At 35.4% G+C, this 288,358-nt stretch overlaps 1 long non-coding RNA gene and 2 pseudogenes across 1 annotated transcript; all 3 read left to right on the top strand.

The window, feature by feature from the left end:
- Positions 1-149,326: 149,326 nt before the first annotated feature.
- LOC122483940 lies at positions 149,327-270,493 on the top strand. Its single transcript, XR_006297505.1, has 2 exons — positions 149,327-149,407; positions 270,328-270,493. It is a non-coding gene; the product is annotated as an uncharacterized LOC122483940 (long non-coding RNA).
- Positions 262,707-263,073, top strand: LOC122483934 (annotated as a pseudogene).
- Positions 270,494-286,739: 16,246 nt separating the features above from the next.
- Positions 286,740-288,115, top strand: LOC122478784 (annotated as a pseudogene).
- Positions 288,116-288,358: the final 243 nt, after the last annotated feature.

Here is a 288,358-nt window from a genome sequence, read left to right as displayed (position 1 = left end):
ACCGATTCAATTTCTTCGCTGGTTATGGGTCTGTTCAAGCTTTCTATTTCCTCCTGATTGAGTTTTGGAAGAGTGTGGGTGTTCAGGAATTTGTCCATTTCTTCCAGGTTGTCCAATTTGTTGGAATATAAGTTTTCATAGTATTCCCTGATAATTGTTTGTATCTCTGAGGGATTGGTTGTAATAATTCCATTTTCATTCATGATTTTATCTATTTGGGTCATCTCCCTTTTCTCTTTGAGAAGCCTGGCTAGAGGTTTGTCAATTTTGTTTATTTTTTCAAAAAACCAACTCTTGGTTTCGTTGATCTGCTCTACAGTTTTTTTAGTTTCTATATTGTTTATTTCTGTTCTGATCTTTATTATTTCTCTTCTTCTGCTGGGATTAGGCTGCCTTTGCTGTTCTGCTTCTAGTTCCTTTAGGTGTGCTGTTAGATTTTGTATTTGGGATTTTTCTTGTTTCTTGAGATAGGCCTGGATTGCAATGTATTTTCCTCTCAGGACTGCCTTTGCTGCGTCCCAAAGCGTTTGGATTGTTGTATTTTCATTTTCATTTGTTTCCATATATTTTTTAATTTCTTCTGTAATTGTCTGGTTGACCCACTCATTCGTTAGTAGGGTGTTCTTTAACCTCCATGCTTTTGGAGGTTTTCCAGACTTTTTTCTGTGGTTGATTTCAAGCTTCATAGCATTGTGGTCTGAAAGTAAGCATGGTATAATTTCAATTCTTGTATACTTATGAAGGGCTGTTTTGTGACCCAGTATATGATCTATCTTGGAGAATGTTCCATGTGCACTCGAGAAGAAAGTATATTCTGTTGCTTTGGGATGCAGAGTTCTAAATATATCTGTCAAGTCCATCTGATCCAATGTCTCATTCAGGGCCCTTGTTTCTTTATTGACCGTGTGTCTAGATGATCTATCCATTTCTGTAAGTGGTGTATTAAAGTCCCCTGCAATTACCACATTCTTATCAATAAGGTTGCTTATGTTTGTGAGTAATTGTTTTATATATTTGGGGGCTCCGGTATTCGGTGCATAGACATTTATAATTGTTAGCTCTTCCTGATGGATAGACCCTGTAACTATTATATAATGTCCTTCTTCATCTCTTGTTACAGCCTTTAATTTAAAGTCTAGTTTGTCTGATATAAGTATGGCAACTCCAGCTTTCTTTTGGCTTCCAGTCGCATGATAAATAGTTCTCCATCCCCTCACTCTCAATCTAAAGGTGTCCTCAGGTCTAAAATGAGTCTCTTGTAGACAGCAAATAGATGGGTCTTGTTTTTTTATCCATTCTGATACCCTATGTCTTTTGGTTGGCGCATTTAATCCATTTACATTCAGTGTTATTATAGAAAGATACGGGTTTAGAGTCATTGTGATGTCTGTATGTTTTATGCTTGTAGTGATGTCTCTGGGACTTTGTCTCACAGGGTCCCCCTTAGGATCTCTTGTAGGGCTGGTTTAGTGGTGACAAATTCCTTCAGTTTTTGTTTGTTTGGGAAGACCTTTATCTCTCCTTCTATTCTAAATGACAGACATGCTGGATAGAGGATTCTTGGCTGCATATTTTTTCTGTCTAGCACCCTGAAAATCTCGTGCCAATTCTTTCTGGCCTGCCAAGTTTCAAAAGAGAGATCAGTCACGAGTCTTATAGGTCTCCCTTTATATGTGAGGGCACGTTTACCCCTTGCTGCTTTCAGAATTTTCTCTTTATCCTTGTATTTTGCCAGTTTCACTATGATATGTCGTGCAGAAGATCGATTCAAGTTACGTCTGAAGGGAGTTCTCTGTGCCTCTTGGATTTCAATGCCTTTTTCCTTCCCCAGTTCAGGGAAGTTCTCAGCTATTATTTCTTCAAGTACCCCTTCAGCCCCTTTCCCTCTCTCTTCCTCCTCTGGGATACCAATTATGCGTATATTATTTCTTTTTAGTGTATCACTTAGTTCTCTAATTTTCCCCTCATACTCCTGGATTTTTTTATCTCTCTTTTTCTCAGCTTCCTCTTTTTCCATAACTTTATCTTCTAGTTCACCTATTCTTTCCTCTGCCTCTTCAAGCCGAGCTGTGGTGGTTTCCATTTTATTATGCATTTCGTTTAAAGCGTTTTTCAGCTCCTCGTGACTGTTCCTTAGTCCCTTGATCTCTGTAGCAAGAGATTCTCTGCTGTCCTGTATACTGTTTTCAAGCCCAGCGATTAATTTTATGACTATTATTCTAAATTCACTTTCTGTTATATTATTTAAATCCTTTTTGATCAGCTCATTAGCTGTTGTTATTTCCTGGAGATTCTTCTGAGGGGAATGCTTCCGCTTGGTCATTTTGGATAGTCCCTGGCGTGGTGAGGACCTGCAGGGCACTTCCCCTGTGCTGTGGTGTATAACTGGAGTTGGTGGGCGGGGCCGCAGTCCGACCTGATGTCTGCCCCCAGCCCACCGCTGGGACCACAGTCAGACTGGTGTGTGCCTTCTCTTCCCCTCTCCTAGGGGTGGGATTCACTGTGGGGTGGTGTGTCTCGTCTGGGCTACTTGCACCCTGCCAGGCTTGTGATGCTGGGGATCTGGCATATTAGCTGGGGTGGGTAGGCAAGGTGCTCGGGGGCAGGAGGGGCAGGCTTAGATCGCTTCTCCTTAGGTGATCCACTTCAGGAGGGGCCCTGTGGCAGCGGGAGGGAGTCAGATCCGCTGCCGGAGGTTTGGCTCCGCAGAAGCGCAGAGTTGGGTGTTTGCGCGGAGCGAGCAAGTTCCCTGGCAGGAACCGGTTCCCTTTGGGATTTCGGCTGGGGGATGGGCGGGGGAGATGGCGCTGGCAAGCGCCTTTGTTCCCCACCAAACTGAGCTCTGCTGTCCGGGGGCTCAGCAGCTCTCCCTCCCTTTGTCCTCCAGCCTTCCCGCTTTCCGAGCAGAGCTGTTAACTTATGACCTCCCAGACGCTAAGTCGCGCTTGTTGTGGGAACACAGTCCGTCAGGCCCCTCCGCTTTTGCAAGCCAGATTCGGGGGCTCTGCTTGGCCGGCGAGCCGCCCCTCTGCCCCGGCTCCCTCCCGCCAGTCCGTGGAGCGCGCACCGCCTCGCCGCCCTTCCTACCCTCTTCCGTGGGCCTCTCGTCTGCGTTTGGCTCCGGCGACTCCGTTCTGCTAATCCTCTGGCGGTTTTCTGGGTTATTTAGGCAGGTGTAGATGGAATCTAAGTGATCAGCAGGACGTGCGGTGAGCCCAGCGTCCTCCTAAGCCGCCATCTTGCCGCAACTCCTCTCCCAAGTTTTGTCTCAGACGCGGGTGTTTCCCCCGGCCCCTTACTTCTGAGGGACTGCGGTTTTGACCTGTTCAGCCCCTCTGCTGGAGGGTCTCATCGAGCAATGGCCGAATGAGCAATAGCCAAATATCAGCTGCACCCAGGAACGCCTACTGGACTCTGTTGTTGCTGGTGCCCCGAGACTGTGGCCAGGTGCCAGCCCACCCCAGAAAAAGTCCATGAGATAGTGTAGCAACAGCATTTCAGGGATTATGGAAAATCACAACACACATCTGGAACCAAAGAGACTTCACCCTTAATGACCTTGCCCCAGCAGCAGGAAATGTGGCCGTTCTCTGGGGTCTGCTGGGACCAGGTGGCTTCAACAGTCTCTACCAAATGTCCTTCTAGCAGTGGAACCGCTTTTCCCCGTGTGGCCCGAGAACCTCCCGGACTCCACTCTGCTCCTGGGGATTTGCCCTTCCCACCAGAGCACTGCCAGGTATCGAGCTGCGGAGTTGCAGAGTTTGCGCTCCCCTTGTTTACAGTCTTAATGGAATTTAAACCCTCTCCTTTCTCCCTTCTCCCTTTTTAGTAGTCCCTGTGGCTGTTTCCAATTTTCCACTTTCTCTCCAGCTGCTTTTACGGAGGGGTACTTTTCCCGTATTCTCCCCATCTCCCTAGTCGCCATCCTCCCTCCACCCTCAAAAGCAGTTCCCTCCCTTTTGTGGCTTCTTGCTCCCCAAGTTCAGCCCTCTGTGCCACATACCTGCTGAATTCTGTGTTTCAGGTTGTGCAGATTGTTGTGTTAATCCTCCAATCAGTTTTCTAGGTGTGTAGGATGGTTTAATGTTGGTCTGGCTGTATTTCATGGACACGAGACACACAAAAAGCTTCCATGCTGTTCTGCCATCTTGGCTACTCTAGGAAGTTATTTTAAATGAAGGACTAGCATATACTGCAAGGTACCTTTGAACTGCTTGAGGATTTAGCAACAGGTGTGCTTCAGTAATCACTCATTTTCTTCACTATGCTGATGTTTAGAAGCCCTCTCTATAAATGGTTTGAGTCTAAGTATTGAATTTTTAATCTCCTCGCAGCAGAGTAATGAGAAAACTTAAAAAGTTTCAGTGTATTTTGCACTAGAAAACTTTCAGAAAATATTCACATTTACCAGACTTAATTTTTAATTTTGTACTCTTGATTGTTGGATTTGGCTATAATAAAGTTACTAGATTTTTCAATGTTTTTAGCAAAAATTTTTTGTTCATATATATATAAAGGATATTGTTACTTTTTTGGTTAAAATTATCAAGCAATTAAACATGTTTGTGGTATGGAAATATTTTTCGTATATACAGACAAAACATTAAAAATATGAGTGTGCTATTTCCAATGGAAAAATCTATCATAGATTTTGCTAACATATGTCAGTAGAAAACATAAAACTTTCAGAATTTTATTCCTTCTTTGGGATGAGGCAAAGGCAGTCAATTCACTAATTTTTATTTTCTCTGTGTACGATCCGAAAACCAATAGATGAAAGATGTATGCGAGAATTAAGTATGTACTTAGAGCTAACATCAAATTGGCATTTTAGTAACTTGACTCTGTTGAAATTATAACTGGTTTAAATATTTACCCTTGGAGGTTTTGGGTGTGCTTTTTTGACTTTGTATTTTTTATAGGCTACACCACATGTAGAATTAAAATTAGCAGTATTTCATTTACCAAGTAGGCTAATCTATCTCCCAAGTCTTATTAACCAGAAATTCTCACCACTTACATCATGCCTTTTAGAGCTTTTCTCTTCTCCATTCTGAAGTGCTACAACAACATCTTGAAAAAGTTACATGACATGTTTCAGATCAACAGTGTTGCCAGAATCGGTAATGCAATCTGAAAAATCTAAATACCAGTAACTATCGTCTTGTTTTAAATTGAGTGCAGTACTTAGCAAACTTAACTCCTCACCTAAGCTTTCTTTCCCAGTGGTTGGCAGCACCATAAATTTAATTGCCAGTGTGAGATCAGGGCCTAGCCGTTCATATCTCTTTCATTATCAATCACTAAATCCTATTTACTCCATCTTTTATATTCTCAGCTTGTCTATTTCTTCCTACTGTCCTTGTTCTCACATATATAGTGCAACTTATAATTATTTGATTTATTCATTTTATACATTTATTTATTTTGAGAGAGCAAGTGAGAGAGAGCATGGAAGGGGCAGAGAGAAGGGAGAGACAGAATACAAGGCAGGCTCCACATTATCAGTGCAGAGCCCGACTCAGGGCTTGAACCCAGGAACTGAGAGATCATGACCTAAGATGAAATCAAGGGTTGGACACTTAACTGACTGAGCCACCCAGGTGCCCCAACTGCTGATAATTCTAACTTGGATAAGGGATAGTCTTCAATCATTTCCCTGAAAGTGACCCAGGTGAATTCTCCAAAATATAAATTGTCAGCCACCACCACCTGGATTCACACTAAATTTAAAATGAAGCCCAAATGCTTCAAGGAGGCCTGTCAATTCCTTATTATATAAATCTAGCCTAGCCAGACTTGCCATTTTTCTCACTGTTTTGGAATAAGCCATACACAATTGATCTGTGATTACTTGCTTCCCCCTCTTTTTTAGACTCTCAGTCATCTCTCTGGTTAAAATACTGGTCTCTTTCTTCTTGTTCCATATTGTCTGTCACCAAATCCTCATAATCTGTCTACGGCCATACCACCCTGAACGCGCCCGATCTCGTCTGATCTCGGAAGCTAAGCAGGGTCGGGCCTGGTTAGTACTTGGATGGGAGGAAAAATAAAAATTGTTTTAATGTAAAAAATAGAGCAAAACAGAGGGATGAGTCATAAAAGTAAGTAAAATGGTCAAACAAGGAAATACTTTTTATTTCCTTTTGCATTTTCGGAGGAAATTTTACCACTTGCACATAGAGATATATTCACTTTATTTTTTCCAGAACTGTCCCATTAATATTACTACTCAGTATTTTAACAGCATGTGAATTCATAAATTAAAATTAAGTTATTAAAAGCAAATTGTACATAAGTTTAAATTTTAAAAAAGATTTTTTTCTTTATCTACATGTTTGACATGCTTTTAAAATGTTCCCATTTCTACCTTCTTCCTACAAGCTCTTTCCCAGACTCCAACCCATTCACCTCATTAGGTTGACTTTCTTCCTCACAGTTAGAAGATGCTACAGCACTTCCGCTCTCTATTACTTCTTGTTTTGTTTTAGTTTCCTGGTTTTTTCTTATTTTTTCCCAGTTTTATTGAGACATAATTGACATACAACATGGTATAAGTTTAAGGTAGACAATGTATTCATTTGATTCACCTATGTATTATGAAATGATTTCCATTGTAGCATTAACAAATGCCTCCAACATATCACATAATTACCATTTCTGGTTTTTGTTTTTTGTTTTTGTTTTTTGCGGTGAGAACATTTAAGATTTACTCCCTTAGCATCTTCCATGTAGATAATGCAGTATTGTTAATTACAACCACCATGCTGTTCATTAGGTCCCCAGAACTTATTTATCTTACGACCTTACAACTTCACCAACATCTCCCTATTCCCCCTGTCCCTCCCCAGTCCCTGGTAACCACTGTTCTATAAATTTAAGTTCAGCTATTTTAGATTCCATGTATCAGTGATATGATACTGTATTTGTCTTTCCTTTTTGACATATCACTTAGCATAATGCCCATGTTATTGCAGATTGCAAGATTTCCTTCTTTCTCATCATCCTCACCCATTATTATATATCATATATATGTATTATTATATAACATTATATTATTATACACACACACACACACACACATACACGTACACAGACCACATGTTCTTATCCATTCATTCATACAATCCAGCAATTGCACCTCTGGTTATATATCCAAAGAAATCGGGACCTTGAAGAGATAGCTACACTCCTGTGTTTATTGCAGCTTTAGTCACAATAGCCAAAATATAAAAGCAGCCTAAGTGTCTCCATTGTGTTAACTGTAATGCTTCTCTGAAGCACTAGAACACAGAGCAGAACTAAGTGACATGGAAGAGTAGACAGTTTCCTATCATCTGTGTTTTAATCTCTCATTTGTTTCCTTTCTCTTTTACTTTATGTTGCTCTCATGTTTCCAGGACAACCCACTGAATCTCTAATGTCTTGTGAAGATCTGCTCAACATTAATTCTTATCTGCTTAGCATCCTTTAATCGGAGAACTGTGCTCTTTTCAATGTGACAAATAACTAATCTGAAAACCTAATTGCTAATTGTGTGTAAAAGAAGTATTCATTATTCATATGCTCATAAAAGGTTAGGGTTATGCTTTAACAAGTAACTTTTTGCATAAAAATATTAAATCAATAGTATAAAATAGAATAAAAGCTAAATTATCTTCATCCAAAAGGACTATTTTGAAACTATTTTTTATTTCCACTTTCTTTTCAATTGACCATATCGCCATACAAAATTTAATAATTGAAATACTATTGTGGAATGCAATCATGTGTTAATTCATCCAGTGAACATTTATTGAATATTTACATTGAGTTTGGAATTTTTTGACTGGTGTTTTGCTGAGGTAGCTTCAGACCAAAGAGCTTATTGTGTATTTGAAGATAAGACAAATAAGTAGAATAATGCCAAAGCGAGGGACAGCACTATTTTAAAGTCATGTATGGGTGCTGTGAAAAGACATTGGTGAGCAACTGATGAAATTCCTGAGAAGAATTTAAATCAGAAAAGAAATGAGACATTGAGAATGCAAGGATTTTTACTATTAAAAAATTAATATTAAAGATCCATAATTATGGATTATGCAATGAACAAAACCGTAGGCAAAAGAAGAGAACACTAGAAGAGGAGGAAGCATGATGTATAAAGGGAGCTGCAAGAACATGTGCAAAGTTCAAGTGTATATACTTGTACTTAAGTATATGGAGAAGGTATGGGGAATAGGAAGGGCAATTCTGGATGAAATCAATGACAGGTCACGAAGGACATTGCAGGCCGTGCTGAGAATTTTGCCCTTTATTCTCAGTGGTGTTTGATTTCTTGATGAATATTAAGAAAAAAGTCATGTGATTATTCATGGTAGGAAGATTATTTTCTTTTTAAAGAACAGAAACCAGACTCAGCAAACAAGACTGGAAGCATGGATGATGGTTATATAGTGACTGCACTAAATCAAGCTTGGAAACATGAGGGGCTGAACTAAAGTCATAAATAATTTTAAATTGCTAGAACTTGGATTTTTCAGGGGGAGATGTTGATGACTCTTGGTTTCTGAATTTTCCAACTGAAATATTTAAAACTGTGTTTGTGTCTCACTTGTAGCCTACGTCAGTCAGGAGTAGAAGTTGACAGTAGTACCAACGTGTCCCCCCTGGATAAAAAAAAATTGGTCACAATTGTTGGGGGTCCCCAAATAAGATGCATGTTGGCCAGGGGGTCACTGAGCTATAGAGAATGAATGAGAGTGGGGCAGACATATGCAGGTGTATACAGGTGTTTGTATGTTTGTTTGTTTTTCTGAAAGGTGCAGAAGCTGGGCACATTCTCAGCTTTTTCTGACAGAATTTTGATAATAAGAGAAATGGTGATTATTAAATCATGGTTGGAGCCACCTGGAGGAGAATGGCAACTCTGTGGGTGAGTTAAATTTAAAGGAACTTGCAACAGTTTGTGTGTGAGAGCCCCACCGCAGGAAGGTTTTCAGGGGAGACTTTGGAGACATATTGCAATAGAAAAAATATACTGTCTATACCTTTAGACATGTATATCTATATCTATATAGTTCCTTTCTCTCCCTCATACCCCCCATGGATTAGGGTTGTTCTCCCACGCAATACCACAAAATCAGTGTGCTCTATCCCAGTAGAATAACTTCACCCTGAGAGTGGGAGGGAAGTCTCATTTGCTTAATTTCTTTGCAGCAGTCTCGGGCAATTGCCTCACAGGATTGTGCCCCTCTCACTGCCTACAAATGGGTCAACTTCTGATAACAGCCATAAATTCAGTATGGAGCTGTATACTCCACATAAAAACAATAGAGTCCTTTATTTGTGCCCAGTCTGTTAAAGTGAATGTTTCCATGTGTGATTTGATGATAGATCCAGCCAGCAACAGTGACAGTCTGTGAGATGCGGACTTGATCAGCAGCTCCATAGCAGTTGGTCACATCAGAGTTCAGGCCCTTAGCACGTACACTAGTCAATGTGTCATCTTTTATTTCCTTAGGAATTTGTCTTTCTCAGAAAACTCTCCCAAGTAGGGCCAAAAGCAGCCTTAGAACAGTCGGGACCCACCACTGCAAGAAACTCTGAAATATTACCTGTCTCCAAAAGGAATAAGGTTGGCTCAACATGCTACAGGAGAAGGTGGGCTGTAAAGTTGTTCAGGGAATACAATGGTCCCTTAATTAGCATTATGCACTCATCTCTTTCACAAGTGAACTATCCAAAGTTTCAGTGATTCACCTGGTTTTGCACATAGCAGTTGCAGATTTTACATTTTCATGCTTAGTATCAGCACATGTCTCTGTAACTTACCTGGAAGGGATCAGAAATTTCTTCCTACCCAGGAGGACCTAAGGCTGACTACAATAGCAATGAGAAAGTCTACTTGCCCAGAGGATGGTTAGCAGCCGCCTTTGAATCTGCTTCCCCATTCCATAAATTCTCTTCACTGGCCCACCAGGACTCATTCTTCCCTTCCAGGAAATCATGTCTTTGTCAGCATCCCATCTCCATTGCCAAAACCATCAAGAACTGTAAAGGGTGTTACCCCATATGCAAGTTTAAACATTAGCCTCTTACTATTTCATGCATGCTGTCTGAAGATATCACCCTTTTAGAACAAAGATGAAGGAATTAATCATTTCAATGGCTATAGTCAATGTATCAAGTTCTTATTGCACCTTCTCTGTAAACCTGTATTTCTAAAGAGTGATATAAGAAGAGGTGATTTTTGCACACACAGTGGAGTGAATTATAGGAGAGGAGCCTTTTTCTTAGGAACTCAAATCTTTTATAATTGACAGTAAACATACCTGTTATCTGCTCTGGAGGGAAATACTCTATCTTCCAAGGCTGTTTGCTATACACACATTCTTCAAAAGATACTTTAGAAATAAGGCATTCTGGCCTCTGCTCAACTCATGTGTGTACATGAAGAACACCCATGGAGAATTGTCTCTAAGTATGCAAAAGTGGGTAAAAGGGAACTAAAGGAACAAATAAAATAAATTTTTTTGCTGAAGAAAAAAATTGGGATCTTTATCTGGGACCTTGCCTCATGCATCGATGAAATTCTCAATACCCACGTTTACAAGATGCCTCCTTTTAAAAAAGGTCTGTAATAAAACTAGATTACAGCATAATCCAGTTAGAGAAGTGCAAAGCCTCCTTCTGGAGGGCACAGCCTATGTACTGAAAATGTTGGATTACTTTGCAAAGTTGTATTGGAGGAAATCTGCCATTAGATTTGATAGAGTAACTAAAACATGACTTACCCAACCATCACTTTTTGAACATTAGAACATGGGCAGGACCTCGAGGCCCTTCCCAAACTGCAATGTAGGAAAACAGATCCTGAACAGAGCACAGCCTCACTGATTTAAGGAGACAGAGATAAAAGTTCAAAGTTACAAGGTGCTTGTAACATAAACTTGTTTGCATCTTTACTGTTTCATTTCATTGCCACTTTTCCCATATTCCAGAGTTTCATTTAGTATACTATATATTATTTTTACATGTTCTCTAGTTCTCTTTCAAAACATGATAAAAAGAATACCATACAAAAGTTATGTATGGTATTTATGATTGCTGAAGTGTTGACTCTTGGGTGGGACCCAAGATATAGGGAGATTGTTTCAAATTAAAGCATTTGATATTATCCTGAGTATGTGTGTGTCTGTCTGTCTCTCTTTTCTTTTCCAATGTAATGAAGGTTTACTTTTTATATCATGGTGTTTCATGTCTGTCTTTTATGATTAGAAACCCATATATAGCTTAACTGTATTTCTACAAAATTTGTAATTTACTAGTTTTTTTTTCAAATTTTTTAGTAAAGGATCATGTCTACATAAGTCTATTCTTTGAAATCTTTGAGTAATTTATGTTTTTACAATAGTGGCTGGTCTTTTTAATAATTAGTCCTTTGGTATGATCACTAGTGGTAGTATTTAGACTCACTTCTAACCTTCTTATATTTGCTACATTTCTTCAGTACTTGAGGATATTTTTTTCTGACCATTTCACTGTTTGTACTTTTCTACTTTCAGAAGAAATGTATAATATATATGTACACATATATATGCATATGTATATATGTTCTATAATCAAGTTTAGGATAAAATATATAAAAATATATAAAAATATATAATATATAAATATATATATATATTATATATATAATATATAAAAAATATTATATATATAATATATAAAAATAATTTAAAATTATAACTATTCTATTCTGTCATCTTTTTAATCTTGTGTAACTATATACATTATTCTGTACCTCATATAATTTTCTCTTTGCACTCATAGAATTTTATAAATTCAAATGATCCAAAATACCATGATAACTTTTAATATCTAATTATCTAATTATTACACCTTGGCCAGTGAGAGACCCTTTAAGATGGTTTCAACACATCTTGAATGTACTTTAAATGTTAGTTAATGATGAGAGAGTTCACATCAGCCTATTTCTTTTTCCTACCCAAAGCCATGAAATCAGGGGTCCTCTAAGGATACCTAGTAATTTTTACAGAAATTAGTAACAGAAATGAAAATAACATCTGAATGATTTTGTAGGGGGTTCATGAAATTTTTTCATGGACTAATCTGTAGCTATTCTATTAAAATACTTTTAGAAATGATAGAGCTGGAAGATGTCTTTTTGTAATTGATTTCCAACTAATGTTTCCATTATAACATGTATCTTTCTTACAGTGTGAGGCTTCGTAGACACCAAAGATACTCTCATGCCTTGATGTATATCCTCTCTTCCTTTAAAACTTAAAGGATGTTATACTGTTGATGCCCTGAATTTCTATGTCAGTTAGAAATTTAGATTTATGTCAATTTAGAATTATAGATAAATGATACGATATTAATGAGGACTAGCAATGGTATAGCTTTTATAAGGACTGAGCAACATCTTATAAAGATATAGTTGTTTTCAAAGCTTTTGTTCTAACTGAAGTTTCAGTGTAGGGCAGCCAAGCCCAGTATATCACAGAATAAATCAGCCTTTCCAGACTTACTTACTACAATTCCTTGGGCATACATTTAAAGGAACGTGAGTTGACACTTTCATCTCCCAGCCTGAGCTTCCAAAGCTACAAGTCTTGAAATCATTCTTTCTCCCCCATTAACTTTATCCCGCATATCCAATTTATTGTCAAATTCTCTTACTTATATTTCCTGGATATTGTTAGACTCCATCCTCTCTTCAAGGTCATCACTGTCACTGCCTATGATAAAGCTGATGCCATTTCTCTTCCCATTTATTGAATTATCCTCCTAACTTTTCTCTGTTCCTCCAGTTTTGACCCTTTCCTGCAATTCCTTTTCAGGGTACTGTCAGTAACTTTTATAAAATGAGCATATGATACTACTTTTTTTCTTAAAGTGCTTCCATGGTTTTCTACTACATTTAGAATAAAACTCAAACACCGAGGCATGGCTTAGGAAACACTTCATTCTCCTGATAGTCCCTTCAGCCTTTCAAGACATCTAAACTTGCTAAACTGAGACATTTTTTCAAAACTGCCATTTCCTTTTTCTGACTCATAAACCTCTCTCTGAAATGTTCTTGCTAAACTATTTTTTCTTTCTCTGGGGAAATCTTACTTGTTCTTTAAAATTTGGTATATATATATATATATATATATATATATATATATAATTTTTTAATATATATATTTTTTATTTTATATATATATATATATATATATATATATATATATATATATGTTTTTGTTAAGGATCTTACCTACTGTTTCCCCGGTGGATGGAATAATGCTCCCTCACCCCTGAAGACATCCAAACCCCGATCTCCAGACATATGTTACTTAACATGGCAAAATGACTTACAGATGTGATTAAGGATAAGGATATCGAGGTAGGGAGACTTTCCTGCAGTGCCTGGGTGGACCCAATCTAATCATGATTCCCTAAAAGTGGAAGAGAAAGGCAGAAGAGTGATTTCAGAAAGATGCACTGTGAGGACTAGACCTGCTATTGCTAGGTTTGAGGGGAAAAGGAGAATAGGAGCCAAGAAATGTGGCAGCCTCTAGAAGCTGGGAATGTCCTTAGTTTACAGTCAGCGAGAAAATAGAAACCTTAGTCCAATAGTAGCAAGGAACTGAATTCTTACAATCATACAATTGAGCAAAGTGGTGGATTTTGTTCCGGGAGCCTCCAGAAAGCAACATATTCCTATGGACATTTTGATGACCCATATGGCACTTCTGACCTGCAGAACTAAAAGGATGTCCAGAACTATATGGATGTCCTTTGTATGTATGTATGTATGTATGTGTGTATGCAGCTGGGATTTTCTTTATTAAAACATTCATAACACAGTACTATGATGTCCATTGACTTGTCAGTGTCCCCAGTAAACTGCAGCCTCCTAGTTGGCACTGTCTATATTCCTGACAACTTCAGAATTCCTGGGACATGGTAAATATTCAATAAATCATTGATGAGTTAATGTATAAATATAGCACTATTCATACATTTAATTTATCCTCTGTGCTTTCTTATAAATGAAAATATCCTTATATTTCCTATTTAATTTTTAAATTTAAGTGTCTCCTTCCCCTTTGTTTTTTTTTTTCTTTTATCTTCTTTTAATTCTCTCCATTATTTTACTCTTTTTTTCACCTTTTCTTTCTCTTATTACATCTGCCTGTTTCTATAAAAAATGTTTCAATATTTATCTTCCAAGTATCAATAGATTTTGCATTGAATAAAATTTTTCTTCACAAGTCCAAAAAACCCCAACAGAACTTAACGCAGGTATATTAAATTTGACAATTTAGTACAGCTTACTGACAACCAAGTTATAGCTTATTTATTATAAGCTATGATAGATTATTTGGGGATTAATGGGCTAAGCAAGGTGCTATCATATTTCCATTTTAAATTAGATAATGGTAAATGGGAGAAGTTTCAATAGATTATATGTAAAGTGACAACTCCACACTGTATTTCATTGTAACTACTTATAAAACTTTTTAAATTTCTTAAGAACTGAAAGAATTTTCAAGTAAACCCTGTGAGCATTGGTTAATAACTTAGCATCATTATACTGATTATAGTTTTTCATGTATGAATATTATATTGCTTATTTTTAGTATACATAGGGTTTCATTGCATATTCAGTTAATATTAGTTTAATTGATTAATAAATTTAACAGCCTTAGAAATTAGTATGACTTTGATCTTTACTCATAACATGAATACTTTTAAGTGCAAATAGATCTAGGAAAAGAGAGAGAGAGAGAAAGTCATGGTATAGTAAGTAAAATTTGTCTCTAGACATCATGGAGAAGTATTATTACAATTATTGCAGTGTGTCCTTTCCAAATTGTACATTTGTCCTCTGATTTCCCCTTTCTCAGAATCCTATAAAATCAGAGTGGAAAAGAGATTTTTTTTTTTTACATCTCACAAAACGGTGTACACTTTGAGTCTTCTAACAAAATGGATTATAATATTTATTTTTATTTTCCCTTTGAGTAATACATTGCTGTTTCCTTCCAAATAGTTACACAGTGGTGGAACATCTGATAAGCTGGTGTTTAGGGGGGTAAATTTTAGTTTCAAGTAGGCCACAACTAACTGTAGAAGAGGATGGAAATAAATTCTCTCGAGTATATTCCCTGCTAAATGAAGATGGACTAGGTGAGGAATTTTTCAACTCTGCTCCTTAGGTTTCCAGTGGGTTTTTTAGAAGGTGTCTCATGAGCCAACTCAGGATAACCAAAATAAGGGTCTAGCATTCAAGGGATTGGACCCTCTCTCTCTTCACTTCAGACAGAGTAACTTCACCTATTTTTGTTTTCATATCAAGTACTAAGATTCTGTGCAATATGTACAGGAAACTTTTATAACACTTCTTTGTTTAAAGTGCTGAATTTTGGTACATCAGATACTTAGTCTAAATCTAAAACTCTACACTTCTAAGTAATTTGTGAAAGGTTTCAGGGTTTGTGAATGGTAGAATCTGAATCCAATTTGAGTCAGGGTAGTTTCACTATTCATGTTCATACTCCAACAACATGAGTTGGCTTATTATTTATTTCAGCCAGGAATCTTTCATTTTTCTCTTGGAATTCCTTAAGACATTGCAATGTATTCTCCAGAATTAGAATTTTTTTTTTTTTTTTTTTTTTTTTGTGCACTACATCTTAATTACTGTTCTAAACTGCTATTGCTTGAGTCCAGCAGAGCAGCGTGATTTGTCAGGGCTACCATATTTTTTTTCAAAAAATTGGTAAAAACAATCACTTTAGATATTAGCTCTTTGAGAGTAGAGGCACTGCCTTTCACGTTGACTGATTTATTCTTAGAGATGAGTGCAGTGACTGGGCATAGCAGATCCTCCATACGTGTGTATTTAGTAAGTGAATCTGCTTCTGTTAGATTGGTTTCTTTATTGCATATGTTCAGTATACCACTTAACAGATTTTTAATTGATAACAGTTAACTATAATCCAGTAAAAATATGTAGGTACAATAGATAACAATAATCTAGTTCACTACACAGTGAACACTTTGACAGTGTAAGTTGTACCTTTGTCAACAGAACATGTTGGCTTCTTTCCTGTGGTTTTGATCACACCATCCAACTACCAAAATTGAGTCCCTGCTATACTTCTTTAGGCCTGTTTATTTATTTATTTTTAATATATATATTTTTTTAATTTTTGAGACAGAGACAGCATGAACGAGGGAGGGTCTGAGGGAGGGTCGGAGAGAGAGGGAGACACAGAATCTGAAACAGGCTCCAGGCTCTGATTTGTCAGCACAGAGCCCAACGCGGGGCTCAAACTCACGGAGCGCGAGACCATAACCTGAGCTGAAGTCGGAGGCTTAAGTGACTGAGCCACCCAAGCGCCCCAATCTTTAGGCCTGTTTAACTCATACTTCCTTGTCATGGAGCAGGTTTACATCCTATGCAAACAATTTCCAAATTATTGTTTATCCTACAGTCTGATGGATTTTTTCCTTTCTGTCCTCCCACTATTCATTTTTTTTACTATTGCATTTTGTATCACTTCCATTTTCCAATGTGATTAGAGTATTTTTGGCAGATAAATAAATTCTTATTAAACTAATATTTAATCAAATACTATGATCTCTGTAAATAACATACACTTGAAAGGTTCTTTCCTTTTTTTTTTTCCTAAAACAAATCTTATTTTAAGCTGTCCCAATAACGTATTTCCTGTTTAAAGACTCAGTAATAAGAAGTGTTTACAGTTTTCTGATGATTCACAATTGAAGTCCTATGTATATAATTTACTTAAATACCATGATCTCTATAAATTACTTATGTTTGAAAGGTTCTTTTCTTTTTTTTCCCCTAAAACAAATCTTACTTTAAGCTGGCCCAGTAAGACATTTCCTATTTAAGGACTCACTAACAAAAAGTGTTTATAGTTTTCCAGTGATTCATACTTGCAGTCCTATGTATATATTAAGGAGATATTTTTATTTTAGCCAAAAAAGATGACGTTGTTTTGAATTTATCTTATAAACAGTAATTCTTTGGGTTAATAATTTGTCTTTATGTATAAATAGAAATAGTCAATTACTATTAATTTTTTTAAATAGGGGCACCTGGCTGGCTCAGTTGGTAGAGCATACAACTCTTGATTTCAGAATCATGAGTTCAAGCCCATGTTGAGCATAAAGCTTACTTTAAAAAAATAATAATATTTTTAAGAGGAGTCTTTTATCTAAATTTTTTTTTTAACGTTTATTTATTTTTGGGACAGAGAGAGACAGAGCATGAATGGGGGAGGGGCAGAGAGAGAGGGAGACACAGAATTGGAAACAGGCTCCAGGCTCTGAGCCATCAGCCCAGAGCCTGACGTGGGGCTCAAACTCACGGACCGTAAGATCGTGACCTGGCTGAAGCCGGACGCTTAACCGACTGCACCACCCAGGCGCCCCGAGGAGTCTTTTATCTAAACAAACATGTAACAAAATATCATATGTTAATTGTAAAATAAATGTTCATGCAAATGTACATGTTATAAGCTACTTTTATATTAACTTTCTCACCATTATAAAATTAGTTTCCTATCGATTTTTCCAAGCTTGTATTTTTCAGATATATTTTGAATCATTTGGTATACAATTAGAAAAAAAACAATTTGATAAAATTAAAGAAAATTTACCCTCAATTTACATTATGTATTTCTAATTTCCAAGTCATCAGCATTGTACAAAACTGGTAATTTTTTTACAATTGCGTTACAAGGAAAATTCAACTTATGGCAGATCATACTCTTTTCAGCAAGCCAGTTTCTAAGATAGCAAAATATTTTCACATTTGGACATGATAAAGTTTTGATGATAACTTTCTAGCTCTATGTTAAAATATATTTAATGATAATGCAGTTTTTCAAATGTTTATTTTCAATAAAAAATATGGAAGTAGCAGAAGAAGGTAGTAGGCTATTTTGTGACAACTGTTGTTTATACCTAATCAAATATGTATTAAAGGGTTAAAAAATAGTACTTTGTCAAAAGATTGCATTATTCATAAGTCAAAGTGAAAATAATGTTAAATGAAGTATAGCTTTTATTATTTTTGGATGTGATATTTGAAGAAATTCTAGATAAATTAAGAAGATAAAGTATATATTCTTTGAGACTTAAAACTGGCTTCCGACATTTTCAAAGGTTTAGGCTAATAATACTGGCTCTTTTTAAAGCCTAACTTCAGGTTGCATGGGCATTCCATTTCAATCACTGAAATGAGGGAAACGGTGACTGACAATAATGATTAAAGTTGTTTTCTGATATACAATATAGTGAAAATATTTTTTTCTTAACATCTGAGACAATTTTTCTGAAAGCAACTTTATTTTACCTGGCATATTGCCATTACCATAGATAGCTTCATGAAGCTCTTAGCTTTCTAATTTATTTATTTATTTATTTATTTATTTATTTATTTATTTAAACACATAACATGAGATCTACTCTCAACAATTTTTTAAATGTGCAATACATTATTGTTAGCTACAGGCACTATATTGTACAACTATAATTGATTCATTTTTCATAAACCTTATACCCATTGAACAACTCCCCAGTTTCCTCTCCCTTGTTTTATTTGGGTTCTACATTAGTAAGTGGATTTTAAGCCATCAATATTATTCTAATCCTTGGTTTCATGAACCAGTCTTTTCATATATTACTGAGAACTGAAATTATTGAAATTCCTGTTCATACTGTTGTTGCTAAATTAACAATTAAATTCCAGGCTGATTATTGAGTATTTCCTTCATGTTAATGGGTTTGGGCTCAACCACTGACTTACTGAGTTTTTATAGGAATTGAAAGGCTTTATCATTGTTTAATTACCCCAGCAATTTTCATATATTTCCTGGATCCTACAACAAGGCAATCAAGAATAGAATATTAGCAGACACTGATTTCACAGACCATGTGACTTACACAAAGATGTGTAAAGTTTCAGCTCCTTCTCTATAGCACTGAAGTGAAGTGTAATTTTGTTCTCTTAATGCCAATAACCAACCAGAGTACAGTACTGCAGATTAACTGAGGAAATAGTTCTAAATTAAGTCAAAGAGGAAAATAAAATAATATTCTTAAGGTGATGTGTTAACCAACAACAAGAGAATTATATTCTCAGCTGGGTGAATGTTGCTGATATTTATAAATGATCAATTGTATGTCTGTATATCTATTAAACCATTTTATTAGTACTAGCCATAACTTCTGGTACCAGAAGACAAAATTACCTAAGTATATGGTTTTTTTCCTCCTTCCTTATCCAGCAGCTGAAAAATTATATTTGTGCATGTTGAGCATAAGTAGCCTACACTTGATACATTTGATGTATGTGTAACTTTTGGTTACTAAAAAAATACGGGATGGAGAACTCTTTCTACAAATCTGCAGTAATAATGAATTATTCATTCTTGAATGTATTTAGTAAAGATACCACAAAAAGAGAAATTTATTAAAATATAAAAATGAATTTTATCTGGGAGCAATGTTAATTGTTCATAAGAAATCAGGTTTAAATATTTACTCCACAAGGTTTGATCACCAATTTAGTAATACCATCTATTACATATAATTCTGTCTTCTATATTATACATCTCATTCAATATACAGACACTAAAGTAGAAATTTATACAGTTAAAAGAAAACTAATTTAATGACATAAAACTGGTCAGAATTACTCAAGGGTATGTATATGTATACCACAGAGAACAAGATAAGATTTAGATTCCTTAGAAGCAGATTTTTTAAAAGGGTAAATTTAATACCAAAATACAAAGTAAATCAAAGAGCCTAGAAAATACCCAAGTGTTTTTCATACTACTTACTGTTTCTAAGAGTTGACAAAATAGACAATAGTGATGCAGATGACATGATATGACAAGCAAAGAAAGGAGTTAAAGATGGAGAAGACAATTAAGTGGTTGTCAAATTAGGAGATGAGGTAGTCATGGGAGAGTACAAATGGGGAGAGATATGAGAGGAACAAAGGATGTGAAAAGCAACTGGTGAAAACATAAGGAACAATATTTAAACTCTAAAATAAATAATGGAACTTTCATTCATGACATTTCATTGTTCTCAGATTTAAGATCTAAAATACTTAATATGACCCCAAATTCCCTACATAGTCTGGGTCTTTTATCCCTTTTTAAGTTACATGCTCAGCACTCACCTTCAAATTCTCCATCCTCCTCTCCCTTCCCCATGACTCCCAACTCCTATTCTATACACACACCATAATGTCTATTCTTCATATATACTCATAGTTAATGTCTCAAGGATCCCAGTCATTCATTCACAAGGATCTAGACCTTGAGATATACTGGTGTTTCATCAGTTCCCAGTCAACCACATTAAAGTTCTTCACATAAAAAAAACACAGGACTTTGGCAAGATGGCTGCGTAGGAGGACGCTGGGCTCACCGTGCGTCCTGCTGATCACTTAGATTCCACCTACACCTGCCTAAATAACCCAGAAAAACGCCAGAGGATTAGCAGAACGGAGTCGCCGGAGCCAAGCGCAGACGAGAGGCCCACGGAAGAGGGTAGGAAGAGCGGCGAGGCGGTGCGCACTCCACGGACTGGCGGGAGGGAGCCAGGGCGGAGGGGTGGCTCACCGGCCAAGCAGAGCCCCCGAATCTGGCTTGCAAAAGCGGAGGGGCCGGGCGGACTGTGTTCCGACAGCAAGCGCGACTTAGCGTCTGGGAAGACATAAGTTAGCAGCTCTGCTCGGAAAGCGGGAAGGCTGGAGGACAAAGGGAGGGAGAGCTGCTGAGCCCCGGGACGACAGAGCTCAATTTGGCGGTGAACAAAGGCGCTCGCCACCGCATTCTCCCCCGCCCATCCCCCAGCCAAAATCCGAAAGGGAACCAGTTCCTGCCAGGGAACTTGCTCGTGCGCAAACACCCAACTCTGTGCTTCTGCAGAGCCAAACTTCCCTCAGCAGATCTGACTCCCTCCCGCTGCCACAGGGCCCCTCCTGAAGTGGATCGCCTAAGGAGAAGCGAGCTAAGCCTGCCCCTCCTGCCCCGGTGCACCTTGCCTACCCACCCCAGCTAATACGCCAGATCCCCAGCATCACAAGCCTGGCAGGGTGCAAGTAGCCCAGACGGGCCACGCCACCCCACAGTGAATCCTGCCCCTAGGAGAGGGGAAGAGAAGGCACACACCAGTCTGACTGTGGCCCCAGCGGTGGGTTGGGGGCAGACATCAGGTCGGACTGCGGCCCCGCCCACCAACTCCAGTTATACACCACAGCACAGGGGAAGTGCCCTGCAGGTCCTCACCACGCCAGGGACTATCCAAAATGACCAAGCGGAAGAATTCCCCTCAGAAGAATCTCCAGGAAATAACAACAGCTAATGAGCTGATCAAAAAGGATTTAAATAATATAACAGAAAGTGAATTTAGAATAATAGTCATAAAATTAATCGCTGGGCTTGAAAACAGTATACAGGACAGCAGAGAATCTCTTGCTACAGAGATCAAGGGACTAAGGAACAGTCACGAGGAGCTGAAAAACGCTTTAAATGAAATGCAAAACAAAATGGAAACCACCACGGCTCGGATTGAAGAGGCAGAGGAGAGAATAGGTGAACTAGAAGATAAAGTTATGGAAAAAGAGGAAGCTGAGAAAAAGAGAGATAAAAAAATCCAGGAGTATGAGGGGAAAATTAGAGAACTAAGTGATACACTAAAAAGAAATAATATACACATAATTGGTATCCCAGAGGAGGAAGAGAGAGGGAAAGGTGCTGAAGGGGTACTTGAAGAAATAATAGCTGAGAACTTCCCTGAACTGGGGAAGGAAAAAGGCATTGAAATCCAAGAGGCACAGAGAACTCCCTTCAGACGTAACTTGAATCGATCTTCTGCACGACATATCATAGTGAAACTGGCAAAATACAAGGATAAAGAGAAAATTCTGAAAGCAGCAAGGGGTAAACGTGCCCTCACATATAAAGGGAGACCTATAAGACTCGTGACTGATCTCTCTTTTGAAACTTGGCAGGCCAGAAAGAATTGGCACGAGATTTTCAGGGTGCTAGACAGAAAAAATATGCAGCCGAGAATCCTTTATCCAGCAAGTCTGTCATTTAGAATAGAAGGAGAGATAAAGGTCTTCCCAAACAAAAACTGAAGGAATTTGTCACCACTAAACCAGCCCTACAAGAGATCCTAAGGGGGACCCTGTGAGACAAAGTCCCAGAGACATCACTACAAGCATAAAACATACAGACATCACAATGACTCTAAACCCGTATCTTTCTATAATAACACTGAATGTAAATGGATTAAATGCGCCAACCAAAAGACATAGGGTATCAGAATGGATAAAAAAACAAGACCCATCTATTTGCTGTCTACAAGAGACTCATTTTAGACCTGAGGACACCTTTAGATTGAGAGTGAGGGGATGGAGAACTATTTATCATGCGACTGGAAGCCAAAAGAAAGCTGGAGTAGCCATACTTATATCAGACAAACTAGACTTTAAATTAAAGGCTGTAACAAGAGATGAAGAAGGACATTATATAATAATCACAGGGTCTATCCATCAGGAAGAGCTAACAATTATAAATGTCTATGCGCCGAATACCGGAGCCCCCAAATATATAAAACAATTACTCATAAACATAAGCAACCTTATCGATAAGAATGTGGTAATTGCAGGGGACTTTAACACCCCATACAGAAATGGATAGATCATCTAGACACACGGTCAATAAAGAAACAAGGGCCCTGAATGAGACATTGGATCAGATGGACTTGACAGATATATTTAGAACTCTGCATCCCAAAGCAACAGAATATACTTTCTTCTCGAGTGCACATGGAACATTCTCCAAGATAGATCATATACTGGGTCACAAAACAGCCCTTCATAAGTTTACAAGAATTGAAATTATACCATGCATACTTTCAGACCACAATGCTATGAAGCTTGAAATCAACCACAGAAAAAAGTCTGGAAAACCTCCAAAAGCATGGAGGTTAAAGAACACCCTACTAACGAATGAGTGGGTCAACCAGGCAATTAGAGAAGAAATTAAAAATATATGGAAACAAATGAAAATGAAAATACAACAATCCAAACGCTTTGGGACGCAGCGAAGGCAGTCCTGAGAGGAAAATACATTGCAATCCAGGCCTATCTCAAGAAACAAGAAAAATCCCAAATACAAAATCTAACAGCACACCTAAAGGAACTAGAAGCAGAACAGCAAAGGCAGCCTAAACCCAGCAGAAGAAGAGAAATAATAAAGATCAGAGCAGAAATAAACAATATAGAATCTAAAAAAACTGTAGAGCAGATCAACGAAACCAAGAGTTGGTTTTTTGAAAAAATAAACAAAATTGACAAACCTCTAGCCAGGCTTCTCAAAAAGAAAAGGGAGATGACCCAAATAGATAAAATCATGAATGAAAATGGAATTATTACAACCAATCCCTCAGAGATACAAACAATTATCAGGGAATACTATGAAAAATTATATGCCAACAAATTGGACAACCTGGAAGAAATGGACAAATTCCTGAACACCCACACACTTCCAAAACTCAATCAGGAGGAAATAGAAAGCTTGAACAGACCCATAACCAGCGAAGAAATTGAATTGGTTATCAAAAATCTCCCAACAAATAAGAGTCCAGGACCAGATGGCTTCCCAGGGGAGTTCTACCAGACGTTTAAAGCAGAGATAATACCTATCCTTCTCAAGCTATTCCAAGAAATAGAAAGGGAAGGAAAACTTCCAGACTCATTCTATGAAGCCAGTATTACTTTGATTCCTAAACCAGACAGAGACCCAGTAAAAAAAGAGAACTACAGGCCAATATCCCTGATGAATATGGATGCAAAAATTCTCAATAAGATACTAGCAAATCGAATTCAACGGCATATAAAAAGAATTATTCACCATGATCAAGTGGGATTCATTCCTGGGCTGCAGGGCTGGTTCAACATTCGCAAATCAATCAACGTGATACATCACATTAACAAAAAAAAAGAGAAGAACCATATGATCCTGTCAATCGATGCAGAAAAGGCCTTCGACAAAATCCAGCACCCTTTCTTAATAAAAACCCTTGAGAAAGTCGGGATAGAAGGAACATACTTAAAGATCATAAAAGCCATTTATGAAAAGCCCACAGCTAACATCATCCTCAACGGGGAAAAACTGAGAGCTTTTTCCCTGAGATCAGGAACACGACAGGGATGCCCACTCTCACCGCTGTTGTTTAACATAGTGCTGGAAGTTCTAGCATCAGCAATCAGACAACAAAAGGAAATCAAAGGCATCAAAATTGGCAAAGATGAAGTCAAGCTTTCGCTTTTTGCAGATGACATGATATTATACATGGAAAATCCGATAGACTCCACCAAAAGTCTGCTAGAACTGATACAGGAATTCAGCAAAGTTGCAGGATACAAAATCAATGTACAGAAATCAGTTGCATTCTTATACACTAACAATGAAGCAACAGAAAGACAAATAAAGAAACTGATCCCATTCACAATTGCACCAAGAAGCATAAAATACCTAGGAATAAATCTAACCAAAGATGTAAAGGATCTGTATGCTGAAAACTATAGAAAGCTTCTGAAGGAAATTGAAGAAGATTTAAAGAAATGGAAAGACATTCCCTGCTCATGGATTGGAAAAATAAATATTGTCAAAATGTCAATACTACCCAAAGCTATCTACACATTCAATGCAATCCCAATCAAAATTGCACCAGCATTCTTCTCGAAACTAGAACAAGCAATCCTAAAATTCATATGGAACCACAAAAGGCCCCGAATAGCCAAAGGAATTTTGAAGAAGAAGACCAAAGCAGGAGGCATCACAATCCCAGACTTTAGCCTCTACTACAAAGCTGTCATCATCAAGACAGCATGGTATTGGCACAAAAACAGACACATAGACCAATGGAATAGAATAGAAACCCCAGAACTAGACCCACAAACGTATGGCCAACTCATCTTTGACAAAGCAGGAAAGAACATCCAATGGAAAAAAGACAGTCTCTTTAACAAATGGTGCTGGGAGAACTGGACAGCAACATGCAGAAGGTTGAAACTAGACCACTTTCTCACACCATTCACAAAAATAAACTCAAAATGGATAAAGGACCTAAATGTGAGACAGGAAACCATCAAAACCTTAGAGGAGAAAGCAGGAAAAGACCTCTCAGACCTCAGCCGTAGCAATCTCTTACTCGACACATCCCCAAAGGCAAGGGAATTAAAAGCAAAAGTGAATTACTGGGACCTCATGAAGATAAAAAGCTTCTGCACAGCAAAGGAAACAACCAACAAAACTAAAAGGCAACCAACGGAATGGGAAAAGATATTTGCAAATGATATATAGGACAAAGGGCTAGTATCCAAAATCTATAAAGAGCTCACCAAACTCCACACCCGAAAAACAAATAACCCAGTGAAGAAATGGGCAGAAAACATGAATAGACACTTCTCTAAAGAAGACATCCGGATGGCCAACAGGCACATGAAAAGATGTTCAGCGTCGCTCCTTATCAGGGAAATACAAATCAAAACCACACTCAGGTATCACCTCACGCCAGTCAGAGTGGCCAAAATGAACAAATCAGGAGGCTATAGATGCTGGAGAGGATGTGGAGAAACGGGAACCCTCTTGCACTGTTGGTGGGAATGCAAATTGGTGCAGCCGCTCTGGAAAGCAGTGTGGAGGTTCCTCAGAAAATTAAAAATAGACCTACCCTATGACCCAGCAATAGCACTGCTAGGAATTTATCCAAGGGATACAGGAGTTCTGATGCATAGGGCCACTTGTACCCCAATGTTCATAGCAGCACTCTCAACAATAGCCAAATTATGGAAAGAGCCTAAATGTCCATCAACTGATGAATGGATAAAGAAATTGTGGTTTATATACACAATGGAGTACTACGTGGCAATGAGAAAAAATGAAATATGGCCTTTTGTAGCAACGTGGATGGAACTGGAGAGTGTGATGCTAAGTGAAATAAGCCATACAGAGAAAGACAGATACCATATGGTTTCACTCTTATGTGGATCCTGAGAAACTCAACAGAAACCCATGGAGGAGGGGAAGGAAAAAAAAAAGAGGTTAGAGTGGGAGAAAGCCAAAGCATAAGAGACTGTTAAAAACTGAGAACTGAGGGTTGATGGGGGGTGGGAGGGAGGAGAGGGTGGGTGATGGGTATTGAGGAGGGCACCTTTTGGGATGAGCACTGGGTGTTGTATGGAAACCAATTTGTCAATAAATTTCATAAAATAAATAAATAAATAAATAAAAACACAGGACATTTCAACAGTGTTAAGAATGCTCTGGTCTCTCCATGATGACCAACTAAAAACATCGTTTTCAGGTATCAATATTCCACCCAATAGAATAGCTCATTGAACACTAGCCTTTATTAAATGAAGCCTAAATAGATAATGAGGCTGCTCACCACACTTAGGCTGGCCAAATTGAATGCATGGTAATACAGTGTGGTCATTTATAATATTTAAAGGTCAGTACCATATCTGATATTGTTAGAAGCCTTTTGGCCTTCATAGGTGAAATCTTATATCCCACAATATTCCACTGTCTTGACTATGTTTGAATCTCTGTTTGCACAATCAGCCTTCCTACAAAGTCATCCTCCCCCAAATTGTTTCATTGCATCCCAGGTGTTCACATGTGGCCATATATGGTGCTCCTTAATTAAATACCCAGAGATTTTTGTAAATCTCTAAATGTTGTAAATCACTAAATGTTTCATTCACCATGATTCATGTGATATATTTTCACCATAATTGCTTCATTAACCAAGTTTCTACAATTGTGTTTTTTTTTCTCATTTCCTAGATGTATTTCCTGACTCATTGGAAACTAATTTGTGTGAAAATGATTCATCAAATGCTGAACTGAAAACACTCTTTCCTGCTTGTTTCTAGATATTTGAAAAAGGTATTATCTTCAGATTATCTATCTAGCTATCTATCTCTCCTTACATCCCCATAGACCTGCACTATTATATACTAATGATTAATTAAGAGTATAAAACCCTAGTATACCTGAGCTCAATACTGGCTGTGTTATATATTGTTTTTATGACATTTGGATTATTGTATACAACTTTTTCAGACCTCAGTTCTCTTTATAAGAAGAACATTAATGTAAGTAATGCTCATACTTATAGAAATATGAAATATTATAATGCATTTATAGAAATTAAACCATTCTTGTCACATATATGTTCTATAAATAAGCTATTACTTTTGTTATTTTTACTACTGCTGCTCGTGCTTTTGCTTCTACTTTTATTACTCTACTGCTAATACATTACTAAAGTATGCTCTTGACTAAATTTTTGCTGCTAAGTTATGTGTTTTAGGTCAGTCATAAAACTGTTTGTTGACATTGTGTCACACTAATGTACTTAAAGGTAATAGAAATATGAAGCAAGAAATGATCAACACAAATGGTCTTGCAGGAGTAAATTTAGCTCAAGAATTATTTGTTCATTTTGGCATCATTCATTCATTCATTTAAGTGAGAGATATTATGTGAGACTAAGGATACAAAAATTAATAAGGACTGATTGCTAACTTAAGAAACATATGTCAAATTTCTTTGATTCACTAATTATTATTGAAGCTTTTGGAATATAAATAAGTCATATTTTGAAATTATTGGTGGGAAAGTTTGATTCTTATTGGGTCCTTATATTTTTCTAATGATAAGGTTGCACAATTTGAGCTATAAAATGAAACTTACATTTTGTTTATTTCTGTAATAATATTAAGCATTCAATCTATTTTCAAGTGTTGAAGTGATAATATGCTCAGATCTATAGAAATGTGGTTTATTCTCCCTTTAAAATTCTGAAATGTCTTTTACAGAAATGTTACACTATATTCTTTTCTTCCTGTATCCCTTGCACAATATAAATAATGCATGATGACACATAGTTCCTTTAGAATAAAATAGAAAAAGAGGAGAATCATAGAAATTCTCCAGTTAGGGAACAGTTTTCCAGTGCTCATGACAAAGGTAGTGCTAAGATTATTGTTCTTGGTTACAATGATTTCTTTTCAAATAATGGCCCCTGGCAATATTATTTTTTGTTACAGTTATTGCTGATTGAATGAAAACTATTGTTTATTGAATGAAAACTCACATGACATCAGTCCCATGTATTTATAAAAAAGGAAATGTTTTCTTGAACATGTTTGAAATGTTTAATCATTTATCACACAGGCAAGATATATGTGCAGATGTGTTTGTGTGTCTACATGTAAATAGAAAACTTGGAATTTTATATATATATATTTTTTCATGAATATAATTTTTCTTTACATAAGCATAGTAATTTTAAAAAATGAATCAAGCCTATGATAAATATTATAATTTCACCGTGTTTTTATGAAACATTCTTTAAATTTAATTTAATTATTATCAATAAAACAGTATTGCTCAGTTGAAGCATAATTTACAAGTGTACATTTTATCCCTCCAAATTATTCAAGCATTCAAAGGTTGAATATGACATTGATATTGACCATTTGTTTAGATTATAACCAGCACTGATCCTCAACATCAAGAAGGAAGTAAAAAAAATATATATATATATTTATATATATATATTTATATATATTTATATATATAAATGTTTTATTTATATTATTTATATTTAATAAATTATTAATTTTTAATTTTTAATAAAATTATTAATATTTATATTATTATATATTATATATATATAAATGTTTTATTTATCAGGGTTATGAAACTTATTGAATGGAGGATACGAAAGTCCTTTATGTATAATGTAAAATCTAAATATATAATTTTCACCAAGATGACTACTCCTATAAACTGAAATGTCAGATATTGCACTTCATGGACTCATATTGGTAAATCATCAAGAGGAAGAAAAGATGGTTTTGTATAACGAAATATTATAACTTCCTACATTCTGAAAATTGACAGAGATAAAATATAAAGATGACAAAATAGTGTATTTTGGAAAAGTAAAAGAGAACATAACATAGCTGCCATGTTTTATATTAGCAATAGTGGTGGAGATGTGGCAGTAGAAGACATAAGTACTTACAATGAGAAAAACAGAAATTAGGAAGCCCAGATGCCTAGTGAGACCAACAATCTTTGAAACTTCAAGGACATTAATAACCTTGTGAGCCCTAAGACTCTTTGAAATCTCAAGAATGGGAATCACTATGCAACGCCTAAAACATGTATCTACAAAAGGGAGACAAGACAAAAGACTACACGTACTTAAACATTCATCGAATGAAGCTTTGGAAGTTGAAGTTTATCATTTAAAAATCATAATAATATGGAATGATTTATTTCACATATAATATAGCATTGTTATATTACTAAAATATAATAAAACTATGTATTCAAGAAGACATCTTCATATAAAAATCTCAACCAACTCTAGAAAAAAATACTCAAAGCATGGCTATGGCTAATATAGTAATTACTATACTAATGTATTTATAAAACTAGACTTATTTTCCTACATCTAAAATTTTGGTGATACTTTTATTTTTCATTTTAAGTCTTGCTTCATTAGGTAATTAGACATTGCAAAATTTTAAATAATAGATAAAATGCCTTAGATGAATTTGAGTATAAAGTTTGAAGGCCTCTGAATATGACCATGATGGAGAATTAGGTATCAGATTTGCTCTTCCTCCAATTAAATACCTATACAATAGTTATAAAATAATTGTACCAGACAATCAACCGGAGTGAATCACCTTGAGATAAGGAAAGATCATAAATTGCAACCCACATGCCTGTAGCTGTTTCTTTTAGGGCAGCTTCCAAACTGGAGCAGAGTAAAATAGAACTGTTTGAGTCTATAATCAGTGAAAATACCTTTAAAAATGTAAGTGAAATAAAGATGTTTCTAATGTCTCCCCACAAAAAAATTTTGAGACTTCAAAGCTATAGACCTTTCCTATGAGAAAACTAATCTCCAGATGAAATCAAGCAACTTCAAAAAATAAGTAAAAGTACAACAAGCAATAAATATATGGGTAAGTAGAAATCAGTGTTACATTAATATTAAATATTGTGGGATTTATAACATGTGAGATAAAATATTCTATATCTTAAAAGCAAAAATAGAATAAGGGGAATAAATAATGTTAAACTACTGGAAGTTTCTTGCCTTTAGGGGAAGTGACAAGTACTAATTTAAAGTAGACTGCAATATGTCATTGATGCATATTGAAATTGGTAGTGTAACTGCTAAAAGAATAATAAAAGAACAGAGCATCTAAAAATCTAATAAGGAAGAAATAACATAAGGTACAACTAAATAATGATATATAATACAAGGAAAAATAAAAACCTATTACAGGAGAAAAACTGAATTTTCCAAGAGAACCAAAGGGGTAAAATATAAATACAAAAGCAGATAAAAATCTTAGAAAACAAATTATAAGATGATAGACTAAAGCCTATTATGTTATTTTTTTTACTAAATAGAAGTATTCTGTCAAGTGAAACACAAAGCCAGTGTTCTCTTTAGGATTTTTATGGTTTCAGGTGTCACATTTAGGTCTTTAATCCATTTTGAGTTTATTTTTGTGTATGGTGTTAGAAAGTGGTCCAGTTTTCCCAGAACTATGTATTGAAGAGATTCTTTTTCTTATTTTTGCCTCCTGTGTCATAGATTAATTGGCTATATAAACATGGGTTTATTTCTGAGCTCTATAGTCTCTTCTATTCTAAGTTTCTGTGGGTTTGTTGTTGTTGTTGTTGCTGTTGTTTTGCCAGTATCATACTGTTTTGATTACTACAGCTTTGTAGTATGTCTTGGAATCTGACCTTGTTTGTTTTGGTTTTTTTCTCAATATTAGTTTGTTTTTCTTTCTCAATATCACTTTGGTTATTCATGGTATTTTGTGATTCTGTAAAAATTTTGGTAATATTGTTCTAGTTTTGAGAAAAATACTGATGGTATTTTGAAAGGCATTTCTTTGAAATTGTAGACTGATAGTTAAAATGGACATTTTAACAACATTATTTCTTCCAATCCATGAACATGGAATATCTTTCCATTTGCTTGTGTCCTCTTCAGTTTCTTTCATCAGTGTTATAGTTTTCAGAGTACAGATTTCTTCACTTCCTTGCTCAAGTTTATTCTTATGTATTTTTTTTTTTGGTGTGATAGCAAATGGGATTGTTCTCTGAATGTATTTTTCTGCTATTTATTATTAGTGTATAGAAATGCTACTGATTTCTGGATACTAATTTTGTAATCTGCAACTTTACTGAATTCAGTTATCAGTTTCAGTACTTTTTTGGTGTTGTATTTGGTAGAATTTCTATGTATAGTATCATGTCATCTACAAAGAGTGACAGTTTAACTTCTTCACCAACATGAATGTCTATTTCCTTTGTTCTTTTTCTTGTCTGATTGCTGTGGCTAGAACCTCTAGTACTATGTTGAATAAAAGTGGCTAGAGTGGAAATGCTTGTCATGTTCTACATGTTAGAGGAAAAGCTCTCAGTTTTTCACCATTGAGTATCATGTTAGCTGTGGGTTTGTACACCTGAAACTAATGTAACATTGTGCATTGACTACACTCAAATAAAAAAAATAAAAATAGCTAGGTCATTACTTTCACTATGGTCTCAAAGAAAAAAAAGCTAATAAAACTATTTACCTCTTAAAAATAATTGTATACAAGGAGAGACTTCACTGGAAAAGATGATTACAATAGAGAGAGGGGAACAATTGACAATAAGGAAATACTGAAAGACTAACTCAGAAGTCTGAGGAAAAGGATGGGTGAACAAAGCTTTTACATATAGATACTTTGGGAAGGTGATTTGTGAAAACAGGAGGGGGCACACTAAAAAGTGCTAGAGGAACCTTGAAACAGCAAACTTTGTCAAATGTTTCTGTAACAGGAAAGTTGAGGCAGCTTTTTGTTTAAGCAGAAAGGGTGGAGGCAGGAAGCTCTAGGCAAAGTTATAATCTAGAGAGTTCATATAAAGTCTAAGACCTAGGTATCCTAGTCACATCAGCCAACAGATATGTCAAAAACAAAATTTTATATGCCATGTCATCTCTAACCAATATAATTAAAGGACAATATATGCAATCTTTTTTTAAATAAAAATGCCAACTATATTCTATTAAAAGAAAAAAGCCACATAAAAGGAAATAGAAACTTCGTATGTAAAAGAATGCTTGAACCCACAACTATATGGTCCATTAATCTTGAACAAAGCAGGAAAGAATATCCAGATGGAAAAAATTTCTTCAACAAATGTTGTTGGGAAAACTGAACAGTAACATGCAAAAGAATGAAACTAGACCACTTTCTTACACAATGCACAAAAATAATTTCAAAATGGATTAGAGACCTAAATGTAAAACATGAAACCATAAACATCCTAAAGGAGAACAGAGGCAGTAACTTCTTTGACATCGGCCGTAGCAACTTCTTTCTAGATATGTCTCCTAAGACAAGGGAAACAAAAACAAAAATAAACTATTGGGACTATGTCAAAATAAAAAGCTTCTACACAGTGAAGGACACAATCAACAAAATTAAAAGGCAACCTGCAGAATGGGAGAAGATATTTGCAAATGACATATCTGATAAAGAATTAGTGTCCAAAATATATGAAGAACTTATAAAACTCAACATCGAAAAAACAAATAATCCAATTAAAAATGGGCAGAAGACATGAACAGACATTTTTCCAAAGAAGACATATAGATGGCCAACAGATACATGAGAAGATGCTCAACATCACACACCATCAGGGAAATACAAGTCAAAACTACAATTAGATATCACCTCACACCTGTCAGATGTCTAAAATCAACAACACAAGAAACAACACATGTTGGTGAGGATGCAGACAAAGGGGAACACTCTTGTACTTGTGGTGAGAATGCAAAGTGCTGTAGCCACTCTGGGAAACAATATGGAGGTTCCTAAAAAAGTTAAAAATAGAGCTACCCGAGGATCCAAAAATTGCAGTACTAAGTATTTACCCAAAGAATACAAAAATACTAATGTAAATGGATACATACACCTTGAGGTTCATAGAACAAATAGCCTACAAATATTTATCTACAAATAGCCAAAATATGGAAAAAGCCTAAGTGTCCTTCCATTAATGAATGGATAAAGGTGTCAGACACCCACCCCCCCCCCCCACACACACATACACCAGAATATTAGTCATAAAAAATAATGAAATCTTGCATTTTTAATGACATGGGTGGAGCTAGAGAGTATTATGCTTAGCAAAGTGAGTCCTTTGAAGAAGGACAAATACCGTGTGATTTCACTCATATGTGGAATTTAAGAAACAAAACAAATAAGCATAGGGAGAAGAAAATAGAGGCAAACTGAAAAACAGATCAACTATACAGAATAAACTGAGGGCTACCAGAGGGGGAGGTGGGTGGGGATAGGGATTAAGGAGTGCATTTGTTGTATCATAGTGATGAATCAGTATATTGTACACCTGAAACTAATATTATACTGTATGTTAAATAACTGGAATTTAAATACAAACTTAAAAAAATCCAAAATTAAATACTATGCACACACTGAAAATCAAAATTATGTGGTTATATTAATATAAAAGAATTACACTTGAAGGCAAGAAGTGTCACAGGAGATAAAGAGAGATAATTTGCATTGATAAAGGAAATTATAATATTGAAGGTGTATGCATGTACACCTATAGATTTTTGCGTATCTATAGTGAAGCTTGTAAAAATAAGAAAAAAGAAGTCCAAAATGTTATTCAGAGATATTAGCATATTTTCTCAATAAGCAATAGATCTGTTACTGAAAATGTATCAGCAATGATAGAAGATTTGGACAACAAAAACTTAAATCACTTGAAATATTTGGCATACCCAACAGCTGCATTGATTCATACTTTTAAAGTGCACATAGCACAATGATGAAAATAGATGACATTGTGATCCATAAACATTCAATAAAGATCAAAGGCTTGAAGTAAATAGAGATTATTCTCTCAAATCATCAAGATTCAATAATTTTTAACGTATTAGAAAATGGTTATAAATTTAATGGTATATCACTTAAATATTCCATGCATTACAACATAGTAGTTACAATAGATTTTTTTTAAACTCTTGATTTGAATGATAATGAAAATACAATATTTCAAAACTTCAGAAAAGTTTAAAGTTATGTTAAGAGGTAAATGTATAGCTCTAAATGCATTTATAGGAAGGGAACAAACAATGTGAATCAATGATCTACACTTGAGATTTCAGCTCTGATATTTAAAGAGATATGAAGTAATCACTCTTACCAGAAAAAAATGAGCACACTGAAAATCAGTAGCTTATCTTGGACAAATCAGAGAATTGAGATTGTACAGCAAACCATCAACTTGAAAATTGAGAGACAAGTAAATTCAGAGTCAGTGATAGCCAAGATTGACTTATCTCAATTAGAAAACCCTAAAACTGTAAACAAATAGGAAAACTTGAATGGTAGGTTTGATAATTCGCTGGAGTCTGACTACTGGATGATCTTAAGAGTGAGAAACATCTGTTGGCCACAGCTGAGAGCATTCTTCAAAACGAGGACCTACTTTCCAATGCTTAAGAGCCTCATCCCATCTGGTGGAATAACATCATTTGAAAATCAATCCAAGTATGTCACCATAATAACAGGCTAAAGAAGAAAAAATTATTTAATCACATTAATTGATGAAGAGAAATCACTTGACAAAATTCAACACCCATTAATGATAGGATCTCTCAAGAAAAGTGAATACAGGGGGATCTTCCACAAATTGATGAAAACACCTTAAAATAACAACAGTAGCTAACACTGGACACTTTCCTCTTAAGGAACAAGGAAGGCATCATTCTCATCATTCCTATTCAAGATTCTACTGGAACTACTACATATTGCAACAAGACAAGAAAAGAAAAGACAGTGTATATATAATGGAAAGATGGAAAATTGCCTTTGTTCACAAATGACGTAATTGTTCATGTAGAATGTCCTAAAGAGTTATTTTTTTTAATTTTTAAAAAAATTTTTTTAATGTTTATTTATTTTTGAGACAGAGAGAGACAGAGCATGAACGGGGGAGGGTCAGAGAGAGAGGGAGACACAGAATCTGAAACAGGCTCCAGGCTCTGAGCTGTCAGCACAGAGCCCGACGTGGGGCTCGAACTCATGGACCGTGAGATCATGACCTGAGCCAAAGTCGGACGCTTAACCAACTGAGCCACCCAGGCACCCCTCTAAAGAATTATTTTTTTAAAAAACCTTAGATTGGGGCACCTGGGTGGCTTAGTCAGTTAAGCGTAGAGCCTCCTTGGGATTCCCTCTCTCTCTCACCTTCTGCCCTTCCCCCATGCTTGCTTGCTCTCTCTCTTGCGCTCTCTCCCTCTCTCTCAAAATAAATAAAGTAGAACTCTAAAAACACCTTAGCTTGTAACAAATCAAAGTGTTGTATGTCAAGATTGCATGATATAAAATCAATATATAGAATCAATTGTTTTTCTATATAACAGCAATGAATAGCAAGGATTATAAAAGTTAAAAATAAATACATTTACAATAACACCAAATAGAGGCATTATTAGATAAAATATAACAAATTATGTAGATAATGTATATGTAAAACGTTAGAAAATTCTGATGAAATAAATCAAAGAATGTCTAAATAAATGAAAAGATACTCCATATTTACGTAATGGAAAACTCAATGTTGTTAATATGTCAATTCTTCCCAACTTAATCTATAGATTTAATGTAATCTCAATCATAATCCTAGCAGGATATTTTGGACATAGTACAAAGTATTTCTGTAATATTTATGGAGAAGCAAAAATCTACAATAACCAACACAATATTGAAAAATAGCAAAGTTGGAGGACTTATGATCTGATATTAAGACTTTACATAGAGACCAATGACAATGTGGTTTTGGTGAAAGAATAGACACTAAAATCAGTGAAACAGAAAACAAAGCTCAAAACCTACATGTGTATCATCAACAAAGATTTGGCAAAAGACCCAAGGCAATTCAAACAGAAAAAACAGTCTTTTCAGCAGGTGGTGATGGAGCAATTTAATATTCATATTAAAAACATGAACCTAGATACAAGTTTTATATTTTTTCACAAAACTTAATTCAAAATGAGTAATAGTCTTCCCAATATAATATTTAAAACTGTTAAACTTCTAGAAGAAATCATAGAGGGAAATATTTATGACCTTGGGTTTGGTGATGATTTTCTATATACAACATCAAAGAAAGAATTCACAGATTGGATTTTATTAAAATTATAAATTTTTGATGAGTGAAAGCCATTGTTATGAGAATAAAAAGACAAGCCATAGACTGGGAGAATATATTTTCAAAACATTTATTTGATAAAGGATTTATATTTAAAATAAAAAGAACCCTCAAAACTCAACAGTAAGGAAATAACTCAATTTAAAATGAAAAAAAGACTTAAAAAGACACTTAGTCAAAAAAGATATACTGATAGAAAATAAGCATGTGAATACCAGTTCAACATGTTTTATCTTTAGAGAATTGCAATTAAAGACAATGATTTATCCTAAAAAACCTATCATACTGGCCAAAATCCAAAATTTGATATTAGCAATTGCTAGCAAAGACGTGGAAAACAATAATAGTCATTTATTTCTGAAATGAATGCAAAAAGTACTGCCACTTTACAAAAGAATTTGCAAGTCATGAAACGGTAACACATACATAGTCTTACCATGTTATTGAGAAATCTTTCCTCTAGGTTTTTTCCCAACTGACTTAAAAATATGTGTGTACAAAAATCTGCACACAAATGTTTATAGCAGCTTTATTTATCACCAGAAACTAACAGGAAACAACAACATGTCATTCTGAGGTTGAGTTTATAAACTGTGATGAACTTAGTGTATTATTCAGTGATAAAAATACATTCATTATCAAGCTATACAAATACATACATGAATCTAACATAAATGCTTATTGCTAAATGAAAGAAAGCAGTCTTAAAAGACTGCATTTTGTGCAATTCCAATTATGTGACATTCTGGAAAAGGCAAAACTTAGCGACAGTAAAATTATTTTTACTCTCTGATTGCCGAATGTTTAGGGGGATTAAAGAAAGGATGAACAGGTGAATCACAGGGGATGTTATAAGATGACAAAACTATTAGGAAGATACCATAGTGATGAATACATGATAAACACTTATAAAACTCTATATAACTTTACAGAACAAAGAACTAAACTTAACAGATGCTAAAGGAGATATGAATGATGCATTAATATTATATCATTAATTGTTACAAATGTACCACACTACACTATATAAAATAAGGTAAAACTGGATCCAGTTTACCTTACTTGGAACTCTCTGGGAACTCTTTGTGCTATTTTCATTATTTTTCTGTAAACCTAAAACTTTCGAATAAATAAATTAATTCTAATAAAAAAGAATTAATAATATAAATCTCCAGTGTGTAATAATATATAATAAATGTGAAAACAAACATATAAACAATAAAGCAAAAATAATGAATGAAAATAATAAAAATCAAAGTAAAAACCAGTAATATAGCAATCACACATGTAATAGAGATACTCAAAAGATGATTTTTGGAAAAGGCAAATAAACTAGAAAGAAAATCCTAGCAAGACTGATAAAGTAGTAGAGAAATCTAAGATTACCAATATTATGAATAGAAACAGAAACACTACTTCAGATTCTATAGAAATATAGGGAATAATTAAAGCATTTACAATAATTTACACAATTAAATTTTTTAATGTATTCCAAATAGACGAATTCCTACAGAAAACACATTGTAATAAATGCTACTCAAGAAATAAAGATAAATTTTTCCACAAAGATTACTTCAGTCCAGATGGCTTCACTAATAGTTTTTTTCCAAATATTTAAGGAAGAAATATTAGCAATCTTTTGCAAACTCTTTGTGTATAGAATAAAAGTTGCATCCCAGTTTTTCTATAAAATATGGTTGCAAATTCTAAACACTAGCAGAATAGTCAATAAATATTTAAAAAGATTATTATATTGTTAAAAATAAGATTTATTCTGAGAATAGAAAGTTTTTTTAACACTTGAAGTTTAATCAATAGTTTCCAAATTAAAATATAAAATAAAATAAAATAATGTAATTAGATGAATAAATTCAAGACACACCTATCATTTTACCATATTCTTAATCTGTTATGATATACACGCAAAAATATATAAATGCCATTATTTAATATTTTGCCCCTGAGACTGAGAAAAATCATTGTCCATTATTGCCAGTTCTAGTCTGTACCTCACTATAGGTTGTACCCAATGTAATATGGCAAAATAGAGACATAATAGCTGTTAGAATTATGCAAAAGTTGATTTTTTATACATGTCATGATAATGTCATAGAAAATAATCTTCCCCCCAAAAAAGAATAAATTAAAATAGGAATTAATAACTGAATTTAGCTGGATGCAAGGTAAACATATTTGTCAATTACATTTCTTTATACTAACAATTAAAAATGAGAATGGAATTTAAATAGGGGCACCCGGGTGGCTCAGGTAGTTGAGCATCCTAACTCTTGATTTCAGCTCGGGTTGTGATCCCAGAATTGTGAGATTGAGTCCTATATCATGGGACTGAACCATGCATTGGGCTCTGTGCTGAGTGTGGAGCATGCTTGGGATTCTCTCTCTCTCTCCATCTGCCCCTCTCCCCTGCTCATGCTCTCTCTTTCCATCTCTAAAATAAAAAATAATTGAAAAAAAATGGAATTTAAATATATAGCTCTATTGTTATCAAACCAAACTTCAAATGCCTAGGAATATCTAACTAAATGTACAATTATTACAAGTTTACAGATTGCTAGACTGGTATTAGTAAAATGTCAGTTGTCCTCAAATTTCACTGAAGATTCTGTGCCATCCCAAATCCCAGCAGGATTTATTTTTTATTTTTTGGAAATTGAAAGTATGATTCTAACAGGTAGACAGATGTGCAAATGATCTAGAGTAGCCAAGGGAATTTTGAAGCAGAATAAAGCCAGAGGACATATATTACTACTTACCAAGACTTACTATAAATATACAGTCATTCCAACAACGTGATATTGACTGAAGGATGGACAAATGGCCCAACAAGACAGAATACAGAGTCCAATTAGAAACACGCATATTAATTTTAACTGATTTTTGACAAAGTCTCCACTGCAAATTTACTAGAGAAGGAATGGTCTTTTCAATCATTTGGATATCAATGAGGGAAAAAATAATCTTAACATATTTTTCCTTCTAAACAAGTCAAATTAATTTTAGATGATGCATAGACTTAAATCTAAAGTGATCTAACTTCTAAAAGAAAACACAAGAATGTCTTCATTAACTTGGTCTGTGCACACAGATTTCTGAGATAGCACATAGAAACGATAACTCTAACAAAATGTCAAAAAATTGTACAATTAACTTTATTAAAATTAAACACATCTGATTTTCAAAAGACCTGATCATTAGTGGGAAAGATAAGGAAAAATAATACCCACACACAGAGATATTCTTGTAATTTCATAAGAAAAAGGCTAAAAAAAGAACTGCACATGTGCTTCACAAGAGATATACGATTGTTTTTAAAAACTTATGGAAATGTTCCAAAATCATTATTCATTATAGAAATGCAAATTAATGTCGAAAGGAACAATCACTACATATCCATCAGAATGTCTAATAAAACTAAAAATGCCAAGAGTTGTCAATATAGAGTAACAGAGAGGACACTATATTGCTGGTGAGAATCAAAATTTGTAAAACCATTATGAAGAAAATATTTTGCTAGTATCTGTTTGAAATAAAAATTTGCAGTCCACATTTATACACTTGGAATCAGTAATTCTGTTTCTTAGTATATGTCCAATAGAAACACACCAAAACAGATGGATAGAAGTTTTACTCATAATTCCCAACTAGGAATAACTCAAATTTCCAGTAACAGTAGAATGGGAAATTCATCATATCTTTCTATCTTGGAATTCTATACAGAAATGAAAAAGATCATATTACTGGTATGTATATTGTGTGTGAATCTCACAGATATAATATTGGTGAATGAAGGGAGATAAAAAGGATTTCATGTTGTATGATTCCACTTGTTTTAAGTCACAAATAGGCAAAACGAATCTGTGATTTTAAGTCAGACTAACATTTACAACTGGGTATGAACCTGTTTAGGACATGGATTTAAGGAGGCTTTTTGGGTAGTAGTTCACACAGTCTTGATCTGGCTGTGGTTACAGGAAGTGCACGTTTAAGATATGTAGACTTTATGTGTGTGATAATTCCAAAAAAGGAAAATAAGTATATTTGCCTACACTACTTCTAAAATGTATATTATAGAATAATGCTTTGGTGGTTGGAATAATGCTTTTGGTGGTTCCAGTTCTTCTGGAACTCACAAAGTAAAATATGTGAAACTGTATTTGATAAAACAAGGGTTAATACACCACTGTGAATTACATTATTCTTGGTTAGTTTGCTTGTTCCAATAATGCAATATGATATTAAAACCATAAAATATTTTAGGCAAGCATACAACTTACTTAAAAAAGGAAATTAACATCATCTTCCATTGTCATCCTATCCATTAGTGTCTTACTTAGAGTAGGGTATTATTAAAAAGACTAATAAAGTATAAAATTTTAGGTTTATAAGAAATCTAACATGTATGCAATAGTATTTGCATCAAATCAATGAATAGTACCTCCATCATACCTGAATACCTTGAATAATAAAAATTCAATTATCTTCCATAGCATTACACTGCAATTTTTTTAATATATGGAAATTATAACATATGAAACCAAAATTCACCAACATATAATAGTGGAAGGAATTTGATTGTAGTTTTTGGAGATCGTTGAAAAATGAAAACAGTGCCAGTTGTGTGTCAGGCACTTTCTTGGTACTAGAAAGGTGCTGTATCACTTAATCTAACAATAATTACAGCATGTATCATTTTCCTTTTTATTGATGGGTAAACTAAATTCAGAAAAAATAATGCCCACATTCAAGATAAATATTTACACTTTCTATGTGTAATGAGACATGGAAAGAGTTAATCTTTCCTGGAACCATTATACACAAATTCCAAACCTGTTACAACATGAGCAGTGTGATTATTAATATTGCTTCTACCAGGAATTCCTCCAAAAATGGCATGTTTGGGAGAAATTAGATATAATAATTCTTGGCTCATTTTATTAGAAGTGATATTTTCTTCTTCTGGTAAGTCTGTAGAGCCACAATGTCCTTGGATAAGTCTTAATTTAAATCCTTTCTAATTATACCTCATCAGAAAAATTGTTAATTTAAATTGGAATATAGATTAAATTTTTGCTCACTTGCGGTCAAGACTGAAGAACATTCTTAGATACTCTAATGCTTGATAGAATATAGCAAACACTACTTTACATATGGGTTTCCAATTAAGGGGCAAAGAACTCAAGGGAAAACAGCCAGAGTTATCTGTTTTTATCAGTCTTCCCTGTTTATGTCCCTATAGTAATCTCTGAGACATCTTCTATGCTATTAGAACTCCAAAATTCTTCACAAGCCTTCAATCTGCTATGTTTTTTCAAGGGCCTCTGCCTCTTTTAAGAAACAATTTTTGCCAAAAATAGCGATCTTATTTCTCTCAGTCAATGATTGTTTTAGGCAAGGGCAACCGACAAAATTGTGGCAATTCAGAAGTACAAAAAAGTTCCCAAAAAGTAATCTATGAAGGATTTTCCTACTCCTGAGATAAAATATAGGAATATTCTTTTGTCTGCTTCTTGATCCTGTCTTCTGCATGTGACAACTTGAAATGAGGCCACCATCTTGGAACTATTTGTACAGAATCAACATGCTGAGGAGAGAAGGACTGAAGGCTCCATTCTTAATTTTTTTTTAATCTTTATTTTTGAGAGAGAGACAGAGTGTGAGCAGGGGGGAGCAGAGAGAGAGGGAGACACAGAATCCCGGGCAGGCTCCAGGCTCTGAGCTGTCAGCACAGAGCCCAACGCAGGGCTTGAACTCATGAACCGCGAGATCATGACCTGAACCAGTCGGATGCTCAACTGACTGAGCCACCCAGCCGCCCCTGAAGGCTCCATTCTTACTTAGATGTGGAGTTAACCTTACCTGGAGTTGCCATACTGCCATACCTGTTTTCAGATTTTTTTGATACTTAACAGCTACAAGCATAATAATTTTTATTTTTTATATTGTAAAGTTCTATAAAACTAATCCTGTGTCAATTATAGAGTAGATTCTATTTAAGTACAACTGAAATGCTGTTTAGATTTTGTTTGACATGAAGAAGAGCTAAAAGAGATCAGTTCAGAAAACAATTCTGGGTGGATTCTCTGCAAGGAATGAGAGTGGGATCCATGTCCTTAACAAGATTCAAGTCGAATAATCTCAAAACAACTTTGGGAGTATCAAGATCAAGGTATAAGCATCCAGTATTTTGTGAGCATAGAGAAATATTCTTACACTCCCAAATGTTAAAAGAATTGAGTAAACTTAACTTAGTATTAACAGATATGAAAAGGTGAAATTTTAACGTTTACTTTTTATAAAAGTATAATTGAGGATGCAACCTAAGAATGCTAAAGAAAATGAACTACTTCATCTGAACAGGACTCTTTGACTAAAGAAAGCTAAATTGACAATAAGCTACTCTCTTGTTAAGTCATTTTGAAGGTAGTATGAAGGCTCATGGCACAGAAGGAGAAAATTGCAACAGAAGCCAAGTGGCATTGGCAGAAGTTTCGCAGAGTATCTGAAAGGGACATCTACCCTTTATGATACCATACTGCATGTAAATGAGCAGAAGAATATTTTTACCAGATCTAGCTGGGGGGTACAGAAATATACACATACATATATATGGATATGTACTTATTCTGTGAAACCTGTATCTATAAATTTCATAAAAAAGTAATACTTTTCAGTTTCTTTTGAGAAACCTGGAAATGTGTCTGCACTAAATTTGGATTGCCACATGGCAGCATTCAGCTGTGACTGCTTAAACTCTGTCTCCTTTGGTTGGGATTTGTACTTTCTGTCCGGTTGGACACAGTCTTCACTACTTTTGACTGCTTCTCAGAACCTTAAAATCAGTGACCAGCTGCTATTTACTTTACCCCAGCCAGCTTTTTCAATGAGGTTGCCACCTTGTAACATAAATGTATTTGTGCTTGCAAGCTTCACCATGGTTTCTTCAGACTGACATCTTCAGTGAACTCACCACAGTTTTGTTTTGTTTTATTTTATTTTATTTTATTTTATTTTATTTTATTTTATTTTATTATTTTATTTTATTTTATTTTATTATTTTATTTTATTTTATTTTATTTTATTTTACTGTCTTTATTTTTCACCACAGTTTTAACTTTGTTTTTTCTTCTTGACACATTTTTGAATTTTTAATTTGGAGTCTTACCTCACCCTGGTTCTGCTTAGGAATAGAATGTTATGTTTTGGTTTGTTTTGTTTTTTCAGTTTTCACCTCCTTTCTACATTTTATACAGTATGCAGGGCAGGAATTTGAATTTAAATTTTTTTAACATTTATTTATTATTGAAAGACAGAGCATGAGCATAGGAGGGACAGAGAGAGGGGGAGACACAGAATCTGAAGCAGGCTCCAGGCTCCGAGCTGTCAGCACAGAGCCTAACTCAGGGCTCAAACTCACAAACCGTGAGATCATGACGTGAGCCTAAGTCAGATGCTTAACCGCCTGAGCCACCCAGGCGCCCCTGCAGGGCAGGAATTTGTACCACATTGACTTAATAGGGTTTTTAAAGCTTTTTTTGAGCACTATTTGCAATATAGACTAAACACTGTGGGGATATACATGTTTGGAATAGGATATTTTTGGAATAGGATAAATCTTTTTAAGGGTTGAAAGTGAAAAAGAGAGTCAAAGGGAATCATTTGTGAATGGGAATATTAGCTTCTAATACCTAATTGTGTAGCTTTCCCCAACATCCCCATCATCATTTCTTTTCCTTTTTACTGCAATTTTTTTTAATTTATGATTTTCATTCGAGATTGCACACACTTGGGTTCCTTTAGAATTTATTTAATTGACAAGAAACTTTGTAAAGATCTGCTACACATCTTTTATCAGTGAAAATATTTTAAAATATTTTTATCAATAGTTCACATATATCTCCAATGATGTTTTATTTTTTTGCTACAAGTCAGAAGTGTGAAGACATTTTATAACTATACTACTCATATTGTTGTATATATATTTTTTCTTTTTGTTGTTGATGGGCATCATTTGGATTCTTTATAGTTGAGGCAAGTATAAATAAAACTGTAAACTTTTTTGTACAAATGTTTTGTGAATATATGAATTACATTTCTTTTGGTTAAACATGTATAATTATAATTGCTTAGTCATAGGTATGATTATGTTTAATTTTCTAAGAAACTGCCAGACCTTTCTTCAAAGTGGTTGTGCCATTTTTTTCAGCAGCAATGTATGAAAATTCCAGTTGTTCCACATACTCATCAATATTTGGTGTTGTCAGTCTGTTTTTAGCTTTTGTCATGCAAATATTTGTGTAATGGTATCTCTGTGATTTTTTCTGAATGGTAAGAATATATTTGTTTTGTAAAAAAGCATCAAACTTTCTTTGAAAGTGAATGTACCATTTTGTGTTCCCAACAGCAATGGATGGGATTTCTTTTTAAGTTTCTATTTAAATTCCAGTTAGTACACTGTAACATTAGTTTCAGATGTGCAATATACTCGCTCAACACTTCCATACAGTACCCAATATTCATCAAAAGTGTACTCTTTAATCCTCATCACCTATTCTACCCATCACCCCTCCCAACTCCCCTCTGGTAACCATCAGTTTTTCTCTACAGTTGAGTCAGTTTCTTGGTTTGTCTGTCTCTGGTTTTTTCTCATTACTCATTTGGGGTTTTTTTCTTAAATTACACATATAAGTGAAATCATGTGGTATTTGTCTTTCTCTGAATTTGTCTTTCTCTGAATACTTATTGATTCAGTTATTTATCTAACATACATTTATTGACCTGCTTCTTTGTGAATTGCTCAAGTTATTGAAAAGAAATTGAATGGAACAACAATAATAATATAATTAATATAATATAATACAATATAATATAAATAATATAATATAATTTAATATAAACAATATAATATAATGTAATATAAATAATATCATATCATATCATATCCTATGGTGTGGAGTATTTTACACAGTCTGTAAATGTTAAATAATTTTGCATGAAATTTTTCATTATTATTAATGACTAAAGTAACTGCAAAATTATATTCAAGTTTATGGTATTTATTTATAATGAAAATGGAACTAAACAAACTAAATTATAGGATAACCTCAAGCAAAAAACATGCATAGATAAGTAATAGGACCAACTTCCTAGCTAGAATAGTAATACTGATAGTCTCCATTCTGAGGGGAAAAAAAGAGAGAACAGTACATCCCAGGTGTAATTTCCTAGGATTATTCTTTTATATTTCCCTTCCTAAACTTTCTCACTTGTTGTATTTTTTTTTAATTTTATTTAAACCCAAGTTAATTAACATATAGTGTAACAATGGTTTCAAGAGTAGATTTTAGTGATTCATCGCTAACATATAACACCCAGTACTCATCCCAACAAGTGCCCTCCTTAATGCCCATCACCCATTCAGCCCATTTCCCCACCCAACACCCCTCCAGCAACCCTCATTTTGTTCTCTGTATTTAAGAGTCTCTTATGGTTTGCCTCTCTCTCTATCTTATTTTTCCTTCCCTTCCCCTATGTTCATCTTTTGTGTTTCTCAAATTGCACATATGAGTGAAATCATATATTTGTCTTTCTGTGACAGACTTATTCCCCTTACCATAATACAGTATAGTTCCATCTACATTGTTGCAAATGGCAAGATTTCATTCTTTTTGATCACTGAGTAATATCTACTGTATATATATTCCACATATCTTTATCTATTCATCAGTCAATGGACATTTGGTCTCTTTCCATAATTTGGCTATTGTAGATAGGGCTGCAATGAACATTGGGGTGCATGTGCTCCTTGAATCAACATTTGTGTATCCTTTGAATAAATGCCTAGTAGGGCAATTTGTGGGTCGTAGGGTGGTCCTATATTTAATTTTTTGACAAACTTCCATACTGTTTTCCAGAGTGGCAGCACCAGTTTGCATTCCCACCAACAGCACAAGAGGTTTCCCCTTTCTCCGTGTCCATGCTAATATCCGTTATTTCCTGAGTTGTTAATGTTAGCCATTCTGACAGGTGTGAAGTGATATCTCATTGTGGTTTTGATTTGTATTTCCCTGATGATGAGTGATGTTGAGCATCTTTTCATGTGTCTGTTAGCTACCTGTATGTCTTCTTTGGAGAAATGTCTGTTCATGTCTTTTGCCCATTTCTTCACTGGATTATTTGTTTTGGGGGGTGTTGAATTTAATAAGTTCTTTATAGATTTTGGATACTAACCCTTTATCTGATATATAATTTGCATATATCATCTCTCATTCCATTGGTTTCCTTTTAGTTTTGTTGATTTTTTCCTTCACTGTACAGAAGCTTTTTATCTTGATGAGGTCCCAATAGTACATTTTTGCTTTTGCTTCCTCCCTGATGAACATGAATGTAAAAACTTTCAACAAGTTACTAGCAAATAGAATCCAACAATGCATTAAAAGAACTGTTCACCATGATCAAGTGGGATTCAATATCTGCAAATCAATCAATGTGATACATCATGTTAATAAAGGAAAGGATTAGAATCACATGATACTCTCAATAGATGCAGAAAAAACATTTGACAAATACAGCATATTTTCTTGATAAAAATCCTCAAGAAAGTAGAGATGGAAGGAACATACCTCAACATCATAAAAGCCACATGCAAAAGACCCACAGCTAATATCATTCTTAATTGGGAAAAACTGAGAGCTTTCCCCCTACGGTTAGGAACATGATAGGGATGTCCACTCTCACCACTGTTGTTCAACATAGCACTGGAAGTCCTAGACTCAGCAATAAGACAACAAAAAGGAGTAAAAGGCATACAAAGCAGCAAGGAAGCTGTCAAACATTCACTCTTTGCAGATGACATGATACTCAATGTGGAAAACCTGAAAGACTTCACCCAAAAATTGTTAGAAGTGATATGTGAATTGAGAATTTATTCAGGATATAAAATCAGTGTACAAAATTGGTTGCATTTCTATTCACCAATAATGAAGCAGCAGAAAGAGAAATCAAGGAATCGAACCCATTTACAATTGCACCCAAAACCATAAAATGCCTAGGAATAAACCTAACTAAAGATGTAAAAGATCTGTACACTGAAGATTATAGAAAGCTTATGAAAGGAACTGAAGAAGACACAAAGAAATGGAAAAACATTTCATGCTCATGGGTTAGAAGAACAAATATTGTTAAAATATCTACACAACACGTTCAATACAATCCCTATCAAAATAACCCCAGCATTCTTCTCAGAGCTACAACAAACAATTCTAAAATTTGTATGGATCCAGGAAAGATCCAAATAGCTAAAGTAATGTTGAAAAAGAAAACCAAAACTGGACGCTTCACAATTCCAGACTTCGAGCTGTATTACAAAGTTGTTATCATCAAGACAGTATGACACTGGCACAAAAACAGGCACATAGATCAATGGAACAGAACAGAGAACCCAGAAATGAACCCACAAATGTATAGCCAACTAATCTTCGACAGAGCAGGAAAGAATATCCAGTGGAAAAAAGACAGTCTCTTCAGCATAATGGTGTTGGGAAAACTAGACAGCGACATGCAGAAGAATGAATCTGAATCATTTTCTTACACCATACATAAACATAAACTCAAAATGGATGAAAGACCTAAATGTAAAACAGGAAACCATCATAGTCCTAGAGGAGAACAAGAGCAACAACCTCTTTGACTTCGCAACAACTTCTTACTAGACACGTCTCATTTCTTTTATTCATTATCTCCTAAATTTAAATGGACACATTTAATTTCTTTCTCCTTGCCTGTCTCCTTCCTCACTCCTCCTTCCCCTCTTAGTTGTCTTCCTCCCCCTTATCCTCCCCACTTCCTTCTTCTCCTCAGCCCTTCCTCATCTTTCTTCTGTTTCTTCCCTTACTCCTCCTCCTCCATCCCCTTTTTCTCCTTCCCCTTCTCCCTGTCTCTCATTCTCTTCTTTATCACATTCCTTATCCTCCTTTCTTCTTCCTCCTCAATCACCATACATTTAGGTAAATACCACAAATATTTGTATGGTGTTCAGTGGCCTAATGCTTACAAAAAATGTAGCCCTTAAAGAAGGTTTAGCTGAATATCAAGTGAGAAACAATAAATTAACCATACAGAGCAAATAAATGGTTACTGACTATTCGAGGAGATGGTAAGAAAGAATGATACATTATTTGGACTTAATTTAAAAGTATAATTACATAAAATTTCTATTAATCATAGATTATTACAATTTGATTTTAATTGGATCTGGCTTTTGGATTATAGAAAATAATTATTACATCATTATTTCCAAAATTATTCCATTTTATAATAATTTCAACTTCACAACACATTCTCATTATTATTTTATATTGACCATTTAAAAAGGCATACCTGTATTATAGAAAAATTTTCATAGTTGTCCTTCTGCATTTAATGTTAACTGGTTTCCAATTTAGGGAGATAAAATTGTGAGAAAGGCAGAGAAATGTAAAGGTTATCCAAGAGAATATTTGCATGAACCTTAAGGAAATATTTAGTTATTCATGCAGAGGTGGTTTTAAGATATATAATTCTGAAACAGCATTCATATCATAGTACCGTCTAAAAAGGAACATAGTTTGAAAGGGAGACCACAGAAAAGGAAGAGAGAACATGTATGATACCATTAACGTGCTGGATATGTGGCCTTCATAATCATAAACTTCTGAGTATTTAGGCTACTAAAGTTTGGGGTTTTGTTTGTTTGTTGTTTTAGGAAATACAGGCAGAAAGAAATGTGGTGTATTTATATTAGAAGCAATTTGTCTTTTATAAACAAAAGGTATGTTAGTGATGAGAACTAATGAGTAAAAGAGCAATATAACAAGGGGACGAAGATGACAGTAGAGGGCACCTGTACACCTCAGGGTACAAATAAGAGAAGGACAAATAGCAATGTAGTAGAAAAATTACATTTCAGTCATGGCAGTTTGTAGTTGACCTAATGACAAGGTCGAGTATTATGCACTGAGTGTAAAATTAATGTCAAGTTGAAATAGGCTTTTCATCTGGATGGCACTTGCTAATGCAAAGCATTTAAAAAGAAGCCATCAGCAACACTTGGGGAAAGATAATTCTGAAAGGAGAAGTAATTTATGTCATTTATTTTAAGAGGAAAAATAAACCCTTGAGAGCAAAGCTTTCATTTCCACGTTTAATTCTGAAGAAAAAAAGTCAGATGCAGACAAAAGTCAGATAGATATCAATAATTATTTCTGTCCACCTGGAACCAGGATAATAATTTAATTTGTATTAAGGCAAAATTGAACATTTTTCTTTTTGCTGATAAAAGACATTTGGTATAATGTCCAAACTTAACCAAAGTTGCATGTATTATTCTAAAAAGAAAATGGTAAACAATGAACTTAGACTAATAATACTTGATATGTCAAATGAGAAGCAGCTCTCCAACCAGCACTAGGCTTTTCCAGGCCCCTGGAGACTACGTGCCTGTGTCAAAGCACATAGGAAATAGGTCATACTTCTCAAACTTTTCTCTGCCAATATCGTATTGATTGCTAAGGATCCAGATGCACTCAGAAATGTAAAGAATTCTCGTCCCTACATCATCACATGGAAGTCTACTCATTGCCTTGAACCATCCTCATTCAGTGAGAATAAGAATAAACTCTATAGAGTTAAACCACTAAACTTTTGGAGTTTTATTTTTCATACCTAGTACAGCTGCAAACACAATACATATATTTTCCATGAAAAACTTAATCTTCAAACACTGTTAATGTTAAAAGGAAACTTTTAAAATCTGAAATATAATGTTCTGTACTGATTTGGTAAATTAATGTCCATCATCCGGAATCTTGTATGTAAGATTTTCCACATATGGGTATAATCAATCTACTGGAACATAGCCAACAGAAGAACAATTCCTTACAAAATCAGGCCAGGTTGTTTTTTTGTTGTTGTTGTTTTCTGATTTTCAATTTTATAAATGCATCTTTTCAATTTCCAATCAATATGTATTTAAATGTTCTGGGAAACACACTATATTCACTTTCTTTGGTGGAATTTGTTATATAAGATACATCAAATTTGGTACCTGGTCACTTTAAACCTTCAGATAAATTATGAGTCTCAAGAATGAACCCTCTCTTTTTTGATGATTGGATAATCAACACATATTTCAGTGTCAAGATTGTCAAACTCAAATACCAATTCAAAAAACCAATCTTGTCAAATTCCATATTAACAGGTTTTGCACCCAACACTGAGAACTGTATCATAAGGGTTGATCTATGCAAAACAAAACATCAATGCCAGGAACAGAGTTTGTTTTCTCCAGATCTTGAGCAAAGCAAAATGATAAAACCAAAAATCGGAAAATATCACACACATCAATGACAGTTTGTTTAACTGAGCCTCCAGCCACATTTCTTGTGTTTTCCCTTTTTATCCATCCTTGATTTGCTGGTTAACACACATTTTCTCTCTCTCTCTCTCTCTTTCTTTCTTTGTACTATCCTTCAAGAATGGGTTTATCATGAATGCCCCTCCCCCAAACCATTCACATTGTGCAATATATAGTGTATACAAAGACATTCAAGTATGAGATAAAAATAACTATTTTATAGATTTTATTGCTAAGCTATTATTGCCCAAAATGGACTAGCATATATTGAGATATATCATATGTTATGTTAGGAAACATCCATGCTTACGCTATTTAAAGTAATATTTTCTGGGAATAATGCTTTGAGTTTAAATAAATAACATATTGCCTGTATGATGTACAGAGGATATCACATTAAATTGCTAAATATTTTTACAGTATCAATGTTCTGTTACCAGCTCTTGTGAAGTAGGATAAAATTCATGTGCCAAAATATTTTTGAGAATATTTATCGAATGCTTACTGTCTGAACCAACATGACAAATTTTCAGTCTTTAAAGATCTGATCTTGTAGAAATAGAGTCAGGAGATTGATTGTTTTAATATAAGACTAATAAAATAATTTTTTTAAGTTGTCAAAGTCTCCAAAGGAGAGATACGGATTGAAGCTACAACTGTGTTATAAATGGGGACTAGGAGTGGGGTTGCTGTGTAGGGTACATGGGAAGAAGTTGGGGAATTTTTTTTCAAATTAACAGAACATATTGACATTCTGTTTTCCTCTGGGGATCCTTAATGAACTTTCCCAGGGAAAAGGAGACCTGTCTTTGACCTTGTAGGGAATTATAATTGCTATTATGTCTTTTTCAAGAGCATGATGTTTTTTAAGATATCCTGAAAGACTTTCCTTTACATGAATGAAGGACAAGAATGGTTCCACGTAGTCATGGGAGGATGTGCTATAGACTGGATGGACTAATGGGAGTATATGGGTAACACAGGGTCAGGTTAATGATTTTTTGCATGTTTGATGGTTCAGCCAAGAAAATGCATTTAAAAGGGTTTAAATGAATTGGCTCGTTTCTGTAATTGTAGATTTTAAATTTGTCATCTTTATAGCAATTTGCAGATGAAAAGATCTTTTAGGGGTGCCCTGGATGGCTCAGTTGGTTAAGCCTCCATATCTTGATTTCAGCTTAGGTCATGATTTCATTGTTTGTGAGTTTGAGCCCCTTGTTGGTCTCTGTGCTGACAGCATAGTACCAGCTTGGGATTCTGTCTCTCTCCCTCTCTCTGTCTGACTCTTTCAGGTTTGCATGTGCATGCACATGCTCTCTTTATCAAAATAAATAAATAAACATTAAAAGAAAGAAAAGATTTTGTAAGTAAATATCTCTAGCTTAACAAATGAGAAAGTGTTTTTCACGTTGTACGGGGTTTATGAAGCAATAAAATCTTAATTTTCTTCAGAAAGAAAAATGTGGCAGACTTTATATACTATACTATTTAGTTTTTACATAACTCTAAGTCACCTTTGAATACTTCGAGAAGGGCATAGGTGTGACAGACAATGTACATGCATGGAAAAGAAAAGATAACTGATAAATGAGGATCTGGACCAGGAAGAAGCAAACAGAATGTAAGACAGATGCAGAGGTAGCAGAAGGTGTAATGTATACAATGAAGAATCCACCTTTGATAAAGGCAATCGCACATGCTGTTTTGAATCAAGAAGTAGGCAAGAAGGAGGTCAATAAGGATGCAGGTAGATTTTAGGTTTGGTGTCTGGAAGTTGAGCAAGTTTCTTCCTAAGTATCTATTATCTTTATGATGCATGAGAAAGAGGGAAAAGGAGGGCTTAAAAATAGGATTTAAGAATGGAAAGGGTATATGCCTGAATTATTCTAGAAAGGTAGGAAAAGAATTGACCAAAGAAACGTTGCAAAATTTCTCTTAATTGTTGAGCACGCACATAGGGTTGCGGATTTGTATCTTGATTATTGTGCTGCTCACTTCATGGAAAACTCCCCAAGCCAGAGAAAGAGGATGACTGGAAATAACTAGGGCATGTTATGCGGATACATCAGAAAGAAAAGGCAGAAGGCAGAAGGCAGGTAGGGGTATTTGCAAAGCAGTGACTGTAATGATAGAACTTTTGACTTACGTGATTTTTTTTCAATAGATTGTAATAGTATACATAAGAGAATTATAGAAAAGCTAGTGGTGTTAGACTGTACTATGAATGAGATATGTGAAATGGAAAGATCAAATGTTTTTAATATGCTGCATTTATCACAAAAAGTCAGTAAACAATGTAATATAATTGTGTGGCATTTTGAAAGTTATATTAGGAGTCCCTTAATTACAGAATATATCTAAATACAGAAGTATAATGATTATGGACACATTACGTTAAAAAATACAATTTGGGGCATTTGGGTGGCTCAGTTTATTAAGCTTCTGACTTTGGCTCAGGTCATGATCTCACAATTCATGGGTTCAAGCCCTGCATCGGGCTCTGTGCTGACAGCTCAGAGCCTGGAACATGTTTCAGATTCTGTATCTCCCTCTCTCTGTCCCTCCCCCACTCATGTTCTGTCTCTCAAAAATAAATAAACGTTAAACTTTTTAAAATATAATTTAAACCCCAAGTTTTATTAAAATTATACCTGAAGGGCGCCTGGGTGACTTCAGCTCAGGTCATGATCTCACAGTCCATGAGTTTGAGTCCCGCATCAGGCTGTGCTCACAGCTCAGAGCCTGGAGCCTCTTTGCATTCTGTAAACCCTTCTCTCTCTGCCCTTCTGCCTCTCACACTCTGTCTCTCTCTCAAAAATAAACATTAAAAAACATTTTAAAAAATTATACTTGAAAGGTTTCTAAAATCCATTTTAATAATAAGTAGTAAGCAAATTTTATACTTTCTCTAAAATCACCTTATGGGATGGAAAACAGGTGGATGTTTTATGCAAGCATGTTTCTGGGGATTTTTCAGCAAAGTTTTATGTTTTCAGCCACATTTTGTCATAGTTTAACCAGTGTTGAAAGGAGTATGAATCAATCAGGCAAGATTAGGCTATGGTACAATAACAAAGAACCCCAAACACTAGTGATAAATTTGCAAAGGTTGCCCAATTATTTTTATTATTTTTTGTTTCTTAATTTCTCACCCAGGTCACATATTTTAAAGGGACATTTTGGGTCTCTCATCTGTGTCTGTCATCCTCACAAAAAAGCCACCCACTATTAGAAACATTGCCTGGGAGTACCTGGGTGGCTCAGTGTTTTATGCATCAGACTCTTGATCTAGGCTCAGGTCTTGATCCTAGGGTTGCGAGTTTAGGCCATGCATTGGGCTCTATGCTGGACGTGGAGCTTACTTTATTTTATTTTATTTTTTATGTGGAGGTTACTTTAAAAGAAAAAGGAACTATTGCCCCAAAAGGGGAAAGATGCCCCTGTGCATCCTCTATATTTATTAGTCTACCTGGAAATGAGACAAATCACTTCTGCCCACATATCACTGTAAATAACAAGAAAAAAAGTAATTTTAAGAGGAAGAGAAAGTTCAAGTATATAAAGTGACTGAAGAGAAAAAGAGCAAGTGTATTTGTGAAGACATATAATGTGTATTAGACTCCTTGTTAAATAAAAGACATTGAAACTTCTTGTGGTATAAATGTCAAAATTCTGATGTAAACATTAATTTTTCTGTGTGTCTTCCTGATTAGAAAAATTGATTTACTTTCTCGATTTCTCATGTCAACTAAACATCAAAGTTGAATTTGGAATTCAAAACAGCCACTTAGCAATTGGTTGAGAAAAAAAATATTTTTTCGTAGTTGAAAATGGAGGAAGATTCCTTGTTGAGTTAACTGAATGCAAATGGTAAAATAAATTTGATTCCAGCCCTATTGAAAATAAATTCCACATTTATGTGCTTCTGTAATTAGTTCCAATCAGCATGCTATAAATATGTAAAGGTTTTACCCATCTATCACTTGCATCTCCGGTTTAAAGCTCCTCAGTTGAAAAAACAAACACAAATTCTGAGCAGGCATTACTTTGGAGTGGATTTGACTGTGGCTGAAATAAAAGCTACGGACAACCCCTTTTATTTTCTTCAGTTTTAAAGTCTTATTTTTCCTTCTACTGAAGATAGTATTCATTGTTCTCTAAAATCATAGAAAACTGAAAGAAGTAGTGTTAAAATTGAAAAGAAATAAATTTCGGTTATCATGGAGGCTTAAGAGATGGGGATACAACTCCTATTAATCATCTAAAGGTTTAGACAATGGTAGCAATACCAGAATATGAAAAGAAAGGTTACTTACTAAATATTTAACTGAATGAGTGTTGGAATTTCCCATAATTCCTTCCCTTTCTCTTATAGTGTAGATCTTCTATTTAGGTCAATAGTTTTTAACATATTTGCAACCATGAAATATATAAGAAGTCTGACACACCTCCAACAGTAGCAGTGCTGCCTTTGGGCAATGATTCGTTTAAAGGTTTATAGGTGAGATGGAGCACATCACTTAAGGGATGCTTTGCAATTCAAAAATTTCCTGAGCAGAGCGATACATTAAAACATACAATTGTAAAATTCCCCCTGCAAGGAGATTTGACATAGCCAGCTTCAACTCAATGAGAGTAAATGAAAACTATCCCAACACTAACTTTCTGTACACGTAAAATAAATAATCAAGAATGGAAATTTCAGTGGGTTCATATTCCTAGAAGTTGTCAGAGTGTCATGTTAAAGAATGTATTGGTACATTTGAAATCTGTGTTATCAGAAGCATCTATATGAATGAAGAATAAAACAACTGGGAATGGAAAGTGATTCCAGTATGCTTGGGGTATATTACAGTATGCTTGGGCTAGATAAGTATAGGTATAATATAACAGATTTATGTGCCATTTGTGAATTTATCTTAGTTCAGCTGATGAGGATTTTGATCTTAAAACCAGCTTAAATTTAGTGAAATTTTGTTTGGGAGCACCTCATTTTTAAAGATACCACAGATATTCAAAGATATTGCATTATTAAGAATCATTCTTGGGGCGCCTGGGTGGCGCAGTCGGTTAAGCGTCCGACTTCAGCCGGGTCACGATCTCGCGGTCCGGGAGTTCGAGCCCCGCGTCAGGCTCTGGGCTGATGGCCCAGATCCTGGAGCCTGTTTCCGATTCTGTGTCTCCCTCTCTCTCTGCCCCTCCCCCGTTCATGCTCTGTCTCTCTCTGTCCCAAAAAAATAAATAAACGTTGAAAAAAAAAAAAGAATCATTCTTAATGTTTCAATATAAACTTAAATGTTTGTTAAGGGGTCCACCACCCATTAATTCATTTATTTACCATATATATAGAGAGCACCTCCTATGGCCAGACATTGGTAATATAGAGGTGGAAAAAAAAATGATACATTCTACCCTTTGGCAGTTTACAGCTTACCCTTATAGAATAGTGAAATTTTTTAGTAATCACTGAGGTTTTCCATCTGAATACGCATATGTACTTAATCTCTGAAAGAAAAGATTCATAAATTGTAATCATTGCTGTGTGATTTAAGATGAATAACCTAAAAGTGAAAATTAGCAAAAAAAATTGATACAATGCATTGCACAGGAAGAGGCAACTACTTTGTTTTTAAAATTTTTATTTTTTATTGGAAACAGTATTTTGGAGCATTTTTGTACTTAACTATGGTCCTAAAACTTTTGTAAAATTCATAAGATATGTTGTTGATAAACCCACTATTTTATATTATATCATATCATATCATAGCACCGTATTGCATCATATAATATAGTATGTTACCATAAACTTTTATTTATTATAAATAAATAAAATGCTTATTTATTTTATAGTATATTACCATAAACTTGAATTAAAGCAGTCAGATCCAATTGGTTAAATAATTACAAAATTCACCAAAGTGTACAACTCAGTAGAGACTATCTTATTACTGATTTATTGTTACTGTGGAGACAAAAATGCAAAAAAAACCCCTAATTCTTGTCTAGTTTGAAAATGGTCCTATTAATTCAACCAACATAACATGTCATTTTAAACTATTAAGTGGTAATAAAAGGTAACATGTGAAAATCATGTGCTGCTTTACTCTCATTTTAAGGAAAAGTGACTTATGATAAGTAAATTATGACATTCAAATGCCAAATTTTCACTCTTGACCACTACACAAAGAAATAATGCACACTCAGGGACCATCCTCAAAAACCTTGTTCACATATTCTGGAAGGCCAAGAATGACTTCCAGATGAGGGCATAATTGTCCATTTTATGATTTCTTATAAAATGAGCTTTCTTACACTTGGCAGTCTCCAGTAACACATTAAGTCATGACAGGTATTAATTAACGATGGGTGCCCTTCTCTTGACATCGTGAGTCTCAAAAATACATTATCTCTCACTAGATTAGAGACTGTAAGAAATGACTAAAACCAAGAATAGGAATTAATTAAAGATTTCATTAACCTCAAAGGTAATGTCTGATTTGTTTTCAAGCTGAATTTCACAACAGCCTTGTCAGAATCAAGCCCAAATCAGGTGTCTTAATGGAGTGTCTAGTGAATGAAGAATTAGCATTAACATCCTGAAAGAAAATAAGCACAAGTACAGAAACTGCTCCAGCACTTGAAGCCATATGACTATATAGAATAGGCGCTTAGAATTAAATATTAATAAATATGATTAGATATTCCTTGGATTATTTCTTTTTTTAAGTATATTTATTTTGAGAGAGAGTGCGCACACACCAGTCAGGGGTGGGGGGGGCGGGCAGAGGGGAAGGGTGAGCAAGAATCCCTTATGGGGCTTGAACCCATGAGCCATGAGATCATGACCTGAGCCAAAATTAAGAGTTAGATGTTTAACTGACTGAACCATCCACACTCCCATCTTTTTTATTATTTCTAGCACCAGCACATTGAGGCAGTCAAATAAGTATATATTGTGGGATTTTTTTTAATTTCTAAAACAACTTACACCCCTTTAAAATGAGCATCCATGTTCTTCTTCTGTTAAAATTGCACACATATTTAGTCTGTAAAATGTGGGGTAATAAAGTGGAGAGAGTAACCTGTAGTCCTGAGATGGTGATTAATATTTGTACTATAGCATTATAGTTTTCATCATCCATGTCATTATAATTGTAGAGATGGGGTTTTTTTTTAATATTTTTAAATGTTTATTTTGAGAGAGAGAGAGAGAGCATGTGAGTAGGGGAGAGGCCGAGAGAGAAAATTCTAAGCAGGCTCAATGCTGTCAGCACTGAGCACAATGCAGGGCTCAAAAATCACTAAACCTGGGATTATGACCTGAGCCGAAATCAAGAGTCGGATGCTAAACCAACTGAACCACCCAGACGCCGCTTGACTATCATCTTTCAAGTTCTCTGATTGGAGACTCAGTGAGTTAACCCCATCGTGGACTGTCCCTCTAGAAGCAGCAGCAAAGTTTCTTTGTATTTGTAAGAGCCCTTAATAAAACAATATGAAAATCATCACCCTAAGGCATGTATCTGTTTTAAGGAAGGATAAATCCTTACAACAATAAAAAGAAAAGAGGAAAGGGAAGGAAAGGAGGAAAGAAAGAAAGAAAGAAAGAAAGAAAGAAAGAAAGAAAGAAAAGAAAGGAAGAAAGAAAAGAAGAAAGAAAGAAAGTGTATCCATATTACATGCAGAGAAGTTAGGGCATATTTTACAAACCCATTTGAAATATTCCTGTATTCACATAAATACCAGAAAGTGCCAATGATCCTTGCACCTTGACTTTTGTCAAAAGGAACTCATCCTTCTTTTACAAGAATGAGTATATCTCTAATTATAACAAAGAAGATTTATAGCATTTATTTTAGTGGCAATTTTCATCTAAGTGAAAATGAGATAGTTTATATGTCTGTTAAATTTGTAGCTTATAAAACTGAAACAAAAATAAACTATTGGGACTACATCAAAATAAAAAGATTTTGCACAGCGAAAGAAACCATCAACAAAACAAAAAGACTACCTACCAATGAGAGAAAATATTTTCAAATGATGTATCTAATAAGGGGACAATATCCAAAATATATAAATAATTTATACAACTCAACACCCCCCCATAAAATCAATATGATTAAAGGGTCAGAGGACCTTAATACACAGGTTTCAAAAGAAGACATACTGATGGCCAACAGATACACGAAAAGAAGTTCAACATCAGTCATCATCAGAAAAATGCAAATCAAGCCACATGAGATAACACTACACACCTGTCAGAATGGCTAAAGTCAAAAAGACAAGAAATAGCGATGATGTGGAGGAAAACACATTTCTCATGTACTGTTGGTGGGACATAAATTGGTACAGCCACTGTGGAAAACAGTATGAAGTTTCCCCAAAACTTAAAAATAGAAATACCATATGATCCAACAATTTCACTACTGAGTATTTACACAAAGAAAACAAAACTCTAATTTGAAAAGATAGATGTACCACAATGTTTATTGGAGAATTATTTACAGTAGTCAAGACCTGGAAGCAACTTAAGTGTCCATAGACAAATGGATAAGTAGTATGTGGTACACACACACACACACACACACACACACACACACATACACACACACACTATAATATTACGCAGCCATAGAAGAGGATGAGACAATGCCATTTGTGGCAATATCAATGGACCTAGCAGGTATTGTGGTAAGTGAGATAAGTCAGACTGAGAAAGAAAAATGCCATATGATTTCACTGATATGTGGAATCTAAAAAACAAAACTAATGAACAAAACAAAAATCAGAATCAGACCTATAAATATGGATAAAAAACTGTTGGTTGCCAGAAGGAAAAGAGTAAAATGAGGAGGGACTTCAAGTTATGGAATAAATAAATCATGGGAACAAAAGTTACAGCATAGGGAATATAGTTAATGAAACTGTAATAGCACTGTATGGTGATAGAAGGTAGCCACACTTGGGGGGTGGGGGGGAGCGTAGTATAATGTACAGAGCTGTTAAATCACTGTTGTACACTAATGTAACATTATGTGTCAACTATACTCAAGTAATTTTTATAAAGTGAAACATGATATTTAAGCTAATTGCTTGAAAAGATCTATCATTTGGTAAATTCTAATAATAGGAAAATAATTCCAAGATCCTTGCTTGGAAACTTACATAGACTTAGCTCTGCATACTCTCTGTGAGTGACATAGGCTTTAGACACTTTTGATAATTAGGTAATATTTGTATAAATCCTTCATCATGTGGTGAAGTGAGAATTCCACTGGGAGTCAGGAGTTATGCATTCTTGTCTAATTTCTGCTTCATCTGAGTTAGACAAATCACTGAACTAGCCAAATCCTTAAGTTCCTCATATATAGCTGTACAATTCTTATTTAGACTGGAAGATTTCTAAGATTTTTCATAACCTAGTATTTTATTATTTTTACATTAACATTCCCAGAAACAGAAAAATTACATATCTTTTACTCACAGATATATAGATGTTGTGCATGGGTTTTCTTGAATGATAATTATATCCAGTGAACTATTTGGGGGTTTCCCTATGTAAGACCATGATTATATATGTCAAAGTAAATGACAGTTTTCAAAGCCTTTATAACTAACTTAAATGAACCTCAAAACTTAAATGAATCTCAAAATACCTTATGAGATGCATGTGTAGATCTTTTGCTCCAAACTTAATTGATTCCAGAATTCTCTCTTATTTGACTTGAATAAATTTGTAAGTATAAAAAGGTCATCACTAATGCTAAAAATGTAGCCCTCTAATTTATATATCAAAACATTAATCAGTATTGATATAGCACTTTACATTTTCAGTGTTTTGGTTTTTATACACACTATTTTCTTTATTATTTTCTTAGGCTTGACTGTGTAGAGGAGATTGAAACCATCTACTTGGGTACCAGTGGGAACCAGAGAAATCTAACATACAGATTGAGGAGTTAGGGAGGAAAGAAAAAGTAACATCTAAATAGGAAAAAAAAAAAGATGAAGGAGAAAGAGGGAGAGCAGGAGAGGGCAAGGGAGGAGGAAGAAGGAGAATAAGAAACGTGTAGGAAGTGATAGAATAACATTGGCCAATAATTCACAGCTTATTTTATGGCATCTGCTCCGCAGGGACTTTGAAGCAGGAAACCTCTCCTATTGAAGAATTCAGCATCAGTGACTATTGCAATATAGCATAAAATTTTATTATATCCCAACTTTAACTCAATTCCCAGATCATTACATAATATCTAATTTCACAAAGTGACACTTGAAAATAAACCCTAAACATGCACTCCTAACATTAATTCAGTAGTATTTTAAGTAACAGTTGTGTGCTAAGCTCTGTGCTAGGTGATTTAATACTGGGAACTTAAGTGCTGTCTTCAACTTAGTTCCTAAATTGTAATTTATATTAAGAATCACCAAGAATCGGGGCTCCTGGGTGGCTCTGTTGGTTAAGCATCCAAATTCAGCCCAGCTCATGATCTTACAGTTTGAGTTCTAGCCCCGCATTGGGCTCTGTGATGACAGCTCAGAGCCTGGAGCCTGCTTCGGATTCTGTGTCTTCCAGTCTCTCTGCCCCTCTCCTGCTCATGCTCAGTCTCTCTGTCTCTCAAAATTAAATAAACGTTAAAAACAATTTAAAAAAAAAAGAATCACCAAGAATCTTGTTAAATTGTCAATGCTTGAGCCATAGCAAAAATAATATGATAAATTAGCCATAGAGTGGACTCCAAGAATTGGGATTTTAATTATTTTTAAATTTTTTTTTAAATTTCTTAATTTTTTTTTTTGAGAGAGAGAGTGTGCACATGCGAGCAAGTGCGGGAGGGGCATAAAGAGAAGGAAACACAGGATCTGAAGCAGGCTCCAGTCTCTGAGCTGTTGGCACAGAGCCTGACTCAAGGCTCAAACTCACAGACTGTGAGATCATGTCCTGAACTGAAGTTGGATGCTTAACCAGCTGAGCCACCCAGGCATCCCACCAAGAACTGGCATTTAAAATTATGAATCCAGGTGGTTAGAGCACCACTGAAAAACAAAAACAAAAACAAAAACAAACAACAACACATCACTGCTTTAGAGTAAGAAAATGAGGATAAATAATTATTTAAATAATATGAAGTAACATCTTTCTTGTGTGCAAGCCAAGTACAGGATAGTATATGAGGAAAACAACTGGACAAAATTAATCCAGGCTGGTGAAGATCAAGTAACACTGAGTTTGACACTTGGAAGATGTGTAATACTTAGCCAGGTAAAAATGTTACAGGGTAGAACAGGTCTTCAGGAAGAGGAAACAATAGGTATGAAGATCCCAGTGATTGGAAGGAGTTTAATAAACCTGTATGTCAGAGGAAGTATTAGTGTAACTGGAACCCAGAAGGACTGCTAGTTTTATATATATGAGGAAAGACAAATAAATGTCTTTACCCTAAGCCCCTCATGTACTCCTAGTTCTACCTAGAAATCCCCAACCACCCAATATCCAAAAAACTTAAGAGAGGATGCCTAGCACAGAATGAGGTCATTGGTTGGAATCTCTTCTGGCAGTTCCATGGCTGTGATGTACCAGTGTTTAAACATTTTCAAGGCAATCACTATATATGGATAGAAGATAAATCTGGAAAGTTAATGGGGATCTGATGATGGAACACTTTGTGGATAATGTTAAGGATTCTAAACCGAATCCTGAAAATAATTAGAATCCACTGATAAAGCTTAAGCAAGTGAATTCCATGATTAGAAATATATCAGTATCAAAGCATCTGTGGGTAAGAATGTGAAAGAACAGAGGCAGAAATACCTTTCTTTCACAGGACAGGGGAAATGTATGAAGGTCTATTACACCATGAATGTTGAATATTAATTCTCAGGACATAAGAATCAAATTTAGAGTTCTCATCTGGTCACACAATATTGAAATAGTGTCTAGACTTGCTGATTGGCATCTGAGTGCCTGTTTCTCATTAAAGTGTAATACTCTAGCTAAACACGAGAGTAGTTGAGTCTTCAAATGAGATTTTCTATTCAGAGCCAGTATAATTTGGTTCTCCTCTCACTGAAGTCTATTATCACTTTGTCAAATTATACTACTGTATAACATAAAATCTAGTTATAGAGACTTGAAATCCAGATTTGGCAGCATTTAACACATTTTTATCTTGCTCCAAAAATCTCTTTTACCACTCTAAGCTCAAGCTTTTCACCCTATCACATCTAGGCAGGCAGTGGAATACACAATTACTTCATAGTTCAGGCCATAAACTTTGCACCATTATGCAATGAGGTAATATATATTATGATTTTTCTCTCCATTTTGTTTCTTCTAAAATGTTGTTCTCATTTCTGACTTTAATATTAAAATGTTTTCAGTCCTGCCATAAAAATGTGTAATGTGACTGTTTGTGTATATTCTCTGCCCAGTGAATAATAGAGTCTCCTAAATATTAAAATGTTCTCGTAATTAGTAGTGTCTGCTGTATCCATTTAATGTTGGGTGTGCTTCAATTCATTTAGAGGCTTCTGGTAATTTACTCAAGCAAACTGCATACAGTAAATGAAGTCCATCATTATATGTTGCACACTGTAAACTAATGAATATACATTTAAAAGTCTTCTATTTTATCTCCAGTGACTTATGTTATATTTTATTCATTGAAAATTAGAAGAGATGTTCAGATTACTGCTGAATTGATTAATTTAGTTTGATAGATAACACAGTTCATCAATGTGACTAAGCATTAAAGCAATTTCTTTCCTGTTTTGTCCTATCCTTTTTAAATGTCTTCATTGTTGACCCGGCTTTCAGAAAATTAATTCTTCACACATTTTATTTGTTCTATCAGCATAACAGAAACAAAAACTTCCAGCCATAAATTGTACTTGCAGTTAGAGCTCAATGATAAATAGGTTCTTGTTCTCTGGTACTTCCAGTGATGAAATGCTATTAGCACTGAACTCTTACTTTACTACTCTAGGCCCAATGAATAACATTAATTGTTTTATAACCCTACACCAACTCATTCTGCCTGATTCATAAAACAGTTATGCACCATTTAGAAGCATTTCTCAGTAGGCTTCATTTTCCCCTAAAACAAAGAGTTTGACTTCATTAATCTCCCTTTTCCCCTCAAAATGCAGCATGAACTTTGAATTATACACTACATTTTCACAATTCTCTTAGTCTCTGAATTAGCTGAGGAAGAGAAGATTTAAAGTACATTCATACGTAGATTTAGCACAAAAGAATTGTAAGGAAAAGATGTCAGTTATTTTTAACAAATACTTCCCTTACCTAAATTTCCATAAGTTAAAATACTTTAGCAAATATTAAGCAAAAATGATATTTGATGTCTTAAACTTCAAAGAACAAATGCACCACAAATGGATACTTAATAGCAAATGCTATTCAGCCTAGCATTCAGAAATATGAAGAAATCATGTAAATCCTGTATTTATGGTTCAATGAGAGGTCACAGGAAAGATTGGCTTTAATTCTTGGCAAAGGCTCTGAATATTTCAAATTATGTAACTCAGTAATCCAGAAAGGTGGAGAGAGCAGGAAGTGAAATTAAATTAATAATTAAAAACCGTTTAGAAATCTGTAAAATACTGGAAAGGGGATTTCATAAAGAATGCTGTTATCTCACTATGGAAATACAGAAAACCATGTTTTAATTTTGAATGAAATCTTGTTTTCTTTTTTAAGTCATATCAGAAATTTTTATTTTTTGTACCATTTTTTAAATTACTTCTAGTTAGTTAACATATAATGTAATATTGCCTCAGGAGTAGAAGTTAGTGACAGAATACAATCTTCTAAGTAAATGAATTAGGTATTAATTTGTATTAACCATTAAGACCAAGTAACAAAAAAAATTGTTTGATTCATCTTATCTTTATTTCCCTATGCAGGATAAAAAAAGATAATAATATTTACATCTCTGTTTTCAGCACATATTAACTGTTCAAAACTGATTGGAAAATAAGCCACTGGCAGAAGGGAATCTGTATGAAACAGTACAAGTTAAAAATGAATACGAGTGGGGCACCTGGGTGGCTCAGTCAGTTAAGTGTCTGACTTTAGCTAAGGTCATGATCTCACAGCCAGTGGGTTCGAGCCCCGCCCCCCCCCCCCCCAATTGGGCTCCGTTCTGACAGCTCAGAGCTTGAAACCTGCTTTGGATTCTGTGTCTCCCTCTGTTTCTGCCCCTCCCCCGTTCACGCTCTGTCTCTCTCTCTGTCTCTGTTTCTGTCTCTCTCGAAAATAAACATTTAAAAAGTTATTTTTTTTAAATGAACAAGAGTGGGACAAACTCTCAAAGAAGACCATGAATACAGGGCCAGACTGCGGAGGCAGGCGTCTTGTTCTCTTGTTTTACTGTGTAGATAGCACTATTAGAGGGGCACCTGAGTAGCTCAGTTGGTTAAAAGTCTGACTTAAGCCCAGGTCATCATCCAGTGGTTTGTGAGTTCAAGCCCCGTGGATGTCTCTGTACTGACAGCTCAGAGCCTGGAGCCTGCTTTGGATTCTGTGTCTCCCTCTGCCCCTCCCCCTCTCGTGTTCTGGCTCTCTTTCTGTCTCAAAAATAAATAAACATTAAACAAATTTTTTTTTAAAAAAAGATAGCACTATTAGAAAAAAAATATCAGCCTTTTTCTTGTTTCTGCATTTAAAAAACACCAAAATTGAGGCCAATTAAATAATAGTGATCCAAAATGAATCAATGCATAACAACCATCACCAAAAATATGCTAGAGAAATGCATGTGTGTCCATGGGGTATGTGCTGAGCAGGCGTGTGCCTGTGAGGCATGTGTCTGTGGGGCTGCAGCCTGGTCCTGGCAGTGTTAAAGGTGGAGTTGCCATTGAACACTTTGGACCTGAAACAGGTGTGATAGTGTGAAACACATGTGTACACTCACCCACACACAGACACTTGTTTTCCCATATTGTCTGTGCCTTTTCTATTTTTCTTCTTCTGATTTTAGTTAAAACTATGAGCCCACGATGGACGTGAGGCTCTTTTCAATCGCTCTTCAAATTGTCACTTTTTAAATCTTATTAAATGAAGTGCCAATTCCTGAAAAAAGACCTGCTAGATATTGGAGACACAAGTCTGTCCATGATCTCAATAAATGGAGCACGTTATTTTCTTTAGTTCTATTAAGAGTACTCAGAGCAGTTGATCACACTGGAGGACTGGAATAGGCAGTCTTTAATTATGGCTATACATTTAGCAGCCATAGGAAATCTAGGCACTTCTAGAGGTGTCCCATTTTGCTAAAAGTGAAGATATTTCTAGACATGTTTAAATTTTTTGTCCCTATAATCATTCAATAAGATATTTTTGTTTATTTATATGAGGCACTTAGAATGACATAAATGAATTGACTAAGATAGCGTCAGTTTCTATCTTCCATCAGGAATCTGTATAAAACTACTATAGTCAAGGACCTAAAAGGCAAATGTAGGATGTAAGATAAATAGCAGTGTTAATAAATAGTAATGAAGGCAAAGAAATATACTTTAATATTTGATTTTGTGAAATATATTGATAATCACATCTATTGATAACCATGGCTGGACACATAGATATAAAGATGACTGTTGCGGAGTGGCTCATCTCTTTATTCAATTGTAAGTGTGGTGGAAAACTCTATAATTATTTATTTTGATAAATATTAACATTAGTGAGAGGTACAAAGTTCTCTGAAAACACAGAAAAGAATGTCCATGAAATGTATACATGTTTTTACCTCATGGAGAAGGTTGGAGAAATGACAAACAGGGAATGAGCACTGTTATGGACTGAATGTTTGTGTCTCCCCAAAATTCATATGCTGAAGCTGTAACCCCCAAAGTGATGGTATTAGAAGCTGGGGGCTTTGGGAGATCATCAGGTTTAGAAGGGCTCATAAGGGTAAGTTCCTCAGAATGGAATTAGTGCCCTTGTCAGAAGAGACGAGAGAATTTTGTTCTCTTGCTCTCTCCCTCTCTCTTTCTCTCTCTCTCTCCATAAGGTGAGTATATAGCAAGAAGGTGGCTGTCTGCAAACCAGGAAGAGGGCTCTCACCAGATACCAAATTTGCTGGCACCTTGATCTTGGACCTTCCAGCCTCCAAAACTGAGAAACAAATGTCAGTTACACAAGCCACCGAGTTTATGGTATTTTGTTATAACACCTCAAACCAAATGAAACTAGAACAATTGCCAAGCATTCTAATAACTTCTATTCCATGTGTGTGTCTGTCTTTGTGTATGTGCGTGTCTAACAATTTCCATATTAGCGTGTGTAACAAATTCCATTTTAGTGTGTGTTTCTGGATCTGTGTGTTCTTCATGAACTTCATGAACTCTATATAAAGGTACTGTTTGATTAAGAAAAGGCTTTCCTAAAAAATTTTGTGGAGATGGCTTTGAAATTTGGATTGTATTTCTACATGAGAAGCAGTTAATTTCTATTCGATTAATTTTATAAACTAAATCCAAATTTTATTATATATATATATATAAATGGCTTACAATGTGTATAGTACAATAAATTAGAGCAATAAAAATCAAAAGAAATTAAGGATTTTAATAGTGAATGTCAAATATTTTATAATAGGCTGAAATCTTCTCTTAGAAGGCATTTTTTTTTACCTTTCCCTAAATACATGGGTATGAAATGCAATGCAGAATTCAACTCTTAAAAACTGACTTCTACATAATGTAACATTTTATACAACTATCAAGCTTACATTTGGATAATCCTATACTTTCCTTTCCTTTCTCTATGTTTAAAATATTTTTGAGTAACTGGAAAATGCAATGTATAACTAAATAAAAGTCTTAAGGATGGTTAGGGAAAGTATGTTTAAAATAATAATTTATATAGAGCATAAGTCATGGTTAATATCAAATATCGACTTTGCTGGGGTATGTTGTCTGGATGTTTGATTGAACACTAGTCTATTTATTGCTATGAAGGATTTTTGTAGAAATGCTAAAAAATCAGAGATGAAAAATCAGTTCATTTTAAGTAAATTACCCTGGAGGATGTAGGTGAGCCCCATTCAATGGGATGAAGACCTTAAGAGTACAATTGGAGGTTTCTCAGGAAGGAAGAAAATTTTCCTCAAGCCTTCAGCATAGAAATCTTCCTGAGTTTCCAGCTTGCCTGATGGATTTCATACTTGCCAGCCCCAGTAATTATGTGAACCAATTCCTCTATCTATAAACACACACAAATATACGTTAATAGTATCATATACATAATATATTAATATGTTAATGTGGATCAAGGTGAATATAGTGGCATTGAATGGGACATACTGAGAAACACTTAAGTGGCCACGTCTGTACCTATGTGCATATATACTGAAATTTGGGACAGGTTTTCATGAAGGTTAAAGGAAGAATTTGCAAGAAAAACCAATTTGGCTGGGTAGAATAATTTATTATTGCCATTAAACATACATATTTACTTTTTTAAATGTTTATTTATTTTGAAAGAAAGAGAGACAGACAGCAGGGGAGGGGCAGAGAGAGAGGGAGAGAGGATTCCACATAGGCTCTGCACTGTCAGCCCAGAGCCTAAGGCAGAGCTCAATTGAAAGAAACCAATCGTGAGATCATGACCTGAGCTGCAGTCCAGAGTCTGACACTCAACCGACTGTTGGTTGAGCCAGGTGCCCCTAAACTTGCACATTTTCATGTAAGTCCCATGAAAATCTAACAATTTGTGTTTATGACTTTTAAATATTAAGTGGAATTTGATTAAAAATTTTATATAATGAGATTTTGCCTCAGTTTATGTTAGAAAATGCAGTTTTATATTAAATTTATTTATCTTTCCTGCATTTTCCAAGGTCAGTGACTAAGCAATGACTTTTCCCAGTGATAACAAAAAATGCCTCTAACCTTTGTTATTTCTTGAAGTGCAGAAAAATGTCAAACCAAGAGATATAGCGCTTCACAATAGACTTTTCAAAATAAGGGTGCATATATCAAATCAAATTTTATCTTTAATGTTCTATATAATAGGCCATTTTAATCAAAATAAATGATTTGGGGGCGCCTGGGTGGCGCAGTCGGTTGAGCGTCCGACTTCAGCCAGGTCACGATCTCGCGGTCCGGGAGTTCGAGCCCGGCGTCGGGCTCTGGGCTGATGGCTCGGAGCCTGGAGCTTGTTTCGGATTCTGTGTCTCCCTCTCTCTCTGCCCCGCCCCCGTTCATGCTCTGTCTCTCTCTGTCCCAAAAATAAATAAACGTTGAAAAAAAAATTAAAAAACAAAATAAATGATTTGCTATATCATATTTTTCATAATATAGCTTTTCAAAACAAACCTTTCTTATTTAATTATTAAAGAGAATAATAATTTTGAAATAAAATGGATCTACATCATATTATGAATATAAGGAAACTGCGGGTTTCATCATTATGTGATTCTGTTTGCCTATTTACATCATTTCAAACCAATGTTAATGAGCATTATAATTTAGGCCTATACGTTTTGGGTAATTTTTGTTAAAAGTGTGTGTCATATGGGGCACCTGCGTGGCTCAGTCAGGTTAGCATCTGACTTTGGCTCAGGTCATGATTTCATGGTTTGTGGGTTCAGTCTCCGGGTTGGGCTCTGTGCTGACAGCTCAGAGCCTGGAGCATGCTTCTGATTCTGTGTCTCTCTCTGCCCTTCCCCTGCTTATGCTCTGTCTCTCTCTGTCTCTCAAAAATGAATAAATGTTAAAAAAACTGTAAATAAAAGTCAACTTGGGTAATATAACAAATATTAATTGTATAATAAAAGACATAGAATCAAATCTAATCATGTTTCCTTCTTTTGTCAACGTACTTATTACCCCAAGATGTTTGAGCAAGATTGGAAGAGACACTGAGATTCTGCGGCTACTAAAATTATTTTCCTAGCAAATAGACCACAGTACATTTTTGCTTGGGGTGCAATTAGAGAGAAAGAAAAAGAACAATAACAGAACAAATTTATAAGTGCAACAGTCATCTGTTCCAAGCCTACATGGACAGATAGACAGAAGTCCAATCAGTGGTGTTCCAAACACTCCCTCCTCTTCACACCTCTCCCTCAAAAAAATACCTAATAGGAACAGAGAATCAGGAGCGAGTAGCCAGACGCAGAATGGCTTCTAGACTAGTTTATCCAAATCTTTTTTCGTCAACCTACACAATCCAAAAATAATACATCAAAATTAGAAAAATACTGATTGTTTTTGTTATCATAAATGGACCTGGGATCAACTACCCACCCCACTGCAATCTTATCTTCCATTGCTTCCAAAGCAGGTTACAAAGTCTATATTCCCAAATTCCTGTTCATGTTCCCAGAGTATATGTTCTCAATGTCTAGGCATCCATTCTTGAGGATGGATATGGCTGCTGACAGATAAGATCTTGGTGAGCTATCCTGGTCCATGACAGGACTTCATTGCTCTTAGGTTTTCCCTAGGCTTATTCTAAGAAAATTAAAAGTGTCTGTTCAGGACCCAGAATATCAAGGAGACAGAGAGCTTGCCTTACTTCCCCAAGGCTCCCACTGTTAACAGAGATTCCTTGCTATTAATTTCTACCCACAAGAAATCTGTCTATTCCTGACTTGCCTTTGTTTTAAAAGACAATCACATTAGCAGTAGGTGCCAGATTGTTCTGATATTTAATTATTATTCAAAAATATCATATATAAAAAAGTCACTAGTGAAAAATATTTCTGATGTAGCAAATATTCCTAAGCAAAACATTCAAAATAAAACCCCAAATAATACAGCATCTTCTAGTCTGACAGTTTGACACTATTTATTTTCTTCCTTTTGCTTATATGAAATAATTACAAAAAGTTATAGGAATACATACAAATAAGTATTAATAAAGAGGTAAATAATTAGCTACTTCTTAATCATATACCACTACTCTTGGCTTCCACATTAACATGAGAAAGAGTAAAGATCATTTCAGGTTCTTGACAAGATGAAGTTCTCTCTCTCTCTCTCTCTCTCTCTCTCTCTCTCTCTCTCTCTCCATACCCAGGCTCGTAGCCTCACCTCAACAAAATGGCTGACATAATTTGCACTAAACCTGCCCAGATCTAAATCTTTGTCTTGTGTCATTCACCATAAGGTGTCCCAAACCCAAGTTTGTTACCCCCTTTCAGTCTCTAAATCCCATATTCCACCTCACAGTCCACTCATGAACTCCACAAAAACTTTCAGCCATAGTCTCTGGAATCACTCCATCTGCAGCACAATCTCTAGGCTTTGTTTCTCCTATTATTCTCACATCACCTTTTTGTACTAATTGACACAAAACTTTTTTTTTTCACAAAGATGTTGACCAGTGGCTCACTCTCTCTCTCTCTCTCTTTTTTTTTTAATGTTTATTTGTGTGCGAGACAGGCAGAGCATGAGTGGGGGAAAGGCAGAAAGAGAGGGAGACACAGAATCTGAAGCAGGCTCTAGGCTCTGAGCTGTCAGCACAGAGCCCAATGCGGGGCTCAAACTCACAAACTGCGAGATCATGACCTGAGCCAAAGTCAGTGGCACAACCAATTGAGACACCTAGGAGCCCCATACAATTGACTCATTCTAATATAACTCCCTAATTCATTGTAATTCCACTTTTCACATGGCTGAAAATTTCAGTACTTTGAGTTCTCCTAGCTTGGAAATTTCATGGTCTTAGAATTGAAATATAATTTTATTATAGTATAGTTATATAATGATACATATTGTTATTATCATATACCATTATAATAATATATATCATTATATAAGTGTATTGTAGTATAATTATATACTATGATTTTTTTTTAATTTTTTTTTCAACGTTTATTTATTTTTTGGGACAGAGAGACAGAGCATGAACGGGGGAGGGGCAGAGAGAGAGGGAGACACAGAATTGGAAACAGGCTCCAGGCTCCGAGCCATCAGCCCAGAGCCTGACGCAGGGCTCGAACTCACGGACCGCGAGATCGTGACCTGGCTGAAGTCGGACGCTTAACCGACTGCGCCACCCAGGCACCCCTATACTATGATTTTTATAATAATTCCTCTAATTATTTTGTTCTCCAGTCTGCCTCAGCCACATAGTTGCATGATCATACAATAGACCTTAGCTAGGATGGGTGCCATCCTCTCTTATCACCACCTCCTTTCTTTCCTAAACTTGTTCCATAACTTTGTATAGTAATCTGACTCCAGCTATTCTTCAACTATCCCAGTACCTAAAATCTATTGTTCCTACTTTGTTGAACTATCTCTCTCCCCTTTTCCCTACTTTCTTTCCCAGAGTGCATATTGCATTACTATTATGGCTTTCTTGTGCATTTCTTCAATTTCCTTGTCCTTACTCTCCCCCACCATACTTTCTAGAATCATCGCCAACTGGTTAAATCCAACTTACTCTTCATGCCATATGTGTGAGATAATACTCTCTCTTTCCCCCTACAGATTCATTATTCTCTTGTTTCTCCTTGATCTGTCACAGAAGATTAGCCTCTGTGGGCTGCTTCATCTGAGCTGCCTGCTTTCTGGTTTCCTATTGGGATCAACTCATGGAATGAAATAGGGGGAGATTGGAGTGGGGGGGAGACATACTTAAGGTACTTATTTTTCTGGCTTGATTCCTTTCAGGCCGTGGGTTTGAGGGGTTGCTCATTCTCTAGCTAAGCTTCAGTCCCTATTGTGTGTCTTTCACACCTTCAGCTTTAATCCTCTCCATGTTTTTAGTTTATCTCTGAACCATGATTCAGTTATTGGGCATCTGCTTTCTAGTTTTCCTTCTTTGGTGATCTTATCCATTTTCAAGACTTTTAATTTCAATTCTATCTATGATAATGAATGTCAACTTTTGATTTGCAGTACAGACTTGTCCCTTAAATTTCAGAACCCATGTATAATAACCTACTCACCTTTTGCACTGAGATGTCTGATAATTTTTCATTTCCTCTCACTGTTCCCCTCACTCATTATTTTTAGTCTCAATCTTCCTCTTTGTTCATTCCACCTCTTGCTGTCCCTAAGTATGTCAAACTTGTTTCTGCCACAGAGACTTTGAACTTGTCACACCATCTACCTGGATAACTATTTCCTGGATATATGCTTGCTCACATACTGTCTTCAAGTTCATTGCTTACAAATCACTTATTCAGGAGGCCTTCTTCACTACCATCTGGAAAGAAAAAACATCCCCTCACCCCAGCCTCTTCCTATGTCTCTGATTTTGTTCAAAAAATTTGTTCCATAATTCATATCACTACTTAACACACATATTTATTTGTGTTTGGTCTATTGCTTTCTCACTGTTGTATTTCCAGTGCCTAGAATAGAGTCTAGCGTATAATATGTGCTTAATAAATATTTGCTGAAAGAATTAATGAGCAATGATAAACACAATATAGCCATATATGTATATATATTCTACACTCTATATGTTCATAAAATAATTTTAAGGGTATACTCATGGTTTTTTTTAATATTATCACAAGGCATAGTACCTATAGTGTAAATGGTGTATTATTAATACTCATCAGATACCTTTCAGGACTGTGATGTTGAGGAATATGTCTTTCTTACAAATAGAAACAACTTGCTGTTCCAATAACCTTGTACTTTACATGAAATAGAAATTATTTCTTATGGGCACCAGGGTAGCTTATTTGGTTGAGCATCCAACTCCTGGTTTTGGGTCAGGTCATGATACCAGGGTCATGGGATCAAGCCCTGTGCCTGGCTCTGTGCTGAGTATGGAGCCTGCTAAGATTCTCTCTCTCTCTCTCTCTCTCTCTCTCTCTCTCTCTCTCTCTCTCTCTCCCTCCCTCTCCTTCTGCCCCTCTCCCCTGCTCACACTCATTCTCTTTCTCTCTCTAAATAAAAAAAGAAAGAAAGAAAGGAAAAAAAGGAATGATTTCTTCTCCACAATAAATCTCTTATGTCTTACCATGTATTTGAATAAACATAGCCCTTTTTATTGGAGACTAGAAAATTACATTCAATATAAATGGCTAAAATGCTGATTAAAAAAAGCCCACAATGATTGAAAATATATTAGACTCCAGTACACTTCTAGGCTGTTCTGAAATTTTTGCATCATTATTTTTACTTAAATATTTGTTTAATTTATCCTAATATGGCTCATAGATTTTATAAAGTATATAGATATTTGTTTAGATCATAATGCCTTCCTTCATAATATCAATAAATACACATATGAGAGAGGCATATCTTCATTATGGTGTTTCTAAAAGCCTATACAATTTAAGAGACAATAATACATCCTTAACACATTATAGCAGAAGCAAAATACCAGGCAATCTTCCTAGAATAAACCAGTGGTATGTTGTCAATGCCATTAATTTACTTACTAAAATTAGGCTTTTAATACACTATTTTGTGCAGAATGTATTTCACGATCCAAAATACTTTTCTGCAATTGCTTAAAAATGTGCGTAGGTTAATCAGTCAGTCCCAATTTTATGTCTGGACATATTTTTAATTTATAGGTCATTGTAAACAAAAGAGGCAAGAGTTGGAAAGTTATCTTATACATACTTTAAAGGATCAAAGAAGAATAGTCAAAAAAGCATTTTCCTTGATCAAACACATAAAAGTACTGTTAAATAATCAATATATCATGTAAAGCTATTACATAAAATTATTAGTAATTTTTAAAATCTAAGAGTCACATATTAGATATAAGACTAAATTTTCCTCAGGCAGCCAATCTTTTCTCCAGATGTGTGTTAGGCATTTGCTTCCTCTAGACAAAAACCAAAAATTATTTATCCCCCTCAGTCCCTGGTAAACAATGGGGCAACCATAGCATCTTCTATCAACCAAACCTCCTCCTTCTCTTACAAACATTCTGCTTTGCCCCTGAAATCAATATTCACAACATTTCAATGGTTTGAAATGAGCAGTGTTTGAATCAGACTGTGGTATATCCATAGAGTTGAATGGTACATTGTAATAAAAATGAAAGAAAATATATAAAAAAGAGCAGGTATTCTCACAGACCGTATATTCATAACTCCAGGACAGGCAATGTTAAGCTATGGTGGTAGAATTCAGAACAGTGGTTCTCTTGTGAGGTCAGAGAAGAGGATTGATTGGAAAGTGATTAAAAGGCTGTGTTCTGGTGAGCTCTTTATAGATTTTGGATACTAGCCCTTTGTCCAATATGTCATTTGCAAATATCTTTTCCCATTCCGTTGGTTGCCTTTTAGTTTGGTTGGTTGTTTCCTTTGCTGTGCAGAAGCTTTTTATCTTCATAAGGTCCCAGTAATTCACTTTTGCTTTTAATTCCCTAACTGATGAATGGATAAAGAAATTGTGGTTTATATACACAATGGAGTACTACGTGGCAATGAGAAAAAATGAAATATGGCCTTTTGTAGCAACGTGGATGGAACTGGAGAGTGTGATGCTAAGTGAAATAAGCCATACAGAGAAAGACAGATACCATATGGTTTCACTCTTATGTGGATCCTGAGAAACTGAACAGGAACCCATGGGGGAGGGGAAGGAAAAAAAAGAAAAAGAGGTTAGAGTGGGAGACAGCCAAAGCATAAGAGACTGTTAAAAACTGAGAACAAACTGAGGGTTGATGGGGGGTGGGAGGGAGGAGAGGGTGGGTGATGGGTATTGAGGAGGGCACCTTTTGGGATGAGCACTGGGTGTTGTATGGAAACCAATTTGACAATAAATTTCATATATTAAAAAAAAGGCTGTGTTCTGGGTGATCAGAATGTTCTATAACTTGATCAGGTTGGTGGTTGCTTAATGAGCTGTTTACTTACATTTGTTATAAGCAAATTACACCTCAATCAGACAAGAAAACAAGTGAGAAGTTTGCCTGCTTTACCCCCTGGTGATCTGAAGATTGGAGAGTTACTGTTCCTCTTTACCTTGTGTGAGATAAGCAGTGAAGGCTAGGAAGGCATCTAGTACTTACAGGCATCATTACAGGACATTAAACTATTTTATCATGATTTCTAGGGGATGAAATATTAAATTTGAACATTTTCAAATGCTTAACCCTCAAAATAGATTATCTATAAGAAAAGAAATGTTAAAAGACTGATCTCATGAGGACCTGAACTTACTTTACTATAACACAGTTTTATGAGATGTGTGTGAATGTTCTTCCTATGAAAGGTGAGCTATATTATTCTGACCATAAATGAATAAGATCACAGAGAAACTCAATCTAGTCAATTTTGTTTTTTAAAAAATTGTGTCTTATATTAAGTGTACATCAGAGTTTTGTTTTGTTTTCCTTTTTCGGGCAAAAGCAAGAAGAAATGAAGGCAAACTGTATCAGCATAGTGACTGGTCTGTTATTAAAAGAGTTTTGTTCAATATAGATCCACATAATCTCTGCAACCTAGACAATGAAATATATTATACTGTAACTAACTTACAAAAGTTAAAATAAGCACAGCTAATGGGGTGCCTGGGTGGCTCAGTTGGTTGAGTGTCCGACTTTGGCTTAGGTCATGATCTCGTGTTCTCGAGTTTGAGCCCCATGTCAGGCTCTGTGCTGACAGCTCAGAGCCTGGAGCCTGCTTCAGATTATGTGTCTCCCTCTCTCTCTCTACCCCTCCCCTGCTCGTGCTCTCTCTTACTTTCAAAAATAAATAATAAAACATTAAAAAAATAAACACAGCTAAGGATCAGTTGTATTGCATATTTCCCCCCATATACTTGGTTATTAATTAATGATGGCAAATCCCCTCTTACTATGGTTTTTCTTTTATGTCATGATGATGACACTAAACACAACCAGAACATTATGAGGTGCTTCAAAATGGATAGTATGCCAGGCTATAGGGTAATTTGAAGATTTACAACATCCCTTAGCAATACCGATCCATTAAGGTGAAGGAAAATATAGAACTATGGAGATTAAAGAGTATTTCACTTGTTAAATATATGGATTCCAAAATCAGGCCAGGACACTGTTTAAAGGTTTATTGGAAAAACATATATTTGCTTAAGTGTAAGGAACCTTGAGAGAGGTAGGTAATTAATTTGTACCAACTTTTTATTCAATTTAACTATACCCATTACATGACTAAAAATGTGGAAGAAAGGATTTCAGACTGTTTTGTTTATTGACAAAAAAATACAAATAAGGGATTTTTTATTTACTTGCTCATTAAATGTATGTTACTCTTTCATATTATATTGGTATTTAGAATATGACTGTACTAAAGTTTTTGTAACCTGTTCTTGGACTGCATGAATCTGTCTTATTACCAATATCCTTGGGTTTAGTCCAAAATAGCAAAGTCTTATAAAGAATGCATTTCAGTGAAGAATAACTATGGATATTATCCTTTAAAAGTTTCAAGTGTAAATGAAACAAATTTTTTTATCCCTATAGGTGACTTATAGTACTTACTGACATTTTAGCAATATCAGGGCTCATTTTGATTTTTTTTTATGTACAGGAAAATAATCTTATTCATTAGACTTTATAACATTCCAGAATACCAGAGGAACTTTGGTAACAGAATAGACTTCATTTTAACAGATTTTCTATTCATACTCAAATTAGGTTATACTTGTCTGTTTTGCTGCCACATTGGATAGAATCTGCCTCCACTAGCAAGCAACTGAATGGGTTTAATGTTTGATTTTTAAAGCATCACCAGCTAATTTTGAGAAATAATGCATTACATTTTTAAAGTATTTTTTCTCTGCATGCACTATTCCATTTCCCTTCTAAATCCTGTTATATTTTCCTTTCAGATAAAAAGATTTAGAGAAACTTAGAATTAGCTATAGTAGAGGAGTAGAGTTTTTTATATGATAACATTTAAAATACAAGAAATTTCTCTGATGACAGTACATCACTACTTTAGGGATTAAGCACAAAAAAAGAACTTATAAACAAATTAGTATATTTTTGCATACTTAGATCTTTCTCTGTGTTCACTGTATCTTACAAACACAAAAGTAGGAATTATTTCCTCAAGCTACAAAGCTGAAAGGAATTTTTAATATGAACCTTATAGTAAGAGAAATAATGGTGTTTTGTCAAGTATGCTTCTAGCCTCATACTTCATTCATTCCTTAAATTATTTTACATATGCATTCTCTTAAGAAATATGGGCAGTAAATATGATTCAATTTGATAGGTAAGGACTGTTTTTCACCGAGATGCAAGAAAATTGTCGTTGTTGACAGTAATTAGGTAAAGAGTTTTCCAAATTATATACCAACTAATGTATTTGAATGTTTAGAATAATGCTTGACACATAGCATTCATGGAGCACAGCTATTTTAAAGTATGACTTCAAGCTATAATCTATCAAGAGGTACCTTTAGTAATTGTTATTTTTTAAATTTCCTGTTTAAATGAACATCAAAAAATGTATTTGAATATAGCTTTTTTATTGGTCAATATATTGTAACTTTACATGTGACATAATTTGTAGGCTATCTACTCTTTAGAACCTGCCACTATCTCTCTGTGTTAGATATCATCTGGATAGCTTCTTAATACCTTTGAATTTTACATTTGACCCTGCCAACATAATTTAGGCTATGGTTAACTACCGTTGGCTCACAGGGTACATCTACCTTTGGAAGCGAAAGTCAGTTGGCATGAAAATGTAATACCAGAAAGAGTTAATTTGCCTTCCTGTGCCCAGTTACTTCTTACTGGGGACATTACTGGGGCTCTGCACTGGAAAACAGTACCAAATAAATACTAAATCAATCAATCTATTGATGAATCAAAACCAACAAGGAATGTTGGCTTCAATTTATCTTCTTGGAAATTGGATTAGAGAACCTATTTCAGAGCCAAAGCAGAGTATGTCAAAACAGCCTTAGCAACCAAAATTCTGAGAAAAGACTGTTACACTGACAAAGCGTAAATGCATTATCACCCTATCAGTGCAGGGAAGATCACATTATTAATTTTTCTAGTGCTACAAATACCTGGCATAGTAAAGTTAGCAAATGCTTTCAAGGTCAGACTAAAGACATTTGAGTGTCAGAGATTTAGTTTTCTACCCAATATTCTGCTTTCTGACAGCATATAATTTGTTTACAACTGTGAAATATATAAAAAGTTTATATTAGAGGTAAATAATACCAGAAGAGTTAAAGGGGTGTTACTTGTTTGATCGATGTTTCAGGTTACTAGCTCAATGTTGCATTTGTGGATCTCTGAAAGAACACCTATAAAGTTTGGCTCAAACAATACATACATTTTTAACCCATCACATTTTACCTACTTTTAACTGTGAGAGAGCTGATGTTTCCCTATAGAACTTGAATTCAGTTTCATCCAAAAGAAGAGAAAGCATCCTGGAAAATTCAATGTCATGCTAATTAACTAATGAACTAGATTCATTAATTTTTTTTCATCTTTGGAGAACATGAGGGATCCATTGATATAGTATATCACTTTAAACTTGCAGTAGCATAAAATATATTTTAAAAAGTAACTACCAAAGAGTAGAGCAATAGGGAATGCTAAAGAGACATTAAAGTAGTAATATCTTAATAGATCAAGTTCATGTGGAAACGATAATTTATATATACAATCAGGTCTATTTAAAGGAGGGGAAAAAAGTGGTGTGTGTATGTGTGTGTGTGTGTGTGTGTGTGTGTGTGTGTGCAGGAGTGTACATACAAACTAAGGGAAACAGGCACACATTTTTTTGCAGCTGTGTGACAAAATTATCCCCGGTGCACAGTGTCTAGCTCAAGCAGAGGGATATAAAGGCAACCCTAGAAAATGTTCTTTCTTGCACTGCGATCTACATATGTTTGCTACTTTGTCAGAATTCACTCTTCCCCTTTCTAGGACTAACACCTTTCCGCTTTTTCTTTTTCTTTTTTTTTTAATTTCCATCCCACAGTCTCCAAGTGTTTAATATGTTCATTGATGTATTGCCTGCATTTTCAAACCTCTTTTTTGAGTATTTCAGGTATTGGCAGGTAGGTTTTGAAATCTGGGGGTTTAAATGGAGCTAAGAATCACATGAATTCATTTTATGAGAAATAGCTCTAACCTAGAACTTAGATAAAATTTGTTTCTTTTCCATCATCTTTCAGTGAAGAGAATGAACAACTTGCTCTTTGTCCTTATCAAATACCAATATACTTCTCTGGGAGAGTAAGCTTAATGTTTGATCTTTGACTCTCTTAGATTGAGGAGTATAATGTGCTCAAGGTTAAGCTATGATCTGGACAGCTCTCCATTTATCACAGATACATCTGGATCATTTCTCCTTTGTTTTCCCAAATCATTTTCTTGCAAAGCATATTCATTTTTCTGATATGAGACATGGATGTATATTTCAGGTTTTAAAATATTTGAAAATAATTAGTTTACTAATATTATCTGACTTGCAGAATGTCTTTTATATTTTACTTCTATATATATCTAATGAGGAGTTTTACTTATTTAGCACATTCTTAGATCAGTGAAATAAATGAAATTCAGTTTTATCATAAACAGCTAACATATATTTATAAATGTAATTTTTAAGTCAATTTTTTTTCTAATACTCAGGCAAAATTGTAAACACATTGATGTTTTTAAAGATACATATCTAAAAATTATGATAAACCACAATGTACAAAATATGAAAATTATTTGACATAAATTATATACTGATAACAAGAGTCTGTGTATTTTCTTGCATTGTGTAATAATAAAATCAGTATTCATCAGGTTCAGCTATTCAGGATAGCAAAATCTATATTCATATTTAAATTAAAAATTCATGAGTTCAAAAAGCATTGTTATCTATTATAAAACAATGAATGAGAAAGCACACATGATAAATGAATACTTCTTAAATCCCTGATTTTATTGTGGGTACATTCAATAATGCCAAAGGAATACAAAAATAGTCAGAGATATTTGAGAGAGGATAAAAATCATAACAAATAAAGACATTCCAAAATTTTATACTTTCATCTCATAAAATAAAATCAAGAAAAAATAATATTTGAAACTCTCAGAAAATATATTAACCACATAAATATTAAACAATTGTTTGAAAATACTTAAATATTTAGGTGGAATAAATGTAGTACAAGGAAATATTCTTCAATCATTCCAGATAGAACAAATTAAATGATGATGTACATCAATAATATCTGATCAACACTTCAGTAATTGATACTGTGGCACTTCCAACACAATTATAATATAGATGAGCACTTCCTAAAAAATAGTTATGCTGCAACTAAGTCTTCTAATCAGAGTTGACAAGAAAAGCATTAATGTTCATCTTGCACAACAGTCATTTTGCTGATGAAAACACTAAGACTAAAACAGTTAAGTATGTTCCAAAAAATGTGATCAAGCAATTGAAGGAGAAAGTTTGCATTTAACCCTATGCCTTTTGATACCGAGATCAATGCACTGTCTAATTACTAATGCATAGAATGCATGCTTATTAAGCATCAGTTGAGTGTTGAACACTGTGGCAAGTTTAGGAGAACTAGTCGTGAAGTGGATATCCATGTTCTCCTACCTCATTATGCTTCCTCTAGTTTACCTCATCATGTAGGGAGGTAAGCAGGAACTCAAGATATGCTACAATAAGTTACATCTTAATTGGAGAAGAACAGCATGTTTTCATATCAACTAAGAGTAATATCCAGCCTGATATCAAAGAGAAATGTGGGGTGTTTTAGTGAAGATTGGTTGGACAAAGTGCTGTAAAGTGAATCCTGCAGTTTTGGCATTAGTCACAAAAGGCAAGCACAACCTATGTTCCTGGCCTGCATACCATCCTGGGTGTAAGAGATAACCCAAAGTTTGAAGAATTTAAGAGTTCAGTTTAATAGCTGTCCTTTGCCTCCTTCCCTTTTTCTTAGACAGCTTTTCTTAGACAGCTTCAATCCAAAATTGAGGTGAAATAGAGAGGAGAGAAGGGGGGGGATAAGAAGAAAGATAACTGACAGAAAGACCTTCACATGCAGAACTCCAGCACACTTGCCATGTTCCTGGTTGGCTGTTTGTAATTATTTTTCACAACTTGACTTATTCTGGATCTCCATTTTTTATCTGCCACTCTTTAGAATTTTTCAAAAGAGAGAGAGGTACTCAATTCTGAATCCACCAGGTTTAATAAGATATAGACAAAGTTTTCCAGAAGTTTCTCCAGAAGACCTTCCCACTTGGAGAAACTTGAGTGAGGACACTCTCTTGCCTACTGTCTATAGGAGGGAAAAATGAACCAGACAAGTTTTCACTACTGAATTCTCTGCCCAGCACAAGAGATTCTATTCATAAGCTCTTTTATATATTCAAACTGGATGATAAGAAATGGTTTTCTAAACTATTTCTTAGTAGTTTGACAGTTCCTCAGTATGTTAAACATGAAGTTATTATATAGCCCAGATATTCTATTCTAAGTTGTGTACCCAAAAGGTAGATGGCATATGCCCATCCATACAAAAACATATAAATGAATGTTCATAGAAAAATAATAGTCAAAAAGCAGAAACAATCTAAATGTCCATCAATGATGAATGGTTAAGCCAACTGCTGGTATATATGTAGAATGGGATATTATTTGGCAGTAAAATGAAATGGAGTAGTGGTACATGTCACAACATGAATGAACCTCAAAAACATTATGTTAAGTGAAAAAGCCAGACAAAAGTGCCACATATTGTATGCTTCTTGAATTTGTGTGAAATGTCAAGAGTAGGTAAATTTCTTAAAAAAAGAAAAAAGTGGAAGGACTGGAAGATGAAGACTGCCAATGGGTTTGGTGTTTCTGTTGGGGAAATGGTAATGTTCTAAAATTAGATTGTAGTGATGCTTGCACAACTCTGTAAATATCCTAACAGTCAACTAATTTTACACTTTATTGGCAAACTTGATGGCATGTGAATTATATTTTAATATATTTTTTAAAATTATTACGCACTCATTGTAAGTCCTTCATAAGTCATCTTGCACCTTGTTTGGGATTAGGGGTTACTTTATACCAATTGTTCTTAGGCTTGAGAACAATTCCCAAGGTAAAACATTTATTTTAACATATTTACAATTTTACTGTCTTCGGTCACAAGTAACTGAAGACGGTTTATAAGAATACACACAATACAAAGAGAACATACATGTTTGATGGAATCAGGGTCAAATATAAAATTAGAAAAGTAATAGGTCAGGAAAAAAAATAACGTTTAGGAATGCAAGCCATAGAGCTCTGTAAAATTTGTATAAAATTTCGAAACCCTAAATATATAAACATTAGTTATAAGGAGTTTACTAAGCATCTCCACCACCAAAACAAGTAGGAAATAGTTTAAAAAATTAAGTTTCTAAATATTAAAACAAATCTAATTTTCAAGAGATGCAGGACTTTTTTTCCAGTACAGACAACTGAAAAAATTTTCTCCCAAGTGGATTCTACAAGATGCAGACTAATGCAGTTTTAACTTCATTAAAACAATGAGGAAAACAAAAACAAACAAACAAAAAACCCAACTTCCTATTGTTCATTTTTTTTTTATAATAGCCCTTAATGTTAGGTAAAGGTATACCCTGGATTCCATTACCAAAAAAATGAGCCCAATAAAGAAACTAAAAGTATTCTGTTCTCTAATTTTCTGGCTCGGTCCATGGTTTCAAGTTTAAATTCAAGTTTAAAGTAGAAGCATTACATCCAAAGTGGCTAGAACATGTGCCATGTTATTTAAGTGGGTTTTTCATTGAACAGCAGAAAATTTCAAAATCATGTCCTCTGAAAAGAATATATTTTTTGTTGCCTTTCATGGAAGAGCCCTGTGGATTGCTAATTAATTAAAAAAAACAGTAGTATAAATGTAAGAAACCCTAAATACATCAACCAGGTTCCCAACAGAAGACCCATTTCACATTTATTTTGGGCAATTTTTAGAAACTTTAGTAAGGAACCATTCATAAAACCCTGGGGGTGTAGGAAAACCACAGTTTTGGAAAAGCAGAAGCAGTTCAGTATTCTGGGAGCTAGAAATTATAGGGTTCTTACCACCTCTAGTTCCTCAGGGGGCAAATACAGGAAGCAATTATCACAATCCAAACAGATCAAGGGATGGTGGGGGAGGGTGGTTTGAAGGGGCTGTGACCGCAGGTCAAGGGAAACTACCAGTTGAGACAATCCCACAATGAGAAAGTTAGGGGAATAAGAACTCAGGCATTATTCTTCTCCTGTGCATTGATTTCCTGCCCCACTGGTTATACCCAACCAGAAGCCAGAGCACAGGGAAGACCATTGATATTTTGGAACACCTATAGATCAACCTGCTGGGTACCAGTCAGGGTAGAAAATGATTAAAAATGGATTAAAACGTGTATCACTACCCAAAATACATATCTAAAAGACAGAGTACCTAACATACTAGGAAGGTCACCCCTGTTACCAAACTTAGCTTAAATTGTGGGCTCATTTTTATTTGCAGTCTCCATTGTATTTCCTTGAGAAATGTGTATGTTGTACCATCCAAAGACTGTCGAGTAATCAGTTTTACTACAGAAATTTTTAAAAGACTGAAAGAAACAATATTTAAGGTGACGGTCATCAACAATTGAGCAGCATTGTTGCCAGAAAACTGAGTTGGTAGGCTTTAGATGAGAAACTAATGGAATGAAATATTTAGTTTATAAATGGCAACAGGACGTTTAAAATCATTCCAGCATGAAACTACAAATGTTCTCTACCTACTCCCCTAATGTACTATTTTACCAAATTACTCTGATGGACATTTGGTGAGGTCAGAAGCAGATCAAGAAAGAGGAACTGGAAAGAGTATTATAGTTTGTTAATCACTGGTCTCTTGGAGAGAACACAGCATAGCCACTTGGCCACTCAAGGGAACCGCTTGGTTCCTCATGAGGCAGAGGGAGAAAGAATTCTGGTCAACAGCATTTATTGTGGTTTCCATGGGAAGGAATGTTTAGGATTAGCTAGTTACAATTTCTTGAGCCTATGGGCTGTCTCAGATTATCTAATATTTATACCCTTGGGCAGATTAGGAGTGATGTATGAGTGGAAGACCTGTGAAGAGAGTAATCAGGATGTGAACCTGGCCTCTAGCCAGGGTCTCAAAATTGGTCAAGATGAGATTTTTTTTTTCCAAGTTATATCTTCCTACTTCCTAAAACTAAAAGTAAGAGGAAGAAGGAGGGAGAGGAGAAAATTTACACATTCAATAGTAAGACCATCATATCACCTCATTTTCTCTATCAGATAAACCCATTATGAATTCTTTATTATAATGCTGTTTTATTTATTATTTTTATTATAATGTAATTTTTGATGTCACATAATGATATAAATTGATCACCAAAAATATGTCCCTTTTATTGATACATCAAAATTATCTCTCCCATATCTTATTCTAATACCTTGTTAGAGCCAGTGACTATAATAAGGTAGAAATAATATTCTTACTTCTAATTGTTGAATTGAAATGAATATTTTATCATCAGATATAAAAACAATGATAATAGTTGATTGATTATTGTAGCCCAGGCACTGAGCAGAGTGTTTTACTTATGTTTCTTATGAACTTGTAGGAACTATTTGAGGTGAAATCTGGGGCATAAAATAGTATATTACACAAAACCATTGAATTACAAATAACAGTGAGATTTGAAATAGACCTTCTGCCTTTAGTGCTCATGCACATAAGCCCTTATGTTAGCTTAAGGAATTATTTATGTTTATAAGCCCATTATAAATACTTTGAAATTCCAAAAGTATAGATATATTTTTCTGATTTTTCACTTACTATGAATATAAGAAACAGTAATGTAGTAATTATGACTAATAATGTGGGTATTTTATGGATATATTGAACCAAAGAAGCAATGGTTATTTCCCACAGAAAACGATCTGCTTCTCAGTTGGTTTACAAAGGCTTGGGCAGAGCAGAGACCACTGTGAGAAGCTTTTAAGCATTCTAATGTATTATTTAAATAATATTATGTCATTTGCATTGTTACATCTTCTGTGACTTTTAAGAAAATAATGGCAATCAAAATATCCAAAAGAAGAATATAGATGCATATATATGGTCTCTTCACTAAAATGATGACAATTTAATGAAATTAGAGAAATACACAAGCAAGGGTTTTGTATAAAAACAGGTGCTCTCCCCATTCCTCATTAATTATAGTTATTTCACGCAAATATTCTAATTCATTTTATAAATATTTTAGAATGGATAGGAATTTTTCAGAGCAGTTTATATTTGTATGTTGCTTGGAAAGATAAAAGTCATTATTTTGATTTTTTTTTTCATGATACAACACACTAAATCCTACCTGGTGGTGTGCAGATGTTTTTAAAAAGTATCTGTGGGTACTTAATCTACAACTAGGGGTATATTTAAATACTTCACAAGTATTGTGCTGTAAGTCTGGCACAGACTGGGCTTTGAAGTACAAGACTACACCTAGCAAATGATTCAGTATATGCCAAGATAATTTTGAGGAAGTAAATCATAACAAGTCATATACTTTCCTACCATCTCTTGTTTCTGTGGTGCCTTTATCTAATGTGATATAAAGATCCATCCCACTTCTGTTCTACTTCTAACTGTTCTCTCTTGTGATTAATGGCATACTTGGATAAAACTACTGACTTGGGAAGGTAGGAGGAAGTGCCACTCTGTATAAAGTATGCAGTCATTTTTGTACAAGTGAGAACATTTTACTCTCCTCACCATAGGCTTTAAAGCTATGAATACTGAAGGCATTTCTGTAATATATGTGCTTCTTAACAGCATCTCGCTTTAGCCATAGTGAACAATTTTCCTTCATCTAACTCAGGGAAATTAGTTTATGAAGGATGTGAATGACTTCTTACACACACCAAGAAGGACAGAGAGGGGGTAACTAGCAGTTAGTAACAGGAAATGATACAGTTAGGAGGAAAAAATGAGTGATGTATATGAGGATGACCACTTTCCTCATCCTTTGACAAATATTCAAAAGGCTTGCTGTGTTTTATATTAGTGTCTATGTAATGGGATTTAAAATACTTAATGATTCATAACTATTTTGCCTTACTTTGTAAAGCACCTCTGCATAAAGTATCACAAATAATCCTCACAATTATTCTAGGTACCCCTATATTTTATAAACAAAGATGTTTAAGTCATTAGGTAGATATCCATAAGTTATGTCCAATATTTCATATACTGGGTTGAGGGTTTCCTTCCCTGCCCTATTCTCATTTTAAAACACTCAATGGAATAAACTATAAGTGGATATGAATTACTTTACCAATCCCTGAATATCATAACCTTTCAAAAATATCTCTTCCATTTGAGAAATAATTAATCAGAATTAATGAGCATGAAAATAAAATCCCTGAGGCTGAAGTCTCATAGGAGGATAAGTGGACGTTCACTGCCTGATTTTGTAAAGATTCTCCCAATTCTTTGGTCCAACGCTAGCAGAGCCTTTCTTTAATAGGTCAGTAGCATTTGTGTATATGTGGAGGCAGTAGGTGAGGTCGCATATCACATACTCTATTTGTTCAAGAACTCAGGTAATCCTTGTTTCATTTGACATGGCATACTCTAGCACAGAGTAGCTCTTTCCAGAAGACATAGCTGCTGAAATACATTGTTGATGATAAATAATGTTTTCTTTGAGTGTATATACATGGGAGAATAAAAATAACTTTGGATTATTGGCCTTCTAAGATGTTCGTGAAACTGATTATTCTAGATTTCTAATTGTTGCCATTATTTGGAAATGTATCCAATTTTATTTGTATTTTATCATTGGTTTAATTATTTTGTAAGTAATTTTTAGTTTTTCTTTGGAAGTTCAGAAGAATTTTCTTTTTTTTTTTAATTTTTTTTTCAACGTTGGTTTTTTGTTTTGTTTTGTTTTGTTTTGTTTTTGGGACAGAGAGAGACAGAGCATGAACGGGGGAGGGGCAGAAAGAGAGGGAGACACAGAATCGGAAACAGGCTCCAGGCTCTGAGCCATCAGCCCAGAGCCCGACGCAGGGCTCGAACCCACGGACTGCGAGATCGTGACCTGGCTGAAGTCGGACGCTTAACCGACTGCGCCACCCAGGCGCCCCAGAAGAATTTTCTATATTTATGTTGTATTGCCTGAATATTTCTTCATCTGTAATTAAGTTAGGCAGGCCCGTTTCTTCATCTGTAATTTAGTTAAGCAGGCCATGTAGTTTGAAGCTCTATTTTCTGAAATGGGATGTATATTTACCTCTAGACTTCTTTCCAGTATATATAATTCCTTTGCCTGTCACCAAGGAATTGTGCCAATCTCTTGGTAGATACGACATCTTCACCTGAGCAAGTAATTACACACCTACATCCACACACATGCTCAGACACACAGAGACAGACTGATAGATAAATTGATCTAGACTTTTGAGATCACTATGTGATAAAATATATATTTTCCTTTATAGTAACGATTCTCTCATGATTGACTTTTTATTTTGTTTATTTGTTAGTGTGTGTGTGTGTGTATGTGTGTGTGTGTGTGTGTGTGTATATATATATATATATATATATGTTCATGGATGCAAAGTAATACATTTGTTTTGCTTTTACAAATACTGAAATTTTTACCTAAAGTAATGTCCAGTTTTGTTTATATCTTTTAGTCCAAAACCAGCAATATTTCTGAGTCAAGTGATTAAAAGTGTGATAAACTTGATTCATCAGTTTTCCAAAGCACATTGATATGTTTTCTGGCAAATATATCTAGATATATTCCTCTCCAGACACACTGCACATACTTGAACTTAACAACTCCTTAATAGCACTGAATAGCAACATCTTAATGTTTTCCCAAATTGATAATCAACAAATGTACTTAAATTTCTATTTTTATTTAATAATTTTCTGGTGAAGTTGAAAATTCATATATTTTGAAGTATCCATGCATTAAGTCCTACATAAAATAAAATGTTTATATGTATGCTATTTAACTCATATAATTTTAAAGATAGCTCATAAGTTCTATTATGCAAAGAGAAACATTCACTGAGATGAGTATTCACAATTCATATTTATTTCTGTGTTGTAAGAATCCTGTCAAACATAGAATATATTCCTTTAGCTCCCAACATTTTCTTACCATGTATGTAGAAGGTCAGGAAGAGAATAATTAAAATATGCAGCTACCTACCATCTTAAAATAATTTACAGGCCCTTCTAATACTTTTGGAATGGAAAGTATCAGAAGTAAAGGCTCTCAAATTATATGAACAGATAGTTTTTAAGTGAAAATGACCACCAGTAGTACATTTTTGTATCTTACATTTTATTAATATTTTCAGTACCAACATTTTCTCTCTCCTCTTCATTTTCTGAATGGTCACAGGTTTTAAAAACATTTCTAGACCCTTTTGTGATCCACTTGCTACGTGAATGGAAGCTTGAAAGAATTGCTGCTATGACCACCCAAGCTTCTTTCAAATTTCTGAGGACCAGCCTTCCTGTGTAATTCGGTGTTTGATATTCAGATTGTTCTATTCCTACAAGACAACACTTTGATCGCTTTCAGAAAAACTGGTAAGTATAACTGACAAAAAAAGTATGTATTGTCTTAATATTTATGTGTATGCTTAAAAATGTTTTTTCTGAAAATAAATGGTAACTCTCTAGCCCTTAATATTTATGCACTTTAAACATGGATTTTAAATTATTTCCTTATGTAACATCTTTATTTCAGATTTGAAAAGTTCTGGGAAGAAGAGAGGCAAAAATAACTAATAATCTTATTTTAGAAATTACAGTGGAATTTGATGGCATATCAGATTTAATCTTTTCTCTTTTTTTTGTTTCAAGTTTTTATTTAAATTCAGAATAGTTAACATATAGTGTAGTATTGGTTTCAGTGGTAGAATTTAGTGATTTATCACTTACATATAATACCCAGTGCTCATCACAGCAAGTGCCCTCCTTAATACCCATCACTCATTTAGCCCATCCTCAGATATAATCATATATTAGCCCCTCCATAAGAGATGTATTAAATACTGGCATATGACAATGACATTAATGGATATAATGTGAAATCCATTTTTTGTAGTATTTATTGTTCAGAGAATATCTATATCTATTATATTATGCTTTTTAAAGTACATTGTGAGCTTATGTTACACATCTGTACATTTTTAGAGACTTGTTTTTAGGGAAATTGGAACTCCCTCCAATCGCACAATGTGAGATCTCAGCTGCTTTTAAAGGCAATCAAGATGGGTGCCTGGGTGGCTTAGTTAGTTAAGCAACTGACCTCGGCTCAGGTCATGATCTCACAGTTCATGGGTCCAAGCCCCACATCAGGCTCTGTGCTGACAGCTTGGAGCCTGGAGCCTGCTTTGGATTCTGTGTCTCCCTCTCTCTGCCCCTCCCCAACATGTGCTCTCTCTCTCTCTCTCTCTCTCTCTCTCTCAAAAATAAATAAAATGTAAGAAAAAAATTTAAAAAAAATTAAAAAAATAAAGGCAATCAAGAAACTTATATGGTATCATGATGTTAATCAGTAATGAACTTTTGATGTAGAGCACTAATTTTTTGTCTTACAAAAGAAATTTATGGGAGCAAACACATCAATAATTTTGATAGTTAAAATAATAATTAGCTGTTATTACTCTTGCTGATTGGATGGTAATCACAATAAATGAGTCCTCAAATTTTGATTTTCCTAACAAAATAGAATCCATATAATTTTCTCTGTCATAGAAATGGATATATCAAATCTTGGATAAATAATGAGGTATCTCATTTACCAACTGCAACAGCCTCTGTTCGTAAAAGATCACAACAGTGTCTTTCTGTTCACATAGTCTTCTGAAATGTGAACTTGTCTCTCTCTCATCAAGAAGTGGAGTAGTGTGCATCACTCCCTGAATCTGACCAATAAGATAAGGCAGAAGTAATGATGTTGGACCAGTAGTGAGCTCAGTCTTTAAATGGCCTAGTAATTTGCATATTCTACAAACCCTATAGGAAGTGCAATTATCTTGAGACAGACATTCCATTAAGAAAAAAATAAAAAGTAAAAACAAAACAAAACAAACAAATAAAAGCCCAAATTTGGAAATGAGATGAAATACAAAGGAAGAGAACAAAAGTACTAAACGTGTAAGAAATGGATCCACCAGTTCCAGGCACTCCATTTTCTGCCATCTGGACAGGAATTACTAACTGGTCCTTCCACAAAATCATGAACAAATGATTTTTTTTTTAATTTTAAGCCACTAAAACGTGAGTAGTCAGTTATGAAGACACCTAAAACACCCATGCTCACTTGGAAGAAACACAAAACATAATGAAAATATAGGTGATTGAATTCTATAAACAATAGTAGATTACAAGTAAAATTAGACTGTGTAATGTACTTCCGTCAATTATTTAAAAAAATTAACTTATTTTTGAAAGAGAGAGAGAGAGAGAGTAGAGGAAGGGCAGAGAGAGGAGAGAGAGAATTCCAAGCAAGCTTGCTCTGTCAGCTCAGAGCCCAGTGCAAGGCTGGAATTCACAAAGGGCTCCAACTCACGAACCATGAAATCATGACATGAGTTGAAATCAAGAAGAGTCAGATGCTTAACTGACTGAGCCACCCAGGGGCCCCAGCTCAATTATTTATTAACTACTTATTATGGTTTTCTTTTCAAGAACCATCCTTTCCCAACTGAGGGTGTCAACTTTATCGCTGTCCTAAAGTCCTTTTCGTAGGTAAATGACACGGGATAGTCAATAATACAATCAATGCTACAGTGATTGTATTAAAGGTTATACAGAGCTAGATAATAAGAATCCTTTTTGTGAGATTTTCATTGATTCTAGGAATGAGGAAATTTATCTTTTTGAAATGGATATTACTGAGGACCAGGTGATCCTTGGGTTGCCAGTGGATATTAAGGCCAACATGTGGAAAAGGCCTGTCTAAGAATTAATTTTAAAAATATATAAATCAAAGTGAATCAAAGTGAACAGAAAAAGACAGACAACTGATGACATCTTTTGAACTCCAGGGCCCAGTCATGCCTTAAGCAAGAGCTTTCCCTTTCATTTCACAGATATGTTAGCAGCAAGATATGTTTTTTCCTTGAACTACTTAGATTTGGTTTTCTGTTACTGAAACTCCACATCCTGACTAACCAATATGGAATGTTGTGGGATCTTGGAGATGGAAAGGATTTATAACAGAGATCCTGCCTATCATGAATTTAGTATGAAGTTAATTTTGGATTGGAAATAGCCTCAATATTCACTTAAAAAGCAATTGTTGAGCATTTATTGTGTGCAAAATGTGTGTATTAGACATATAGTGGTACACATACATGTCCTTCTACCATATATGTTCTTAAGAAACTAACAATAAGTTGAGACATTTTATGTTTTTAGGTACTAAAAAATTTATGGCTTCCAATTTGAGATTTTGGGGATAAAACAGAGCCATTTACTACCAGGAGTTCCCATGGGAGCATATAGTTGTTAAACACTGGGAAATAAATTAGAAGAACCCTTTCCTCATCCTCTCCTTGTGTCTAGTCTATTTTTTTTCCCTTTTCTGAGATGACCTCATAGGGCACAAGTCTAAAGAGATTAATGTGTCCACACAACACTGGAGTTGTTCAAGAGCATACAGCAGTATTGTAAGAAAAAACATTCCCAAACTATTATTTTCAAATAGTTCCTTAGCTTGAGTTGGAGGACGCACATAGATGACATCCACATGAGGTGTTATTTCACATATGCCATCGCACCCAGCAGAAAGATGTTCTAGCACAGGACACCTCCATCCTGGAGTGAGCTGCATTATTTCTTCCACTGATTAGTTTTTTATGTACTTAGCAATACATAGTTTTCCCAGCTGAGTCAGTCCTCTCAATACCTTAGGCATTTTATTAATTTTCTCTTCATTTTGTTTTATTAATTTTCTCTTCTTGAAGAAATATCACTTTGAACTCTGAGCCTTTTGACTTGCTCCAATCTGGGACTAATGTCCCTTCTGGGCTCATTGCATATCTGGCATGTTAAGAATACCCTTAATAAAAACTGCAATAATAATAGCACATGCATCTAGTAATTGCTATTTCTAGGCATTTCACTAAATATTTTACCTTTGATAGTTCAATTATGTTTATTTTTAAAAGTTTTATACATGAGGGTTTGAGATAAATACAGAAAAACTGATTTGCCCAAGATCATACAGCTAACAAGTGACCAGGGCGGGATTGTAACAAAGTAATCTGTCTCTAGAGTCCTTGGGAGGTCTGAAAATGACTTTCTTTAAATGCTATTTATTTTTGAGAGAGAGAGACAGAGTGCAAGCAGGGGAGGGACAGAGAGAGAGAGGAAGACACAGGCTCCAGGCTCTGAGCTGTCAGCACAGATAGCGGGTTTCAAACTCATGAACCGCAAGATCATGACCTGAGCTGAAGTTGCCAACTGAGCCACCCAGGTGCCCCTAAAACCGATTTTTTAATGATAGTTTCAGAAGGTATAAAATTTTATTGAAAATTATTGCCTAATCATTTCTCTTCTCTCTAGCTCTTTGAGAAATCTGATAGACTTATCTGCAGCCTGTGTTGTGTGGGCAGCTGGGACTTCTTCCAGTCAACATAATCTCTGCTATAATCTGTGTCATTGACTAGTTGAACTCTCTAAATATATCTCTTCTTAAATACCTCCATCAGGTCAATTTCCTCACTCTCGTTGGGAATACAGTCCAGCGAATCTCTGGGTATCAGCTTGTGCGTCCAGTCCTGCTGTTTTACATAGGATTGATCGTTTTTCTCTGTCAGATGTACCTCTTTTACCATATAACAATATTTGACAGCCTTTGTCTGAGATTTCCTACTGTGTATGTTCCCCTCAGAATTCTTCAAATAATATTCATTACATTTCTGTCCATTTTTCAGCCCTTACTCATAAATACTGATTCAAAATTACAGATATCTAATAGCTTCTATCAGTGCATTTTGTTCTGATATTTCTCTATAACCAGACTGATGGCATATTCTCTTTCTCTTTGTACCTTTATATGTTTCTCCATCCATTCATGTATTCACTAAGATAACTTCTCTGTATCTTATTCTTAAATTTGAGTCCACGGTGACTTCTTATTTCTTGAGATTCAGATTCATATTCCCAAACTATATCCACATCAAGGAAGTAAACACATAATCAAGCACACAAACATACTCAAAAACAGCCTATCCTCATAATTCCTATCCTGAAGTACATTCTCTCTGTAGGTATTCAGGTATTCAGTATTGTTATTCTGGATTCAAACTCCAGAGTCATTGCTTCTCTTCCTTCTTATTTTTACTTATTTGATTAGTTACAAATTGTATTGATGCTATCTGAGCAAAGCCTTTCTGAATCCCTTTATTTCAATTGCAGTTAGCTCTTTTATTTCGTAACAGATTCTATCTCCCTCCTACCATATATATCCTTCCCCTAGACAGCATGCACATTATTCTGCAAAGGAGGATTTTGAACATTCTCAAAGATATTCTACTTCTTTTATTTTAGATAATAAATTGTCATTTTATTTAGAAAACTATGTAAATTATAGGCAAAACAAATATATTTTTAGAATTATATTTTACATACATAATTATATATTATATAATATTATATATATACTAAGATAAATAGTGTCATATAGAGAGTTTTAGACATGTCTTTCTTTTTTCCTCCAGTGAGCTCTTTTTTATAAATTTTTTAAATGAATTTAGATTCCTGGGAAAAGAGAGAATCCTAACTATTGTTAAATGAAACTTTAAGTACCTCATCAGTCAACTCTCAACATTAATTAGCAGTCATCAACAGGGAACTTCATCTTTTCTCTTCCTCAGATATATTTGTATTTTATTCATATATATTCTAAATTTTATTTCAAAATAGGAATCTGAAATATAAGAATAAAGTTATCTTAAGATGAGTTAATAAGTTTATTCATTAAATGATAATCAAATTTGATAAAAGTTATAAATTGTTCATTTTTTTCTATTAAAGCTTGTAGGAAAAATTGTAAAAGTAAATATACATCTAGGTGCCTCCCAACTGACTCTAGTTAAGCAGAATGAAGGGTGTAAAATCTATGGCAATGTTAACAAAAATCATCATGAATTCTATATCCCTCAATATTTGATGTTTTGAAGGATAAAAGGAAAACAAAATGTTTATAAAATAAGATTTCTTTATTCCTTAATTTCTCTTTCTGTTGCTTCATTATTGGTGTATAGAAATGCAACAGATTTCTTTGTGTTGATTCTGTATCCCACAACTTTACTGAATTCATCAATCAGTTCTAGTAGTTTTTTGTGGGATCTTTCAGATTTCCTACATAGAGTACTATGTTATCTGCAAATAGTGAGAGCTGTATTTCTTCCTTGCCAATTTGGATGCCTTTTGTTTATTTTTATTGACTGTTTACTGTGGCTGAAACTTCCAGTATTGTGTTAAATAACAATGCTAAGTTGCACAATTTATTATTTTACATTTATGCTTAAAATTAATAAAAAATTTCATTGTTAGAACATACTGTTTAAAGTTCTAGAATCTTAGTGGCCCCTGGATGGCTCAGTCTGTTAGGCGTCCAACTTCAGCTCAGGTCATGATCTCACGGTTTGTGGGTTTGAGCCCCATGTCAGGCTCTGTGCTGATGGCTCAGAGCCTGGAGCCTGCTTTGGACTCTGTGTCTCCCTCTCTCTCTGCCCCTCCCCCACTCACGCTCTGTCTGTCTCTATCAAAAATGAATAAACGTTAAACAAATTTTTTTTAATTAAATAAAAAAAAATAAAGTTCTAGAATCTTAGTAACATTTGGCTCAACTAAATATTTGTTAAAGTTTAACAAAATTCAAAGATACTATGAAAATATAAACCTTTTTTTCACTGTTGATTATAGAGTTTATTTTACACATACCTAATAGCCATGCTTAATTAAAAAGTTAAAATTATATTTTATTGATATGTAAAGTTATAATATTATATTTTATTATTTATGTTTTGCTTTACAATTATTTAATAAATCTTTTATTAATGTGGCCAGCATACTATGGAGACTGAAGAGTGAACTGCCCTTATGTTAAGTGAGGGAGAACTTCTGTTTGTCTCCAACCCAGGTACACTTTGATAAGGACCTAGTACCACTTTAAATTAAGTAGTAAGATGGGAGGATACAGATTTTATATGTGAGCAACAGCTCTTGATGCCTTATATAAGAAGAAATTATTACTTCTTTACTTTTCAAAAGATTTTCTCTGATTTACATGTTTTTAGAAAGACCGCACGTCTTTCTAAAAGGATATATGTAAGGATATATATAAGTTATATATCCTTACAATTTTTGCATATGTCTTTGATTATATTTAATGTCAATGTATGTTTACTTTCAGTCATGTTGGCCCTTTGATGCAGGGCAATGTGAAATTATTTTTATCTACTCACACTTTATAAACCTCAAAATATTTAGTACAAAGATAAGTCTAATATGTAATTGTTACTGGAATTTCAAAATTCATTGACTTCTTAAGCAGGAGAAACTTAAAAAAGAAAAGTCTCTTCTTTGTTTTATCTTTAGCTTAAAGTTTTATCTATTGCTGCCATAATTACTAAAATTCTTTGAACTGAGTCTCTGTTTTTCCCTCCTTCTTCTCTTATCTCTATCCCCAAAGCCATTTGATTAAAATTTCAAGTCTCTTAACAGCACTCTTTCTTCCTGAATAATGCCCACATGCTTATAGGCATTCCTATGGGGTTTTGTTCAATTAAAAATATCATATGAGATATAGCAAATTCAGAAATAATATTCAGAACATCTATTCCTAATTATCAGAAAATGTTCTAAAAACAGCACATTTGTACTTGGGACAAGTATAAATCTAATATGTTAATGTTATATGGGACATGGTAGGCATTCATAAAGGATCACATAACATTTAAAATTGGCATTTCAAATTTACTTTGCAACTGTTTAGCTTTTAGGGGACTGAACTGAGTTCAGAATAACAATGCATAGGGAATAGAAACTGATGTGTGAAATGATTATTAATAGAATGTCTTAGTGCCTTATAAAAATGGTGACCTTGAAATCAAGTAGAAATTTGAGAAGTTAAAATTTATTTTGTGCAGGGAAGTATTTAAAACTGAAATAATTAACTGAGGTTGGAGTCAAGGAGCACAAGTTTTTTGTTTGTTTGTTTGTTTGTTTGTTTTTTCTTTTCTTTAAATTTGGGGTGGAAAATGTATGACTGTAAAGAATTTATGTAGTCCGTTCTATCCTGACCCAAAGGACTCTACTCAAAGGATTAATTGTGGTCTTTTCCACTAATTGAGATTTAGTCTGACTTTGTTCTAATAAATTAGCCTCTGTTGTGCATCATTTTAAATGCTCCAGTGAACACACACATTTTCCAATTTCAAATGAATCCAATTGATGTATTGCCATGAATGCACCCTGATGCTGTATTTCAATATTTTGCAGAGGTTCATCTTAGCTCCCTGTTAAAGAAAGTTTCGAGAAAGAGGATTAAAAAATTTACTCCATATTGTTGTGGATTAATACATCTTTTAAAATATTAATTCCATATTTGTAACTCAGAGTGTTTTAACCCAAAATGCATGAAAGCAGATATAAAGGCAATTAAAAGAACAGACTGCATTACTTGACATATAAAAAAACTTCAGAAATTATAGTCACTTTAGATTCATACCACAGGTGATTTGGAAAAAAAAAAGTCTTCTTCTAGTCCTTTGAAAGACTGTAGGTGGCAAAATGATGTAGGTATTAGTATTTAAGCATGAATTTGAAAAATTGAAAATTCTCTCATGATTTTCTATTGTATAAACAAAACACAGTCTTTAAAGCAATATCTCCAATAATTATTTCAATTAATTTCTTTTATTATTATATTTAATATCCATCTACTTTTAATGATGTTTATTTGTAAATTATTTTATTTACTTATAGATGAATATTTGGAAAATAGAGCTCATTACACCTTCATAGATTTTTTTCACACACAGAAAAACATAAAAAGGGGAAATACTGAAATATTAGCCTGTCCCTTATACATTTAGAGTAGTCCAGATTGCCCCCATGTTAATGTCAAAAATAACATATCATATCAATTCTTTTATGACCTGAATCCTGGGTGGTTTTTTTTTTGTTTTTTCTTTGTTTTTGTTGTTATTGTTTTGTTACAGTGGCAGCCACATTTGTAATTTCAACACTATTTCTCACTTCAGGACAGATGGACATTCATTTCTACCTGAAATTATCTTTCTTACCTACACCATTTCCCATCATCTGGTTAGATACTATATGTCCATTATGATTCAGTTTCAAATTTCTCTTTTGTCCTCTCAAAACACCTATGAATTCCCAGGTTAGTGGGTACATCACATTGTACTTTTAGTAACATTCTCAGCTGCTAACGCAATATTTGGAGTACAGTAGGAATGTAGTATACAACTGTATTTCATTGGGAGCTCAAAGCAATAATTGTACACAACCAAATACACATTCTTTGTGTATTTAGGAAAGACAGAGATTAGTTTGAAGTGGTACAAGTTTTTAGTGAGGTTTTTTAGAGTGGAATGTAGATCAGGAAAATGATAAATGAGTGAACTTCAGATATTTAGATAGAGAGGACAAAAACAATTTTACAGAAGGACTGGATTGAGGGAAGCTTTAAAATTTTAAATTATTACAATCTACTTTGAAATCATAAGTGAAGAAGATGTGGGAGCTCAATGCACTGTGAGAGGTATGGATTTGATCTTACCAGGGATTCCAACTGGGACATTTTATTTTATTTTTTTAATTAATGTTTATTTTTGAGAGAGAATGAAAGAGAGAGAGAGAGAGAGAGACATAGAGAGAGGAAGCACAGAATCCAAAGCAGGCTCCAGGCTCTGAGCTGTCAGCATAGAACCCAGTGCAGAACTCAAACCTAAGAACTGTGAGATTATAACCTGAGCCAAAGTGGCATGCTTAACCAACTGAGCCACCCAGGTGCCCCTCAACTAGGACATTGTAGATCTACCACTAGATCCTCAGGCCCAATGACTGCATTTAAAGACACTGTTATAGCTCAGTAAAGCTGGAAAAATAAAATAAAATAAGAAAGAAAGAGAGAGAGAGAGAGAGAGAGAGAGAGAGAGAGAGAGAGAAAGAAAAGAAAGAGAAAGAAAGGAAAAGAAAAGAAAAAAGAAAAAGCAAGAAAAGAAAATAAGAAAGGAAAGACATGGTTGAAAACTCTAGAAAGGCACATAAGGCATATCAGCATGATGAAATTCCACCATCCTGATGATGGTGTCCAGAATGGACTCTATTGACCATCTTCTACCTATTTCGCTCCGGGCCCCATTTATGCCATTCACACTTTTAAAAATTATTGAAGACTCAAGAATGGTTTTTTGATGTGATTTATACCTCTCTGGATTTAGAAATTAGAAATTAGACAATTTAAAATATGCATTGATTTAAAAATAATGAAAATAAACTCACGCTAACATAAATAACATATTTTTAAATAAAATGCAACTATAATTTCAAAAACATAAGAAAACTTAGTAGGTATGTGACATTGTTTGCATATTTGGAATTTCTTTAATGAATAGCTTAATAGTAGACTGCTAAACTCTCCTATTGCCTTCTGCATCAAATCTGTTGCCAAATGTTTTGGGTGAAGTCTATAAAGAAAATTCTGTCCTACACAGATGTGTAGTTGGAAAAGAGAAGACCTCAAGGACTTCAGGCATCCTCAGATCACATGTCCATGACCATTGGATTAAAGAGAATGTGGAAACCTACTCATTATGAGACTATTATAGCATTCGAACTATTAGGTAAAAGTGTAAATGGTTTCATCCAGTCGCTTAACATGCAAATCAATATTTTTAACTTGCCTAGGACTTATTCTTAAATGAAGACACTTTTTACTCCCTAATGTGTCCCCTGGTATATAACTGCTCATTCATTAAACAAGTTTCATGCCACTACAAGGATTTGAACCAATATCCTTAAACAAGTTCTAGAAAAGTAGTAGAATGTGTTTTATGCAGTTCGACGCTTGCTTTTGTAACACGACAGAGACAACATAACAGAGATCAGAGGAACTTTTACTTCATCATCATTAGAGTACTCATACGTGTTCTGGGATTGCACACTCAGACACAGCTGAGCACTGTCACAGTGACACAATATAAATCTATGTGGTAGGTAATAATACAGAAGCATTTGCTTCTGTTACTGCATACCTTCCCTACTTCCAGTGGGCCTAATCTTTTTCAAACATCTGCTTCCCCTTGTCCATCAAATTCTTAATAATAATAATGTTTATTATTTATTTAATTGTGTCTCATTAGCACCTAATTAAATATGCAGTGTCATCCAGAGGTTTTATTTCTTAGGCAAAGATGGATCATATCTGTTGACTTAGCATCTCTCTTGTGACATTCAGTCAATCCATCACTGTGCAATACTGAATTTATCTTTGAGTAACTTGTAGGGAATAAATCCTTTATGTTTTCAGAAGTAGCTATTTTAACTCCAAATGTCTATAACTCAACCTTTCTACTTACACTTGTCTACTACTGCCACTACCTACTATAGATGTATAATGTATAACAGGATGGACTTCAAAGAAGACACAAAACATTCACACATGTCCAAAGTATCCACATGGAAATAACCAAATAAGCCATAATAAAAAAATATAATGAATAAGTAATGTGAATGAGTTTTTATAAAAGGAAAAATGTCATTTTTTCTCAATACCATAACAATATTGTTTCCATTTGACTTCTCTTGAACAATCTATGTCCTTCCTTCAAATGTGTCCTATTAGCCACATATTTTATCAGCTCTCAATATGTTCTTTCAGAATTCTACTTTCTATCAGATGATATTGCTGTTTCATTGCTTTAACCTTTGTTTTTGTGCAGATGCTTCCTGAATTTGTCTTTATAATTCCTCACCACAAATCTGACCAGGAACATGATCAGAGATTTTCACTTTGGAATCTGGCTCGCATCCAAACTTTGCTTTGTATTCCTATCACTAGCATTTAGATCATGGACTCTGTATGTCTTGCCTTAACTATTTCAACAGTATCCAGACCGTTATTTTTATTATCCTACTGAACAGTTCTCAATACATTCAAGCTCTCACCATTTTATCTTCCGTGAAACAAAGATGCATTTTGCCAGTATACTGTTCAAATTCCTTAACATGGCACATAGACTAACATCCAGACCCATGAATGTTAAAATTTGGGGATATCCATTCCTTTCCCACTATTGCTCTTCTTTTAAAATTCCTGTTCAATAAAACAAAAAGCTAGAAGAAAACAAATTGAAATTTGCTAAAGCAATTAAGGAGTATGCCAGAGCAAGGAGAGGGGGAGTTATGATCGGCTGCTTTGCAGATAATTTAGGAGTTTAAAGGAAAGTTGCTCCTAACATTTGGTAGTGGATGAGATGAAAGGGGCAGAGAGACAGTTTGGTTCCATACAGATGAATATGTATCATTTAGGGAAGCTTCTTCAGCCACTATCAAGGAAGAAAAAAAGTAGCATGCCTAGAAATTTTCAGAGGCTGCAACAGGCAATCCAAACGAACTGACCACACGAGTAACAACCAACAAATAATAGTGGATTCAAACTAACACATTTGAACCTGCGGGCTGTTCTAGTATTTGACTCATGTAGCTTTGCAGAAAGTTGAACCATCTGTTTAATCCTGTATTTGGCCATCACATAACACTATGGCAGGGGACTGAGGGACAGGTGAACTGTCACCCAAATGGAAAGCAGTCTTTGAAAAGTGACTACATGGGTCTACAGTTTCTAATCAAATATTACAAAATGAAAAAGATCTTCAATTGGTCATAGTGATATATTTCTAGATACATCTCCTGACACAAGGAAAACAAAAGAAAAACTATAGGGACTACATCAAAATAAAAAGCTTCTGCACAGCAAAGGAAACAACTAATAAAACTAAAAGACAACCTACAGAATAGAAGAAGATATTTGCAAATGACATACCCAATAAAGAGTTAGTATCCAAAGTATATAAAGAACTGATACAACTCAACACCAAAAAACAAATAATCTAATTAAAAATGGACAGAATACATGAATAGACATATATTCAAAGAAGACATGCACATGGCCAACAGGCATAAGAAAAGATGTTCAACATTACTTATTAGCAGGGAAATGCAAATCAAAACCATAGTGAAATGTTACCTCACACCTTTCATAATGGCCAAAATAAAAAAAAATAAATAAGAAATTACAAGTGCTGGCAAGGACATGAAGAAAAAGGAACCCTCTTGCACTATTGGGGTGAATGTAAACTGGCGCAACTACTGTACAAGGCAGTATGGAAGTTCCTCAAAAACTTAAAAATTGAATTACCCTACAACTGAAAAATAGAACTACCCTACAATCCAGTAATCACACTACTGGGTACTTACCCAAAGAATATGAAAACATTAGTTCAAAGGGATATATGCACCCCTATGTGTATTACAGCATTGTTTACAATAGCCAAACTATGAAAGCAGTCCATGTGTCCATCAACACATGAATAGATAAAGAAGATGTGATATATATAAAGGAATGTTATTCAGCCATAAAAAAGAATGAAATATTGCCATTTGCAACAACATGGATGGATCCAGACAGCATAATGTTAAGCAAAATAAGCCTGTCAGAGATAGACGAATACCATATGATTTCACTCATATGTGGAAGTTAAGAAACCAAAAAGAATGAACAAAGGAAAAAAGAGAGACAAACCAAACAATAGACTCTTAACTGTAGAGAACAAACAGATGGTTATCAGAGGTGAGGTGGGTGGGTGGATGAATGAAATAGGTGAGAGGAATTAAGAGTACACTTATCTTTTTTATTAATTTTTTTCAATATTTATTTTTGAGAGCCAGAGAAAGTCAGAACGTGAGTAGGGAAGGGGCAGAAAGAGAGGGAGACACAGAATCCAAAGCAGGCTGAGCTGTCAGCACAGAGCCCGAGGTGGGGCTCAAACCCACAAACTGTGAGATCATGACCTGTACTGAAGTCGGATGCTTAACTGACTGAGCCACCCAGGCGCCCTAAGAGTACCTTTGTCTTGATGAGCACTGAGTAATATATGGAATTGTTGAATTCCAAATTTATTGTACACATGAAAGTAATATAACACTGTATGTTAACTACACTGGATTTAAAATTAAAAAAATAAAATTTAAATTTAATAAAAAAATAAGCTGAACTCCTAGAAACAAAGAATGGTTGTTTGCCAAGGTTTTGGAAGTATGGGAAATGAGAAGACATTGATCAAAAGGTAGAAACTTCCAGTTATAAGAGGAATAAGTTCTGGAGATTTAATGTATATATAGTATGGTGACTATAGTAAATAATACTGTATTGTATAGTTGAAAGTTGCTGAGAGCATTGATCTTAAATATTATCACCATAACAACAAACATGGTAATAATGTGAGGTAAAAGACTTGTTAATTAACCTTATTGTGGTAATCCCTTACCAATATACACATGCATCAAATCATCACATTGTGCCCCTAAACTTACACATTGTCATATGTCAGTTCTATCTCAGTAAAGCTGATCGGGGTGGGAAAGAAAGCTCTTCAACTGGCAGAAAAAATTGAATCTACATTAAATCTTTTAATAAAACATATAAATTTTATTATGGTCATTATTTACCCAATCTAGTGTAGATATTTTTGCATCACTACAAAAATATACACATACACACACACACACACACACACACACACAATAAGTTTGATCAGAGGGTTTTTTGGGGCACCTTGGTGGCGCAGTCAGTTGAGCGTCCGACTTCAGCCAGGTCACGATCTCGCGGTCCGTGAGTTCGAGCCCCGCATCGGGCTCTGGGCTGATGGCTCAGAGCCTGGAGCCTGTTTCCGATTCTGTGTCTCCCTCTCTCTCTGCCCCTCCCCCGTTCATGCTCTGTCTCTCTCTGTCCCAAAAATAAATAAACGTTGAAAAAAAAAATTAAAAAAAAAAGTTTGATCAGAGGGTTTTAAAACTAAGGATGATATGTATCATACGTACGTTATGTAACCTTCCTAAAGTCTGTAAAGATAAAAGTAAATCTGAAATATATGTGGCCATAAAAGATTTGGATAAGCCATGGTGGGATGGTGGGTCTGTATAGTTGGTTATAAAAGAGAAGGACTCGGGGCGCCTGGGTGGCGCAGTCAGTTAAGCGTCCGACTTCAGCCAGGTCACGATCTCGCGCTCCGTGAGTTCCAGCCCCGCGTCAGGCTCTGGGCTGATGGCTCAGAGCCTGGAGCCTGTTTCTGATTCTGTGTCTCCCTCTCTCTCTCTGCCCCTCCCCCGTTCATGCTCTGTCTCTCTCTGTCCCAAAAATAAATAAACGTTGAAAAAAAATTAAAAAAAAAAAAAAGAGAAGGACTCCATGAAACTCCAGAATCAAACAAGGAAATAGACCTTTCCTTTAACCTCATCATTCATAGGAATGAGTTAATTTGAGCAAAGCATAATCGTGAGGGAATGTTAAACAGGAAGAATTATTTTCTTTATGAAATTACATGTTTCCATCTTAAAATCCAAACGGGGAGAACAAAATTGATCTATATATATTTTCTGGTTTGTGAGGCATGTATGACTGTAAATGATTATACTAATAGGTATTAAAGTCTATCCATTTTCCTTATTATCAAGAAAAGATCCAGCTTTGTTTTACTTTTACATTCAGGTAAGACATGCTTTTACTGTTGCTAATGTTTGTTTTTTCTTTAAAATTTCCCAGGGCAAAATACATAATACATATAATGAGTTAGAAATGATCGTTATTCATTTATAGCCTCTCCAGTTAGAGTGAAATATTGTCGTTTTTAGGTCATTGTATAATGGTGTTTCTGGCATACGTGGATTGAATAAAGTAACTTTCAGTGCCAAGGTTAATGTATCAACTTCAGGTAGTTGCTTTGTTGAATTTTGTTAAATATTCTTGAGCTCCTCTAACCCTCTGAGACAGACTGAAATGAAAAGGAATTTAATTAGAGTGTGCTGGGAATGTAATAAGATACATTAAGTTTTTATTAAGAAAACTGGTACTGAACCACAGTGTTATTGGTCCTGAAATTATCCTTCTAGATAAACAAAATACACATATGTGTAGATAAGGAGAGTGGATGTAAAGGGAGCTTATCAAAGAGTACTAATTCAATGAAAGTTTACATCATAAGGTAATTTTGAAAAAAAAAGAATTTTCTCATACTGTGTAAAATTCAGAAATAAAGTTCCTGTTTAATTTTGGAATCCCTGTACAAGAGCAGTTATGCTGTACCGTTTTAGTCATTGGAATTCAGTACTTCTGTGATTAATTTCAAAAGCACATTGGTCCAGGATTATTATTAGGTTGGTCTGGTAATGCAAAATCTGTCAAGAAGGCCTTGAAGTGGAAATCACACAGATGCATACAAAGTTCTAGTTTAAAATACCTTTAACTCAAGGATTTAGCTATTTTCGTTTCATCTGGTGAAGGAAGCTCAAATTAACACAATTAATTCAAATGGCCCATATTTTTAGAAGTGTGTAATATATTCTGGGGAATAAAAACACTGATACTTCCCCAAATAGCTCAAATTAATAGATGTCTGTTTCGTCTAAGGAGCTAATATGAATTAAATAATTATTAATATTATATTAATAGCAAATTAATAAAATTGGATATAAGAACATACAAAATGAGATAAATAAATCTCATAAATAGCAAACGTGTTTTCCAGAATTTTGAAGTCTGACTAGAACAGAGAAGACTTCTTTTTCTTCCCCCTATGCCTCATCAGGTCCACAAACACTATTTACATTATTTTTATATCTTTTTTTTTATGTTTATTTATATTTGAGAGAGAGGGAGACAGAACACAAGCAGGGAAGGGGCATAGAGAAAGTGGAACACAGAATCCAAAGCAGGCTCCAGGCTCTGAGCTATTAGCACAGAGCCTGACGCGGGGCTCGAATCCACGAACCATAAGATCATGACCTGAGCCAAGATCAGATGCTTAACCAACTGAGCCAACCAGGTGCCCCTACATTATTTTGATATCAAATAGTCATGTGTGACTATCTCATGTATTTCGGTTAAAATTTATATAAATCTCCAATTCAATTAACCCATCATCACAATATTTTCTCTGATTTATTTACTTTAATATAATCTATTATTTAAATTATATGAGTAATTATCTAATCTTGTGTTTAGTTTAGTGCATGCAACTACAATGTCATAAAATAACCATGATAATTTATTATCATTTTGACTATCTCAGTCATCCACTATTAAAAATCAATCACTTAGAATATTTTATATAGATTTTTCACTTTTAGTATGATAAAATTTCATCTTTTTAAATTTTCATTTATTTTTGAGAGAAAGAAAAAGAGAGGGAGAGTGTGTGCATAGGGGAGGGGCAGACAGAGGATGGGGAGAGAGGATCTGAAGCAGGCTCTGTGCTCAGAGCAGAGAGCCCCATGCGGTGCTTGAACTCACCAAGCATGAGACCATGATCTGAGCCGAAGTCAGACAGTTAACTGACTGAGCCACCCAGGTGCCAGAAATTTCATCTTTTAAACTAGAACTCCATAAAAAGCACTACTTCTTCATGTGTTTTTCTCATAATCAGTAAGTTTATTTCCTCAAAAATATTATAAATAAGTCTGACTTAACGATGTTTCAACTTCAATTTTTGATAGTGCAAAAGCAATGAGCACGCAGTAGAAACTGCACTATGAGTTTTGAATTTTGTCCTTTTCCCAGGCTGGGGCATGCAGTAGATGCTCTCACATGATGCTGGGCAGAGGCGGCCAGCCGTAGCTCCCTCCCAGTCAGCCGTGCCACCGTGAGGGTCGACAACTGATACACTTAACAACCACGCTTAACAACCACAGCATTCTATTTTTCACTTTCAGTTCGGTATTTAGTAAATTACATGAGATCTCCAGCACTGTATTAGAAAATAGGCTTTGTGTTAGAGCGTTTTGCCCAAATACAGGCTAATGAAAGTGTTGTGAGCATGTGTCAGGTAGGCTAGGCTAAGCTGTGATGGTCCATGGGTTAGATGAATTCAGTGCATTTTCCACAAAATGATATTTTGAACTACAGTGAGTTTTTCAGGACATACCCCATCATAAGTTGAGAAAGATCTGTAGTTCTTCTCAAAGTTTGTTTTAAAATGACAAATATATTTTGTTAAAACTAAATGAATTCTAAAACATATTTAGTGTAAACCTGTGCAAGTTTCAAATCTGTTTACCCTCCAAGAATTGTAAGCTCTTTGATCAATAAGCATCACTTTCAGTGCTTATATTTAAGGAGACCTATTCTGTGAGCCAGGAAGAGAGCCTTGCCAGGAACTGAAGCTACACGTACTTTGTTTTCAGACCTACAGCCTCTAGAACTGTGAGAAATACGCATCTGTTGTCTAAGCTACCCAGTTTATGGTATCTTGTTATGGCAGCCTGAGCTGACTAATACATCTGCCAACATCATAATATCACCTCAAAATGAATTACTAGTCAAAATAATATGTAATGTAAATTCTGGACCCAAGGCAAGTTTTCTCTTTTCTGTTTAGAGTAGTAGAAATATACATAATGTAGCCAGTTCTTCGTGACTTTAACTTTACATTTTTCATTAGTCACAACATTAGCAGCTGTGTTTCTCCTTGTTAAAGGATCCTAGAAATAAATGCAGGTGTTCCAGGAGACAAATGCAAATGCTATCAGCTTCCCCATTTTTTAATCCACTGAGTGTTTAATTATGGAATGCTGTCTTTAAGTTTTATTTATGTTAATAGAACACCTTACAAAATAGATGAAGAGCAAGAGTTAAAATTTCAGAAAAGTTCATGAATTATTCTTATCATCAATCACGTCACTGTTGACAAATGCTCCATATGTTCACGTCTCATGCTTTCCTTGATTTTTAATGTGCTTTGAATATCAGTGCTTGACTAAACCATGTCTAAATTTTAAAAGGAAAATAGTAAGCTAATATGTAACTTTAAATGTTAATTTACCTTTCCTATCTGTTACAAAATCCTGATCTATATCCGTCGCTGTATTTACTTACATATGCATCTTACTTACTCAAATTAAATGGGAACAATGAAAGGCCGTGTGGCTAGGGTCCATGTCTTATACCATTTTCTGATTTTAACAACAACTAAAGGTCAACATTTCAAGAGATGTTTTGAAATAGTGTACAAAATTTTATAAATAAGAGTTATTCATAAAATATTCTGTAATTCTGCCTCTGCCTTTCACCAAGTGGCTGTGACTTGAAAGTCTTGGATACTTTGTGTGCACCGATAGAAAATAACTTCAGGCAAGTTACTTAGACTCACTGTGCTTTATTCCATCATTTAAAAGAATGATGTTAAAGGTACCTATCTCATTTTTGTTGGAGGGATTACAGGTTTTTTAACTGCAAAACATAGTGCTAGATATAGTAGTGCTATATAAGTACTAGCTACTATTTTCCTAATTATTATTATCATTATTAATGTTAATATTAACTTATTTTATCATTTATGGAAATCTGAGTTCATGCTATGTGGCTTCTGCAAACATCCGCTGAACACAGAGGGATATATAACAAACCCAGCCAAATGAGCCTGGTCAGCAATTCTCAGTGGCTCCAAGTTCCAATCATTGTGATTCAGTCCTCCTGATCCATCTCTCATGAGGACTGATTTTAAGTGTATTTATTTTGAGAGAGAGACAGAGAGCATGAACAGGGGACAGAGAAAGAGGAAGAGAGAATCCCAAGCAGGGATCCTAATGTAGGGCTTGAACTCATGAACCATGAGATCATTACCTGAGGTGAAACCAAGAGTTGGAGGCTTAACCAACTGAGCCACCCAGACAGTCCTCTTAGGGACTGATTTATAGAAACACCCCAAGTTATTTTGCTCTTCAGTTTACCTCTTCTCATTCCCTTTAACCCACTCCCCATCACTGTCCTACTTCTCTCTTTTATTCTGTACCGTTCTATAAATTCAGAAGTGAATTTGTAATCTGTGAATTTGTAATCTGCACTGATGAGAGAGTTTACACGCTGCATGGAAAAATTGAGATTTGCCTGAGTCGTTTTTTGAAGCTACTATTTATTTAGAATAGTTTTGCCATGTGGAGTCCTGGGTTTTTATAGTAATTATTTCCAATTCTCCCAAAACTTTTGTAAGAAGTGTGAGAGGGAGCATGCTTGAAAGCACATGGCTTGCCTGGTTTTAGGCAGCTAAAATGTGACAAATATTGTTTCACCTCTGACTTATAGGACTCAAAATTGTATGCTATTTTCAAAAGATTGATAGGATCTGGATATATGAGTGGAGCAGAAATGCACATCTCACACTTTAAAAGCTCTTATTGTGAAGTTTCTAGTAGGAAAATTAAAATACTGGTACAGGGGTCCACAGACTACAGAGTTATCTGTGAACAGAAATTGGGGAGTTTGTAATTTAAGTGGAAAGAGTATAGCTTCATTTTTATTAACCTCAAGGAGACATACATTATTTCTTTCAATCATAAATATAGGAAATAAATAAAAATAGCATATTTTTCAGTAAGAAAACTCATTTTTTTTAATTTTATGTATTTATTTTGAGAGAGACAGAGACATTGTGAGTGGGGGAGGGGCAGAAAGAAAGGGAGAGAGAAGGTCCCAGGGAGGCTCCTTTCTGTCAGTGCAGAACCTGACGTAGGGCTCGAACTCATTAAACTGCAAGATCATGACCTGAGTTAAAACCAAGAGTGGGACACTTAACCAATTGAGCCACCCATGTGCCCTAAGAACTCAAAAATGTTTAATATAATCCTGCAGCTTTTGCAGATATCCCAAGTAATTATTTCTACTGATTACTACTTCAAATTATCATGGTTATTGAATACATTGCTGTATCTTATTTTACCCTGTTAGTAAGGAAGGACATAAATTCTAATTTCTGTGGTTTTATTTTTTATTTATTATTTGATAAGTGAATTTTATATAGTTTGTGTCCTTGCACAGTCACATCTTTTATGTTTTTGAAAATTATAGTGAAAAATGGTCCATTGTCTTCACTAGACTCTCAAAGGGGCTCATGTACAGAGAAATATAAGAATCTCTTTACTAGGATATATGGTACCTGAAAACATGAAATTTTAACAAATATATCCAAAACATGGGGTGATTTTGTTAAGCAAAAACAAGCTTATGACATCCTTGTATTTCACAAGGTAGAGAGAGTAACAAAAATGTAATCATACTATTTACAAATCTAATTTCTAACATCCTACTTATGGGATTGAAATAATGGTACAGGGCTAATATTATAATACAGTGGGTTAACAGATCCCAAGATACAACTAAAATAGATTTCAGGTATTTTTGAGAATATATTCATTAAACACTATCACAGTTTGGGGGTCAAAGGAGAAATGACCTTTGGAAAATACACAGTCATTTGCTGTCATCATGATTTCTATGCCCTGGATGGATATAAAAGGATATGAAATAAAAGCAACAAATAAGACTACATAAGATGTAAAAAAAATGCAATGGAATAGGAATAAAGATGAGAATAATGTCCCTTTATAAAACAAAAGAGAACTTTCATTATACATATGAAATGCTTCTTGACTAACCTGAATAGTAATTTTGCTGAACAGCAGGGCCCAAGACAGAAGACACCACTTGCTGAAAGAAAACCTGGGTAGTGACCAGAAATTTGCTTTCCATCCTATTCAGTCTTGAGGATCTCACTGCCTATGAAGCCGCTTGTCATGAACCAGGGCATTTCAGAATTAGATAATAGAGAAGTTCAGTGAACTGTAATGTGCATTAAGAAATAGAGAATTTTTGTGTCACCTTCGGGGAAAACATCCTTTGGTTCCACTGAGATATGCTGTCACTGACCTGCATTAAACATAAAATGTAATATTGATTTTTAAATGCATTTTTTAATGTATTCTACACATACTACTTAGATGAGAAATCTTCTTTTATGCTTACAATAAAAACCTTGATATTTCTACATGATGACTCCACCAACTGATTTTAGATTAAGTCTTCACCAAGCCACAATGATTTGGTAATTTAACTAACTATATGAAACTAATCAGATATAACAGCCTATAGTTGTTAAGATCTGCTGTCTGTCCCAGATATAACTTAAACGCTAGCACTAAATATATAACTATATCTTTTTGTATGTAGATATATGTATATATATAAAATCTCATTTGAAGAGATATGCCATGTGTGAATTGGCAAATGGTACCTGTCCAAAATAAGTGAGTCCCTATGAACACTTGCTTTTTGTGATTTTTGCTGGGATATGGTAGAAATACTTAAAAATTATTTTAAGAGAAAAAAATATTATCTCGTTTTACACTCTTCTTTAGTTATTGTTTTTGTACCTGATCGCTTAAGTATTTGAACTTTTCTTAACATCTGCCTGGTGCCAGGGTATACTCTGCTGGAGTGGTCAGAATTTCTGCCAGCTTGTTACTCAGATCTAGTATGGAAAAGAATAATAAATTTACAGTTAAAAGATAGCATGATGTATCACAACACAAAGATATCTGCAAAATATCTGTTTTTGAAGTTTAGAGGTAATATACCTGGCACCTGGTAAATTATCTATCATTTAATAACAAAGTGGTAGTTAGTTGTTTTATTATTATATTATATTTTTATAAATTAGTTATGTAAATGAACAAATGGGAGGCCCAAGTGAGTATTCTCAGGAAAGAACATGAAAATTTCTTGTTGAGCTTGTGATATGCTTTAGTTCAGTTGTAAAAAACAAGTAGAATTTGTACAGGAAGAACATGATTGCAGAGATGGGCTGGGAAGTAAATCCCATAGTTCAACATAAAATACACTGTGCTAGAATTTGGAGAAGAAGATGGTATTGGTACCACCTTCAAGGAACTCCAAAAGAAGGTGTACCAGGAGCAGAACTACAATGGAGACATAAACAAAGGTTGGGGGGGGGGGGAATAGAATATACAGAGATCCTTTCTGACTGGTACAAAATCAAAGTAATAATTCTAAATCACTCTTCCAATCTCTGGAAACATTACAATCAAAGACTTGTTGGTGAAAGCCCCCCAAACTAGTTCAAAGGCTATTAGAATGGCTAGATTTTTTAACGTGTAGGGAACCAAATGAAGGGTGCACAGAAGGAAGGGAGGAAGGGTAGGAGAGAAGAAAAAATATCCCCTTTGGTTTGCAAAGGAAGAAACAAATTTGAGAGACACTGAAGCAGCAGACTTTAAAAGCATTCATCTTCAGTGGTGGAAAGCTAATAGAGGAAGGAGCCTAGTTCAGTCCTTCCCTAGCCCTCTGAGTTTCCTGAACCAATGCCTGTGTAAAGCACAATAGAAATGAATTACTAGAAAAATAAAGTGAAAATAAAAAGGTATAAAAATTTAATTTATTTTTGTTACCAGATGTAGCAGACATTAACTTGCATTAAAAGAATGTAAGAGCAAATGTAAGAAAAATGAAAAATCCTACAAAGCTATATACATTCCTCATTAAAGGGTACAAACCAGTAATTATCTAAACTTTAAATTTAAGCATTGTGAAATTATAACTAAACAAAGTTTTGAGTAGAATAGCAGCCGTTTATACCAACTACCTATATACATAACTTGAACTAGCAACACTGTGCCAATTGTTTAAGATTTTAATATGACAAGTGAGCTTGCTTCTTTTTAAACTTACCTATTTGCAATTGGATTGATGACAGTGCTGCACTAAGGGAATCGTGTGTAATTATATTTTTTATTTTTATTTTTTTTTAGTTTAGAGAGACAAAGCGGTTGCATACACGCTAGTGTGGGAGGGTCAGAAGGTGAGAAAGGTGAGAGAGAGAGAGAGAGAGAGAGAGAGAGAATCCTAAACCGGGCTCCATGCTCAGCGTGGAGCCCAAAGTGGGGCTTGATCCCACGACCCTGGGATCATGATCTGAGCTGAAATCAAGAGTCAGGACACTCAACCAATTGAGCCACCCAGGCACCCCTACGGAATAATGTGCAAATTGTGTAAACTGCTTCTATGCTTTTTTAAAACAACTTTATTAAACAATAATATAAATATAAAAACCACATATATTTAAAGTGTATACTTTGATAAATTTTGACATATGCATACATCCATGAAATATCATCATAATCAAGATAATCAACATCTCCAGCCCCCCCCCCCCAGATTTTACTCAGGATTTGTTGGGATCTTTCCCTGCCACACCCTCTCTATTGGTCTCTAAGAAATGACTGATCTACTTTCTGTCACAATAGATTAGCTTACAGTTTCTAGAATTTCATGTAAATGGAACACTATATTATGTGTGTATTTTCTGTCTGAATATGTTCACACAGGATAATTGTTTCGGGATTCATTTATGTTGTTGCATGTATTCATTGTTCATTTATTTTTTTTAAGTTTTTATTTAAATTCCTATTATTTAACATATGGTGTATGTTAGTTTCAGGTAGAGAATTTAGTGATATACTAGTTTCAGGTAGAGAATTTAGTGATTTATCACTTGCATACAACATCCGGTGTTCATCACAAGTGTGCATTCATTTTTATTGTTTGGTAGTATTACATTCAATAGATTCGTTTATCCATTTACCTAGATTGTATCCTGAGGTGTTAATATGAGTACAGCTGTTACGTATAAAAGTCTTTGTAAAGATCTATGCTTTTTTTTTCCCTCGGGTCTAGGAGAATGGTTGGAGCAAAAGGTGTTTGTTTAACTTCATAAGAAACTACCAAACTCTTTACCAAAATGGCAATACCTCTTTTTTATGCCCACCAGCAATGTATGAGCATCCCATTTCCTCCACAGGTGGGAACAGGCACTATTCTGAGCTCTGTATCAACTCCAGTTACTATTACCTGTGAGGACAGATGGCTGTTTTCCCAGGCTCCAATAGTTTCTTCACTTACATATGCTAAGCAGTACTCAGCTGAACACATGAAGGGGACTCTCTCCATGAATCTCTCTTATTTCTGCTTCTCTGTCTTGCAAACTAACTGCCTTGGCTTCTGTGGATACTCAACTCCATCTCCTTCACCTAAGGAACTTGTAGGTTCAACCTAGGCTCCAAATTCCACACAGCAGTTAGGAAGTCCCCTCAATGTAGTAAACTGAGACAATCTTAGAACTCACCTCATTTGTGTTCATCTCTTAAGGTGTTCATGCTCTCACGTCTGTTGTCTTAAAATTGTTTCATTTATTTTATCTGTTTCAGGAAAGAGTGAATCTGGTCAAGGGGATGTCATCTTGGCTGGAATTTAATGTTTTCTCTGATATTTCAATGCATAAAACTATAGAAATTGTCAAAGTACCACCTTCCAAAGGAAATATGATGGGATTGAATAAGAAATTTGTTAAAAATTCAGGAATTTTAATTTATAAATATATATCTGTGTATACACATATATACACATATATGTGTGTGTATATATATATGTACATATATATATATATATATATATATATATTTCATATATGTAAGTAAATAAGCTAGGCTATAGTTTTAAACTTAATTTCCAACCCTTAACCGAAGGCATGTTTCAACATTGTTCTATAACTCTAAATTAAAATTATATTATAGTTTAAATGGATTTGGATCCTTGAATTTCCTGTGTGAAGATGTTTATTTCATATAAAGTAAAGGCAAAAAATGTTTTTATATGGTATTTGATGATAAATTTAGCACATGTCATGTATTTAGATCATTACCTACATCATTATTAAACACTGTTAAATTATGGAACATGTCATAACTTGCTATAGAAACTCTCTCTTATTTTCCATTTAAAAACATATTGCCTTCTTTTTCTTGGATGGAAATATAAAAATAACTTTAAAATAAGTAATTAAAAATAATTAGTATCAGGAAAATAAGTAGTCCTGCTATTCAGTGAGTATCTTTTAAAATTAAGACCAAATTGGTTTTAATCTTGCAGATACACTACACGTTTATTCCATAGTTCAAACATTCCTGATAGGATTTCTCCAGGATATCCTTCCTACTTTAATATGTATTATCAGTTGCTTATAATTGACTTTTATATTATTATATAAAACAGAACAATCGTTAATGATATTATATTTTATATAATTTATAATATACTAGCCTCTTCATCATTTGCAATTTTATGATGCCACTAAACATACTGTTTATTTCAGTTGACTTTCTTTTTTCACAGAAATACTTCTTCAATGAAGGAAGCAATCTGGTGATTTATATTCTGGCATAGGTTTCTTTAATGTGGATAACTATTCTAGTATGTTTTTCTGTAATTGTAGTGGTGTCATCAGATTATATTACAGAACAAGTCTTAAACTCCAAATTACATATATTAACAATGTAAACCTTCATAGTTCAATTCAGTATTACTATTTATGAGCAATTAAGCTGAAAACATATCCTTTTTTCAATCACCATTATATTCAAATTGAACATATGCTGAAAAAATGTCTATGTTAGAGTCTATGCATTCATCATATTACAATGAAAGCTACATTGCTAAATGTATTTGATATATGACTTAGCCAGACTATCAGCTATGATGTCATTGGAAATTGATGCTTCAGCTAACTTTTTTGGCCATAAATTAACTCTTATCCAAATACATATTTTCTTTTTTTTTTCAATATATGAAGGTTATTGTCAAATTGGTTTCCATACAACACCCAGTGCTCATCCCAAAAGGTGCCCTCCTCAATACACATCACCCACCCTCCCCTCCCTTCCACCCCCCATCAACCCTCAGTTTGTTCTCAGTTTTTAAGAGTCTCTTATGCTTTGGCTCTCTTCCACTCTAACCTCTTTTTTTTCCCCCTTCCCCTCCCCCATGGGTTTCTGTTAAGTTTCTCAGGATCCACATAAGAGTGAAAACATATGGTATCTGTCTTTCTCTATATGGCTTATTTCACTTAGCATCACACTCTCCAGTTCCATCCATGGTGCTAAAAGGGCCATATTTCATTCTTTCTCATTGCCACGTAGTACTCCGTTGTGTATATAAACCACAATTTCTTTATCCATTCATCAGTTGATGGACATTTAGGCTCTTTCCATAATTTGGCTATTGTTGAGAGTGCTGCTATAAACATTGGGGTACAAGTGCCCCTATGCATCAGTATTCCTGTATCCCTTGGGTAAATTCCTAGCAGTGCTACTGCTGGGTCATAAGGTAGGTCTATTTTTCATTTTTGGAGGAACCTCCACACTGTTTTCCAGAGCAGCTGCACCAATTTGCATTCCCACCAACAGTGCAAGAGGGTTCCCGTTTCTCCACATCCTCTCCAGCATCTATAGTCTCCTGATTTGTTCATTTTGGCCACTCCGACTGGCGTGAGGTGATATGAGTGTGGTTTTGATTTGTATTTCCCTGATGAGGAGCGACATTGAGCATCTTTTCATGTGTCTGTTGGCCATCCGGATGTCTTCTTTAGAGAAGTGTCTATTCATGGTTTCTGCCCATTTCTTCACTGGGTTATTTGCTTTTTGGGTGTGGAGTTTGGTAAGCTCTTTATAGATTTTGGATACTAGCCCTTTGTCCGATATGTCATTTGCAAATATCTTTTCCCATTTGTTGGTTGCCTTTTAGTTTTTTTTGGGTTGTTTCCTTTGCTGTGCAGAAGCTTTTGATCTTCATAAGGTCCCAGTAGTTCATTTTTGCTTTTAATTCCCTTGCCTTTGGGGATGTGTCAAGTAAGAAATTGCTATGGCTGAGGTCAGAGAGGTCTTTTCCTGCTTTCTCCTCTAGGGTTTTGATGGTTTCCTGTCTCACATTCAGGTCCTTAATCCATTTTGAGTTTATTTTTGTGAATGGTATGAGAAAGTGGTCTAGTTTCAATCTTCTGCATGTTGCTGTCCATTTCTCCCAGCACCATTTGTTAAAGAGACTGTCTTTTTTCCATTGGATGTTCTTTCCTGCTTCGTCAAAGATTAGTTGGCCATACGTTTGTGGGTCTAGTTCTGGGGTTTCTATTCTATTCCATTGGTCTGTGTGTCTGTTTTTTGTGCTAATACCATGCTGTCTTGATGATGACAGCTTTGTAGTAGAGGCTAAAGTCTGGGATTGTGATGCCTCCTGCTTTGGTCTTCTTCAAAATTACTTTGGCTATTCAGGGCCTTTTGTGGTTCCATATGAATTTTAGGATTGCTTGTTCTAGTTTCGAGAAGAATGCTGGTGCAATTTTGATTGGGATTGCATTGAATGTGTAGATAGCTTTGGGTAGTATTGACATTTTGACAATATTTATTTTTCCAATCCATGAGCAGGGAATGTCTTTCCATTTCTTTAAATCTTCTTCAATTTCCTTCAGAAGCTTTCTATAGTTTTCAGCATACAGATCCTTTACATCTTTGGTTAGATTTATTCCTAGGTATTTTATGCTTCTTGGTGCAATTGTGAATGGGATCAGTTTCTTTATTTGTCTTCCTGTTGCTTCATTGTTAGTGTATAAGAATGCAACTGATTTCTGTGCATCCAATCACATATTTTCAATGATGGCTAAGGCTAGTGTCTTAACAACTGTATATAAGTATTTGTTTTAGTCTTAATTTATTAAGAAGCACAAAGAATTCAGTTTTATATGTGAAATATTGCATTCTGTCTTCTATCAACTTTAAATACGGTTCCCTTTCTGTCAAAGAAATTCAAAGAGGTTTTGAAAACTTACTGGTTATACTTTGCATGCAAATGTCCCTTATAGAAAATTGCAATGAAAGTTTTCTCTCAAATGACATGCTCATATCATGGTTGTTTGTAGACCAACACTAATTCATGGAGTACCACAGGTATAGTGTAACTCTTAACAGCTCTGATTTTGGTGATATAATGAATACTGTCCCTATAACCAGTGAAAGGAAAATGGAAGGAGAATGTTTATGCCAACCAGCCAGGCTAATACTTGACTTCAACATTCTGTGATCAATATTCCTCAAGTTGCATGCTTTCATTGTGAAAATACTGATCTAAGGATTGAAGGGATTGATAGTAGTGAGAAGAATGGATATTTGTAATCTTGGTAAAGGGAATGAGTAGGGCTTAAGGGAATCATGAATATAGGACATTTGGAGAAAGATTGTTTTTGGATTTTGCCCTGTCATTATCTGGAAGAGTTTTGAATATCATAATCTTTATCCATTAAATAAGAATTGGCCCTATTCTTTATATTCCAGTTGTTATAAAGTCTCTATTTAGTAAGAGAGAATATACCTTCACACCAATCTAGCTAGAGACTAAAACAACAGCCAAAGTCCTCTGAAATACTTAACATGCCTGGTAGTTATGGCTTGCTTTTCATCTCTCTGATTTAAATTTTTAAACTCTTGGATAGTTTTACTGCCCAGGATTGATGGGCTCCAGCAGAAGCAGCTTATCATTGTAAGTCACACTCGGTTGCCAGGCTTAACTCAAAGAAAATGTAAAATAACTTCAGGCCTTCTGATATTTCAATGCAGATTCTGTAATATGTACGAAAGAATGGAAAACGCACAACGTCATACTGAACTGCTCACTTAAGTTCATTGCACTTGATTATTCATGAATGTCTATAATATAATGTGAGGATAGAAATAATGTAAAATAATCTGGCTTGAAGAATAATAAGATAGGTTTCTGACATAATTTGGGGAACATATTATCTATAAACAATGACATTTTATGGTGTCCGATTTTTTTCATTTTGTTTTTACAAATATTTCCTATCCTGGCCTAGGAATTTTTATGTATAGAAAATATCATATAATAGGACTGTATCGATATTACAGACAAGAGTGCAAGGTGCAAGCCCACTGAAAGCCTCCATGAATGTAATGATCGTAATGTGACGCTCCATTCAGAGATGTGCTTCTTTGTGTCTCCCAGAGATATGTTTCAGTCACATGATCCTGCTGATCTACAACATGAAATTCTTTGAATAGAAACAAACCCAAGAAGATTGTCCTTGGAACCTGAGAACATAGGGAAGACATTGCATAATTCCGCCTGAAGTCAACTTAATTCATACGTTTACAAAGAGGAAACTGTATTTTCTTCTTACATGCTTGTTATAATAGATGCAGAGAAGATGAAAAAAGGCGTCTTGAGGATTTTGAACAGATAGTGCTTAAAATGGGAGATGGAAAAATAATTTCAGTGCTAAAAGCAGCACTTGTGATTTAAGACTATCTATATAATTGTTAAAATAGTTTCATACTCTGCGTATTTCAGTGATTGAATTCATTTTGGATAAAAGTATTTTAAAATATTAGTTTGTGATTTGATCTAATGCTTTAGGGCAAGTGGACAAAGTGAAATTAAAACATTTGCCACCTAGTGGCCAAGAAACATATGGCTCTTTAATTTTATTATCTAGAAAATGGAGGAGAAAATACCTAATTACCATTCCACTTCCTGTTTCCAAGTAAAGTGGAGGAAAATATGTGCTGTTAAAGAAAATTTGTACCCAGAAAGGGTTAAACAGGCAACAGACGTTTTAGGCAGGATTATTGCAATAGGGTTAAGGCTATTGGCATAGGGAGAAAGCATGAACTCTACTCTGTGGAAACAAAAACCAGGAGAGTTTTTAATCACTTGGTGAGACAGTGGGAAAGCACTGAGGGACATTAGGGGTAAGTTGGTCAACGTGATTAGGCTACATTCATTTGCTGATGGTTCTTACAGAAGCTGGGATCCTACTCTCCTTGATGATTATAAATAAAGCATTACCTTCCTTGATCATATTTCAAAGGGATGGCTTCCAGGTCCTTAAGAATGGCATTCCTTAATTCCCGGCAAGAGGTGGGGAGATGATTTACATCTTAAAGAGTAGAGGAAACTTGACAATCTCACATTTTCTAAAGTAAAAGTTCTAAAAAACGGGAGTTCAGAGGCCTGTATTCAGGAAGAAACCTAATGCTTAGTTGAGTGAATAGAAATTTAATGCCATCTTGGTCAAAGCACATCTGTCCTGGCTCGTGCGTGGGCACATACACAAACACAGTGTTTTTCCTTCTTTCTGCACTGTTTCTTGTTAACGTGATAAATGGTTTTGGCAGTTAATTTAGTTTTCATAAACTTATATACTAGTCAGGAGAAATGTCCAATGTAGTTAAGTTTTGTTACGTTTAGTTTATTTTCATTTATTTCATTTATTGGGAGAGAGAGAGAGAGAGAGAGAGAGAGAGAGAATCCCAAGCAGGCTCCACACCCAGTGCAGAGCCGGATGTGGGGCTTGAACTCATTAACCGTAGGATTGTGACCTGAACCAAAATTAAGAGTCCATGCTTAACCAACTGAACCACCTGGGCACCCCCAAAATAAATACATTTCTATGTTTCCTTCTTATGCCTTTTATTTTAACTTTTCTAAAATCTTCAAATGGTTAAAATTTAAGAAATATGTTTTATTCCTCAGTTTTGAGAAAACTGTATTTCCTCATTCTAGCATTAAAGGAAGCATAACTCATTAAAACTCATTTTATATAAAGTTTTCTAAACTTCCCAGCTGACAATGAAACAGAACTTTAAACAAGGAGGTGAGTAATTAATTTGCTTCTACTAATTCTTTCATTGCAGAAGCTTGTAAAATTTAGGCTTTGGAAAATTTATTCAAATATAATAATGTTCCAATATCTTTTCAAACTCTAAATGCATCTATTTACAAGGTGTGGGGCTGGAAGTAAACAGAAATGAAAATATTTCAGATTACAAATGATGTGGATGAAACAATCATTGTATAGTAATATATTCTCATTTGGAGGCCATGTAGCATATTACTAATACTTACCTTTTTTTAATTTTAATTTTTTAATGTTTATTTATTTTTGAGAGAGAGAGTCAGAGACAGAGCACAAGCCGGGGAGGGGCAGAGAGCAAGGGAGACACAGAATCTGAAGCAGGCTCCAGTCTCTGAGATGTCAGGATAGAGCCCAACACGGGGCTTGAACTCACAAACTGTGAGATCATGACCTGAGCTGAAGTCGGACACCTAACTGACTGAGCCACCCAGGCACCCCATACTTATCCTTCTTTTAATCAAGGAGCAGCCATGACACCATTTTATACAAATATGACATACCCCTTCACACATTTTTTCCAGATAGTCCTGGAATACCTCTCTTGCTCATAAAAGCCATTTCACGTCACTTACATTTCCAGGACTTCATCAAACCCTTCACTAAAGGATTATTCCCTACTCTGTGTGCTTGCTATGACCAATGCTGCCCTGACTGTAATATGTGTACTTTTATAAATTCTCCTTTTACTTCATGGAATTTCCTTCAAGTGAAAAATTGTTCAATTTTTCCTCTTATCCTGAATATCAGACAAAGAACACTAGTAAAATTAACTATGGAATTATAATAGACACCATTGAAGGCATATTTTCCTTCTTTCTTCTATTTAACGTTTTAAAAAACAATTACATAAAACAAATTATATGTATTATACACACATAAAATTATATATATATATATGTATATATGTATATATATTTGTATATATATGTATATATATATATATATATGTATAGATATATGTATGAACAAACATTATTTAGCAATAAAAATCAATGATGTGGGGCACCTGGGTAGCTCAGTCAGTTGAGCATCCAACTCTTGATTTGTGCTCAGGCCATGATCCCAGGGTCATGGGATCAAGTCCCATGTCCATCTCCACACTGAGTGTACAGCCTGCTTACGATTCTCTCTCCCTCCCCCCCCTCTGCCTCTCCCTCTGCTCCTCTACTCCACTCATGCTATCTCTCTCTTAACAAAACAAACAAAAAAAAATGATGTACTAATCCATATTACAACATGGAAGAAGCTTGAAAACATGATAAGTGAAAGAAGCCACTCACAAAAGACCACATATTAAATGTATTATATAATTTCATTTATATAAAATGTCCAGAACAGGGAAATCTTTGGACACAGAAAGTAGATTACTATTTAGGTTATTGTATTAGATTGACACTTTGGGAGAGCGTAGATTATAGGGAAATGATAGCTAAAAGAAGCTAAAAGGGCTTCTTTTTGAGGTGAAATAATGTTCTATTGACTGTCGTGATGGTTGCACATTATCTTTGAATACCCTAAAAAACATTGCATATATACTTTAAATAGGTGCATTGTAGGGGCGCCTGGGTGGCACAGTCGGTTAAGCGTCCGACTTCAGCCAGGTCACAATCTCGCGGTCCGTGAGTTCGAGCCTCACGTCAGGCTCTGGGCTGATGGCTCAGAGCCCGGAGCCTGTTTCCGATTCTGTGTCTCCCTCTCTCTCTGCCCCTCCCCCGTTCATGCTCTGTCTCCCTCTGTCCCAAAAATAAATAAACGTTGGAAAAAAAAATTTTTAAATAGGTGCATTGTATAGTATGTGAATTAGATATCAATAACGCTGCTAAAAAATTCATGAGTTAACATGTTAAGTAGGAAACAAGAAATATAGAACTTGAATTTTTGTTTCATATATCCTAAAAGTCAAGAAAAATGCATACCAAAATTTTCCTTGATAATAAGATGATGTTATGTTATCTGTGATTAACAAGATGATAAACTTAGAGTAAGGGTCTTTTTACTTATTTTTTTTATTATGAAGTCTTGATGAGACTGTTATTCACAGTATGATCTTTTAAAATATTATTTAGGGTTTCTATGATCAAAGAATGTGGGTGTAAAATTTATTCCTTTTCAGTATCTTTCCCCCAGAAGCATTTTATGTTTCCTATGACCAAACATTTCAATGTTTAAGTGAGGATATCTCTAGCTTTATTTGAATTTGTAAAGAAAAATTATTCCACAAGTTTAATTGACATAAGAATTGGGAAAAGAATCTCATTTATTCTTACATTTAATATTTATAAATTAGCTACACAGAAAACTATTTTTTTTAATTTGGTAACTATTAATAGTGTTAAATCACTAATGAAAAAATATCCAAATTTGCCTCCAAATTTGTACAAGATTTCCCTTTCCATTTACAGATAGTAGACTTTTTTTTTCCTTAGAAGATTCCCTGGAGAAGTTGAGCATACACATTTCTTACAGGTGCTCTCTGGAACAAAGATTAGGAAGGAGTCAAGGGAAACAAGGATGGGCAGAGGAGGAGGTTATGTTGGTATAGAGTGACCACATCCCATGAGCAACTCTGGAGCTGAGATGGCCCTTCAGAGATGTTTTTCATTGAAGTAAAGGATCTAGGACTTTTACACCCTCTCATTCACTCTGTAGAACTGGCCTGCCTCCAGGGGTGGGTCATTTCCTTGAATGAAACAATTCCCTTAAGCCATGGGAATCTGGGAAGGCACCATGTTGTAAACTCCCAGCAACCATGGAAATGGGGGACTCTGCCCTAAAGGGTGCATTTGGGTAGTGCATATACTACAATCGGCAAAAGAAAATGGATAAACTGAAAGAATATATTTAATATGTATAATGTGTTACATTAAGATATGGTAGGGGAAATAGAAGAATGTAAAATATATTTAAAAAAACTTGGGGCTCCTGGGTGGCTCAGTCGGTAAAGCATCCGACTTCAGCTCAGGTCATGATCTCATTGTCCGTGAGTTCAAGCCCCGTGTCAGGCTCTGTGCTGAAGGCTCAGAGCCTGGAGCCTGCTTCAGATTCTGTGTCTCCCTCTCTATCTGCCCCTCCCCCACTCACACTCTGTCTCTCTCTATCAAAAAATGAATAAACGTTAAAAAAAATTTTTTAAATACTTTAAAAAAATTTTAAATACAAAATTCCTTTATGTTGGTAATGAAATATATCATTTCTTTCCATTTATTTTGTACTTATATAACATTTGAAAAATTCATCCATATTCAGCCTTAGCATACATGTTATACACCAGTTAATTCATGTGATGTAACTTAATACTATCTCTAACGATAATCTAGAAATATTCAGATTCTCTTATTTTCCTTCCAAGTTAGATTTTCAGTGATTTATTTTATTTTTTTTATAGATAGAAGTCTAACTCATTTTTTAAATCTTTATTTATTTTTGAGAGAGAGAACATGAGCAGGGGAGGGGCAGAGAGGGGAACAGAGGATCCAAAGTGGTCTCTGGGCTGACAGCAGCAAGCCTGATACAGGGCTGTAAGTCAGGAACAGTGAGATCATGACCCAAGCCAAAGTCTGAGTCTCAACTGACTGAGCCATCCAAGCACCCTAGTTTACTTTTGACTAAAACCTGAAGAAAAAATAATCCTTTTCACTGCTAAAGGGATAACACTCTTTCTTTGCTTATATATACACTTGATGAATTTATATAGCCTCTATTACTTAGGTAAATCCTCTGCTATGTTTTCTTTTCCTTTCGTTGTATATTGTGTTAGCCATGTCATTTCAACTCCACCATCAGGCTCTTGAGGGTAAGGTCAGACCTTCTATATCTTTATAATTCAGACTGACAAGAATTGCACTCTGATTTATAGATGTTAAATCCGTGCTGGATTCTCAATTATTCTAGTAATATTTTTAGGAACTTGTTTTTTTTCAGAAATTTAAAAATACAGAAGAGCAGAAGTATATAAAGAATAATAAAATCAGGGCACCTGGGTGGTTCAGTTGGTTAAGCATCCAGCTCTTGATTTTGGCTCAGGCCATGACCACACAGTTCATGGGTTCAAGCCCAACTTTGGGCTCTCTGCTGGCAGTGCAGAGCCTGTATGGGATTCTCCCTCTTTCCCTCTCTGTCTCTGCCCCTCCTCTGCTCACATGCTCTGTCTCTCTCTCAAGATGAATAAATAAACTTAAAAAAACAACAAAGAATAACAGGGGCACCTGGGTGGTTCATTTGGTTAAGTGTCCGACTTCAGCTCAGGTCATGATCTCATGGTTCATGAGTTCAAACCCCATGTCGGGCTCTGTGGTGATAGCTCAGAGCCTGGAGCTGCTTCAAATTATGTCTCTCTACCTCTCTGTCTCTGACCCTTCCCTACTCGAGTTCTGTCTCTGTCTCTGTCTCTCTCTCTTTCAAAAATAAACATTAAAAATTATTTGAAAAAATAAAAGAATAACAAAATAAATCATTTATATTTCCATACCCAGAATTGACAACCATTTTTATTTTGCAAATTTTCCAAGAAGACGATGACTTCCATCTCACACCAAATAGCCTAAGCCAAATTATTTAAAAGTTGTCATTCAGAATCTTCCAATAAAATAATTTGGAGTGCATTTTTAAAATTATTGTCTTTTTTATTATTGCCTTTCTTCATAGATTTTGGAATTTGGGTTTGCCCATACATTTTGAGTAAGATATACATTTATCTAAATCCTGTCCCTATGTCCTTTGTGCATCCCCCCCCCCCCAATATTTGACTTGGCAGTTACTTCCAAAAAATCCTCTGTGGGGCCTGTAAAGAAACAGATCTTAACATGTCAGTGTTAGCCCACGGTGATGAGAATGAAAACATGCGATCTTGACAGCTGACATCTGGTATCTGGACTAGTTCCCATCAGCTAGGTTGTCTTGCTCCCTTGCTGAAAATAAACATTTTCACAGAATACCAACATCAGATGTGGACTATCTGTGATCATGATGGAACAAGACCAAAACAAGACTCTTCTGCAATCAAGACCTGTGAAAACAAACCCACAGCGCAACCGCGTCAATGACCACGCATCCCTCTCCAGCAGCTCACTTGAGTGGCTATTGCTTCTTCCCCAAAGACAGAAGAGCTCAGCTTCACTCCTTACCTCCGCTATAAAAAGCATTATGAACACCCAGTCACTCGATTCTTTCTGCTTTCTGACAACACCCACTCCAAAACAGACTCCCCTTTCTTTAAACCTTCCTCCCACTCACTGAATGATGCACAAATCTTATAAAGAGTGCCTCCCAGTCACTGTTCTGAGACACACCCTGGTTCTGACGGTTTGCAGTCCCCTGTGTCACATCGACAACTAAACACAGTTTTGCTTGACTGCAAGTGTGTGACGGGCGATCTTTGACTTTCTTTTGCCTCTACTGTGATATTGAATATCTTGGCTCAATTCAGGGGTCCAGGTTCTCTATGCCTAGCTCCCAGAAGAATTCAGCCTCAGAATTTTTCCATCTTTTCATAAACCGAAGAATTGTATTTACGCTGTCTGGATTTCCACGTTAAACCTGGATCAGGCTCCCATCTTAAGAGAAACCTTTTAAACTCCTTTATTCTACAACTTTGAATCAAAAGCCCAGCAGGTGTGCACTTCAGTCTGCTCAGCATTTTTGCTTTTCTCTTTATGTCCTGCAGAGATGTTTATCTTCTGTGAGATCCTCATTAAAACTTCTTGTTTTCCTCTTTATCTGTTAGCATTATGTGTGGTAGGCAGAGGGGCAGTTAAACATAACTGAACCATCTTGACCAGTGAGATTGCATTCATATATTGGTCTTATTTCCCTCAAGTTTCAAAACAAAATAGATGGAATATTTATAAAATCAAAGTCTCTTTTGACAACCAGTACAAACCTATGCCTTTATTCTATTCCCAAGGCGACCATTCTCATGAGTATGTGATACATCTTTTCTGGCTATATTTTTCCACTTTTCCGCACAACATGTGCAACCATGTATGATATATTATTCTTGGTCTGTGTTTTAAAATTTACATAAATGGCATCATTGTCTTCATATCATTCTGTAATACTGTTTTTTCATTAGACCATATGATTTCAGATCTATCTACACTGGTATCCAGAGTTTTACATATTTCCTTCAACTGCTACATCCTAGCCAATATATTTAAATTTTCTCTTTTTATTAAAGGATTTTGTTACCAGAAAATAAACATAGTATTATCATTTCTTATATATATACAAATATATATGTATATACGTATACATGGTTATTTTCTCTGAAATTATGATACATATTTTTGTGCACAAATTTCCCACATTTATAAGGTCTGTGATATATCCTTATGTAGTCTATTATCTATTTTTCATACCCTATTAAGGCAATTTGAAGTTTTTGCAAACCTTAACCTAAATCTTTTCTTACCTACCTTGCTGATTTTAATTACTTTTCTCCACTCAAAAGGTTAATACTTAAGTGAATAAGTTGATGTGTCCAATAACCTGGGGCAATGATTATCCCACAAAGTCCTAAATTCTGCAGAAAATTTCTGCCTGTCTTCCTAAGGTTTAAGAAAATCCTTCTTTACAAAAAAAAACCTTGACTCTAGATCTGGCATTGAAATTCAACTTCTATAGATCCACCTTCTACCTTGTGGTCTAGCGGTTTTATGATGTGATTGTTCCTTCCTGAGAATACCTAAACAAAGTGTAACTAATTTAGAGGGTCAGGGGAAAGAGCAGATCGAATAAAAAGACTATAAATGTGTTGTGCAGACATGTCTGATTTAGGAAGAGAGAAAGATGATGGGAGGGCAAGTTTCAGAAGGATACAGCCTTTCAGGCACCTGATGTTGAATTTAGAATTTTATTTCTGGGGTGCCTCGGTGGCTCAGTTGGTTGAGCGTCCGACTTTGGCTCAGGTCATGATCTCGCAGTCTGTGGGTTCGAGCCCCATGTCGGGCTCTGTGCTGACAGCTCACAGCCTGGATCCTGCTTTCGAATTCTGTGTCTCCCTCTCTCTCTGCCCCTCCCCCGCTCATGCTCTGTCTCTCTCTCTGTCAAAAATACATAAACATAAAAAAATTTTTTTAAGAGTTTTATTTCTGAGCGTCCATTTAGCAATTAAAGAAGTTGGCTATTTAATATTTCATATGTTGTCTCCTTTTTCCTCTCGAGTTCCTCTAAAATATATTAATTTTCAGTTCTTGACATGTAAAAACTTTCCTATAATGACCACTGTTATTTGAAATCAAGATTTTGCCTTTTATAAAAACAGGTGCAACCTTACATAGGAAGCAGAAGCAATTCTGGGAGGAGACAGCAGGTGTGACATTTCTTAGCAAAAAGAAGCCCTGATCGTTGGTAGCCACGGTTGACAGTGTTTGGGTTCCCCTGCCAGAGACTAGGAAGTGACCGTGAGACTAACAACCTGAAAATCATTGATCCCCAAATATGGAATACAGTGCCAGAAGGTGGTCTCTTCAAGGTTTTATAAGAGACCCAAGGCAATGTTTGACAACTCCTCTCTTTATCATAAAAGTTACTAGCTGAACAGAATTCTGACCATTAGCTTTCAAAACCCACTTTCATTTCCCACCTTTCTACATTATTATATACTAAAATAGTTGCTAATTATAAAAAGCAAAACTCAATCCAGGGGCACCTGGGTGGCTCAGTCTGTTAACTGTTGGACTCTTGAGCCTGTTTGGGATTCTCTGTCTCTCTCTCTCTTCCCCTTCGCCCTTTCAAAATAAATAAATAAACATTTAAAAATAAAATAAAATAAAATACTCAATCCAAGAATCTCTGGCTTGAAATTGCAGGTTAGTCTCTTTATATTAATTTTGATTACTAATGAATTTAGACTTATACTATCATTTTTGTTCCTATTTAGTATGCATTTTCTTTGCTTAATTTTCCTTTTTTCTGATATTTCATAGATGTATCTAGTATTTAAATTTCTATTATTTCTCCACCTTAGAAATGTACCCATTTAGCTTTTACTGTAATGATTATCATATTACTATTAACATATGTATTCATTTTAGATTCAAAAACTTCCAGGTTTTGAACTTTAGAATGTTACTTTTGTCATGTTTTTAGGACAATAAATCATTATTATTTCATAATTGTGTCTTAGATTTATGTGACAGATTGACTAATTTTTGTGCTCATGCTAGATAATTGTACCTTTCTTTTCTTATCTTGGTCCACATATCATTTTTGTTGGAGTATGTGCTACAGTTATAGTGGGTCTGTGAGCAGTGAAATTTTTAGTGATATATTCTAACAAGCTTTATTTCACTCATGTGCATGAAGAAACAACAGCTTGTTATAGGATTCTAGGTTCAAATTTTTAGTCAGTGTGTTAAAGATGTTACTCAAGTCTAGTTTGCTCAGATAAGAAATCTGAGTCATTCCCTGCCAGTGTCTCATAGACAACCTCATTTTTCACTCCAAATGCTTTTCTGGTTTGTCTTTCCCCTCTAACTTCCAGAGTTCATTAAAAAAAAAATTGGGGAGGGGGGGGGCCTGGGTGGCTCAGTCGGTTAAGCGGCCGACTTCGGCTCAGGTCATGATCTCGCGGTCTGTGAGTTTGAGCCCCGCGTCGGGCTCTGGGCTGACAGCTCAGAGCCTGGAGCCTGTTTCAGATTCTGTGTCTCCCTCTCTCTGACCCTCCCCCATTCATGTTCTGTCTCTGTCTCAAAAATAAATAAACGTTAAAAAAAATTTTTTTAAACATTGGGGTATACATGCTTAAAAACACATCCTTCTCAGGATACATCCAGTTTTCAACTATAGGGATTAATTGTCTTTCTTGAATTTCCCACAATCTTCTATCATTTAAGTCTCATCCATTCTCTATTCACAGCTTTGAGAACTCTAATGATACATGTTTTATCAGTAAAGCACCTTCTCTCTTAAACTTTGCTTCTGTTTTATGCTTTCTATCCCTCTAACTCTGTTGATGCATCTTGATACATTTCTTCAATTCTACCATCTAGTCTACCAATTCTGATATTAGCTATTGCACACTCAAATTTTAGGACTTTTTATTATTTTTTCCAATGACTATATTTTTCTTAAAACAATTTCCATTTTTCAAGTACATCTTGAAAGTATATCTTTTTATTTTAAGGATATTATCTCCCTACCTCTGCTTAAACTGTGGACATTTAAGAAATACTCTTACATTTTTAAAACATTTTTAATGCATTATTAAACTAAGTTAATCAAGTATAAATTTGCCCATTTGTTGGATATGTGGCCAATCATATCTCTCTTATATACATCATGGGGCCAGGATTCCCCTTGGAATTAAAAATAGTTTTATAAACTCACCTTGAAAAACTTTCTTTTCTCCCTAAACAAACCAGCCATGCAAGCTGTATATCTCTTTATATCTTACTCAAGACTTAACTGCTCTGGGTCTCTCCAGCTGTACAAAAAGTATAGTTGTGCTTCTAGGGTTATAACCCAATTCCTTGTCAAACAGATACCTTTATGTTTCCCCCAATCCCTTTCATAAATGAATACAACCTTTCCAGGTGCAAGTTTAGGATAGGGGAAATAGCCATTTGGCCCTAACCCATAATCTTGGAGACCAACACCCACCCAGATTAATGTATGGATCCTGGTTTATTTGCATGGTATGTTTAGCTCCCATTCTAAAACAGGCATTAAAGCATCAGTTCTAATTCTATATGCTTGATATCCAGCCCTCTTTAGACCCCCAATTTAAGATTATAGATTTTTTTCTTCACATTAAGTCCATAATGATTTTCTTTGTATTTATTATTATTAATAACATATCTTAACATTCTTAACAAATACCCTTTATGATGTTTATCTATGTTTTGATCAGAGAAAGGATTTTCTCACTGTTCCAAGAAACTCAGTGGTAATTTTTTATTAACTTTTATTGTCTATAAAAGTAGATGCTTTTGTACAGGATCAAGTCTCTATTCTATAGTATTCATTATCTTCCTATGATTTAAAATACTAGAAGAACTACTCCAGGTTCATGACTGAGTATGTTTCATTTAAATTGTGTTACCAACGTATCAGGATTCTCGCCCAGAGAGTCATGACACTGAGGTTTTTCTTTCCAGGAAACAACTTTATTGGAGCCAGCACTGCTCAGCTGGGTTCCTACAGGACAGAGCCCTGAACTCCAAGTGGTGTAGTTTTTTATACCTCTTCTGTTTCTTTGTCTCCCATATATGGTAACACACAAACTTGCGGTCTGATTAAGTGGTCTCATGTTACAAGATCTGAGGGATATTGTCACATACTCATATAGCCAGGTTGCATTCAGGGTTTTTTTTTATTTCTCGTTTTTTGTTTTTTGTTTTTCCTCTCTCCTTAGGAAGGGGACCCTACCACACTAAGGGTATTCTGATAAATATGAAGGAAAAGGAGTAGAGGGTGAGGAGAAGGAGGAGGAGAAAATGAGGATGAGAAAGGAGAAGAGGAAAGAATAAAAGCTTACATCTTAAAAATGCAAAAGAGCTCTTTTTCCCCCCAAGAACGCTAACCTTACCCAACATAACTAGTTCTAAAGTGAAAATTAGTCACTTTTATCCATATAACCCCAGTATGTAGCCAAGAGCCTAACACATAGTAGATGGTCAAAAAGTGGGCATTACTTTATCATGTTATTGCTGGGAAACATTGTGAAATTGCAGCTGATACTGCAAAAACAGTTTGAGGTGTACAGTCATTACAAACAAAGAGATATAGTGTGAGGATCTCATGCCTGAATTCTTTAATTATCTGTGGCTGGGAAACATGATAAAATTTGGTATTCTCTCTTCCAGGGATGATGAAGAAAATGTATTTCTGTGTTGACACTTGTCAATTGTTGTAGCTGTCGAGATTAATGTTTAGAAAGAGTTGGCCCTTGTTTCCAGGCCCTGCAGATACAGTGACTTCTTAAGAAACCCATGGTTCCTAGACCAGTTATAGAACATCATTAAATCTAAATATATTCACGTTGCCCTAATGCCATTGCTTCAGCTTGCAAAAAGGAACTCTTACTGTAAAGAGCTCCTTGATATTAGAGACTATTCATCTTTGCATTTGCCCTAGTAGTAAACGTAGTCAATATTTATTACTATCTTCTCCATAGCGTTTATACTTCGTCCATCTCCCCCTTTCAACCCATTCTGAACACAGAACAATATGGAACTGCAGCAGAAAACAAAAACCAAACAAGCAAAAAAAAAAAAAATCAGATCCAGTTGCCACCATCAGGCCTGCAGTAAAATGCCCATGACTTTGTCAGTTTAATTTAGTTCTTTTGCCTCAAATCCCAGGGGCACCCCCTTTTAAGCCTTTTTCATCCTCCTTTTTCTATCATTATCCAGTTCTGAGTAACCTTCATGAAATCTGCTGGGGCCACATTGTTTTAAAAAGTAGGTTAGTGTCCTTTTGTCTATAAGATTTTCTTCTCTCTTTTTTTATAGAGTTTGATTAATATAATAAAATTATAAGAATAGATAAAAATATATGTTGCCATAGAAATAATAAAAAATTGCTCATGACACTTTTTCTATAAAAACTTACTCTGTTCGAGATAATTCTTCCTGGTGCAGCCTCAAAAGTTTATTTTCTGACAAAGTAAAATGAACTTAATTATACAGTTATCTCACAGTTCATTGCCTCTTATGCAAGCATTAGAGAAAAACTGGAGCTTACACTGATTCAGAAAGTATTATTTATTAACTTTTTTGGTAAATGTAATGCTTCCACAAGCAAAAAGGAAAAATCAAGTTATTGTACTCTGTTCTGCAAATTAGTGTTTGGCAAGAGGAGAAATTATTGGTGAATGTGTATAATAAGATATGAAAATGGAGCAATCAATCATTGTTGATTAATTAATAGTACTAAGTGCTATATATCCTGGTACACATAGTTTTAGGGTTTAGTATTTTTAGTGGCCAGTCTTACTCCCTTATATAAAAGTACACGTAATTCATAGATCTTTCAGCACTACAAACAGAGGATCTTTTCAGTTACTTATGCATTCGTTAATATTTCCATTCAGTAGAAATTAGTTGACTCAGCTAGGAATCTAAAAATGTGTTTGCTAGCAAAGAAAGAAGGCAGTTGGCAGACATTCATAGTCCAATTATTGTTTGACTTAAACACTCTAGTTGCCAACTACAAGAGAAACTGGAAGAAAAAGAGCAAGAATAGGCTTAAAATTCATTTGTTGATTTGATGGAAAAGCACAATACAGTTTCACTACATTAGTTGCTTTTCATGTTTTCTTTCACTAGACAATTTTTTTTTCCAGTCTTGAAGATTTGGAAATGATGTCTTGGTACACAGTTACAATTTAAATCATGTAGCCATTTGTTGTTTTCATTTAAGAGAAACAAATTCCCAATTGAAATAGAAGGGAAACAGAAGTTCCTGCAACATCTCTTTATTTATCATTGAAAAGAAACAAATGTTTGGCTTTTCCAGGAAATCTAGAGCTACTTTACAGCTAGAAAGGCTGAGGATCATCAAGAATTGGGGAATTGAACATCCAACAAACATCTAATGCAAGACGACTTAGCAAGGGAGGTAAAGGGTGCGTACTTTCAATTCTGAGAATTTTAATTGTACATTTTAACCTTTAGAATTGTTCGCAGAACAGAATACAAAGGGTCCAAACATCACATTCTGTCTTAGTCAATGCTGTTTCTCTCTATTCTTAAAGTGCAATGGCTCAACCTCCCATTGATTCTATGTGATAACTGCAAGCAAGGTGCTTAAAAAGTGCTTTTCGCTTAATTTTTATGGAGGTTTAAACCACAGGATCTATTCAACTGAGAGTAAGCGACATCTCTTTTGCAAAGGATCCAAATGTTCCCAGTGTGTTAAAAAAACAAAACAAAAACCTTTAAAAGCTGTCTTAATGTCTTATCCGAATGAGGTTTCCTTAACTTACTAATGCAAACACAGTTTAGTCCTCCCCGTTTCAGGAATTGGGAGTTTTTCTGTGGCTGGTGGGATGGACTGTGACAAAGTGTTGCAGATTTACAAAATATGTTCTAAAAGCCATATATGTCCCCCTTATGACCTTTACTGCAATCCTAGTACTATGGTCGGAAATTATTTTTTAAAAGTTATCAGTATATTTCTTAACGTGCTCTTTCTAAGGCTTGCTTTAGAATCAGAGTGTTTGTTAAAAATGGAGATATGATCCCCTACCTACTGAATCTATGTTTTGATGTATGAGTCTAGGAAGCTGGCTTTAAAAAAGTCACCCAAGTGAATCATGTGCATTCTGAAATTTTAAAAACTATTTTTCAAATTTATATCACATATATGCTTGCTTTACCTGTCTAATCATCAGATATCTATAAGTTACTGGCCAAATAAGCTAAATAATTTCCTAATAAGATGAAATTAAAAATGATGCTAAAAAATCTTCATTTAAGAATTTTCTACAGGGAGTGATATGGACTCAGCTTCCATTTTCAAATCTGCTCTAAGACTTTAGGTAAAGTTACCTCACCCCTTTAAGTGCCAGTTTATGGCTGTTATAAAGATTACAGAGATAATATATGCAGAGCACTTGGCACTAGTCAAAGTGAAGTTAGGCAATAAAAAGACTCAATGCCATTTATTGAGTATTTAATACATGCCAGGCTCTCTTTTAGGTGCTTTGTATGTACCAATTCATTCAAATCTCACAGCAAACCTGTAAGAGATAGTTTTTTATCTGCATTTTATAGATAAGTAAACTGAGGCAAATGTGGGATTCTAAAACTCTCTTTTTTAAAGTTTATTAATTTTTTTGAAGAAAAGAGGGAGAGTGCAAGTCGGGGAGGGCAGAGAGAGAGAGAGGGAGAGAGAGAATCCAAAGCAGGTGCCATACTGTCAGCACAGAGCCCAACATGGGGCTTCATCTCAGGAACCATGAGATTATGACCTGAGCTGAAATCAAGAGTCAGATACTTAACCAACTGAGCCACCCCCTCATCCATAAAAATCATTTATTCTAAACTACTGAGCTGATAAGTGGACGACCCTAAAAGTAGGGCTCTAATCCAAGTAATGTTCTTGAGAAACATAATTAATACTGGTAGGGGCTGCAGAAGTGATACAGGGAAACAAAGATAGTATAAAAAATTCACTATTAGCCAGCTAACACTGTGGGCAACTCGACTTAATATAATGAGAAAATTGATAAACATTGTAAATGTCACACCAAGGGAGTATCACAGCCAGCAGACAAGGTAGCTGGAACAATTTTAGAGCAATACTAAGTCATTAGGTGAGGGATGCTCATGTAGATTTTAATTCCTGGGCCAATCACATGTGGACAGTCTTGCTTTGCATTGACGAAAAAAGAAAAAGAAACTTCAGGTACACAAATGTAAATTCTGGCAGTAGGAGTATAACAGAAGCAGACAGAAAGTTCCCAGGAATATGAGTTGGACACAAAGAGCCTTTGCTACAGTGGCCCAACTGGAATTTTCTCTCTACCTCAGTAGTATAAAACCATATCTAGTATAGTCTATTGTATCTCTATATTTTAACAGAACCCCAACACAAACATAGCTCTAATAATTTTAGTACAGTTCATACGTCTTAACTAATTTTTTTGGCTCTTGGCAGCCGTTTTGCCTCTGATATGACAAATTTGTTTTATTTATTAACATTCATTGCTAGATGACTGAGTGAATCAACATGCATAATAAATGGGCTCTGAACTCAAGGAGTATATATTGTAAAAGAAGTGTTAGTTGGTTCACGGATACACCATGAACACCTAATTCACATAACTTGAGTAATTATGTATAGAGTTAGCAACCATAATGTTTTTTAGTTGAAGTTTTAAGTCAGAACTTAAAGCACTCAGTCTACATATAATTATTGGACACCTTGTGAGCCATTTTTGGTTTATGCACTAAGAGTAAAATTAAAAACTATGATGATAAGGCTCACATCTCATACAGTGAGAGAAAGAAAGAAGTACACACACACACACACACACGCACACACAAAGATAATTTAATGGAGGGCTGAGTAATATGAAAAATACAGGTGTGCCCTGGTGGCCCAGTTGGTTAAGTATCCGATTCTTGATCTCAGCTCAGGTCTTGGTCTCAGGATCATGAGTTCAAGATCCAAGTGGGCTTCAGACCCAGCGTGGAGCCTACTTAAACACACACACACACACACACACACACACACACACACAGATTAAATTGATAATCATTGCATACCAATGGCTACTTTAGATCTGATGGTTAAGAAAAACCTACAAAGCCGTTAATGGAAAGAAGAATGATTAGAAGTAAGCAGCCTTGCAAGGCACTAGTGAAATCTAGAACTCAGGAAAATGATCAAGATAGAAATACAAAGTAATGGAAACCTAACTTGAAGTCAGGAGAAAAGGGACTAATAAGAGAAAAATTAGTGAAAGCTTCCACGTATTCAGAAACTACTGTATGCCAGAACACTTACGTATATCATTTGTTAGTTCCTCAGTAGTTTTGGAAGGTGATGTGTCCATTCTTTATAAATATGAAAATGAAGATATAACACTGTAATGATAAAGTAAAGTTGAGCAAAGATCACACACAACCAATGGTGACAAAATCTGAACCCAGATCTGTCAAAGTTGAAATTCCTTTACTTGTTCAGTGGTTTTTAATGCTGGATGAACAGAGGAATCCTTTGGGAATACCATGACTTAACCCTGGAAGATACTGAATTAATTGGTCTGGGTCAGTTTAGGCATCGGCATTAACTCCCAGTTATTCTAATGTAAAGCAGAGTGGGGGTTCATTTCCAGCATCTCATTTCAAAGCAAGTAAAGGAGACTAGGGATTGGCATTCTGGTAGGCATGTTGTGCATGCCACTTCATTTAATTCTCAAGTAATTCTACAAAGTATTATTAAGTGCACTTTAAAAAGGCCAAACATGGTTAGGCTTAGAAACTTTAAGCATATGCTAGGAAGTGGCAGAGCCTGGTTGCTGACAGTGTACTTAAGTAAAAGTCATATTCACAAGCCTGTTGGCATTCATCTTTATTAATGAACATTTGTGAATATTCTCATTTAGAGACAGACATCTAGAAGGACCCCATGGACTTTACAAAACACAGATATGGCCTGTCTTCGTCAAATTAGTGTGACCACCATATCCTACTTATTCTGCGAGGATTAAAGAATGCATCATGTATTATCACTCCATAATTTACAAATCGATTTTAATTCATCAAGATAAGGGGTTTACTACATTGTATATTACCCAACAGATTTTAGCATCCTGCTTTACACATTCCAAACTATGTTAAATGCCTGCCTACTAAAGCTGACCCTCTGTTTCTCCTCTTAGAGCCTAAAAAAGAGATTTCCACTTCAGACAATGTTGAGCTAAGTGTTTTGGATGACTCTTCCACTGAGAAAGACTGGATAAATAGCTTGGGGGATGCAGGGCTGTTTCAAATTTTTAGAGTGCTAATAAAGACACTCTAAAAAATGTCAACAGAGACTATAAACCATGTGGGTTCTCTGCTTTTCTGTTAGGGTCACCTGCCAATTTTAGGATTAGCAGACTTTTTCTGTAAAGGATTAAATAGCAAATATTTAGGTTCTGTGGCCCTTCGGGTCTCTGTTATACTTTTCAATTCTGCTGATATTTTTTGTGAAAAAGCAATCATAGACACTATGTAAATGAATGGGTATGACTGTGTACCAATAAAATCTTATTTACAAAAACAAGCAGCATGTCAGATATTTCTTCTGTTTTAGGAGAAGAAAATTTAGTTTGCCAACTTCTGATCTAGGTGGAGGAAAGAGTTTCAGAAGCCAATAAAGGTTGGGAGGTCAGGGTTAGCTGGTAAGCACGTAAGAATTTCAGTTGAAACCTGAAAGTATGAACTGGAAATATCTGATCCTCAGAAGATCTGAAAAACAGTTTAAAAATTTTACAGTCCTGAATAATATTGCTAAATTGCCAATGATGTTGTTGAAATACTATACCCTAACCTTCTGTATATAGTAATATAAATCCTGTCTGTAAGAAGATATAAATTCCCAGAGTTTTAAATTATGTATGTATTTTTTTATATATGATATATTAAATGTCAATGGAAAAGGACCAGATACACTGGAGACAAGTTTATTTGATCAAAAACAAGAGAATGTATCTGTAAAAAGGAGTTACTAGAAATAACTAAATGTAAAATGCTCAAGAAAGAAAAGACAAATTTGAGAATGTTAGTAGGTAATTAGAAAATTTACAGAAGGACAAACAGGGAATTTTATAACTGAAAAACAAAATTCCACAATTCTGTTTCACAGTAAAATAGATCTTGCTGTATGTAGATAAAATAGAAAAGAATATAACTCAGAAGTAATTAGATAGAATATGGTACAAAGATGAAAAAGTTTAAGAATATGGAAAAGAGAGTTAGGGGTCTACAGACTAATATGAGAATATCTGACATTTATGTCATAGGAGTCTCAGAAGGGGAAAAGAAAGAAAATAGGGACATATAAAAATATATTTGACAAAATAAAGATTAAGTTTTTCACAAAATTGATGAAAGAATGCTAGAGATTTAAGAATCTCAGCAAATTTTAAGAAGCAAAAATATAAGAAAAAGCACACTAAGGCACAAAATAATTAAAACTGCCAAAACAAAATACAAAGGGGCATTTTTAAAGTAGTGTGCTAGTGAGGGTGGGGTGGGGATAGCATTTACTTTCAAAGGGGCAGCATATAAAACAGCAGCTGACATCCCAAAAGAAATATTGAATGCCAGAAGACAAAAGAATTGTATTTTCAAAGTGCTGAAAAAACTATCTGCCAGCTTAAAATCCTATACACAGGAAATAACCATTGAAAAGTGAGATAAAGATATTTTAAGGAAACACAAATTATCTCCAGTTTGTTATCCTAGATCTGCACCCAAAATAATACTAACGAGTGAGCCTCAGGAAGAAGACAAAGAATTCCATTGTGAAAATTCACTAATGCAGGATAATTTAGAGAACATTTACTTACAATATCAGAATATATCTTTTTTTCTCCCAATAATCATGGAACAATTACAATACAACTGATCAAACATAAAGTAAGTGTCAACATATTTCAAAAACTCAAAATCATACATTGTATTTCTCTGATGTAAAATAAGCTGAAGTTAAATTTATAAAAACATCACTGGAAAGTCCACAAATTTTTGGAAATTTAGAAATGCACTTCTAAATAACCTTTGGATAGAAGAAATAATAAGCAAAATTAGGAAATATTGAAATGATTAATAATGAAAATACTGCATATGGGAATTGGCAATATACAGGTAGCCTGTGCCTAGAAAAAAACCATAACTTTTTGTTTTTAATGTTTATTTATTTTTGAGACAGAGAGACAGAGAGACAGAGCATGAGCTGGGGAGGGGAGGAGAGAGAGACACACACACAGAATCTGAAGCAGGCTCCAGGCTCAGAGCCTTATGCAAGGCTCGAACTCACAAACAATGAGATCATGACCTGAGCTGAAGTCAGATGCCTAATGGACTGAGCCACCCAAGTGCCCCCAAAGCTTAACTTTCAATACAATTATTAAAAATAATAAAGGCAAAGAAAATCAATCCTCTAAGTGTTCATCATAAAAACTTAAAAAAAGAAGAGATTTTGTATAAAATATAGGATAATATAAATAAAAACAGAAGAAATGTATGAAAAGGAAACAAATAACAAGAATGAACTAGCCCAAAAGTTGGTTCGCTTAGTAGTATAATACCAGTGGATTAACCTGGGATTGATAACATAAAAACACTGTAATGTAGTCAGGAAAGGAAGAACTTCACCATGGAACTCAAGGATATTTTAAAAAATGATCTTAAATATCATGCAGTAAATTAGAAGCTTAGATGCTTTATGTATATGATCACAAATTTGAATCAAGAATGAACAGAAAATTGAAAAGTTTCATAAATGTTAAAGAAATAAAGCATATTTAAAATTTCCTGCAAAGAAAATTCCAAGCTCAGCCCCAAACTTACTGGTGAGTACTACCAAATAGTAAAGGAAGAAGTAACATCTATCCTTGAGAAAAATTTTTAGATGTTTTAGAGAGAGCAGTAAAAGAAGAAACATTTTGCAATGTATATTACAAGGCCAGAATAAATTTGTAACCCAAATCTGGCAAGGACATTATTGGAAAGAAAAAAAAGATAAATGCTCCTTATGAACATAGATACAAAAGTATGAAGCAATAAAACAAATTCAATAAACCTGAGTTCACTGAACTGAACCTTCCTACAGAACAGGAATTTGCTTCATAAGGAATTTTTATTCATCTATTATAATGTCATTTTAACATTCGAAAAACATCACCATGATATACCATATTAAAAGAATAAATAAAAATCATTCATTCAATTCAACAGATGTAGGAATAGCATTTGATAAAATGAAATATGGTTATTAAAAAAGGAATATTTGTATAAAATTTCTTAGCAATCTTAGCAGAATAGCACAACTAGTGAACTTCCTTAATCTGAAAAACATTTAACAAAAACCATATCTGATGTGATACTTAATAATGACATATAGTTGGTGCTAAATAATATCCTCCTTGCTTCCCCTAACACTTATAATAAATGAATCTCTGTATGTTGGACATGCATTACTTAATTTAATCATGTCAGCATCCGCGGTAGCCAGTTTCTGAAGTTTTAGCAGCAAATACAGTATAATTATACCATTAAACTAATAAAAGATTTAGAATGTTTACCTTCTCATTTCTCTTCCCTTAGACTATTTTAACACCTAACCCACTGAAAAATTAAGAATTAAGAGTAGCCAATGTAAACAGTGAGAAAAACAAAGACAGCAATGAACCCTACCTTTTATTAGATTGCAAGCCATTTGGAGCAGCTCATATTTCAGTTTGCCAATGGAGTGGGTCTTTACCAGAATGATTGTTAGCGTACTCTTTGGTCAAATTTTCTGAAAATGCTCGTTTTTCTGATGAATAGTAAACATTCCAAGGAAATCACAGAGCCATTTTCAGCTAAAACCATTCAGCTCTGGAGGTTTGGCTGGACAAAGCTTCCAGAAGAGTTTGCTATAGCTCTTATCTTTATTTGCTTTGACTTTAAATTAATCTCTGTCATTGTATAGTTTGCTTGATTTACAGTCATTATGAAAGGTTGAAATAAGGCAAATGTTTGCTTGAGGGACATTATTGCTTCAATTTGAAAGGAATTCACTCCTAACAACTCTGCTTCATGGCATAGAAACAGTCTAATCACATAAATTCAAGTAGAAGAGCTTTAAAATATGGCCATTTCTGCTCCCTGGCCTTAAGTAAATGTTTTTGAGTAATGTCTTTGCCTTATTTGTTTTGTATTCCTTTCTGCTTTAAGGTGCTTTGGGCAGCTTTAGCTGATGGTTGCTTATTTCAAAATAGGTTTCTCTGAGTTTCTTTTATTATTATACTATTTTTCTGAAACAAATGTAGCCTTCTATTTTATTTGAATATCATTATCAACATTCTTTTTGTTGCAATAGAAAGTTACTGAGGAATATATCATCATATTTAAAAGATGTTAAAATTACATACGTAAGTTCCTGGTACAGAATGTTTTGTTATGATTAACAAACAAGCAAATTGATCAATCAATTCATTCATTTTGAGACCAGTTCTTTTCAGTATAGAAAAAAGAACCATCTGTTCCACATATCCCTCTATTTTGCCTTTGATAGCAATTGGTAAAACCAGAACCATAGACAACTCTTAGGTATCCCTTTTTCTGTGTTGTTATTTTTGTTTTTTTTTAATTTTTATTCATTTATCGAGAGAGAGAGAGAGAGAGAGAGAGAGAGAGAGAGAGAGAGAGAATCCCAAGCAAGCTCCATGCTGTCAGCACAGAGCCTGACACAGGGCTCAAACTCACGAATGTGAGATCATGACCTGAGCTGAAATCAAGAGTCAGACACTTAACCAACTGAGCCACCCAGGCTCACCAAGTATTTTAAAATTTTTCATTCTCCTTTATTATTTTTCCACATTTTGTTTAACCCATCTCCACTGCAATGTTCTTTTCCATTCCTTCCATTCAGCAGGTAGTGGAAGCAGAAAGAAATGAAGCTTGGAGTTAATAATTTGAGACTTTACTGCATCTTCCATTAGCCAGAATTCACTGAACAAATTGTCCTCTCTGGTAGACTACTTAAGTAAATAAATAAAAGTTTCCTTGGCTTGCTTGCGGGATCTCTACTTTTCCAGCATTTATGATACATTGTATTAACTAATTTTCCTAACCGCATGTATTTTAATTTATAAAGATTATTCTAGTATCTCCAGATACCCAGTACCAGTTAAGAATGGAGTTCTTGCAGATAATTTAACAGAGAAGATAAGTGAAATTTATGATTTATGAGGGAAATAACTACATGAATATTTTGCATGGGTAGCAGGAAAATGTAGATTCCAGTGGAATGAAATTGCATTTGTTAACCTAGCTTCAGGGACATTGTGGTACTGCCCCAACTTTATTTCTGTGTGAGTTCCTTTCTGCCATTACAGCAGCCAGCCCCAAAAGAGAGTATGCTTTCTCAGGTCCCCAACCTGGAACTGTCCTCTGGGTCTTTATAACCTTCAAGGTAATACGATTTGCAAATCCATCACACCAATTCCTCTTGGGGGGAAGTTAGTAGAAGCCTTCAGTGCTGTATGTGGGTATCTTCAATAACTTCATATTTTTGAGTGTTTATTCTTAGGATGTCTATATCCTTTGAAACCAACACCTGCAGTTGCCATACACTTCAGAGGACTAACTTTAGACTCACTTTGCTGGAAAAGCAGTGACTGAGAGTTTATGCCCACACCCACCCTCTCCTGTGCCCCGTTCAGCCAACCTAGTATTCACTCCTCCACAGGTGTTGATCAGGAACAAGAACACTCCCTCTAAAATGTCCTGAATAGAATCTCAATCTCTGAGTGTGATACCTGGAGAATTCTGCCTATTATGATTTGCAAACAGGATGCAACCTGTGGAGAAGGGTATGAGTCAAAAACTCTCAGTAAAGGCCCAATTGAATTGCCATCATCTGAGATGGGGCAAATGGTGGGTGTAGCAACTTGGAGCAAAGGGCCAGAAGTGAAATTTTGGACATAGTATGTTTTGAGATACCTATCTATTAAACACTCATGTGGAAGGACCAAGTAGGCAAATGGTTCTGTAAGTCTGGATTCAAAAGAGATTAGGGTGAATACATAAATTTTGCATCAGTAGATTGATGTTTTTAAAGTTATTATTATTTTTGGCATTGGAGAGAATATTATTCGCATGATCTTACATTAAAGAAAGATAGGATCTGTACTGGCTTTTAGAATTTATTGAAAACCACTTTATCAAATATAAAATACCTTTAAAATAAATATAAAATAAAATATATTTAATATTCTTTTAAAGTTTTGTGTGTGGTTGAAACTTGTGGAGTTCTACATATACTGTAAATTTATCAATGATATTATTTGTTAAATGCACAAATGCATATAAATACATGTATAAGTAGATAGAGCATACACCTATATATGTCTAATTAATAAATTATTATACATAGCATATATATGAATTAATTGTAATTAGTAATGTTATTTTATCTTCAGTGACACTGCTTACTTTACTTCAATTTGACCTATTCGTTTTTGAGAGATTTTTTAAAGGCCCTTGTGGATTTTCCTAGTTCTCTTCATACCTTTCTCAACTGTAGCTTTATATATTTGCAAATGTATTGTTAGAGGCATATGTTTTATGATAATTAGAAGTTTTTGCTTTTTATTTCTTTTACTAATGCATGTATTTTCTTTTGTTTCTTATGATATTGTTTGTTTAAATTCTATTTTGTCAACAGTAGCACACATTTGACTTTTAATTGGTATTTGTCTGATATTTTTTTTCCCACTAGTTATGTTTGAAATATCTATGCCTCTTTAAGTGTTTCTCCTGGAAATAATAGATGCCTGAGTCCCGTGGTTGTTTTTTTTTTAATTTTAAAAGATCAGAATTTAATAGTTTAGCTTAGGCAATGTCTATGTATTTAATTATTGCTAATATTTAAGACTGATTTCCCTCATTGCTCTTCTTATTTTCCGCTTACAGTATTTTTTCTTCTTTTCTCCTATCCAATATTAAGATTTTTAGAAGTGCTATGTAACCTATGTTCTTTCTTATAGCAGTTAACTTAAGATGTATATTCATGTTTATCTTAATTAAAAAAATAATAGCTGTATCTTTCTATAACAAAACTTCATTGTATGTCATGCTTACATATCCTTTTGCTCTCCCTTTTTCTTCCATCATCTGTTCTTCATTATGTTAATGTTTAAGATTTTAATTCTAGTACATTCTTCTCCTCCTCCTCCTCCTCTTCTTCCACCTCTCTATTCTTCTGTACTAGGATTTCTTCAATAGACAATAATCATATCTACTGCAACACTATTCTGTGCCTAGTTCTCTTCTCATTGAGTATCTTTTCCAAGAGTGTTTGACTATGGATCTTTATGTGATAGATCCTTTGGGAGCATGGATATCTGAGAATATTTTTTTTTACATCCACACCTTTGATTGACAATTTGATTGGATATAAAATTCTAGGTTCAAAGTCCTTTTTCTTCAAAACTCTCTTAACCATTATTACATTTTCTTCTTACATTCAATATTGAAGTCTGTTATCAATCTGCTTCTTATTTCTTTATAAATGATAGGCCTTTACAATTTGCTTTTGCACTCTACATTCTTTAGGATTTGATATTTTTACATATTATTATTACATTTCAATAATATGTACTTAGATATGGATTTTTTTCTTTTCTTCTTTTTGTCATAGAATTCAAAATTATAGTTTTAAATTTCAGGTCTTTCATCTTTAATTTGGGAAAATATTTTTACTGTGTTTTTGAATATTTTTTACTTTTTATTTGTATTATTTTACCGTCTCCAATGTCAATTACTTTGTGTTTTGTCCTTCGTTATCTATCTGTGATATCTCTTAGTATTTTTTTTCATTTTTAATTTTAAAATTAAAGAATATTTTTGTCTTTTCCTATTGCATTTCCTCAATCTTAACTTTCAGCTCAGCAATTGATCTTCAGCTGTCATCATTTTTTTGTTTATTTTATCTATTGAGAATTTATTTCAAATCCTACACTGATCAATAATTATAATTTGTTTTTTAATATATTTTTTATTTAATAGTAATAAATTACTTTGTTATCTAACTATCTATATACATTTTAAATGCTTATATGTAAAACCCTTATCCATTAATTTTAAGAATTCACCTTCAGGTGGTAATAAGGTGATAAATTTATCATGTTTATTTATCATGTTTTTCATTTCTCAGATGGCTGAATGTTTATATAATCATGTTTCTCTGAAAGTATTTACTACTGAATCTGGTCATCTTTCCTGGAAATGAGCTAAAAGCCAGATATGTGGCCAGAACAATAGGGAAGGGAGCCAAAGAACCATGGCAGTCTCTGACACTACTCAAGTTCTGGGTCAAATGTGAGATTTCCCCCCACTTAACTCTTAGCAAAAGCAGCATTCCAAAAGCACTGTTTCCTCAGCTTTTAGGACTTGAAGGAGGAAAAATTGAGGAACCAATGCTCAAGGGCAATTCAAATGGTTCATAAGCATCCATTTTCATAGATTCCTTAACTCAATGGACATTTACATTGTATTGGGTTCTCCCCTCCCCTGTATCAGAATCTGTGCAGAAAAATTCTGTGTGAAGCACCAACATAAGGGAATGAAAAAAGGTAAACTTAAATTATTTCTTTAATCTTACCATTCTTGTGACGCTGTTATCTCCATTCCCATCCATAACTCTAGTTCAAAATAGCATTAAGTCTACCCAAGTGTTCCTAAAAATATTATCTTTGTGTGTTCATTTCTGGCTTATTCCTGAAATACATGTTGCCCTCTTCTAAAGTGTCTCTGTGATTGGTTTTAGGGAAAGCTAGTATGATGTTAGTTTGCCCCCAGGATAGGAATCAGAGCACTTTATTTTTTACTACATCTCTTAATTTCTATCCATCTTTAACATCTTTAACATTCTATTTTTAATTTCTATCCATCTTTAACATTTTATTATCTTCTCCTTCTTAATACAACTCCAAATGGTTTTGCTATGAACTCTTATATATAACATTGCTTTTGCAGTTCTAATTTTTAAAATATCTTAAACATGTTTTCAAAGTAGAGGTCAGATTTAAATATTCTGAATATTGTAAAGTTTCCAGTAACAATAAACATTATTTTTGTTCAGTTACCCAAACAATATTCTTTCGTGCCCTTTAAGGTGCTCAGCATTGTGAATAATTGATGTACATTACAAAATAGAAATAGAAGATATTCCTTTCCCTTGAGAAATGCATGATAAAATTAAGAAGTAAAAAAGTATTATGTAAGTGAATTAGAGTATTATATAACACATAATGGTATTAACAGTAATAGTTTTCCTATAAAATATTGCAATTCATCTATACACATGACTCTTATTTCCTACAGAATTAGAGTTCCCACATGTAACAAATTATGCAATTTATTTTATAATATAAATTCCTAGTTAATAAATAAATGTTCAGTGAATGAGATTTCAGGATTTTAGATAAGAAAATATCAATGGGGGCTGCAGTAATGAAAGTAGGTCATACAAATGTCAATTTCTGGGATTGGTCTTGAAGAATCATGAAGGTTTGCTTAGGCAACAGGAGTGACAAAGGTTAATATATAATAAGTAATATTTACCTGATGAATACATGAGTATTAATAGGGAGACGACAATGGCAAGAGAAATCAAGTGCAATTTTGATGGCGTCATTGGAACTGACGTTTAATAGAGAAGATCAGGTCATGCAATAGAGACTTAAGGAAGTCTCTAACATTATTCTGTGATGTTTCTCAGACACTGTACTAGATGATTTCTAGAAGCATTCTTCTCAGTTCAGTCTTCCGAATTAGGCCCATCAACTTCATGTTTCAGATGAAGGAACTGAAGCTCAGGAAAAAAAGAGACAAACTCAAAATTACACAGAGTAAATGTGAACTTCCTATATTAGGTGGTGAAATTGTGAATCAGAGAATCAGGATCTTAATACCACACAAGAAAAGTATGTTCAGTAGGATCGTGGTTCCATGAATGACCCTATTCCTCTGTTGATTGGGAAACTGGAGAACTTTGGACTGAGTATAATAGCATATAAGGGTTAATTTCTTATTACTGAAAACAATGGGAGCATGATGAAAATAATGGCTGCAAAGAGTTAGTAAAATAATAACATTTAAGAGAGTAAATGTACTTACTACTATGCTAGGGCCTGACTAAACATGCTGTATGCACTGTCAAACAATGAGTGAGGCATTAGTATCCCAGTCTTACAGATAAAGTCAAGTTTTGGTGGAAATTGTGAAAATTGGTCAAAGCCACGTCTCTGGTACACAGTGGAAAGTGCAGGCTCATCTTAATCTGCAAGTTTTGACACTGAAAATTAAAAAAAAAAAAAGAAAACCTACTGTAACACTAGTGAAAGCACAATGAAGTGTGAGTTTCTCTGAAGATTCTGAAGGACTTTGAGTCGCAATTTAGGACATTAATGAGACAGATGAGTCACTTGGAATTAAAACTATTCTGAACCTAATCTAGTCTTCCTTTAATGATTCAGAAAGCATTTCAGGAGTTTCATTATCAACACAAATTATCATTATACTAGTGTTTCAAAAACGTGGGGTGATAAGAATATTCAACAACATCACATAACATGGGGATGATCCAGTTCATGAATAGCTAATTTTATTAGATTATGTGGTTATATCAATCTCAAAATATCCTTATAGAAAGAATAAAAATTCTCATTTGATTTTAAAAGAGGGTGAAAATTGATTAAGAGTCTTGTCCAAGTTGCCATGAAAAGTTATAGAACCAAAAGTAAAATCCACTAAGAGCAGAAAAGAAACTGATTTCAGTTTTATTCTTTAATAATCAAAACATAGTGACCACAGTAGAGTTTCCTCAAAGGTGGTTATCTAATTCAAACACAAAGGTTTTCTTTTAAGAAAAATTTGTTAGCGTTTATTCATTTTTGAGAGCCAGAGCCAGAGCATAAGTGGTGGATGGGCAGAGAGAGAGGGAGACACAGAATCTGAAACAGCCTCAATCAAGGCTCTGAGCTGTCAGCACAGAGCCCAACGAGGGGCTCAAATTGTTGAATGGCAAGATCATGAGCTGAGCTGAAGTTGGAGGCTTAACTGACTGAGCCACCCAGACGCCCCAAAGATTTCTTTTCTGCGGGGAGATCTCTTATGGGTAGATTAACTTCAGATTTACGTCTGATTAAAATATTCCAAACATAATTGAATACAATATTCAGATTTACCAAGAAATCTAAGTCAGAATTCCACTAAGAATTCTTGTGACCACTTAGTATCACATATTTGTACACATATAAATAATTCTCCACACATTTTGAAACAGACACCTTGAAATCAGTGCACTATTGGTATTGTCCTGCAATTATTTTAGTTTGAGTTAAGATTCTTGGAAACAACTGTTAATTTTTCTTTATCAATATCTTCTGAATGTCTCTGAGATTTTGTTTAACATCCAGTGAATGAAAGTTTTATCTGCATCAATAAAACTCAGGCTACATGGTTTTTCCATATTTCTGCTGTTTAAACATGAATTATTTATATCTCCATTACTAAAGTAGATATATTAATAATCTTGGGAAAAATCCCAAAACATTCTGCTTCACTGTATTTGAAATGTTTGTAAATTTGTGCTACTGAAATTATTCACAAAAGTAGTAAAATTACTGGGTTATTTTTAGTGTCTAGAACACATTTTTTTAAAAAAATTTTAATGTTTATTTAATTTTGAGAGAAAGAGAGACAGACAGAGCTTGAGTGGGGGAGGGGCAGAGAAAGACAGAGACCCAGAATCCAAAGCAGGCTCCAGGCTCTGAGCTGTCAGCATAGAGCCTGTTTTGGGGCTCAGACTCACAAACCATGAGATCATGACCTTAGCCCAAGTGGGTCACTTAACCTACTGAGCCACCCAGAACACATTTTTTAAAATAGATCCAGCACACACACTTTTAAAATTTGTTTTAAAGTCTATTTATTCTGAGAGACAGAGAGAGAGAGCAGGAGAGTGAAAGAGAGAGAGAGAATCCCAAGCAGGCTTCACACTGTCATCGCCTAGCCTGATTCTGGGCTGGAACCCAGCAACCTAAAGATCATGACCTGAGCCTAAATCAAGAATTGGACACTTAAGTGACTGAGCCACCCAGGTGCCCCAAGTGACTAGAACATATTAATTTTAAGAATCTCTTATTAAAAATTTTCCTCTTCTGGCAATATATTGTACAGAAAATACGGGAACCCTGGAATATCAAGTACCTCAAAAATGTTGAATAAAGCACATCGAACAAACTTAAACTTATAGCTGTGTTCCCAATAAGGTACAAGATTCCCCTTGTGACACAAATGAAGAGAAAACTAAAATCAGACTGGTGCTTGGCCCGGACAGCTGAGTGGTTGGGAATAAGGCAGAAAGGAGTCACTGTGGTTGAGAGCTGGAGTTCCTTGTCCGTGTCGGGCTGGCATGGGAGAAAAAGCTAACAACCCAAACAAAACAGGGCTGCAAACTGCCAAATTTGTGGCTCAAGAGAGTGTTACAATTTTAGTGAAAGGTTATACCAGAAAAAAATCTAGAGAGCAACAAAAGAAATTAAAATAAATTTCTCTATCTTCATCTGGATTCTGGATGAAATTTAAAAAAAAATTATACTTTATGTTCTCTTTTCACAGAACTGCTCTAAGAGTTAGAACTGAAGCTTTCTTACTGGATTCCCCAAACTCATACAATAACCCCAGGTAATGCCTTGGGAAGAATGGGATTCAAAAGATTTACATTTTAAAAGTATTTGCAAGATTGCTATAAAAATAATTAACATTAAGGTAATACCAAATAAGGTGAATTTCACATGCTTAGAAGCGGCTACATTGTAGGGATTTCAACTGCCTCCAAATTAAGCTATAAATATTATGCAGTAAATTGTAATCTAAATAGATTTCTTAGTGGATTTTGATTAATTGGTTTTCAAATAAAAGTGAAAGAACAAACGATTAAAGATTAGAAAAACTTTTTGAAGACAGGAACAGGTGAGAGGATCTGTTCTATGATATATTAATTTTAATAATCAAATCAGAAGAATTAAGGCAATGTCTTGGCTGTGGAGCCAGTAGAGATAAATGTGTTAATAAAATAGAGCAGAAAGTAGAGAAATAGATTCATGTTTATGTGGAAATTTGATATATTACCATGATGTCTGCAAATTTGTGAAGAAAGTAGTGATTCCTCAATACACTACAGTGATAAGTCACCTGGTTATGAATAGGAGGGGGCAAAATAGATTCCTAAAATATACCAAACACAAATATAGTTTTCTCATACATTACAGAACCAAGTGTAGAGCGTAATATATGCAATTATCTATGTGGCATTGATATAAGAAATGATTTCTCATATAAGACAACAAGTAAAAAATAAGGAAATAGTGCTATAATTTACATTTATATTATTTTTTCTATGTATCCAAATATATCATACACAAATTGAAATGTGAACCACGGATTGGAAGATGTGTGCAGCACATAAAGCTGAGAAAGATTAATAACCAGAATATATAATGAAGTTTAAAACTAATGATTTTAAAAATCCACTTTTTAAAAATGGTGAAAGATGCAATTTAGACCAACAGAAATCTGAAATGTCAATAAAGATAGAAATAAGTACTCAAGCTGAATAGAAATGGGAAAAATTAAAGCCACAATGGGGATTCATTCTCAAGCACATCACACTGGCAAATTTTTAAAGGTCTGGTAATATAGAGTTTTGGTGATGATATGACCAAAAGAATTCTCAATTTTGTCATTAAAAGTGGAAGCTGGTCCGGCTACTTGTTGGAGCTCTTCTGCAATCTGATATGTTAGCAAAAGTACATTTTTACCATCTTGGAAGCAAATGTGGAGGGCCCTAGAGGCTGGTTCATTTCCCCTTTTTGTTGCAAAGAGAACAAGTTCAAATGGAACTGGTTACCCTACCCAGAGACAGGAAGGCCTCCTCTGTGTAACACCAGTGTTCCTGGAAGGTGAGGTTCTTTGTCTGGATGATGACCTTGGTCCTCTGCGTGTTTGCCCTGTAGTGTAGTTCCTGTACCTGGGGATCCCTTGAAATATCCTCGTTACTCAGTTAAAATAACTGTTTGCTCCCCTCATTAGGCTAATCTGATTACCTCACTGATGTGGCAGAAACTGAGTCTTGGTAGGGTATATCTCCTAACAACTGGCCCACTTGTTTCTCAACAGGACATCTAAAGAATTTGGCATTTTCTGCTCACCAGGTATAATTAACATGATACTATCAATATATTAGACCAGCATAAACTTTTCTGGAATGTCTGGACAATTAAGGCTTTTTTGTACTATATTGTGGTTGAGAACAGAAGAATTAACATAGCCTTTAGGCAAGAAAATTAGTAAGTACTGCTGCCTTGATGAGGAATAAAAAGAATACAATCACCATATCGATAGCCACATAGCAGGTTCCAAAGAATTTATTAACCTCTTCTAGAAAACATACTGCATTCTGTATAGCAGGTATGCTTGAGGTTACCACCAGGTTAAAGTTACAATAATCTATAATCATCTGCCATTATCCATCTGGTTTTTGTAGAACTCATACATCAGCAACCCTATAATTTTTAGGTTTTTTGAATATGTCTTAACTCTTTACCATTCCTCTTTGGCCATGGCTATTGCTCCTAATTAACTTGACCAGGGAAAGCCATTTCAAGATGACTTCCAGTTGGCCTTCCTTATCATGATAGTTTTCATTCCATATAGTAAGAAATCAAAATGATTTCTGTGAGTTGGTATGTTTCCTGGGTACACAGTTAAGGAAAGGAGTAATGACTACATAATGAGATCAGACTCAGTCATCCCACCATGAGATGAATGTGAGCTAGAATAGCACTTTTCATTTTGTGTCCATGTGACTGCATTCTGAAGGTGGACTATGATGACATTTGGGACCCCTAGTATCAGTACCAGGTAAGATCTTCCAACCAACATTTCTTAAATATCTATGTCTTACTTTTTTCCTGATGCATAATTACTTTGGTAAAATACCAAAGTCCTATTGAGAAAGCTTGAGAAAGCAGCTAATGTAAAACTTATGTTGGCATTGCAGAGTCTTTCCCGAAGAGGGTCTGGTTTCCATTTAATTGGTGGTCTGGGAATAATCCTCGAAACTGGGAAAGGAATCATGAGTTCCTTTTATGGCCACCAACAGCATCCTCCATCTAACTGATCTATATTTCAAGCAATACTTCATTGGCTGCCTTTCTTGCCCATAGGAAACCAATAGTCTATTAGTTACTCTGATAGATTCCTATAGGTCAGGACTTTGGTAGCCATTTCAGCCTTGTTGCACACACTGGAATTACACCCAACTTGTCTTTGACAAGGTGAGGTACAATCACCCGACCTCATCTTTAACAGAATCTTATTTACATTCATGTTAATAAGCAGTTTCATGACTTTATCTCCTATTATCCAATCTGGGCTCTAGTGGACAGCTACCACTGCCTTTTCGGCAATTCTAGTGTACCTCGCATTATCACATTCCTCATCACTTTAGTGAAGACAGTGTCTCCAAAATAAATCTTATGTTTGTCCGTATCAATCACGTCCGTATCTCTGAGTCTTCTGATCACTTCCCCAATTCTTTGCCAAGGATGTGCCAGCATATCCACCCAGTTTACTATAAGCCATTATCATCCCCAGGATTCAAAGTTTCATTCCTGGCATCCTTGCCCAAGAATTAAATCCTGACTCATAAATCCTTCCATATAAATTCACTCTCTCCTACGCTGCCCTTTATTTGCACACATCTCCCTTCAACATGTTTAAGAAGCAACTCACTGACATGCCCTCCTGGTCCATTCTGGTAAATATTAGCAATGTTTCATAGGCCTTTTGGTGAATAACCCATTTCCTTTCAGTTCATCTTTTGGGTCATGGGACCCAAGGAAAATCTTGAAGAGGACAAACATCAGTTTACAAGGCATCCACCTCAGATGTGGTCTTTGCATGGTCTGCAAATATCAGGAGGCTAGTCTACCCAAGAAAAGGGAAAGAGGGTACTTGTTTGAACCTAAGGGCTTACATGATTATGTGGACTCAAAGTTCTCCAGCACATCCTACCAAAAGTCCCCATATCGAGACTCCCTCTGTTTACCCATAGTCCTTCTGATTTTGCCATGCTTACGGTCAACTTTTGAGCCTGCTTTCAGCATAGTCTCACCTCCAGGTGTAGGAAATGATGGTTCCTTTAAATGCTGAGATGGAGGCTTTTTGGCTTTCATAGTTAGGTCTGAGTTGATAGTTGGATGACCTAACCTATTCTTCCCTATATCAAGCCTTCTAAGAGAGTAGCCCAAAGCTACCAACTCCACAATCTCTCTAATTACCATTGCCTTATGTATTTTAGTTGCCAGAGGTATCACAGAAGCCAGTGTTTCCCCTTGAGCTGTGCCTCATTCCAGATCTCTGCAGATGAAAGTCTTAGTAATTACAAAGTTGTAGCATTCAGTCACCACATTTGTTTTTTACAACAACGAAGTATTTGTTTACCACCCAGTAGGCAAGAAATTACATTGTAGAATCCCATCTTGAGGATTTGCCTTCCAGAACCACTTCTGGCCATAGCTGTTTTAGTTTGGGTTCTCTCCAAAATGCAAAACTTAGAATAAGGATTGGGGTGTATGTGTTTTAATGGAGAAACAATACCAAGAAGTACTGTGAAGGAAGGGATGTAAACTTGAGACAGAGAAAGGAGCCAACCTGATACAGAGTGGATCTGTGACTAAATAACCAATGTGGGCAACTGGTTCCAATTCCTTTAGGGACCCTCTGAGAAACTGTAAATAACATGCCCCAGAATGGCTGATGCTTATTGGTTGATGGTCATGTGTCTGCCAAGCCCACCCATCGCCCCCCCCCCCATCCTGCCTCCTCCCAACTTTGGCTTTTGGAGAGACAGGAGAGGGGGTGTCTGCATCCAGAGAACACTCTCACACTGAGACAGCAGTCAACAAACAAGCTCCCAGGGAGGATGGGGGATATGGGCAGGACACCAATAGTATCTTCAGTCCTTTTTCAACAATACAGTGTTCAGGAGAGATCAGAGGAGGTCCCTATCTCTGAGTCATTAAAATGGAAAACTATGTGTTATGTGCAAAAGCAATTTATTGAATTTTACATTGGATTAGCATTTCAAGGTAATTAATTATCAGACTACAGTGGTTCATACAGGAAACACAAATTAGATAACCAGCATCCCTTAAATTGAAGAGAAATGATGGGTTTTCAAGTAATCAGTTACTTAACAGTTTATTCCTTCATAGCTTTGTAGTATCTCTAAAAACAGTTGATTCTGATAATAATAATTATGAAAGTCTATGCTGCTAGATACCAGATATTCAGGTTCCATATATTTAAGCATAATGACTATGCATGCATGTGCTAAAATTTAATAGCCCCACAAATATATTGTTCTTGTTTTAATGATTTAAGCTTAGAAATAATTAATATTTCTTCTGATTAATTATACCATATATTTTAGATTCTGGGTATACAACAGTATACAAAATAATTATGTTTTAGTCAAACAATTAAGGAGGAAATACTTAGTGAATACCTACTATGTAAAAACTTGAGTATTAAATACTCAAAAAAATCAACTATCCTGACAAGGAATATATATTCTATATTTGTGAATGATCTTGGAGAGCTAAGTCCATAAAAAGTAACAAAGAATATACATCAAAATTTTAAAAATCACATGAACAATTTTGATATGACAATTTCACTTGACAATATGAACATTATAAAGTACAGTAGACCACTTATGAATCACAATTACTCAGATATATTTATGGTAGAAATTTTAAAGGATTATATAGCCTAACTTGAACACTCTAAAATTTCATTTGAAGAATAAAATCAGGTATACAAATTAATAATGTATTTACTGAATGCATCCATATGCTCAGAATAACTCTATTGTAGTTTGTTTTGACAATATTTCACAATATCTTAATTTTTGTTCTCATTTTAAACACTATGACTCATGTTGTATATTTTAAATTATGTATATTATTTTTAATTTTTCTTAAAAATATATTATTGACTCCATGATAGGTCTGGATTCAAATCTAGAATTCAGTTAGAACTTTCAACTCCTTTATGTATTAAATATATTTATTTTAAATTTTACATGTTGATGGTGCCTGAAATTAAATATTTATAATCTCATGTATGCATGTGCGCATGTGTGTGTGTGTGTGTGTGTGTGTGTGTGTGTGTAGGGAAGATTTGGGCCCAATGTAACTTTTTTTCTACAAGTTTAAATATTTCACTTAATATCTTAATACCTACTTTTACAAGCTAGTACAAATGTGATTCATAATAATGACTGAATTCTCAGGGAAATATATTTATTACGTTCTTATACTGTGCTAATGTAAGAAATATATCATTTTTTGTAAAATATTCCCAAAAAGTAGTGGAAAGAAAAAGTTTTACCATATGGAGAAGAGTTTACTCATCCAAATCGGTCCTTTTGAATTTTGGCTAACTGAAGACTTTATAAACTACAATGCTTAATACAATAAACAAATCCTATAAATTTTTTCAAAAAGTTAATGTTTGTGATACTATTATATTTTATGTTACCAGGAAATATATAAAAATATTTTAAAATTAATTTCAATACATGTGCATAGTAAAAAAAAGTCTTCAAATTACCATTAGTAAAATCGATTCTGAAAAAAAGAACTTTGTTTCTTCATAATGAATTATGAAAGAAAGTCGTATGCGTTATAAGCTGCTTAGCCATCTTTTCTGCATGGTAAATATTCTTCAAGTATGAAGATTAGTGTATCTGTGCCCGCATCACGCCATTAGTCTTATTTCTGCCTTGTAAAGATCTCATTCTGTAGGGATTTGACTAATGAAGTTTCAGAGACAATAATGGCTTCCTCAGAGCAGAGACTGCCAATTCAACCATATTGTGCTGAACTGTAGAGAACTGTGCCAAATTGTGTGTGTCTACTTCAGAAACAAGCTGTTCATTAAAAAGAAAAAGAAAAAAATGGTAAGCAGCAAAATACATTTTCAATGTAACTATGGGTCCTGGCACACTGTAAAGATTGGATTTCTTTTCCCACAGTATCAAAACAGTCAACAAAACAGTTTCTTTCTGAGGATGAACAAGGTTAATAAGCAGACTTTAGTATCAGCTTTATTATCCACTTACACAGAGAAAAAATAACATTTTCAAAGAGATTTTGCAGTTTGTAGCAGGGCCTTAATGTTCACACTCCTTCATTTATTCCCAAACGAAATACTTATTGTAGTGCCACTTTATGCCAGGCGCTGTGCTGAGTTCTGTACCTACCTGTAGTTCTCATTTTCTTGAAAAATAGTTTGTAACGTTTTACAGGGATTTTTTTTCCAAATCAAAGCTAATATATTATAAGTCAGAGTCTGTAATATCTTATGTTAAAATATTACGCTTCCTCAGACTTACTTCCCCTTTGCTCTACTATCATGTTCTCCCATTTTGTTACTATTTTATATCTAGTACATTAGTTATATACATTTTAATTCCTCAATAACAAGTTTTTATTAACAACTTAACAATGATGAGTTTAGGGATATTTTTTTAAGTTTATTTATTTATTTTAAGAGAGAGAGAAAACATACACGTGAGCAGGGCAGGGGCAGAGAGAGAGGGAGAGGGAGAATCCCAGGCAGGTTCCATGCTGTCAGCACAGAGCCCGATGCTGGGCTCAATCCCCAGACCCTGGGATCATGGCCTGAACCAGAAACCAGGAGTCAGACGCTCAACTGACTGAGCCACCCAGGCTCCCCGGGACATTTCTTATTCATCTCAATCTCCCCTGCTTCAAATACAGTTGCCAGCAGGTAATAGGACAGTGTCAATTTAGGATAATTTAAATCTACATCTATATATAACTTGTTTTAATGCTCACTTAAAATTATTTTATACTTTACCTCCTGATTCTTCCCCATGTAACATTTTCTTATTCAGTGGGACTATTTCACTAGTTAATTTATAATTTTAAATATACCAAGATGAGTATTTGTAGCTTTTAAAAATTGAGGGACAATTTTGCCAGGTAATTAGAGATGGCAGCTGTTTATTCTCTAAATTCTTTTCTTGTTAGGCTTGCAACGTAATGTAATTATACAGAGAAATCTGAGGCCATCTTGATTATTTTTTTTCTCGTTTTGAGTTATCAGTTTTCTTATATTTATTTAAAATATAGGTATGTGACAGCACCCTCTGTCCATTGTTCTTGTCCCCATGCTTTAATAAAATTACCTTTTTGCACTATATATATATATATATATACACACACACACACACACACACACACATATAACATTGATATCATCAAAACCAATTGTGCTTAGTTTTTGCCATACTTTCATATTACTTCCATCATTAATTGTTTCTATTCCAGTTGTTCAGGTAATGATCTCAGGTTCATGAGATTGAGCCCTGCATTGGGCTCTGTCTTGAGAGCACCGAGCCTACTTGGGATTCTCTCCTACTCTCTCTCTCTCTCTCTCTCTCTCTCTCTCTCTCTGCTGCTTGCACTCTCTCTCTCTTTCAAATAAATAAACATTAAAAGAAAGAGTCAGATGTCTAATGACTGAGCCACCCACGTTCTCTTATACTTCATACAGAGAATTTGGGGTCACTGATAGAATAATTTTAGTAATTTGAAGAGTGGGGCTAGATAGCTAAAACTCGTAAGTCTCCTCAGGGGAACATTATTTGCCACACTGCCACTTTTTAATTTCTTTTTTTTGTTTAAACTAACAGCCAAGACAGCATAGCATAGTGAGGAGCTCAAATAGACTTGATGTGAAGCCAGGCTCTGCCAGCTAGTAGTGTAGGACTTTACGAAAATTTTCTTACCTGTCTCTGCTTACATTTCTTCACCTATAAAATGAAGATAAACATAAGATTATATCATAGCATTGAGGTAAGAATTGAGTTAATATAAATTCAAAGTGCTTAGAACAGTCTGCAAGAAAAAGTGTTCCTATTTGCCATTAGCTATTATTATTACCATTATTATATGTACTATCAGAAAGAAGTAAATGTTTTCTTGTATCCTGTGTTTTTTTTTTTCTTTCTATTGGCAAGTTCAAGATCACATCCCTGTCTGGTTCATTTTAGGGTTAAGCTCTTTATCACACCAGGAATTTGGTGAACATACCCACTATATATGACCCCAGAGATTGTCCAGGGCTTTTGCCTAATACTTCTGATTTTAGAAACTACTATTAGGTAACTCAAATACAGCTCTTCTCCTAGTCTTTACTATCTACCTCTCCCTTTGACTTTAGCCCTATAAATTGATTTATGCCAGTGTTACCTGTCTGGGTTCTTCAAAAAACATTTTAACATTTATTTATTTTTGAGAGACAGACAGATCATCAGTGGGAGAGGAGTGGACAGAGAGGAAGACACAGAATCCAAAGGAGGCTCCAGGCTCTGAGCTGTCAACAGAGAGGCTGACATGGGGCTTGAACCCATAAACCATGAGATCATGACCGGGGCAGAAATGAGATCATGACCTGGGCCGAAGTCGAATGCCTAACCGACTGAGCCACCCAGGCGCCACTTCTGTGGGTTCTTCCAAACTCACTTGCTGGCAATGCTGTATATTTTTCTTGAGAAGCAACACACAAGGACTTTCATTGGTGCAGAATATAAGAGGAATTTCTCACTTATTGACATGGAGACAGATGACATTTTTATAGCATAAAGCTTTTTGTATTTGTCTTTTCATATTATGTGTAATGTCAATGGATATGAGGGAGGTGGCAATTGGCAGAGAAATCAGATATGTTGTCCCATGGCCTTTTTGCCCAGAAGTATGAACAAACAAAACAATATGTAAGTTGATATTTCTAACACAGAGAAGCAGGATATCTTGTTGTATTATTTTCCAAAAGAATATTGTGTTCTCAAGCTCATAAGTTTAGTTATCCATCCATTTGATAAGAATTTACCCCATATCTACTCTAAACCATTGATTAAAAAGGATAAATAGACATGTTCTCTCCCCCTAAAGGAGTTTAATGCAATCAGGGAGAGAAGGAAACTACATAAGCCAATATTCAGAAGCAAGATAATCACAGATTAAAATAAAGACTGTGGAAGAAATAAAAATAGATGCTGCAATAGAAAGTAAAAAGAGCCTTAACCAAAGTGATTATGGGGTTCTCCATGAGCTTCAGGAATGAGAAAATGGTGTGATATAGAAGTAGGGGGCAGGGGGTTGACAGGTGGAGGTAGTGAGCTCATTTGGAGAATTGTAGCCCATAGCATGGAGTTTGAACAATGCAGCATTTTGATAACTATAGAGAGGAATTTTAAGCCTGCTTTATTTATTTATTTATTTATTTATTTATTTATTTACCTATTTTGGATTTTTTGAACAGATCACTCTTGCTAGTAGCTACTGTGCAGAGAAATATTAAAGTACTGAAGTGGGGGTGTCAGAAAGGGGACAGAAGCAGTTACACTATTTAGTTGTTTACTAAACAGGGCAGCCCTAGAAGAGTAACAGGTATAAAAGCAATTTTTATCAGGTAACTAAACGCATTTTCCTTGAGAATATGTAAAACTTGGCTTCTATTTTTGCATCAAGCAAACATGCCCCACCAAAATAACAATTTAAATGATTGTCTTTGTCAGAAATTGATTGATACTGTTCATATTTTATTACCTTCTTTTCCCTGTTTTCTTTTTCTTTCCTAATTTGTTTCCTCTTAATTTTCTTTTAATAAGTAGGCATAATTTGGACAGACAAGCAAGCAGAACCCCATTTTCCTTTTGTACAAAATTCATCAATTATATTAATGATTATACTAGAAATCAATAGATTCAAAGGAAGGAGAGCCATTGGTGCTCATCAAGTGTTCTTTTACCTATTGTTATGCTTTTTCAATTTTAAGTAAAAATATCTTTAAATAGTTCTTTATAGAAGAACACAAATTAATTACCCAGAGAAAATCAATACAACTTGATGTGGCACCTGAGTTTCTGGAATCTGCCGATTTCTAGTATTGTGGAAAACACGAATGGTTAAAATTAAGACACCTATTGTTGTTGTATTTCTCATATTTACACCACAGAAGTGCACTTCATTTTCTTCTCCTTTATGCTGAAAAAATAATGGATAGAGGTTGTTTTTTTTAATTTTTGAAAGAGAAGCCTGAAATTCTGGAATGTGTAATAAATAGTAACAGTTAAAATAAATCTGTGCTTAGATCTTCTGAAAATAAACTATGCATCATAGAGCATTTTTGGTGACTTTGCCTGATTTTTTTTTTCTTTTTTGGGAATAACATCTACATTTTCTAATTCTACTCTGCACCCTTGCATTCTCCAGAGTGACATTTTTCTTAAAGAATGAATCTGATGGCATTCCTCCCTTGTTTTAATCCTGCAGTAATTTACCATTGCAATGAAAATAAATTGCAAAGCCCATTATAAGAGTCATTCTCACCTGCCTTCACCACCCTTCTCAATAACCGTGGTCCAGAAGTAGTGGTTCACTCCCTGCCTATTTCTTGGACACTTTCAACTCTGATCCAGGTTCTTTGTTGACTGGGCTCTTTCACCTACTACAAGTTCAAAAATTTTACATTGACAGCTTTCATGAGCCTGGCTGCTCCAGAAAGTGGGCCAAGCTTTCAGATGTACCTAAGGGCCAGCATCTGGTATTAGACTATTCATCTAATATCAACAGTCCTGTGTATTAGCATTCTTCTTATCTTGCTGATGTGTTCATTCAAATTTCTGAAATGCGTCTTCTCAGAAAGAATTTCCATAACCACCCAGGATAAAGCATGCTGTACCTTCAATGTTCAAACTATTTTAGTGCCTTGCTTTATTGCCTTCACTGCACTTATTAATATTTGAATTTATATTTTTTCTGTTTACTTTTAAATGTGCTTATTTTCTGTCCTATAACAAGGCAAACAAGTATAGAGCTTTGGTCTGCCTGGCACACCTCAATATTGGACATTGGGCCCAGCAAGTAGTGTACACTTAATAAATATTATAGAGAGGTGAAGGAAGGAAAGAAAGAATAATTATATTCATAATCAAAACATAAAATTAGAATTAGGCAGTGTTTTTAAAGTGCCATCTACATCAGATTGTGCCAACTATAACCAGTGGGCAAATCAAGATTGCGGTCTGATTTTGTATGGCTTTGAGAGCCAAGAAGATTTTGTACCATTTAAAAGGCTGTAAAATAAACAAGAATATATGACAGATTGCATGCGGCTTGCAAAGCACAGTCTATTTACTCTCTGGTCCTTTATGGAATAAGTTTGCCAGTGCTGTTCTAGATTAAGTCCTCACTGATGCAGGTATTCTCTGAATGGATTTGGATTACTTTCTGCTTCAATTTCCTCCCATGAAAGGATAGGGAATTGGATTAATAGATTTGTTAATTTCCTTTCGTTTTGGTAATCCTTCTGAAAGGTGAATGGTGACAGCATAGATAACCACAGCTACACGAATCCTATGTTCCTTAGTCTCCTGGCTGATAGGGGAATGAATAGAGAAAGTGAGTAAGAGTGAGTACATGTGAGAATTTAAAATGATGATTGCGTGAAGTAAGGCATCACTACAAAGAAGTTGAAGCAATGTAGTCACTGTCTTGTACTTCAAGGGATCTATTGCAGCAAAAGCCTACCCAAGTTAAAATACAAATCTCTTTTCTTCAATCCTTGACATGTATATCCAGTTGTTAACATATACATAGGATATAATGAAAAGGGTCAATGATTAATTAGAATAACATTTTCATACAGATGACATGCAGGGATCTGTCCCCAGTCTGTCTGGGTTCAAATACTGGCTCCACCGTTTACTAGATATGTGTCTCTGAGCACACTTAACCTCTCTGTATCTCCATTTGTAAAAATCTATAAAGTAGTGATAATAAAGTTCCTACCATAGACAAGTGTAAGGAAAGCTAAATGTGTTAATATTTTAAAAATTTATTTATTTAAATTCAAGCTAGCTAACATACAGTGTAGTATTGGCTTCAGGAACCCAGTGATTCATCTCTTACATATAACACCCAGTGCTCATCCCAACAAGTGCCCTCCGTAATGCCCATCACCCATTTATTTTTAACATGCTTAGAATATAATACATGTAGTATGTAGTACAAATCTTGGCTAAATAAAATCATTGCAGACTAACTTTATTATCATCTCCCTTAGGCAATAAAATTGTATGACAAATAATGCTGAGCTACAATCAGACTTTCTTATATTTCTGAAACATAACATGCCTAATGAGGTTACATAAGAATTAACCTTATGTTGCATTCCACAGTTATGTCATTGTGTGAGATGACGTATTTGTTTTAAAATTATTTTATCATTGTTAGAAAGGAAAGTTCTGCCTTTTCATTCCCATAAATTTCAAAATAAAAATGTAATTTCACTTTCAAAACGATTTTAATTTTACACATCAAATTAAAAGAGCACACAATTGTTTCCTAACCAGGTGGTCACAATTGTTCTTTAAACATTTTAGCCACAGGAAAACACAATAGAGAGCAGATCTAGAATATCTTTTCAAGGGAGAACATTTATAATATGACAAATAATAATATACTTCAAATGTTGTTTCTTCTTCTTTGTTGTCTTTGCTATTAGGGCTATTGTTCCCGTTTAAAAAAAAAACAATAATAAAATCTTGGAACAGAGACTTGACCCAGCAGCAGAACAATCCACATTAGACTCACTTCCTGTAAGAGTTTGTCTATTAAATACCATCTATAGTCTGATGATACCAAATTTTATCTCTGCAACTTGAACACCCCATTTCACATGCAGTCCTGTGTATCTAACTCACTCCACCCTAGATGTACAAAGCTTCTTATTCTTTAGGACTTCTGGCACACTGAGGCCTCAAGGCCTTGGCACTTGTCCTTTCCTTCACTTTTGTTTCATTATTTTTTTAAACATTTATTCATTTTTGAGAGACAGAGGCAGAGCATGAGTGGGAGAGGGGCAGAGAGAGAGACGCAGAAACCGAAGCAGGCTCCAGGCTCTGAGCTGTCAGCACAGAGACTAACGTGGGGCCTGAACTCAAGAACCACAAGATCATAACCTGAGCCAGTCAGATGCTTAACTGACTGAGCCACCCAGGCTCCCCTTCCTTCCTTTTAATTACAAGACTCATTTTTTTTTTTCATGTCCTTAAGATGCTCACTCAAAGATTCTTCTCTGTGAGGTATTTCTAACCCCTTTTAAAAGTAACACACCACACACAAACACACAAACGCCTGTTTGTTTCCATGCCACCCATTACTCTTTGATAAACTATCTATTGTATTTACTTAGTTGATATTGTATGAATCACTGTATTAGTATATAAGGACTGTGAAGGCAGTGTGTTTTAGTTGGTGTTTTTATTGTTGTTGTATTGTTAGTGTTGTTATTGATTTTTTCTCCTTCTTTGCTTATTTTCCTGTCATAAATTAGATACTTAATAAATACACGATCAATTAATGAATAGCCAATTAAAAGAAGACTTGTACATTTATTCCACACAGATTCACTCTCTCTTACTATATGGTAGTCCCGAGGTGTGGAGAGGTTAGAAAATAGGTCTTACTTTGTTTGTACTGACACGATTGCAAATGGCCTTCTGTTGTACGGTTCTTCAACCTCTCTTTATTGTTTCCTTTTTTCTGTTTACTTTCATTCATTGACACTTTTTTTCCAAATGGTCTTCTGGAATGAGTTAAGTAAATATCTTTTTCTATTGTGAAAGGCCTCAGGATGATGGGGAATCAAAAACTTTGTTACTTGGATGTTATGGGTGGTGAAAGAAAAGTATGCTTCATTTTTATGTAGTTCTAGGTGAATAGTTAATTTATGAGTGATCAGAGATTGCTAGAAGCTCAAAGTACGTTGCTAAAAACTAATTGTAACCCAGGAGTCTCAGGTACAAAAATTTGAAATGCGTAGAGATTACAGAGGGCTTCAAATTCTTTGGGGTGACACAGGTAGCATCTGTCTCCTTACCACAGAATGAGGTTTCAACCCTGCTGGCCAACTAGAGTGCTTGTCATTCTCATGAGATGTCTAAGCTGTTCCCCAGAAATGTGGAACCATCAGAATAAAAAGAATGATCATGGTAAGTTAAAATAGAAAATAAATTAAGGCAGGAACTAAAATCTAAATAAAACTGTTGAAGATAAAAATATAACATCTGAAAATTCACATTCCAAAACTAGAAAGATTTTATATAGTTTTATATAGTTGCAGCCATGGTCCTCAATGACCCAATTGTGGCAGGAAAAGAAGGACAAAGCTCAGAGACAAGATTATAAAATGCATTCCTTAATTATCTGTTGATTAAACTTGAAGACCTTTATGGAGTGACCTAGGTAGCAACATTTTGTGCACAGAAATTTAGATTGCTGCAGTTGCCAGATACAAGATTTTAAAATGTGAGGGATTTTTAAATCCCTGATCGTCAAATTATATACATACAGATTTGGAACACCATTTATCTAAGCAAACTCACTATATAAATCTCAAACTTGAAAATACTGTTACCATCATTTAATGTAATGGTCCCCTCTTATCTTTGCTCTTTCTCACATACATATGAGATATATTGTTGTATATTTTATATATTTATACATTATATGTTATATATTTTTCTATATTTTGTATACATATATGTACATGTATATGCATACACAAAGAAAGAGTGATAAATAGAAGCCCCACCTTATCCACGGTTTCACTTTCTGAGGTTTCAGCTGCCTGCAGTCAGCTGCAATGCCTGATCACCCTTCTGACACAGTGTCAGAGGTCAATAGCAGCCGAACCCTATGTCACAGTGCCTACATCATTCACCTCACTTTATCTCACCAATAGCATCTTATCATCATATATCATCACAGAGAGAAGTATGAGTAAAGTACTGTAAGGTATTTAGAGAAAGAGACCACGTTCATATAACTTGTATTAAAGAGTATTGCTGTAATTGTTCTATTTTATTGTTAGTTATCGTTATTCGTCTCCTGCTGTGCCTAATTTATAAACTAACCTTTATCATAGGTAGGTATGTGTAGGGAAAAGCATAGTATATATAGGATTCAGTACTACTTACAGTTTCAGGCATCCGATGGGAGTCTTGGAACATATTCCATGTGGTTAAGGGGGTGCAACTGTAGAAATGATAGTGATAAATAGTGAGTATATATATATTCACTATCACAACCAGGGTCTTTCTTTGGTGAAAGTCTTCATGGCCCTATTATAAAAACAATGCTTCTATTAATAGTCAAATAAGTACTCCTGGGGAGAGAAAAGCACAGTAGAATTCCAGCTTCTATTTCCGCCTCTCACTAGGGGCAGGAACTGCTATTAACTGACTATCTATTACATATTAAGTCTGTAACTAGTATATCTTGTATATAGTGTATATAGTGAATGATAATATATACCATTCTATCAACCACAGTCCAGTCAAGAAAACGTTTGAGGAGCACCTGGGTGGCTCATTTGGTTAAGCATCCAACTCTTGGTTTCAGCTGAGGTCATGAGGCTCGTGGGTTTGAGGCCCACATCAGGCTTTGTGCTGGCAGCAGGGAACTTCTGCCCCTTCCCTGCTCACTTACTCGCTCTCTGTCTCTCTCTGTCTTTGTCTCTCTCTCTTAAATTAAATAAACATAAGAAAAAAGAAAGAAAACATTTGAAACACTAGTTATTTTAAGAGACAGATTATTGTGAGAAAATGTTTAAACTGGTCATAGAAAACAAACGAAATGAGAACACTGAGTTAACACCGTAACTTTAAGAAGCAAATAGCGCCCTAGAGATTGGGAGAAGAAAGCGAAGAGGTGGGTGTATCAGAACCTAGAAGTGGGGAGGAGACGTTCTGGGGATCTGAGGCTAATACCTCTGAGGGGATAGCATTATCCAGCGTGGGCTGAGGATGCTATGAAAGCTAGAAATTAGAATTAATGAAAAGGTGAGGATATAGTGCCTAGGCAGTGCTGACAGGTATGGCAAACAAACAGGAAGGGGTGTTTCTTCCCTCTTCAATCTCTCAGTCTATTTTCCCCTTTTGGTAGAACACCACAAGGAGTAATGAATGGGAACTGCGGTTTCTGTAGTCACTGTTGCAGTAATGCAACATGGAGAATAGAAGGCTGGATTGGAAGAGAGGGGCAATAGCTTAATAATTGCTGTATTGATAAAGTATGCAATTATAACTTGCAGGTGTTTAAAGACTCAGTTATGTTATTTCTCCAGTAATGGCTACCATAAATGTTCTATCAATACTCCCACCTTTACTATGCGGACCTAACTTCCTTAATGGTAATGGCATAGCAGTCCAATTCTATGTAATTTAGATACTTAGAGTTATTGAAACATATTTTTAGACCTCACAACTTCACCTTTTTTGCTTCATATTTTCAATTTCACATCTTGTTCAAAGTTTTCCTCTCTCAGATCCAATCCCCTACCAGTGCAAGCTAAACTAATGGCCCGAGCAGCCTGGAGTTTAATGGGAGCCCAAATCTGCTCTTTCATCTGCCCCCTCATCTTCCCGTGCTTGCCATTCAGGTTCTGAGGGTGAATCTATTAGGGGGAAACAAATGTCATCCCCTTTTATGGCTCTCTGTTATAAATCTGGTGTCTTCTCCTTGGTTACTCATAATTACTTTTCTAGTTCATTTTCTATTTTTTCAGTTAGGAGATCCTGCTGATAAAAGCTGAATTCTGACTAGTCTGAGCAGGGAATGTTCTTCCATTTACAGTTCCAGTATATTTCTGGCTGTCCCCAGTGGAAGTGCCATGTCAAATTAAGCAAGTGCCCTTTTGCCCTCTGCTGGTTTCGTCCCTAACAAACCTATGTTCTTTATGGCCTGCAGACCTGAACTTTATGGACAAGAGATGGCAAGTATCTGTGACTCTTTGGAATTGAGTTTTGGTGAATGTCCTTGTCTTCTCTCCATTATCCCACCCGCCAAGCCTCACCCATGGTTTTGTCCATTTCTGGTAGCCACTGAACATTAGAATAAACATTAGAATATGTAAGACATCTCCAAGACTTTCTCTTGATGTTTCTCTCCCTTGGGGAAAGAAAGGAAAAGGGAGGGTTTCTTTTTATGAACCGTGCCCAACTCAAAGGCCATAACTGGCCCTCTTCCATTTTTACACTTACATTCATTCATCCAGGTGGCAAAAGAAATGGTGGTAAAGCTGTTTCAGTTGAAATTGTACCTCTGAGATTGCCCTTGGGACTTTAGCTAGTTCTAACAGATGGTATAGTTCCTTAGGTTTATAGCACTGGACACTTTACACTTTTTGTTCTCAGTTACGGGACTTGTATCCAATCCTAGGAACTCCACCCAGTGCACTTCTGTATACATGAACTCTTTTATTCACCACAACCATGCATGAAGTGCTATTATTATTCCGTTCTAAAGAGGAGAAAACTGATGGTCAGTTCTGCAACTGGTAAATTATATAGATTTAAGACAAATTCAAGTCTAATCAAACCTAAGCTCTTTTCACTTTTGGTATATTCGGGAACACTGGCCCAGCCTTCAGAACATCTATGGAACACATATTTGACCAGTTTGGAAAGGGATATAAATGAAATTATTCCTACAGTGTGGAATTCCTAGGGATTAACAGAAATGGTAAGGAGCAGGATGTCAGTCAATAGTCACTTAACAAAATGAGGAATATCTAACAAAAATTTCCATTTTTTTAAGATTTATATATTTGAACTGGTTAGTGAATCTTTTGGTGCCCATGTTCTTTACTTATAAATGGGAAAAATAATGGTTTTTCCTTCATAATATTACTGTGAGGAATTAATCTGTTATACATAAAGTCTTTTGAAAGCTGCAGGGCACAGAATAAGCACTCAAATAATGGGGTTATTATTATTATCATCACTCCATTTATACCAGAAAATGTACACTGCCCAAGCATGCAGATGGAGGCAGAGAATTCTTGACTCACTTCAAATACATTGGCATTATCTCCCAAAATATCTCACATTCTGTGAGCTGGGAAACGTGTCGTCTCTCTATTTAGACATAATGGTGGAAGTATATAGGAGCTTATTCACTTCAATCATTTTGGGATCTGTATATATTCCTTCTGTTCTGTTGGAAACTTTGGGTCAGTTTTAGGGACACTGCTTTCATCCATTTTTGTCACCTTGTTTGGTATAAATTTGGGTTGCCATGCTCCTCTTTCACAGCTACTATCTCCACAATTTTAGCCCTTGCTTTCAAAGAAATTTTTGCAAGACTGCCAGTTGGAATAAGTAATTAACACTTCAGCTCAGCTCTGAAAGGGGAAAACAACTGTGGCATACAAACTCCTGCCAAAGTCAGTTCTCTCACCCAGAAAATGCCTGAAATACTCATCAGGGTACTTTCAATTTCACTAAAGGAGAAAAGAAAAAAGGCAACATGATCAAAATGGAAGTTCACCAGCTTATCCCTATCAACTTTCGGACCAAAAGGAAACAACAACAACAACAAAACACAAAAAACAAAAAACACCAACCCACAAAAAAATAAGGTAAGGAAAGGAGTGAGCTGTAGCATGTATCGACATGGAGACATCTCACTGATACAATATTGAGTGAGAAATATCAAGTTACAAAAGCATATAGACAATATAATAAAATTCATTTCAAGGATTAAAAACACCCAAAAACATACTGTGTGTTGTTTTCTGATAAATCTGTAACAAAATGTGAAAACTTCTATGGAATGGATGTATACCAAATTCCAGACTATAGTTGCCTTTTGTACAGTGGCAGTGGAGGAGGAGGGACAAGGCGAATTGGGAGAAATACACAGGGAACTTCGATTTAAACTTTCCTTCTGAACCTGGGTTGTGAGTTTATAATTCTTACATTATTTCTATGATATGAATATATATGATCTATTTCAAACTAAAAGTCAGGGCCACTCTCATTCAATACACTTCATAAAAAGTGACTCTGGAGGAAAGGATGTTACAGTGTGAGGCAGCCTGTGTCTGAAAACTTGAGTGATATTCAAAAGAACACTAGGGATTTTTCTGTTAACGTGGACCCTTGCTGTGAGAATAACCAGTTACATTTCTGCCACACTTCGTTTTTCACTGCCATCACTGTCTTTTCTAGGACCTCAGTGGAGTAGTGATATGGAGCTAGTTCTTACCTATGAGTCTGTTTTGTGATCTAATTACATTTGAATGATTATATCAAACAATAATATTAAGCATATATGCTTGTAATGATTCAGCGGTGTACCCTGAGTTGCCATGTCATAATCTTCTCTACTAAAAATGCATTGCTTTGCAATACTAGTACTCACTCTTTCTACAGAAAAGTCAACCATCCACAAGACATCAGAAGACTTTTTGTGGCTTTTCTGATTGGTTTTAGAGGGTAGGTAGGATCTAGCACTCCTATACCCAAATAAACTGTGAAATGTCCAGTTAATTTAATTTTTTAAGCAGTCAGATCAGTTTTAGTAAATATTTACAGTTTTGTAAGCCACATCTATATCAAAATAGGACAATTTTATTTTATTAGCTCAGACATTTGCAAATTATATTGCATTGTTAGCGATTTTATTTTTTTTTAATTTTTAAATGTTTATTTTTAAGGGAGAGACAGTGTGAGTGGGGTAAGGGCAGAGAGAAACAGAGACAAGACACAGAATCCAAAGTAGGCTCCAGGTCTAAGCTGTCAGCACAGAGTCCTACATGGAGCTCAAACTTGCAAACTCTTAGATCATGACCTGAACCGAAGTCAGATGCTCAACTGACTGAGCCAACCAGGTGCCCCACGTTGTTAGTAATTTTGTTAAGGAGTTGTAGGAGTTCTTCATATATTCAAGATGTAATCCTTTGTCAGGTGTGTTAAAATATTTTTTTTACCAGTCCCTGACTATCCAGATTATTTTTTACAGCAGTTTGGTGAGCAGGAATTTAAAACTTTTGTGATGGAAAAATGAAATATTTGCCTCTTTAAGTCACAAATATATTCTATGTTTTCTTTTAGAACGCTTACAGTTTTGACTTTTAACTTCAATGTCTGTGTATTGGGTGTTAGGTCTTCAATTTGAATTAGTTTTCATGTTTTGTGTGAGTTAAATGTCAAGGTTTGTTTTGCTTTCTTTTTTATATGGATATTCAGCAATTCCAACACCATTTGTCAAAGAAAATTTTCTTTCTCCACTGGGTTGCTTAACACCCTTAAAAATTATTTGATAATTATATAGGTAGGTGGGCCTGTTTTTTAATTGTCTACTCTGTTCTATTGACTTATTTGTCTATCTTTTGACTAAACCACATTGTCTTGTTCACTGTAGCTTAATAGCAAAACTTTAAGTCAGAAAGAGAGATTCTTCCTATTTTGTTTTCCTTTGTCATTATTATTTTGGTTTTCCTAGAACTTTTCATTTCCCTTTACGTTTTAGAATCATTTTGGCATTATTCACAAAACAACAAAAAAAAAGTGTGCTGTGATTTTAGGATTGCATTGAATCTATGCTTCATTTTGTGGACACTTACAATGTTAATAATTTTGAGTCTTTTAATCGATGAATGCAGTATATTTCTTGTTTATTTAGGATTTTAAAATTTTACCTTGCCCTTATTTTATAGCATTTATTTTTTTCTTAATTTTTAATGTTTATTCATTTTTGATAGAGAGAGACAGAGTGTGAGTGGGGTGAGTGGCAGAGAGAAAGGGAGACATAGAATCTGAAGCAGGCTCCAAGCTCTGAACCATCAGCACAGAGCTTGACGTGGGGCTTGAACCCACGAACTGTGAGATCATGACCTCTGTTGAAGTCAGATGCTTAATTGACTGAACCACCCAGGCACCCAATAGCTTTTAATGTAAAGATCTTGGACAACTTTCATAAAATATAATCCCAAGTATCTATGTCTGTGGATGCTTTTTGAAAAGGTATTCTTTAAATTTCATTTTCCAAATTTTTATTCCTACCATACAGTTATATAATTTATTTTGAGTTCTGCAACATTATTAAACTGACTTATTAAATCTAGTAGGTCTTCTTTTCCTTCTAGCAATTTTAGGATTTCCTGACTGGATAATTGTGTCATCTGAGAATAATGAAAATTTTATGTTTCTTTCTCTTAAATCATTATGTCTTTTATTTCTTTGTGTGTGTGTGTCTAGTAAATTTGAAAATATGGATGACTCAATAATGACCCTTGTCTCTTTACAATTGATCTCCCTGGGCAATCTTATCCATTTTTATGGTTCCAACTTCAATTTATATCTCTAATTCAAACCACTATTTTGAGCTTTATACACATACTTCTGACCTCTTATCACTAATTACAATCTGTACATTTCTTAGCCTTCTCTATTTCATCATCCTAACTGAATTTACTTTTATCTCCCCAAGAAATAAATGCATTTCTTTCCCTAGGTATTTAGGTCAATGTCATGACCAAGAACTCTAAAATGGTTTCTTGAAATCAATTTTAATTTCATAGCTTACTAACACCATCACCCCTCCCACAGACATACTCTCACTCAGAGGCAGACACAAAACTGTTTAGCAAACACTTTTTGGCTTACCTCTTGATAATCTTCTATTCTTTCCTTGCTATTCTCCATGCTACTCGTGTAACTCCTGTGCTTATTTCCATTTGCATGGACTATTGATGACCAGTGGATTTGTCTCCTCATCCAGCCTCCACATTAGAAAGGTTATGAATGCTGACTTTAAAATACAAATCTGCACATGTCATTTTGTTTCCAATAAACCTAAAGGAACCCCATTTATGTGTAGATTAAAATTCAAATTTTTAAATCTCCATATATATTTATACAGAGGTAATAGAGAAATTGAGAAGGCAAACTTAAAAGTTCCTTTTGATTTTAATGTCACTTAGAATAGTGCACCGGATCTTCTTTTGTGCCTCCAGATCACTCTCCACCATCTTCCACCTCACTCTATGCACTAGAAGCAAACTATTATGGTCGATAGACTCTTTGGTTCTTCAGTTTCCTTTTGGATTTGATAGATGAGTAGCACTTTTATGAAATAAGTGGAAGGATGGAGGGAGAGTTTGTGTTATTCATTCCCCAGATTTATCCCTAGGCCTTACTGTGGGCCTCACTGGATGGTGTCATGCTTACCCCTACTGGACTCAGGGTATGACACTGTCTCTATTTACACCTTATCTTCAACTTTAAATAGTCTCTTTATTGAATGCTCTTCAAATTGTTCAATTTGGGTGTGCCATCTGTTTCCTGATTATGACACAAAGGTAAAGAAATGACTTGAAGATGATTTTTTTAGCATAAATAAAATACTAGTTTGTCCTTGTGTAAAGGCAAGGAAAATTAATAGTGTCAGGTATTTTTCAGGGTGGATGATGCTTCATCCCCAAAATCTGCTACCTTCCCAAATTCATTTCATCTCACTTCCTCATTTCTACCTCACACTCCAACCATTTCACATGAAAGGTAACCATACTTTTTGTGGGCATAGTAGTTTATCCATAAGGTTCTGTGTCACCTTTTCATTTCCTGGTAACCTATATAAAGTCTGCATAAATGGCACACTGGCTTACTGACACTGGCCATATTTATGTTTCTTTTTAAGCCACAATGAATTCAACAGAACTCTTCTGCTACTATTTTCCCATTATTCAGGCTTTCAAGTCAATTTTTCAAACTAGGTGCGATATTTCATTTGGGAAAAGACAACAAACATTATCTTGACGTTTGTATAATCATTACTTAATAAAACTCAACCTATAACAGATATTAAATAAATATGCATATATTCATGTAATACAGTTTAGAAATATTTTGTGGGCCCTGACTCATGAAACTGGCTATCGATATCGAACAACTTGACAAGTAAACTCAACTACTTAGTTGAGTATAGATAGACTTAATGAAACACATACATAAAACTGAAAAAGTGCTAAACCTCTGAATTTTACATTAAATAAGAAAGACTTAAGGGACATTTTAGGGCAATACATTATGGTGTTGATGAATTGTAAGATAGTGCATTTCCATAAAAGTTAGAAATGCATCAATACCCAAGAATAATATAAGGATTCAAAATGGTACAAGTGGCAAGGATGAAAAGTGAGATCAGATTCCTGACTGATTGTGTTCATTGAAGCTGTCATGGCACTCCAGCACTTGGGACACATGCCAACTTAGTTCATTTTATTCAGTATCCTTAAATTACTTCTAAAGTTTAGTCAAACACTCTTGTGCTTGAATTGGTAGCTAACACTTTAATAGCTTATATGTCTCATGAGCCACATCAGGGCCTACTTTTCCAATGAAGTTAACAGAATAATGTAGAGTAATTAAATAAAAATAATTGCATATATGAGATTTTATGGAAATCAAAATATTTGAGGAGAGAGAGAAGCTTTGCATTTATGGAACAAAATCCTATTATACAATCCTATCTGTTTTTTTTATTGTTGTTGTTGTTTGGTTTTAATGTTGTTGCTATTCAGGTGAAGTAACTTCAGTTAATAAAACTACATTTGAGTAAACACAATCCTTTTTCATCCCTGACCTACGTAAATCTGTGACCACAAGAGATATATAAATGTTAATTAAGATTGCAAAATAATACACAAACTTCTTGAAAGATAGAGATAAAATCCTTCAGAAACCATTTTGGATAACATAGTTATTAATCACATTATGGTCAGAGATACATAGATGCATGACTTTCAAAGTTGAAAATGATTGTAGAGGGCATCTATTTCATGATGCAAATTATCCTTCACTAATATCTAAGAAAAGCAGGCACCTGAGCTTAATTTAAACAGTTCTGGTGACAGAGAAATTATTAGCCCATTTTAACCCAGTCAATTGTTAAGAGTCCTTCCTTACATTTGTCTTCTTATAAATTATACTCACTTTTTCTTTTTTTTTTTTTTATTTTATTTATTTTTTTATTTTTTTAATATTTTTTTTCTGAAATTTATTGACAAATTGGTTTCCATACAACACCCAGTGCTCATCCCAAAAGGTGCCCTCCTCAATACCCATCACCCACCCTCTCCTCCCTCCCACCCCCCATCAACCCTCAGTTTGTTCTCAGTTTTTAACAGTCTCTTATGCTTTGGCTCTCTCCCATTCTAACCTCTTTTTTTTTTTTCCTTCGCCTCCCCCATGGGTTCCTGTTAAGTTTCTCAGGATCCACATAAGAGTGAAAACATATGGTATCTGTCTTTCTCTGTATGGCTTATTTCACTTAGCATCACACTCTCCAGTTCCATCCACGTTGCTACAAAAGGCCATATTTCATTTTTTCTCATTGCCACGTAATATTCCATTGTGTATATAAACCACAATTTATTTATCCATTCATCAGTTGATGGACATTTAGGCTCTTTCCATAATTTGGCTATTGTTGAGAGTGCTGCTATGAACATTGGGGTACAAGTGGCCCTATGCATCAGTGCTCCTGTATCCCTTGGATAAATTCCTAGCAGTGCTATTGCTGGGTCATAGGGTAGGTCTATTTTTAATTTTCTGAGGAACCTCCACACTGCTTTCCAGAGCGGCTGCACCAATTTGCATTCCCACCAACAGTGCAAGAGGGTTCCCGTTTCTCCACATCCTCTCCAGCATCTAGAGTCTCCTGATTTGTTCATTTTGGCCACTCTGACTGGCGTGAGGTGATACCTGAGTGTGGTTTTGATTTGTATTTCCCTGATAAGGAGCGACGCTGAACATCTTTTCATGTGCCTGTTGGCCATCCGGATGTCTTCTTTAGAGAAGTGTCTATTCATGTGTTCTGCCCATTTCTTCACTGGGTTATTTGTTTTTTGGGTGTGGAGTTTGGTGAGCTCTTTATAGATTTTGGATACTAGCCCTTTGTCCGATATGTCATTTGCGAATATCTTTTCCCATTCCGTTGGTTGCCTTTTAGTTTTGTTGGTTGTTTCCTTTGCTGTGCAGAAGCTTTTTATCTTCATAAGGTCCCAGTAATTCACTTTTGCTTTTAATTCCCTTGCCTTTGGGGATGTGTCGAGTAAGAGATTGCTACGGCTGAGGTCAGAGAGGTCTTTTCCTGCTTTCTCCTCTAAGGTTTTGATGGTTTCCTGTCTCACATTTAGGTCCTTTATCCATTTTGAGTTTATTTTTGTGAATGGTGTGAGAAAGTGGTCTAGTTTCAACCTTCTGCATGTTGCTGTCCAGTTCTCCCAGCACCATTTGTTAAAGAGGCTGTCTTTTTTCCATTGGATGTTCTTTCCTGCTTTGTCAAAGATGAGTTGGCCATACGTTTGTGGGTCTAGTTCTGGGGTTTCTATTCTATTCCATTGGTCTATGTGTCTGTTTTTGTGCCAATACCATGCTGTCTTGATGATGACAGCTTTGTAGTAGAGGCTAAAGTCTGGGATTGTGATGCCTCCTGCTTTGGTCTTCTTCAAAATTCCTTTGGCTATTCGGGGCCTTTTGTGGTTCCATATGAATTTTAGGATTGCTTGTTCTAGTTTCGAGAAGAATGCTGGTGCAATTTTGATTGGGATTGCATTGAATGTGTAGATAGCTTTGGGTAGTATTGACATTTTGACAATATTTATTTTTCCAATCCATGAGCAGGGAATGTCTTTCCATTTCTTTAAATCTTCTTCAATTTCCTTCAGAAGCTTTCTATAGTTTTCAGCATACAGATCCTTTACATCTTTGGTTAGATTTATTCCTAGGTATTTTATGCTTCTTGGTGCAATTGTGAATGGGATCAGTTTCTTTATTTGTCTTTCTGTTGCTTCATTGTTAGTGTATAAGAATGCAACTGATTTCTGTACATTGATTTTGTATCCTGCAACTTTGCTGAATTCCTGTATCAGTTCTAGCAGACTTTTGGTGGAGTCTATCGGATTTTCCATGTATAATATCATGTCATCTGCAAAAAGCGAAAGCTTGACTTCATCTTTGCCAATTTTGATGCCTTTGATTTCCTTTTGTTGTCTGATTGCTGATGCTAGAACTTCCAGCACTATGTTAAACAGCAGCGGTGAGAGTGGGCATCCTTGTCGTGTTCCTGATCTCAGGGAAAAAGCTTTCAGTTTTTCCCCGTTGAGGATGATGTTAGCTGTGGGCTTTTCATAAATGGCTTTTATGATCTTTAAGTATGTTCCTTCTATCCCGACTTTCTCAAGGGTTTTTATTAAGAAAGGGTGCTGGATTTTGTCGAAGGCCTTTTCTGCATCGATTGACAGGATCATATGGTTCTTCTCTCTTTTTTTGTTAATGTGATGTATCACGTTGATTGATTTGCGAATGTTGAACCAGCCCTGCATCCCAGGAATGAATCCCACTTGATCATGGTGAATAATTCTTTTTATATGCCGTTGAATTCGATTTGCTAGTATCTTATTGAGAATTTTTGCATCCATATTCATCAGGGATATTGGCCTGTAGTTCTCTTTTTTGACTGGGTCTCTGTCTGGTTTAGGAATCAAAGTAATACTGGCTTCATAGAATGAGTCTGGAAGTTTTCCTTCCCTTTCTATTTCTTGGAATAGCTTGAGAAGGATAGGTATTATCTCTGCTTTAAACGTCTGGTAGAACTCCCCTGGGAAGCCATCTGGTCCTGGACTCTTATTTGTTGGGAGATTTTTGATAACCGATTCAATTTCTTCGCTGGTTATGGGTCTGTTCAAGCTTTCTATTTCCTCCTGATTGAGTTTTGGAAGAGTGTGGGTGTTCAGGAATTTGTCCATTTCTTCCAGGTTGTCCAATTTGTTGGCATATAGTTTTCATAGTATTCCCTGATAATTGTTTGTATCTCTGAGGGATTGGTTGTAATAATTCCATTTTCATTCATGATTTTATCTATTTGGGTCATCTCCCTTTTCTTTTTGAGAAGCCTGGCTAGAGGTTTGTCAATTTTGTTTATTTTTTCAAAAAACCAACTCTTGGTTTCGTTGATCTGCTCTACAGTTTTTTTAGTTTCTATATTGTTTATTTCTGCTCTGATCTTTATTATTTCTCTTCTTCTGCTGGGCTTAGGCTGCCTTTGCTGTTCTGCTTCTAGTTCCTTTAGGTGTGCTGTTAGATTTTGTATTTGGGATTTTTCTTGTTTCTTGAGATAGGCCTGGATTGCAATGTATTTTCCTCTCAGGACTGCCTTTGCTGCATCCCAAAGCGTTTGGATTGTTGTATTTTCATTTTCGTTTGTTTCCATATATTTTTTAATTTCTTCTCTAATTGCCTGGTTGACCCACTCATTCGTTAGTAGGGTGTTCTTTAACCTCCATGCTTTTGGAGGTTTTCCAGACTTTTTTCTGTGGTTGATTTCAAGCTTCATAGCATTGTGGTCTGAAAGTAAGCATGGTATAATTTCAATTCTTGTAAACTTATGAAGGGCTGTTTTGTGACCCAGTATATGATCTATCTTGGAGAATGTTCCATGTGCACTCGAGAAGAAAGTATATTCTGTTGCTTTGGGATGCAGAGTTCTAAATATATCTGTCAAGTCCATCTGATCCAATGTCTCATTCAGGGCCCTTGTTTCTTTATTGACCGTGTGTCTAGATGATCTATCCATTTCTGTAAGTGGGGTGTTAAAGTCCCCTGCAATTACCACATTCTTATCAATAAGGTTGCTTATGTTTATGAGTAATTGTTTTATATATTTGGGGGCTCCGGTATTCGGTGCATAGACATTGATAATTGTTAGCTCTTCCTGATGGATAGACCCTGTAACTATTATATAATGTCCTTCTTCATCTCTTGTTACAGCCTTTAATTTAAAGTCTAGTTTGTCTGATATAAGTATGGCTACTCCAGCTTTCTTTTGGCTTCCAGTCGCATGATAAATAGTTCTCCATCCCCTCACTCTCAATCTAAAGGTGTCCTCAGGTCTAAAATGAGTCTCTTGTAGACAGCAAATAGATGGGTCTTGTTTTTTTATCCATTCTGATACCCTATGTCTTTTGGTTGGCGCATTTAATCCATTTACATTCAGTGTTATTATAGAAAGATACGGGTTTAGAGTCATTGTGATGTCTGTATGTTTTATGCTTATAGTGATGTCTCTGGGACTTTGTCTCACAGGGTCCCCCTTAGGATCTCTTGTAGGGCTGGTTTAGTGGTGACAAATTCCTTCAGTTTTTGTTTGTTTGGGAAGACCTTTATCTCTCCTTCTATTCTAAATGACAGACTTGCTGGATAAAGGATTCTTGGCTGCATATTTTTTCTGTCTAGCACCCTGAAAATCTCGTGCCAATTCTTTCTGGCCTGCCAAGTTTCAAAAGAGAGATCAGTCACGAGTCTTATAGGTCTCCCTTTATATGTGAGGGCACGTTTGCCCCTTGCTGCTTTCAGAATTTTCTCTTTATCCTTGTATTTTGCCAGTTTCACTATGATATGTCGTGCAGAAGATCGATTCAAGTTACGTCTGAAGGGAGTTCTCTGTGCCTCTTGGATTTCAATGCCTTTTTCCTTCCCCAGTTCAGGGAAGTTCTCAGCTATGATTTCTTCAAGTACCCCTTCAGCACCTTTCCCTCTCTCTTCCTCCTCTGGGATACCAATTATGCGTATATTATTTCTTTTTAGTGTATCACTTAATTCTCTAATTTTCCCCTCATACTCCTGGATTTTTTTATCTCTCTTTTTCTCAGCTTCCTCTTTTTCCATAACTTTATCTTCTAGTTCACCTATTCTCTCCTCTGCCTCTTCAAACCGAGCTGTGGTGGTTTCCATTTTGTTATGCATTTCGTTTAAAGCGTTTTTCAGCTCCTCGTGACTGTTCCTTAGTCCCTTGATCTCTGTAGCAAGAGATTCTCTGCTGTCCTGTATACTGTTTTCAAGCCCAGCGATTAATTTTATGACTATTATTCTAAATTCACTTTCTGTTATACTATTTAAATCCTTTTTGATCAGCTCAATCGCTGTTGTTATTTCCTGGAGATTCTTCTGAGGGGAATTCTTCCGCTTGGTCATTTTGGATAGTCCCTGGAGTGGTGAGGACCTGCAGGGCACTTCCCCTGTGCTGTGGTGTATAACTGGAGTTGGTGGGCGGGGCCGCAGTCAGACCTGATGTCTGCCCCCAGCCCACCACTGGGGCCACAGTCAGACTGGTGTGTGCCTTCTCTTCCCTTCTCCTAGGGGCGGGATTCACTGTGGGGTGGTGTGGCTCGTCTGGGCTACTTGCACCCTGCCAGGTTTGTGATGCTGGGGATCTGGCGTATTAGCTGGGGTGGGTAGGCAAGGTGCACGGGAGCAGGAGGGGCAGGCTTAGATCGCTTCTCCTTAGGTGATCCACTTCAGGAGGGGCCCTGTGGCAGCGGGAGGGAGTCAGATCCGCTGCAGGAGGTTTGGCTCCACAGAAGCGTAGAGTTGGGTGTTTGCGCGGAGCGAGCAAGTTCCCCTGGCAGGAACCGGTTCCCTTTGGGGTTTTGGCTGGGGGATGGGCGGGGGAGATGGCGCTGGCGAGCGCCTTTGTTCCCCACCAAACTGAGCTCTGTTGTCAGGGGGCTCAGCAGTTCTCCCTCCCTTTGTCCTCCAGCCTTCCCGCTTTCCGAGCAGAGCTGTTAATTTATGACCTCCCAGACGCTAAGTCGCGCTTGCTGTCGGAACACAGTCCGCCCGGCCCCTCCGCTCTTGCAAGCCCGACTCGGGGGCTCCGCTTGGCCGGCGAGCTGCCCCTCCGCCCCGGCTCCCTCCCGCCAGTCCGTGGAGCGCGCACCGCCTCGCCGCCCTTCCTACCCTCTTCCGTGGGCCTCTCGTCTGCGTTTGGCTCCGGCGACTCTGTTCTGCTAATCCTCTGGCGGTTTTCTGGGTTATTTAGGCAGGTGTAGATGGAATCTAAGTGATCAGCAGGACGTGCGGTGAGCCCAGCGTCCTCCTAAGCCGCCATCTTGCCGCAACCCTCTATACTCACTTTTTCAATTGATTATACAACAAATCTAATTTTTCGGTTGCATAACAAACCTTCAAATATTTAAAGATAGATATCTCCTTCTAAATTATCCAGTGAAAGAGTCTGAGTTCATATAAACATATATCATTGTTTGAGATGTATCATCATTCTGACCACCATTCTAGAGACTTACTTAGTTTGTCAATAATCTTATAAAAAATGTGACACAAGGATCACATGTTTCATGCTCAGTGTTTCATGACCAATTCAGTCATGACTTATATGAAAAAATGAAATTAACAACTAGGTGTTTACCAGCTCAACATTTTAGTCTGGTTATTGTAGTCAATGTAATTATTCATTAGTGTATCTGTTAGAGTTGAAGGGAGAGAAACCACAGAGTTATTTGAACAAGGAAAAGTTTAATATAAAGAATGATTAACAAGAAATGGAAATAAGGAGTTATTGGCTAGTGAAAAGTAGAGAGAAATAAAGAGAATTCTGAAGAATATGGGAGCAGAGGTATAAGATGTGGCCACTTATACCTGGGGCTGGGCTGGAACACTCAAAGAAAAGTCTACCCACCATGCCCCAGGTCTTTGATCTACACTGACAGAACTTGCAGGAAATCCACCCTCTAGATGCCAGAGAAAGCCATTCATGGGGATGTGTTTCACTGCTGGCACTTTACTATAAAACCGCCCAAAGGAGAGTGTCAGGGGAATCTGTTTTTGCTGACCCCCCTGTACTAGAAGGCCTGCATGTGGGAGAAGCCATGGAACTTGCACACTGAAGGAAGCAGGCTTTGGAGAAACTGCCTGTTCTGCCTGAACCCAGCACCTGAGAAATCATGCTTGCTGCGGCTGTTGAACTTTGAACAAGGCATTCACTCCTCAGGAGCCTCGTGCTGGAGAAACTGTGCATATTTCAGCAGTCTATGTTGAAGGACTACTGTCCACTTCAGAAGCCTGGAGCTGGGAACGCCAAATAGCTGGGAAAGCGAACTGCAGTGCAGGAGCCAGGCACTAGAAAGATCTCCAGCTGAAGAAGCCTATGGAGGCGAGCACGCTGGAACCAGAAAAGATGGTCCTGCAACGTTGCTACAGCATCCTCTTCTGAAAAAGCTTAATAACATGCCAGATGAGAAAAGCTGCTCAGCCTCACTTTTGCAGAATAGGCAATCAAATCTAGATTTGGAGCTGAGTGGTAATAAATTGATAACTATCACTGGTAAACAATATAATTTTGTGATCTTTTCAAATGGTTTTCTGCCTTGGGTTGGCTTTTTTATACTTCTAATGTTTCTTTGAACAAACTGAAATGATTATTTATTCCTACACTTAACCAAAGGTATATATGAAAGTCCTATTTGTAAACTTAAGAAAAATATGACAATCATAATTGACAAAATAGATATAAAATTATGTTTAACTTTAGATATATTTGCATACATATATATGTATAGAATATTATATGTAAGTTAATAATCCTTAAATAATATTTAAATTGTGAGCTATTGTTTGGAGAATTTAAATCATCAGTCAGTATTTGAAATGTTAATTTGTTCATTGATTTTCAGAATTATAACTGGTATCTTGATTATAAAAATAAAATTTTAGGGGCACCTGGGTGGCTCAGTCGATTAAGCAGCTGGCTCTTGATTTTGTCTCAGGTCATGATCTCGCAGTTGGAGGGATCAAGCCCCAAGTCGGGCTCTGTGCTGGCAGTGCGGAGCCTGCTTGGGGTTCTCCCTCTCTCTCTCTCTCTGCCCCTTCCCAGCTCATGTGTGCTCTCGTGCCTTTTCCTTCTCAAAATAAATAAATAAACATTTATAAAAATAATTTAAAAAATAAATAAATAAAAATAAAATTGTATTCATCATTTTATTTCCAAAGCCTAAGTCATCACTCACTATAAAATTAATCATAAACTAATGAACAAGTGAGTGAATGAATAAATATATGAATATTGAAGACTGAAAAAGAAGGTCTACCTTCTTATTTATTCAATAAAAAGAAACATTTTTTTCTGTCTTTATTTGTATCTTTTCTCTTACTATCTACCTTCTGACTCTCTGCCTTTCTCTTTCATTCCATGTCTCTGAGTTTGTGTCAATGTGTGTTTATTATATAGGTGCATATATAATACATACATATATACATATGTAATCACAGTAAAAATATAAAGAAAACTAAATACTTTATTTTACTTACATTAAATAGAACAAGTATATTAATTTCTAAATATAATTTTATTGTTTTATATTCGTATGTGTATTTAAAATACAACCGTATATTAAATATCAGTCTAAAAATAACCTGTTTTCTTCTTTCTCAGAAGTTTAGATTTTCTATTTAAAACACCATTCTCCAATGGCAAGAGAATATATTTATATGTGATCTATTAAAATGATTTTAAATGTTTTTGGGTTTTCAAACGAACTCTCTTGCCCACTGGAGATTTGATACAACTTCCTATGCTATCTCCCACTTTGAGAATGACTATTATAATGAGCAACTATCTTAATCTGTTTGGGCTGCTGTACAATTCCACAGACTGGGTGGCTTATAAATAACAGAAATTAATTTCTCCCAGTTGTGGGGACTAAGAAGTCCAAGATCAAGGTATTGGCAAATTGTTGTCTGGTAAGGACTCACCTCTTGGTTCATAGCCCCCTTGTTGTGCCCTTACATGGTAGAAAGTAGAAAGACCAGAGAACTCTGGTCTCTTTAGCCACTATTTTATTTTATTTTATTTTATTTTATTTTATTTTATTTTGAGAGAGAGAGAGAGAGAGAGAGAGAGAGAGACAGAGAGACAGAGAGAGAGCAAATAGGGGAAGGGCAGAGAGAGAGGAGGAAAGAGAGAATCCCAAGCAGGCTCACACTGTCAGCACAGAGCCTAATGCAGGGCTTGAACTTATGAACCATGGGATCACGACCTGAGCAGAAATCAAGAGTCAGACGTTCAACTGACTGAGACACCAAGGTGCCCCTCTATGGCCTCTTTTAAGGACACAACTCTTTTGTTAGGATGCCACCTTCATAACCATTACTTCCCAAAGGCCCACCTCCAAATACCATCACTTTGGAATTAGTTTTTTAACATATGAGTTTGGAGAGTGAAAGGACATAACAGCAATGGTAACCTAATTACTGACTGTAATTTAGTGTCTTATCCCTCATTGTGTTACACACACACACACACACACACACACACACACACACACACAAATACACATACAAATGCACAAACATATATTTACCCCTTAAAAAAGGAAAAAAAAAACACTTTTCTTAAGTAGTTTAAATATAATCAACACAATGTTGATGAAATTTCATCCTGTACTATCTACTTTTATCTAATTAAAATAAGAACCCAATGTTATTTTATATTATTAAATATAAGGAAAGCATGGTTACTAACAATTATAGTCAATATGTTTTTCTGATAAAAACTTAAATTTCTACATATGCTATTCAGTATAATAAATTTTATCCAGACAGAAAAATACAATAATTATTAGCCATGTTATCTAGAATAATATAATATTATCTGAAATAATACAGTGTTATCCAGAATGATACAATAATACCTAAGATATGTGTGTGTATACACACATACACATGTGTATTTCATTATGTTACATACTCTTTGCCTCTTAGTCACCACCCTAAAAGTGATTATAATAGAAAGATTTATATTACTATACAAGACATTGAAAAATGTCATTCCAGGAATGAATCAAAACTAATAAAGCTGATTTCCCATGTAATCATATTTCTATTATCTCAAAATGTATCAGCTTTTACCTCACTTTGAGTTCCAATTTTAGGTTTAATGATCCTACCTCGGATTGATTTTAATACTCATTTTACTCTATCCTTATAAAAACATGACCAAATTCTAATTATTCTGATGGTATAATACATTGGGACCATCATCTTTCAATCTGTATTACCTAAACTAAGTGTTCCCCTTTTGAATGACACCAGAATAAATCAAATGTTTTCAAGGGAACCGGAATAAATCAAATGTTTGCTTTGAGGTGTTATAGGAAGTCCAGGATCTGTCCAAATTTGATAGTGTTAGTGTCCTGAATTTGATGGTTTGTGTTACTTAAAGAACAGTGCATGAACATATAGGTGATTAAATCTTCAATAGTGTAATCTGTTCAAGATTTGAGGTTATTCGATGGTGAAAATAAGAAATTGTAACAAGGTAACAAGTAGAAGAACATCTTATGTTTCCTTTAAAAGGACCAACACTAAAGAATAGTGATTAGAATTTATGTTTCTTAGATATTTGTCTGGAAGTTGGTGGACTTGAATTGATATCTCAGGTTAGTTGCATCTTGGAGTCATTCTTATGAGTACTATATCCAGCTCATGATCATGTGAACGTGTACAAGTGTTCTGGCAATCACCACATGTTTATGATTCCTAACAGTAATACATGCCATTATAGAAATTTGGAAAATATGGAAAATGTAAAGAAATTTGAACTTATTAAGGATCCTACTATACGGAAATAAACATGGAAGCTCATTTATATGTACAATGTATGCAGGTATTAGAATATTAATTTTCAAAATGTCACTGTCAAATCTTTTTTCCTATTATTATGTTCCCTATTTTATTAGATATTCTTAGAAATCTAATATGTTTGCCTGATAGTCATTTATATAATCATTATAACATTTATTCAAACATTTCTCTACTTTTTGACATTTATATTAGTTCTCCATCTCTGTTATTATGCACAATTCTGGGAAGAACATCATCATCCATTAAAATTTGAATATAATCCTAATTATTCCCTTATAGTAAATTTTGAGAATTTAAATGATTTAGAGAAAAATATTACATTTTGTCAGTTTTTTTACTTTTATTTTTTTATTTTTTAAATCTACTCTTTATTAATTTTTAAATTTTAATTCCAGTACAGCTAACATACAATGTTATGTTAGTTTCAGCTGTACTTGTCAATTTTTGGAAACAAAATGCCAGTTTGTTTTCCAGAGAGATTGTACCAATATGCACTTCCATGTACAGTATTTTAAAAAAACTTCCTGCACAATCAAAATATTCTGTAATTTGGATCATTACCTTATTTGATTTCTTCTGTATACAAATGAATTATTGTTCTACTATCTCTAGTGTATTCATTTTATTTTGTTTTTGAGTTTTAAAAAAATTTTTAATATAGTTGACACACATTGTTATATTATTTTCAGGTATACAATATCTCTACACATTTTGCTATGTTCACTACAAGTGTAGCTATAATTTGTCACTGTACATGCTCTTATAATATCATTAATTATATTCCCTATGCTGTGACTTTTATTCCCAGGACTTACCAATTCCATAACTGGAAGTCTGCATCTCCCATTCCCCTTCCCCCATTTTGTCCACCCCCCCCTTTCCCCTCGCAGCCTTCAGTTTGTTCTATTTATAGGTCTGATTCTGTTTTTTTTTTAAGTTTATTTATTTATTTTGAGAGAGAGACAGAGACAGAGATACAGAGAGCAAGAGAATGCATGCATGAGCAGGGAAGGGGCAGAGAGAGATGAAGAGAGAGAATCCCAAGCAGGTTCTGTGCTGCTGTCAGCGTGGAGCCCAATGTGGGGTTTGGTCCCACAAACCATGAGGTCAAGACCTGAGCCTAAATCTAGAGTCAACCACTTAACCCACTGAGACACCCAGGTGTCCGAGGTCTGATAATGCTTTATGTTGGTTTGCTTATTTATTTGTTTTGTTATTTTAGATTCCACATGTGAGTGGAATCATATATCTGTTTTTCTCAGTCTGACTTATTTCATTTAGCATAATACCTTCTAGATCCACCCAAGTTGTCACAAATGGCAAGTTTTCATCCTTTTATGGTTGTATAATATTCCATTGTGTATATATACCATATCTTCTTTATCCCTTCATCTATTGATGGACACTTAGTTTGCTTCCACATCTTGGCTATTGTAAATGATGCTGCAATAAACATAGGGGTTCATGTATCTTTTTGAATTAGTTTTTATTTTCTTTGGGTAAATAACCCAATATTAGGATTGTGGGATCATATGGTGTTTCTATTTTTGATTTTTTGGGGGACCTTATACTGTTTTATAAAGTGGCTATACCAATTTACATTCCCAATAGTGCATAAGAGTTCTTTTTCTGTACACCCTCACCAACACTTGTTATTCCTTGTTTTCTTCTCTTTTTTGCTTTTGTTTTTGTTTTTTATCTTTTAAAATTATTTTAGCCATTCTGCCAGGTGTGAAGTGATATCTAATTGTGGTTTTGATTTGTATTTCCTTGATGATGCGTGATGTTGAGCATCTTTTCATGTGTCTGTTGGTCCTCTGCCCATTTTTTAATCAGATTGCTTTTGTTTTCTTTTGTGTGTGTGTGTGTGTGTGTGTGTGTGTGTGTGTGCATGTTGAGTGGTATAAATTCTTTATATATTTTGGATATTAATCTCTTATTAGACATATCATTTGCAAATACCTTTTTTCATCAATAGCTTACCTTTTTGTTTTGTTGACAGTTTCTATACCACTCAAAGCCCTCTATAGATTTAATGCAATCCCTATCAAAATACCAACAACATTTTTCACAGAACAACAAATCATCCTAAAATTTGTATGTATTCACAAAAGACCCTGACCAGCCAATGCAGCCTTGAGAAGGAAGAAAGCTAGAGGTATCACAATTCCAGATTTCAACATATACTGCAAAGCTGTGGTAAGCAAAACAGTATGGTACTGACACAAAAATAGACACAGAGATCACTGGAATAGAATAGAGAGCCCAGAAATAAACACATGCTTATATGGTCAATTAATCTATGACAAAACAGGCAAGAATATACAATGAGGTAAAGATATTCTCTTCAATAAATGGTGCTGGAAAACTGGACGGCTACATGCAAAAAAGAATGAAACTGGACCACTTTCTAACACAATACAGGAAAATAAACTCCAAATGGATTAAAGACTTAACAGGGAAATCTGAAACCATAAAAATCCTAGAAGAGAACATAGGCAGTAATTTCTTTGACATCAGCCATAGCAACATAGTTTTCTAGATATGTCTCCTAAGGCAAAGGACACAAAAACAAAAATAAACTGTTGGGACTACATCAAATAAAAAGCTTTTGCACAGTGAAGGAAACATCATTTCATTTTGTTTTTGAATGCACAGCTAAAAATAGAATATTAGTTTATACCTGAGGATTTTTATAATGCTTTGGTTTGACAACCTAAACTAGTATTTGCAGCTTACTTTGTATATTCTGGCAGTGTAGTTGAAAGAATTAAGAATTGTTAATACTAGATGATGACAGAGCTAATACTTCAGGGTACAGAGTGTCTCATATATTTTTTAAAACACCCACTGTTATCCCTTGTTAACTTTGGGGCTTTTTTTATATGGGCAACTTTTTTTTTTTTAATGAAATTTATTGACAAATTGGTTTCCATACAACACCCAGTGCTCATCCCAAAAGGTGCCCTCCTCAATACCCATCACCCACCCTCTCTTCCCTCCCACCCCCCATCAACCCTCAGTTTGTTCTCAGTTTTTAACAGTCTCTTATGCTTTGGCTCTCTCCCATTCTAACCTCTTTTTTTTTTTTCCTTCCCCTCCCCCATGGGTTCCTGTTAAGTTTCTCAGGATCCACATAAGAGTGAAATATGGGCAACTTTTAAAGTGAATCGATTACTGCACTGGCATTGCCTTTTTCTTTTTCTTTTTTTTTTTTTTTTGTATTGATGAGGCAAAGTCATAATGACTTCCAGCAAATACAAGAACTCTTTGGCTTTCGTTCATGTTAAGCTTGTCTCTAACCTCTTACTTACAGACGGTTGAACTCTTGCTCCCCTGCAATATCACAACTCTCCTGCTGAATGAACACAGCATCTGACAGACGTCCCTGTAGGACAATGTATACATAACTCTAGAAAAATTAAATTTTTATGTCCTGATGCATATTTGGTGGCATGTGTATGATGAATTTGCTCTATTCCCATGCAAAGAAACACTACAACACATAATGCATGAGAAAAGGCAACTGGTTCAGATAAAAGGCCTTTGCAAGGAAGCTTCCCAGGGAGAGAGCTATCTCCCCTACTGGCCTTGTCAAACTGCATTTAAGGCTTCATGTATCTCTACAGTCTTTGAAAATGACATTTGAAAGGAAGTTGTTATACAAAAAGAGGGCATATGACTGTATTTTCATATGTAAACAGGATGGCTACTGGAGAGACAAAATACCCTGACTAAAATACTCCCTATGAGAAGGAAGCAGCTGGGTGATACTTTCACACATTCTTGGCAAACTAATAAATATAATGAGATTGTCTAGTTCCTCATGTCACTGGACAAAATGGGAAAGAAACAGATGAGGATAGTGATTCACATTCCCAGCTCAAGTCTGACATAAGTGATCTGAAAGTTGTGTGTACCCTGAAGAAGGCCCTTATCTCCTGTAATTTTAGGCATGGGCTCGGGAAAAATCAAAGCCAAAATCTCATCCTGTGACTTGATGAGTTACAATGTATATTAAACTCCTGGGCTTATAGGGTGCCTCTGTTAAAGTGAGAGCATGGTTTGAGAAGGAATGGGATCATGGAATGAGGAAAATGGGGAAGATATTGATGGGGGAAACTGAACCCCTAAATTCTGATGAGTCTTCTTTGCCAGTGGAAGAGCCCTCCCCAACCCCAGTGGGAGCAGCCTTTCCACCCCCATCTGAGATGATTACTCTGTATTCCCTGAGGGTTGTAATATGCTTCCTGAGGCAGTTGTCAGGCAAGAAAGACAATCCCAGTATTCCTCAGGACACAGCCTCACATCCCTCTTTACTTCTAGGTAACTAGACTCACATACCAGCAGGTCTGTAAATATGAGGTATAAAGTAGGGACCACGAGGCCGCGCACAATACTCCAAAAGAACTACTCGAGTTATATATTTTATAGAGACAGAAATCTGTGCAAGATTGGTGGGAATGGACATTAAGAGAGTAGGATAATGGTGGAAGGAGTGTAAAGTTGGAGCAAGTTGAATTTATTGACATAAGCTCAGTCAGCAAAGATTCTGCCTTTAATATTGCAGTTCAGGGAGTTACTTTGGTTGTTTGTCTGAAACATGAACCAAAAGGTGGCCCTAATAAGTGAATTGGAAATGCTGCACTAGACTTGGTTTAATGTAGAGGAAGACACTCAAAATCTTAGGGAGAAAGCCCAGGTTGTTTCCACATCTTGTCTCATGTGAATTAATTTGTTGAATCCAAGTTCAACCAATACTTTGAATATTCAAAAAAGGGAGCAAGACTGATTAAAAGAAAGCACCCATAAAGTATAACAGATCTAAGTACTGACACAATAATAGGATCCCAACCCTAAACTGTGTAATATCTGTTTTTCTCGGAGAAAGAATGTGCCTTCTGTTACACTTTGTTAAAGTATGTCCAGTAGAGCTTGAACTTCTTGATTCTCTGCACTTCTGCCTTTTCACCCTCTCTGGCACTCTTATTCATGGTCCAATATGTTTTATAGGGAAAACCCTCTGGCAAGAAGAGAGACAGTAACAGACAACCCCTGATCTATCTCTTTTGCTGCTTTTCTGTAGCCTAGAAGAAAATGAAGCATTGTTTCTGTGCAAATAGAAAACTATTACTTTATATTTGTAACTTTCAGGTACTGGCGAAGTGTAATTTTATTGTCGAATAGTTTGTGAATGTGATAAAATGCATGGTTTATTTATCACAACTAGGTTAAATTAATTTACAAATGTTATAATATATATAATACTTTTAACTAGACATCTTAATGAGAAAGTTACCTCTTTGAAACTATGAAATCCTTTCTACTTTCATTCAAATGGGCAATAAAATATTTATAACTTGTATTGATAAAATTACACTGATATATGGTGAGATAGAAATCAGAGTGGGTTCTGAAACTTTCCTTCCCATTATGGATGTATTCAAGAATAAAATATCCAAGTTTTAATTAATGACAAATCATTCATTTTAAGATAGCATAACAATTACATAATAGTAGAATGAAATTGTGGTCATAAAGTATCTTATATTTCATAGGATACTCACAGTGTATTTAAAGAACATCAGTTTATACCAATGAACATTAGGTCAATTTGGGAAAATCTGTGTCATTCATTAATTTTCACCCTTCTCCTAACTTTTGACATTGTGTCAATATAGTCAGTGTTAGGCTTCACAGGTAAGTTTTCAGGCTAAAGGTGATCACTAGAATTCTCTGATTCCTTCAGTTCTCTGGATCTTTGACATTGTTGTGACTTTAGCCATCAAAGCTGACTTCATGGATCTGACCCACTGATACTGTTTTGTTTTATGTTGTTTTGTATCTGTATGTGCTTGTTTGTTTTTCTTTAAGGAATAAAACAAACCATATATTACGGTGTAGAAGGCCAAATTTGCACTGATGTTTAAATTTTTTCCCAATTTCTTTTTTATTCTGGTAAAATATACATACCATAAAATGCAGTCTCTTAACCATTTCTGAGTGTATTGTTCAGTGGTGTTAAGTACATTCATAGTATTGTGTAACCATCAACACCATCCATCTATAGAAACTTTTTATCCTGCCAACCTGAAATTCTAAACCCTTAACACTAATGCCCCATGCCCTTCTCCCAGCACCATTCTACTTTCTGTCCTGATTATTCTTTCATTTTATTTTTTTCATTTTTATGGTGGAAAGATCACTTAACATGATATTTATTTTCTTAACGATTAAGTGTACAATAGTGTATTGTCAACTGTATTCATGATGCTGTAAGCAGATCTCTAAGAACTTGTTCATCTTCCTTAACTAACAGTTTGTAGCCTTTGACTAATATTCTTCCATTTTCCCTCAACCCCCAACCACTGGAAACCACCATTCTAGTCTCTGTTTCTGAGTTTGACTCTTTTTTTTTTATTTCATATATACGTGAAGCCATGTAGTATTAGTCTTTCCTCTGTCTGGTTTATTTCACTTAAAATAATGTCCTTCATGTCCATCTATGCTGTAGAAAATAAAACAGGTCTTTCTCTCTTTGTTTATGGCTGAATAATATCCCATTGTAAATATACACATTTTCTTTATCCATTCATCTGTTGATGGACATTTAGGTTGTTTTTACCTCTTCTTGGCTATTGTGAATAATGCTTCAAGGAACATGGGAGTGCTAAAATCTCTTCGTGATCTGGCTTTCAATTGCCTTGGATAAATACCCAGAAGTTCTAGAATTGCTAGAATATATGATAGTTCTATATTTAATTTTTTGAGGAACGCCCATACTGTTTTCCACAGTCGCTGCAGTATTTTGCATTCCCACCAACATTGCACAAAGCTTGCAATTTCTCCAGTTCCTCACCAACACTTGTTGTCTTTTGTTTTATTGCTAATAGCCATTCTAATGGGTGTGAGGTGATCTCATTGTGGTTTTGATTTGCATTTCCCTGATGATTAGTGACATTCAGCATCTTTTCATATACTTGTTGCCCATTTGTATGTCTTTGCTGGAGAAAAGACTTTCATGATTAATGCATGACTGAACTATAAATGGTCGGGAATGTTCTCTGTAGGAATATAGCAACAGCCAGCCCATTCTCTCATTAGTATGCTGTTCCAGCAGGAGATACACACCTCTGTTAAATCTCCAAGTGACACATACTTTCTGAAGATTGTGTAAAAGAAGACATAACCTTCCCTGTACTCCTTCTAGTTCTCTGTTGAAATCCCTGTAATAAAAGGCAGATTAACAAGAGAAAAACAATTATTAACAATTATATATACAATTGTATATGTTATACAATATATATTATAATTGTATAACAATTATACAATTATTAACGTGTATACTTTAGGTAAATATCCTGGGGAAAATGAGTAATGCTCAGAAGTAGCTGGGAACTCTGGCTTAGATACCATCTTCAGCTAAAGACCAAAGAAAGAAAGGGGTGACAGAGGCCAGTTATGGGACAATTCCCAGGGAAAGCATGGCCAAGAAGACTAAGTGTTGCTATGAAGATTCAAATGAGTGCCCCTTTCTCTGATAAGAGTCTAAAGTTATCTCCTGGGATTAACATTTGTTCTTTCTGGCAGAGTTGGGATGAGGGACACCCTTATAAATTTATGTGCCACTTTTAGACAAATAGGGGAAGGCAAAGAGCTTTTTTTGTATTGGCTTCTTCTCAATTACCTTCAGCTCAAAATCATCCTTATGCCAGCGTGGCATATTTTGGGGTGGCATATCTTGCTACCCTTCAATTGAAGTCATTAGTTTTGTTTGCTAAAAACATCTACCACAAATCACTCATCACAATAGGTACTTAATAACTGATTGTAGATTAAATTTCTTCAGTATCATTTTTGATGTGGTTTAGCAATAATAAATAGTGATACTGTTTAGACAGGTTGCATTATTGCACACATATCTGCGTGGGCCAAGACTTGAAACAAAACCAGTTAGAACATGGTTTTGACTTTGTGACATCCAAAATGCAAAGGCAACAGAATTTTAAAATTCAGATGAAGGAAATAGGATATGTGATCATTCAAAATACAGCTAGAACTTGGAAAATGGTAAGCAATGTATGAAGAGAATTAACAAAGGTCACTGATGGTGGGTCTGGACATTTTCATGCTTTTATGAAATGGCTAATCCTTTAAATGTTCTACCTAGTATCCAAATCTACCTTCCCATAAAAAGGCAAATGTTGAGATTTTAATCGTTGGTCTTTTGAGAAACATTATAAAATGATACCACTGTGTCTTTCTTGAATCACAAATGGAGGCAGAGGAAATGTGGGGAAATGGTTTCTGAAACCCTATAGAAACTAATTTAGTCAAGTGTCTTAAATTCTCTGAATCTTAAAATTTATCCATAAAATGGAAATTATACTTCTGGACCATGATTATTGTAAGGATTATTCCAAATGTGTGAAAATTTTTCATGAGCTATAAAAACTTACAGTCTTATACATTGTAAATGTATACAATAAATGCATGCAAGACACAATGGTGATAATGATGACAAAGGTAAGACTAAATGAGACATTTATATAACTACATATGTCATAAATCAGTGCTCAAAAATTATATCAGAAGTGGGGCACCTGGGTGGCTCAGTCGGTTGAGCATCTGACTTTGGCTCAGGTCATGACCTCATGGTTTGTGAGTTTGAGCCCCACGTCGGGCTCTGTGCTGACAGCTCAGAGCCTGGGGCCTGCTTTGGATTCTGTGTCTCCCTCTCTCTCTGCCCCTCCCTTGCTCATGCTCTATCTCTCTAAAAAATAAGTAGACATTAAAAAAATAAAAAAATTATATCAGAGGAGACTTAGGTTGGATGTGGGTTAATTTTGCCTTCTTTCCATCAATCTTGCATTGCTGGAAAAGTGAATTTAGTGCATTTTATGATGCAGCTTGAATAAGTATAAAAAGATTTGTTAATTACTATTCTTTAGTAACAGCTTTATTTAAAACATATTAAAGTAAGTATTTTGAAAGGGAAGAGGAGTAATTTTGCCACATGGGCATTAGGAAAGAAGGTAGGCTTTGAACCCAGCTGACCTGGGATTGAGACTCCATTCTGCCACTTCATAGTTAGGTTTCCTAGGGCTGGCTCTTTGAAATTTGTCTTCCTAAAATTCAGTTTCCTCATCTGTTGTGAAATATTTTTTTTTAATTTTTTTTTCAACGTTTATTTATTTTTGGAACAGAGAGAGACAGAGCATGAACGGGGGAGGGGCAGAGAGAGAGGGAGACACAGAATCGGAAACAGGCTCCAGGCTCTGAGCCATCAGCCCAGAGCCCGATGCGGGGCTCAAACTCCCGGACCGCGAGATCGTGACCTGGCTGAAGTCGGACGCTTAACCGACTGCGCCACCCAGGCGCCCCATGAAATATTTTTTTAAAGGGGAAATTTTATTATCTCATGGTATGAGCATGTTATAAAAAAAATTCCCGTTTATTCCTTCATCCACAAATATTGAGTCTCTATTGAGTCCCAGACACTAGTGCTCAAACAATATGTATATTTTTCTAAAACAATATTGGTAGGAAGCGCAGGATATTGATTTCATGTCTTTCTGGTGTGATTCTACATTTATAGCAAACCTATAAGCCAGAACGGTCTTTACTTAACACAAGAAACATAGCCATACATTTCCTTAAAACATGAACAATGTTACAGATTTTAGAATATTTTCCCAAGTAGGAGCTATATAGATCAGTTGGGTTCATGGCAATTTGTGTGTATTGGTTTCCTCGTTTAACCAAGAAAACTGTACAATCTCAAGTTTCTCCAAAATCATTATTTTTTGAACTTGCGTTGAACTTGTGTATGTAGTCCTTAGAAACCCCAAGGTGAGTAGTAGGAGGGTGAATTTTGATGTCTGACATCTAGAGAGTTATCTTTTCTCTCTTCCTACTTGAATTTTAGACTCAATTACAATTTTCACTTTTGGATATGCTCTCACAATTTCAGATATACTTTCAGCATTTTGATGGAAGGAAATTATGGCTATCTGGCTAAGAGTATCTACCTGGATAAAACAGAAGAAACCAAAGAGAATTATTTTAAAACAACTATGTGGCCTTTCAAGACTATTCTGCCATATGGTAGATGTCAGTGTGTATGTGGTAAGGTGATGAAGGAGAGAGATTTCAAATGTTTTCCTGATTTTCTAAGCAGAGGTTTACTTTCATTCTAGTTGTATCTTTGAGCTTCTGCAGTAGAAATACCCCTTCACTAGCTGACATGATTGTGCTAGTGTTGCCATCATATTGTGTCTTTAATGAATATCTATATGAGAATCCAACTGCATTGGTAAGAATAAAATTTTAAAAAGAGAAAAATGGGAAAATTTCCCTGTATGGATAATAACAGCTTTTAGAATCAAATGAGTTTAATTCATGGGCTTATTCCCCAAAGTGCTAACCACTCTGCACAGATTTGACTCTTTAGGTTTACCTTCCCTAAGCGCTTAGTTGCAAAAAGTATTCACTATCCCTCTCCACACAGATTTCCTATGGTCGATTAGGTTTCTACTTAAATTACTGCCCCATTCTAGTCTTGCATCCTGAGATGATTACAGGCCACTTTGATGGGGGACTTAGGAATTCCACAACTTTTCAGTAATACATTTAGAGACAGTTTGAGTTACTCCCAGCAGATGGCTAATTACATCTATTGTGTGGTGATGTAGTTCTCAGAGGCAATCTTATCACCCAGTTCTCGTGTGGAGAGAGGACAGCTCACTGTTTCCATGATGGTACACTAAATTTGGAAGGAGCATTAGAGATAATCTCCAACTCCCTCATTATGAAGATGAAAGAACTTACTTTGATAAAGTAAGTGGGTAAATCACTTACGAAAAGAATTTAACAAACTCTAATTGTGGGACTAAATATGCAAAACAGCATGCCTGTATTTGCACTGAGTGGGAGGGGCACATTTAAGTAGCTTAGAATGAGGTTAAAGAAAGAATGTAGCTGGTAACTCTATTTGTCAAGGTAAAATGGATATGCAATACATACTGTAATAGACACATTTAAAAGACCACTGGAACTTAGGGGTATTTATTCCCACAGTGGGGAAATTGGGGGCTGTTTGGCAAAGGAAGTAACATTTGATCTGGATATTGAAGAGCAAGTAAGATTTTGACAAGCAAAGATTAGGAAGATGTGGTGATATTTTAGGGAGCAATCATGTTAGCCAAGGCATACAGGGCTTTTCTAATGGAAGCAAAAATCATGTAGAGTTAAGTATAATGAAAGAAATGGCACTAAAAGCCAGTTGAGCTGAAGGAAATCAAGCTCCACAGTAAAGAATTTGGTTTTATTCTATAGGAAGTTGGAAGTCATTGAAAATATTATCAAAGTAAAGAAGTAACTTGATCAGAGCTTTACTTTAGAAGGATAACTCAGCTGCAAAAACACTGTCATTACACACATACAAAAAAAGGATGAGGATTATGCAGGCTGAAGTCTGAAACTGTCTACTGCAAATGAGATAGCTTTGAAACTTTGTTTTTGCCATAAAATGTCTCTTGATATTTTGCAATGTACATCAAATATACCTGTGATATTTAATGTTTAAGTGATTTTTCAAGTGTTTTACATACCCAATTGCTTAAAATCACCTTCCTCTCATAGCTCAAGGAAAGGCACATATTTGTCTTGTGATTCCATTGATTTCTTGGTTAAAACCGTTCAGACTTCCTAGCTAAGTTTTACAATAAGAAGCTAAAGACATTAAAAATTTGAATAGTAATGGCATTAATAGATAACAGTAATAAACAGCAGAGTAACAGTGATCATGTAATGTGTCTTTAAGCCAGCAGAGATATATGCTTTACGTGCAGGATCTAAATAATCTAAACAAATGTGTGATACAGATGTTGTTATTGTCCTTATTGTACAGATGAGTATCCTAGGGCTTGGAGACTAGTGAAATACCCCATGGTCACAGAGATAGTAAAAATGTATATAGGAATTTAACACAACTTGTTTTTATTATGATTATAATGGAAACACTAAATTAGGGATTTTTTTCAAAACACAGGAAAGCTAAAAGAAAGACAATAACAGTCAACTAAAATCCTCTAACCAAGTGATAATCATTTATACTATTGGGTCATAGTGTATTTATAGACACACTCGCAAGCATGGAGAAATCTGAAATTGCATGTTATATACAAATGCATCTTTTTTGTAATTTAAAATATTTACCCTCTCTTTCCTCCAATAAAATTAACGTTTGTTTTCTTTGTGGGGCAAAATATGTGAAAAAAATTTCATGAAAAAGATTATTTTCTTCTGCCTAGCCCCAGTGAGGCAATGAAGAGCTTAGGGTCCTCATAAGCAATGTTTACTCTTACACTGAAGGTAGGAAAGAGAAAGGTAGGTGATAAGCAGAGCCACCTGCCTTCCGAAAGAGTGATCTCTGAGACACCTTCCAAGGACACAGCAAGCCATTTGGGAGGATATGATATGGAAGCAACCAGCTCCACCCAGATTTTATGCCCACACTCTGTTTATTCCACAGGATGCTGCTATGGAAAAGGAAAATCCCAGTATCATTCCCAAGATTTCCACCTCCCTCATTGTTAATATTTAATCAATCACCAAATTAAGTCATTTTTATCCCCTAAATATTTCTCAAATTATTTATTTCCTTCCATATGTAAACAGCAGATTATCTCACAGCTGTGTAATAATGTGGTAGCTTCCTAAATAAGATAGGCACATGCAGTTTGCCCCTTCCCCCAGCCCATTCTGTGCATCATAGTCAAAGTGATTTTTTTTTGTCACGTAAATATGACCATATAAATTATCTGATTAAAACTCTACCAGTGTTTTGTTTTTGCTGTAATGCATAGAAATTATTTTTACCAACACTAGAGTAACAACAGAGAGAAAGAAAGGGAGACAAGGAAAAAGAGAGGGGTGGAGAGGCAGAGAGGAAGAAAGGAGAGAAAAAGAAGGGGAAGGATGGAAGAGCTTCTGGATGGCTCAGTTGGTTAAGCATCAGACTCTTGATTTTGGCTAGATCATGATCCCAGGTCGTGAGACTGAGCCCCACTTCGGGCTCCATGGAGCCTGCTTAAGATTTTTCTTTCTCCCTCCCTCTGCCCCTCTCCCCTGCTCGCTCTCTCTCTCTCTCTCTCTCTCTCTCTCAAATAAAAGTAAAATAGAAATAAAAGTAAAAAAAATAAGGGGATGGGGCACCTGGATGGCTCAGTCAGTTAAGCATCTGACTTTGGCTCAGGTCATGACCTCATGGTTCATGGGCTCGAGCCCCATGTCAGGCTCTGTGCTGACAGTTCAGAGTCTGGAGCCTGCTTTAGATTCTGTGTCTCCCTCTCACTCTGTCCCTCGCCTGCTTGCATTCTGTCTCCCTCTCTCTCTCTCTCTCTCTCAAAATAAATAAACACTAAAAAAAAACACTAAAAAAATTAGAATAATGAGATAATGAGTAAAGACCATAATTTAAACATTACACTACTGTTGAACATTCAGTTTCTGTGAAATTCATTATTACTACAAATACTAGAAAATAAAACAGCAATAAACGCTTTTTAAAAAATTTTTTTAACATTCATTTACTTTTGAGAGAGAGAGAGAGAGAGCGAGCTTGAGTAGGGAAGGGTCAGAGAGAGAGAGGGAGACAGAATCCGAAGCAGGCTCCAGGCTCTAGCTGTCAGCACAGAGCCCAACACGGGGCTCGAACCCATGATCATGAGATCATGACCTGAGCTGAAGTCGGATACCCAACCGACTGAGTCATCCAGACACCCATAAACACTTTTTTTTTTTAAGAAAAAATTGTTTGACTATTTCCTAGAAGTAAAATTTCTGGGTGAAATTTTAAAAATATTTTTAAAAATAATTCCTGTTACACATTATTATGCTGCTAAAAATATTAATTACTACCTTTCCCTTTTTCATTTGTTAGACTTAATATTACTAATTTCTATATTATATGGACAGAATTTACAAAAATATTTTCTTAATAGTGGTGACAGAAATCATCCTTTTATTTATGAGAATGTGTCCCTGCTTTACTATTACATGCAACACTGGCTATTAGATTGTCCATGTTTTTTATTATTAAATCAGTAACATATGTTCATCATACAAAATATGACAATTCTAAAAAGTACAACCAAAGTAGGAGTCTCCATTTACTGAGATATTTTTATAGTTTTTGATAAATGTTTGCAATTTTCATCATGAGGATTTATAAAGTTCTTTTGAGGAATATTCCTTTTTAGTTTGTGCTATTTTGTTGTCTTATTGTTGCTGCTTTTGTCCATGGTCCAGCAAATGGTGGAGTAATTACCTAATTGACATTTAATAATGAATACATCTATATGCACTGCCTCTAGGAGAAGGGAGGGTCAGACGCCAGACTAGATTGAGGAATTCAGGAAATTCTTCATAAATAACTATGATAACTGACTATAAAATAAGCATTAAGTAACTCTGTATTCTATCATTTGTTGAATATTTCTTCAACCCAGTTTCATTAGTACATCTCTCTTATGGCTCTGTGGAGCATAAGTCTGTATGTTTTAAGAATGTCTTTATTTACCTCTACACCTTCTCTGAAGCCTATTCATCTACAACAAGGATTGGTAGACTACACTTAGGTCAATTCTGACCTATCATCTGTTTTTGTAAAGAAGTTTTTATTGGAACTCAGCCATATTCATCCAATTATGTATTATCTGTGGCTGCTTTTGCACAACAACTGTGGAACTGAGTGATTGCAAAAGAGATTTTATGGCCTGAAAAGCCTACAATATACACTATCTGCCCCTTTACAGAAAAAAAAATATTTGCCAACCCTGAACTAGAACAGTATTCTCAAACTTTCCTCTCTTCACACTCTTAAAAATAATTGAGGATACTAATGTACTCTTGTTTATATGTTATGTCTACTTATATTCACATATTAGAAATCAAATTTGAAAATAAATATTTATTAATTAATTTAAAATAACAATAATAAAAACATGTTAGGATAAATTACAATTTCTGTGAAAAATAACTATATTTTCCAAGACAAAGTAATGTAGTGAAATGAATGTGTTTTACATTTTTGGGGATCTTATTAATGCCTGGCAAATAGAGGACGATGTTCTCATATCTACTTGTACATTCAATTTGTTATGATTTGAAGTTTTGTCTGAAGGAGATGAAGAGTGCATTCTCACACAGATATGTACTTGGAAAAAAGAAGAATGTTTACAATAGGCTTTCAGATAACTAACGATACTCACCAATTGTAGCTTCTTTAAGGTTAATTGTGTTGAAAAATCTGAAACCATGTCAATCAACTTTTCTTGTATGCTGTTACCTTCAAATCCATTGCTCTCTCTTGCATGTTGAAAGGATTATTTACTCATGTATAATTTTGTAACATCTTTTCAGTATACAGAGTCGAAAATCCATAGTTGTTAAGACGACCAACCTCTCAGAAAGCCTATAAGGATTGGAAAGTTGGTTAATTCACAGTAGAGGATATGATTTCCAGTATTCTGGCTTTTGCTTGAAAGTGCAAAATTTATTAATGCCACCAAATACTATCAGAAGTTTTTGTTTCTTTGTTTTGTTTTGTTGTTGATTTGTTTTGTTTTTGTGAGAGACTGACTTCATTCATTTTGGAAAAAATACCTGCCAGTTAGTCAATTCATCATAACCATAGTTTATCTATCAGTTATTCTTTCAAATAAAAGTGTTGCTCCATGCATCTAGTCTAGGTGATAACCAAAACTTTCATGCAAGTGTTTTCCTTCGAGTCAACCATTATGTTTTGGTATGCAGCACAAGTCCTTTATGTGTGTACTTGGCATTTTGTCACACAGAATATTAAAAAGACACCCAGGGGTCTCTGAGCCATACTTTGACACGTGGTGATCTAGAGTTTCTTATTTTTTTGCTCCATGTCATTTTTATCACTGTCCAATCCTAATGATGGATGACTTTGGATCCTTACTAAATTCACATAGATAATAGAGTCATCACACACACTAGCTTTCACTGGAGTATTTCTCTCAATCTTAGTGTGCTGGACCCCCACCCTTCATCCCCAACCTGGAAATCCCACCTTTAACTCTATATGCCTCATAGGCCTTTTGGAGGAGTTCTGTGGTCAATTGTTTAGAAGTCAAGAGAGAGGGAAACTAAATAACTTTGGAGTTGACACTGTTTAGAGCTTTGTTGTCTCCTTGGTAAATTAGAGGTGTAATTCTGCTGTGCTTTCAGAGAATACTAAAACAGCAGCATAGATCACGTTTCACATCAAGTCTGTACCAGAGCTTTATTATATAGCTAGCAGCCATAATGATACCTTAAATGATGTATTTTTTCCAGATCAGAAACCTGAGATGCAGAGAAGCTCAGTGATTTTCTAAGGTCACACAGTTTATAAGTTTAAAAATCAAGGTTTAAATCCAGACCTATTTCTGGAACTTGTAGTCTTTCAATTTTTTGGCTACTACTTCACAAGTGAAAACTTTCTAAAAAATGTATCTGGGGGCATCTGGGAGCACTCACTCAGTTGAGTGTCCAATTCTTGATTTTGGCTCAGGTCATGATCTCATGTTTTGTGGGATCGAGCCCTGCGTTGGGCTCTGTGCTGACAGTGCAGAACCTGCTTGGGATTCTCTCTCTTCCAATCTCTCTACCTCTCCTCTTATTCTCTCTCTCAAAATAAATAAATAAATTTAAAAGAAAGAAAAAAATGTTTCTGCAAATGTAATGTGTAAATGAACGCAGGCTATCACACAGTGAAAATTAGGAGCATGTCCCTTGTAATATTGTTGATTCATTTATCTTTTATCATATCAGCAATTTTGAGTATTCTCTCATCTTTGCTCTCATATTAATTTATATATCTCAAAATACATCTCTTATTCTATTCCTCTCAGTCACAATACATAGTACCCAAATTCTGTAGAGACAAATGGTTTTTACCATATTCTTCTAACATTTTAAGACAACCACCCAAAAGATATCATCAGTTGGTTTTTTTCAGAATTATTTTGGATTTACCCCCACAACTCAAAGTCATAAAGAGTGACTTTAGTTATATATAAGTTGCAATATTATTTATCAATATAACCTATTTTATTCCAAAACAATATGGTTGCTTAAAAATTATAAATTAAAATTAAACTATTTGAGATCCTTTTAAAATAAGTTAGGTAGATTCTTTTCCCAAAGAAAAATGTCACTTTTCTCTCCATAAACAACCTGTACATTTCCATGTACCGTACTACCACACTGATAATAAGAAACAGAGAAAACTACTGATTAGCTTTCTCTAGTGCATCTTGTTGAGGACTCATGGGAAACAATACCTCAATAATCACAGTCCATTTCCTTTTGCTAAAAAAGATCATGATGTTACTGTGTAAAGAGCTCCAGGTATTAGTTATTCCTTGGGAGAAAGTTAGACATTGTAGAAACTGTGTTAAGTATCTGAGATCAATAGGGAATAATTTGAAGCAACTTTTTTTCCCTCGCAAATAACCTACTTTTATATCCCATTAGAAGTTTAGATTTTGGAAAGGTGATGGCAGAGATGAAAATAATCTAGGAGACTTTCAGATATGTAATTAAATCTTTGAGCTCAGGGACATCCCATAATCTATAATTGCTATATTAGGCTGCAAATAATGAGATCTAACTTTTTCCAGAAAATATGCTGCAATGAGTTTTTAAAATCAATGATCTAACTTAATCATTCCATCAATATTAAAGCATTTAATAACTTTTTATATCATATACAAAGAATGTATACACATATTTACCATATGTTTAAAATATAAAACTAAGTAAAATATTTAAGATATATTAATTATATTTAATTTATAATATAAGTTCAGATTTATTATATTGACTATATAACTCTTTATTATAAACAGCTTTATTATAATGACTCTTTATTACAACTATTCTAGATGAGGAAACAGAAACTCTGAAAGTTTAAATAACCTGCTTTCTTAACCAGTGTTCATATTGTTCATAACAAAATGCATCTTAACATTATCAATTATGACTTTAAGAAGTTATGTCTAAGAAACTCAGTACTGAAGTTATTTTCATGTATCAATTGGTTTGTCATTATATAAGAATAGACATATAGCTTGATAAGAAATTTTTAGAAAAACAAACGAACAAACAAGGAGTTATGGCTCCTGACCTAGACATAATTTATGTATATCACAACATTTTTTTTATCCTGACACTCAGTGAAATATGTGAACTAGAGATCCATTATCCATCAGAAGAAATGACATCCATGTCTGTTAAAATCTATTTTAACGGAACATGTTATATTAAATTAGATATAACCAATAGAATCTTAACTTTTAACTCTTGACTTTCCACTTAGAGAATATTAAAGAAAATAATGCAAGCAATGCTTACAAATTTGTGCCAATAATGTATTCAAAAGGTCACATCAGAAGTGGAAAAGCCGAATATCAGTAATAACATTTGGAAGTGTCAGTGTCTATGAAACATCTGAACTCTCTTTCTTATATTTAAAAAAAAGTCAGGCAGAACATCTTCAGCAAACTTGATAAAAAATCTCACTGATAGTTGAGTAGACATACCTAAATGGTGATCTTATGATGGGAGGAGAGACAGGTGGGAGAAAAGATGGCAGATACTCATGCATAGGCTTTGGCCCATCCTTGCACAGGTTAAACTCTAATTTGCTCTGTACCTATTTAACTCCCACTTTGCTTTCAGACTAAGCTCACTTATTACTTCTTTAAGGAAGTTTTTTTCTTTTGACTCCTTGTTCAGATACCTTTACACTGATATTGGAATATTCACTTATCCTTCAACACCTTTACTCAGTTGTAATTGTATTTGCATTTTTCTAAGTATGTAATTAATGGTTGTCTTCTCTACCAAATAGCAAATTTCAGGAGGACAAAGACCTGGCATTTTTACTGTTGTTGTTCTTTTGATATCATTCTAACCCCAGGACAGTGCCTGGCACAGAGAACCATACAATAAATGACTAGTCAATGAATGGCAAGATCTACTTTCTTATATAGAACTGTATTTCTGAAAGATTACTTGTTACTATGCCAAAACAACACAAAATTTTCTGTCAATTGAGCAGAGAGCTGGGATGGATTGGAGTGAGAAGTGGAGAGGGAATAAAAACAATTGAGTCTAAAGATCGGTTTATCACACATTAGGATGCTATGCTTTGAATTTTTCCTTTCCTTTTGTTTTTTTCCCCCTCTTTTCTAATGTGTATAGGCAGCTATGGAAAGAACAGCCTTTTTCATCTCTGAATTCTCCAAAAATTCTAAACATAAAAGCGCCCTGAACATTTTCAAAAGCCCTAGTAAAATTTGGAAAAAGTCAGCTGGCACAAGAATTAGCCATTGAGCATATGTTGCTGTGGTAAATAGTGGTAGAATCAAGTTTTTGATTGAATGTACATTTTTCAAACTCCCTATAAAACTGTTAAAGCCTTTTTAGTTTGTGTGTTTTAAATTACAAAACCTGCCAGAAAGTTTTACTTTCGTAGTTTGCTGTGCTTAGGAAATGGCTTAAATAATTCATTATTTTGGAAAATAATATGTATTTTCAACACATTGAGAAATCACACACATATACACACACAAATATGATTTATATATTATAATTAGCCTTAACAGAGTTCAATCCTGAATTGTCAATAATCTTTTTTGTAAGATAAAATATCGATTTGTATGGAATACACTAAAATGGAGAAAGAGTATATGAAAATTATTCACCAAGTCAGCAATTAATTTATACTGAGATATATATATATATATATATATATATATATATATATATATATAATGCTAAAATTTCCACATCTGGGTCACTCTTGTTGAAAATGCGCAAGAGGAAATGAAGCATACAGAACACATGCTAGAAGAAAATGCTTCTCCAACAGAAAAGACGTGTCTGCTTGTTAAAAGACAATTTAAAAAAAATAGGATCAGCAGTTGCCACCTTACACAAGTCAGATATGATATTTATAGCTGGATATTCAGCTGTAGATTTCCATAAAAGTTTTAAATATGCATTGAAAAAATGAGGGATCATCTTCAACCTGAACTCTATCCATCAGTGATTTACAATCCATTTTACTCTTATTCATATTTAAATATGGCTGCGGAAATTTTAAGTATATTCAGTGTTTCTCATTATACTTAGAAGTTTTAGGGTTTTTTTGTGGGTTTTTTTCACTATTTAAGTATGTGGGCGGCTGAAATAGTCTTTCCTGAGAGGTTATAGGTGGGTTTCTAGGACCATCATTTATCAACATGGGTTACTATATGCAATAAGTGAAGAGTATTCATGATAACAGGACATTTCTAACGTTGTTTTCCTGTGAGATTTTTTTAAATTTATTGATGTAAAATTTCTCTTCAAAAATTTGCTTTCATCTTGGTCATATTAAAATATCAAATATTCACTTGACTGGGATATATCAGAATAAATACAATACTAAAGAAATGCTACCATGGAGTAAAACTCTCTTTTGGAATATCAAATTTTTATCAATATTAATATAAATAAATCCTCAAATTGTAAAGCATGTTATGGCTTCCAAATATTTTTTTATATATTCCACTTCAGTCCAACCATAAAACAGGGGACAGTCCACAGTGGAACATGCAAAGATCAAAGGATGGGTTGCTTGGGCTCAGTAACTACTAACACTGTCACATTTGATTAGCTCAGTTTACCTTCTGTTTTGTGGTTACTTCACCTGAAAAATGAAGATCATGGTTTACATGATTATAAGGTCTCTACTAACTCTGAAATTATTTAAGTCTCCGAGGAGCAAAAATGAGGCTCTCAGAAGATAAGTGATTCAGCACATAAGCTAGTAAGTTGTAGAACCTGGAATATACCCAAGTTATCTGACTGATTTTCTAGTAAACATTTTGACAGTAAAAATTACCAGATGTTCATCTGTAATGACAATAGAAAGATACGAATATGTTTAATTTTGTATTTCCTTGTGTTTCTTTCATATGAATACTAAGAACGTTATCCTTGCCTAAATTAAAAGCAAATCATACTGAATCTAATATGTACTTCCATGTGTCAGAGAAAATAAGCAAAATAACAATATCTAACATTTGTATGACACAATTATAATTTATAAGAACCTTTATCAAATATATGTTCGTGAGCACAAAATTTCAATAACTGGGTGGCTGTGATAGTAAAGAATAAAGAACCGTACAAGAGATAATATTCTTTCACATAAATGTTTTGATTAACCTAGTGCATTAGGATGGTCTGACTCAGCCCTTAGAACTTTAAAATGTGCAATTTATGTAATTATGTGAACTTTTCACTTATAACATTTCATTATTTACTGTCTTGATCAGTTATGATCTATGGCAAAGGGAAATAGGAAATAGCACAGGTAAATAACAATGTGTATTATAACTCACAAATATAATTTCAGACCAGAGATTCTCAATCAAACAATCCACTTAAAAGAGAAATTAACAAATAACGATTTTGGACTCTTAAAATACTAGATACATTAATAAACTATTAAAAATCTAGTGACCTGATTCTTAAATGTTATTACCTTTTTGTGTCTCCCCCAATACTACTATAATGAATTTTTTTTCTCTATCTGTAAAAATGTCTAGAATTAGTGAGGAAATTAATAGACAAATACACACCACTTGTCTAATAGAAGACACGGCCTGGCATACACAGTAGAATTCATGAAAGGTTTCCAATGAAAAATAAGCAAGAGAGCAGAAGCTGACATGAAAATAATATGCAATAAGATAGAAAAAAAGGTCAGCAAGAGAGCAAGGCTTCAATAAAATATAATAAAAATAATAGTTTAAATCCACATTAAAAACAAGAAAGAACAGAATTTATGTTTTGTGGCATTAGCTAATCATATCATAATATTTTTTTAACATGCTGTCTTGATTCAGTTTTGAGGCCCTGGCAAGAGGCCAATCAGTTCCACTTTTTGAAAAATGGATTAAATCCATATCTCAACCACTTCTCTTATTGGACAATCATATCCCAGGCCGCTATACACACACCTGAATTGTCCTGGTGACACAAAGCAGAGAATGGGAACAACCCCTACACCGCAGACCCTGAAAAATTATTAAAATAGCCAGTCTAATGAGAGCCACCAACACCTAGTTAACCCTAGCCCCCTTACTGCCCCCTTCACTTCTAGCTTGCTGTTACCCTATCCCATGGTATAAGCCCTTGTGTGGCCCTGCCTGGCAGCCTTCTCTCACTTGAAGATATATGTCAACAAAAAATCCAGTTTTTCATCTCTCCAAGTGTCATTGTGCTGTATCTCTCCAAGAAAAAAAAAATCTTTAAATCTTATAAAATACATGTGAAGGCCCAACTCTCTTAGAACGCAAATATTAAAACAACAACAACAACAATTTACAGCTATGAGACAACAGATATTGGGTTTGTGCCAGAGAGAATGAATTTCCAATATAGAAATAATATGTTCTTTAAGAAGACGCCAAAGAATAATTGGAAATGAAATTCTTAGCTATTATAGAAAGAATGTTTCCTGAAGAAAGAGTGTAGACTGAGAAAATCTTAATTCCAAGAATGATGATTGAAAACTAGAACCAAACCTAGATGTAGGACAGCAAATGTTTGACTTGCAAAATTAAAGAACTAAGTAATCCCCCACAGGAACAAACAGAGGAAATAAAAATAAGTTCACTGAGAAGAATAAAATCAATTGGCATCTGTACTCTAAATAATACTAGTATAGAGTTGAATGGCTATCCCACTCAATTTTTCATATCCAAAGATTTCTTACTTGTTTGTTAAAAATTTTAAATTCTCGGGGCGCCTGGGTGGCTCAGTCGATTAAGCGTCCGACTTCGGCTCAGGTCACGATCTCAAGGTCTGTGAGTTCAAGCCCCGCGTCGGGCTCTGGGCTGATGGCTCAGAGCCTGGAGCCTGCTTCTGAATCTGTGCCTCCCTCTCTCTCTGCCCCTCCCCTGTTCATGCTCTGTCTCTCTCTGTCTCAAAATAAATAAACGTTAAAAAAATTTTTTTTTTAATTTTAAATTCTCAACTAAATAAACTGGCAGAAATCATAAAACCTGTTTAAGCTTTTTAATATTTTATATATGTGTGTTTTGGTGTAGTACTCATTTTAGCTTTGCATGTGCTTCTTTTCTGCTTTTCTTAGAAAAAAGAAACTTTCTGTACCTAAACCCATCAAAAAATCCCAAGATACATGGGGCAGTCATTATATTTAAATTATAAGAAAGTAATTTTTAAGTGTAGAAATAAAATTAATTAAAACTAAAGAGCTACCTAAAAAGTACACATAATGTAAGTGGAGAGGTTTTTTTTTCTTGAAAGATAAATTTAAAAATTATGAAATAATTATCTAATAATATCAGCCTGAAGTCACTAATGTTATTTTAAAAGTACGATCAAGTAGCAGACAGAAGTAAGGGAGTAGCAACTTCTAAATTAAGTGGGCATTAAAACTACCACTTATTTTATGATTTTTAAATTTAAAACATAAACAATATTCTAAAATATGAAAAGCCAACTGAATCTAGAATAAAACCAAGTTGTACAATTAGTAAACCTTGCTGGAAACAAAAGTTAACATAACACATAAACTGAAGTTTCATTTGAGATGTAGCAAAGATAAAAACAAATCTAATAAAATTGAAGCAAAAATAAAGAAAAATGAATATATAATAGCAGATATGAATAAAAACTGTAAAACAGAATTATTTAAAAACCAAAACCAATTCTTTAAATTAAAAAAAGAAAATAACCAAAACTATTTCAGACACTAAAAAGCTAGAAAAAAAATACACAAAATCAAGAAGAGGGATATTTACACAGATGTGAGAACATTAAACAATTTGGGGAATAATGTGTGCCAGTTTATAAAAAAACACTGGAATTTAGATTTTAAAAATTCTAGCTATATCCTGTGGCTAATCCATATGGAAGTATACAGCTCCAGCCCCATGGCATCAATTCTGAAGAAATCTTATGAGCCAACACAGACCCAACACTCTATAGAATCAGCCAAGACATCATAGTTTAATGTATCCATCTGCCCATTTCTGGTCCTTGATTCCTCCAAGTATTGATACTAAGCTTACTTCCTGATAAACTTTCTGCCCACAGGGGAAAAAAATGCAACATATATGTTTTTGCATTTACTGGTTTCTGGTTTGGTGACATGGAAAGTTATTTAGCAGGAGTAGTGGGAAAGTCATACCATTACCTTTCCCTAGTCTCCTCTCCAAGAAAGATTTATTCTTAGAAGTTGCTAGTTCACTTTATGTGTTTCGATAAATCCATATTATATTTTGAACTCCAGTCCATCTAGTTCTGAACCAAATTTTTATTGTGAGAATTCATATTCATAGAGGATTCTAAAAAACATTGACAGTCCTTCCATCTGCTATCAATTCTTAATTATATTTTTGTTTCAAGCTAGCGCAACAGAGAACAGAGCTGCTTAGTTAGGACTTTTGCAGGTGTGCTCTTACCAAACTCTGTTTGGCATTATTCCATCAGTCTATTTTGAGAGATTTTATAAGGCAAGGAACTCTGAAACTTGCTACAGTCTTTATTTTAAGGATGCTGTGGAGTATATTCTCCTCTGAATTATGAAGTGCCATGCATATAGGAAACCCTTCAGAAAAAAATCCTGCTATTGAGAAATTTAGATATGAATTCAAACTGAAATTTTTATTATGAATGATAAGTCTCATTTCTGCTTTCCAGAAACCTGATAGCTGGATGTTCTACTCCATGTTCTACAACTGAATGAGTAGATGTTATCTGTTTACACAAATGTTATTTGTTTACACAGCTTTCAGTTTGTGCTTTGGCACTACAATTATCCTTATATATTTTCCTGTCCTGACTTTTCTATTCCCTCAATAGAAAAAACATGAAAAACATTTTTTTTAATTTCATAGGGTATGCTTCACTATAAAGGCATAGCTAATTTTTCAGCATGACAAATTAACAATGAACTAGACTTAAAACAATCAATTAGCGTTATGGTCTGACCAAAAACCAGCTACAGAAAAGAAGCTGTAACTTCCCAGACAATTCTATGACACTTTTGTAGTTTTATATCCTATTACACAAGATAAAGAATCTGATCTAACCTAGTTAATCTCAAAAATGTTTTGTTTTTCTTTAATGTGAAATGTCTGATCTAAAATTGTTCCCCTCCTCCACTTGTTTTACAATATATATGGGAGTCTCTACAGACTAGTTGCACTTAAAAAAAAATCAGTATCCAGTTTTTGACCTTGCTTATAATTTACATCGCTATTCCTGTTTAAATCTCCAAGTTCATGGCCCTTGTGCAGCTTATTTTGCAGATGGAGAGACAGGAAGTACATATAAAGTACAAGGCAGTGTAAACTCCTAGGCAGGAAGTAATGAGGTAGGAGGACATTTAAATCAATTTGGGGGTTTAGGGGAGACTTTGTAAAAAGTGATATGAGTGAAGAGGAGAGTAATGATGGACTTTAAGAAGAAAGTGGAAGACCCCAGAGACCAGAGAAAACGATGACAATAATTAATTTTTTTCCCTGTGGTTTCATATTCTAGGAGCAAATACAAAGGCAGAGAGGAAAAATGTGGCTTAAACCATAATTAGGAGTGTAAACCACATCTTTAGAGCATTGAGCATGTATCCATGGATTTTACTGACAGTATGACACAATTTCCAGTATACTTTAGAAAGGTTCCTTTGGCTGCCCAGATGGGCCACCTTACAGGACAGAAAGAGAAAACTCTTGAGCGGGCTGCATCAAGTATTTAAAAGATAAGTGAAAACAACTTGTTAATAAAATATCCTTGGGCGCCTGGGTGGCGCAGTCGGTTAAGCGTCCGACTTCAGCCAGGTCACGATCTCACGGTCCGTGAGTTCGAGCCCCGCGTCAGGCTCTGGGCTGATGGCTCAGAGCCTGGAGCCTGTTTCCAATTCTGTGTCTCCCTCTCTCTCTGCCCCTCTCCCGTTCATGCTCTGTCTCTCTCTGTCCCAAAAATAAATAAACGTTGAAAAAAAATATCCTTGTCAAACTTATTTAGCATGGCCTACTTATACTCCATGTGGTAATGACCTACAAATATCAGGTCTTAAATCAAAGTTGGCTAAATTTGTCTTAATTTTTAACACAGCTCTTTGAATTGTATGTAATTTCCTATAATCAATATGTCAATCGTTAGTGGTAATGGTTTAAAACATGTAAATATAATCACACATGTAAGAAAAACAAGCATTGTTTCCACCTGAATTAGAAATCCCAAATGTTTCCCATAAAATAGCTGTTAAAACTTGATAACAATACAGGAACAACATGTACATGGATTCTTTCTAAATTTACCAAACCTGCGTAAGTGTTCAGTTAATGACTTTCTGTCATTCACAGCGTATGTTCAAAGGGTTATAAAGTGTGGAAGATGAGAGAAGTGTCTGGTATCTTTGAAAGGCAAATGTTTGTGTAATTTCAAAGTTTAGAACAAATATTACCTATGGAGCCAAAATGACATCTGCTAAATAAATCTACAAAATGCTAGTAAAATTATGCCAAACACCGTTCTTTACAAGAAAATTAAATACTGACCAGAATTTTAAGTAGTGTTTTGTTTAATAAAATTGCAGTGTCATAAGTTATTATTCATGAACTCTGTTGTGTTTTCTACTTGGAATTTTACAGGAGGTATTTTAATTATCCCCAATATCTACTTTGAATTGTTTTTGTATTCAAACATTAAAATGAAAAGTAGGGGCACCTGGGTGGCTCAGTCAGTTAAGTGTCCGACTTCAGTTCAGGTCATGATCTCGTGGTTCGTGGGTTCGGGCCCCACGTCGAACTCTGTGCTAACAGCTCAGAGCCTGGAGCCTGTTTTGGATTCTGTGTCTCCCTCTCTCTCTCTGACACTCCCCCGTTCATGTTCTGTCTCTCTGTGTCTCAAAAGTAAATAAACGTTAAAAAAATTTTTTTAAGGAAAAGTAGAGGTTTCATAGTAACCACTATTGTATGACTTTGTTTTTAGAGTGAAATATATGGAATGTATTTATATTAAAAGTGAAGCAGTGGAGTAGTGGCAGTTAACTGGCTCAATCAATAGTCATGCAACACTTAATCTCAGGGTTGTGAGTTCAAACCCCACACATAGAGCTTACTTTAAAAAAAGTGAAATATATATAATTTATTCTTGTAAAGTGAAATGAGAAAGAGCATGAAAAAATTAATTTCAAAGGGCTTAATTTTCTTCTTTTTACATTATTTTTGTTCATGGAAATGTCTTTCAATGTGGAGATATTTCTGATGAAAATAGACATGTAGTTAAAGTCAAGGTTAAAGATGTTAAAATGAGGTCACAAACTTTCTGAAATACTATTTCTCTTTGAGAAAAAAATATTAGATGAATACACCTTTAATTCTAAGAAGGTAAATCTAGCAGAGTATTTTAGCATAATCTATCTGGATGGTCTTCACAAGGAGCACAATAATTTTCATTGACATCAACAGATTATTTAACACATACAAATCTATGGTCTCTAGAATCTGGTTAAATTCTATAAATTTCTTCACAGGGGGTTCTGTGAGTACAGAGTTTTTAAAAAATGGTGACAAACTATCTTTGCAGTAAAGATTATTTCTCATAAGATCCACCATAGACTAAGTAATCTCTGCCATACCTGTGAAATTTGATCATGCATTTTTATGTGAAAATGAAAATAGAAGGATAGAATACTAATTTGATTGCCTTGTGCCATATTATATGTCTTTGGAATCTGGTCAACAAGGTAAGAATGCTCTAATTATAAACAATTGAACAGAACAAGCAGATATACATTTGTAAGATGGATGCTTCCATTCAGTGATATTTTTAAAGTAATTATTGAGGAAATACTGCTGGTCATACTATGTAATCACAACTCTGAGCAATTAGTTATGTTGGAAAATCTGAGATAATAGCACTATGATTTTTATGTTATATTGTAAATGCAAGCATAATTCAAACATATTTTTATAGGTATATTTAATTTTTTTAATATTTTTAAAAGTTTATTTATTTGTTTTGAGAGAGAGAAAGAGAGAGACCCCCAGCAGGGGAGGGGCAGAGAGAGAGAGAGGAAGAGAGAGAGAATCCCAAGCAAGCCCCACACTGTCAGCACAGAGCCCAACATGGGGCTTGAACTCACAAACAGTGATATCATAACCTGAGCCAAAGTCCAGAGAAAGGCTTAACTGACTGAGCCACCCAGACGCCCCCTGGTATATTCTTATCAATATACATGTGTAATTTCAAATATTCGTGTTTTAACATTAGCACTAAGCCTATCATTTATATGGCTTTTCTACCAATCAGAAAGTGAGATTCTCAGAGATAGATTGTGTCTTACTTACCCTATGCTCACTGGTCCTGGTCTTTCATATTGTAGGTGCACAATGGGTGATAAAAAAAAAAGAAAATTCACATAACAGGAATTATTTATTCTTAAAATGTTTTGACACAAATTTCCTGACATCTCATAGAAGTGAGGTAATAGTTGAATCATTCAAATAAATTATTTTATTTGAATGTGTGACTCATTCGAATAAAATTAGAGAAGTGTCCTATGCTTCCCTCCCCTCCACTTTGCCACATTAATCTTTCTTTTGCTGACAAATCCTTACTGAATCATCCACTTTATCCTTGTCACTGAGATACTTTTAGCAAATGGGGAGAGGATTTTCAACACAATACACAGCTCTTGTTTAGGAGAGTAATTGCTGTCCTGTTTGTATGTTTTATTTCCAAAAATAGATAGGGAATTCTTTGCTGTATTTTATTGACTTTTGCTCTCCTAATACGCTAGGATTGGATACATATTATCTATTCCTCAAGTTACTGAATCTATGCATATATGAATGAAACCTTGAAAACAATGACAAGCATTTAAAAACTTGTAAAGCTAGTGTGCATTTGCGAGTTCCCTGCTTCTACTTAATAATATGCATGGGTTTTTTTTTTTGAGAAAATATTGAGCAGATGTGTTGTGATTAAGACTCTTAGTAAATAGTTATGAAGTGAGAGAATCCAAGGAAATGTCTTCGTTGTGACTGTAACTTTCAAGCAGTCAACTTTTGTGCCCAGTCAAATGCACAGAGCAACACAGGACTTTCAGGGATGGGAGAAATCTGCATGGGCATCTCTCACATCTTCACAAAGATTGGCAAGGGGCTCAATTTAATTCGTAACACTGAATTAAAAAAATTAACAACTGTATGACAACAGGATTTGGGGTACTATTTAAAATATATTTATTATTGATATTAAATAGAAAATAAACCCTTAATCATCTTAATTAAGAAATATCATGATTTGGAGTTTGTTTTCATCATGTTGTCAAAGTTTAAAACCCAATTTTCTGTAATAATTCATAATTACTTCATCTTTTCACTCCATCTGGAGGGTAATCAATATATAAGCATATGAACCAGCTGCTGCCCCAGACATGGGGCAGCTGCCAAGTGTGACCTGGGCTCTTGTCCAACAGCAGAATCCCCAGAAAACCCTCTCGCTAAAAGGAAATTGGTTCAAGTGCAAATATAGCTTCCTTTTTACATTTTCATTTATTGGAATCTAGGGATATTTGGGCCTCTTGTCTCACTTGTCACACCGATGATTTTACAACCAACTAACTATTTATTAAGTTCCTAACTTATATGATAATAGTATCCATAATTACTTAGAGGCTAGAAATATAATGACTTAATATAAGAACTTTTTGGGCTTTCGAAGCCATACTTAAGAATACCAAAGCTCTAATACAAACACAAAATGGAAAGGATATAAATATAATCACTTAATAGAAGAACCGGTTTTGGCTTTCAAAGCTATACTTAAGAATACCTAAACTCTAACATGAACACAAGATGGAAAGGAACACATAAAAATTGCATCTATCATGGAAAATCTGGTTATAAAAGGGCAGGTGGAATCCTAGGAGCATGGGAGTTCTAAATAAATTCTTGGGAGATAAAAAGCAAACTAAAGCATAATATAACATAAATTAACCAAATAAAGGCTTAGGACCTTTCTACCTACTTTTGTAATTAAGTGTACACAAAAATAGGTTACAGATTAGGTTTTAGAACTTTATCTTATTTGTTGCAAAAGGAGTATGCAGAGACTTGATATTTTTCAGTTAAAAGGTAAAATCTAAAAGTTGTTGAATTGCTACTATCAAGCATTTCATATACATCATTCCACCATGTTTTGTAACAATAGTGCAAGCAGTTTTTGAGTTTTTAGCTATAAAGTGGGAGATTAAGTTGCACCAAATTAGGTAACTCGTTAGTTCCCCAGCCTGTTAATCTCATGCTTTTCCACTAAATACTACTGAATTCCTTTTTAGGTTTAAAAAAATAACATTGGCATCATTACTCCTTTTAATCTCTTAATGCCGTATTTTCAGTGCCTAATGTTCCAAAGAGAATTGCTAGGAATAACACCCCCCCCCCCCACCCAGTTCTTAACATCTTCAAGGAGTACTTTGGAAAAGACAGGGTGTAAAAACTATTCACTTCCGGAGGTGGGCATTTGAGCAATTGACATTCTTTTTCTCACCTAGGTTTCTCTTTAATTAGTTGCTTGTTTTTTAAAGTATTTCCAGGATTTAGACTTAATATTTATATTCCAGCTTCAAATCTGGCGCTCTCCTTTCCCCTGAGTAATCTGCTTCCCGGTGATAGAACAACCATGAGGAAATGTTGGAACAATTCAGAAAAAGGTTACTACCTTCCAAACTTTTGCTTTTCCTTAAAAGCAGAATGAAATGTATTTCATTTTTATCTGTTATTTTCAATTCCAGTTCCGATGCATACTTCACTAAAACTAGGCATTTCAAGGGAATATTTACTTTAATTTTCAAAATTTGCCATATGTTCTATGAGCTAGAATTCTATAATCAGAATAAATTAACTTGGCTTCCTTTACTCCTGATCCTTCAAGATCCTTACTTGAAGCAGATAAATGTTATTTACAAGATTTTAGCTGAAACTCCTTGATGAAATTATTTAAGTACTGTTGCATAAATTCTAAAATTCATAAAGGGAATATTCCTTAATTTGGTAGAAATGATCATTTCAAGTTTAAAAATTTTAGACACTTTTAAAAAATGAATAATTAGGATTATACTAGGTTTGAGTGTTGCTAGGCTCGCCTTGAACAATCTCTAAGGTTTAGTCTATTCAGATACTGTATTTGAGTTTACCTGGCTAAGTAAAACACTTTCTTCCCAATTTTATTATAATACATACTTTTATATTTTTTCCTATCTCTTCATGCTTCTCTGGACTTCTTTCTAGATTTGTGTTCCTACTCTCTCATATTAGTCTTTTGGCTTATTGTCGGATCCACATGGAAAACCTTTGCCTTGGCAAAAGTTTCATATTTCTCTCTCCAGACCAACCTCATCTCTAATTAATCTTGCATTTCTAAATGTTTTCTGTATTTCTAAACTGGATATTATTCTGAAAGCTTAGTTTCAGAATACTGATTCAAACTCATCTTTTCCTCATGTCTTCTCTCAATATTTTTTTTGCCATCAATACTTTGTTTTGCTTAATATCACTATTTTTATGCATTAAACTATGCCCCCCCCCAACAAAGATATATTGAAATCCTAACCCCCAGTATGACAGGATGTGATTTTATTTGGAAAGAGAGTGTCTGGGTGGCTCAGTCGGTTGAGTGTCCGACTTTGGCTCAGGTCATGATCTCATGGTTCGTGAGTTCGAGCCCCGCATCGGGCTGTCAGATCAGAGCCTGGAGCCTGTTTCAGATTCTGTGTCTCCCTCTCTATCTGCCCTCTTCCCCTCACGCTCTGTCTCTCTCTCTCAGAAATAAATATTAAAAGTTTTTTTAATTACAAAAAAAAGAGGGTCATTGCAGATATGATTAGTTAGGATGAGGTCACACTGGAGTAAGATGGGCCCTTAATCCAATATGACCCGTGTCCTGAAAAGAAGAGACAAATTTGGGCAAACACGTACCAAGGGAACCCTGTGTGAAGAGAGTGAGTACACAGGGAGACACAGCTCTGTGACAACACAGACAGATTTGAGTGATGCATCTACAAGGCAAGGAACGCCAGAAACTAGAGGAGGCAAGGAAGGATTTCTCCTGAGCGTTTCAGAAGAAGTATGGCTCTGATAATGCCTTGATTCTGCAATTCTAGGATCTAGAACTGGGAGAGAAAAAGTTGTTCCTGGTTAAGCCAACCTGGTTGTAGTACTTTGTTTGAATAGCTGTTGGAAATGAATACTACTACCCCCATAAATGAAACTTCAAAAACATCTTTTAGCTAACAGTCACCCTGACCCTTCACAATCAAAAAATTTACAAATTCTTTCAATTGTGTTTTGACTACAATGATTAGAGCCTTCCCCTATACATTTCCTTGGCCACCTTACTCACAGGATTTTATCCTATCTTAATTAAAATCTTAGAAGACTGTGGTAGGCTGATAGCATTACCAGTCCCAATTGTTGACTAGTTCCTGATTCCATACTGTTATGTAGCTTTGTTGTTTCCTTTCATCCTGACTTTGGGTTCCAACATGACATATGTTTAAGGCCATTGGAATGCTGGGGACCATAATTCAAATACTCTCAAGTGGACTTGAATTTTGAGGTTTTCGTTTGTACCTTTGCTTTCACTCCTCACACGAGAATATGCCCAGTTAGCTTACTGGAGGATAAAAGACATATGGCCTAGTCATCTCAAGACCTTATTAGACAATCAAGTGTTTACATGCAAATGAGCTCAGGAGAGATCAGAAAAGCTATGCAGGTGAATCAGCCCAAATTACTGACCTGCATACCCCACGAATGAAAAAATGTGTATTGCTTTAAGCCACTGAGTTCTATGGTTTCCTTGGACACACACATACAAATATATACACAATTATTATTACTATGTCAATAGATAACTAATACCTGGATCTACACATCATACTTAAGGGAACCATAACCTAGCCTTTTCCTTTCCTTTGAAACTTATTATTCATTGCATCAGTTCATTCACTATCAGTTCATTCATCTTCTAGCAACCTCAATTGTTACTAGGAGCCTGGGTTATGAGGATGTGTATGATTAATAACACAGACCAGTTATTATAATAAAATAAGGCAAAATGGGATTTTCCTACTAGGTGCATCAAGAACCCCTAATCTTATGAAATCCTAGAGAAAAAAACCCAAACATATGAGAGACTTATTCTTCGTGAGTTATGAATTAGAAAAATATAAATCTATATTGTTTTAGAGGTCTTTTCTTACATATAGTGACGCACGTGGGGCAAAGATTTATCAGCACAATTATTATCTCATAAATAAGCCAAGAATATTATGAAAATGTATCCTTTTCTGGGAATCAAATTAGAATATCTAACATCAAGTGATAGTGCCAGGAAATAGATTTATATTCCATATTGTGCAAATGATTCTGTGTCTATAAGACTAGGAAAACTAAATTATTTATGAAAGTGTCAAATTTGTATACAGAAATACCAATTTGGATTACAAATTCATGAGTATATGATATCTTATTGCAGAGTAAGCAGACACTCTAGAGATTAAGTATTCCCAAAGTCACTATCTTTTATATTTATATATTTTTAATAGATAGTAGCCATTAAAGAATTATAAGCCATCAGTTACAATCATTGCCTTCTCATTTTGATAAATTACATATTCAGATAATCAAAATTCAGGGAGAAACTTCAATTGTTTATTACTTTAGGTATAAATTAATAAAAGCTATTTATAGATTTAATTTAAATTGAAGATATTTATATATTTAAATTTAATTTAAGATTCTGATTTAATATGTATATATGTAATTCTCAGTTAAACATGCATTGGTACGTAAGACGTTCTTACAGTTAGTTAAATTTTTGTGGTTAGAAATTTATCTTTTTTCTTTGAACCATGTAGTCACTATTTGAAGTTCTAGTCATGTTAATAAGTTAACCTTGAAAACTGTCTTAAAATTTTTCATATTTTGATAAAGTAAAAGAGAATAAGACACATACATTTTCCTTTCTAGCATAGTTAACATTGTCACTTATGCTGGCTTAATACAACCTTCCACTGATGCATTAATTATTTAAACAAATATTTATTAAACGTATACTATATACTATAACCATTGTTTTTATACATGTTTAATTAGTATATATATGCAAATATGTATATTACATATATACACTTATATACATATAATTATAACACAAACGATTGATTCATTGAACTTTAATATAACTAATTTTAAGTACATCACTGGAGCCATTTACAATTGAATTTTAATATGTTTAAATAATATGTTTAATAATATCAATTCAACTCTATACAACTGTGCTGAGATACACCCCAATAATACAAGAATGGCCCCTAAACTGTTTAGTTTGCTTTGTTGAACCTCCAAAAGTTAATAAATAGTGTGAGCAGTCTCCTCTGAGAAAGCTGCCATAAAAGATAAAAGGGAAAGTAAAAAAATAGAAAGTACATCATTATACTAATAGTTTACTTTGAATTTATATTCAATTATATTATTTTAAGCTAATCCTTAATTGGCCCAACACATTTAACTTCTCTCTAGTTATCAAAACAACCAGCAGTCCTGATATGCATAAAGTGTGTTATTCAATGTATTGGAAATTTATATATCTATGTATGCACTATCCAAAACTAATAGAATAATTTATGAGTGTTTTTGTGTGGAAACACTGAATATGTGTTATTTTATTCTCATTTTGTTAATATTCAACACAGTACAGAGTCTGTTAAAAACATGGGATATTTTAACGGTTCCAAGAAATACCAATTACTGTATTAAATAATTGAAAATATGTTCTATTATTCCTTTACTCTCTAATTTACCTTTGGTGGCACCCTTTGATACTATTTCAGCAGAGTGCACAGATAGAAATTTGGCATTGATTTATTTGACATTCATTTGCTAATGAAAATTTAACATTTTTTTTTCTCTTCATAAAACTTAACAAAAATTGGGATATGGGTTGTATCTACGAACAATATGGAAGCTCCTAATCGAGAGTTTTTGCTTTATCATGGCAAAGTTTCTAAAATATAGAAACTTTTCATTCCTGGTCACTGATTTGCCTGGAAAATTCTCACATTAATCCTAGGCTAAATAGCATAGTCATCTTGTTATCTATCTTTTTCTGACATTGGAACCTTAGTGAAGTACACAAGCAGTTAATTACATTTTGAATCTTCTGAATACAAAAGATTCAAATTAAGTCACAGAATATTCAAATTCACCAAATTGTATTAAAATGGGACCAAGAGTCAATCCTATAATTTTCATCACATAGAATTAGTCTACCTTTGTCTGAACACTAATAATTATTATTATTACTTCTTGAGAAGTGTTATTAATAATAACCATCAAATAATATTTATGTTCTCAGTGTATGCTTGAAATTCAAATCAATTCTTTTGTGTTGAAATTGGTCAAAGAAGCAAATTATCTCTGCTCATTAAGTTATAAACAGTGAGGAAAAGCAGCAAATTTATTATATCTGATACATAGGCCATTTTATGAACACATTCAATAATCAATATTCCTTATATAACAAATATGTTTAGATACTATATATGTTTATGTGTATGCAGTAGGATATCCTGGCTATTTTATTGTTATATTCATGAAGAATACTACTTAAAGAGTCAGATTCTGAAGATTACAGAGCACAACAATGAGAAATGTGTGTTGTTCACAATGAGTATACAACAGTCCTACATGAGTGATAACAGTATTAGCAGAGTGTGCACTTTAAATTGTTTTTCCAGAGTTAGGAATGAGTTTTTGCTGATCCATCCATATTTTATAGGCCTGTCTCTCTAATTAAAGGATACATTAGTGGTAGCTTCTGGAATGGAGCAAAACTCATGGGTCTGTGCAAGGTTAAAAATCACAATTGCGGTTTCATTAACATCAGAATTGTATCATTCAAGCTAACAAAACTAAGGACAGTGTTATCAGGTGAGAAGTTAACAATAGCAGAGAAGAGGAAAATAGATATCGACTGATGTGGAGATTGATTTGATGATAATATAGAAATTAGAAGCGCAATAAGTCTTAAAGATCATCCATTTTAATCAATGCATTTTAACAGTTTTGGAAACAGATTCCCCTAATCCAAGAAAATATGTAACCTGTCAAGTGTATACATTAAGATTAAAGGCAGAGGCAGGGGGAAACCTGAACTCAATTGTCCTAATTAGTATTTTATTTCCTGTTCTAACACAAAATGCTTCCAGAAAACATAGAGTAACAAGAAAGTGATTTATTCTGTAATAGATTTGTTTAAGCCACTCAGATTTCCTAGTTTTAGCCTCATTTCTTAGTGATTAAAGACAAAATGAAAAGAAGCAGTGCCTTAGAGAGGACGGAATTCTTGATTATGAACTTTAAGTAGGCAAAGAGATGAAGGAGCAGGAAAAGGATATCACAGTTTCTGTGCCAGACATGCTCAGACACATCACCATACATAATCCTCACCACATCATTTAAGGTGGGTATTGCTTACCACTGCAGAATTGAAAACAAGGCAGCTTTCCTAAGGTCACACAATAAGGCAGTGATGGATTTGGAATTAGAGTAAATCAGTAGTTGCCATTTTTGGAGTGTCTGAGAAGGCATATTTGCATATATTATATCTAAATTTCATGTCAGCTCCAAAGGAGAAGTTCAACAGCTTGCCTAAAGTGTCACAGAAAGTAAACAACAGAATCTTAAATTTAAACTTGGAGGATCCTAACATCTGTGGATGTTCTTGTTCCTAGACCACACTGAGTTTCACTCATTCCACACTTCACTGCTCCCAGCATAAATTTCATTGTTTGATTGGTGGCGGAGTTACTCTTCCCTTGAGTGTTCTTGTATGGATAATTCAGAAAACACATGTAAAAGTGGGTTTTGAAAAAATAATGTGAATACATTTTTCCTGGGTGCACAAGAAATTGAAAGAAAAGAAAAGAACTGTTGGTATGTGTTGTAGCCCCAATTTACCACTGCTCCCAGGATAAAATTAGGCTTTTAAATTTATGCCCTTGGTAGTTTTAAATATTTTAAAAATTAAACTATGTTTAAAAACCTTAATTGCACATACTGCTTGGTAGCTTTCTGCTATTAGAAAAGATAATGCAGGGGCACCTGGGTGGCTCAAGTGGGTTAAGTGTCTGACTCTTGTTTTCGGCTCAGGTCATGACTTCACGGCTCGTAGGACTGAACCCCACATCTGACAGTGCAAAGCCTGCTTGAGATTATCTCTCCCCACTCCCCGCCTTCTGCACTTTATTCACTCTCTCTCTCTCTCTCTCTCTCTCAAAAAAAAAAAAAATTAAAAAAAGGGAAGGGAAGGGAAGGGAAGGGAAGGGAAGGGAAGGGAAGGAAAAGAGAGGAAAGGAGAGGAAAGGAGAGGAAAGGAGAGGAAAGGAAAGAAAAGATAATGCAGCCCAGTCTTCCAGGACTTCCCTATGGAATGCATTTTCAAAACTTTTGTCTTTTTTTTCCCCAGAATACTCACAATCCCCTGGTAAACACTGAAATCTTTTAGTTGCCTTTAAAAATTAATTTTCATCTTATAAATAAATCTTTACTTCAAAATATATTTTAATCTCTACTGCTATATGGATTAAATGTCTTTCATTGAATAAATCTTCTATATATTTTAATTCAAGTTATATAGTTAATTATGCTGCCGTTTCACTGCATCTCACACTATTCTCATCTAGATCTCACACTACTAATCAAGACATCAGTCTCATTAAGTCCTTAGTAAGCAGAGAATTTCTTTAATGATCGAGATTATTTACTTTCCATATCCTGTCTTCAAAGATCATCATTTTTATTAAACCTGCATTATTACTGATATGCTGATATGTTCAAATGTTTATATAAAATTGATCTCTTGTAACAAGACAGTAAGTTCTAAAACAATAGAGCAAATATGGTTATATGTAATGTCTCATGAATAATGAAAACACATAAGGCTGAGAATCTTTTTGGCTACAGAATATTAAAGAAAACAACACTCACTAAGTGAAATGTGACTCATCAAAACAGCTCTTGTTTGTAATCTATATCTGTGACATTGAATTATGATACAATTCCATTTCCAGGTACAAACCATATTACTAATGTTTATTTGCTTTTATGTTCATATTTTTAGATTATTTTTAACATTATATTTATACAGCCCTTGTGATTTATGCTTTTTTCCTTCTAACAATAACTATAGAATTATGTACTCTCAAGGCTATCTTTCAGATTCCATAAATCAGTGAAAGTTGTTCAAAGTAATTTATCTTTGTTATGGTTAACAATCATACTGTTCGTAACTGGCATTTTTTAGATGCCTACTTTGTGAGGTAAAACACTTCAAAAATCTTTATTAAAGGAGACATACGTTATTATAATTTTTGTACGAGTTATATTTTCATTTGTTTTGAAGATTATATCGTTGGAAATCATGATATTTCTGGTCTTCTTGTAACAAGATCTTGTAAGAGGATCCTCATGAGGGAAAGTGAGAGCATATGATCTTAAGCAGGGATAAAACGTAGTTCTAAATTTACTGATCTATAGGAAGCTGATATGAAGAATAGAGAGCTTGCTGAGAATGATCTGTGGGTAGTGGCAATCAATGCTCTGATGAGTTGTAAATGTTACAGTTGAGTAGATTAACTTCAGAATACTTTGTCCATCATATTTTGCTCCATATCAGTGTTTTTAACCCTGACGCTTCAAGCAGGGCTTGCTTGTCCTTGATTTATTTCAGCACATGAACACATGCCCACCAACACCCCACCACCACCACCCCTCCAACGAAAAGAGTCACTTTCTTCTGGTTGCTATTATAGACTAAAGATCTTCTTTTATACTTGTAATGCTGACAATCCAACAGGAACTTAATTCAGAGGTCCAAATGCCTGTTGATTTCACAGCAATTCTGAAGCAAGTTCACTTTGTTGACACCTTATGGGGCACATGTGAAATATTGTAAAAGGTTAGACACCCAGAACAATTAGCAATCAGCCTTGAGCTTGTATCTTGCCCTGGGTAATAACGTGAGAATTGCTCCAGGGTCCTCTGGGCTTTCAGTGGGGTCAGAGTACACATCCTGACCTTCCTAGTCCCATTCAGCCTGATGGCCCAACTCAAATTAGTATAAACTATCTTTGGAGTTGACTCTGAATCACCTCTGTATTCCCTACCATTTAAACTAAAACTTTCCTAGGCATCATGATTAAATATCAACTTTGACCTAAAATTGGACCTAATTTTAAAATTAACCTAAAATTAGACTTGCAAATGGAGAGAATTTATAACTTTTTCACAATAGATATTCCATTGTTATCAAGTACATAATTGAACCAAGAAATCAGTTATTTGGGTTGCCATCTCACTGTACCTAACCAATTGAAGAATTTTGCATGTAAACTCATGGACTGCAGATAACTCTCTCAATTAGGGCTTTGTTTATTTATACAGAGCCTTAGGAAATAAATCAGCAAATAGTGGCACCTCTTTGTCATACTGTCAAAACACTCTACTAGAAAACAAAATAAAAATGCATCGATTAAAACATGCATTATTCTATATATGTCATATGTTAAGGTTGCTTGGCATACTATGAATTATTCTCTTTTCTAGATAATTTTAATAATTTTAATAATGTTTTTGTAATATGTATTTTAAAAAGAGGCCACAGACTAGATTTCCAGTGTATTTTCCTCTCTACTCAAAGCAATTGCTTTTTTGATGTCTTGTTTCCTTAGCATAATAACTAGAGCTAAAGGGCACTGCTATCAACATGCTTTATCATTTGCATCTGAATATTTGAAATCTAATTTTAAACAAAATTAGATAAGTCTTGGAACTATAAACTTTGACTAACACCAAGTTGTGACTTACACTCCATAATACATTGTGGGATAATGGCAAAAATTGTGTGTGCCTTCAGCAAAAGGGCAAACTCAGAAAGGGGTCCATTAACAAGAGCTTTCATCACAATACAATTATTTCACAGTGTTCCATCCTAACACCTTGCTTTTCAAAGATTTTTGACAGAGGTTTACATTTTTCTGATGAAATTCTCTAAGAACTCTGGATTATTATAATTGGATTCGAACCTCTTAAAACAGAGTACTTGTACATAATGGAGATTTTTCCATACATTATGCAACACTTCTGCATTCTGCATTTTTTATCTTGATTTTGCAAAATAACTAGTACAGATCTTTATTGGCTTACAATGAAGTTACATCCTGATAAACCCATCATAAGTTGAAAAAAGCACAAGTCAAAATGTGTTTATTACACATAGCCTACCAAACATTCTAGCCTAGCACAGCCTACCTTAAACGGAATCAGAACACTTACATTAGCCTACAGTTGTGCAAAATCCTCCAACTCAAAGACTATTTTCTAATAAAATGATGAAAATCTCACATAATGTGTTGAATACTGTACTAAAAGTAAAAAGCAGAATGGTTGTATGGGTACAGAATGGTGGTCAGTGGTACAGGTCGTAGACCCACTTGATGACATGGCTGACTGGGAGCTGAGGTTCACTGCCCCTGCCCAGTGTTGTGAGAGAGGATTGTATCACCTATTGCTGGCTTAGAAGAAGATCCAAATTCAAAATTGCAGGTATGTCTTCTACTGAATGTGTATGGCTTTTGCACCATCACAAAGACAAACAAAAACAAAAACAAAAAAACCCAAAACAAAAAATCGTGAGTTGAACTATTGTTGTAAGTCAGGGACCATCTGCATAACTTTTGTCAGTTTACCATAATTTCCATTGTAAACTAGCATTGGCAGATATGCTGAGAGGCAAGCAGCCCCATCACTCTCCTTAATAGTAGGGAAGGAAAGTAAGAACAATGTGATTTGTATTTCTTCTATCCCAGAAGTCTCTCAAATTGACAATAAAGAGGGGTGCCTAGGTGGCTCAGTCAGTTAAGCATCCAACTTCCGCTCAGGTCATAATCTCACGGTCTGTGAGTTCGAGCCCCACATCGGGCTCTGTGCTGACAGCTCAGAGTCTGCTTCGGATTCTATGTCTCCCTCTGTCTCTGCCCCTCCCCTGCTCATGCTGTCTCTCTCTGTCTCAAAAATAAATAAAACATTTAAAAAAAATTTTTAAAGAAATTGACAATAAAGAGGTGTACTTATGTAAGTAACTTTTATATTTTACTTAAAAATATGAAATAGTCAGGGTGCTGGGTGGCTCAGTCGGTTAAGCATCCCAATCTGGATCCTGGCTCAAGTCATGATCTCACAGTTCCTGAGTTCAAGCCCCACACTGTCATCACTGAGCCTGCTTGGGATTCTCTCTCTGTCTCTTCTCTTTCTCTCTGCCCCTCCTCTGCTCATGCTTTCTCTCTCTCTCTCTCTCTCTCTCTCTCTCTCTCTCTCTCAAAATGAATAAATCAACTTGAAAAATATATGAAATAGTATGCATTTTTAGGCATAGTTGAAATCAACTCTATATTCCACAGTAGCAACCAAAAGGAAGTGGTTCTTTGGGCTGGGATTTTTATTTGTTTTCTTTTGTTAATAAATCAAGGACAAGAGACCCCTGCTTGAGACCCCAGGATGAAAACATTGATAGCAAAATATGATGGATGTAGTATTCTGAAGTTAATCTAAACATCCACAATTTCAATTTGGTTATGCATGTTATTTTCAAGGATGTGTTCTTCATAGACACAACAAAAATTTCTGAAGTAGCTTCTCCATTTTTCTGAGTAGCAGACATGAGTGCCGGAAGCAGTGTTGAGGATGTCTGTTCATTACTAAGTACAACACCACTTGGCCACAAGCTCAAAACAATCACAAAAGCCATTGCCTCACAGTTTTCTGGAATAATATTTGGCCAAGAAGATCTGGGCCTCAGTCAGTGACAAAGATCATTGTGTCTTGTAATCTTGTGCCCAGAAGAAATTTGCAGAACTCTGTTTTTATCCTCCCCTCAAACTCCCACTTCATCTGTTACCTCATGTCTCCAGGAAGATGTACCAAAATTAAGGTTACCAAATAATCCTCAATCTAATTGGCAGTCTGGAAGATTACTTTTGGAAGTTTTATGTCTCCAGTTTTCATAGGGGAACTAGAAAATACTAAGATTTGCATCTTCTGATTATCCTTTTAAAAATTTTTTTTTCAACGTTTATTTATTTTTGGGACAGAGAGAGACAGAGCATGAACGGGGGAGGGGCAGAGAGAGAGGGAGACACAGAATCGGAAACAGGCTCCAGGCTCTGAGCCATCAGCCCAGAGCCTGACGTGGGGCTCGAACTCACGGACCGTGAGATCGTGACCTGGCTGAAGTCGGACGCTCAACCGACTGCGCCACCCAGGCGCCCCTGATTATCCTTTTAAAGCAGTTCACTTGCCCTTATCATGCTTGAGTTGTCCTCTTTTTCTTGTGCCTTGTTCTCAAAACTATAGTTATCATTGTCTCCTCAAAGATACACACAGAGATACACATTCTGCCACAGTAGCATTTGTTCCTGAGTCCACAGAGACTCAGTGAATGTTGACAGAATCATGTGCTTTTCGTAATGATGTTGACAGAATCTTGTGAGATGTATTTTAACTATTATCAGTTAGGTGCCTAGAAAGAGAAATAACAGAAAGGTCTATGCTCATTGGAGGACAAAACAGTGATTAATGGCAGTAATATCTTGTGTAGATTAAAAAAGAGAGAATTGAAGTAATTGTCAATAATTATCAGTTTTATGCATGATATCTATCTATATCTGTATCTATCTACATATCTATATCTACATCTAATCTATATGTGTGTGTATGAAAATATTAACACACATGAAATCAGAAAGTAACTTTGTTTTGGGGCATGTGGGTGGCTCAGTTGGTTAAGAAACCGACTCTTGCTTTTGGCTCAGGTCATGATCTCATGGTTCGTGAGACAGAGACTACATCAAGCTCCCTGCTGACAACACAGAGCCTGTTGCGATTCTCTCTCTCTCTCTCTCTCTCTCTCTCTCTCTGCCCCTCCCTCCCTATGCTCCTGCATTCTCTCTCAAAATAAATAAATAAACAAATAAATAAAGTAACTTTGTGTCTTTAAATGATGCTGGTAATAATTAATAACCAGATTGCCAATTTTACTTCAGTAATATGTTAGGCAGTGTGTTATGCAATTTATATATACATACATATATATATATGTATGTATGTATATATATATATATATATATATATATTTCTTCATTTAGTCATAACAATGAGCTTATGGAATTCTTGTGTTCATTTTGAAGAACTGAAATAAAAAGCATAAAAAGATTGCCATTTGCCCGAAGTCAAGTAGTGGAGCTATGACTGGAATCACATCTTTATTAAGAAAATGTCCCTCCCCTGTCTCACTCAGATAAACACAAATTTGCTCAGTGATCTAGTTGGCCTGTCACTCACCTCTTCACTCAAAGAGCACAACTAAATAAGCCATCAATGAGAACTGATTAGCACTGCCAAAATGAGAAAAACTAATATTTTCATGCTTTGGAGAAGACAATATTTACTCCTTTCAATTATTTCCCAAAATAACGGGCTAAAAAGTTGATGAAAAGAACAACCAACTGAATGCAAAAACCATTGTCTCCATCTATATTTGCATAATACAGTGGAGGTGTTTTTTTCCCCATTTTTTCTTACTTTCATAGAAAAGAGTGACTTTATACTCTACTCCCCAGGAGACAAATGTGTGGGAGAAACACATCTGACTAATACGTTTAAGAAAAGAAATGAGTGTGGTTGACTCAGTGCCTCCTAGGTTTCCTCCTGCACCCAGCTGCTTTGCAAGACATATGCATCCTCTTTTGCTCTATGGAGTAAGCTTAGAGTCTTGTCCCTGCCTGCAGGGGAGGTGTGCAGATGTCCGGTGGCACTAGGGACTGCATGACTAAGTTTACCTAATTCTAGGGTAAAGGATAAGCAAGTACATTTTGCCAAATTAACTAATGTTCTCTTCTCTACTCAGCGTTATCAATAATTAACCTAGCATTTCACATTTCATTTTTCTGTTCTGTGTCTTATTTCAAATACGAAAAAAGTAGAAAGCAGTGGTTTTCTATTGGTTTCAGAAAAACTCAGCATCCTTTAGTATGATTTGAAACCTTAAAAATGTAGAAGTACTCAGATTTGAGGACCAAATATGATGGAAATTTGGTGTAGTACTAATGAAAATCTTTAGGATATAAAGGTCATGTGACACTTTGAATTCAGCCTTTCATAGTGGCTTATCCATAGGGGATACACTGTTTTTAATTCTTTTTAACATTTATTTATTATTGAGAGACAGAGAGAGACAGAGCATGAGCATGGGAGGGGCAGAGAGAAGGGGAGGCACAGAATCTGAAGCGGGCTCCGGGCTCTGAGCTTGTCAGCACAGAGCCCAGCGCCAGGCTTGAACTCACAAACTACAACATTATGACCTGAGCCGACGTCAGACGCTTAACTGTCGGAGCCACTCAGGCGCCCCTCGCTGTTTTTAGAGGTTCAGTGCTGTTTTTAATGGGCCTTTGACATTAAATGTGGGTTCTACAGAACTTAATATGCAGGAATAGAATTCTCTGCTGCTGACACTGATCTAACCTAAGGCAAGAGATGGTCCTTCATGACCAAACACAATCCCATCTAAGCTGATACAGATTTTATGTAGCAAATAAATCATATTGAACCAAAGGAGACTTTGAGACCTACATTATGTTTATTTAAAACAAGCAAAGAGTCATTAAACTTAACATTGAAATCATTGAAATGTGGATTATTCTCCCCGCTTTTCTTGTGCTTCTCAGCCGTTGCCTCAGATTACAATTTATAACTGCAAAGCTAAATTTCCAGTGAGAAGTTCAGAGAGTGACCAACGTGTGAGCTAGATAGAGGCAGATCAGGTGTTCCGTATTCTGCTGGTTTTTACCTAGTTTTTAGCTACATTAAGGGTTAAAAGAAAAACATCTGAGGGTACAAATTTTTAGTAACATATATTTTCTCTTGAGTCAGACCTGTCCCTCATTCGGCCTCAGAACAGAACCTGAATTAAGTTGTTTCCAAAATTCTGATTAAAATGTTAGATTTCAAAGATCAAGATTGTGGCTCCATCCACATGACCTCAGTAGATCTTATTGCAAAATATGACAAAGAGGCCATTAATTTATAAGGGGCATACTTTGATGACAAAAAAACATGTCAATGAAATCATTGCAATTGCAAAGATGTAAGAAGGCAACTCAAAAAACCTGATCTAGAACATTCTGTGTCTAGGAATCTTATTTTCAGGAAATCTGGGAGTGACCAGATTGACTTAAAAATACTCTTTTGTCTTGATATCAGGAGTAGTGTAAACACAATAAATTGTGTGAAAACACAATAAGTACAAATATAAATATAAATAAATATAATCATTAAGCATGAAGAAGAGAGAATTTCCACAAGAAAAATGCTGTGATTTTAAAGGAGAGGATACACACCTTTGAAAGAGGACAAATGAGATCTTGGAGGTCAAGCCATACAGATTAGAAAGCAGAGAGACAAACTTTGGTATCATTAGTTTTCAGGAAGGTATTAAAAAAGGGAACCTGTTTTGGCTTCCAGTAGGTCAGGAAGAGTGACTGGATTCCCCTCAAATGAATGAATAAACAATAGCAGAAAAAAAGCAAGGTCTTACTGATTGGGATCCTCATCAAATAAAGAGTCCAAAAAAACATTGCGAGGTGTCCTCTTAATTAAATTAAGTAAAGAATCTACAAAACAAGATGAATGACAATTTTAAGATAAGGACTGAATAGTTAGGGAAACTTTAGAAATGTTTGGTAGAGAAGGTATGAAGGGTTTTGAGAGGGAATGACCAGTAGTGACATCAGTGTATATAACCATATAGTTACTGAACGAGAGGCAAGGGCACCCAGCTAACATAGTTGGGGAAGTATTGCTTGTGCTTGGAGGAAGCAGGTGCAAAGGGAGGAGTCACCAGGTACCCAGCACCACACCAGGCTGGATAGTAATAAATCATATTCATCCCTGGTCTGAGGGCAAAATGTCCCCTTGGTGCAAATATTCAGAAGAGACGTGAAAATACATAATTTTATTTGAATATTCAATGTTTTTTACAGACCCAGAATTCGTTCATTTGCTCTATCAAACAAAGGGGCCACACAAAACAAAACTAGAGAATCTGATAGGGAATGCAAACGTCTCACACTACCAGAGAAAGGGTAAAATAAATCTTTATATTTAGCAAAATTGCTTGCTTTACATGTGGTAGAGAAAAAAAAAGAGGTGAACACGGGCTAAATTGCTAAAAAGGCTCAGCAGAGCCTTCCTCAAAGTGCAGGGGTAAAAGGAAGCAAAAGTTAAAAAAGACATAGCCACCCACTGCAGAGAAAGAGAGGGTAGAAAGAAATGCTAATCAGGACTGGAAATATTCAAAAGGTGAAAGAAAAAAAAGACGGTCAGGGCCTCGCAATGTTGTGTGGAGACATTGGTCACAAGGAGGATTTTTTCCTCTTTTGCGTTATGCCCAATAACACAGGAAAAAAGAGATCTCCAGATCTGGGAACTGGGCCATCATCAGTGCAAATTTCCACACATCGCTAAAGGCACATATGCCTCAAATGCCACTTTCTGAGTGAGAAGACAGTATGAGTAAGGGGATGACAGTCCTGGCAGCAGCCGCCGAGAGCGAGCTCTCCGCTGGCCAGCCTTCAGCGTGGGTTACCCGCCTGAGCATCGCAGAAAGCCACAGTAGCTCACAGCGTCAAAAAGCTTAATTTAATTTCTTTAATTAATTTAATTTAAGGATTTGATTTCTTTACTTTAACAGTAACTATGAACTCTGATATATTTTCAAGTTTTATATTCATTATTGGGGGAGGGGATTCCGTTTGGGATTGGAACGTATTCTTCTGAACTGCATAAACATGGAGAATGTGTGACCGAGTGCCATCAGTCTCTTCCACTAGCTCCCATTTAATCTCATCGATTACTTCATCCACAACCATTTAATTTCGTTTCATAATCTCAATGAGGAACATTGAAGATTGCAGTCATGCGTAATTTGTGCTGGGAAACTGAGAGGAAATACTCAGTTTAGGATGTAGCAAAGCCTTTGAGATCACTTAATTAATGACTTGTTCTACACTAGTGCTTCTCCAACTTCGATGTACATAAGAATTACCTAGAGATCCTGTTAAACTACAGAATCAGTAGATGGGGCTGGGTCTGAAATTTCGCATTTCTAACAAATTCTGCATTTCTAACGAGCCTCTAGTGATGCTGATTCCTCTGGACGGAAACCCTAAGGTTCTAACCGTTTTCAAAACCCTCTGGGGAAGAAACTAACTTCCTGCCAGTGAATCCAGGAGGAGGAACACAGAAGCCAGGCTGGCATTAGGGGAGGGGCATCATGAAGTTGGAAACAGGGCTAGCTTCATCAGTCACCCCTCTCCTCCATGCAAGTGGGCAGCTGCAATCAGGGTGATCATAGAATTAATCGTTTAATCTAACAAGAAAAAAAATCTGAATATTTATTTCCCATTCCTCATATTTCAATGAAAGAGGAACAAATTCCTACCTCAGAACCCAAGGAATAAAGGTCAGGGAAGAAGACATCTACTCCACTGTGCTCCTTCCTGTCCTCTAAGGGCAGAGAAATGATACATTTGCTTGATGGGCTCGGGGTACTCCAAGTTCTCCTGTTGGAACACCTAGCTCACAGGGTGCCTACTTCTTCCACTCCTCCAGAGGATAAGCTTTCCCTGGTCGGAAATGCCATCTTTGTTCAGTGCTGCCAATATCGTGTGGGTCAGTCGTTTAACCCTGAGGTGAAGCATTTCCAAATCCAAGTGGTTATATTCTTTTTTTAAACCAATTTTTATTTAAGCATACCAGGTTTTTAAGTTTATTTATTTATTTTGAGAGAAAGAGAGCACGTGTGTATAGGGGAGGGGCAAAGAGAGAGGGAGAGAGAGAGAACCCCAAGCAGGCTCTTTACTGTCAATGCAGAGTCAAATGGCCATATTCTTGAAGCCACATTCACCAAACAGCTCTGTTAGTCATAAAAATGCCATTTTTCTCCACTTATCTGACTTCTCTGTATTATTTTTCAATAAATTCCACACTCAGGAGGGGAATATAGAAGTGTTCCTCAGAGGACACCTAAAAGTCCAGTGGTAAATACAATATTCTTAAAACACCTCCTGATCTGTGCTTTTCTACCACAGAACTGGTTTCCCTGTTGATTCTACCTGCCACTGGGCTGCATAATGAGACTGGCCTGAAAGAAGAAAAAAAATAAATGAAAGGGCTGCTCCTTTCCGACCTTGAGGATTATTAAAGGAAGAAGGAAGATAGTGGTTGTATGAAGAGGTCTCCCTTCCTAACTGACGCTATGTCCATTAGGTCCTAATCTTAGCAAAGTACAGGTTTCAGATACTACCAAATATGTACTGGGAAGCCTGAACATATAAAGCAAGTGTGCTGTTGCTGTTGACCTAGCATGGAGAAAGCCATGGGTCCACTGAAGAACATTAGGGCCCTGCCAACCAAGGTGTCAGAGGGATTATGCAAGTGAAGAATGAGAATGTTGGGTGAGGTAATTAGTGAAGATACAGGGATAATTCTCTACCTCCACCCCCAACCTATGTGCCGGGAACTGGCAGTTGGGAAATAATTGCTTATTTCACAAAATAAAAAGAAAGGGCTGAGCGTAGGAGTAAAAATTTACAGGCTGAAGGTTAGAAAAAAGAAGTCTAGAATATGATGACTTTCAGACACACAGAACAAGAACCATAGATCCTCGCTGCAGTTATAGGCATGTCCCACAAAATGCCAAACAGAGCCAGTCCAAAGACAGTGGTTACCTATCCAGTAGTCATAGCACAGCAGCCCCTATGACAGAAACTAGCACAGAAATTCATGAACCTGAGATCCTCTTAACAACAACAAGGACACAACAAGAACCTCTTATATACAGCTGCCATTTTGGGGAAGAGAGGGGGGAACACAGTCTAAAAGACACTCATCTATATGAAAAGAACTATTTAAATCAGCCCTGGTGGTAAGATAACTATGAATAAATTATTTTAACAGGAAAAAAAACTGATATCGTTATCTGAAATATCTGTTTCCTTACCAGTGGCATGAGGTTCATAAGAAATGTCAGAGAAGCCATGGAATAAATAAATAGGGGCTATACTTTCTGTATCAACCAAATAAAAAACCCCTGAGAATGGAGGTTAAACAAGACATAGAAGAGAAACACATGCGCCTGATTCTCGAACTGATGGTATTTGAGAAAAGGACAACAAAGAAAATGGAATACAGGCATCTATAAAATGGGATCTGAATAGTATTTTTACCAATTGTACACATATGCACAAAATGCATACCTTTATGTATATTGCTGTAAAATTGAACATGTGAATAATATAGAAAAGATTATAAGAGAATTCAGAGAGGAGAAAAAGATTATCAATAATCAAAAGAAAACAAACCGAACAAAAAATAAAATAAACTGTTCTCAGAATTCTTATTAGCAAAACTATATATTAGAAGACAGTAGAACAAGGCCTTCTACCTTCTGAGGGATAAGTATTTTCTGCCTAGAATTGAAGATCCTGACAGGTTATCAATAATATCTGAGTCTGAACAAAGCCATTACAAAATTCCAAAACTTGGAAATTTAATTCTGGCACATCCTTTCTTAGGAAATTAGTTACGTATGTGCCTCAGAAAAAAAATGAGGAATAAAAGATCCTGAGATCCAGTCAATAGTGATTTCAAACCTGGAGATCAGAAAAAGAAAATTCTAGATTAAGAGTCAAAGCACGAAAGCAGAGTTCTCCGGGAAGGGGGTCATGGGCATGAAGAAATGGTATGCATCAAGGGTGCCTGGCTGGCTTCATTGGTTACACCTCCAACTTTGGCTCAGGTCATGATCTCACCATTCCTGAGTTCAAGCCCCGAGTGGGGCTCTGTGCTAACAGCTTGGAGCCTGGAGCCTGCTTCCGATTCTGTGTCTCCCTCTCTCTCTGCCCCTCCCCTGCTCATTCTCTGTCTCTCTCACTCTCAAAAACAAATAAACATGTTTAATTAAAAATAAAAATAAGGGGCGCCTGGGTGGCGCAGTCGGTTAGGCGTCCGACTTCAGCCAGGTCACGATCTCGCGGTCCGGGAGTTCGAGCCCCGCGTCGGGCTCTGGCCTGATGGCTCAGAGCCTGGAGCCTGTTTCCGATTCTGTGTCTCCCTCTCTCTCTGCCCCTCCCCCGTTCATGCTCTGTCTCTCTCTGTCCCAAAAATAAATAAACGTTGAAAAAAAAAATAATTAAAAAAAAAATAAAAAATAAATAAAAATAAAAGAAATGGTATGCATCAGAATTGACACTATAACTGAGACTTTGAAAAAAGTTATGTAATAAAACATAGATTAAAGGGAAATGGTTACTTCATTATTAATAGAATAGTATATTAATATTTTAATTAATAATTAATGAACAATACATAAAATAATGACTGATATCATTAATAATTAGTATAATGATATCACTAAGGAAACATAGAAAACCAAGGATTAAAATAAAAGCAAATTAAAATATCTCATCATTTTGAGGAAATATTGGCATCTGTGTTAGGGAACCAGAGAAGTAGAGGGCATAGTAAGCTTCCCCCTGAACAGATTTGATTAGGGTAAGTGATCCTGTGAGAAAGTGGGCAAGGAGCTGGGCAGCTGGAAGGGCTTTCAGAGGGCTAGGCAAATTTGAAAGAGGAAAACAGGGAAGGAAGTTATGGTAGGAGCATCTACAATGTCTAAGGGAGATGCAGTAGCCCTTCAGGTAGTTCTAGCAGCAGCCCAGAGAAGAGTGCTATGTGATCCAGGACTGGCCTGCCTCCGGGACCCTCCTTTGTGCAGTCCTTGGCCAGGAGCATCCCCCAGGGAATCTGGCTTCAGGATTTATGCAGTGCCAGCACTGATTTCAGAGCACAGCAGCCAGGATCCTTGGTTACTCTGCTCCCTGTAGTTGAAGGTTTACAAGGCTCAATTCTTTTTTGCTTTTTGTTTTTTGTTTTTTGTTTTATTCTCAAGTTAGTTATCATACAGTGTAGTCTTGGCTGCAGGAGTAGAACCCAGTTATTCATCTCTTACATATGACACCCAGTGCTCATCCCAAAGAGTGTCCTCCTTAATGCCATTAGCCATGTAATCGACCCCCTGCCTCTCCACCCCCTCAATCTTCAGTTTGTTCTCTGTATTTAAGAGTCTCTTCTGGTTTGCTTCCTTCTCTATTTTTATATTATTTTTCCTTTCCTTCCCCTATGGTCATCTGTCAAGTTTCTCAGTTCCACATATGAGTGAAATCATATGATAGCTGTCTTTCTCTGACTGACTTATTTCACTTAATGTGATACCCTCTAGTTCCATCCATTTTGTTGCAAATGGCAAGATTTCATTATTTTTCATCGCCCAGTAGTATTCCAGTGTGTGTGTGTGTGTGTGTGTGTGTGTGTGTATAGCCATATGTGTGTGTATATATATATGTGTGTGTGTGTGTGTGTGTGTGTGTGTATACATACATATATACATAGCCATATTACAAAGTTCTTTCTCATGGCTTCCATGGCATGTAAGAAAATGCATTTGATCTGAGGAACATTCTACTTTACTGCCCAGTGATCATGACAGCATAGCCAAAGAGGAATCAAACACTTGGCCTTGAAGTGACAAATATGACATAGTCATAATCAAGCATTATACTTGCCAATTTTTTTCTAATATGAGAGTCAATCTCTACACAATGTGGTTACAGAATAGCTGTTGTCTTACAGATACAAAATAATATTATAAATGTCAGATACAGAATAGTAGAGAGCAAGAGAATGAAGGAATAGGGCAGTTATAACCTCTTCTAACAAAGTGAGTAGAGGTAATTTCTAGTTAATAAAAATGTGGCTTAAAAGTTTTTATTTAATATTTTAACCAACTGAAAAATTAAACTGCAGGATATGATTCTATTGGTAGGAAAAGGAATGAGTGGGTGGGCAGGATATAAATGAGCTGAATCATCATCACCCAGAGAGATAAATAGTGATGTAAGAATATTATCTATTTTTATGGATGTATCCCCCAGACCTGAAAACAAAAATCTATTTTTAATTTATCATCTCCTGCAATTAAATCTAGAAGTTAAAAAGATTCAGTTTAGGAAATTTTTGCACATTATTATATAACTTTCAGTACATTAGACACATTTACCTTTGTGAATTTGATAAAAGAGTAACAAAAAATATTCTATAACCCAGACACAGCCATTTTTAAAATTTTTGGTTCTGAATTTTCATGTTATAATTACATAATTAACCTTATGTGGTATATGTTGTGTTGTAAACTTTTTAAATCAATAATAATTGTAATTATAACCACTATATCCTTACACCTTCTTTAAAACTATGTTTTTGACTACTTTCATGAATCATGTCAGGAAAATTTGCAATGAAATAATACACATATATAAACTCTAACACTTAGGTTGTCTCTATTTCCATTTTTAACATTTACCAAAAAATACAATAATGAAATTCCAAATATATATGTGTGTGTGTGTGTGTGTGTGTGTGTATTTGTAACTGTCTTTTTGACAAATTCCAGTACATGATATTACTGTATCAAAATCACAGACACTTTAAGCTTAAGACAGATAGATAGGCAGACAGATAAGATAGTTTCTCTTTCAAGTGTATTTATCATGTATTTCCTCCATTCTCAATAACAATGTATAAAAGGGCCAGTTTCCTACTTGTTGCTAACATTCATTCCCTCTTCTTTTGGTCTTTACCAATGGGGTTTCATTGTTATTTTAATTGCGTTCCTTTTTTGTTTGATTACAAGTGAAGTTCAATACATTTCAAGGCTCCTTCATAGGTTGTCTTTTATGTCTTGAGCTTATATTGTCAGCTTATATTTCTTACCGTATTTTTCTATTGAAATGCCCCGTTTAATGTGTTTTAATGCGTGGACATTTAAAATTTATGTGTGGCCAAATCTATCAAGGTTTCTGCTTGGATTTCTTATATTTCTTTTGTTCCCATGTATCTGCAAGGATGAGTCGTATTTATCTTACAGGCTTGTTTCTCATCAAAGGCACAGCCTCATCCCATATGCTGCACAGACGGAATCAGCACAGACACGGCACTGGTGTATATCCCACACTGTGTGTGCCCATCTGGCAGAACTCTATCTCCCCCATGCAAAACTCTGAAGCCGGCTTCTCTGGACACGCACGCACAGTGATGCTTCCTAGGAAATGGACTCAGGAATGTCACTCCCAAGGTGTTATTGTTCTAAAGACACTTCCTGGGGTTTCATAAGTAGTTTCTGTAAATGTTAGCTATATCTCTTCTTTCTATTTCCTCCTGTAAGTTATCTCCTACCTTCAATAAGCATTCACTCCATGCTGTGTGGATATTAGGCAGTTTGGTAACACATCCCTTTTTCTCTTGAATTCAGGTGAATTGGGAACCTCTTTGCCAAATGTCAGTTTTGAACTTTCAAAAAAATGAAACAGGCTGCAAAAATCAAAACTTTAAAGAAAAGAAGTTCACGAGAAAAGTCACAGAGTTATAAATACAGAGAGCAGTTAGAAAATGATTTGTATAAAAACCATAGATTTAGAGAAATGGTTGTCCTGAGCCCTGTCTTACAAGGATTTAGAAACAATTATATTTAATCGTTCTGATGTAAATTGAAATTTGGTTGCTCACGTCTTGCAAATTCAAAAGTTTATTCAAGCATAATGGGCTTAATGTTCCCTTTATTTTTCCCCTGGGAGAAAAAAAGATTGTGATGAGATTCAAGTCAAATATAAATCCTCCCTCCAGTGGCTTCTGTTTATTTTATTTTGGAAAAGAGAGATCCGCTTCTAAGCAATCCTGCATACCTCTAATGCGAGAAACTTGACTATGTCTTGTCTTTAAATCATTAGCAAACCTACACCAACCACCAACAATTTATACACTAAGGAGCCAGATTTTTCAGAAGAAACACGGAAGAGCATCATACATATCTGATGTGCAGGACAACTAATGCTATGCATTTTCTTGCCCGATGTTTCAGGTGATGCTAATAGAAATAGAAATAGTGTTTCTTCTATAGAACTAGTTGTCTAGCAAATGAGAATGTCTACAGTGGTCACTGTCAAAAATGGCCAATTGCAAAATAATGAATTTTTAAGAGTAGGGATTTTAGAATTATACATATGCACCTGGGTTGAATGCTTACTTCCTCTAGTACCGATAGAGTGGAGGCTCTGGACGTCAATATAAAAATTAGTGCAGCAATTTGGTTTGGGGAAAAGCACAAGTGTTATTCTTAGAGGACAAGTTTCTCTGGCCTAGCTTAAGAAAAGACATTGATGTAGACCAACGGGAGTGGCCCATCTGGTTATCTCTTGGTACTGTACTACCTTGTCAGAGACCTGGGACAAGTTATATAACTTCTCTGGTCATTATATACAATATCTTTAAAAGAGAAATGATACCACCTGATAATAATAATAACACCTACTTTGCTATTAGGATCAGAAGCAATGCATGTAGTCATTTGCACTTCACAAACGCCCATGTATAATAGCATTTGTTTCTAATGCGATCATCATCGTTGTTATTCACTTTGCATTTGTAGACAGTCTTGGGTATTCCATAAATGCTGCCATAAACTATCTTCACTTTCAACATGCCAAACATAAAAAGAGTCTTCATTTTCAAAGAGTTGTTTTTAGCTGTATTTTCTTATCTTTATTTTTTTCTTTTTAAGAAGAAAGCAATGTTACACTGATTCATTATAATTCTCTGTGAAACATTATCTGAAATTGCTTTTTCAAAGACCCAGCCTGTACATTTTTTGTTATTACATTTAAGCAAGGGATACAACTATTCTAAAATAATCATATTTCTACAAGTTTGATCCTAAGTAAATCTTCTAGAAAAATTGATACTAAGTAAAAACACACTGTTTTAAAAATCAAGAGATGTGTCAATACCTGGAGTGGCCAGAATACCAAGTGAGGTTTATCCCCTCTGGCCAGATTTCTCTTTCAAGAATACCATGCTTTCTGTAAATCCCATCAGACAAAAAAAAAAAAAAAAAAAAAAAAAATACGTCCTTGAGAAAGTTCTGTTTCTTTCATGTCTTATCTTTAATGCCATCAGCCATCTTTCTGAGGGTTTGCTATACCTCTTTGATGAAGGGGGCTATAAAATAGTACTGATCATGGGTACCGCTATTATACCTTCGGCTGCCCTGGCTGAACTTGGCTGAGATATGGCAGACCTCAGGGGTGGCCCATGCATTTCTCTGGAGCCTACAATCAAAAACTTCATGCAACCAGTGGCCTAACATTGGTGCCTGACATAAAATTAAAAAACAAAACAAAACAATATTAAGACTAAATGTTGAGTGCTTTCTATGTGTATGACACTCTTCTAAATATTTTACACGCATAATTCATGTAATCCTCACTACAGCCTTATAATTAAATATTATTTTTTTAAATTTTTTTTAATGTTTATTTATTTTTGAGACAGAGAGAGACACAGCATGAACGGAAGAGGGTCAGAGAGAGGGAGACACAGAATCGGAAGCAGGCTCCAGGCTCCAAGCTGTCAGCACAGAGCCCGACGCGGGGCTGGAACTCACGGACCGCAAGATCATGACCTGAGCCAAAGCCGGCCGCTTAACCGACTGAGCCACCCAGGCGCCCCAATTAAATATTATTGTTATCCCCATTTTATAGATGAGGAAGTTAAGCAGGAGAAAACTAACTTGCTCAGTATCAAATAGCTATTAAAGGGGTCCTAGAATAGTACATATAAAAACAACAGCAACAACAACAATGAAGAGGCTATACTTTTATGAGATATACTTATATCTGTGATTACTGACAGCGCGATAATTTCTGTGAACTTTAATCCCCAACGTGGCTGTTGAAAACCTCAGTAAATCAAAGTGCATGTTCGTTTTTGGTGGTAAAGAACAATATACTGGATAAATCAAATATTATTTATCTTTCCCCAGTCTGTGCGCCTGAAATTCTAATAAACATACCAATCATCTGGAATCTTGTTCAAAACAGATTCCACTTCAGTCTGTGGTGGTTCCTCAGATTATGTGTTTCTGATGAGCATGCAGGTGACGCTGATGCTAATGGTCTCCAGACCACACCTGGAATAGCAAGCCTTAGTGTGTCTTTGAATTCAACTTAATCAAATTCTTGATCCTAATTTCAATGAAATTCCTGTGTTATAATAAGAAAAACTGTCAGTTTAGTTATTGCATAAGTGACTTCACTTTGCTACGTGTACATCTCCTTAAAAATTGTATAAATCTAATATCTTCTGGCCACCTCACAAATTCACAATAGGTACTCAGATTCAACTATGAGAATAATGGCACCATGTGAACACATGGTTGCCACTGGGAGTGCTAGCAAGAGGCCCAAAGAAAATCTGAAAGTGTGTACAATGAAAAAAAAAACAAAAGACACTATGAATTTTATGAATGCATAAATGTGCATGCAAAAAAATCCCATCCATATACCACAAAATTGCATATACACATTTATTAAATAAACACTATCACTACTTAAGTCCTAAATGGTAATCAGACTGCTGGTATCTGATGTCAACAAGTAAACATTTTTTCGTATAATCTTCTCAAATCTTAGTTTAGTTTCACGACACAAGTCCTATTAAAGTTGTACTAGAGCAAAAATTGTTTTCCCAGTCTCAACATTTGCCTAAAATTGCCCATCTTCAAATTAACCTTTATAGCAATTTCATGGATATTTTAGTTCACATGTTACATTTCTTCTGAGCCTTCCAGGTTGCCAATGTCAAATGCCCATATGCTATACTGGGTTTATATGGTGGCAAGACTGGGAACAAGGTAACAGTAGGAAGAAAAAAGTATCATTCACGCCATAGAATTCATAATTAGCCACTTTGTGGCAAGAATCATAGCCTCCGGAAGCTACCTAAAATTAGCTTTTCACAGTGACCCCTGTATTGTTAGTATCTTAGGCTCAACTGGAGAGCAGAGGGTGCTCTACACTTGGAATGCTGTCAGAAGCCAGCCATACCTGCAGTCTCACAAGCCATGAGCACTGAAATAGAAATTATTGGTGTCACAATTAACCTTGACGAGCCACGATCACGGAAAACTCAGTTTAAGAGTGTATACAAATACATGGTAAACTCCATTGAACTATTATCAAAGCTACAAATAGAAGTAGAGAAATGTGAGAACAAAGACTAAATTTGGTGTCACTTAAAATTGTACTTGGGCTACAAGATGAAATGTCAAATTTATACTTGGTACAGTTGAGTTTTTGTTCTCTTTTTTAATTTAAGATTACCTGCACTGATGAAAGAGTGGGGAATGATTTACCATATCTTACACCATAGTTTATAGCAGTAATTCACAACCTGTGTCATGCAACATAATCTCTTGGGGGACTAGGGAGCAGATCTTTACAATGAGTTGGCTAACCTTTCTCCCTTTGGATTCATTTGGTCTGCAATGAGCCTGATAATTTGCATTTATAAAAGTTTCTTTTGTCATGCTGATAATTCCAGACCCTAGAATACACCTGGAGAATTACTGTCTTCATGTGCATCTGAAAGTATGTTCTCTGGATTGGTGAATCTAACTCATTTTTAGTTTATAAAGTCCACTCTTTTTTTGCAGTTTTTAAAATGTTTCTTTTTTTCTATTGCTTCAGGTACAAATATTCATGTAAAGATTTGTGACCATATTATTCCAGATAATTCTTGTGCCACATTATTCTTCTGAAATAAATACTTCAGACTTGTCCACATTTTTAAAAATTTAAAGTTAAAATACAGCCCCTTTTTCTTTATATCTGGCATATGGTTTTTAGAAATTTATAGATAATTTTCTGTTTATATAAGTCATAGTTCAGATAAATGGTACACTATACGGCAGATTACAAATTTAAGAATATAAGACAGAGGTTTCCAGAGATTTCCACTGCGGAGGGCAATACAGATAACCTTCACCCTTCGCATCCTGCAAACAGAACCTGATAACCAATCAGAACTCTGTGGAGTCAACCAGCTTTGCCATAAGTACATCTGACATCCCAAGCCCTCACTCAAGACCATACCATCAAGGTGTATCATTTTGCACTCAAAAGATACTCTCTGTGTAAAATGCAACTCTACTGCAGTCAGATTTCAGTGCACCAAAAAAAAAAAAAAAAAAAAAGGGAATTTGAAAGATTGAAATAGGATTAATGTAATAGGGACACCTGGGTGGCTCAGTCGGTTAAGCATCTGACTGTTGATTTTAGCTCAGGTCATGATCTCACAGTTTGTGTGTTCAAGTACCGGGTTGGGCTCTGCGCTGATGGTTTGAGCCTGCTTGAGATTCTCTCTCTCTCTCTCTCTCTCTCTCTCTCTCTCTCTCTCTCTCTCTCTCTCCCTCTCTCTCTTTCTAAAAATAAATAACTAAATTAAAAAAAAAGATAAATGAAACAGTAGTTCTAGCTATATCTGAATACTGGCCATATCACATGTTAACGCTGAGCTTGGAATGATGTTCTTCAAATCGTCAGGTGGTGAAATCATCCCAAGAGAATGTAGCATTACAGGACTCAAATATTTACTGACATAAGTCAGGACTTCAGGATGGAGTTTCTGCTCTCAAGGATTTTGAAATATTTTAATATCCATATATCCTAGTAAACAGTTGAAAGCCTAAAGAACAAAAGAAGTATCTGACTTAATCTCAAGGAATAGGCATGTTTACATGTTCTAAAATTGAACAAAACAAAACAAAACAAAAGAGCATAGTAGTTGTAAAACATATGAATTGCATCACAAAGCCCTAGGATTTGGACTAATAATTTAGCCTGTGCCAGATTTTGAGCAGGTTCTATTTTATTTACAACTTAATTTTGGCAGAGTTGAAAGATAAATCTAGCTATTACATTATTCATATGCAAATAGATTTGGAATATATAATAAACCATTTTCTTTTGGTTCTATCACCCTTCTTAATCGCAAATTCTCTCACAATTTCTGTGGGATGCTTTACTTTTTAATTTTATCTTTTATTTTTTAAAATTTACATCCAAATTAGTTAGCATACAGTGCAAACTACTTCAGGAGTAGATTCCTTAATGCCCCTAAATCATTTAGCCCATCCCCCCTCCCACAACCCCTCCAGCAACCCTAAGTTTGTTCTCCAAATTTATGCATCTCTTCTGTTTCCTCCCCCCTCTCTTTTTATATTACTTTTGTTTCCCTTCCCTTATGTTCATCTGTTTGTCTCTTAAAGTCCTCATATGAGTGAAGTCATATGATGTTTGTCTTTCTTTGACTAATTTCACTTAGCATGATACCCTCCAGTTCCCTCCACGTAGTTGCAAAGGGCAAGATTTCATTTTTTTGATTGCCAAGAAATACTCCATTGTGTGTGTGTGTGTGTGTGTGTGTATGTATGTATATACACACATATGTATATATATATATATATATATATATATATATATATATATATACCACATCTTCTTTATCCATTCATCCATCGATGGACGTCTGGGCTCTTACCATACTTTGGCTATTGTTGATAGTGCTGCTATAAACATGGGGACACATGTGCCCCTTTGAAACAGCAAACCTATATCCCATGGATAAATGCTGAGTACTGCAATTGTTGGGTGGTAGGGGAATTCTATTTTTAGTTTTTTGAGGAACCTCCATACTGTTTTCCAGAGTGGCCGCACCAGCTTGCATTCCCACCAACAATGCAAAAGAGATCCTCTTTCTCTGCATCCTCACCAACATCTGTTGTCGCCTGAGTTGTTAATGTTAGCCATTCTGAAAGGTGTAAGGTGGTATCTCATTGTGGTTTTGATTTGCATTTCCCTGATGATGAGTGATGTTGAGCATGTTTTCATGTGTCACTTGGCTATCTGGATGTCTTCCTTGGAGAAGTGTCTATTCATGTCTTTTGCCCATTTCTTCACTGGACTCTTTGTTTTTTGGGTGTTGAGTTTGATAAGTTCTTTATCGATTTTGGATACTAACCCTTTATCTGGTATGTCATTTGCAAATATCATCTCCCATTCTGTTGCTTGCTTTTAGTTTTTCTGATTGTTTCCTTTGCTGTGCAGAAGCTTTTAATTTTCACGAGGTCCCAGTAGTTGATTTTTTCTTTTGTTTCCCTTGCCTCCAGAGACTTCCTGAGTAAGATGGTGCTGTGGCCAAGGCCAAAGAAGTTGTTGTCTGCTTTCTTCTCAGATTTTGATGGCTTCCTCTCTTACATTGAGGTCTTTCATTCATTTTGAGCTTATTTTTGTGTATGGTGTAAGAAAGTGGTTCAGGTTCATTCTTCTGCATGTCACTGTCCAGTTTTCCCAGCATCACTTGCTGAAGAGACTGTCTTTATTCCATTGGATATTCCCTCCTGCTTTGTCAAAGATTAGTTGCCCATACGTTTGTGGGTCCATGTTTGGGTTCTCTATTCTGTTCCATTGATCTGAGTGTCTGTTGTTGTGCCAGTACCATACTGTCTTGATGATTACAGCTTTGTAGTATAGCTTGAAGACTGGGATTGTGATGCCTCCTGCTTTGGTTTTCTTTTTCAAGATTGCTTTGGCTATTCGGGGTCTTTTCTGGTTCCATACAAATTTTAGGATTATTTGTTCTAGCTCTGTGAAGAATGCTGGTGTTACTTTGATAGGGATTGCATTGAATATGTAGATTGCTTTGGGTAGTTTCGACATTTGAACAATATTTGTTGTTCCTATCCAGGAGCATGGAATCTTTTTCCATTTTTTGTGTCTTCTTCAATTTCTTTCCTAAGCTTTCTATAATTTTCAGCATATAGATTTTTCACCTCTTTGGTGAGGTTTATTTCTAGGTATTTTATGGTTTTTGGTGCAACTGTAAATGGGATCGATGCCTTGATTTCTCTTTCTGTCACTTCATTGTTGGTGTATAAGAATGCAACCGATTTCTGTGATTGATTTTATGTCCTGCAACTTTGCTGAATTCATGAATTAATTCTAACAGTTTTTTTGTGGAATCTTTTGGGTTTTCCATATAGAGTATCATGTCATCTGTGAAAAGTGAAAGTTTCACCTCCTCATGGCTGATTTGGATGCCTTTTATTTCTTTGCGTTGTCTGATTGCAGAGGCTAAGATATCCAATAATACGTTGAATAACAGTGGTAAGAGTGGACATCCCTGTCTTGTTCCTGACCTTAGGGGGAAAGCTGTCAGTTTTTCCCCATTGAGGATGATCTTAGCGTTGGGTCATTCATATATGGCTTTTATGATCTCGAGGAACGATCCTTCTATTCCTACTTTCTTGAGCATTTTTATCAAGAAAGGATGCTGTTTTTTGTCAAATGCTTTGTCTGCATCTATTGAGAGGATTATATGGTTCTTGTGTTTTCTTTTCTTGATGTGATGAATCACGTTAATTGTTTTGCGGGTATTGAACCAGCCCTGCATCCCAGGGATAATTCCCACTTGGTCGTGTTGAATAATTTTTTAACTGTATTGTTGGGTCTGGTTGGCTAATATTTGGTGAGGATTTTTGCATCCATGTTCATCAGGGAAATTGGTCGATAGTTCTCCTTTTTAGTGGGGTCTCTGTCTGGTTTTGGAATCAAGGTAATGCTGGCTTCCATAGAAAGAGTTTGGGAGTTTTCCTTCCATTTCTATTTTTTGGAACACCTTCAAGAGAATAGGTGTTAACTCTTCCTTAAATGATTGGTAGAATTCCCCTGGAAAGCCATCCTGCCCTGGACCCCCTTTTTTTTTTTGGCAGATTTTTGATTACTAATTCGATTTCCTTACTGGTTATGGGTCTGTTCAAATTTTCTATTTCTTCCTGTTTTCAGTTTTGGTAGTGTTTATGTTTCTAGGAATTTGCCCATTTCTTCCAGATTGCCCATTTTATTGGCATATAATTGCTCAAATATTTTCTTATTATTGGTTTTATTTCTGCTGTGTTGGTTCTGATCGCTCCTGTTTCATTCTTGATTTGATGTATTTAGGTCCTTTCCTTTTTCTTCTTGATTAAAGTGGTTGGTCGTTTGTCAATTTTGTTAATTCTTTCAAAGAACCAGCTTCCGGTTTCATTGATCTGTTCTACTATTTTCTGGGTTCGATAGCATTAATTTCTGCTCTAATCTTTATTTTTTCCTGTCTTCTGCTGGTTTTGGGTTGTGTTTGCTGGTCTTTTTCCAGCTCCTTAAGGCATTAGGTTAGGTTGTGTATCTGAGACCTTTCTTCCCTCTTTAGGAAGGCCTGTTGCTATATACTTTCCTCTTATGACCACCTTTGCTGAGTCCCAGAGGTTTTGGGTTGTGGTGTTATCATTTTCATTGGCTTCCATACACTTTTTAATTTCCTCTTAACTTCTTGGTTAACCCATTCGTTCTTTAGTAGGATGTTCTTAAGTCTCCAAGTATTTGTTACCTTTCCAAATTTTTCCTTGTGGTTGATTTCGAGTTTCATAGCGTTGTGGTCTGAAAATATGCACGGTATGATCTTGATCTTTTTGTACTTAGTTAGGGCTGATTTGTGTCCCAGTATATGGTCTATTCTGGAGAACGTTCCATGTACACTGGGGAAGAATGTATATTCTGCTGCTTTAGGATGAAATGTGCAGAATATATCTGTGAAGTCCATCTGGTCTGGTGTGTCATTCAAAGTCATTGTTTCCTTGTTGAATTTTTGATTAGATGATCTGTCCATTGCTGTGAGTGGGGTGTTGAAGTGTCCTACTATTATGGTATTACTATCGATGGGTTTTTTTGTTGTTTGTTTGTGATTAGTTGATTTATATGTTTGGGTGCTCTCACATTTGGCGCATAAATGTTTACAATTTTTAGGTCTTCTTGGTGGATAGACCCCTTGATTATGATATAATGCCCTTCTGCATCTCTTGATACAGTCTTTGTTTTAAGGTCTAGATTGTCTGATATAAGTATGACTACTTGGGCTATCTTTTGTTGACCATTAGCATGATAGATGGTTCTCCATCCCCTTATTTTCAATCTGAAGGTGTCTTTCGGTCTAAAGTGGGTCTCTTGTAAACAGCATATAGGTGGATCTTGTTTTCTTATCCATTCTGTTACCCTATGTCTTTTGATTGGAGCATTGAGTCCACTGACGTTTAGAATGAGTACTGAAAGATATGGATTCATTGCATTATGATGCTTGTCTGTTGGAGTTTCTGGTGGTGTTCTCTTGTCTTTTCTACTCTGTGTTACTTTGGCTACATATATATATATATATATATATTTTTTTTAATCTTTTCTCCCCTCAGAGAGTCCCCCTTAAAATTTTTTGCATGGCTGATTTAGTGGTCATGAACTCCTTTAATTTTTGTTTGTCTGGGAAACCTTTAATCTCTACTTCTCTTTTGAATGACAGCCTTGCTAGATAAAGAATTCTCACGGGGCACCTTGGTGGCTCAGTTGGTTAAGCGTCCGACTTTGGCTCAGGTCATGATCTCATGGTCCGTGAGTTCGAGCCCCACATCGGGCTCTGTGCTAACAGCTCAGAGCCTGGAGCCTGCTTCAGATTCTTTGCCTCCCTCTCTCTCTCTCACCCTCCCCCGTTCATGCTCTGTCTCTGTCTCAAAATTAAAAATTAAAAAAAAAAAAAAAAGAATTCTTGGCTGTATGTTTTTCTGATTCAGCACATTGAATATATCCCGCAACTCCTTTCTGGCATGCCACGTTTCTGTGGATAGGTCTATTGCAAGCCTGATCTGTCTTCCCTTGTAGGTTAGGGACTTTTTTTTCCCTTGCTGCTTTCATGATTATTTCCTTGTCTGAGAATTTTGTGAATTTGAATGTGATATGCCTTGTTGATGGTCGGTTTTTGTTGAATCTAATGGGGGTCCTCTGTGCTTCCTGGATTTTGATGTGTGTGTCTTTCCCCAAGTTAGGAAAGTTTTCTGCTATGATTTGCTCACATAACCCTTCTAGCCCTATTTCTCTCTCTTCCTCTTCTGGGACCCCTAGGATTCTGATGTTGTTCCTTTGTAATGAGTCAGTGATTTCTCTAACTCTTAAATCGTGCTCTTGCCTGCATCTCCCTCTTTTTTTTGCTTCATTATTCTCTATAAGTTTGTCCTCTATATCGCTGATTCTCTGTTCTGCCTCATCCATCCTTCCCACTGCAGCATCCATCCATGAATGCAGCTCAGTTATAGGATTTTTAATTTCATTCTGGCTATTTGTTACTTCTTTTATCTCTGCAGAAAGGGATTCTAACCTATTTTCTACTCCAGCTCATATTTTTATTATCATGATTCTAAATTCTGTTTCAGACATCTTGCTCGTATATATGTTGGTTAAATCCCTGGCTGTTGTTTCTTCCTGCTCTTTCTTTTGAGGTGAATTCCTTCGTTTTGTCATTTTGAAGGGAGAAAAGGAATTAATGAGGCAGAAAAATTGAAATTAAAAAATATAATTAAAAAATACTAAAATTAAAAATTAAAAACACACACACACACTGAAATCCAACAGATGATGCTAGATCCTAGGTGTGTTTTTGTGTAGGTGTTGAAAGTGGTTTGACAGATTAGAGAAAAAAAAGGGGGCAGGTAAAGGAAATCATTTGAGAACTTGAAAAAATGAATACAGTGAAGTAGACTAAAATGAGATGATGGGGGTAAAATAGAATTTGAAAAAAATTACACAAAAGTAAAGAATATAGTAGAAAAAAATTAAAGAAAAATATTTTTAATAAAAATTAATATGAATTTTTCCTCTTTTGTATTTAATAAAAAAGAAATGAAATGAAAAAGAGAATAAAAAAGGAAAAAAAAGAAATCACTTGAAAATTTGAAGAAGTGAATACACTAGTAGACTAAAATAAAATGATGGAAGTAAAATAGAACTTGAAAAATATTACATAAAAGCAAAAATATAGTAATAAAATTAAGTAAAAATATTTTTAATAGAAATTGATAGTAAAAATGAAGTTTTTCTCTTTGCATTCAATAAAAAGAAAAGAAATGAAAAAGCGAAAAAAAGAAAAGGAAAGAAAAAAAAGGAAATTGTTTCAAAATCTGAAAAGGTGAATACACTGAAGTAGATTAAATAAAATGATGGAAGTATCATAGAATTTGAAAAAATTTACACAAAAGTAAAAAGTATAATAATAAAAATTAAAGAAAAGTATTTTAATAAAAATTGAAAATAAAAATAATTTTTTTCTCTTTGTGCATTCAAGAAAAGGGAAAGAATTGTAAAGGAGAAAATGAAAAAGAAAAAAAAAAGAAAGCAAATAGAACAGATGAACCTGCTAACAGATTGAAGTAGGACTGAAATTGCTTCGTTTTCCCCTAGAAGTCAGTCTATGTAGCTCTTTGTAGTCCATAAACTAAGCCGGCGGTGAGACTTGTGTTCCTGAAAAGCAAAGTTGGCCCAGTTGGGTGGGCCTCTGTGTAACAGCTCTGCTCTCCACTAGATGGTGCTGCTCGCCTACTGGGGTGGATTGCTGGGGCACTTGTAGGTGCCTATGCGCATGTGCTAGAGTGGTGAAAATGCACCACCCAGCTACCCAGTCTGTTCTCCCCGATCAGCAGTTGAGTCCTCAGTCTTCAGCTCTCGTCCACTCTCCGCATTTTCACTGTCCGTGACCAGGCCCCAGGCAGTGCCTCTCTCCCGAGTTTTGTCTCAGATGCGGCTGTTTTCACCGGCCCCTTACTTCTGAAGGACTGCAGCTTTGACCTGTTCCGCCCCTCTGAGGGAGGTTCTCACCTAGCAATGGCCGAATGAGCGATGGCCGAATGTCGGCTGCACCCAGGAATGCCCGGTGGACCTTGCTGCCGCCAGTGCCCCGAGACTGCGGCCAGGTGCCAGCCTGCCCCAGAAAAAGTTCGCGAGACAGTGTAGCAGCAGCTTTTCAGGGATTATGGAAAATCACAACACACATCTGGAACCAGACTTCACCCTTAATGATCTTGCCCCAGCACCAGCGAATGTGGCCGCCCTCTGGGGTCTGCTGGGACCAGGTGGCTTCAACAGTCTCTACCAAATGTCCTTCCAGCAGTGGAACCGCTTTTCCCCGTGTGGCCTGAGAACCTCCCGGATCCCACTCTGCTCCTGGGGATTCGCCCTTCCCACCAGAGCACCGCCAGGTATGGAGCTGCGGAGTTGCAGCCTTTGCACTCCCCTTGTTTACAGTCTTAATGGAATTTAAAACCTCTCCTTTCTCCTTTCTCCCTTTTTGTTTAGTCCCTGCAGCTTTCCAATTTTCCACTTTCTCTCCAGCTACACTTGGGGAGGGATGCTTTTCCCGTATTCTCCCCCGCTCCCCAGTCTCTGTCCTCTCTCTGCCCGCCAAAGCCTTTGCCTACGTTTCGCAGCTTCTCGCTTCCCAAGTTCAGCTCTCCGCGCCACGTACCTGCTGAATTCTGTGGTTCAGTTTGTGCAGATTGTTGTGTTAATCCTTCAATCAGTTTTCTAGGTGTGTAGGATGGTTTAGTGTTGTTCTGGCTGTATTTCATGGATGCTCTACACACAAAAAACTACCATGCTGTTCCGCCATCTTGGCTCCTCCCCTCTGTGGAATACTTTATATGATAAAATTTATAAGCAGAACTAGATAGTGGTGTAAATCAGTTTTATAGCATTTAATTCACTTTGGTTATACCCATATTTTGAGGAACAGCATTAAACAAAGTAGATGTCTTAAAAAATGACAAAAGGGAAGCCTTGAGGCTAATTTTGGCCACACCAACTTAAATGCATGATAAAATATGTGGAAGAAGTTTGGAAGGAAATTGATCTTTGACCTAACACAGTGGCTTGAAGCTCTTCCTTTATGACTATGGTTGTTATTTAATGAGTATAGAGTTTTCAATTTGCAGGATTAAAAAAAAAATCTGGTTTCTCTTTCATGACAGTGTGAAAATATTTAACCCTATAGAACTGTACGTTTAAAAATAGGTGAGATGGTAACTTTTATGTTATTTGCTTTTGACCACAATAAAGAGAGGCATTGGGATCTGAGGACTAACATACTAACTTCTTGATATTGTTGATTCTCCTTTCTGTATATTTTAATTAATTTTATTTTCCATATAATAGCAAAGATGACATTAAGTAGCCAAATAATAGAATACAGTATAAAATAAAAGTACAATTTTACCTCTACCCCAAATTTATAATATCCCCCCTGAAAGCCCTGTAAATAATATTTTTCATTCCATAGAATATCTTGGAAGTCATCCTTTCATTCAGACAACAAAAAAAGTATTGAGTTGTGAGCACCTGCTGCGTAAAAGGCATGCTTCACCTGTATGGATGTTGCAGACATGAATCAAACAGACAATCCCTACCTACACTGAAACAAATGGAGTTCTTTTCCAAAAAGGTCATTTTGAAATATGCCTTCTTTTTGAATGCTGCCCAATTTTTCATTGGAAAGATTTATTTGATTTTATTTAACCTATCTCCTACTGTCAAATACTTTGGAGAATTCCACTTTGGGGGCTATTACAAGTAATGCTGCAATGAACACTTTATAAATATGTTTGAGCACATTCGAGAATCTATTTCTATGATAAATGTATGGACACACAACTGGATACAAAAAAGTTTTGCATTTTTGCATTTACAATTTTGGAAGCCTGTGCCATAGTGTCTCCAAAATCATTTTTTATCAATTTAAACTTCTATTATCCTAAATGGAATTTCTGATCCCAGCCTCCCCACCCGTCATATCTAAACATATGTTAGAATCTCGTCATTCCATAATTACTTGTATTTTACCTATGATTGATTTGGTTGATATGCACATGTGAGGGAGTATACTTCAGTAGTAAAAAGTCATACTCTGTAGCCTTATTAGTGATAGTGTGGTTATCAGATGGGCAGCATTAGTATCACCTGGGATCTTATTAGGACTACAGACTCCTGAGTCCCAACCCTGACATACTGAATCATAATTTGTATTTTAACAAGATCCTGGTTCATCTAAATGTATATTAAATTCCAAAAAAGCACTTATTTAGGATACCTAGTCCTAGGTTTTGATATTGTTACACTGCATAAATACTTAATGGCTGTGTGAACACGGACATCCCAATATATCTAACAGTCTTTTTTTTTCTTTTTTTAAATGTTTTTTTGTGTTTTTTTTTTTATTTTGAGACAGAGAGAGACAGAGCATGAGCGAGCAGGGGAAGGGCAGAAGGAGAGAGGGAGACACAGAATCCAAAGCAGGCTCCAGGCTCTGAGCTGTTAGCACACAGCCTGATGCGGGGCTTGAACTCACGAACCGTGAGATCATGACCTGAGCCAAAGTCAGACACCCAACTGACTGAGCCACTGAGGCGCCCCAAAGTCTCTCTACCTCTATGTAATGTGGATAATTGAACCATGTACTTTATTTAATTGTGAGGCAGGATCAACAAACTAGTATTTAGAAAATATTCAGTATCTGATTACTTCTTGTTGTTGTGGATATCAGCTGCTAAGAATAATTAAAATTTAAATTGGTGAACTTTATCATCCTTTTTCATGATGACATATGGCTTATGTGCTCTGGTATAAAAAGCGCATTCCCTTTTCAATCCTATATATAAATGAATTCAAATTTTCTTCGCATCTTCTATAGTTTTAACTCTCTAATCCTCTCATTTGTTTTGTAAATATACTTACTATGAAATTTTTTTAATGATCGTGGCTCTTCAACAATTTTGGAGCTAAGTAACCATTTAGCTGGTTTGCCAGTCAGTGCACATAAGTCCTTCTTGCATGTCTCTTACTGTCATGTGTATGTGTGTGTATGTCCCCAGGCCCTTTTTAAATGATTTGAGTCAAGCCTTTAATACCCTCCTGGGGAGACTATTGCCTACTTTAATAAATCTGTCTACTATCTTTCCCCCTTTATGTGGAGCTTAAATTCTTCTTGGCTCAATTTCATTTCATTACTTTGAGCTCAACTAAGTTTTTGTTTCATCAGTCTGTTGAGAGAGTAAAAAATTGGATATGCATTTATTTATTTTTTCCATTGCCTAAACACTTTCAACACCACTGGGTATATGTGCACAAGAATGCCAAAGTCGTATAGTTCTCAGGAGCATTCTGGTCATGACTTGTGTGAAATATTTCATCTCCAGTCAGCAGTAGGGCCTAGAGGGTAATTTGTTCATAAATGATAGGCATCTTCACTTTTTAACTTTAGGAACGTTTTCTTTAAATTTCCATAAGCATCTCAGTGTTGCTTTCTTCTTAAAAATTAATATATATGTGTAAGTTATTTGAAGTCCCTATGGAGAATAAAGAGACTGAAACTATTATAGTAAACATCCATAGTGAAGGTAGATTAGAAAAAGACAAATGTATTAGGAAGCCCTTCCTTATCAAAATCTTTTTTAAACTACATATATTTTGGACTTACTTATAATTTAAGATACACACAGATATATGATTCTCATTGCTCCTCTTTTTACCTGAGGAAAATAGATGTTTCCAAAGTGATTTTCAGCTTATTTCCCCAATTTACTTTCATGTGAAATCTTGATCCCTCAGTTCCCAGAGCTGGTCTACCAGGACAATTCAGCAGATTCCACTCTTTCTGAAACCGATGATTTAATATTATAAATTATGTGAACATATATATTGGCTCCTGAGTTGCCCCACTGTCCTTCTAAGATAGGGAACAAGACATCTAAAGTTAGGAAGGCATCTTGAGTTTTCATAAATCAACCGGTGTCAGAACTGCAACTTTATGGCTTCTTTCAACACGTTCAATCCCTTTGGCTCTTTAAGAAAAGTACTCTTAGAGTTCTTTCCGCATGAGATTCCACATACGCTTAGGACCTTAAAAGTCACAAGATAGTATCAACCGCATCCTAACAATGAGAAAAAGCCAGATAATCTACAAAAACATAACCTAAAGATTGACAAGTCCCTTCTAGGAGAGATAAGATGCACAGATATATTTTCCCTTTGGAAGAGTGTGGATGGCAACCATAAAAGTGGGGAAGAAGAAAACTAAAGTTAAAACAAAACAAAACAAAACCCAAAAGATTAAAGGCCAAATATGGGCTAGTGTAAAGTTTTAGAATCCGCTCTAACTACAGACACAGTAGGGTCTCTGACCACCTGTCACCTCTTTCCACTGGCTTCCTCCGGATGCACTAGAGAAAGTGTGAGTTCAGGGAAGAAGACCTGACAGAGTTTTCCTCAGTGATGCAGGCGCACAAATAGCAATTGACTTCTGAAGCATAGTTGCAAATTATTGGACTCTTCTGTATAAACAAAAACTATCTGCCACCAGGAGAAGGGCAGAATTTTTTTTTACCATCAAACTTCTCACCCTCAGTCCCTAGAAAACCTCGTGACCACTGTACTATTTGGGGGGGGGATTTAAAAATGTATGATTGAATAAATACATATATATGGGAGAAGAGACCAATTTCCCATGCTTAGGAACTCAGTAGTAACTTTCTCGGGCTTCTGTAACAAAGCACCATGAACTGGATGGCTTAAAACAACACAAATTTATCCTCTCACAGTTGTAAAGGTTAGAGGTCTGAAATTAAGTTGTTGGAAGGAGCACCTCTCTATCAAGACTGTAGGGGTGGAGTTGTCCTTGTCTTTTCCTACTTTCTGGTGGTTGCCAGCAATCGTGACATCCCTCCAACCCCTGCCTCCATCATCAATTTTCCTTCTTCCCTCTGTATGTCTCTGTCTCTGTGTCCCTTTTCTTCTTGTAAAGGCACCAGTAATATTGGATTAAGGGCCAACTCTAGTATGGCCTCATCTTAACGAATTATATTTGGAATTGCCTTATTTCTGACCAGGCCATATTCTGAGGTTCTGAAAAAGACATTAGCTGCGAGGGTACACTATTCAACCCAGAACAAGTTCCAAATAATTTATGTAAATATCATGTGAAACCCTCAGGGAGGTAAAGGATAACTTTCCACTCCTTGTATGTGGGCTGCACATAGTGACTTCCTTCCAAAGAAGACAGTAGGGTATGGGGTTGGGATAGAGATGAACTGTACAACTGAGGAAATTGACAAACACCACCTCAGCTAGGTGATCAAGGTCAACATCAATAGTGATAAGTAAAGTTGACAGTATGCACCCTTGCATGATGTGATGAAATGTCAATAAACCTCAGTGAACTTCCTCCCCCAAACCCATAACTCCAGTCTAATCATGAGGAGAATCATCAGAAAAATCCCAATTGAGGAAATCATGTAAAATACCTGAGAACTACTCTTCAAAACTGAAAAGGTCATCAAAAACAAGGCAAGTGTAAGAAACTGTCACAGCTAAGAGCTAAGGAGACATGATGACTAAGTATAATGTGATATCCTAGGAGGGGTTCCAGGCCAGAAAAAAAGGTCCTTACATAAAACTTAGGAAATCAGAATGCAGTATGAACCTTAGTTAATAATAATGTGTCAGTGTTTGTTCATTTATTGTGATAAATGTACCATAGTAATGTAAGATAATAGTGGAATCTGAATCTTTAAATATTTTTTTAAATGTAAAACTATTGTAAGACATTTATTTAAAAATATAAATGAAATATAAGTAAGAAAATAATAGAATAAATTAATTTGGATCCAAATTTCCTTTAATGAAGAATAATAAATTAATAAAGCTCGAGCCAGATTGATGAGGGATTAAATTGAGGACACAAATTACCACTATCAGGAATGTCATTATAGATTCCACACACTTTAAAAAAGGTAATAGATGACTATTATGAACATCTTTATATCAATATATTCAACAACTTAGATAAAAATATAAAATGATAAAAACTCTCACAAAGAGAACTAGATTACCAGGTAAGCTATATACCTATAAAATAAGTTGAATTTTTAGTTAAAATCCCATAGAGAAACCACACTCAGATATTTTAATGTTGCATTTTATTAAATATTCAAGAAATAAATAATACCAATTATGCATAAACTTTACAGAAAACAGAAAAGGGAACATGTCACAGTCATTCTATGAGGCCAGCATTACCCTGGTTGCAAAACTAAAGACAGTAGAAGAAGAAGGTGACTGCACAATAATATCCTACATAGACTGGGATTGAATAACAAAATATTAGCAAATAAAATCAAGCAAAATAAAAAGATAATAGATTATAAACAAGTTGTCCCCAAAACTGCAAGATTGGTTCAATATTTTAAAAAATAATCAATGTAATTAGCCATATAAACTGACTAAAAGCATAAATAAATATAGTGAAAATTGATTTATCATATATTGCTGGTGGGAATGCAAACTGGCCCAGCCACTTTGGAAAGCAACTTGGCGCTTTTTTGTAAGATGAAACACACCATATGACCACTGTAGGGCCCAGCAATTTCAAAAGAAGTGAAAACACAAGTCCATGAAAAGACCTCCTTGCTAATATTCATAGCAGCTCTAACTATAATTGTGAAATGAACTCAAATGTGCACATGCTTGTGAATGAATTAAGAAATTGTGGCCTACTCATAAAGTGAAATATTACTCTGTAACCAAAAAGAATAAAGAAATTACTGACACGTGCAACAGCGTGATGACTCCCAATAGCTTAGCACTGGTGAATGAACACTAAATATGCATATACTGTGACTCTTTATGTGACTTTCTGGTAAAGGAAGAATTGTGGAGACAGACAACAAATGAGTGCTTGTAGATATTTTGGGGCAGCAAGAGGTATTGGGTGCAAGGAGGCAGGAGGAAAGTTTTGGGGCTATGAACCTATTTATATATTGTTAATGTTGGTGCTGACAAATTCTTAAAACTGTGCTCTTAAAGATGATGATTTTTATTTAGGCCTATAACAGCTCAGTAAACCTGACTTGTAATAAAAAGTTCAGTCTATAATCCTACAGACTGCATCCAAAACACCTGGGGATCTAGGGGTGTCAGTAATTCAGACTTCTGGATCCCAAACAAGCCTACTGATTAAGAATCTGAGTGTGGTTCCTGAGAAGTCACACCTTTTAAAATTACGCCTCCAAGCCCTTGCTTTGACATAAGTACAGGTATTTGTTTCATTGTTCAAGGCTTGGTATTGCCAGCTGAGCTTGTTAAAAAAAATCAATTCATCATGTCTCCCTGTGACCAGATAGTAGTTACACTTTTGCTAGTAAGTACAGAACATTATTATACAATACAGTTCTTGCGTCTGCTTTCTGGGGACAGATCCATTGATTTTGATGCGGCAAGTGATAACCATAGACTTTTTTTTTGTATCTCATTGGCATAAACAATGGACTGGATTTGAACCTAACTATTTTTAGGGATGCAGAAAACTTCTCACTCTGTCTAGAGCTTCATAAAGATCCACTTAGAAGCATCATGAAGAAGTAAATATAGCAGTTTATTCTGTTTAGGGGTCTCAGATGAATTCAGCACATAACACCTGTGCTCAGCAGCATGCTGGTGACTTATCTGTCTGCAGGTGCAAAGCAGAGTGATAGCTTTGATGTTAAGTTTATTTATGTTACATACAGACTATGTCTAAGCTTTATTCTCTATCTGGATAATTCCCTTTCCACAGTCTTTATATCTTTTTTATACTAAAACTTCAGAATTGTGTTTCAGATTATAGTGGATAAGGAGTTATTTTTGTGAATTTTAATATCTGCATTATGGCCAATGAGGCTGAGGCACTATACATGAAAATACCCTAAGAGCATTGACTGGTATGGTGCATGGGAAATATGGATGAAAGGAGGCCCTGCTTTCATATTAATGCACATCCTAGTGGTAGAATGGGAAGCATAGTCTACAGGCAACTATCATTCTATTGTGTAACCTCAAGACCTTTTGTACAAATAGAAAATACCAGATGCCAAGGTTATAATGGGACATTCTATAATGACCATGATTTCATTAGAAACATGGAACTGGTAGTTCTTTTCCTTTAGGATAGATCAACATCACAACTTCCATGAGAATGACAACATTAAGTGCTTATGATTTTCAATTATAGCATGATCTCATTTATGTGTGGAACCTAAAAGAGTTGAATTCATAAAAGCAGAGGTAGAATGGTGGTTTCTGGAAGCTGGGACATCAGGGAATGAAGAGATGGTTGGTTAAAGGGTACAAAGTTTCAGTTATGCAGAATGAATAAGTTATTGGATCTAATGTACAGCATGATGACAATAGTTAATTTACACTCTACTATACACTTGAAATTTTCTAAGAAAGTAGACCTGAAGTGTTCTCACTACAAAAACTAAAACTAATAACTGTGCAAGGTGATGAACATGTTAATTGGCTAGTTCGTGGTGACCATTTCACAATGTATACCTTTATCAAAACATTGCATCGTTCACATTAAGTTGCATTTTTATTTGCCAGTTGTATCTCTAAGCTAGAAAAATAAAATTATAGTTATAAATGTTTACATGCCATGAGATATTGTCTAATATAAATTGGAAATATCATTTGAAATAGTGTCAAGCCAAACATTACAAAATTTTAGCAGTCATAGTAATACCCAAACAGATTTGAGACATCTTTATAACATGTTTTACTATAACTTTAACCTGATTTATTGTTATATCCATAATGTATTTTGCAAACCTTATATAAGGTAATGGGTAAAGAGCTGCAAGACAACATATATGTCAAGTTAATCTCAGGTAATTTTCCAGTGGACAGCAATTGTGTTTTGACCAAAACAGATGGGCATCCTATTACATTCTAGCAAATGTCAGCCTTACTTGACAAGAGCGACATTCGGCTTGATAAGAAGCCCACATTTCTTCTTGTTCCTAGTCTTCGCTGTCTTTCACTTTCGTGCCTTGGGCTTCACAGAAGGTGTAGAATTTAAGCCCATGTGCCTATGCTCTCTGCTCCACAACTCATGATTACTGACAGTTGTGTGGACACCTGACTTAAAATAGCATCTTCTTAATCACTTGCAGATAGATAAATAGCAGAGGCACAGACATGAATCTTCCAATACAATGTCATGCTTGAAGAAATAGCATTTAGAGTTGCCCTTAGAAACCAAGCTACTTTATTTTCCTCCTTCCAGGTACAAGCTATTTATCTGGTAAAGAAGAAGTTTCCTATTTTTCAGGTGCCTTCCCCCTTTGAGTTCACATACTTTTTCTTAAAGACCTTGTGATCACTCACTATTCCCCTACGGTTCACCTACCATCAGCCTCTGTCAATAGAAAGACTATAATACATCATTGTAAGTTTAATAATATTTCTCACTTTTTTATTATTTTTGCCACTGTTATATTCTTACCAGAAATATTCTATGGTATTTATCGAATAGGTTTTTAACATGTGTTTATAAGGGTGGATGGCTTCCTAACAAATCTAATAATTGACAAAGAAAAACAAAACCTGAGCTTTGCAAGTAAATGTGAAAATAAAGTTTTGTTTGTTTCAAAAGTAAATGACTCTGTTGATTCCAGGTTAAGTATTTATTTGTTTTATTATACTGATCACTACACCAGTTTTTGCCTTGCTAACTATCTTCCAAAATATTTGTAACAATAATAATGCATTATGCAAGTAGATATGTACAAAGTAGCTTTAATATGGAATTATGATAACCGATCACCAAACTGCATTTTGTTAGGCACGAGACTTCTAAGAAATGTTATCAGAGATGAATAACACCTGACATCTAATGTCAGGACAGACTTCTCATATCATCTTCCTTGTATTTACATTTACAATATCCCAGCTTCATTACTGAAGGATCCTACGCCCCTTTTCCTCTTGGGGAATAGATAATTATACAATAATAATATGTTGTTCAAGTGTTAAAAGTGTTATTAATAAGGAGCGACTGGGTGACTCAGTTGGTTAAGCGTTGGACTTGGCTCAGGTCATGATCTCACAGTTCATGAGTTGAAGCCCCACATCAGTCCATTGGGCTCTGTGCTGACAGCTTGGACAGAGCCTGGAGCCTGCATCAGATTCTGTTGCCCTTTCTCTCTGGCTCTCGCCCCCCTCAAAAATAAATACACATTAAAAAAATTAAAATGTGTTATTCATAAAAATTTCAATTTGTACTTTAATGTAGTCATGCTGAATATTCTCTGAAGTTGGAGTCTTTCATCATTATTGAGCTTTCAGTCTGCAAACCTTCATTCTTCTTACCTTTCCAAAATGCAACATCCAAAATAATCTTCCTAAATTTATAGCAGGATAATTTTATTTCCATTTTTTTTTATTCAACAATGTGTGCTAGCAGCAAGGACGACAGTGGACATAAAACAGTGAATAGCAACCAGTATCTTCATTGTCTCAAAATGTGTTATTCATGAACCAAACGTTTAGACATCTAATCCAATCACTGACATACTTAAAAACAAAACTAACAAGGGCACCTCTCTAAAATGCCTTTTTCAAGGTCTATAATGTAAGGTTGCCATGTAAGTGAAATTATCCTAAAAGAGGTTTCATTGCTTCTAATATCTCATGTAAAAATACCCACTATCAAAGATTTAAATCATGTTAGAGGATAAAATTATCTCCTGGGTCAAATTTTTCTTAATAGCTTATGCATATGCTGCTTGCTGCAAAGATTTTAGAGATGTTATGAGAGTATAGGAATGTGTGAAATATCCTAGGTCTTAAAATTATCAATAGGTACAGTACTGCATCTAAGTACATAGTAATTCACATAGAATGATTTAGTCAGTGGCGAGAGTGAACATTCTTAACCAAAAAAGCTTCACATTTTTACCTAAAAGACCGAAGCCTTATGTATTCACAATTGTTTTAGATTCACTTGGGAACTGAGTGTATATGGCAACCCTGTAAGATGTCTTTTGAAGAAGAGAAAAGGAGGGTTAATAATTTTGTGGGTTCAGAATTAAAAATAGGATATATAGTCAACGAAAATGAAAATTTAGTATACAATTGCAATACTTATTTGTATGTAACTTACAATATATAAAATATTCTCAAAGGTATGATTTTTATTATGAAAACACAATAAGCTCTTTTTTTGAGATTCTAAATTTATACATAAGGATGCCATGTCACTGATAGATTAAATAATTTTTTCCTGATTTGCAGAACTAGAAAGTAGAATGACCATGTTAAACCCCAGTTATTCTAATTTCAAAACCAAAGGATTAATTTTTATTTTATTTTTCTATTTAAAATGATTTTGGTAATATGATTCTCTGAGTGGAAGAACTCGAGGCAACTTTATTGGAACAGAATTTACATTAAAAACTTCCCCAACTAGAGTTATTCTGAATTCATTCATTTGCACATTGAGATTTTATGTACACTTTTATCTCAACAGAGGATTCAGTAGCTTAAAAAAATTTTAAAGCACATTATGTGTATATAAAGTGTAAAAATCTTTGCATATATTACTGAAATATTTACATGTTTATCTTCTGGCGTTGTAACCAAATACTGGCTAAGGTTATCTTAAAACAATTTGTTCTCTAATATTCCTTTAATAATATGAGCACAATTAGACTTGAACAAAGGAATATCTAGACTTAGCATAGTAATATAGTACTGTTCACTGGTTTCATTACTCAGTGAAAACAATTCAAATCTGTAGGCTTGGTTGTTCAATAGTAAGCAGACAATACTTAGTTGTCATTGTTGTCTTTAATTATTGTCTTTCTTATTACTTTCTCAAAAATGACAACAACATGATGTCAGCTAAAATAACTTACCTTGTTGTTGGTCCTAAAAACATGAAGAAATGTTTTTGTAACCTTCTATTTGAAATGGAAATACCACTATACATTTGTGATTAATTTTCCTTTTAAAACATCTTACCTGTGTCTATCTAGGGGAAAAAAAAACAGTAAATGAACCCTTCTCATCCCTCATTACCCAAATTATGGTTTCTAAATCTCATTTCCAAAAAACAAACAAACAAACAAACAACTAGTGCTCTAGTGCTCTTCATATAGTGGTTAAAATCAGGTGGTTAAATGTAGGGCAGGGAATATATAAGATGATGCTGTGACACCTTTAGGGCCACCAGGACAAGAGAGATATAAAACCTCAAGGTTTAGGATGCATAAAGGATGCATAGGATGCACACGCCAATTGGAAGAAGCTCCTACTTTCCTAAGATGGTATAATTTAACCAAAAAGAACAATAATTATTAATTATAACACTTCACATATGTATAAATGCAAGAGAAAATAAAAATGGTTTAAACACAACTAACCCATCCATCAATATTTGAGATTATTTGCAGCACAAACTAGATAGTCTAAAATGTTTTTAATACCCAAAAGAGGGCTTTCTGCCCAGAGGAGGCAAAGGTACAACTGTTTTCAGGCATTCTGAATCCAGGTTCATCCAGACACCAGCCACGTCCACTATGAGGCCTAAATTTGATCCCAATGAGATCAAAGCCATACAGCTGAGGTGCATCAGTGGGAAGGTTGGTGCCATGTTTCCCCTGGCCCTGGAGATAGGCCCCTGGGTCTGTCTCCAAAAAAGGTTGGTGATGACATTGCCAAGGCAACCAGTGATTGGAAAAGTCTGAGGATTACAGTGAAGCTGACCATTCAGAAAAGACAGGCCCAGATTGAAGTGGTATCTTCTGCTTCTATTCTGATTATCAAAGCCCTCAAGGAAATGCCAAGAGACAGAAAGAAACAGAAAAACATTAAGCACAGTGGAAATATCACTTTGGATGATATTGTCAGCATTATCTGACAGGTGTGGTACCCATCTTTAACTAGAGAACTCTCTGGAACCATTAAAGAGATCCTGGGGACTGCCCTATCTTTGGGCTGCAGTGTTGATGGCTGACACCCTCATGGTACCATAGATGACATCAGTAGTTGTCATTGTTGCCTTTAATTATTGTCTTTCTTATTAATTTCTCAAGAATGGCATCAATGAGATGCTAACAAAAATAACTTGTACTTGGTCAGTGGAATGCTCAGCTGGTTCAGAACTACAAAGGGAAATGTTTCAGTAAGGATAATTTGACAACCAAAATATAAACAAACAAACAAACAGCTCCCCCCCCAAAATAAATACATTTTCTAAATTAAAGGGAAAAGTCAAGTATTTATCCTGACATTCTTACGTTAACTATATTTGAAATAATCATATAGGTGATGATCATTCATGTAGAAATTTGGGATTAAAAATTAACTATTTTGGAGCTCCTGGGTAGTTCAGTCAGTTGAGCATCCAACTCTTGATTTTGGCTCAGGCCATGATCTCAGGGTTCATGGGATCAAGTCCCATGTCTGGCTCTGTGCTGACAGCTTGGATCCTGCTTGGGATTCTCTCTCTCCCTTTCTCTGCTCCTCCCGTGCTTGCTCGCTCTCTCTGTCTCTCTCTCTCTCTCTCTCTCTCTCTCTCTCTCTCTCTCTCTCAAAATAAAATAAACATTAAAAGGAAGAAATTAATCATTTTGTAATTCCTAAGGAAATAATTGATTCATGTAAAAATAATCTATATCCTAAAATTTTAGTTGAAAGTTTGATGTAATTTTTTAATGGAGTGTTCAAAGTAACACCTGCACCCAGAAAACCCTACAATTCCCAATGTCATTTAAAAAGAAAATTTTTTTAAATTTTTTTTTTCAACATTTATTTATTTTTGGGACAGAGAGAGACAGGACATGAACGGGGGAGGGGCAGAGAGAGAGGGAGACACAGAATCGGAAACAGGCTCCAGGCTCTGAGCCATCAGCCCAGAGCCTGATGCGGGGCTCGAACTCACGGGCCGTGAGATCGTGACCTGGCTGAAGTCGGAGGCTTAACCGACTGCGCCACCCAGGCGCCCCTAAAAAGAAATTTTAAGAACTAATAATTTATACTGAAATTCCATTTTGAAAATAGATTTTTCAAAATTTATACATACAAATTATAAAATTTGGGGGGAGTGAATTCTGCAAAGCCATTATAGACTTACCTGATGAGTATTTGGTAAAACATATTTCTCTGTAACACTTGAGAAGTTATATCACTTTTTGAAAAACCACTTTTTATTATGGAATAATGATTTCTTTTTACCCCCCAAATATGCCAAATACAATCTCTATAAGCAGTGTCATTTTCACATTATGGTTTCAAGCAGTTATACTCCTCCATTTACTCAACACAACAAGATGATAAGATAAATGACTAAGACACATAAATATTATAGTGAAAAGACAAAGCTATGTCTTTTTATACAATATATAATTGTCTTTTTAAATTAAAAAGTCAGAAAATAATTGTAGTATATGTAAATTATGAGCGGAAATATCTAGGAATTACAAAGATAGCTGGAAAAATAATGTAAAAGACAAGTAATTCAAAAGAATACTGAGTACAATATATAAACAAACACTTCTCCAAAGAAGAAATATAATTCAATGATAAATATTTTTAGAATATTTAACTTAATTAACAATCTAGGCAATAGAATTTAAAACAATATGGAGATTGTTTTGAGCACTGTGTATTATATGTTAAGTGACGAATCACTCCTGACACCAATAGTACATGATATGTTGACTAGATTTTAAATAAATATTTGAAAAAGAAGTATGGAGATATAGTTGTTCATTCAATAGATCTTTAAAAGTAAAAATATGCTTATATCTTATTTAATATTGTCGAGGGAGTTTAAAATGGGCACTTTTATGTACTTGACTAGAATATAAGGAAATATATTTGAAAAAACATTTTAACTATCTATTAAAATTTTTAAATGGTCAGATTTTTTTTGTTCTTGCAGTTCTACCTGTTGGAAAATTATATATATTTTTACTGGTGTTCATCACAATATAGGTACAAAAATAATCAATGTAGTATGTTTGGACAGCAAAAAATGAGGAAACATTCTCATTGTGTAAAAGGGGTCATGTGAGCATGGGAAGAAGCAGCTGGTTAGATTTGAGAGTAAGATTGTTCAGGATAAGGAAAGGCTTCTTTCCCAAATAAACATTAACTGAGGTTTTTTTTTTTTTTTTCAATTTTAAAGATAGAGAAAAGGTAGATGCAAATGTAATGTCAATCTCTCTCCATTGAAAATATACAACAACTGAGTCTAGCCTCTTTCACACCTAAATGAGGTTTACCTCATTAAGAGAAGTGATTTTAATGGGAGTGTGTCATAAGCCTCTGACTTTGGGCAGAATATATGCTAAAAATAACTACTATTGATGAAGTGTTAAATTATTTTTAATACTTGTAAAAGATTGATATTGTGTTCTCAAATTCTCTTAAGCCACAACCTTAATTTTATTTTTTTTTATTTTTGACAGGTATTAAGTTTATAAAGTTTACAACCCAAGTTCGTTATTTATGCTGCATTGTTACTTTCCTTCCTCATTCTTCTTTAACTATTAAATTGATTGCCTGGGTATGCTCCTTCTTTTTCCAAAGATTATCTTTGGGGAAGTGCAGAGGTATTCCCTGTTCAGAAATTAAATTGACTAGTTAGACAAAATTCTGAGAAATAGATGATATAAACCAATCACATCTTCACAGCTACTTTATTATTTTGTATATAACTTCTTTTCACTGCTTTTACGACTAATATGCTCAGTGGTGTAGAAAACATTTGCTCAAGCTTCTCATAGAAGTCTGCCACTTGCCTATTTGTTACAGACCTGGTCTTCAGTAGGAGGCAAGACAGTTTCCCATTATTGTACTCTGTAGAGACTACATTTTTTTCTATGAACCTGGTGAAATGTTTTCCTTAGCTGCTAATGAATTACTCATGCTCTGGTCTTTGTTTCCCAAAGGGTAATTTGAGGACGGCATGTGAGAACACAATTCTTTCTTCATTACTTTATTCTTTCATGGAGTAAATGTGAGAGTTGAAAGGGCAAAGTGAAGTTTGCAGATTTGAGAGGCAGAAAATGACTTAAAATCCAAGACATACTTATTTTAAATGTGTGATCCTGGTCAGTTTAGCCAACTTCTCTGAACTGTTTTCTCTCGTTCATAAATAGGGATAACATTCCCTGATTTATGAAGCTGGGCTGTTGCCAATTTAAAATAAAAGAATCTATTTAACCTGTCAAATCACTTAAAGATCACATATTCAAATGTTTCTAATTTATACATCCTAGTGCAGATAGTGAAAAAATAAGTGGCTTGAGCCTTTTTCAGATATGTTTCTTAATCTTTAAAATGTGTAGGTTACTGAGGTATTAAATAAACTAATAAATACAAATTAATAGTAATAGTAATTACTTTTACTATTACTAAATTACTAAATAACGATCACTAAATTACTCTTACTAAAAAAACCTCTCAATAATATATGATCAATAAATGTTAACACTTTTGCTTATTAAACAAATATTTATAGGATGCCTTATAAATGAAATGCAATGAGCTAGGTTCCATGGGGGGGTCGGGAGACTGACATAGGTTTTCCCTTTACATATTTGTAAAAGAGTTAAAGTTATAAAAAAGTAACAACAGCAACACTGCATAAAAATTAAATACATTGTCTCAATAATCAAACCAAGCAGGTTTGAATTGCTTAAAAGCTCTGTGGATTGGTTTTCCAATCTTTAAAATTAGATTAACAATAATACCTATATGATAGGCTAGTTTTGACAATTAAATTAATATTTGTAAAGCACTTAGAATAGTGTTTGGCACATTGTAAAGGTAAAGTGATTTATAAGTTAAAAAATAAAACACATAGTAGGAAATAATATATGTAATTTGGTTACAAAGATGTAGCTGGATGACCCAGGGAAGTCATGTAACATTTCACAGAGGAGGTTAATTTGACCTAGGCCCCAACTGCTAGGGAAGAGGTGAGTGAGTGGAACATTAAAAAAGAGTGCCATGTGTGAAAGAAAATGAAAAGGTACAGATTTGGAAATCCAAGAGTTTCCAAAAGGAACAATATGTCTTTTCTTTGGCTGGAGTGACCAATTTTAAAAGATAAGGGAGGAAAAGAAAAGATTGAAAAGCTGAGTTAGAAAAGAGATCCTAGAAGCTGTTGAATGCCTTTATCTTCCTGGCAATGGGAAGTAGAAGATAATTAATCTAGCAGCACAGTGTAGTATAAAGGCATAAAGGTTGTAGGGGAAAGACCAGTTTTGCAGGATTGCAGCAAACTGGGACAAAGAAGGCTCAAAAGGAGAACACAGGAAGTAAATGAAAAAGTAAATATAAAATATTGCAGATGTGAAGCCAATAGAGTTTTGCAAGTGATAAAGGAGAGAGAGAATTCAAAAATGATCCTAATGTTTTTAGACTATGAGTGGGAATAGGGTTCTATTACCATAGGAACAGTAGATAGATGGCTAATATTTCTGATTTGACTCCTCAGTGGTATTTTCCTGTTTTTTTTTCTTCAAATTTTAGTTCTCTATAAATACCAGTAAGGGAATATTTTTCATTGTGATACACCTACTCATTGGAGAAAATGCACCCACATATAGACACACCTCTACTGCCATTGCCATCATAATCACTGTTTTCTAAAACAACAGGAGAACACTCTAAAAAGTATTGAAATTTCTAAATCAAAAACAAAATGGCATTTTGAATAATAAAAATAAAAATATTGTTTCTTTCCCTCTTTCCTTTCCTATTTTTCCCTTTACCATTCTAAGCAATTCAGTCCCAGAACTATGGAGTGACTCAAGGTGCCAAGGGCATGCAGACTTATCTGGGAAGGCACAGAGGGCTAGAGATGATTACCGGAGCTGAGTGACAGAACCTGACCAGTATGAGAGATTACAAAATTTGATACAGTTAAAGGGGATCTTCTTCTGGCCAAAGAAATAATATTAAATGATTTTAACTCATTGAATAAAATAACACTCATGAGCCCATTTTGATATAAATAAACAAATAGAATAGATCAAAAGTTCAATGGGGAACTTGGCTATTTACATTGTTTCATTATACCTGTCTACAAAATAACTGTCGATTGTAAAAGAGAAAATGAGAAACTCTACAATGGAGAATTCTGTTGGATACCTCCTTAATCAACCAATCAAAGTGATCATCATCAATATAAGAAAAAAAATAAAAACCACATGCCACCTAATAGGGCACTAAGAAAATGTGGCATAGCTTCTGTGATATTCCTGGAAAAGATAATCATGTATAGATGATCATGAGGTAGCATCAGGCAAACTCAGATTGAGAAACATTCTACAAAATGATTTTCTTATTCTCGAAAGTTTTTTTTTTTTATTTTTTTTTCAACGTTTATTTATTTTTGGGACAGAGAGAGACAGAGCATGAACGGGGGAGGGGCAGAGAGAGACGGAGACACAGAATCGGAAACAGGCTCCAGGCTCTCAGCCATCCGCCCAGAGCCTGACGTAGGGCTCGAACTCACGGACTGCGAGATCGTGACCTGGCTGAAGTCGGACGCTTAACCGACTGCGCCACCCAGGCGCCCCAATTCTTCGAAAGTTTTAAGATCATGTAATTCAAGGAAACACCGAGAACTATTCTAGTTGGAGGGAAACTACAGTCATGACAAGTGAATGCCGTGAATGGTTCTGAACCTGATCAGTTTGCTGCAAAGAACAATATAAGGATAATTGACAAAATTTGAGTGGGATTTAAGGATGAAATGGATATGGTGTATCAATGTTAATTGTCAGATTTTGACTTTTGTATTGTGGTTATGTGAGATCCATGTACATGATTACAGGAGATACATATTTAAGAATTTGGGGGTGATAGGGCATCAGCTTAGCAATATACTCTCAAAATTTTAAGAAAAAATATTTGTGTTTTACTTATTACTTTTCTATAATTTCAAAATTGTTCAAAAACCAACTATTAAAAATGAATAGCATTTCCACATATTGCCTTAATAGGAGGTACTGAATAATTACTTTTTTAAAATTCCTTATTACCCTTTTAGAATATATTTTCATTCATTGCCAAGTATATACATATATATTTCTATGTTTTACTGAATACTGTATACATTTTATGATAACTTATTCTTATACATAATCTACTGTACACATATGTAATATTTCTATGAATACAGCCACGTAGATATTTTCAAAAAAACTTTCAAATTCACAGTGTTATCAAGCCCTAAATTTTCTATGATTCACTGGAGAGGAGTAATATAATTCTCTGTCAGAGAGGGGAATATATGCTCAAAGAGGAAAGTGATAATAATAGCTTTTGTGTACAACCAAATGGTACCTTTATTTTGTGCATCTATGAAATTATGGAACCTCAAATTTAAAAGGACCTCCAAGAGTCTTTAATATTCTATTAAGCTTAAATAGCCAAGCACTACTTTCCTCAGGGTAAATAAATCCTTTATGGAACCCCAATACATAAAATAGTTAACATCAATATGCTCTGCCTAAAACATAAATGCAGGCCCCAGAGCACCTCTGCTTGACTTTTCCTTCATTCCCCCAGAGGTCGCTTTGCAACCAGAAAAGAGTCCCTACAAATTCATAGACTACAGTTTGAAAACCATTTTCTATAGCATTTCATATTTAATGTATGAATCCTCTTTCAGCATATCCAGGACATAATTCTGTATTTCCCAGCTTTATTTTTTATAGTTCCAGTAAAAAGAGCTCGCTAATTCCTAAGACAGTTCATTCCCATTTAGACAGTACAAAATATCTGTCACTTAAAAGACAAAAATAACTAGAGAAGCCACCTTTGTGATAAAAATAACCATGTTATTTTCTATTATCTATAATTAGAGGAGTAACAAGAGCCAAAAAGAGACATAGCACAAAATGAGCCAAGTCTAAGGTCAATAATAAATCTTATTTTTAATTCCAAATGCATTTTCTATGCATTGTAATTTATGGCTAAAATTTGAAAATATGTATATATTACAAAATATGATGTATATTCCTAAATAACTGCAGTTTATTAAAGTTTCAATTAATGCTAATAAATAGTTTTATTAACAGTTAACTTGTTCATATTTAATATTCTATAAATTTTTGTTCAACTTTGTAACAATGGAATTGTTAATTATCAATTGCTGTTTATTGTGTATTTATTTAGTGACAGGTCCTAATCCACGTGATTGGGATGCACCACAGAGGATAAAGCAAACAGAGTCCCTGGCAGCATGAAGATTAAAGACCAAAAGTGAGGAACTACTGAAAGCAAATATATTACTATACATATAACATGAATTACAATTTAGTAAACTTAGAGATAGATATTATACATGGATTTAGTTATTTTCCATCTTTTGATTTCTTCATTATAATGATATCACCACAATATGGATTTTCATGATAGACGTTATATCGTTAATACTAAATGTTTTTATATAGGGTATCTTTGAGAAGGTACCAATATAAACATCTGCATTTGCGTTTTCACATTTATCATTCATGCTTATTTTTAATAATTGTAGCAGAAGATTAATACTGTTCTTCAGCATGTCAATTAAACATGCTAAGGCAAATTCCAAAACAATTCATTACATGCTGGGCCTGCTTATCTGAATAACCAATGCAGACCGTTGAAAAACAAGAGAAAATAAGTAGCCTATAATATATATTCCAAACCATCTTTTATTTTGGAATTCATTAACTTGACAGATATTATGTCTAGAAACATGGGAGCTCTTTGTTACAGATAATTTATTCATACGATTTGATTCAAAGTGCAGTATGGTGTTTCCCTTGATACTAAAAATTTTAATGATCAAATATGAGAATGGGAGAAAAAAGGCATTTTATTCTTAAAATAACTTTTATATTAAACTCTCCCAAAACACCTTTTAAAAGAAAAAGCAATTAACAAATGAACTGACCTAATTTTATAAGCCATCTAAACTACATCTCTTTTCTTTTGTTAATAACAAAGCTCTTACTTTAGTACTCTTACTATGAGCTGGTTCTCCATCCTTTTGTTCTGAAATCTCATTGATTCTCACAGTTGTCATACTGCATAGATAGATAGATAGATAGATAGATAAAATCTATATCTATGTCTTTATCTATATCTATCTATATCTATATCTATATATCTATATCTATATCTATATCTATATCTATATCTATATCTATATCTATATAAAATAAACTGTATTTGATACCAGTTTCTAATCCTTCTTTTTGAAACCTGGAAAACTATTCTTGCTCAATAAAAAACATATCACAGGTTAATAAAGTAATTGTAAATACATAATCATTTTTCACAAATGTTTCCCAGAGATTTTTGCATTTAATTCCTGCATCAATCACAGCTTATCTTCAAGGATCACGGAGTATGTATATAACTAAGAAATGCTATTGTAGAACTGTTAATAGATTTTGAAAACTAATTTAAATTACATATGAAGAAGAAACATGTATTTAATAGCAATTCTACTCATTAAGTAAATTTGACTTTCTAGTTTTTTAGAAGGTACGTTCTCCAAAGTCTCAGTCTACAATAAAAATAACTTGATGTACTCTTGCATATTAAAAACACAACAGCATCTATTTTCAAAGGATAGTAAACCTCATATCTATCTATCTACCTATCCATCTATCTGCCTATCTATCTATCTATAGACTAGACTGATGTATACAGTGACTCAAGATTCTAAGCCCGATATGTAAAGTTGGGCAAGGCTCAGATGTGTATCCCTTTGTTTGGTAACCATTTATACATTGAAAAAAGTAATATGAGAAATTAAAGTTTATTTTAAAAGAATTAACTTTGAGATGATCACAATTACACAGATAATCACACATGACTTGAATTGCAATGCAAACCTACATCAAATCTCCTAGAATAATACCTGATGAAATCTCAGTGATTGGTGGATAGCTTCCACTGACCTATTAATTTATGCTTGCTAGCTAAGTAGGTAAATACATTTTTCTCAATATTTCTGGGTAAGTCTGGCTGCATCCGTTCCTCAATTTGTTTTTGATAACATGTTGTTTTGATAATATTGGTACAAAACTGGCCATTTATATTCATGCTTTATAATTTACTTTGAAAACCAGTCCCAGTAGTCCTGTTAGATGTGATTTTTATCCCCATTTTATAGATGTGTAACCTGAGGCTCAGAGAGAAAAATATTCAGTCATTAGGTTTTTAAGAAACCAAGCTAAGATCAGGCCTTTGAAATAAAAATGAAATTTAACAAGATAATTTATATGTCTGGAGATGGTATAAAAGTGATTGTTCCTAAAGAAAATCTTCTTAAATGGCTTGTATTGAGAAGATGGAGAGAAAAACTTTTGACACTTCTGTGTACACAATAATGGTGATGATCTTATTAATCGCTTACAGAAAACAAACAATATTTAAGCCACTTTACATGTGTCATCTCTCAACTCCTGCACAAACTTATGAGGTAATCATTTTTATCTTCATATTGCAGGGAAGAGAACTAAATCTGGAGAATTTAAGCAATTTGCTCCTTGTAAAAACTTAGTGAATGTGTAAGGTTTCAAGCTCATCACTGACTCTAGAACTCTGGGCTCTAGAACATGAGATCATGAGTTCAAATCAATCCATGTCATGTTATGCACACATTCAGCCCGAGATAATGTAATGTCCAGTCATAAAGCTTATGCTTAATTTTAAATACCTTGAATTAAGGTCAGCATGATGACTACATGCCACACGGAAGAGACTGGGAAAATGTTTTTATTTTGTAGTTTGTCTTAATTTTAGATTAAATTGTAATAAAAACTATTTTTAAAACATTACATATATGAACAAATTTATAGAAAAAGGTGATCATGGAGACGTTAAATTGAAAAATAAAAGAAAAATATCTAAAAATAATATTGAATACAATGATAAACAAAATGTTAAGAAGAGTCATAAACTGGGAGGAAGTCAGGAAACTGACTACATCCCTCAGACTGAACAAAGCTGTCTTTCTCAGCAAGTCAGACAGAGAGGAGAAAGGGCTTCAGCCCTGGTGCACACTCCAGGGCACTTGCAGCCTCTGCTATCCTCCACTTGGCCTTTTTAGAGCTTCATCCTCTACCCTGAAAGATATGTTGCCAAAGATAAAGGTTTCTACAACTTGGACAGTAAAGTCAATATAGTAGAAACTCCAAAAATAACTAGAACTGCATGGACAGAGGTTTAATTTATACCTAGAACTATTGTTTGTTTTGTACTTCACATTGTATAGTCTGCAAATTCTGAGTTTGGGGGTTAGGTGGGGTGAGAATAGACAAAGTATCCCATATAGAATACTTTGAGGGTAATGATCTGGAAATAGTCTTGGAAATAATCTGCCAGAGCCAAAACTAAATGAAAAGTAATGTGTTCACTCAGCAAATCCGTGATAACCCCAACTACCTCTCTCTCCCTTCACCCAACACAGACACACAGCATAAAAGACCCTTTTGTATTATACTGCATATTAAATCATCAGGTCTAAACTACTGGCTGCACACATGAGTACAAGGGAGAGTGTTGTGGGGGAAGTCTTATTGTTATGGGGGTCACTCAGTTCTTGTCCCAGATGCACCAAAGAATTAGGGACCCAAGACCAGAATGGGAAGATAGAGTTTATTGAATAGATAAGTATAGTGCATTTCAAGTGTGAAAGTGGGCCACTGCTGGAAAAAGAGTGGCAATGTCACTGAGAGGCTCTAGCTGAATCCTTGTAAGCCCATTTTGGGCATGCTTAAATTTGGCTTTGATTGGCATTTTTGATTGACAACTGGTGGTTATATAAAATTTTGGCTTCTGTGCATGTGCCTACCTATGACACCTTCTGTCATAGTTGTCTTTATTTATATGTTGTGTATTTATGAGTGCCTAATGGGCTTTTGTTGTGACCTTAAAGGTACTTAAGGGCCAGTTGCACCTTTGTGTTCATGCTCAGCTCTTAGAAGTCCCCTTGTGGCTTTTGAACCACCTCTGTGACTAGGATTTTCCTGTTATTAGCCCTTAGAGGTGTCTCTGAACTTGTGGCTGTTAATCCTCAGGGGTGGCTCAAAGGGGGTGGCCATATCTGCGTTATTCCTCCTTGCTCCTGCCTAACTACTGCATAACACTATGATCTTTTACAGATGGTCAAAAGCACATTCTGTTTGTAAAAATACTCATTTGTTGTTCATATGTTGAGAAGCCGAAGATCCAAAGATCATGACATTATTTTTAATTTATTCCAACATTTTTTAAAATACAGGACTGAATTACAAAACTTGATACTGTTATGGGTTAAACAGAGCCCCCCCCCCTACCTTCAAATTAAGTGTTGAAGTTTTAACTCTCAAGACCTCAGAAAATGACCTTGTTTGGAAATGGGATGTTGGGGATGTAACTCGTTAAGGTCAGGTATATAGGGTGGGCCCAAATCAGAGGGGCAAATTTGTGCACAGGCGCATGTACAAGAGAACACCTTTTGTGCATGTAGGCAGCCATCTACAAGCGAAGGAGAAAGGCCTGGAACATGTCCTTCCCTTTCAGCCATCAGAAGAAGCCAACCCTGGTAACATCTTTGAACTGTGAGACAATAAATTTATGTTGGTTAAGCGATCCAGTTTGTGGTACTTTGTGAAGGCAAACTAATACATATGGCATTATGTCTAAAAGAATTTGAAATAAAAAACTCCAGTATTGCCCTAGTTTCATGGGAAGCACACAGAATTGATCATTAGGAGACTGGTCCTAGTTAGAATTAGTCTTAACTAATTTGCTATAAACATTGTGAAGTCAATTGCTTTGAAATAACTAAACTTCAGTGAAAGTGTAAAATTATTTAATTAGTTCTCTTTAAAATGTTTCAGAAAGAATGTCATCATAAATGTGCAGTGCTATGTAAATGTTGGTAATGGAATTTAATTTATTAAACATCATCAAGATTTCTCCATTAGAATAATCATTGAAATGGAAAACATGGTATATGTATTTTTATAAAGTAAGATTTTTTAAACTTCTCCTTTAGATTTGCCTGACCAAATCATCTGCTTCCAATTTGGAAGGTGGTGAAATTTATTTCTTAGTTTTTAGAATCAAAAATACAACTATTTAAATGGCATCTTTCAATTAAAAACACATCCTTTTATTTCTTTACATTGGTCCTCACTTGCCAAACAATGCTGATTGAGAATATCACCTCCTTATTGAAGGGCTAGGAGGTACAATCGAAAACCCACTGTACAATATTTTTTTTTTATGTAGAACAATTTACCCTTTTGCAATGTATTTGCTTATATGTTTATTCTCTACTAAACCTGAGTCCCTCAAGAGAGCAGTACCAATGGCAGTGTGGCCAGCAAACTCAGCATTCAGTGCTTAATAAAGGAGAAATGGGAAGTCCTGAAGAATTGACAGGGAAGAAAAGGAAAAGCCATATTTGTTTTCTTTTTTTTTTTTGTATCATGAAAGATTATGTTTACATTTTTAAATTTTATTTTTAATTTTTTTAAAATTCACATCCAAATTAGTTCATATATAGTGAAACAGTGATTTCAGGAGTAGATTCCTTAGTGCCCCTTACCTATTTAGTGCATCCCTCCTCCTACAACCCCTCGAGTAACCTTCAGCTTGTTCTCCATATTTATGAGTCTCTTCTGTTTTGTTCCCCTCCCTATTTTTATATTATTTTTGTTTTCCTTCCTTTATTCATAGGTTTTGTCTCAAAGTTATCATATGAGTGGGTCCTATAATTTTTGTCTTTCTCTTACTAATTTCACTTAGCGTAATACCCTCCAATTTCATCCACGTAGTTGCAAATGGCAAGATTTCATTCTTTTTGATTGCCGAGTAATACTCCATTGTATATATACCACATCTTCCCTATCCATTCATCCATCGATGGACATTTGGGCTCTTTCCATACTTTGGCTACTGTTGCTCGTGCTATAAACATGGGGGTGCATGTGTCCCTTTGAAACAGCACACCTGTATCCCTTGGATAAATGCCTAGTAGTGCAATTGCTGGGTGGTAGGGGAATTCTATTTTTAGTTTTTTGAGGAACCTCCATACTGTTTTCCAGAGTTGCCGCACCAGCTTGCATTCCCACCAACAATGCAAAAGAGATCCTCTTTCTCTGCATCCTCGCCAACATCTGTTGTCGCCTGAGTTGTTAATGTTAACCATTCTGAAAGGTGTAAGGTGGTATCTCATTGTGGTTTTGATTTGCATTTCCCTGATGATGAGTAATGTTGAGTATGTTTTCATGTGTCACTTGGCCATCTGGATGTCTTCCTTGGAGAAGTGTCTATTCATGTCTTTTGCCCATTTCTTCACTGGATTCTTTGTTTTTTGGGTGTTGAGTTTGGTAAGTTCTTTATCGATTTTGGATACTAACCCTTTATCTGGTATGTCATTTGCAAATATCTTCTCCTATTCTGTTGCTTGCCTTTTAGTTTTGCTGATTGTTTCCTTTGCTGTGCAGAAGCTTTTAATTTTCACGAGGTCCCAGTAGTTGATTTTTTCTTTTGTTTCCCTTGCCTCTAGAGACTTCCTGAGTAAGATGGTGCTGTGGCCAAGGCCAAAGAAGTAGTTGTCTGCTTTCTCCTCAGATTTTGATGGCTTCCTCTCTTACATTGAGGTCTTTCATCCATTTTGAGCTTATTTTTGTGTATGGTGTAAGAGTGGTCCAGATTCATTGTTCTGCATGTCGCTGTCCAGTTTTCCCAGCACCACCTGCTGAAGAGACCATCTTTATTTTATTGGATATTCTTCCCTGCTTTGTCAAAGATGAGTTGGCCAAACGTTTGTGGGTCCTTTTCTGGGCTCTCTATTCTGTTCCATTGACCTGAGTGTCTGTTGTTGTGCCAGTACCATACTGTCTTGATGATTACAGCTTTATAGTGTAGCTTGAAGACTGCGATTGTGATGCCTCCTGCTTTGGTTTTCTTTTTCAAGATTGCTTTGGCTATTCGGGGTCTTTTCTGGTTCCATACAAATTTTAGGATTATTTGTTCTAACTCTGTGGAGAATTCTGGTGTTACTCTGATAGGCATTGCATTGAATATGTAGATTGCTTTGGGTAGTTTCGACATTTGAACAATATTTGTTCTTCCTATCCAGGAGCATGGAATCTTTTTCCATGTTTTTCAATTTCTTTTCTAAGCTTTCTATAGTTTTCAGCATATAGATTTTTCACCTCTTGGTGAGATTTATTCCTAGATATTTTATGGTTTTTGGTGCAACTGTAAATGGGATCAATTCCTTGATTTCTCTTTCTGTTGCTTCATTGTTGGTGTATAAGAATGCAACCGATTTCTGTGCATTGATTTTATATCCTGCAACTTTGCTGAATTCATGAATTAATTCTAGCAGTCTTTTTGTGGAATCTTTTGGGTTTTCCATATAGAGTAACATGTCATCTGCGAAGAGTGAAAGTTTGACCTCCTCCTGGCCGATTTGGATTCCTTTTATTTCTTTGCGTTGTCTGATTGCAGAGGCTAAGACATCCAATAATACATTGAATAACAGTGGTGAGTGGACATCCCTGTCTTGTTCCTGACCTTAGGGGGAAAGCTGTCAGTTTTTCCCCATTGAGGATGATCTTAGCGTTGGGTCATTCATATATGGCTTTTATGATCTCGAGGAATGATCCTTCTATTCCTACTTTCTTGAGCATTTTTATCAGGAAAGGATGCTGTTTTTTGTCAAATGCTTTGTCTGCATCTATTGAGAGGATCATATGGTTCTTGTATTTTCTTTTCTTGATGTGATGAATCACGTTAATTGTTTTGCGGATATTGAACCAGCCCTGCATCCCAGGGATAATTCCCACTTGGTTGTGGTGAATAATTTTTTAACTGTATTGTTGGGTCAGGTTGGCTAATACCTTGTTGAGGATTTTTGCATCCATGTTCATCAGGGAAATCGGTCGATAGTTCTCCTTTTTAGTGGGGTCTCTGTCTGGTTTTGGAATCAAGGTAATGCTGGCTTCCATAGAAAGAGTTTGGGAGTTTTCCTTCCATTTCTATTTTTTGGAACACCTTCAAGAGAATAGGTGTTAACTCTTCCTTAAATGATTGGTAGAATTCCCCTGGAAAGCCATCTGGCCCTGGACCCTTTTTTTTTTTTTTGGCAGATTTTTGATTACTAATTCGATTTCCTTACTGGTTATGGGTCTGTTCAAATTTTCTATTTCTTCCTGTTTCAGTTTGGTAGTGTTTATGTTTCTAGGAATTTGTCCATTTCTTCCAGATTGCCCATTTTATTGGCATATAATTGCTCAAACATTTTCTTATTATTGGTTTTATTTCTGCTGTGTTGGTTCTGATCTCTCCTCTTTCATTCTTGATTTGATGTATTTAGGTCCTTACCTTTTTCTTCTTGATCAAACTGGCTAGTCGTTTATCAATTTTGTTAATTCTTTCAAAGAACCAGCTTCCGGTTTCATTGATCTGTTCTACTGTTTTCTGGGTTCGATAGCATTAATTTCTGCTCTAATCTTTATTTTTTCCTGTCGTCTGCTGGTTTTGGGTTGTATTTGCTCTTCTTTTTCCAGCTCCTTAAGGCATTAGTTTAGGTTGTGTATCTGAGACCTTTCTTCCCTCTTTAGGAAGGTCTGGATTGCTATATACTTTCCTCTTATGACCACCTTTGCTGGGTCCCAGAGGTTTTGGGTTGTGGTGTTATCATTTTCATTGGCTTCCATACCTTTTTAATTTCCTCTTTAACTTCTTGGTTAACCCATTCATTCTTTAGTAGGATGTTCTTCAGTCTCCAAGTATTTATTACCTTTCCAAATTTTTCCTTGTGGTTGATTTCGAGTTTCATAGCGTTGTGGTCTGAAAATATGAACGGTATGATCTTGATCTTTTTGTACTTAGTTAGGACTGATTTGTGTCCCAGTATATGGTCTATTCTGGAGAACGTTCCATGTACACTGGAGAAGAATGTATATTCTGCTGCTTTAGGATGAAATGTGCTGAATATATCTGTGAAGTCCATCTGGTCCAGTGTGTCATTCAAAGTCATTGTTTCCTTGTTGAATTTTTGATTAGATGATCTGTCCATTGCTGTGAGTGGGGTGTTGAAGTCTCCTACTATTATGGTATTACTGTCGATGGGTTTTTGGTTGTGATTAGTTGATTTATATGTTTGGGTGCTCTCACATTTGGCGCATAAATGTTTACAATTTTTAGGTCTTCTTGGTGGATAGACCCCTTGGTTATGATATAATGCCCTTCTGCATCTCTTGATACAGTCTTTGTTTTAAGGTCTAGATTGTCCGATATAAGTATGACTACTCTGGCTATCTTTTGTTGACCATTAGCATGATAGATGGTTCTCCATCCCCTTATTTTCAATCTGAAGGTGTCTTTTGGTCTAAAGTGGGTCTCTTGTAAACAGCATATAGGTGGATCTTGTTTTCTTATCCATTCTGTTACCCTGTGTCTTTTGATTGGAGCATTGAGTTCACTGACGTTTAGAATGAATACTGAAAGACATGAATTCATTGCATTATGATGCTTGTAGTGTTGGAGTTTCTGGTGGTGTTCTCTGGTCTTTTCTAGTCTGTGTTACTTTTGCTATACATATATATATATATATATATATATATTTTTTTTTTTTTTAATCTTTTCTCCCCTCAGAGAGTCCGCCTTAAAATTTTTTGCACGGCTGATTTAGTGGTCACGAACTCCTTTAATTTTTGTTTGTCTGGGAAACCTTTAATCTCTACTTCTCTTTTGAATGACAGCCTTGCTAGATAAAGAATTCTTGGCTGCATGTTTTTCTGATTCAGCACATTGACTGTATCCCGCCACTCCTTTCTGGCATGCCACATTTCTGTGGATAGGTCTGTTGCGAGCCTGATCTGTTCTCCCTTGTAGGCTAGGGACTTTTTTTTCTTTTGCTGTTTCACCATTCTTTCCTTGTCTGAGAATTTTGTGAATTTGACTGTGATATGCCTTGTTGATGGTTTGTTTTTGTTGAATCTAATGGGGGTCCTCTGTGCTTCCTGGATTTTTATGTGTGTGTCTTTCCCCAAGTTAGGAAAGTTTTCTGCTATTATTTGCTCACATAACCCTTCTATCCCTATTTCTCTCTCTTCCTCTTCTGGGACCCCTATGATTCTGACGTTGTTCCTTTGTAATGAGTCACTGATTTCTCTAACCCTTTTTTTTTTAATTTTTTTTTCAACGTTTATTTATTTTTGGGACAGAGAGAGACAGAACATGAACGGGGGAGGGGCAGAGAGAGAGGGAGACACAGAATCGGAAACAGGCTCCAGGCTCTGAGCCATCAGCCCAGAGCCCGACGCGGGGCTCGAACTCACGGACCGTGAGATCGTGACCTGGCTGAAGTCGGACGCTCAACCAACTGTGCCACCCAGGCGCCCCTGATTTCTCTAACTCTTAAATTGTGTCTTGCCTGCATCTCCCTCTTTTTTTCTGCTTCATTATTCTCTATAAGTTTGTCCTCTATATCACTGATTCTCTGTTCTGCTTCATCCATCCTTCCCACTGCAGCATCCATCCATGAATGCAGCTCAGTTTTAGGATTTTTAATTTCATTCTGGCTATTTGTTACTTCTTTTATCTCTGCAGAAAGGGATTCTAACCTATTTTCTACTCCAGCTCATATTTTTATTATCATGATTCTAAAATCTGGTTCAGACATCTTGGTTGTAACTGTGTTGGTTAAGTCCCTGGATGTCATTTCTTCGTGCTCTTTCTTTGGTGGTGAATTCCTTCGTTTTGTCCTTTTGAAGGGAGAAAAAGAATTAATGAGGTAGAAAAATTAAAATTAAAGTTAAAAAATATTAAAATTGAAAAGTTAAAAACACACACCAAAATCAAATAAATAATGATAAATCCTAGGTGTGTTTTTGTGTAGGTGTTGAAAGTGGTTTGACAGATTAGAGAAAAAAAGGTGGGGGGGAGGATATCACTTGAGATTTTGAAAAAATTAATACGCTGAAGTAAAATAAAATGAGATTATGGGAGTAATATAGAATTTGTAAAAATTTATACGAATGTAAACAATGGAGTAGAAAAAAATTAAAGAAAAATATTTTAATAGAAATTGAAAGTAAGAATTAAGTTTTACTCTTTCTGTTTTCAAGAAAAAGAAAAGAAACAAAAAAGAGAAAAAATAAAAAATTTTAAAAAGGAAATCCTTTGAAAATTTGAAAAAGGGAATAGACTGTAGTAGACTAAAAAAATGATGGAAGTAAAAAAAGAATTTGAAAAACATTTACACAAAAATTAAAAAGTATACTAAAAAAATTAAAGAAAAATATGTTTAATAAAAATTGAAAATAAAAATGATTTTTCTCTTTGTATATTCAAGAAAAAGAAAAGAAGTGAAAAAGAGTAAAAAACCAAACCAAAACAAAAAAAAAGGAAGAAAATTGAACATATGGACCTGCTAACAGATTGAAAAACAACTAAAATTACTTTGTTATCCCCTAGAAGTCAGACTATGAAGTGCTTTATAGTCCATAAACTAAGTAGGTGGTGAGACTTTTGTTCTTGAAGAGTGAGGTTGGCCAAGTTGGGCGGGGCTCAGTGCAATGCTCCATTCTCCACTAGATGGCGCTGCCAGCCTCCTGGGATGGAGTGTTGTGGTGCTTGTAGGTGCATATGCACATGCACGGGAGCGGTGACAATGGTGTCACCCAGCTACCCTGTGTCTAGTATAGGAACTCTGTTTTCCCCAATCAGCAATCGTGCACCCATCCTGTATCTTCAGCTTTCATCCACTCCCTGCTTTTTCACTGTCTGTGACCAAGCCCCAGGGATTTCCTCTCTTCTGAGTTTTGTCTCAGATGTGGCTCTTTTTGCCGGCCCCTTACTTCTGAAGGACTGTGGCTTTGACCCATTCCACCCCTCTGTGGGAGAGTCTCACTGAGCAATGGCCGAATGCCAGCTGCACCCAGGAACGCTTGTGGGACCCTGTTGTTGCCAGTGCTTCAAGACTGTGGCCAGGTGCTAGCCCACCCCAGAAAAAGTTCATGAGATAGTGTAGCAGCAGCATTTCAGGGATTATGGAAAATCACAACACACATCTGGCACCAGGCTTCGCCCTAACAACCTTGCCCCAGCACCAGTGAATGTGGCCATTCTCTGGGGTCTGCTGGGATCAGGTGGCTTCAACAGTCTCTACCAAATGTCCTTCCAGCAGTGGACCCTCTTTTCCCCGTACAGCCTGAGAACCTCCCGGACCCCACTCTGCTCCTGGGGATTCGCCCTTCCCACCAGAGCACTGACAGGTATCAAGCTGTGGAGTTGTAGACTTTGTGCTCCCCTTCTTTACAGTCTTTTTTTAAATGTTTATTTGTGAGAGAGAAACAGAGTTTGAGGGGGGGGGTGACGTGCAGAGAGAGAGGGAGACACAGACTCTGAAGCAGGTTCCAGGATCTGAGCTCAGCACAGAGCCCAACATGGGGCTCAAACTCATGAACCATGAGATCATGACCTGAGCCGAAGTCAAATGCTTAACTGACTGAACCACCAAGGTCCACCCCCCTCCATTTACAGTCTTAATGGAATTTAAACCCTCTCTTTTCTTCTTTCTCCCTCTTTAGTTTAGTTCCTGTGGCTGTTTCCAATTTTCCACTTTCTCTCCAGCTGCTTTGGGGGAGGGGTGCTTTTCCCATATTCTTTCACCCCCCCCCCCCCATCTCTGTCCTCTCTCTGCCCTCAAAAGTACCTCCCTGCCTGCTGCGGCTTCTCGGTCCCCAAGTTCACCTCTCTGTGCCATATTCCTGCTTAATTCTGTGGTTCAGGTTGTGCAGATTGTTGTGTTAATCCTCAGATCAGTTTTCTAAGTGTGCAGGATGGTTTAGTGTTGGTCTGGCTGTATTTCATGGATGCGAGACACACAAAAAAAACTTCCATGATGTTCCATCACCTTGGCTCCTCCCAAAGCCATAGACTTTCTAAGGGACTATTGACTCTTGTCCAATTAATTTTTCCCTTATATAAGTCTGCATTCTAATTTTCAGTTATCAGTAATCTTCACGTGACACAGTGTGACACATTTCTTTCTGAAAATGCAGGAAAGCATCATAACGTCTGCAAGGATACATCCACTGTACGGAACCATATGCTTTATGTATGAGAGGGAGAGACGAGAAGGTTAAATGGGGGTAGGGAGGCTGGTGGGTGTAAAACAACTTTAGACCTTATGAAAATAACATTGTATTATTTTGGATCAATTCAGTGTCCTTTTCTATGGTATCACCTAATTTTTAATTATGTAATTCCTCCACTTTTGTGTGAATAACTTAGGAAAGAGAGGCCCTGGCAAAAGTTACATAACGTTGCACTCCTTCAAGAAAAACTCAATAAATGGTTTTTACTCACTATCTGCTAAGGTTAATTTTGAAATTGCACAATTTATAGCCATAGCCTCTCTTCCAAAATTATTGATGCAAATCAAAGATAGCCTATTGAGGTTAATAAATATATTTTCAAAAATCACAGTTTTCAAGCAAATAAAAGGTTTTTGGGCTTAAAAGATTGATAGTGAAGGAGATTTTACTTTACTCAGAATCCATTTAAAATTGTTTCAGCCTAGTCCTTTAGACAAGGCACAAAATTATGTTTAGGATTAAGAGTACGGTTTCTGTAACCAAACTACTTGTCTTTTAAGTCTGATTCAATACTGATTTTATCAATTTCTAATTATATGATACTGGCCATATAGTTTAATGCCTAAGTCTCAGGTTTTAACAAATAGCAATACCTGTCATACAGAGTTGTGTAAGTATTAAATAAGATAATATCTGTAACATGGCTAGCATAGTGTATAAGTGTAATAAAATAGTTCTTGTAATTGTTTAGAGCTATGTCCATGTGAGCCTACCACCAAAGGTAAAAATACCTATATTATGCTTTTCCTGTTTTTTTTAAGTTTATTTATTTATTTTGAGAAGAGAGAGAGAGAGAATGGGGCAGAGAGAGGAGAGAGACAATCAAGCAGGCTCAGCACTGTCAGCACAAAGCCTGATGTGGGGCTCAAAGTCATGAACCTAAGATCATAACTGGAGCTCAAGATTATGAAGTCAGGTGCCCACCCAGGTGCCCCTTCCTATTTTTTCTTATCAAATATACAATTAAATTCCATTTTGAGCAGACATTTGCAATATAGGAGTGGCAAAAATAAATCAGCAGGGTCTTCTCAAACTGGAATAGGAGTTAGCAAAAGAAAATCCTTTTTCTCTGTTTAACTGTTAGGTAACAAACAAAACAAACAAACAAAATTAGGAAAAAAACTGTTATTTTCCCAATTAGCACCTCATGCTTCTCCATAAATAATTGAATCTAATATTTATCTCTTAAGATGTCCTGCCACAGACTAGTTGAAGAAACTTGAGTCACTTGGTAGATAGGGAATGCGACTTTCAATCCCAGGGTAAGAGAATCAGAGGTTTGTCACTGTTTCTTACTTCCAAAGCACACACGTTTTCTAGACCTGGTCCTGCAGAGTAAGGAAGACGAAGCCTGTCCACTGCTGCTGTGGTGCGTGGCTGGTCAGCAACTGTCCAGAACCACAAAGGTGTCCACCAGTAAGGACTAATTTGGATAGTTGTCATTGCTTTCCCTAATCTTCAGCTGGGAAATTATATGGCAAATGGAATATTATGATTAGTGAGTCTCAGTAGTGTTCAGCCTTAAACACAGGCTAAGATTCCCCACAAGAATTGGCAAGACTTTCCCACCAGCTCAGAGTACTCCACTCACCCTGTTAACCTCCTTTGGTGTACTTGGGGTCTCCCCTCATCAAATATATCAGACATGGCACCCTTTCTCCACAGAAGGTGTTATTGTAACATTGGATCTCAGAATCCAGCAATTCAAGGCAACCCTCCTTGATTTCCTCAAAGCCCTAGGGCTTCATAGATGATCTATCCAATGCTTTCATAAAGCTAAGACACTGAAATGAGTAAGTATGATAATCTACAAGATCTGCTCCAGGTTACTTTCAGCAAGAATACTTCTTAGCAACTGGAAGCCCTTCTCACTTATAAAAAGGAGGGGGGGGCACCCTGGATGGCTTAGTCTGTTGAACATCAGACTCTTTTTTGGTTTTTAAGTTTATTTATTTGTTTTTATCCAGAGTGAGAGAGAGAGAGACAGAGAGAGAGAGAGAGACAGAGAGAGAGAGAGAGAGAGAGAAAGATAATCCCACAAACTGTGAGATCATGATCTGCGCAGAAATCAAGAGTCTGATGTTTAACTGACTAACCACTCTGCTGCCGCTACACCTGTCTCTTGGTTTCAGCTCAGGTCATGATCTCATGGTCACAGGTTTGAGCCCCTCCTAGAGCTCTATACTCATGGCATAGAGCCTGCTTGAGATTCTCTCTCTCCTTCTCTCTCTGCCCCTACCCTGCTCACACACATGTGCTCCCTCTCTCAAAATAAATAACAAAACATAAAAAAAAAGTGTTAGTGGTTGTCCTGTTTCATAACTAACCAGATGTTTATAATGCAAAGATGTGTATTGTCATAGAAGTAGGTATGGGGTATTGTGGAGCACTGACGAGGGCACCATGTTTGAATTACAGTAGTAGGCTCTAGAGAGGAAAAGGGGGAAAAAAGCTTTCTTTTAAAGCAGGGTTGAGAGATCCGTTCTGGAAGTAACTGTGATCAGCAGGAGAGCAGCTTAAGCATGAGAACTTGAAAATCATTCATCTTGGCAAGGGAAAAGGTCAATGGCTTTAAGTTTAGACAGATTTGGGGTCAAATTTAGTCTCTACCATTTACTATAAATAAAATGGAAGTCATTTCTCATCTCCTCTAAGCCTCTGTTCATCCAAAATATTAGAATAATCATATGTACCTTATTATAAACATTGAATTCGTCTTATTGAAAAACAGTGGTCATGAGACTGGCTTGCCTGAGAGCTCTCACAGGTTAGGTGAAAAAGTATAAGATCAGATAGAGAGTAGAGGGTAGTGGCTAACCACTTGATGCTGGAGTCAGTCTTTCCAGGTTCCATTGATTCCTGGTTCCATCACCTCCAAAAGGGACCTTTGACAATTTACTTCATCTCTCATCTACAAAATGGTAATTTCAGTACTTCTACTTCCTATGGCTATGGATTGAGTGACTTAATAAGAGTGAACATTTAGAAAAGATTTTGGAGTGTTTTAAACATTCATTTTTAGGATGTGTACCTGTCTCTCTTTTGCTACTTCTCAGGAACAAAGAAGTTCTGCATTTACTGCTCCTGCCTCCTCTTGGCCTGATTAATCACTTTTCTATATATTACATTCTACCTCTTTATCTTTTCCATTGGCACTGATACAGGCTGAAATCTATCTAGCCTTAAATGATAAATATATATATATATATATACATATATACACATACATACATACAAAAGGGATATATATATATATGTATGTATGTATATATATACATACATACATATATATATGTATGTATGTATGTATATATATACATACATACATACATATATATATATATATCCCTTTTCAAGGTCAATGTACTACCCAACTACCACCCTGAATTCTCATCTTTAGGGCTCAACTTAAGAAACTTCTTCATGATCACAAAAGGGAAATGAGGCTGGAGCTGTGGGCACTTTTTTGTCCATGGTGTCTCAGATTCATTCTTAAGGAACTGAGAACTTAATCTCCCAAAATGTCAAAAAGGCCATCATATGCCCCACTACCTACCCCAGCTACTTCAACACACATGCCCAGCAGGCCAGGGTTTGTGGGATGCAATCCATACAGTCACCTCCCCTACAACAACTGCAGGCCTGGAGGGAACCCAGGCACCAATGCCAGGCCATGGCATCCTCTGGCATTACAACTCCAAACTGTCAAAGCCACCAGATAAACCACTGATGGCCTATGTGAGGTACAGCAGAAAGGTCTGGGACCGAGGAAAATCTTTCAACCATGATCTAAGGTTCAGAGAAGATTGGCAAGGTTATTAGTGGCATGTGGAGAGATCTCTGATGAAGAAAAACAAGAATATGTAGACAAATACAAAGCAGAAAAAGATAGAATACAATGAATCTGTGAAGGCCTATCATATTTCCCCCCAATACACTGCTTACATAAATGTACAAGGTTGTACAGAAGCTTCTTTAGAGAAAGAAAGTCAACAGAGACAGTCTTACATGGCAAAAGGAGAACCTTACATGAGTATTCAGCCTGCCAAAGATCCAGAAAATCAAGATGATGGCTTTTCAGGGAAGTATACAGCCACTGTCCATTTCCAAAGAAACCACTGTCTCATCTGTGAAATCCTTAGTGAGAGTGTGGTGTTTGATCAGTTGTCACGACAACTAGAATGCACATTCTCAAATGAAAGGTCCAGTCCTTAATGGCTTATCAGCAAACACCAGAAGATGAACTTCTTCAAATAGAGGAGTGACACCAAGAAGAGAAGAGGAAATTCCTGGAAAGCAGAGATTCATTTAACAATGAACTTAAAAGCTTGTGTGATTTCAAAGTAGTAATGGATATGGGGAAAAAATGCTCCTGAAGTTGCACAGGCAGAGGAACACACTCACAAAAGGCAGGAGAAAAGGGAGAAAGAGGCCACAGAACAAGCTGAAGGCAGTCAGAGTAGCATGGTTCCTGAGGAAGAGCAAGCTTCCAGGAAGACTGAGGTAAAGAGAGATGGCGAGAGCTTCCCAATGGAGACAGAGAAGACATGTCTTGAACAAGGGACAGAAAGCCAACAGAAGGTGAAGGCACATCTACTCCTGAGGACAAGGTGAGCAGGCAGCAGGGAGTGGACAGTATGACTGAGGAAGGGGCCAGTGATGGTGACACTGACTCAGAGAGCAATAATGCAACAGGGGAGGAACCACCAACAGACTCCCCCTGGAAGACGAGAGGAGAGAGTACATGTTGCCTTGTTCTATGTGTTCTAAATACTTCTTTAGGGGCACGTGGGTGACTCAGTCTGTTAAATGTCCGACTTCGGCTCAGGTCATGATCTCATGGTTCATGAGTTTGAGCCCTGCATCAGGCCCTGTGCTGACAGCTCAGAGCCTAGAGTCGGCTTCAGATTCTGTGTCCCCCTTTATCTCTGCCCCTCCTCTGCTCATGCTGTCTCTCTCTGTCTCTCAAAATTAAATAAAAATGTTAAAAAAATAAATAATTTTTTAAATGGGGGGAAAAAAAGAAATTTCTTCATCAT

Source organism: Prionailurus bengalensis, chromosome A1 (assembly GCF_016509475.1).
Source record: "Prionailurus bengalensis isolate Pbe53 chromosome A1, Fcat_Pben_1.1_paternal_pri, whole genome shotgun sequence".
Classification (NCBI taxonomy): domain Eukaryota; kingdom Metazoa; phylum Chordata; class Mammalia; order Carnivora; family Felidae; genus Prionailurus; species Prionailurus bengalensis.
The sequence above is the reverse complement of the archived record's forward strand: the minus strand, read 5'-3'. Positions and strand labels throughout refer to the sequence as shown.